This window comes from Microcaecilia unicolor, chromosome 6 (assembly GCF_901765095.1).
Source record: "Microcaecilia unicolor chromosome 6, aMicUni1.1, whole genome shotgun sequence".
Taxonomy (NCBI): Eukaryota; Metazoa; Chordata; class Amphibia; order Gymnophiona; family Siphonopidae; genus Microcaecilia; species Microcaecilia unicolor.
The window spans coordinates 163,149,383-163,437,740 of record NC_044036.1 but is presented as its reverse complement, the minus strand read 5'-3'; the positions used below and the strand labels follow the sequence as shown (position 1 = coordinate 163,437,740).

At 45.1% G+C, this 288,358-nt stretch overlaps 2 protein-coding genes across 2 annotated transcripts in view; both read right to left on the bottom strand.

The window, feature by feature from the left end:
• PHF2 (PHD finger protein 2) overlaps window positions 1–35,327 on the bottom strand; it is a 289,360-nt gene extending 254,033 nt beyond the window's left edge. Inside the window, exon 1 of the mRNA XM_030206771.1 lies at window positions 34,879–35,327. Coding sequence (XP_030062631.1) covers window positions 34,879–34,976 — 98 coding nt within the window. The 5' untranslated portion in view covers window positions 34,977–35,327. The remainder of the gene's footprint in view (window positions 1–34,878) is intronic.
• Window positions 35,328–98,038: 62,711 nt separating this feature from the next.
• FAM120A (family with sequence similarity 120A) lies at window positions 98,039–283,064 on the bottom strand. Its single transcript, XM_030208505.1, has 17 exons — window positions 282,264–283,064; window positions 236,918–237,164; window positions 236,569–236,651; window positions 219,786–219,914; window positions 218,081–218,177; window positions 210,817–210,914; window positions 203,555–203,841; window positions 178,873–178,963; window positions 147,738–147,962; window positions 139,189–139,363; window positions 135,113–135,362; window positions 130,071–130,185; window positions 120,372–120,581; window positions 113,648–113,831; window positions 111,938–112,076; window positions 110,308–110,404; window positions 98,039–98,636 (listed from the first exon to the last, which is right to left on the bottom strand). The coding sequence occupies exons 1-17, from the start codon at window positions 282,735–282,737 to the stop codon at window positions 98,325–98,327; spliced, it is 3,213 nt and encodes a 1,070-aa protein (XP_030064365.1). The 5' UTR covers window positions 282,738–283,064; the 3' UTR covers window positions 98,039–98,324.
• Window positions 283,065–288,358: the final 5,294 nt, after the last annotated feature.

Here is a 288,358-nt window from a genome sequence, read left to right as displayed (position 1 = left end):
AACTTCAGGGGGGCAGGTCAGGCAGTTAAGCGTGCAGGTTATAGAATGATATCATTTACAAGTCTAACTGTGTACAGTTAGGTGTGAGCATTTAAGCCAGCCAATGAGCTGCTGTAAGTGCTCATACCTAAAGTTAGGAGCGTAACTGCAGACTTACGCTAGTATTCTGTAATGGCAATTGTGTGCAAAACTGCCATTACAGAATTCACACTTATTTTTATTTATTTTATTTTTGTTACATTTGTACCCCGCGCTTTCCCACTCATGGCAGGCTCAATGCGGCGGGCAGTGGAGGGTTAAGTGACTTGCCCAGAGTCACAAGGAGCTGCCTGTGCCGGGAATTGAACTCCGTTCCTCAGGGCCAAAGTCCACCACCCTAACCACTAGGCCACTCCTCCCTTAGTGTGCACCACCTCGGCACCTAAACTTCAATGGCCTTTTGAGAATTTACCTTTAAGTGAGGTAGTGTGTCATAGACAGAGAATGGGTGTGGAAGTCATTTTGCGTTGGCACACTGTAAATAATCTGGGCTAATTGGCACTTTTCCAATGTCATGGCCCTGGGCTGCATCCCCCATCCACACCTTGACCAGACCAGGTAGGGAAGCACAGACCCCTATCAAGAACAAGTATCCACTTCCCCTGATAACTGAGTTGTTCGACCGCTTGCAAGGGGCACGTATCTTTATCAAGCTGGATCTCAGAGGCACCTACAACCTGATTCGTATCCATGAGGGTGACAAATGGAAGACCGTGTTCAACACCATGGACGGCTACTATGAATATCTAGTCACGTTCAGGCTCTCTAATGCTCCAGCTGTCTTACAAAATTTTGTCAGTGATATCTTACGTGACCTGTTACAAAAGTGCGTCCTCAGGTACTTAGACGACATCTTCATATTTTCTGGCTCAACACTGGGGAAAAGTCAAACTGGTCCTGCAACATCTCCATGAGAATCACTTTTATGCCAAGCTAGAGAAGTGAGTCTTCAAGCGTAGCAACTTGCCTTTCCTAGGTTATGTCATATCAGACCAAGGCCGGAAGATGGGCCCAGCAAAGTTACCTGCCATGTTGGACTGGCCTCGCCCCCAGAGACAGCGAATGCTACAATGGTTCTTGGGGTTTGTGAATTACTACCGCCAGTTTATTTGGAACTATTTATTTATTGGGGTTTATTTGCCACCTTTTTGAAGGAATTCACTCAAGGCAGTGCAAAGCAAGAATAAGACAAACATAAACAATAGACAATTACAGAAGTAAAAATATTTAAACAACAATACAAAGTATAGCATAGTATGCTACATTATAATGCCAACACAATAAAACATTTTAATAGACAGCATAGGGTGTAAGCAAAGATGGAACATATAGATAGATAAGATAGAGTAACAGGAGTAAGAAAATAGGGGCCCTTTTACTAAGCTGCGCTAGGCTCTACGCACATGCCCAAATGAGACTACCGCCAGGCCAGCATGCCCCCCCAGCGGTAATTTCAGATCTGGGGTGCATCCATAATGCCTGGATTAATTTATTTCCTCCCATGAACACCGTTTCCAGTAGTAATCCGCTGTTGGCGCATGCCGACTGGTCACTGCACATGTAGCGTGTGAGCCCTTACCGCCAGATCAATAGGTGGCGTTAAGGGCTCAGGCCGGTTTTAGACGCGCGCTGGTTTCAGTTTTACCACATGCCCTTTTCCCATCACATTTTTAAAAAAAACTTTTTTGCAGATGCGGTAAAAACTGGCCCAGCACGTGCCTACACTGATGCAGGCCACTTTCACCGCGGCTTAGTAAAAGGGCCCCTAAGGGACTAGTTAAGGGCAGTTGCAAATGAGGTCAGAAAGGAACTTCTTACATTAGCTTGGCTAGGGTTCACATAGCCATGAACTTCATCACAGACCTCCCAGAGTTGGTTGGATTTACCACCATTTGGGTCATAGTAGATCGGTTCTCCAAGATGGCTCATTTTATTCCTCTAGCCATTACCCTCTGCACCCACACTGGCCCGGTACTTTTTTAAGGAGGTCTTGTACCTTCATGGGTTACCAGAGCCTAATCATCTCAGATCAAGGAATCCAGTTTACCTCCTGTCAAGTTGGATTATTCTTCAGGATATCATCTGCAGACCAACGGACAGATGGAGAGGGTCAATCAGATCTTGAAATCCTTCCTGTGCAGCTACATCTCAGCTCAACACTATGACTGGTCCTAGCTGTTGCTCTAGGCTGAAATATGCTATAACAACGATGTGAGCGAGTCTTTTGGGGCATCACCATTCATGATAGTTTTTGGTCGATATCCTAGGGCTCCCCTGCCCGTACCTCTATGTTCTACTGTGCCGGCCACCCAGCCACCAAGGCCGCCTTCCAGTCCCTCTCTAGCATCTGGAGAACCACATAGTATCTCTTGATTCGGGCTACCCAGAGGTACAAGAAGCAAGTGGATAGAAAGAGATGTCCCACTCTTCAGTTTCAGCTGGCAGATCTGGTCTGGTTGTCCACCCAGAACCTCTGCCTCAAGACGCCATCTACCAAATTCACCCCTCCCCTCCCCTCCCCGGATTATTGGGCCATAGCCTGTTGTCCGACAAGTGGGACCAGTGATGTACCAACTGAAGTTACATGATACTTTGTGTATCTACGACACGTTTCACATGTCCTTCTTGAAACCCCTTGTGCTGAGACAGAGAGACAGAGTGCCTCCAACACCTGACCCTGTTAGTGCCGACTCTACAGAATCTGAAGTTCAGGACATCCTTGACACATGGAAGGTATGAGAAAGCCTCTAATATCTCATTGCTTGGAAAGGCTATGGCCCTGAAGAAAATTTCTTGGAACCTGCAACCACAATGTCCTGGCTCTCTGCCTTAGATTTCATCATCTATTTCCTCACAAACCTCAGCCATGGCCAGGCAGCAGGGGACCTTTGAAGAAGGGGTACTGTTATGGCCCTGTGCCGTGCCCCCCATCCACACCCCGACTTATCATCAGGCCAGACAGAGAAGTGGGGACAAGTCTAAGACCCTGCACAGGGGCCACAATGCAGTCTTTGGCACCCCTTTTTGAAATCTCACAGTGGTACTCCTCGCTGACATCAGGTCCCTCCCAGCGTATATCAGGACGACAGCATCCTGTACTCATTGCCTTCACAACTGCTCTGCTTGCCTAGCATTGGCTCCAGCCCAGCCTCCATGTTCCTGCCTCCTACCCAGTCTCAAGGGCTCTTTTCAGAGCCACCCCAGGTTCCGGTTCTGCCAGGCCTGCCCTCAAGGGCTCTTTTGAGAGCCATCCACTGGCCTCCTCTCTTCTACAAGTGACTCATCTGCCATGTGTTGAGAGCTCAGCGGTGGCCCAAGGGCTCACCATCTAGAACTGTGACTGCAATTAATATAGGATCACGTGCAACCTGCTAAATAGGAAGTGATAAGTGCCTTTATGCTAACTCCAAGCACATATTTAATGCAGTACCTATAATGGCAACCACTGGGGGCTTTTCCAGCATTTGCCATGTTAAATTTACAGCTATCGTAGAGTAAAGTCCCACATCAAGCCACAGTAACAGCAAATTTTAAAGCTGCTTAGTAAAATGGCCCTGGGGTAGCGCAGTGCAACTCTGATCTTCATGCTGCACATGTAACTAAGCAAGAATTCAGTGGCTGAATAATCAAAATATTTTAACAGCAGAGTCCTTAAAGTATGAAACTACTCCCAACACACCCGCTGTTCACTCTCTTATATTTCACTTATAAAAGGTAAAGGACCATCAAAAATGCAAAATCTTGCTTGTGTGGAAACTGATCTCAAACAGGATTAAACCACTTTAAAATCATCATCGGTCCATACTAATCTTCATAATAAAAACTTATTTATATCTTTTAATCGTTTTTTTTTTCTTAACTTTACTGTGTTAATGTTTCCAACTCATTTTCAGTACTTATCTTATGTAAGTAAAACAGTTTGTGCACCTGTGGAACCACAATCTATTCACTTCAATCAGGCACCTATGGTTTGAGTTAGCAGGTGCCAAGTTTAGAGGAAACATTTTGGTTTCTGATATCTAACAGTGTGCTCTGCACCAGCACAAGATCAGTCAAGATGGTGCAACATGTATCATAACACTATATTTAACCTCCATACATAAAAACAATCATCTATTGACTAACTATGGCATCACTATTCTGAAATGTTAAACACATTGCATTTTTGAAGTGCAGGTAGTTTTAGCCTACCAATAATTCAGTACCTATGCCTCTCCAAGCCTGGCCTTGTTACTAACATTAGATATTTGCATTTTATTTTTTATTTATTTAAGTTGCAAATATACATCAAGAAAACAATCTTGAATAGAAAACTTTCAGATTAAGGAACTATTCCCACAAGAAATTTAAAATACCATGGCAATTAAAACAAAGCCATTAGAAATGAAAAACTGCAGACCACAATTAGAGAGAACCCAAGAATAGAAAAGAAACCGAGAACTCTCAGAAATAAGAAAAAAAAAATAAATCCTAATTTATTTTTGCTGAAAACCCAACCCACAGTAAATATATTACTCCATAAGCTCACAAATATACAGTAATCACTTCTACACCTGATTTCTTACTCTGAAAGAAGGTTTGCAACTGTACTGGGTCATAAAATACATAAGAGGCCTCATGCAATTGTATCATGCATTTGCAAGGAAACCTTAAGAAAAATTTAGCCCCAAGATCCAGGGCTTCCTGATTAATAGCAAGAAACTATTTCCTGCGCTCCTGGGTTTTTTTTTAACATATATCCAAAAAAATTCTAATCTTGCATCCAAGAAAATCTACATTTTGAAAGTTAAAATGCAAACACATCACTGAGTCTTTGTCCTGTGCAAATACGAAAGACACAATTAAAGTTGCAGTCCCAGTCACAAAATCTCCAGAAGGTTCTAAGAGACCTGTAACATCAAGGTCAGAAGTCTCAACTTGCATAGGCCCCCCTTGACCTTTCCCAGTAGGTAAAACATCTATATAAATAATTCTCACCTCCAACGTTCAGAACCTCACTGTGTGGCAGGGAAACACTGAAGCCCTGTAGTCTTCTAGGCTGTCAGCACCACTCACTCTCACTCTCACACCCGCCCTCAGCCACGCCCCATCCACACATAATTCACAACCCCAACATTCTAAATGCAAATTTGTAGTTGCAAGATCCCATATGTATGCCCCGCCCTCGCGTCACAACATGATGACGTGGAGGGCGGGGCTATGACACAGCCAATCGCCAGTTCCACCGCCCTCCGATGCTACCCCCCCCCCCCCCCGAACATACTGCGAGAAACAGTGGACTACGCAGGGCCTCCATCCCCCCCCCCCAACCTTGCTAGCGCCCGTTTCATGGCTCACAGAAACGGGCCTTTTTTTTACTAGCAATATATATTATTTAAAGGAAACTTTGGGGGCATTTTCGATATGACATCTAAGTCCAACTTTGGACGTTTTCCTAAAAACGTCCAAAATTCAAGTGGGGAATATAGCGATTTTCAAAACAGAAAAACATCTATCTTTTGTTTTCAAAAATGGCTATTTGCTAGATGTTTTGTGTTCTGTGTGTTTATCTTTTTGGTCCATTATCAAAAAAAAAAAAAAAAGTCCAAGTGAAAAACGCACAAAATCAAGCCACTGGGTTTTAGGAGGAGCAAGCTTTCTTAGTAGACTGGCCACACAGACTTCCCAGGAGAGTAATGGGGCACCCCAGGGGGCACTGCTGTGGACTTCTTATAAAAGCTCCCTGGCACACATCTCACTAATACCTCCAACTCCCAACGCAAGATCACCAGTTCCTCCCAGTCTTTGAGGCTCCAGATCTGTTCTACTGAGCTCAGCCACTCAACCTAGTGCCTTCCCAGAGGTCGAGATCGTCATTCCAGACCTCTCCTGCGTGTGGCTCCCAGCTGAGATTTGAAGAGCTGACGGCAGGGATAGAGAAACCAGGTCCAACGAAATATTGCTGCCCAGCAACGCAGAAGTCTCTGCTCCGCCCCTCGCAGAAGGAACATCCAGAAGTGATTGAGGAGATGTAACAAATTGCTCCGTGGATTGCTGCCCCAAAGTCTGCAGAGTCAGCTTCGAGGTCGGTGGGAGATCCTCGCTCTTCCCCCATCTCTTAGCCATCTCTGGTACTCGGAAACAAGTCAGAGCAAACACTTTTTTGAGAAGAAATCCATGGAGCACTGCTACAGCGTGTCAGAATCAGCAGCCATCTTGGATCAACATTAGATATTTTATCATCTTAACTTGTCTGCTGAGCTCTTTGTTTGACAGTATAGATGTGAAGACTGGAAAACAAACAAACAAGCGGGAGCATTTACAGACAGTTGCTGTATCCATTATAAATGGATTTGCATTACAGGAAAGACAAAAGCCAGAGGAATAAATTACATTTCTTGAAAGCAGTTATTCAAGGTTTTGTGTCTCTAAATTCTGCCTTTATGTAGTATCTCAGAAGATGGGATTATCTTGACGTGTTCTCAGAAATACAAATCCTTTTTATCTGTGTTGCGCATGATCTAAGATTCTTTATCCAGTAATACACCAAACAAGAAAGATACAAAACAACCTTCTAAAATTTAAGGAGCAGAACAACATAGGTGGGTGGAAGAGGTTAAGCAGTCATGTTACCAGCAAGGAAATTTAACATCACATCTGTGGATATCTTGATATATGCTAAGTTCCAAGGGACAAAGCAATAAAAACGATGATCCACAATCCAAATCTACTGAGAGTGTCCAAGATTTGTTAAGGCATGGCGTTAACTCCTTCATGTGCGGTTACGGGCCCTTTTACTAAGCCGCGTAGGCGCCTACGTGCACCCAATGTGTGTCAATTTTGAGTTACCACCTGGCTACCATGTAGCCCTTGCGGTAATTTAATTTTTGAAGCACATCTGCTATGCCCACCGGAAAAATTTTTTTTCTGTTGCACGAGAGGTAATCAGCATTTTACGTGCATAGAGCATTACCGCCAAGTTACTACATGAGACCTTACTGCTAAGTCAATGGCGTTTTCATTTTGCCGCACGTCCATTTTCAGCTTTTTTTTTTACAGGTGCGCTGAAAAATGATTCTGTACGCACACCTAAAACACGCATCTACACTACCATAGGCCATTTTTCAGCACGCCTTTGTAAAAGGGCCCCTTAGTGTGCCAGCAGGCTACTGCAAAACACATTCAAGAACTTAATAGTATTTTGCCTCTTAGCACGTGGTATCCCACTTTGTACCTATTTTTTAAAAATATTTTTAGAAGGGGGGTGTGTCATAGGGAGAGAGTAGGCATTCCTATGTTCTTCAGCTAGCAGATTAGGATTAGCGCATGCTAACTGGGTTAATGTGGGTTGTCCATGCTGCAGGAGGTGCCCCGTCGGCCGCGGAGCTGCGATCCTGTCAACGGAAGTGGAGTGTTGGTTGATGGTGCAGGAGGCAGGCCGCATGGTCCCTGACAGAGCCACAGCGCACAGCCAAGGGGTCCAATTGAATCACCTATCCAGCACCGAGTTTCAGGAGGCACAAGACAGAGATTTAAAGCAACAGGATGTTTTCTCTGCCATCCTTGTGAATGAAGCCTCAATCAAGCACTGCTAGGTCGCTCATATCTCATCATCATCATCTCACTCACTGTTCGATCCACTGTGCTCTCTGCAGGCAGCAAAGGGAGGTTCGGCCTACACCTCAACCTCCAATTCTCATCTGAAGTCCTTCCTACCATCATATTCACGGCCCATTTTGGACTCTCTCACCCTTCCTTTTTATCTAATCTATTTTCTGTTTTCATTGTACCCTTACCCCCTCTGACCTGACCACAGCCTTGCAGTGCATTTTCCCCGTCTCTTCTCCCTCTGATTCTTCTGCCCTCTTTATTGTCATTGTACTTGATTTACAGTTCATTGTTAAGCCGCTTTGAGGCTCCTTTAAGTGGTATAAGGCGGGGTATAAATGTTCTGAAATAAATAAATAAAACATTTACTATCTCCTAATTAGGAGGCGCCGAGGGGTCCCTTTCCTAAGCTGTGGTCCCACAGTCATTTTTGTATATGCGCAAGCTACCCATGTGCTAAAAAAAAAAAATAAATTTCACTTTAACACTGGGCGCGGGTCTGCTCAGAGTGGGTGAGTTCTGTGCTAATCATTGCCATGCGCTAATTAGCGGCGCATAAGCTCTTACTGCTTACAAAATAGATGGCAGTAAATGAAGTTAGAATCCTTAGAAACAACATCATAAACACAGACTGCCTTTCTTTTCACTTGTAATGTATAGATATAAATGCAATTAAAAAAACAAAAAAAAAGTTTGGACAGGCTCCCTGGGTCTACCTTAATAACGGTGTGTGGACTTTTCTTCCAGGAAGGCCACTGATTATCCCTGGGGCAAGCTATGTTTTGGGATTTCTGACATGGATTGGCCACCATTAGAAATAAGGTGCTGGGCTAGACAGACATTTGGTCCGGGCCAGTATGGAGATTCTTTGGCATCCAGTCGCTTTGGTTCCTCTGACCTTTGCAGACAGTGGCCTGCTACTATCATCTACCACACTGATGGAGTGGAGGAGTGGCCTAGTGGTTAGGGTGGTGGACTTTGGTCCTGAGGAACTGAGTTCGATTCCCGGCACAGGCAGCTCCTTGTGACTATGGGCAAGTCACTTAACCCTCCATTGCCCGCCGCATTGAGCCTGCCATGAGTGGGAAAGCGCGGGGTACAAATGTAACAAAAAATAAAATAAAAAATCTGATCAATACTAGGAACCAGACAAACCTGCCTATATGAGTGTTGTGTTTCTGCTAGGAATGGACAACCATTTCCACTAGGCCTTCAGGTTACTTCTGTGTTTAGATAGTGGCAATACATCTCTAGACCTGAAGCGAATTTACATATACAGTATTTCTGCTACACATCAGCATAAACCTTCCTAATCCTAATCCTACTTCACTTTCCTTTGTTTTTATTATTAACATGAAAGGATTATCTGTGCTGTTTACTTTTTAGAAGTCCACTGCTACTTTGGCCTCAACTACTCACTCCAGGAGGGGGGCATCCTATACTATCTAACATCCTTCTGTGAGAATTTTTTTTTTTTTAATGGATACTGCTTCTGAATCTACCTCCTTGGAGCCTCAGATTAGGGGGGAAGGAAAGTATGCACAAATTTTATTTTCAAATCTTTGCATCTGCTTTCAGGCAGGCATAAAGCTCTGGGAGGAGTTTCGCTTTAACAATGATCTTGCAGACTCAGATATCAAAGTGGGACTGCAAGCTCCAAAGACAGTCAATCAAAATTGTCCTCCTTATGTAGCAGGACAAAAAAGGAAAAAAAAAATCAAACATTGGTTGCCTGAAGAACAAATGACCCACCCATTGTGCCCTGATCTGTCTACACTGCTTTTTGCTAAGGGTACACCTCAGCTGTGGGTCCTCAAGCCTGATCTCCTGTAGGATATGCCCCCTTATCCAAGCCTTGTTTTTTTCTCAGTTTTTTCTCTCTTTAGTCCTTTACCATTTATGGGTAGATGAGCTTACAAATTCCCATTTTTTAAACATTCAGGACCCCCTGCCTCAGCCATGTTTTCGCCAACCTACTCAGTACTGATCGTCTTAGGGCAGGTCTGGTGACTAAGCAACAGTGCTGTGAACTGCTAAACAGAGGGTCAAGCTTTTGATTCTGGGACTAGGATTCTGCTCCCTGGATTGGCTGGAGATGCTGCACAGAGCTAGGTTTGTATTATAAACCATTTTGATATGTGCGACAAGGAAAGGCAGTATATCAAGTCCAATAAACCATAATCCGTTAGAGAAGTGAGCTGCAAACCCGGGAATCCCAGTTCATATACTACTGCAGCTCCTTGTGATCTTGGGCAAGTCGCTTAACCCTCTATTGCCTCCGGGATAAATTTAGTAGGATTGTAAGCTCTCTAGGGGCAGGGAAACACATTTTGCATCATAATGTAACTCACCTTGAACTACAACTGAAAATGTTACAAGCTACATAATTAAAGAAAAATCCCTTCCCCTATCATATAGCAATGACCTCTATAGGCCAGGCTTAAGGCCCACATTACCGTTCTCTAAACAGAGCTGGTTTTGGTAGTCCTTGGCTGAGTTGTGACACTGTGATGGCTGGGGATAAATGAACAGAACAGGGGGAAAATATATAAAATAGGATGCTGCAAACCCTGGGTGGCTGTGAATGAAGGTTCATCTGGCCCAAAAGTGAATGGAGTAGGCAACAAAATGATTCTCTTGTGAGCTGAGCCTCTATTCATCCACCCCACCCTCTTTCAAGCAATGCCATCTTTGCCTGGCAAGTATTATGCCAGGACTGCCACATGACTTGACTGTCCCTAGCTGAGTCACTTTTAAAGTGGCAAACCTTGAGAGATTCTTTAGGAATAAATCAGAGGGAGCTGGCTCTTCCATCTGGCCAGTTGATTGGGCAAGTGGGACTTAGGCTATTTTATTTGTTTGGGGGTTTTTTTACTGCAAAATGATGGCAACCCATAGTAAAGTTATAATAGTAAAAAGGTGGGTTATGGTTCTTTAATATTTTTTATGCTGTATTGTTCATATTGGGGGGAAAGGTGGGTTATGTTGTTTAAATATATTTAATAGATTTATTGTATGGGTCTGGTGCATTTTTATTAATATTTTTTTTAATTTCTTTCATAATATATTGTGATATATAAGCCAAATAAGTATACAAATCAAATCGATCTACATTCAGCTATGTATGAAGCTTTAAGCTTACAAAATTTGGAGAATTTAGAAGCACACCTAAGTTGGTAAAAATTCAGTATTGTGCCTGTGTAAAGTTACAAATTGTGGGGCCCTTTTACTAAGCCACGTAGTCGCCTACGAGCGCCCAACTCACGTCAATTTGGAGTTACCGACCGGTACTGCATGACCCTTCCAGTAATTTCATTTTTAACAAGTGTCCGCTATGCGCACCAGAAAATAAATGCTATTTTCTGGAAGGCAGAAAACTAGATGGTAATCATCATTCTATGTGCATAGACATTAACGCACGGTTACTGCGTGACACCTTACCACTAAGTCAATGGCTGACGGTAAGGTCTCAGATCCAAAATGGACACGCACCGATTTTTATTTTGCTGCACATCCATTTTCGGCAAAAATAAAAGAGGCCTTTTTTACAGGCACACTGAAAAATGGATCTGCGCGCGCCCAAAACACAAGCCTACACTAGTGCAGCCCATTTTTCGGCACACCTTAGTAAAAGGGCCCCTGTGTATCCTTCTAAAAGGTAGCTACGGTATACCATAACTTCAACAAAGAATCCAATAGGTACTTCTAGAAGAGCGGAGCTACTTTCTGAAAGTATAGTATCTAAGAAGTTCCTTGTAAAATAATGAGTGGAATTGAACGGGTAGATGTGACGTGTCTGTGTATGCTTTCCAAAAATACTAGGACTAGGGGGCATGCAATGAAGCTACAATGTAGTAAATTTAAAACGAATCAGAGAAAATGTTTCTTCACTCAACGTGTAATTAAACTCTGGAATTTGTTGCCAGAGAATGTGGTAAAGGCGGTTAGCTTAGCGGAGTTTTAAAAAAGGTTTGGACGGCTTCCTAAAGGAAAAGTCCATAGACCATTATTAAATGGACTTGGGGATAATCCACTATTTCTGGGATAAGCAGTATAGAATGTTTTGTACTTTTTTGGGATTTTGCAAGGTATTTGTGACCTGGATTGGTAAAAACTTGAAAAACAAGCAAGGTGAAAAGTTAGTCTGGCAACTTTCTATTCAAAAAAAAAAAAAAAAGTGAGCAGAATGAAGAAGTCCCACACCAGTAAAGTGAGAGAACATAAATACTAAGGGGTGGATGAGTTGTCTTCACTGTACAGTATGTCATCATCACAATTTAAACCACAATTTGTAATATTAGCCTTCATCAAATTAAAGCAAAAAATGTGAGGGCAACTGTTTCGGGGTTTTTTTTTTTCAAAATTCTTTGAGTTGTTCCCTACAATACTCTGAAATTCTGAGAACAACCTGATTCGCAACACTGAATCAAATTACATCTTGTGAGATGGGACCTGATTAATTCATGTGTTGTAAGTGTGTGGTATTTATGGCAACGAAGCCAAAGTGAACCACCTGGGCCCAGTCAGTGGGAATCATTTTCTGTCTCTTCTCCTAAAATGTTTTCCCCCAGAATAGAGATGAACTGTAAGGAAGCTGTTTAGAATAAAGTTTCCTAAACCCATCCTGGGGACCCCACAAACACTTGAGTTGTCAGGCTGCCCACGATGTTCATTTCCTTATGGTCCAGTATGTGTAAGTACATCTCATGTGTGGACATTGTGAACAGTCGGAGAACCCAATGGTCCATGAAGTACTCGGGGCAGGTTTGGGAAGTCCTATCTTTAGAAGAAAGGAGCAACAGGAGGAAAAAAATCCAGACACTGAAATAATTAGCAGGTTTCACAAAAGGGAGCATTTTACACAGAGTGGAAAATTCCAGAACAAAAGTTCATCATGTGAAGCTGAAGGGAGGGAGGTCATAAAGGACTATGGGAAACTGCTTCATTTCTGACAGTGGAAGGAACCTGGAACAGACAACTAAAGCTGGTAGGAGCCAAAACAATGACAATGTTAAGCATATTTAAAGAGAGCCAGTGGTGGAAAGAGACCACCAAAAAGAGGATAAGACTTTATCTGTGCAACATACCAAATGGGCAGACGGTGTGGACCAAGTTGTCCTCATCTGCTGCTATCTTCCATGTTTTTATGTTTTAAAACCCTTTTTAAAATACCTTAGCGGTAATATTGTTAACTGCTGGGTAAAGGTATTGCTGTTTGACATGATCTTCTGAACTAATGCTGAGAACACAAAAAAATGATATAATTTAACATGGAAGCAAGTCGATCCAAAACTCAAACTGAGGAAGCAGGAACCCTGGTCCTTAAAAATACAGAGAAGTTTGGCAGCAAACTGTTATTAATTAGAAATAGTCGTGGCTTTAAAAATGTCATTTTTAATGTTGCAAGTGATTAGACCTCAAGATATCTTTCAGGAAATGGCAAAAGATTAGCAAAAGTGTTTTAAAATGATGCAATCCCGCATCACGAAAAGCAAATTTTTGCAACGGAGCTGATCTATGGATAGCTTTGATTTTTGTACACTTTCTTACCACGGCCAGATCTTATGCATATTGAGACCCCTATGCTGTAACATTTAAGAGCCCTCCCTCCCCCAAAATTAAGTAGGAAGAGGATTTTAGGTTTTGATAGCTTGTGAAAGCGTATGCAAAAAAAAAAAAAAAAAAGTCACATTACATACAAACATTATTAAAGTAATATATAATGAGGGCCCCTTGTAATGTGGCGGCCCAAAGCTGCTTGTCTAACTTATTCCGTGGATTCAACATGAGGCCTGAAGTCCTACCTAACAACATATCTACGGTCCATTTTGAACTCACTTATCCTTTCCCTATTCTCGTCTTCCCCTGTTTCTTCTATTTTATCTAATTAATTGTATCTGGACCACCTCTGATCTGGCGTTAGTCAATCAGTGCATTGTAAGCCACTTTGACCTGGAAAACGTGGGGTATAAATGTACAATAAATAAATCTGTAAGTCCATCCCTGCTTCCTACCGTGCAAAAAAGAGTGGAGGAGTGGCCTAGTGGTTAGGGTGATGGACTTTGGTCCTGAGGAACTGAGTTCAATTCCCACTTCAGGCACAGGCAGCTCCTTGTGACTCTGGGCAAGTCACTTAACCCTCCATTGCCCCATGTAAGTCGCATTGAGCCTGCCATGAGTGGGAAAGTGCAGGGTACAAATGTAAAAATAAAAAATTCCAGTTAATTAACACATAGACATTGCTCACAAATTTCCAAATTATAACAACTTTGGGGGCTTTTTGGGGTCTGTTCTTGTTAGATATGGAATTAGATTAGAAATTTGTCAGGTCATATTAGAAGCAGAGGCAAACATCATATGGCAACATCTGTCCTCCAGTGCTTTGGTTTTCTTTTCCTTACTCCCCATCTTTGTACAATAAGGAAAATTCCTAAAAGCATGCTTTTGCTGTTTGCCATTACTAGCTTAACTGAGTTAACAAGCTTTTATGCAAGTGACCCTGGCCAAAAAAATTCTCTCTCTTGCATTTGCAGTACAAATCTAACAAATCATCATTACCCTTTAGTATTCTGATATATGCCAAAGGCTGTCTAAGCAGCAAGATTAAAATGCATTGTTAGCAAGTGAGTAAGGACTGATTTGCTGTACCGTCCAGAAGACACTGACCGAGCACTAGGCACAAGTGTTATCCGATCAAAAGAGCCATCCAAAAGCAGGCGGGGAAGGAAAACAGCTGGCTCCACAGAGACTTGCTTTTTCTCCCTCTCCGCCCTACTGAATTCACCAGCCCCCTTAACTTTCACAACAGGCACAATGTTTACAGCCAGCTTGCTTGAAATGAAAGTCTTCACTGTTGTATATGTTACAAAGCATTGCTGTCTGGCAGAGTGGAACTCTGTCAGATTGAAACAAGGGCACAACAGAGAAATGAACTCCTTTCATATTGGTAAGAATGGCTGGATTCTTCTCCTGCAAGAACACCCCTGAAACAAGATTAAAATGTTTTTCTAGGCTTGAGGTCCTTTATAACTGCTCTGTTAATACATCCTGCTAACATGCGAAACCCGGCTCTCACTATATCAGGACTGTTCTCCACTGAATCACTAACCAGAAGGAAACTCGCTTAGTGCTGAATCTCAGTCATCAGTTTATTGGAATTCTTGGGCATTAGGATTGTGGATTTTCTATATATGGCTAAACTGGGTGCAGTCATTATTTAGAGAGAGCACAAAATATAGGGATCCTTTTACAAAGCGCACTGAAAAATGGCCTGCAGTAGTGTAGATGCGTGTTTTGGGTGTGCGCTAAAATCATTTTTCAGCGCACCTGTAAAAAAATGTTTTTGTTCTTGCCAAAAATGGACGTGCGACAAAATGAAAATTGCAACGCGTCCATTTGAGGTCTGAGACCTTACCGCCAGCCACTGACCTAGAGGTAAAGATTCGCACAGTAACTGGCCGGTAATGGCCTACGCTCGTCAAATGCCACTTGGAGCATGCGCCCAATAATTTTTTGGATGCACGAATCAGACATGCGCCAAAAATGAAATTACTGCAAGAGCCACACGGTAGCTGGCAGGTAGCTCCATGTTGGCGCACATTGGGCGCGTAGACGCTTACATGGCTTAGTAAAAGGGCCCCATAATTACTTGGGCATCATTACTTGATTGTACCTTTTCATTAGAAAGAACAGCTGAATCCAATTCTGTTTTAAACTCTGAAATCCCAACAAATGGCCAGGCCGCAAAACGCAGCAAGTTAGAAAAAACAAAACTCAGGGAAAATATCATTTATATGTGAAGGTTGAGGGGAGAGGGGGTCAGAGGTGTCTTGGGTAGGAGAGGACTTTATGGACAACTTATGGAAAACTGATCAGCCATCTTGTAAACTCCTCCGTGGGCCTGCAAGCTGATTTTCAAAGCAAAATGAAAATCTGGCAGCATATGGATGACATAGGGAAGTGCAAAGTAGGTGGGGTAAAGTGGCAGCATGGATTTAAAAATCACATCCATTTTTTTTGGGGGGGGAGGAAGGGATGTACAGAGTGCTGGCCAGTAGTAAGTATTCAGGTAGAACAAGCCCCTCCCTCAAAGAGGTCGATGGCAGAAACTGGGATTCAAACCCTGGTCTCCCTGCCTGGTTGTCAGCCTACTGCTCTAACCACTAAGTTGCTCTTCTCCATTTACCGATAGAATTGACTTTTTGCAAACTGCCCTCCAGAAATTCTGGCCATGTTTGACAGTGGTAAGAAAAAGGATGAATGAATGAATGAATGAATGGGTGGAGAGAGCTAGTGTTTGGTTGTGTATGGGTGTTGTATGCTTGTCTTTTTCCATCATAATTTATTATTACTGTTTTTTTTTTAATCAGAAGCGCTTCAGAAGGTAAGGATAATATCAAGTTATAGGGAATAACTGAGGTCAATAGCACCTGGAAAATGTACTCCTCTACACAGCGCACAATAGCTGTCACATCAAAGACCATTATTATTATTTAGGGTCAGTGGTCAGCTTAGGTTAAGCACCTTTGTCTATGCCCTGTGTTTGCACATATATTGGGAGGGTAACATATATATTAACTGTAATGATTGTTGCACTTTTCTCATATCAGTTTGTCGCCTGTAATCCAGCACGACAAGTGGTAGATTTTACACTGAATATTGAGGTGACAAAAACAGTCAACGAATAATAATGGATCAGATGTACTACGGACCATGCTGCATCTGGGGGAAAAATTCTTAATAGATCTGGCCCAAAAGCAGCAATTTTCAGTAGCTACCTTAGGGAAATGAAGGAATAACCTACTGGTTAGAACAGCAAAAGGGCTGAGAAACAGGTTCAAATCCCACTGCAGCTCCTTGTAACCCCGGGCAAGTCATTTAGCCCTCCATTGCCTCAGATACAGGGCTGTGGCGTCAGAATTGGTAAAAATGTACAAACTCCAACTCCAGTGTCAAAAGAAAACTGAAAACATAAAATGATAAATTTACCATATATTACACATATATTTTTTTGTTCCAGTTCTTAGTCAAACTTCAAATATATTTCTGTTGTCTATTAGCCCTACTTCTGTACATAAAAAACATCCAATGTTTCTGTAATTAAATCGAATTTCTCTTTGATTTACTATACATAGTAGGAGGCAGACAATAGAAAAATAGAGGAGTCTGAGTCAAAGATTTCATGTACCGACTCCACAGCCCTGTTCAGATATAAACACAGACCCGCAATCCCTTCAAAGACAGGGAAATACCTACTATCCCTGAATGTAAATCACCTTGAACTGCTAATGAAAAAAAGTGTGAGCTAAATCCAAATGAGCAGTTCTACGATTAAATGTGACCGAGGAAATAGTTAATCGTAGAACTGCTCATTTGGATTTAGCTCACACTTTTTAAGAATCAATTGCCCAGCATCAAAATTTCCATCATAAAAAAATGTACCTGTCAATGCACAAAGGTAAAAGTCTGTTATAACTGTCAGAAAGATGTTAACTAAGGCGCCCTTAGTTGGGTGGAGGAGTAGCCTAGTGGTTAGTGCAGTGGACTTTGATCCTGGGGAACTGAGTTCAATTCCCACTGCAGCTCCTTGTGACTATGGGAAAGTCACTTAACCCTCCATTGCCCCTGGTACAAATAAGTACCTGAATATATGTAAACCTGCTTTGAATGTAGTTGCAAAAACCTCAGAAAGGCAGTTCAAGTCCCATTTCCTTTTCCCTTTTACTAAGCCTCGTAGGTGCCTACGCGTGCCCAATGCATTTGAATTTTGAGTTACCGTCCAGCTACCATGTGGCCCATGAAGTAATTTCATTTTTGACGTGCGTCCACTATGAGCGTCAGAAAATATTTTTATTTTCTGACGCACGGGCAGTAATCGGGTGGTAATTGGCCTTTTACACGTGTAGACCACTGCCGCCTGGTTACTGCATGGGAACTTACCGCTAGGTCAATGGCTGGCGGTAAGGTCTCGGACCCAAAATAGACACGTGGCAATTTTCATTTTGCCGCACGTCCATTTTCGGCCAAAAATGTCAAAAAGGCATTTTTTACAGGTGCGCTGAAAAATGATTCTGCACGTGCCCAAAACACGCACCTACTCTACTACAGGCCATTTTTCAGCGCGCCTTTGTAAAAGGGCCCCTCTTGGCCCTGCTTACTAAGCCGTGTTATAGGCGCATTAGCGTTTTTAACGCACATTAAACACGTACATGCCTACAATATCCTTATAGGCGCCTACATGGTTATTACTACTACAGGCGTACACAGCGCTGAACATGACAGCACATGCGTTAATTGTAGGCGTGTTAAAAACAGTAACGCACCTTAGTAAACATGGACCTAAGTCTAGTGGTATGATTATATCTGATTGCTGTGGATGCATTTTGCCACAAGGCTTGGCAATAAATACTTTTCTTGCAAATAGTAGCAATGCTTATTACCTAATAGTATTTTGTACCGTTATCCAGTGAGGCATATGGAGATCAAGTTCTCTTCTATATCAAGTTCAATATTTGCTTGACTGAGCAAGAGATTAGGCAGCAGCTATGACATAAATTATGTAAATTTTGCCCTAATGTAAATTATAACATGCCAAGGAACAGAAATACAATTCTGTTGCATTCTTTCTGCCTGTGTATAAATACAGAACGATATTTCGCTCATAATATATTCTGCCTTTGTTTCTGGAATTCTCCCACTGAATTCTAAAATGCCATCCATCCCAAGGAGGTCAATTTCAAATGGAGGAATAAGTAGCAGGTACAAAATATCATTTTTTTTTAGTTCAAAAAGTTTTTTATTTATTTTCAAGAAATATACAAATAAGAACAGAAAAAAAGCAATGGCTTTAACATTATTACAAAATGATCTAAACTGAACAATCACTGAGGAGAGATAAGGTAAGAGAGAGTGAAGAGTAAAGGGAAGGAGGGAGAGGAAAAAAAAGAAGCCCTTTACGTGATTACTGTAAGCCTCCTTAATATGTTTAACCTCTTTCTTACGTATTAAGGTACTCAATTATTGCTAATATTTTGTTTATGTATTCTCAATACCAATTGTATGACTAGAAAAAATTAGGAATGCAGATTTCTTAATTCAAACTAGCTTGCTACACACTCTTGTCACTTAGACCAGTTCCTTATATCTTGTTTAACTGTACAAAGAACTTCCTTTGAGTTTAGCCACCCATTTATTTATCCCAACTTACTCTGTACTACCCACCTCATCTCCATCTATACATCTGCACTTGGCCCCTCAGTTACATAGTAAGCCGTATTGCAGAAAATCTTTAGCATCATATCTATGTTAGTCGAATGCTCTAATGCGTGCTTATTAGGTGTTTCATTAGTATTATATCTCTGCTATTTGAATTTCAGTGCTCTTAAATGTGTATATATTTGATACTGTTTCATGAAAACCATTAATAGGTTTTAATCCGCTGTTCTAAACTTTACCTCATTTAGGGTCCCGTTTACTAAGGTGCGCTAGCGCTTTTAGCATAAACAATAGAGACACCCATATATTCCTATGGGTGTCTCTAGTGTTAGCGTGCACTAAAAACAATAGCACGCCTACAGCACAGCTTAGTAAACAGGGTCCTTATTGTATTACTAGTAAAAAAGGCCCATTTCTGTGAGCAATGAAATGGGCGCTAGCAAGGTTTTCCTGCAGCAGTGTCGTGAGGTGTTTGGAGGGCAGCGTCGGGAGGGCGCAGGACGGCAGCGTCGGGAGGGTGCAGGTGGGTAGTTTTTTTGTGGACGCCGGCAGCTTCGGGGTCCCGGTGGATCAGGTGTTCGGACGGCACTCCTCCCCCTGCGTAGCGGTGTTTGTCGCTGTGCGTCAGGGGGGGTGGAGGCCCTGCGTAGGTCGCTGTTTCTAGCTGTGCGTCGGGGGGGGGAACGTCGGAGGGCGGTTGAACTGCCGATTGGCTGAATATCATAGCCCCGCCCTCCACGACATCACGTTGTGATGTGAGGGCTGGGCAGACACTCATGGGATCTTGCAACTACAAATTTACATTTAGAATGTTGGGGTTGTGAATTATGTGTGGATGGGGCGTGGCTGAGGGCAGGTCTATGAGTGAGAGTGAGTGCTGATGACAGCCTAGAAGACTACAGGGCTTCAGTGTTTCCCTGCCACACAGTGAGGTTCAGAACGTTGGAGGTGAGAATTATTTATATAGATGTTTATATTTGGCCATTTTTACTATTGTTAATGCTATTAAAAACTGTTACCTGCTGTACACTGCCTTGGGTGAATCTCTTCAATAACGGTGGTTAATAAATCCCAGTTAATAAATAAGTAAGTAAAACAGGAAAAATCCATGACCTAAATAATTTTCGAAGATTACTGAAGACCAGCCTGTTCAAAAAGGCATACTACAACGATACAGCCTAACTACCAGCCAACGAAACTCAAGCCTGAACTAGTTAAAACCCAACCCTCTATACCAGACTACCAAAGACTACTATACTACGAATGAACTTTAACGTATTACCACCCTACTCCCTAATTCTGAATATGAACTGTTTATACTTGACTGTTTAATCACCCTGCCAATCGTGATCTCTAATGTAATACCACTTGTTTCTCTCACTCCGGAAATGGCAATCGCCATGACGGAACAATAAATGCCACATCGAGCCTGCAAATAGGTGGGAAAATGTGGGATACAAATGCAAAAATAAATAAAATTCATTCAGAACTCTGTCTCATGAAATCAAGTCGCTACTTCTATAAAGTTTTCACAGATAACTGTGTGAGATCTGTATCAGATTGCTAACATTGACACTTATTTACCAGGATTTAAAAAATATAAACTCCACCACCAACCAGAACGCAGTTCAAAAATATACAGCATGGCTTTTACGTCAGCAAATCAGCAATCACTTAACTTTAAATCCAGTAAATCAGTAAATGCAGTTTACATAAACAAATGCATAAAGCCCTGGTTAATGACCTATTACAGTTATGATTTTGCTTTGAATCATTCCCAGACTTTCAGCAATGGTTCAAACAGAAGCCAACACTACAGCAAAAGCATCTTCTGGCATTAAAAGGCTGTGATATGCTCTTGGATCTGACAGTACTGTTTATTTTGTTATTACTGCAAATGATGTAAACTGTTTAGACTCTCTTTTTAATATAGATGGTATATTACATAAAATTGAACCCTGAAATGACCAGAAACAGGTATGTGAAAAACAGGTTGTAGCACATTATCTTCTCTCATCCATAAATAGATCGACTTCACCTCAACAGTTACATCCTAAAATATCACAGCCTCAGGATTTAAACAGCATGGGAAAGCAGAACCCTTTGCAGTAAAGTTTCATGTGCATTATTCCTTTGTACAGGTCATTAGTGGTGAGCTAAATATTGTGCAGTCCTGCATGCTCTCCTTCTGGAAGGATGCAGACAGGCTGAAGGTCTCGAGAAAGGCTACCAAAATGTTCAATAGCTTGTAAGGAAATCCGTATGCCATGAGATCTAGGTACCTAAATATGCAAATCCTAAAGCAATGTGTTTCTCAAACAGTATGCCTTCAGACCCGATCAGGTGTGAGAATTAAGCAAAGTGTTTGGCAAGACAGCTGTATATTGCCTTGTATAATGTGCACATAAGAACATAAGAGTAGCCATACTGGGTCAGACCAATGGTCCATCTAGCCCAGTATCCTGTTTTCTGAACAGTGGCCAAGCCAGGTCACAAGTACCTGGCAGAAACCCAAATCGCGGCAACACTCCAAATCCCAGGCCAAGCAGTTGATTCCCATGTCTGCCTCAATAACAGACTATGGACTTTTCCACACCTTTTTTAAACCCAGATACACTAACTGTTGTTACCACCTCCTCCAGCAAAGAGTTCCAGAACTTAACTATTAGTTGAGTGAAAAAATATTTCCTCCTATTTGTTTTAAAAGTATTTCAATGTAATTTCTTCGAGTGTCCCCTAGTCTTTGTACCTTTGGAACGAGTAAAAAAAAATTGTTCTATTCATTTTACACCAATCAAGATTTTATAGACCTCAAACATATCTCCCCTCATCCAACTCTTTTCCAAGCTGAAAAGGCCTAACCTCTTTAGCCTTTCCTCATACGAGAGGCATTCCATCCCTTTTATCATTCTGGTCACTCTTCTTTGAACCTTTTCTAATTCCGCTATATCTTTTTTTAAGATACGGCGACCAGAACTGAATGCAATACTCAGTACTGAAACACCATGGAGTGATACAAAGGCATTATAGTGTTTATGATCTTATTCACCATCCCTTTCCTAATAATTCCTAGCATCCTATTTGCTTTTTTGGCCACCACCACACACTGAGCAGCAGATTTCAGCGTATTATCTACACACATTTCATACAATGCCTCCTCCCCTCTCTAAGTCCTTATACCCTCTGACAGGCAGATGATCAAAAGCAAACGCCGGCGCTAGAGGCTGTTAGCGCCATACTAGCGCCGGCGTTTGCTACCACCCCATGATCAGAGCAAATGCATGCTAAACAGGGCTCTTAGCGCAAGTAGCCTGCAAATGCATGCTAATCAGCGCTTAACGCATTCATCCCCAATGATCAGTGTCCAGCGCGCCAAAGATCGGGTTGCTGGCCGCAACAAACCCTATGCCAGCTCCAAGCTGGCGTTAGGGTTTGCAGATCATTGGGGAGGAATGGTGAGCCCTGTCCAGCATGCAATGCGAAGAAATGCAAAGTGATGCACTTAGGGAGTAGAAATCCACGGGAGACGTATGTGTTAGGCGGTGAGAGTCTGATAGGTACCGACGGGGAGAGGGATCTTGGGGTGATAGTATCCGAGGATCTGAAGGCGACGAAACAGTGTGACAAGGCGGTGGCCGTAAGTAGAAGGTTGCTAGGCTGTATAGAGAGGGAAGTGACCAGCAGAAGAAAAGAGGTTTAATGCCCCTGTATAAGTCGTTGGTGAGGCCCCACCTGGAGTATTGTGTTCAGTTCTGGAGGCCGTATCTTGCCAAGGATGTAAAAAGAATTGAAGCGGTGCAAAGAAAAGCTACGAGAATGGTATGGGATTTGCGTTACAAGACGTATGAGAAGAGACTTGCTGACCTGAACATGTAGACCCTGGAGGAAAGGAGAAACAGGGGTGATATGATACAGACGTTCAAATATCTGAAAGGTATTAATCTGCAAACGAGCCTTTGCCGGAGATGGGAAGGTGGTAGAACTAGAGGGCATGATATGAGATTGAAGGGGGGCAGACTCAAGAAAAACGTCAGGAAGTATTTTTTCACAGAGAGAGTGGTGGATGCTTGGAATGCTCTCCCACAGGAGGTGGTGGAGAGGAAAACGGTAACGGAATTCAAACATGCATGGGATAAAGGAATCCTGTTCCGAGGGAATGGATCCTCAGAAGCTTAGCTGAGATTGGGTGGTGGGAGGCGGGGATAGTGCTGGGCAGACTTATACTGTCTGTGCCAGAGCCGTTGGTTGGGAGGCAGGGATAGTGCTGTGCAGACTTATACGGTCTGTGCCCTGAAAATGACAGATACAGATCAAGGTAAGGTATACACAAAAAGTAGCATATATGAGTTTATCTTGTTGGGCAGACTGGATGGACCGTGCAGGTCTTTTTCTGCCGTCATCTATTATGTTACTATGTTATTTGCATGCTGGCAGGCCCCCATTCCCCCCCCTACAGCAAACCTGCCAGCGAGGGCAGTTGAGGACGTCCAAAATTTGGACGTTTCTGTGATGGGGTAGTTGAGGACGTCCAAATTTTTAGACGTTTCGGCAATGGGCAGTTAAGGACGTCCAAAATTGGATCTTTCTATGAGAAAGACGTCTTTCTCATAGAAACATCCAATTTTGAAGGTCCTTAACTGCCCATCGCAGAAACATCCAAATTTTGGACGTCCTCAACTGCCCCTTCGCTATACCTCCGACACCCCCTTGAAATTTGGCCGTCCCTGCAACAGGGCAGTTGAGGACATCCATCTTCCGATTTAAAGATGGACGTCCTTCTCTTTTCATTGGTCTCCAGCCCAGACCTGTCAAACAAGAGCGGGAGGATTGTGCTGAGTGCATGCTCAGGCACAAATCACCCGCACTTCTACCCCATAATCAGAGATAATTGCACTGCTTAAATTTGCATGCCTTATCTCTGATCATAGGTCTAATAGCGCCCCGCGCTGTTCCAGCGCTATTTTAGAGCGCTGTTTGGAACAGCAAGGGCTTTTGATCATCTGCCTGCAAGTGGAGGAGCAGTCTAATGGTTAGAGGCTTGGGTTGAGAACCAGGAAAGCCAGATTTGAACCCCACTGTGACTCCTTATAATCTTAACCATCTCACTTAACTTTAACCCTCTCTTGCCTTGGGTACAAATTTAGGAGCCCTTTTACTACGCTGTGGTAAGCCCACCATACGCTTGCCACACACCAATCTGGAGCTACCGCCAGCAGTTCCACCTCCAGCGCTAGCAGAAATATTTTTAAAAATATTTCCACAGGGGGTTACCCGGTGATAATTCCCCCCCCCCCCCCCCCCCCACACACACACACAGAAAAGGGCATGCCAGCCATCCAACCCCAAACCTCTTCACCTTTCCACCTCCTGAAAGCCCTCACTGGGCCTACCTTTGCTTTAAACAGCCTAGTGGCTTCTTCTGGGCAAGAACGATCCTCAGTCACTCTCACCCCCGCAGATTCCTCAGCCAAAATGGCTGCCGGGACTTCCCATGGCAGCCTCATGAGTCTGCCATGGGAGGTGCCGGTGGCTATCTTGGGTTGGAAGCAGCATAAGCAGGAACGACTTGAGACTGGAAACAGTGTAATCAGGAGCAATCTCAAGATGGCTGCCAGGACCTCCTGTGGCAGTTTTGCCGGGCTGCTGCGGGAAATCCCAGTAACCATTTTAGCTAAGGAACCTGCAAGGGCAAGATTGACTGGGGATTTTGCCCACAAGATGCCACTGGACCACCAGGCCATTTAAGGGTATTGGGAGGACAGAAGGGTTGGGACTTGAATGGCTGGCCGGTCCAGGAAGACCTGCCCTCTTCCAAGTGGGGTGGCGGCAGCGGAGAGTGATCACAGGGAAGGAGAGGAAGAATTTTAGTTTCAGACAAAAATGCACAAGCATTTTTGACTGAAACTAGAATCTGGATTTCTGGTCAGTTTCAGTGCCAAAACCGAAAAACTCAGTCGGGCTCTATTTTCTCCTTCCAGCTCAGTCTCCTCACTGGTAAATTCTCTCAGTAATAATTTTGGGTACACAGTATTGTATTTGATTAATTTCAATATCATCAATAGATTTCCTTTTTATATACAAGTTATGGCATTATTCATCTTACTTATCATACTCTCTAGGTGTGAAATTCAACTTCACTAATCTTTCCCTCTCCTGGAACTCAGCACAGTCATCTTTCCAAATAGCAAAGCAATTGTAACCCCTCTACCCCTTTGTTTTTCTTCCGCTTATGTAATTTTTCAGTTGACTTCTTAGACTATCCTTTATTTATCTTGCTCTTGAATTTTTGGATCTCGTTTTTCCAGCTCTACCTCATCCACTACAGATACCTCCCACATTGCCCCATTCAAGCACTGTGGCTGCTGTGGCACCTGTCTTTCAGACCTCTTTTCCAAATCTCCCCTTCTTTCTATATAGTCAATATAGAGAGTAATGTGAAAAAGTTCCTCCCCCCCCCCCCCCCCCCCCCCCCACCAATTTCCCCTTCACACTGAATGGTTTCTGCTCTTTAAACAAATTATTAGACAAACTAGTAAAAAAGGCCCGTTTCTGTAGGCAAGGAAACGGGCCTTAGGCAGGCAAATTCCCCCCCCCCCCCCTCCGCGCTATGGCCCCCTCGAACCCCCCTTCCGCGATCCTGTCGATCCCCCCCCCCGTGCCAGCGAAAACCGCCCCCCCCCCCGCCGCCGCCGTTGTTGTGCTACCTGTGCTTACAGCCGAAGTGTTGTTCTGCCCTTCGCGTAGTTTCCTCAATCATCTTGTCTGGAAGTTCCTCTGTGTGCATCTGACGTCAGACGCACGCAGGTAAACTTTCAGTGAAGATGACTGAGTAACCTACGCGAATGGCAGAACAACACTTGGGCTGTCAGCACAGGTAGTGCACAACGGCGGCGGGGGGGGCGTTTTTCGGCGGTCCGGGGGGGGGATCGAGGGGGCCGTAGCGCGGGGGGTGACAGATGATTCTGAGGCATTGGAATCAGCTGTCTTGACGTCAGTGACGTCCATGCGTATCTGCCTCGCAGACCACCTCCAACCAGGGAGCCATGGTCCCAAGCACAGAACGTTGGAGGTGAGAATTATTATATAGGAAGGAACCTGAGTAAACACAACATGGTATTTAAGTTATTACTTCTTTCATTTAAGGAACAAAGTTATCCGATTGTCATATCACCCATATGAAAAAGTAACTGCCCTCTTAGTTAAATCAACCAACTGACCAAATTTAATTCATAATTAGATTCAGCTGACTGCAGCCAGCTATGCTGGATCTAAACCTCACTATATATTGAACTTTACCACGAAAGTGAGGTGGAGGGGCATTTTCGAAAGGGATGTCCAAGTTTCAATTTGGACGTCCTTGCAAAACGGCAAAATCTAGGGGTGGGAAACCTGTATTTTCGAAACAAGATGGACGTCCATCTTTCATTGCGAAAATACCGTCAAATTGCTCCCAGGTGCATAGCTCCCTTACCTTGTGTACTGAGCCCCCCAAAACCCACTCCCCACAACTGTACACCTCTACAGCACTTAGGGATGAAGGGGGGCACCTAGATGTGGGTACAGTAGGTTTTTTTTTGGGGGGGGGGGTTGGAGAGCTCAACATTTACCACCACAAGTGTAACAGGTAGGGGGGGCCTGGGTCCACCTGCCTGAGGTGCACTGCACCCACTAAAACTGCTCCAGGAACCTGCATACTGCTGTCAGGGAGCTGGGTATGACATTTGAGACTGGCATACAGGCTGGCAAAAAAAGTTTTCCTTTTTTTTTTTTTTTTTAATGTGGGAAGGAGTGGGTGACCACTGGGGGAGTATGGGGAGGTCATCCCTGATTCCCTCCGGTTGTCATCTGGTCATTTGGGACACCTTTTTCAGACTTGGTCCTAAAAATAAATGGACCAAGTCAAACCGGCGAAATGCTCGTCAGGGCTGGCCATCTTTTTTCTATTATCAGGTGAAGCCGGCCATCTGCTCAGCACGCCCCCATCCCACCTTCACTACCCTGCCGACACGCCCCCTTGAACTTTCGCCGGCCCCGCAACGGAACGCAGTTGAAGCCGGCCAAAATCGGCTTTCCATTATACCGATTTGGCCGGGTTCGGGAGATGGCCGGTCATCTCCCGATTTGTGTCGGAAGATGGCCGGTGATCTCCTTCGAAAATAAGCTGGCTAGTGTGCCTTTCTGAAATATGCGTCTTATATTTGCATTGGTTGCTTTTGAAAAACTTTTCCTTTGATATTTTTGGCTGAGCTTTTATTTGTGTACCCTGTGTAATCAAATACAGGGTTTGTAGCATAATAGTGGCAGTAGATTGTATCTTTTTATCTTCAGGAGCCCACCTAACAATTTTTAATCCTCTTCATTTTTTAAATTTCTACACGTTATTGCCTGCTGCCGTGGGTCATGAACACATGCATCGTGGCCTATAACTGCAATAGGAATGTTATCTTCTCCTGAAGTTTGCAATATTGCTATCACAAATCAAGAGCCCTAGTGCATAAGCTAAGAATGGACATCATATTGTTATTTTTTCCTTCCTTATTTCCTATGTAGTGTCGCCTTGCTGAGATTCAATATAGATCAGGGGTCGGCAACCTATTGTACAACGTGTACCACTTTTTCCAGATTGAATTATAATGAATGATCATATACCACCATGCATTTCCTCTCTCTGTACTCCCCCCCCCCCCCCCCCCCAATTCCATTAAAATTAATACTTTGGCTGGTGGGGATGCCAAGCCCTATTAGTAGAAGATGTTCTCTGCCTGAGCTCCCCATGCTGTCTGAGAGGCAGGGAAGTTAGCGACGCTCTAGCTGCTGATGCTGGCACTCCCTGTACATGCTCAGTTAATGGGGGGGGGGGGGGGGGGGGGTCCTGTGTCAGCAGCTAGAATCATGTTAACCAAAGTTTGGGAACAGCAACCCTTAATGATCCCCTCTATAGCCAAATGTATGACACCTACTTGATTACCCCCTTATAACTCTGTATTGAGAAGAAGCTCCTTGGGACTAGTAATCTCATGTTAAATCTAATAGATCTACCACCCAGAAACAGTTCCTGCTTTTCCTGATCCTTCCTAAATTTACATTATCCAGATTGCAACGGCCTTAAATACAAATCTACCTACACATCCAGCTTCTCCTTCATAGGCACACAGCTATGGAATGCACTACCCAAAATCTTAAGATCAATTCAGAACCATCTAAATTTCAGGAAATTACTGAAGACCACCCTGTTCAAGAAGGCTTACCTTCCAGACTCAGCCTAACTTACTTCTTCTTTGTTACAGCAAAATGCATGGACTCTATTATCTTTCATTATCTCTGTTGTTTTATACGTTGCATATACGATTACTATCTTATTATTACATTATTTAATTGTATTTTACTAACTGTAGCCTGCACTACGGTATTGTGTAAGCCACATTGAACCTACAACTAGTGGGAAAATGTGGGGTATAAATGTGTTAAATAAATAAATAACATTACAGTCTCCAGACTGAGGGTCCTTAAACGACCAATAATCAGACAAACCACCAGCTGTAACTGTCTCCTCCTAGCAAATATCTTATTTACTCAGTATTTGATATACAGCTATTCAAGCAATAAAATTAACAATAATGCAGTTTACAACTCCAAAAATAACAGTGCAGATCGAATAAAAATAACACAGCTCAACTATGCCACAATTGAAAGGAAAGCATGGTACAGCAATATCATCCAAAGACTTGTAACATTAAAGCAGAACATGAAAGGAAAAAGGGTTGATCCACAATTCATGCTACATACAGAGGCTCATTTTCAAAGCACATACACTTACAAAGTTATATAGCTTACTATGGGGCTCATTTTCAAAGCACTTAGGGCTTCTTTTTATCAAGCCGCGCTAGAAGTTACCGCTTGGCAAATGCCAATGGAGCGCATTCAAAGTGAATGGGCTCTGTCGGCATTACCACACCGGGAGATGCTAGCGCAGCTTGATAAAAGAGGCCCTTAAGTTGCTCTGTAACTTTATAAGTCCATTTCTTTCTCTATAATATCAGCAAAATTTGCCCTTTCCTTTCTGAGCACACTACCAGAACCCTCATCCACACTCTTATCACCTCTCACTTAAGACTATTGCAACTTGCTTCTCACAGGTCTCCCACTTAGCCATCTCTCTCCTCTTCAATCTGTTCAAAATTTCTGCTACACGACTAATATTCCGCCAGTGTCGTTATGCTCATATTACCCTCTTTTCAAGTCACTTCACTGGCTTCCTATCCGTTTCTGCATACAGTTCAAACTCCTCTTATTTACCTATAAGTGCATTCACTCTGCAGCTCCTCAGTACCTCTCCACTCTCATCTCTCCCTACATTCCTCCCCGGGAACTCTGTTCACTGGGTAAATCTCTCTTATCTGCACCCTTCTCTTCCACTGCTAACTCCAGACTCTGTTCCTTTTATCCTGCTGCACCATATGCCTGGAATAGTCTTCCTGAGCCGGTACGTCAAGCTCCATCCCTGGCCGTCTTCAAATCTAAGCTAAAAGCCCACCTTTTTGATGCTGCTTTTAACTCCTAACCCTTATTCACTTGTTCAGAACCCTTATTTTATCATCCTCACTTTAATATTACCTTATCTCTTGTTTGTTCTGTCTTTCTGTCCTAATTAGATTGTAAGCTCTGTCGAGCAGGGACTGTCTTTTCATGTTCAAGTGTACAGCGCTGCATAGTCTAGTAGCGCTTTAGAAATGATAAGTAGTAGTAGTAGTAGAAAAATATGCCTCTAAGTAACTGTGTAAGTTTATGTGCTTTGAAAATGAGCACCACAGTCAGTTGACCAAGCTAGACTCCTGCTGAAACAGACAAACTTTTACCCCCAACCTTAAATCTCTGAAATGAGCTTTCCATCAAAGCTTGAACGCGGATCTGTGCAATTTCACATTTAGGGGCCCTTTTTACTAAAACGTGCTTAGCTGTAACACAGGCTTAGTGCATAAGAAAAGGCTTACTGCAAAATGAACTGGTTACTAGACATACACAGTGCATATACATTATACACACATACTTTGTCCCTAGAGGGCTCACAATCTAAGTGTTGGCACCTGGGGGCATTGGAGGGTTAAGTGAAGGCACCTGGGGGCATTGGAGGGTTAAGTGACTTGCCCAAGGTCACAAGGAGCTGCAGTGGGAATCAAACCCAGGCTGCCAAGATCAGAGCCCGCTGCACTAACCATTTGGCCACTCCTGCACTAAAGTGTTTTGCAATAATTTGCATGTCAGTGAACACTAATTGCGTACTATTGGGGTTTTTTTTGTAATTTTTTTCAGGATGGGGCACGTCATGGGCAGGGAATAAGCGTGGAAGCATCCAGTTTGTGCATTCGCATTAGTGTGTGCTAACTTGATAACACCTAAATAGGAGGCGGAAAGTGTTTCCCTATTCATATTTTTATAGGTCTTGCACACTAATGGAAAAATTAGTTTGGGACCTACAAAAAAAAAAATTTTTTAAGCCCTATTTTAGGGACAGGTTAGAAATGGGCCTCTCAGTGCAGAAAAAGTAGTTGATTGGTGGTAGATTCCCCCCCAAAGGCACAAGCAGTGTATTAACACAATTTACAACACCAAGAGATAAGCACAGAAGATTATTGGTGGTGAGGAAGTGAGGGTGAAGCTAGAGATGGGGGGGGGGGGAGGGTTTCAGGCTTACCGCTGGTAAGGAATTAGGGCAACTTAGAAAGGCTAGCAGTGTTTCACTACAGACCCCGAACATATCAGTACAAATGCAGGCTGCTATCTAAACTAAAAGTAATGCCCTGTAGTAGAAAATGACATGGGGACAAAGTCTACCCCATCCCCGCAGGTTCTGTCTCCGTTCCCATGGGCTCTGTCCTCATCTGCAGAAGCCTTGAACACTTATAATTTTATATTTAAATCTTTTTATTAAAGTATAAAAAGGAACAATATGCTGTGCAACTATTGTGTATAAATTACAAATAGAGAATAATAACAATGAGCAGCTATAATAACCCTCCTTCCCACCACCACCCTCTACCCTTCCAACCCCAACAATAGGTTATTTCTACTACCCCAAAGAATCCTAATTCACACTGTTAAAATGTTCAGGGGTATAAAATACAACCCATTCTATATGCCCTAGAGGGGAAAAATATGCCATATGAAGCACTGTTATGGTGGATAAATAAGAAATCGTCAACAATCGCAGGATTCAATCTAGCTCTCCTGTCTTCCACAGTCCTTCCTGGAATAGAAGTTGTCTTCTTAGAAGATGTGCTGGTAGTAGTATGTACAGGATCCCCCATGCAAATTTTGCTAGTTGTGGCCAGTATGTTTGCTTGTTTTTCCAAAGAATCAAAATATCTTTGTAGGCATCACTTAAACATAAATAACAGTCCAGTTCATTAACAGGCTTCACGGTAGAAAATGACACGGGGACAAAGTTTGTCCCCCGTCCCTGTGGGCTCTGTCCCCAACCCCATCCCCATTCCATTCTCTACCCTTTAGGACTGGATGCCTATAGTTGCCCAAGGCTGCTATTTCTATTGCTCCTGTTGGAGCCGAGTTCAGAGTTCAATCTTCTGTAGGTGCACTGGCACCCAGACTAATAGTATTTGCTCTATAGGAACAAAAATGCTCTCCCCCCTCATGGCACAAAAATGTGCAGGGTTGCTAGTTCGATCTTCTTCATAAACTATTTCACATTAAAGGACAGATTGCTCTCGTCCCACGCAGATTATTGCTTTCCTGGTGGTAAAGAAAGATTAAAATGTTTGATTCTTTGTTACACCTTTAACTGTAATAATCGGCATATGTGTTACAAAGTTTAAGTTTAGTAGGAGTTACTTATACTGCACAGTTGTTGAGTATTAGAAACCGTAGACAACAGGTTTTATATTTTGCATTTGGTTCAGTCTTCCTCCCTCACCTCCACCTCAAGGTAAGGGAAGAGTCGTTGAGGAATCACAAAATCCTCCAAACCATCAACAAAGGCCAAAACGTTGGTCTTGTATGTACGTCGCCATCATACTGAAATGATTTAATAAAATAGAGGAGCAGGTGAAACACATTAAATCACTCATTTGTTACACTACCAGCGTAAGGAACATTTTTAATAAGCTTGTTATGTACCAATGATGACATTTGCATATCCCAAGTTAAACAGTGCTGTGCTGGGCTCTCTTTAAAACGCTTCAGTCTAGACAGTCTATTCTGCTGAAAACATAGTGAAGGCAGACAGATACAAATATCCTGATGTTGCCTGGGGATCACTCACTTAACTTTCCTCCCAAGAGGCTCTTTTATTACTGGCTCACAGTTCTGATTTGTAAGCTTCAACAAATTGGGTTCACGCAACCAAAAGGGATAGAAACGCAGAGCTCCACTTTATGGTCATAATCTACGATTTCAATTTACAAGTACAGGCAATAAGAGAGAGCGAGAGCTACACATGTTTTTATTTCACCAGCTCTGAATGACTAGCCCCCATGAACAGCAAGGCCACCAGTCAGAGAGCATCAGTGATTCAGAAGTGAGATTTAAAAAAACATGTAATGCTTTAAAGAAATGGTTTCCCTTTTCAATAAAATGGGAGGCTGATAGCTCTAAGCATGCTTTTACAAATTAATTTTAAGTTATAAATATCTGTACATTTTATTTCTATCAATGTTCTTCTTCACTTCAAGGAGAATCAAAATACACAAAAAAAGTTATTCAAGTCAGTTCTTCCTAAGTGCTCAAGGAAAGTTGTCATTTCGCCAGTGCCTATGCATTTATGTACAGTACTGGATTGTTTTTTTTAAAAGAAATATTATACAGGTGTAGTAGTGGAGGAGTGGCCTAGTGTTTAGGGTGGTGGACTTTGGTCCTGGGGAACTGAGGAACTGAGTTTGATTCCCACTTCAGGCACAGGCAGCTCCTTGTGACTCTGGGCAAGTCACTTAACCCTCCATTGCCCCATGTAAGCCGCATTGAGCCTGCCATGAGTGGGAAAGCGTGGGGTACAAATGTAACAAAAATAAAAATAGTATTCCTAAAAGGTTACTGTAAAGTCCAACAAAATACCACGTTTCATTTTCTTTTGATATAATTTCAGGTTAGAATGCTGTATGTTAAACGTGAACAACCTTGTGACAAACAGAAAACTAGTATTAGCTGCTGGATTTCCATGTTCCCTGGCCATATGTTCACAGGAGCAAATAGGCTGACGTTTATTAATAAATCTGCAGAACGTGACTACCAGTCATTCTTAGTTTCATATTTCCAACACATCTAATCGTAAAAGTGAATTATGAGAAACAATATTAGGTTCACTTCAGGCAACACAGCAAAGCAGAGCTAGACATACAGAACTCGATATTCCTATAGAGACAGTACAGAAGCCCATTTCTTTTCTTCACAGTTCCACTTTGCAGGGGGGTAAACTGTCATACTTCTTAATTATCAAGAGTTTAATATGCTAAAGCTTTGTTCCTCTAAACCAAATGAAATCAGGGCAACATAAGCTTGTGCATGTTAAAAGAAATCGAATACGCTCCATTTAAAATTGCCTCCGCTGTATTTGGATATGTTACATTTTCATTCCACCTTTAGCCCCCCTCCTATGCACATGAGGAGGAAAGTGGCTACGAAAAACGTACTATACGGCCACCTAAAATCTCTGCATAGCTTCGAAGTCATCCAATACCCCTCACTGTGCTGGTCATGCACACCAAACAATCTCTGTACGTCTCCGAATTCTCCTCTCAGTGCCAGCGTCTTAACAATGACCATATTTTTCTCCAGGGATCCTGGAACAATCGTGCCCCATCCCTCGTCTGTAACGCTCAGTATCACCCACACTTTCCTGTTTCAGATCCGGATCTACATCCTCTCTGTAACCCGTTATCCGGACCCACCGAGAGCCGCACATTCCCTTCTCCCCGCGCTCATCTCGGGGACCTCGTTGTACAGTATCCGGCTCCAGCAGAGAATGAGGAAGACGCTCTGCCATACACGAGCCAGCTGTCGCTACAGGGCAGACAACTGTGTCCTAGCGAAAACAGCCGGCGAACAGCAAGCCCCTGTCCACGAACCCCCTTAGAGAGACCGGCAGACAGGAGCAAACACATCCTCTGCCTTTTTAAGCCACAACTTCTTAGAAAAGGACAGGAGAAAACAAGTTAAATTAAAGCCATCCCGATCGCCTCTTTCCAGCGCAAGTGAACGAACCGAGCCAACAGCACCAGTAAGAATTAAGGCGACACTTCCCGACCGTGTCACTGCTGCTGCCAAGAAGGGATCGCGCCGTCCCTTACAGAATCCATGGCAGAAAACCCCTTTGCAATTCCAGCAACCGGGAAAAAGACTCGACCTCCCCTGCTCTCACTCCCCCCCCCCCCCACCACCACCTTTTTTTTTAATATACCCATATTTATATACACACATGTATTTTATTTTATTTTTTTAACTTAACTCATGCGCGCTTGCTAGTGCTAATTTTCTTTTGTGTAACAAACGAGCGCTTCTGGTCAGACAAAAAAAAAAAAAGCCCCAACGCTGGTGGCAGCTTAGAACAGCGCGCTCCGGCCGCCTCCCCGAGCTCTCCAGCCGGAGAAAAAGATGCAAAACCTCCCGCATCAACTGGCCAAGCCCCGACTAAAGGGCAAGAAGAATTTACCGATTCGACAGCCACCCCCCCATAAAACAAAACACTTTCAACACCTCCGGCCACACTTCAAAAAAATTCACAAAACAATGCAAAAAAAAAAAGAAATGCAAAAAAAGAAAGAGAGGGAGAGCAGTGACTCCGCCTCCTCGATCTCAAAAAGGCTTCGCCGTGTTCGAAAGCTGCAAAATAGCAGGCGAAAAGGCACCGTCCGTCCACATTTCCGAGCGCGCCGAACACTAAGCAAGGAGGAGGCTGACAAAACACTAATGAGAACAGCAGCCTAAACACAGAAAAATCAAGCCGATTGCAAGAGAGGAGGAGGGAGAGAGGTGGGGGGGGGGGGGGGGGGGAGAGAAAGCGAGCCCAGGCTCCTTGTTCTGTCTTTTTACCTGCCGTGAAACCAGTCCTTGCAGGCATCGCATTCAATCATAAACCGGGTTACATCGTAGGGCAGCCTGCAGATGCAATAGACGGGCACCGTCGCCATGTTTAGATCCCTTCAAAAAACAGCACTGGACGCAGCAGGCAGGGCTGCCACTAGGTAGCTTCTCTCCGCTCCAAAACGCCAGCCAGCAGCCGCACGTCAAGCGAGCGCACACACACAGGGGGAGAGCGAGAGACAAAAAAAAAAAAAAAATCCGCGAATGCAATTGTAGATTTTTTTTCAAGGACGAGCTGCGAGGTGCAATGTCACGCCCACCAAAAAAAGCAAAAGAACCATAACAGCGGAAGAAACCCCCCCAAAGTGGCGGCCTTGCTTAAAAGAGAAGCTGCCGAAAGTTTTTTTTTGGATGTGTGTGTGTTGTTGCTGTTGTTGTTGTTGTTGCTGCTGCTCCTGGTCTCGCCTGAGCTTTGCGAGCCGCGTACAGTGTGAATAAAAAGTGCCTCCGGCACAAAAATAACACGTCCTCCCCTTTAAAACTCGCCTTTAAAGGCAAGCGCGGCCCCCCCCCCTTCCTCTGACATCATTGGAGGACTGGAGGAGGTTGCGCCGGAGTAGAGTGTGGCCAGGCGGGCCGGCTCGGGTTAGATTTAGATGGGATTAAGAGGAATGCGCGCCAATCTGTAGGAAAGAAGGGCTTGGGCTGTTGCTGGTACATCTGAGTGCTTCGGGTGTCTCCCCTTGTTTTCCTTGGTGTTTAAACCAGAACAGGAAAAATGCAAAACGTGTACATTTAACATAATCTTGTAGCCTACCGGGCAAATTTGAGTCATGCTAAAAGGTGATGTACAAGGGTTCTGTTTTTCTTTCCGCTGGTGGCAACTATGGGAAATAAATTATTTGCAAGCAAATCGGGGCTTTATGGATCTTCCTATTATCGCCTATGGGGGTTTCCGCCAAACCGTCAGACTGGTATTTTTGCTGATTAAAACAAAGAAGTCTGTCCCTGGGGATATATTTGAGGACGTCTCTTGCATTTCACTGCTCAAGCCTTGTGAGGGGCGTACATTTAAAATCTCCAACATCGGTACAGACCACACTGTGTCTTCAGAATGGCTTGAGTTGTTTTCATTAGGCTTTTTTAAAGGCTTTAGGTGAAACCCAATAAACACATTGTTGCTTTTTTTTCTAATTCATTCACAAAAAAAAAAAGTTCTGTCATTCGTGAATAGAAAATGTGACGTATGATTGGATGACTGCAAGCAAGGTTGCGAGGCGTTTGAGAACATTAGCATGTTGAGATCTAATTCTCAGAAAGAGCTAACCCAGATAATAGGAGCTGGAGCATCTTTAGTTGGGTTTAAGGTCGGTTTATTTTAGTCTTTTCTTGCTACAGGGTGCTTATAGGTTAACTTTTGTATGAAAATCCCAGCTGTACTCCTATCGGACTTATGGTACTGCTTTGATTAACTTGACCATTTTATTTATTTGTAGCATTTGTATCCCACATTTTCCCAACAATTTGCAGGGTTACTCTAATGGTTGGGGGCATGGGAGAGGATGTAGCTGTTGTGTGGCCTGCAGTTTTATTTGTTTCTATGGTATTTATGTTGGGCTAAATTGAGGGTGTATCTACTGGAGAAAAGTTGCTGTCAGATTTTGTGACTTAATCTTTATTGATGGCACATGTTTTGGACACGTTTAAGGAATTAGGGAGGTAGCAAAACGGGGACAATTCTGTGTGAATGGTTATTTACCTTAAAACGTAAATATGTTTTTATTTTGCTGATAGCTGAGGCACTTGCAGATGGCAAAATAAGCCAAGTAATACTGTAACTTTAAGTCACTCATGTGCTGAAAAGCTAAAAGAAACAGGGAAAGTAAAGACATATGGATAATAATTAGGAAAACATTTGATACCAAATATAGTATTTCTATAGCATGTGTGAATGTGACTGGTAAAGGTGATAGCAATCCGCTTTCTTTGAGACATAGCGAGGTATGTAATTGGGGAAAGTGGAGGGGGGTTACATAAAGTAGGGAAGATACATTAACAAGAGGCAGTGGCTCCTTTATAGGTATGAATCGGTGGGATTGTCGCCAAGTAATGCCTGAAACTGTCACTTCCTGTATAGCAGCCAACTTTTCAAGATGCTTTGGGGGTGCTCAACTCAACTGAAATTACCCTTCCAAATCTTTAAGATACTGGGCAACTTGCTTAACCTTCTGTTTCTTCAGGGCCCTGATTACTAAGGGTACGGTAGTGTTTTTACTGCACGCTAAATGCTAAACACACCCATATATTTCTAAGGGTGTCTCTAGCATTTAGCACGTGTAAAAATGCTAGCGTGCCTTAGTAAACAGGGCTCTTAGATTGGGAGCCTTCCACATTCAGAAGATACTGTATCTAAATGAAACTTGCTTTGAACTATTCCTGAAAAAAAAGTATGAGTTAAATCCCAAAATCCCCATTTTTCCTTGGATACAGCAAAGGAGTCTGTTCAGTATTTGGGGTGCTTAAGCACCCATTGAGGTACCTTGAAAAGTATTAATCTGCAAATAAACCTTTTGCAGAGATGGCAAGGTGGTAGGGCATGAATTGAAGTTGAAAGGGGGCCGACTGACGAATAATGTCAAGAAGTATTTTTTCATTGTGAGGGTGGTAGAGACAAAAACTGTAATGGAATTCAAAATTGCTCTGATCGAAGCTGAATAGACTTGGATGGGTTGGTGGAGCTTTTCAGGGGCTTTGACAACAACTTCAGAAATTTTAGAACAAGGCCAGTACCAGGCAGACTTCTACAGTCGATAAAAAAAGGCAAGAATTAGTCAAGATCAGGTATATATATGATGTATTACTTCATACCATATGTAATGAGTTTATCTTGTTCGGCAGACTAGATGGACCATACTGATCTTTATCTGTCACCCATATTTTCAAAACACTTAGACTTACAAAATTCCATAGTAACCTATGGAACTTTGTAAGTCTAAGTGTTTTGAAAATAAGTACATAAGTATTGCCATACTGGGAAAGACCAAAAGTCCATCGAGCCCAGCAGCCTATTTCCAACAGTGGCCAATCCAGGTCACAAATACCCAGCAAGATCCCAAAAATGTACAAAACATTTTATACTGCTTATCCCAGAAATAGTGGATTTTCCCCAAGTCCATTTAATAACGGTCTATGGAATTTTCGTTTAGGAAGCTGGCCAAACCTTTTTTTAAACTCCGCTAAGCTAACTGCCTTTACCACTTTCTCTGGCAACGAATTCCAGAGTTTAATTACACGTTGAGTGAAGAAAAATTTTCTCCGATTCATTTTAAATTTACTACATTGTAGCTTCATCGCATGCCCCCTAGTCCTAGTATTTTTGTAAAGCGTGAGCGGACGCTTCACATCTACCCGTTCAACCCCACTCATTATTTTATAGACCTCTATCATATCTCCCCTCAGCCACCTTTTCTCCAAGCTGAAGAGCCCTAGCTGCTTTAGCCTTTCCTCATAGGGAAGTCGTCCCATCCCATTTATCATTTTCGTTGCCCTTCTGTGCACCTTTCTAATTCCACTATATCTTTTTTGAGATGCGGCGACCAGAATTGAACACAATATTCGAGGTGCGGTAGCACCATGGAGTGATACAAAGGCATTATAGCATCCTCATTTTTGTTTTCCATTCCTAATAATACCTAACATTCTATTTGCTTTCTTAGCCGCAGCAGCACACTGAGCAGAAGGTTTCAACGTTATTATCAACGCCTCCACATAACAAAGAGAAGAGATAGTCTCAACAAGTGCTTCTCGAACATCTCCTCAAGGCACGCCTAGCCTAGCTGGATTGTCAGGACTGTCACAAATTGTATGTATGACATACATTTGCACAGATTTGCATACAATGGATTGCCACAGTCTCTCATACATATTCATTGTGTTAATCCTGAAAATTTAACAGGTTAGGTGTGTCTCCAAGAGGGCTGAGAAATACTGGCCTAGTCCCTTCTTTCACTATGTCCTCAAGGGCTGCTGACAGGTCAAGATTTCAGGATACCTCTAATGAATATGCATGACTGAGAGCTTTGCATGCAAGTGTCTCATGCATATTCATTAGAGGTATCCTGACCTGTCAGCAGCCTTTGAAGTGGTGGGAGTCCAATTCTCAGAACTCGGGCGCTGTAGGGGACAGTGCCGGGAAATACCGAGAGAGCAGTGCAGAAAACATTTTCCAATACTCAACGCTAATAGCACACAAATTATATACATGCTGTTAGCATTGAGCATTGGTAAGGTAAAGGGGAGGAAAGTGCCTGGAGCATGCACATGAGCTGTGTTCATGCTCAGTCAAAAGATCAAGCGCTTGCACTTGCCCAGCACAAACTGGTCCTGGGGTTTGATTCCTAAATCATCAGTACTGGTATCGTGGTGGTTATTGCTAGCGCAGCTCTTAGAAGCACTATCTGGGGCAGATGCAGCAGGTGGTCTGCCCCTGGGGGTACCTGGGAATAGCAAGGCTGTCCTTTTGGACACAAGGAGCGAACCTGGGGCCAGGTACTCCAGGGGCTGAAGAGAAATCTCTCTAAAGACAGATTGGAGAAGTAGCCTAGTGGTTAGTGCAGCGGACTTTGATCCTGGGGAACTGGGTTCGATTCCCACTGCAGCTTCTTGTAACTGTGGGCAAGTCACTTAACCCTCCATTGCCCCAGGTCCAAAATAAGTACCTGTATATATGTAAACCGCTTTGAATGTAGTTGCAAAATACCACAGAAAGGCGGTATATCAAGTCCCATTTCCCTTCTTAATGCCAACTCCAAGCTGGCATTGGAAGGGAATAGGTATTGACTTAATTACATGGGTGTAGTTTGACTGTTTCATTTGGGGGGGGGGGGGCAAAGGGTTGGGCATGAATATTCATTTGCATACATCTCATACATATTCATTATGCTTATTCAAAACAGGGCCAGCTTAACCTATGAACCAGGTGAGGCTCTGCCCAGGGTACTAGAGATAAAGGGTGCCAAATGCCTGAGTCTGTGATGTCACTGACCCTATAGTTTAAGCTGGCTCAGAGCTTATGTGGTAGCATTGTTTGTACAGGGAAAAAAGAAGAGTTGGCAACACTTTTCTGTTTCGGGCCACCTTCCCCCGTCTACCTTTAAAGGCAGGTTTCCCTTCCCAAACACAGACAGCATTTCACCTAACACTACCAGCATCAACACCAGCGTCTTCCTTCTGCTGCGCCCCAGGCCCTCCTTTGACATAACTTCCTGTTTCTATAGGGGCTTTGCAGAGGGAAGATTCAGGGGCTGATGCGGATAGTGTTGGGGAGGATAGGCTGGGAGGGGGCCAAATCAAAAGTTGGCTCAGAGCACCACAGTTCCCTTGAGCTGGCCCTGATTCAAAAACACACACCAGACTAAAACACTGAATATGAAGCCAGTATATCAAAACAGTAAAGATATATATATTTTTTTTATTTTGACTGAAATGAACCAGCACCATGGGAAATTTCTTTCATTATGCTGCTTCTCACATTCACATGAATTAGAAAGGGGAGAGTTCACTTTCTCTTTCCTCAGCCTGACACCAGCACCCACCCATTTTCTTCTCCAACTCCCAGCTCTTTCTCCCTTCCTCCCTCCTTACCATGTCACTGGACAGAAAATAATAGCCCCCCCACCCTAAACAGGCAGCACTTTTTTTTTCCTGGGGCCATCCACAGACAGAAGCCCCCAGGAGCACTTTTTTTTCCTAGCCCCCAAGGTATGACTTTTTTTTTCTGTTGGCCCCCTCCACTTACAGCACTTTGCCCCAGGGGCGACTTACTTAATCTGCTGCCTGAGGTGACAGGTGTACCCCCAAGGCATCCAAAAGAGAGGGCCCCCTGAAAACTGATCAGGGAGAAAGGAGAGAAGGGCCCCCTCACTCCAACACTTGTCAGGCAGTTGCCAAATAAAAGAATGCAATTTATATTCCCAAACTAAAAAAAAAACTGCCTACATGGTTTATACCCAACAAAACTTTATTTGAGTTAAACTATGTTGCCTGGAACTCTAATATAAAAAATATATATACTGACCCTTGACTCTGCACTGTCAATGTTAAATGCAAGGTTATATTCTACATCCATAGGAGCCTTCCTCATGCAACAATGGGTGCAGAGCTAGACAAGAGCATTTCTGCTGGTTTTATTCCCAGATATTCAACCCTGGGCCACGTCTAGGCACTGGAATCGAATATCTGGGAATATGCAGCAGGATAAAACACAACTGGTTAAGTGCAATATTCCTCTTGGGAGACAGTGAAGGTGACGCAATGAGACGATGATGCTGTATGCTCTAGAAGATTTATTGAACATCCTTATAGATGCCTACACGGTTAGCACATGCGCTAATTGTAGGCGTGTTAAAAATGCTAATGCGCCTTAGTAAACAGAGCCGTTAATTGGCTAGGATTAATAGGACCGTAATAAAACGCAGTTCATCCTAGCCAATTAGGTGCTGAATATTGCACTTCTACAGCAGAACCTCACAGAGAAAATCACACTCGGGATACAGCGAAGGTGACACAATGAGACGATGATGTTGTATGGTCTAGAAGATTTATTGAACAGCACTACAACTTGACGACACGGCTGTATTTCGGCCCAATGGCATGCCTCAGGAGTCTATTCTTTTGACTGTAGACTGAGCGTCACAAGTCTTGAAGTTTTTTTTCAGCATGTTTGCAGTGAACATACGGCGCTATTAGTAGCACTTCCCGCCTTTTTTTGTGTACTTCAAGAACAGGATTTGATACACTTCATCATAGCAAGGAACACAGGCAGACCTATCTACCCAACACAGGAAGACTCCTGAGGCAGGCCACTGGGCCGAAACACGGCCGTGTCGAGTCAAGTTAAGTTGTAGTGCTGTTCAATAAATCTTCTAGACCCAATAAATCTTCTAGACCATACAGCATCATCGTCTCATTGCATCACCTTCGCTGCATCCTGTGTGTGATTTTCCTGTGAGGTTCTTCTGTATAAATACAATATTCAGCACCTAACTGGCTAGGATGAACTGCTCCTCCCCCCCCCCCCCCCCCCCCCCCCACTTACCCTACGCCCATCCATCTTCTGCCTTCCAATATCTCCTGTTCATTTAACTTTTTTTCTCCATTGATGTCCATCGTCATTCTCTGTGTCTCCATCTGTCCTGTCCATCACCTTCCCTCTGTGTTCCTGTCCCCTATTCCCCCCATGTTCATTATCTGCCCTCTGTGTCCTCATCCTTCCTCCTGTGTCCATGTTCCTCACTCTGTCCAGCTTCTTCCCCTTCCTCCTCCATCCACATCCCAGGTCTAGAATCTCTCTCTTCTCTCCCCATCCCCACTGCATGTCTCTTTCTCCCTCTCCCCCTCAATGGATCTAGCATCTTTTCCAATCTCCCCAGCCCAGCATCTGTCACTCTTTCCACCCCTCCCACATTATCTCCCATGCTACAGCCCCTCTGAACATACTGCGCACCCTAATGCCGGTTCTAGTCTGTCCCAAATCAGCTCTAGCACCAGCGTTAGGTTCTAAGAATTGGCCCCTGAGATGGAAGACAAACTGTTTCTATCTTTTCATCACTGGCTAGCATTTCATCCAGTGGGACTGAGTAACACCATTTTTTGAATTGGTGCATTCTTGTCTGAGACAGTCAAGTGGATGCTGGCACCCACTGCAACATTCTTCCCTCTAAAGGGGGGGGGGGGGTCAATCCTGTATCCAGGGTTTGTTCACATTAGCAACTTATTTCTTCAGAGTAAGAACCTGTTTAAGTCATATGAATCTGTCTATTATATTAGAAATTTACTTGGGCAGTGTCTGAATCTGAAATAAGTTGAATCTGAATCTGAATAAGTTGAAACAACTGTTTGTCTAGTCTTTTGGGACTAGTTTGGTAGAAAAACTTTGCTTAAAGCATTAAATTTTGTAGTTAAAACCTACACTATTGAGGGGGATATTGGTTGGACCAGTGATGAGCCAACGATGTATCAAGAGTTGAGAGCAATCGTGTCTCTTGACAGATGAATCGCCTCTGATGTACTCATTGTGCTACTGAGGTCCGACAAACATAAAAGTAAATTTGATTATATTTCAATTGGATAACGTGACATGAGAAATTTAGACAACATGGAAGATACTATGTAGTTGGGATTTAATGGCTGGCGCTGGGTATTCTTCAAGGTGATATTTATTTGAACAAGAGCAGAATACACGCCTCTCTGTCAGGAGTCCAGATTTCTCACAGAACTAAGGAGATCAGTGCATGTGTACTTAAATAAGTGGCAATCCAACTTTTCTAAAGGAAAAGATGCCATTCAGTTTCTCCATAAAAACTCCTAGGTTCCAAAGTACGGCAGTGAAATAATATTGTTCCCTTTTACCCAATTTTTATGAAAAATCACCACCCCGGGAGCAATAACCCTTCTCACAATCAAAAATTTTAGATCACGTTCTGAGCAAGATGCTGAAATGCAATGCATTGTTAGTGGTGCAGCCATTCACGAACAACAAATGGCAGATAAATATTCAATAATCCGTACTTTTATCAGTCAGTCTTTCCAATATACAATTTGGGGCACAGATGGATCACTGTGTAAATCACTTCTCTTGAATTGCAGTTTGTGTGTTCTCGCAATCTGTGGCTGAAGCCTAAAGTTGGATATACAAATTGCAATTCTAATTCATGCTCACATAGCACACCGTCCCCACATTGCCAATGTCCTCCTGCTACCACAGAGGGGTTCTCCCTCAATTTACACATTCCAGCGTGAACTCAGTCCTGCAGGTTTGATAATATAGAATACTTCAAATTGGATTTCTTCTCCCCACAGTCCAATAATGAATTCATGACGCATTTATGTCACCTGTTTTGTAAGCTCAAGAAATGACATGGTCTGGATAATGTTTATCTCAAAATCTGTGGCTACTTCTCATGTGCCTGTATTTTGAAATGTTGCATAGTGGTTCAAATCCAATGTAGAAAAGTTGTACAACCAAAATGTTATCTATCTCATAATTGTTTTGAACAGTAAGTGCTATATTCCAAAAGGCTAGGACAGTCTGTGTTCTCTTCAAAAAAGGAAGTGACAAGTGACCCACCCATTTTTATGGAATCCAGAAATGCTATAGAAATTTTATTTATTTTAAACTTTCTTTATTGAATGTGTTGTGGTACAGGCAAAACTTCACCATATACCAAGAACAGCGTCGTACATGGCATAAACAATTGAATCAATTGTACCTCTGCTCCTGTGATTAACTTAAATTGAAACCAAGAAGTTGGGTATGTTAGCAGTGAAGAAATAGCTGCATGTCTGCTGTTTTTAATTTGGAGAAATCTTCCGCTCAATGTGCTGCGGCGGCTAAGAAGGCGAACAGAATGTTGAGTATTATTAGTAAAAGGATGGAAAACAAGCATGAGGATGTTATAATGCCGTTATATCGCTCCATGGTGCAACCGCACCTGGAGTATTGTGTTCAGTTCTGGTCGCCTCATCTCAAAAAAGACATAAAGGAATTGGAGAAGGTGCAGAGAAGGGCAATGAAAATGATAAAAGGGATGGGACGACTACCTTATGAGGAGAGGTTAAGATGGCTAGGACTCTTTAGCCTGGAGAAAAGGCGGCAGAGGGGTGATATGATAGAGGTCTACAAAATAATGAGTGGGGTAGAGTGGACAGATGTGAAGCGTTTGTTTACGCTTTCTAACAATAATAGAACTAGGGGACACAAGATGAAATTAGAATGTGGTAGGTTTAAAACAAATTGGAGAAAGTTTTTCTTTACTCAGCGTGTGGTTAGACTCTGGAACTCATTGCCGGAGAAGGTAGTGACGGCAGCTGGCCTTGCTGAGTTTAAAGGGGGTCTGGACAGATTCCTGAAGGAAAAGTCCATTGATTGTTATTAAATTTTGGGTTTTTGCCAGGTTCTTGGGGCCTGGATTGGCCGCTGTCGGAGACAGAGTGCTGGGCTTGATGGGCCTTTGGTCTTTTCCCAGCGTGGCAGTGCTTATGTACTTATGCCTTTATATACCTTTTTTATTTACAAAACAATCCACAATGTTTATCAATGCACCAAAATCTGGTATTCTCTTCCTAAACAAATTAGATATACTAGTGATTATGGGTTATTTTGTGATTTATTGAAACTTGGTGCTGAATATTATTTAGTTCCTTATATTTCACTTCTTCCTGACGCCCTACTGAATTTGCCTCATCACTTCCTATGTATTATTTTTATGATGTATTCTTCGAATGTAACTCTAATTTATTTCTTTTATGTTTATATTGTAAGCCACATTAAACCTGAGTTTCACTTGGATTGAAATGTTATAAATCAATCAATAAATGGCGCCAAAAAGGCACCCTGAGCGCTAGTCTAAAAATGGCACTCCAGATTGGGGGCTATTTATAGAATAGCATTTACTGCTGGGATCTGTGCCCAGCTGAACCCTGGTGTAAATCTCCATGCCTAAATTATGCACAGCTCCCCAAAATTCTATAACACTATGAGCAAATCAAATCCTAGAAACCCCCCCCCCCCCCCCCAATGCCCTCCAATGACTTTGCCCCTTTTTTGGATCTGGACAGCAAAATTTACGTGCACCACTTCATAGAATAGTGATTAAAAATGCGCACATAAATTCCATTTGCCAATCAGCACAATTTAGTGCTCAATTATTGGCATGTTAAGCAATTAAATTATGCACACGTGCAATTTTGAGCACTATATATAGAATTAGGTGGATTGTGAACCACCTTGGAAGGGGTGGGGAAAGATCTAGACATTGTTAGGTTTGGCTGGTTTAAGACAGTGATACTTATTTTGTGGTTTGTGTTTATGTACATATTAAAAATAACAAAGTTTTAAAAACTTAAAAAAAAAAGCCCAGAGCTATAAAAGCACAAGACAACCACAGTTACATCTTTTCCAATCACTCTGAATCCTTCAGCAACCTATATCCCACAGCGAAGACCACCTTAGGTGCAAAACTGTCCCTTTGTGGTCTTTCAGTACTTTGTGATAGTTATAACATAACTATGGGGGTCTCTTACAAAGGGGAGCTAGCATTTTTAACACACACTAATGATTAATATGTGCTAAATGCTAGAGATGCTTATAGTATGGCAAAACTTATGTACTTATATATTTTGGCGTCTCTAACATGTAGCGCACTAAAAACACTAGTGCACCTTTGTAAAAGGACCTCTATGTTAACTTTCTAGCTGCCTTCTGATAAATGGTGTTTTTGTCTCTTAACATTTATGTTCCAAACAACAGTGGGTATAATTTGAACAGCTGTATCACTCCTGAGTTTCTCATCACCACCACCTTTGAAATGCTACAGATTGAAAAACATCTAGGCACGGGGCCTTGAGGGATCAAAGACAGGTGATTGGGGTGTAAGAAGACTGGTCTTATGCTTAGCTTTTGCTGGGTAACCCAGCTCCTCACTGGCATTGACTGGCTCAGACATTAAGTGTATCCACTTGGCGTTGCTATTAGTAAAGAAAACCATTTTGAAGTCCTGGATGGGAAATACTCAACCGGATTTCAGGGAGTGGGTGAATTAGAGGGGGGAGATAGGCAGAAGTGAGCTCCAAGATGTACAAAGACCAAATTGGAATGGAAATACTTATGAAGTGGAGGAGTAGCCTAATAGTTAGTGTGGACTTTGATCCCGGGGATCTGGGTTTGATTCCCACTGCAGCTCCTTGTGACTAACCCTCCATTGCCCCAAGTACAAATAAGTACCTGTATATATATGTAAACCACAGAAAGGCAGTATATGAAGTCCCATTTCCCTTTCCCTATTTGAGATTCTACATGGAATTTTGCTAGTGGAGGAGTAGCCTAGTGGCTAGCGCAGCAAACTTCAATCCTGGGTAACTGGGTTCAACTCTCACTGCAGCTCCTTGTGACTCTAGGCAAGTCACTTAACCCTCCATTGCCTCCAGTACAAATAAGTACCTGAATATACTACATAAACCACTTTGAAGGTACCATATTTTTCAGACTATAAGACGCAGTTTTTTCCCCCCATATTTGGGAGGAAAATGGGGGGTGCGTCTTATAGTCTGAAGGTAGACTTCTCCCTACTCACGCGATCTTTCCTGGTGGTCTAGTGACGTCGGGGCAGGAAAGAGCCTCCTCTTTCCTGCCCAGCGCGCTGCTCTCCATCCTCCTGTATGCAGCCTGACGGTCTTGGCGAGATTAAAAATGGCCGCCGAGACTTCAATTCTCGGCGGCCATTTTGAATCTCGCCGAGACCGTCAGGCAGCAGTGCATACAGGAGGATGGAGAGCAGTGCGCTGGGCAGGAAAGAGGGGGCTCTTTCCTGCCCCGACGTCACTAGACCACCAGGGAAGATCGCGTGAGTAGGGATAAGTGGTGACAGGGCCGGGGGGAGGGCGGGATTCGGACAAGACGCACCGGAGCACCTAGGTTTTAGAGTTGGGAAAAAGGAAAAAAAAAATTTTCCTATTTCCCTCCTCTAAAACCTAGGTGCATCTTATGGTCCAGTGCGTCTTATAGTCCGAAAAATACGGTAGTTGCAAAACCACAGAAAGGTGGTATATCAAGCCCCTTTCCTCTATTCTGTTGTCAGCTATGGGCCAAGTACCACCAATATTATGTAGAGAGAGACCACAAACAGAACACTGCAGTAGTGGTTCACCGGCTTTCCAAGGGTGGGTTGGCTGCAGAAATAACTGCAAATCATTTTGACAATCCATTGTACGAGGGAATTCTGCTTGACATATTCTTTTTGTGGGAAGTGTCATCATCCAACCTGACCACATTCTAAGATGAGACCAATGTGCTGAAGTGTGTGTATGTGAGATAGATAGATATAAAATCCCATGTGATGGGAGTAACCTTAGTACCCATCACAATACTCTTTGCAAAAAATTGATTCCTAAAACAAAAAAATACTAATGCTTATTCTGGTTCATGAATATTGCTCCACGAGGAGATACTGTTAAAATAATTTCCACTGCATCCAACTGCAGTATTAGTGTAGAGGGCAATTAATATCCATTGTAACCATTGTCCAGGACATAGTAACTCGACTGATGGATGAAAATCGTATTTATGAAGTTCATTGTGAAACCAATGGTTGAAAGTACTTCTTAACATATATAGATAGTGTCAGGGATAGGGTCCCTTTTGGAACCCTTATAGAGTAACCTGGGGGAGGGGGCATGGTATATTCATGGATCTTAGGAACAATATAAAATAATGGGACAATAGGATATCTCAGAGAAAAAAATGAATGCCCCTTTTGTGTGATAGATGCCTTAAGAGGTTAACACCTCCTCTATGTCCTGAGCAATGGCATCCATTGGATCATCATCGAAAGGGCCATACAAGTCTTATTGGAGTGGAGGAGTAGCCTAATGGTTAGTGCAGTAGGATGAGAACCTAGGGAACTGCAGCTCCTTGTACCCCTGGGCAAGTCACTTAGGGACCATTTTATTAAGCAGCGGTAAAAAAGTGGCCTGCGGTAGTTTGGACGCATGAAATTGGTACACACTGGGCCTTTACTGCCTGAGCATTTACCACCACCCATTGACCTAGTGGTAAGGGCTCACATGCTACTCCAATGTGTCCGTGCTGCCGATTACCACCGGGAACGCCCCCCGCAGTAGAAAATAGCAAAATATTTTCTACTGTAGGAAACAGAGCATACCAACTTTGAAATTACCACTGGGTGCCCGCATTATTCCAGTGGTATTGTCGATTTGGCATGTATTACCCATGTGTTAGCCCTACCACTTCTAAGTAAAAGGGCCCCTAAACCCTCCTTTGCCCCAGGTATAGGAAAAAAAAAGACTTAGATTGTGAGCCCACTAGGGACAGAGAAGATACATGCATGTAAAACACTTTGGTTGTACCCACAGAAAGGCAGTATATCAAATCCATAACCCTTTATCCAGTTGATGAACTTCACTTCCTATTTAGATCTGTCCTATGCCACAATATCCCAAACCTTGTATGCAGATTTTATAAGTATATTGATATCCCTAGGTACTGTACCTAAGATACTAGCTCTGCAAATGTGAACAATAAGAGATGTGCTATTGCAGTTGGGCAAATTTACCACGTTATCAAAGGCTACTATATAGAACCCACCAGACGAGGGGGGGGGGGGGGGGGAGGTCCAAGAAGACCTTAATGGTCGTTTCTCACTCATTTCTGTCTCTGAAGAGCTAGTGGAATGAACAAAAAAAAAGTGTAACTGTCAAACCTGAATCATACTTTTGTGTGGATATAAAGAGAACCCTCTGCTTAATACAGCTTTCTGCATTTGAATCAGAGTGAAAGTAACTAGATCTATCCTGCACAGCTGTGTTCTATTCTCTCACATAGTATTTTTTATGACCTTCAATTTAATTGTATCTAGAGCATATGGACACCTATAGAAATCTATCTAGATCTGAATACAGGGGCAGAGAGAAGTAGGTTGCAGCTCCTAAATTCCTTTCATTTAGAAGGATCTTTTTGAGATGATGAATTGAGAGGTTGGACAGCCGTTGTGGAGTCCTGCAACAATGATTTCTTGAAACTCAGCCATGCAGTGATTATATACTAGCTTCGAAAGCTTCAATCTTTTTTTGCTCACCTTTGGGATTTAATTCAGAGGTGGTATCATATCACATTGGGGAAGAGGCTATTGCTATGGACAGTGTTTTGTGATATCAATATTAAGATGGATTTAAGATAAGGACTGCAGTCACTGTCAAGGAAAGTCAAGAGGATCCTCTCGACCATCTCAAAAGCTAAGTGCCGATTTTCTTGTATTAAAATTTTTTTTTCATGTGCGTGAGGTTTTTATAGGAGCAAGTGAGAGGACTGACTTGCTCGGTTCTGAGATTTGTGAGTTAAGCATTTATCTATTAAATCACATTTTGAGTTGTACACGGGCGGTGTGGCTTTGTAAAAAATCTTTTATAAAAAAAAAACATATTTGTGAGAAGTTCTATGATAGAGAAACTTTTCCACCCTCAGAGGCGTCACTTTGCAGTGGTGCCTCGTTTTTGGGTGAGTTCACCACTCTGAGAACCTCTTTATTAATTATTAAATAGTTTTTAGATACCCAGAACCGTTCTAGGTCAACCCTCGCACTTGATTATCTCCTAGTTAGTTTATCCTCTGGTATTATTCTATCTGTTTCTATATAAGAAAATTGCCCCCTCTTCCATGGATTTTTAATTTTCTCAGGAGTCTCTCATAAGGTACCTTGTTAAAACCTTTCTGAAAATCTAGATATACTACAACAACTGGCTCACCTTTATCCATACATTTATTCACTCCTTCAAAGAAAGAGCCAAGACTTCCCTTAGCTGAATCCATGTTGATTCTATCACATGTTTGTCTATGTGTTCAGTGATTTTATTCTTTGTAATAGTTTCCACTATTTTGACCGGCACTGACATCAGGCTTACTGTCTAATTTCCCAGATCACCCCTGGATCCCTTTTTTGACCACTCTCCAATCCCCAGGTTCTATGGATGATTTTAACGACAGGTTACAAGTCATTTACAGCAGATGTGCAATTTCATATTTGAGTTTGTTCAGTACCCTGGGGTGTATACCACTTTACATTCCACTAAGTACTAGATCTAAAATAGTGACCCCTCTTGTCAGTTCCTGGACCAGTTGCTCGAGGAAGCAGTTATTTAATTACATCTAGGAATTTTACCTCTCTAGCACTGCCTGATATGGAATTTAACCAATCAATATTGGGGTTGTAACATGATGTCAGTTTAATTGTCAGAATTAAATATGCAGCAGAATTATTGAAATATGTAGAATTGTGCTGAATCAGGTACCAATATAAAAATGCAGCTTTTATAAAAGACATATTGAAACTGCAACAGAGAAACTGGCTTTCATTTCAAGTCCCTCTTTCTTCCCCCCCCCCCCCCCTTTCCTGGGAACTTCTGATAGGAGGGCTAGTCAATTGCAAACACTTGGCAGAGACAGAGGGTACTGGGATATAGCTTCCTTCTCCTCCCACTTGAAGGACTGGTGGTGGAAGAATGGCTAGGGTGGGTACCTGAAGGCTCATCAAGACATCTCCAAAAACCAAAGACCCAAGAGACAGAAAGTCTGGAGAACCCATTGAAGACAAAGACTTCAGAGGAAAAGCATAAACAAAACATTTGCCTGTCATCAGATGTGTACCTGCCCCCTCCCATCGGCTATCAGACGGGGAGACGCCGGGACATCTGCAGGGGGGGGGGGGGGAACTTGTGGTGTGATCATGTGAACAGACTACAGTGGCCATGGTGCCTTGCAAGATATCCAATGCAAACCAGGAAGCAAATGATCCAGGACATGCACCCACCATGAACTATAAAAAGCCTGGAAATAGCCCAGCTCAAGCTCTTGGGACCTGCCTGCTCTTGGAAATCTGCTGCTGTGAGGACCTGCCTCTGCCTCTTCACTGGACCACAGCATGCTCTGTAACAAAGACTGTTCTGTAAGTTATAACTTCTGATTTTAAAAACCTTCTACTTTACTTAAGCACAGATTCTCTGTAAGATCTCTTAAAACTTAACTTAATAAACCCTTTTGAATCTAAATATATAGTGTTCCTGTTCTTTCTTAAACCTGGTAATGCAGGTTAATGTAATCCAATAAATGTACTTAATGCTTAATTAATTGCAATTGTGAATATTGTTGCTTTAATCAGCAACTGGTGGAGAATTAAAAAATATATATATTAAAAATTATAAACATTAGTGAGTGCTCTAGAGCTATCCCCAAGTATAAATTAATCTTTTGTAACAGGGTAATTGAGATAAAAAAATCACAAACTTTAATCCCATCCAGTGTGAGATGGGAACCAAGCTGCACCAACCACTAGAAAATATTTTGGGAGAAAAAAAGACCTCGGTAAAAAAGGAGCCTTACATTTACAGCCTCAGGCTTCTTTTAATGACCTTGAAGTGACCTCAGCTGACTCAGCAGATCAAATCATTTCATTCCACTGCTTGCCACGCAGCACTGGTTTCTGGTGTCATAACAAATTAAATTTAAAATATTAATTTTTGTCAAAGAGCATTGCATACCAATCAGCATGCTTGTTTGTCTGATTTATTTAATGTTTTAGATTTCAACCTGTACTCTTCATTCATCAAAACCTTCTTTTCTGTCTGTGCCTCTTCCCATCTAGAATTTGATCAGAATATTCTTGTTGCTGTTCCATTTCATATGTTGCTCCAATATTGTGGAGCACCTTGCCATTCCATCACAGGCAGGAAAACATATTCTCCTAAGTCAAGTTGGGTCTAAAAACCTGTTTGTTTTTTTTAAATCAGTTATTTATGATAATTCATTCCCCACCTTTATGAAAAGATCCACCCAAGGCAGTGTAAAACAGGTGTAAACTTGACACAGGCAACCTACATTATAGTTAACAGCATAACTATAACAAAATGTTAGCATAAAATATGATCAGAACAGTGATGTAAGTTTGAAAATAGACAAATTAAGCAATATGAGTAGCAAAAATATGATACAGTATAATGAATAAAGTCCACAGATTCACCTGGGGCTGAATAACATGCCCTGCACATCCACTCCCTTTTAGAATATTTACCTTGGTTTAGGAAATTGATTGGTTATCATCAGGCGAGGGTTCAACCCAGAAGTGGCCCAAGGCATTCTGCTGCCTGAGACAAGGATGAGATGCCTCCCCACTCTGCCCCTTCCTGGTCATAGTCTGGCATCCCCCCCCCCCCCCCCCCCCCCTTCCCTGTGCTTACCTTTTTTTTTTCTTTTCCAAAAGGCAGCAGTGCCAGCAATTCCCATGGGTTGCCCTGCTGCGTCCCGTCACTGAGGAAGCAGGAAGTTACATTAAGAGGTAGGTTGCAGTAGCGAGAAGAGGCTGGTGCCAGCGACAGGGCAGCCTATGGGAATTGCTGCTGCTGCCACCTATTGGAAAAGAAAAACGCGGGTAAGAGGGTTGAGGCAGGAACGGTGGAGATGCTACTCCATGGAAAGTGCTGCCTGAGGCCCCCACCTCAGTTGACCTTATTGTAGGGCCACCACTGTTTCAGCCAATTAGTGATGTGGAGGTTTTGGTTGTATCCCAGCAGAATGTGGTGGTGGAGTTTTTGTGGTGACAGGAATTTTTCTTTGAAAATTTGGATTTAATTGAGTTTTAACTCTGTCTTGTTTTATAGTGGCAGGACGGAAGTACGATGCTAGGGTTAGAAGAAGTTTAGTTTCATTTTTAGCAGTCGCATTTTTTTAGGCCGCGCTACTCAAATTTTACAGCTGCATATGAAAGGAAGTGACTGTCTGAGAAGTCTGGTTTTGAGGTATGTGTCCTTATATTTGAGTAGTTATTGCGGGAAAGTGGAAGTTTATACATGAAATAATTGAATTAATAATAAGGGTTGGAAAACATTTTGTGGAGAACTTTAACTGAGGGGTAAATGAGAGTTATGGTACCAAAAAAGAGGGGTGCTGAAATGAAGGTTGGGAGTAATTTAAGTATTGGAAGAAAGTGGGTTAAAAAATTAAAAATTGTGAAAGTAAGAAAAAGTCGGCGGTTAGGGTAGGTAGGAAAGAAAGAAAGTGAGGAATGGCAGAGAGGTGGCAAAGGATGTCTCTAAACAAAAAAGTATGACAGAAATGTGGTTGTGAATGCTAAGAAGAGTGTGGTTAGAAAGAAATGTATTTATTGCACTTGTATCCCACATTTTCCCACCTATTTGCAGGCTCAATGTGGCTTACAAAGTCCTGTTATGGCAGCGCCATGCCAGGATAGAAATACAGTTGGAATTACAATGAGATTGAGGATGACAAAGAAGAACTAAGCAGACAGTTATAGAGAGGCGTCATTCAGAGTAAGGTGGAGTGGTGAGGTGTTATAGTTAAGCTATGGATTCTCGTGGTAGGCCTTGTTGAAAAGAGGTTTTCAGAGATTTGCGAAAGTTAGTGATTTCGTTAATTGTTTTCAAATTTGTTGGAAGTGCATTCCACAGTTGCGTGCTCATGTAGGAAAAGCTGGTAGGGTGTGTTCGTTTGTATTTTAATCCTTTGCAGCTCGGGAAGTGTAGGTAAAGAAATGTGCGGGCAGATCTTTTAGCATTTCTGGGAGGTAAGTCAACGAGGTCTAGCATGTAAATCTGAGCAGAGGTCTGCAAATAAGAGGGCATTCAAAAGATCAGAATGCTTCTGCTGGAAATAGGAGGAAGAAGTCTGATTTGCGGGCTGAGGACACTGCTGAGTCTGATACTTTTGATGGCGAGGAAGATTTTACTGATTATAGGGGTCAAAGGAGGGTGGATGGGAGGAATGGGAAGAAATTGGGCGTAGGGGATTGTTCAAGCATTTAAAGGATAAATTTGAGCATGTGGTTAAACGTCTTGATGATGAAAAGCACAAGAGAAGGGATGTGGATAAAATCCTGTAAATGTTTGGGATTCATCAGCCTCTTTTGATTCTTCTGAATCATATCTACTTCAAGAAGTGACTCTGATGTTGGCACTTCTGTAAGGTCTAAGAAGTCATCAGAGGGTTCAGAGGAGGTTAGTGAGTGTTACGTGTTGGCAATTGACACGTTTAGTTCTTTGGCTCCTCTAGGAACCCATATCACATTGAAAGCAAAAATAAAAAAAATTTAAAGGAAAATTTGTCGATTTGTTTGCCTTGTTGGTGAGAGAACAAGATTATGAGGTAAGAAAGAATGAGGATGGGAAGGAGGAAGTGTAGAAAAAGAGGGTGAAAGTGCCAAAGTTTATTCACAATTGGTTACTAGGTTTTAATATTTCTGCTGCTCCAAAAGGATGAGGCTAAGCCTGAATTGTATCCATGTTTATTTTAAGAAGGATAATGGGCATAGGCGTATTGGTCATGATATTTTGATGCCTTTATTTTCTACACTGTCCAAGATATGCTTTTCTACATATGAGGTTGCTTTGTTCCAAGTGGCATTTTCATGGTCATTTTATGGTGTTTTTAGGGTTAGTGAACTAGTGGCAAATTCCAGGAATGATATCAGTGAGAGGGTCTTCTAGTGAGTGATGTGGAGGTTAAGCATGATAAGGTTATTTTGTTAATCAGAAAATCTAAACCTGATCACAGTGGAAAAGGTTTGGTGATTACTTTGAGAAGGGTACAAGGATTGCTTACTTGTCCTGTTTGAGCTGCTAAAGTGTTTAGAAGATGGAGAAGGGATGGTGGGACTTATTGGCTTTTGCATTTTAATTTGGCCCCATTGATACGTTATCAGTTTGCAGCTATTTTGCATTCAGGACTGAAAAAGTTAGGTTTGAATCCACTTTGGTTTGGAACTCATTCATTTAGAATTAGTGCAACTTCATTTGCTGCATCTGAAGGGATGTCAGTTGAGGATATTAAAAAGATTAGTAGATGGCATTCATCAAGTTATAATAGATATCTGAACTAGCTATTTTTGAATATTATACTTATTATTGTTATTTTAGTTTATATTCCAGTTCTTCAGAGTGAAGAAATGGCGGTTGGACTTGTGGACATTCTTATGTGTTTGGGCTTTGAGGTTTTTAGAGAAATCGCCATTAGGAAGGCACCTTGGACTGGCTTCAATCAGATTTTGGATTTATTAGTTGGGTATTAGAGGAATGTCTTGGGATCAGTTGATGCCTTCTTTGTTAGAGGCTAGAAGCTGGTTGAGTGAACCATGTATTTTTTTTAATTGCATCTAGGTGGTAATGATTTATGTGTAATTAAGGGAATGGACCTTAGACAAATGAAAAAGAATATTTTAGAAATTTATGATTTCTTTCCTGGGATAAGCATTATTTGGTCTTATATAAATCCTAGGAGAGTTTGGAGAAGTGCAAAGACAATTAAGGGTATTGAACGTTTAAAGAAAGGTTTAATGTGGAAATTGCTACGTTGGTTTTATCTTTGGGAGGTTGTGTCTCAACTCATGAATTGATAATAGTAGACTGTTATGGTCTTTACCAACCTGATGGGGTCCATCTCTCTGAAACTGGTTTGAACATTCTGTTGAGCAATTTTCAAGATGTATTAGAATGGAGAATGTTGCAGGGTTGCAGCTGTTGGTGGGAGCTGAAGACAAGCGAGTCGCTGTCTTCGCTTGTGGCAGTTTGGAAAAAGTATTCCCTGGAATTTTCCCCAAAACATGAGTTTAAGTAATTGATTTTTGAGCACGGACTATGCAGATTCTCTCGCATTATCGCTTAAGGATTTGAGTTTTGTGCAGGTGTGAATAACTTATGATGGCCATTGATTTGAATGTCCCTCAGTGTCACCGTGGGGAACACAGATGGTTGAGGATATGGATACTGTATGCTTGGCTAGTATGGCACTGTCAAGTAGTTGCAATATATTTACATGTTTTCTGAATGCGCATGAGAGTTGTTTGAGTGCAAGTCTTCTTAAATAAAATACAATAAAACTGCAGCCCTGTTTCTCCATAAATATTGCTTACGTGTAATTTGTTGGGGAAGGGAATTGGGATTGTGAATGGCACGTTATGCACTAAACCAGCACAGTAGAGCATTCAAAATAACAGAAATACAGTGTCCAGAAAAAAACAGGACCCTCAAAATTTTCCAAATAACCTAAAAACAAATGTACTATTTAAAAAATTATTACTATTATTGACAGATGTTACTGCAAGATGCTGTACAAACTGGATGATCCCCGTTTTCTAAATGATATCATCCAGGAAGTGACCATCCATTTTAGCAAAATGGAATTTAGCGAAGAAGATAATATTGTAGAGGGCATCAACACCTCCTTTCTTCTGCTGGTTATATCTCTCTCTATGCAGCCTAGCATCCTTCTGGCTATGGCCACCACCTTGTCACATTGTTTCTTTACCTTCAGTTCCTCGGACACCATCACCCCAAGATATCTCTCTTGAGTCGAGCTTACTAATCTCTCCCCTTCTATCCGGTATCTGTCTTTGGGGTTTCTGCACCCAAACTGCCTCGCTCTGCACTTCTTGGCATTTAAATTTTAACTTTTAATAAATTTTTTGCTAATTATTACTCCATAGCTTAATTCTTACAGATTACAAATTACATGTACATATACTTATTAGCACTATTGCCAAACCATTCGAATACCCAGTCGATATTGCTTCGACCAGATATTCCTAACACTCAGCCGATCCCTGAAAGCACTTAGAGCGTTCCAGACCGCTCGTAACTCCAGGAGATTGATCTGCAGACCTTGTTCCTGGAGGGACCAACTCCCTTGGGTGTGAAGCCCATCAACATGAGCTTCCCAGCCCAGGAGAGATGCATCCATCGTCAGCACTTTTTGTGGCTGAGGAATTTGGAAGGGACGTCCCAGAGTCAAATTGGACCGAATTGTCCACCACTGCAAGGATTGAAGAAAACTGGTGGACAGCTGAACTACATCCTCTAGACCCCTAGCAGCTTGGTACCACTGGGAAGCTAGGGTCCTTTGAGCTGATATCATGTGAAGACGGGCCATGGGAGTCACATGAACTGTAGAGGCCATGTGGCCGAGCAATCTCAACATTTGCCGAGCTGTGATCTGCTGAGATGCCTGCACCCAGGAAACGAGGGACAGAAGATTGTCGGCCCTCGCTTCCGGAAGGTAGGCACAAGCCGTATGAGAATCCAGCAGAGCTCCTATGAATTCGAGTTTTTGAACTGGAAGAAGGTGGAACTTTGGATAATTTATCACAAACCCTAGTAGCTCCAGGAGTCGAATAGTCATCTGCATGGACTGTAGAGCTCCTGCCTCGGAGGTGTTCTTCACCAGCCAATCGTTGAGGTAAGGGAACACATGCACTCCCAGTCTGCATAGAGACGCCGCTACGACAGCCAGGCATTTTGTGAACACCCTGGGTGCGGAGGCGAGACCAAAGGGTAGCACACAATACTGAAAGTGCCGTGTTCCCAGACGGAATCGAAGATACTGTCTGTGAGCTGGCAGTATCAGGATATGAGTGTAAGCATCCTTTAAGTCCAGAGAGCATAGCCAATCGTTTGCCTGAATCATGGGAAGAAGGGTGCCCAGGGAAAGCATCCTGAACTTTTCTCGGACCAGATATTTATTCAGGGCCATTAGGTCTAGGATGGGATGCATCCCCCCTGTTTTCTTCTCCACAAGGAAGTATCTGGAATAGAATCCCAGCCCTTCTTGCCCCGGTGGCACGGGCTCGACCGCATTGGCGCTGAGAAGGGCGGAGAGTTCTTCTGTAAGTACCTGCTTGTGCTGGAAGCTGAAGGACTGAGCTCCCGGTGGGCAATTTGGAGGCTTTGAAATGAAATTGAGGGAGTATCTTAGTCGGACTATTTGAAGAACCCACTGGTCAAAGGTTATGAGAGGCCACCTTTGGTGAAAAAATTTTAACCTCCCCCCGACCGATAGATCGTCTGGCACGTACACTTTGATTGCGGCTATGCTCTGCTGGAGCCAGGCAAAAGCCCGTCCCTTGCTTTTGCTGGGGAGCTACAGGGGCCTGTGGAGGTGCACACTGTTGACGAGAACGAGCGCGCTGGGGTTTGGCCTGGCGAGAGGGAGGATTGTACCTACGCTTATTAGAAGAATAGGGAACAGTCCTCCTTCCCCCATAAAAACGTCTACCAGTTGAGGTAGATGCTGAAGGCGTCCGGCGGGAGAATTTGTCGAAAGTGGTGTCCCGCTGGTGGAGCTGTTCTACCACCTGTTCGACCTTTTCTCCAAAAATATTATCCCCCCCGGCAAGGAGAGTCCGCTATCCGCTGCTGGAGCCTATTCTCCAGGTCTGAGGCGCGCAGCCATGAGAGTCTGCGCATCACCACACCTTGAGCAGCAGCCCTGGATGCGACATCAAAAGTATCGTAAACACCCCTGGCCAGGAATTTACGACACGCCTTCAGCTGCCTGACCACCTGCTGAAAAGGCTTGGCTTGCTCAGAGGGGAGCATGTCCACCAAGTCCGCCAACTGCCGCACATTGTTCCGCATATGAATGCTCGTGTAGAGCTGGTAGGACTGGATTTTGGAAATAAGCATTGAAGAATGGAGGCCTTCCTCCCAAAAGAATCCAAGGTTCTAGAGTCTTTGCCCGGGGGCGCCGAAGCATACTCTCTAGAACTCTTGACCTTCTTAAGGGCCAGATCCACCACACCAGAGTCGTGAGGCAACTGAGTCCGCATCAACTCCGGGTCCCCATGGATCTGATACTGGGATTCAATCTTCTTGGGAATGTGTGGATTAGTTAGCGGCTTCGCCCAGTTCGCCAGCAATGTCTTCTTGAGGACATGATGCATGGGTACTGTGGACGATTCCTTAGGTGGCGAAGGATAGTCCAAAAGCTCAAACATTTCAGCCCTTGGCTCATCCTCCACAACCACAGGGAAGGGAATGGTCGTAGACATTTCCCGGACAAAAGCCGCGAAAGATAGACTCTCGGGAGGAGAAAGCTGTCTTTCAGGGGAGGGAGTGGGATCAGAAGGAAGATCGGCAGACTCCTCATCTGAGAAATATCTGATGTCTTCCTCTGCCTCCCATGAGGCCTCACCATCGGTGTCGGACACCAGTTCATGAACTTCTGTCCGAAGCCATGCCCGCCTTGACTCTGTAGGAACATGACCACGGTGGGAGCGTCGAGAGGAAGACCGTGAAACTAGGAGATTTGGTTTGAAATTATTTGCTCAGAACAAAGAAAGCCATCATTATTTTCAGGTACGATTTTATTTTTGTAAAGCTTGTCAAGAGACAAAAAAAGCCCTTGGACTGAGAATTAACAAAAAAAAAACCATTTAAACTAGTGGAATTGTTTCTTGTATATTTTTCTTACGCAAAAAGCTTAATATAGTAAGGTGTTTTGCAGTGTATGTACTAAATTACGTTAAATTCGGATGAATGTGTGCTTCGAGGCATTTGCACAGTGAACTTCCTACTGCCTGCGAGCACACAAATTTCAAATTAAGATAGTTTTCACTGGACCGTTATAGCCTCCAGCCTATTGAGACCTGTAAAAGGGTTCGCCATACTGTTACCTTTTGTTTAGTATTAAGAAGTGGAGCAATAGACTGTGGTGTGAGTGAATTTGATTTATATTTTATCGTGGTGTTTTGTATTCTTCTTCCTTTCCCAGTTGCCATATGTCTGCTATGGGAAGTAAAAATTGGAGTGGAAGCGATTGTTTCTGTCAGTCTCAATGCCCGAGGGAGTGTTGTAGTTAGGTGTTCCTGGAGAGAGGATGGTGAGTGGGTGTGAGACAAATATATTAGAGTTGAAACAGTCTAAGTTTGCTAGTGACCAGCAGAAGTTGGGGAATAGGGGTAATAGCAGCACGCAAGTAGAGGAGACAAGTAGCGGAAAGCAGAGTGCAAGTAGCCAGAGGCAGGAGGTAGATAAACAGAAGAATATGTCCGGAAGGGGCCAGAAATTAGAGGAGGGGAAAAATGTGAGGGAAACAGGGAGTGAGGAGCCTCAGCCAGTGGCCGGCACGGAAGGAGCATCAAAGGCTGGTCCTAGCTTTCAGGAGACCAGTACACGTGTTCGTGCAGTGGGCTTTACATTCCAGGAGGATGAGATGCTGTTCCAGGGAATAATAGAAAACTACAGTGCCCTTTATGGGAAGGAATCCTTGAGTTTATCCAGAGCAACAAAAAACAATATCTGGAAAGAAATTGCAACACGGGTCAGTAACGTGGGAGTTTCTCCTCGAAACGTTGAACAGTGCAGGCGCAGGTACTATGTCCTTTGCTGCAAGCTAAATAAGAAAATGACCATGATGGATCAGCACCGGAAAGGAACTAAAAAAGGACAGCCGTGTCCCGTCACCCTTTCCAAGATGGAGCGACGGTTCCAAGATATCATGTGCACCATGGCTGTTGAAGGTCTGCCTAAGTACCTGGACACTTACGATGTAGCACCGCCAGGGTTCCAGTCACAGCTACCTGCCTCGGACACCAAGGATATCCCCGAGGACGCCATGGAAGTGTTTGAGGGATGGGCTGCTGAAGATCTACAGGCTTCCCCCAGCTGTCTCAAGGGCCGAGCAGATCCTGCTACCCACTTTGAAAGGTTGTTGCCAGATGTTGACCTTAAGTCACCGCCTTCCTCATCTGTCGCAGTTCTGTCAACCCCCACACTTGGCCCTATGAAGTCCCAAAAACCTGAGCTACGGTGAAGGAGAAACCAGTTGCAGTACCCCATTGCGGAGACAGCAAAGCTGCACAAAACGATGTCTTCAAAATGAACATAAATCTTTTGCATCATGATCTTTAAAATCTAAACAGCCAGGAACAACTCTTGGTGGTCTGGAAGCTGGAATTCAGTCAATTCTCAACTTCCATTTGGGACTTTAGCAGTACTCTCCTTCAGAGCATTGAGGACCTAGTGCAATGGCACTATCCCATGAGGGAGACCTTAAAGAAGGGGGTTAAGGATATTCCTGCAGAAAGAGGCCATGCAGAGCTGCCTCCTAGCTGCTGTAATTACCGAGAGATTAAGCCGTCTGCCGGCATGAGCAGAAAGTTAAGCAATGTGTGATAACACACTAGTCTGTGCTTTTTTTTTTTAATAGGTCTGCTGCTGATGTGCATGATTTATGTTGCTAAATGTCTTCATGACTTCAAATGAAAAGTTAAAATGAGAAGAAATCGCTGCCTTTTTCATTGTACTTATCTGTCAGTAGTACCACTGTTGTAATTCCGTTATGACAGTTCAAAATAAACATTGAAACGCCTTTCAACACCCAGTTTCCTACCACAGAAGGTGAGTTATGCCACCTCCTGGATCTTGGCATCGGGATTTCAGTAGAACAGATGTGATAGACGTAAGATCCCTCTACGCCCACCACTGTTGGGATAAGAATCTCGCCAAGTCTTCGGTACTTCAGGCCTAGTCTTTTCATTTCCAATACTAACATTGATGCGCCTTGGGTTTCTTCATACAGCAAGAACCTGTGGGAGTTCCACGAAGCCCGTTTTCTTCTGTGTCAGCAGGAAGCTGCACATGGTGCTGTTTATAATGTGACTTACTATGTAATAAGTACATCGTTGACCATTAGAGTAATCTGTGCATGAAATAGTTAGCAACCATATCCGTTCACTGCTTCTACGGTCTGTGCCCCGAGAATGGCAAGGACAAATCAAACTCGGGTATACATATAAAGTATCGCATACCATGTAAAATGAGTTTATCTTGTTGGGCAGACTGGATGGACCGTAAGGTCTTTATCTGCCGTCATTTACTATGTTACTCCCATATCGGCGGCGATGGAGCTCCCTCCATCGATGTCGTCGGGGAATCCGCCTGGGAGGCAGCTGATGCCGGTACCACAAGCGGTACCGGTACGGGAGACCTCACCATGGACGAGGGCCCAGCCGTCGGTACCGGTGGCGCAAGCACCCCCCGACACCGGAGGAGAAGGGCGCAACAGCTCTTCCAGGATCCCTGGAAGGATGGCCCTGAGGTTCTCATTCAGAGTGGCTCGAGAGAGAGAGGCAAGGAGTCCGGTACCGGCGACGAGCTGTGAATCTGTCCAGGACACAGAGGTGGTACCGGTCCTCCCGATGTTGACACTTGGGTGCCGGTGGCACCGGCGACCCAGAGCTCTCGGTACCACGTCTGGAAGGCGACCGATGACGATGCTTCTTTGCCTTCACACGAAGCACGTCATCGGTACCTCCCGGTACCAAAGAGGACGTCGAATCCAAACATCTCCTGTGGGCTGGGTCCGAAAGAGGTCGATCCCAGGGGGTCTGTACCGCAGGAGCCCTCAAGGCAGGTGGAGACCTACTCAAGGGTTCACCGCTACCAGCAGGGGAATGGATAGCCCTCACCTGCACTTCGGAAGACGAAGCACCCTCCGACGACATCGATACCACCAATGACCTCGGTATCGTAGACGCTGGATCACCTGCAGAAGAGCTGGGTACCGCAGACGTCAACACACCGGAGGATGACCTCGGTACCGAAGACGTCGAAGCACCGGACGAGGCCCTGAACAAAAGGTTCCACTGGGCTAATCTCGCCGCCTCAGTCCGCTTCTTCATGAGAAGACAGAGAGTACAGGCCTGGGGATGAGGCCCGGCCCCCAGACACTGAAGGTACGAAACGTGCCTATCAGTGAGGGAGATAGTCCGGCTGCTTTTTGAAGCCGCTGGCAAGCTTCGAGGACATGGGCGGAAAAATCACGCCGGCGAAGTCAAAATTCGCGATGGCTAATGGCACCAAAAAGTTAGAAAAAACCCGTACGGGCGGCGAAAAAGGCCACGCCCGACAACGAAAGAAAACTTACGGGAAAAAACTCGAAGGGAATTTTTTTTTTGAAAACTAAGAGACACGCGACGGAAAGAAGATTCCAGACACTTCCAAATGGAAGAACGCGGAAAAAAGACGCAAGGAGTCTCCTTGGGGCACAGACCGACCGAAAAACAGCCATCCTGAGCCGCGGAAAAAAAGACTGATGAGCACGCTCGCGTTCGGGCGGGAAGACGGCCGTGCATGCGCACATGAGGGCTAGCAAACGATGTTGCTAGTGAAGATTTCCGATCGGAGGGGCTGCCGTGGACATCACCCATTCGTGAGAACAAGCAGCCTGCTTGTCCTCGGAGAATACACTATTTCTAGGATGGGCGTGACAAATTGCTTGTTCTTTTGGCCACTGTCGGTGACAGGGTGCTGGGCTCGATGGATCCTTGGTCTGTCCCAGCATGGCGATGCTTATGTGCTTATGTACTTTGAGTTGTCTGTGTCCATACTCTGCCTTTGCCCTTAAATCAAACCATATCGTGTGATGATCCCTATTACATAGATGGGAACCCACCTGGATATTAGAAATACTTCCTCCATTTGTGAGCACTAGCTCCAGCGTCGACCCTTCTCTCAAGGGTTCCGCCACCATTTGTCTAAGCAAGGCACTTTGACAAGCATCCACAATCTCCCTACTTCTTTCTGATTCTGCTGATGGGACGTTCCAATCCACATCAGGCAAGTTGAAATCTCCCAATAGTAGCACCTCCCCTTTCATACCAATCTTTTGAATATCTTCTATCAGATCCTTGACTAGGTTCTTTGTTTGTGCCAGAGGTCTGTAGATAGAACCTGTATCCACATGAGGGTTATCTTCTGTTTCCAGGATGATCCAAAAAGCTTCTTCCTTTCCTCAGGCTCCCCACATTTCTGCCGCTCTGATATTCTCTCACATACAGCACCACTCCTCCACTTTTTCAGCCCTCCCTATCCTTCCTAAAAAGATTATAGCTGGTATGGTCACATCCCATTCATGGGAATCATTGAACCATGTCTTGTAATAGCAACAATATCCCAATTTTCTTCAAACATCAGGGCTTGCAAGTCTTGAACCTTTTTACTTAGACTATGAGCAGTTGTGCTCATTACTTTCCATGTGCTAAGTGAGTTTGGGTGGTTTTCTATGTTTAGATGACCTTTTCCTTTGTCATCCTGTTTATTCTGGGGGGGGGGGGGTGACTTTCTGAATTCCCTTGTTTCCTTTTGTCACCCCCACCCTCTAGTCTAGATGTCTAGAAACATACCCTCTGAATTTGTCCCCGAGGATCCTTTTTCCTGTCACAGAAAGATGTAGCCCATCATTACAGTACAACCTATTTTTCCACATATTACCCCATGCTCCTATGTATCTAAAACCTTCTTCTTTATACCAAGACTCAAGCCACTTATTGAAGTCCACTGTTTTGCATAGTCTTTCCTCTCCCTTCCCTCATATAGGTCATTTGTCACCAGGTGCATTACAACATCAGTATTTGAAGCCTTGCTCTCTTTTTGTATCATGTTCAGTATTTGGTTGGTACATCTGGTAGCTGAGGATCCTGGAAGGCATTTCACTAGGTTGGAACCCTTGAACTGTGTTCCTAAGTTAATGCCTCTGATAGTGGAGTCTCCTCGCAGTAAGAGTTTTCTGCTTTTCACCAATCTGTCATTGTTTGGGGGATGTTTCTTGGGTTGTGCTACCTTCATTGTCTCTGGTTCCACTTCAGTACTTCTTTTTTCTGCATCATAATGATGCAACACAGCCATAAACTGCCATGATTGTTCTTTGATTTGAATGACAAGTCAAGAATTGTTTTTAATTGAAAAAATCATGAACCACAATGATAAAGCAAATACAACTTGCAATCAACAAATGCAACATTGGCTCCATAACCAGGAACTCAATCAAACTTGCCCATATATTAGCCATCTCTTATTCTTCACCTTGGTCATAAACCTTATCAGAACTAGTAGTTCTCAACCGAATCATTGGGACACATACAGCCAGTCTGGTTTTCAGGATATTCATAATGAATATGCATGAGAGAGATTTGCAAAAAAATGGAAGCATTACTACCTCATGCATACTCATTGTAGATATCCTAAACCTGGCTGGCTATCTGCCATTACCAGTTTATTCTAAATGATACATTAAGATCTTCCAAAGAATGGACACATTTTATGCTTAAAAAGCAATTTTTCCCATAAGCAAAGAATGAAGAAATCTGGTTTATGAGTATATCCAATGCTTTGTCCCTAAATGTTTTAGTATATCTTCCTTCAAAGCCACATACACAAACACCCTCCTCCCCATTGTCACAAAGATGTTGTATTTTTTAAATTATTGCACCAAAAAAAAATAGCACAATGGGCCCCAAGAAATGGAGTAGATGAACAAGATCTATTATCTAAATCCTTGCCCAGTTCTGGCCACTGAATTCTCCACAGTCATATATCCTATATAATAAAACGCACCTCCAACATTCTGAAGCTGACTGCATGGCTGAGGCATTCCTGCTCTCTGTATCCATCTCCTGAATTGACATCACATACTTCCGGGTTCATCACAAGCAGAAGTGACCAACCACACGAGGTTTCTCGGCTTCAGAATGTTGGAGGTGCATTCTATTAAATAGGATTGGTCAGTTCCTTGAAGTAACGCTCAGACACCACAGAAAGAGAGGGGGGGGGCTGACACCAGAGGGAGGGAGGGGGGGGGAGCCTGACACCAGAGAGGGGGGGAGGTATCTCTGTCACACACACTCTCTCTCACAGTCAATGTCTTTCTCTCTCTCACTCACTCTATGTCTCACACTGTATCACATTCACCTCTATGTGTCACACAGTCACTCACACACTCTCTTGGTCTCATACACTCAGTCTCACAGAGAGTCTGTGTCTCTCACACACACTCTCTCTTTCTCTCTCGCACACACTGTATCTGTGTGAAACACACTCTCTCTCTCTCTCACACTGTGTCTCACATATGCACTTGCATACACTCTCATTCTCACACACACACTCGCACCCAGACTCACTCACTCTCTCTCTCTCTCTCTCTCACACACACACACTCGCACATTCACTCTCTCACACACAGTCACTCTCACATACACTCTCTCAAACATACACACTCCGAGGAAAACCTTGCTAGCGCCCGTTTCACTTGTGTCAGAAACGGGCCTTTTTTACTAGTCTTCAATAATTTTGATCTACTGTAGCAGATAACTTTTAAAAATGATTTTAGTATTCACAAGTTTCAAATTGTATTCCTTTCAGCTCTGTTTGTCCAAAATATAGTGTACATCTTTCTGTGCTGAAGTTCCAAAAGCCACTCTCCTTCCACTACTCTCATTTCGTTTCTGCAGAATTGCCAGCTTAAGGCTGTAAAACTAACGTTGTTATAAGTCAGACACTTATAAAGGCTGATTATATGCTGTCTTCTCCTCTGGTAAGTTACAGATTGTCATTTCTGACACCTTTCAAGCTGCTAAATCACTGTCAAACGCTGTGTCACATTTTAAAGGTTCAATATGATAAGTTGTAATAACCATGCTGTATCAAAGTCATAAATGAGATAACTGATAGTGTGGTATCTGGCTAGCTGATATCATATAATGTAATCTATGTCATTGCAGACAGTATGGATTGGATCAGCTACTTTTGGAGGATCAAGGGTGATACATAAAGAAGCAGCGGTAGCAGGCATAATGTTTAGATGATTCAGCTGGCAATTCCACTATTGTAAAATTCCTCTTTTCATTCAATTTGTATTTAACTCCTTAAGGAATTGGTTTTTAATAGCATTTATGGTTTATTGAACTTGATGTACCACACTTCATGATGGCACAGCAGATCAGTTTACAGATCGGGGGACAGGCACTCCAACAACAGGAAAATGAGAAAAAACAGGACAGGAAGAGTAGGGTTAAGCAGATTTTAAATGCCAGAATTAAATTAAATATCAGGAGCAGAAATATAAGGAGTGTCAGTTGCATCAGATCACCAACCTTAGCTAAAGAGGTTAGGCCTCTTCAGTTTGGAAAAGAGATGGCTGAGGGGAGATATGATTGAGGTCTACAAAATCCTGAGTAGAGAATGAGTAAGGGTGAATTGACTTTTCACTCATTCAAAAAGTGCAAAGACCAAAGGACATTTAATGAAATTACATAGAAATACTTTTTAAACGAATAGGAAAAAATATTTTTTCACTCAATGAATTGTTAAGCTCTGGAACTCTGTGCCAGAGGATGTGGTAACAGTGGTTACCATATCTGGGTTTAAGAAAGGTTTGGACAAGGTCCTGGAAGAAAAGTCCATAGTCTGCTATTGCTTGCCCTGGGATTGGTAGCATGGAATGTTGCTGTTAATTGGGTTTCTGTCAGGTGCTTGTGACCTGGATTGGCCACTGTTGGAAGCAAAATACTGGGCTAGACTGACCATTGATCTGACCCAGTACGGCTGTTCTTATGTTTGAAATAAATCCATCTTGTACAGTATAGAGTAGTTCATATTCATTACTAATTTTCATAATAAAATCACATTTTAAGTGTATAAGGGTCAACAAACAGTTGTATGGCCTCCAGAAAATTATTTTGGAGTCTTGGCTTTCCCATTTTCGCACTGAAGCATGAGGTCACATGTTTTTTTTCTGCTACAGAGCAGAATATTGAGGTAAGTGTATGATAGTTACAGATGCAGTTAGTCCAGTAAAAAGGTTAAATGCCTACAATTTGTCAACCTTTATTTCTACATTACTCCAAATTGCAAAATAAGAATATAATACAGCTGAGCCATCATATCATCCTGTATGTTTCTTATAGTCCTTTTCATACATCTTTGGTCAGTTGACCGAGATGAAAAAAAAAATAACATTTGACTAACATACTTCTGTTGTAATCTTGCAATAGTTTAAGAAGACCACTAGAGGGCACCATGTATCAACCTTAAATCTCTGGTTTCATAGAATCTTAATGTTCATATTGAAAGTTAACAGAAAGGTATGACCTACATTTTATTACAAATTCACACGCAGATTACGCCACACTTGCTTAACATTTTTCCAGAAGCCATGGTATTTTATCTTAAAGTATAAAGTCTATGTGCAAAGAAATCTCAGCTATCATTTTCCAATATCTAAGAGGCAGTCCTATAAGTGGGCACTCCAACACTGAAGGATGAGAGCCTGTTCTATAACAGCATCTGGGCAGGCAGATTGCATTATACAATACTAGCATAACCTGGCATTTGTGTGTCTAACAATTACACTGGTGATACAGCCTATCATTTTGAGTGAGCTTTCCAACCCTCCCTCTTTGTCCTGCTTATCTCTCCCTCTTCTCTGACCCCATATCCAGCATTAGCACCCCCCCTGGTGTACCTCAGCATCTTCGCCAGTGCAACAACAATGCATCTTTGTTGCCTACACTGGCCTCGCAGGCTTCCCTCTGCCATGTCCAGGAAACAGGAAGTGACATCAGCAAGGGCAGAACGCAGCAGAGGGAAGAAGCCTACAGGGCTGACGCTAGCAGTGGGGGGGGGGGGGGCAAGTGTCACTGCTGAGCCAAAGGAGGGGAATGCAGGATCGGGGGGGGGGGGGAGGCAGGAGAAAGCGAGGTGGCTGCCACTGAACTTTTTTTGGTGGGCCTGAGTTCACTGGATCTATGCCACTGTGTTATGATTGGGGTCTGAACCCCTCTCAAACTTACCTCTTTCCTGGGGGTCAGCTTTTTAGCTGGCTTCTGTTTTTTTGTCTGTCCTTTCTGAGCTGGCTCTGTCTCTCTGTGTTGGCAGCTTCCAGCAGCAGGGCTCTAATTGTTTCACTATACTGCACCTGTATGGGTAGTCTGAGTTGCTCTAACTCTCTTTGGGTGTACTGGCTTCAAGTGTTTCACGGTTTTGCATTGGTGTGGGTTGGGCCTCTCTGGGTCAGTGTGCTTTTGCCTAGGTCTAGGGAGTGTGACATCATCAGGGAGGGCCTTGATAATGTAACCCATAGAGGGTTTAAAAAGAAAAGGTACCTGGCTCAGGGGACATCGCGTCAGCTGCGGGGAAGATTTTTTAGATGCGTTCGCTGCAGTGTCCATGGCAGGGGCCCGGAGGGTTTTCGGCGCTAGAGCGCGTTGGCGCGTCGGCGCTATAGCGGCGGTAATGAGGCCGCATCGAGGGGCAGAGCGAAGGCGAAGAAAGGAGCCCGGGGAAAGCTTGGGGAGTGTTCTGGGCTCTGATTGGCCTTGCGTCGGCGTCTGACGTTGACGTAATGACGTCAGACGCACGTTTTTGACGCAGGGCCAGGGATTCCCTAGGCTTAAAGGGAACCGGTTCTTTTAAATAGTAGAGCCGGTTCCGAAGTGAAGATAAAGTCGGCGTGGGACAGGAGAGGCTGAGAAAGTGCTCCGGTGCACTTTCTCAGCGTTTTTGTTTTTAATTAAAGCGTCCAGCGATGGTGTTAGCGCTGCACGCGCTAGGAAGAGGAGGAGAGGAGCCGGGTGCAGAGGAAGGCACGCGCGAAGGCCAGCTCGTGACAGAGCAAGGCGGGAGGCGCGTGTCAGGACAAAAAGGGAAGATTTACCGGCTACAGGAGCCCTTAAGGTACCAAAGTTTAAATTAATTAAACATGCTGCTTATGCATATGTATTCAGAAGCGTTTAATATTATGTAGTAATGCTGTATTTATGTTGTGGGGACGTTTGGAATGTGGGAGCTCGTGGCTAGCTCGAGCTCCGTGGAGAAGGTAAGAAGGATTCTAAACTGCCTTCAGTGGTCAGTTGGGTGGGTATTGAGCTGCTGAGAGGACGCAGGTGTTAGAGTCCCTCAGAAAAGTTAAAGAAATTACTTATCAGTGAAGAAACATTGTAAATTGTGATTGAATGTAGTGTGTGTGAATGCACAGAATTGTAGTAGTTAAATACAAAGAGCCCGCGGGTATTTTTGGCTCTGAGGTTGGTGAGTGAGAGACTGAGCTGGAGGTAGTTTTCCTAAACTTAAACTTTACTACCTTAATTTAGCTCAGTTCTTGAGAGCTCTGATTAATAAAATATTTAATTTGACCTGGTGTGACCTAAAAGGTTCAGAATATGGGCTCAGATAAAAACTGAAGCACAGAGATATTGTACTGAATATCTGGATCAGTGCCCTAATATTTGAGGGTGCTGTTTTTATATTAATAAGAAAGAAAAATACAGCCATTACCTGTTTTAAAGAAAATTGAATTGGAACTTATATATAAAGAGGGATGTGCTGTAAAATAAATAAATAATCCAGAGAAAGCTAAAAATAATTCAAAGAAAGTTATTTTGAATTATATTTTTAATGCCTGAGAGCTGTTAACAGGTATAAGTTTAAAATTCAGATTACGACATAATCTGAAGGTTATATATTTTTTTAAGAATCTTTTGAGGGTGGGTTATAGCTTAGGGATACCTAATTATATTTTTATTTACTTGGGGTAGCTAGCAAATAGAAAAAAAAAATATTAATATACTAATGGAATGCATATGTAGGGAACAGGTTTTCTTTCTTTAAGTTCTTTGAGATAGAGTAGTAGGAGTGTGAAGCGGATCTGCTATCAAGTACAAGTTAGTCAAATCTTCTATCAAGCTCATGCTGGCCAGTGAAGACGGAAGTCCATGTCAAGAAAGAAGAGGATAGAAGATCAAGGAAGTATCCTTTGATCCTTCATTATTAACCCTAGAGAAAGAAACTTATCACTAAACAGGGGGGAGAAGTAAAGCAAAGCTACAGATTTTATACTTACCTTGCATGCACGACTGGAAGAGAACCTGAAAGAAAAAGAACAAAGCAAAGAATCAGCCCTTACAATTTCAAGGAGAAAAAAAATAAGCACTGTTTATGTAAAATTTGATGTGATAGCCGAGGTTTTTTTTAAGAGAAATACTTATCTGACATATTGTCTTTAAGCGTTGCTGGAGTGAATATTTGTTATTTTCCTAACAAGAAAAAGAAAAAATGTTATAACAAATCACTTGCAAGTCAATAAATGTAATTTATTTCCGAATTCAATATTTGTTTAACTGAGTTTCTTATTTAGTTTAATTTCCCTTCTTGTTTTAGAAACAAGAAAGCGAGGATAGTTTTAAATGATTGAATCTCACCTCTGTTAGTCTGACAGGGGGTCATCTGAGGTATTGCTAAGGTATTTGTAGGGTGAGCCCTTGTTTCCGGAGGTGAGGTCACAATAAGGAAGTGGTCTTGTTTCCTTCAGGGCCTTTGCAACAGTGGTGTTTGCTTTAGGTAGGGTGGTGCAGTGTGCACTTCTGACTTTGTGTCTAGTTTCCCTGCTTGCTTTTGCTAAGGGCCAGGTTAGTGTTAGTGCAGTGTGCACTGGTGTTTGTGTGTTTAGCTTTCCTGCTTTTCCCTCTTGGTTTTGGAAGCACTGCTATGTGTAGGGCTTTGGAAGCTCTGTTGCTGATAGAAGTACTTCAGGGTTTGGTGTTGTTAGGAACACTGCAGAGTTTGCTGTTAGAAATACTTCTGGTGTTTGTGCTATTAGGAGCATTGCAGTCTTTGCTGTTGGTGTTTGGTGATTTAGAATCACTTTTGGCTTATGTGTTAGCTTCCCTGCTTTTTCCTTGTGGCTCCCCTGTCTTCCCTTTTAGTGCTAGGAGCTCTTCTGGTTGCTTGCCAGAGTAGTGCTTAGGAAGCACCTTGTTAGTTGTATCTAGCTTGCTAGAGCAGTGCTTAGGTAGCTGGTTAGTTTTGTGTTTAGCTTATTAGTGTAAAGCTCTGCTTGTAGCTTGGTGCTTAGTAGCACCTGTGTTAGCTTTGTATTTAGTTCCCTGCTCTGTTAGTTTAGGGCTTAGGAAGTCCCTTTCTTGAGCAGGGCTTAGGAGCTCCTGTTTAGTATAGGGCTTAGGAAGTCCTTTTGTCAGTTTACTGTTAGGAACACTCCTGCTGGTTTAGGGATTGGGAGCACGTAGATCAGTTTAGGTTTAGGAGCACTTCGGTTTCCAGTCCTGGTCCCTATGTCCTCCGGTATCCAGTAAGTCCTGTCGGCTACTCGAACCTAGGAGCTCAACTCCTGGGGGGCTTAGTAGCTAAGTGCAGGTGAAGCTGTGTGGACCAGTCCGGTGTGCTCCAGTCCGGTGTCCTCCAGTCCGGGGAATTCCAATAGAGTGTTCCAGTCCGGGGGATTGCAGTCCAGTGTTCCAGTTCTGTGTCCTCCAGTCCGGGGGATTCCAGTCCATGTGTTCCGGTTCGCTAGGCAGTGCCTGCAGTCCCTGCCGGTGTGCTTACCCAGTGTTGGTTGGTGGGTTTTGCCTGCTGCTGTCGCTCCTCGTCAGCAGCCCAAGGGCTCACGTTTGCTCCAGAGCCCAGCCCCGCGGGCTCTGAACCTGAGAACCTGACACACTGATTTACACAGCTGCAGTTACACCGGCCATTGACCTGGTTTAACTGTGCGTAGCTAAACGTGACAAGATGTAACTTATGTAAATTATATATGGAAGAGCCCCACCCATGCAAATGCCTCCTTTCAGTTACACATTGTCCCCTGGATTCTATATAGGGCACCTAGAATTCCATGTCGAAATCCAAGCATATTCTATTAACAACACGTGTAACTTAATTGGCTTAAGCCAACGGCACTGAACAAGCAGTAATGAGCACTAACTGGCAATAATTTGAATTTACGCGCACAATTCCTAAGCATATTCTACAACACACTGTGCCTAAATTTTAATGCTTGCAGGCACAAAGGGGTGTTTTGTGGCCATCCCAAAATATACAGACATTGTTATAGAATATGGCCCTCTGTGCCTAAATTTACACGCCGGGATTTACACCATATTTTTGTTGGTTTAAGTGGATGCACATAGGCGCTAGGATATCGCCTAAGCATATTCTATATACCCCTAAATCTAGGCACCGCTTATCGAGTACACTTAGGTGAAAATGCTTTCCTTGTGGGGGTTTTTAAGCACCATATATAGAGTCTGGCCCTATGCCACTTACGTGTGCCATATCAGAACAGCGCTTAGGCGCCCTGCTGGATCTTTTGAGGGTAAGTGCCCACTTATCTGTAAAAGTGCCATATTCTGTAAATTTACACAGGGGCGTAGCTACATGGGCCCCTGTAGATTTGGCCCTTCAACCCCCTCTCCCCCGCCAACCCTCTCCCGCCGTCGGGTACCTGGACGTCAGATTCACAAAAAAAGAAGCCTTGCAGATCAGCAATGCGGCCGCGCCAGAGGACTTCAACTGGCGGGGGTTGGGGACCCCCACCAGCAAAGGTACCCGATGGCGGCGGGGGGAAGGGGGGTTGAAAGGGTTGGTGCTGGGGGGGGTCAAAAGTGCTGGTGGCGGTGCTGGGGGGGCTAAAATGTGCCCCTCACCTCGGGCTCTGGACCCCCCTCCCACCAAAGTGTGGCTACGCCCCTGTTAACATACGCAGATAGCATGTCAGTGTGAATGCTCTGGTATAGACTTAGGAGGAACATGCTCAAAAATATTTATTCACAATTTGCATTAGCAACCATGAAGAAAGGTGGAACTACTAATAAGTATGGCAATTTCTTTACAGAGGAAAAGAAGATCATTACCTACAGGGCACCTTACTCATGGTACAAACTATCATACCAAATTAGAATGGCTAATTATATGATAGATAGCTGCTGAAAACATGACTCTTTCAGATATATTTGATAGTTGAAGCTTAGTTGAAGCTGAGGTTCAATTACTTGTGCCAGTTAATATTTTATGATGTTTACTGTTTTATGTGTATAGAAAACTGTAAACAGATTGTATTTGCTGCTGCAACACATTTTTTTAAACGTTGCTGTATTGTAGAAACTGTATTCGACTCAAATAATGCATGGAAAAGTATTGTGTTGTCCTTGTGATCCACACTGAATTCGGGCTAAGTGGAATACAATATATATGTTAGCTCGAGTTCATGTTAGTTTGCAGAGAATCAACTCATTTTACAGGGTACAACTCTAGTAGATGTTGATTCTGAAGAAAATTGGATTAACACAATTATATATTTATTTATTGGGACTTATTAACCATCTTTATGAAATCTTTATGAAATTCACCCACAGCAGCGTCCAACAGGTACAGTTTAACATAAAACTTAACAATTTTGTTAACAGCATAACAATAGTGAAATGACGAAATATAAACAAAAACAATAAATGAGGTAAACATGAAAATAGCAAATTGAAACCTAATAGGTCTACCATGAACCAGTATCAAAAATATGCACATTTAACAGCATTGTAGTTCAAATAACAGATCTAATGTTGACATCATATTATAATATTCAAATAACAGATGATACTAATGCATTTCTACAATACAGCTTACCATGTAGCTGAGGGGCCAAGTGCTGATATACAGATGGGGGATACAGAGTCAGTTGAGATAAATAGATTGGTGGCTAGATTCGAGGCAAGTTATTTGTACAGTAAATAGCAGCACAATGTACAAATTCGCCATCCATTTGCCCCATACAGATTCACTGCAAGTTTTCATTTCCTCTACTTTATTAATGCTAATGATCATCTGTGGCTCACCTGTAGCATTGGAGTCACTAAGGGAAGAAATAAAGGATGCAAGAGTATCATCCTATTGAAATGAAACTTACTACAAGGTGGATTACTAGGGTCTGCAGTTCTCTAACTCAACAGGCTTTTAAGTTAGCACCATGGGGGAGGGGGGCACTGTTGAGCACTGTGAGACAGCAGCACTGAAACAGAGCTCCTGCTGATCCCTTTTTATATAAGAATACATCCACTTCAATCCACATTTTTACCCAACATTTCTCCTGTATTTTGTATCATATTGTGATGGCTATGGGGGAAACTGGAAAAAGACACAGGATTGAGCCCAACTCTCCATAGAAGGACTCTGCATTAGAGAGTTGCAAGGGGACAGAAATCTAACCCATTCCCATGGAAATCTAAGATGTCCTTGCAACAAGTAATCTGCTCCATCCCAGCTCCCGGCCCGCCCAGCCCTTGCCGTGCCACTGCGACCTTGACCCCTCCCCCAAGAAAGCCAGATTTTACAAACTGTAAAAATTCTAGTAAAAGTAATATAAATCATTTTCTTCTGTACTCTGCTAAGACAGCAGATGTACAAATAAACAGCACCCACAGCAGTCCAAAACAAGTAAAGTCAGAAACAACACAGTTTATACTTAATTGTTCAACCACCCTTAGGATTCACCTTTGGGTTTAAAAAGCAAAATCATGTGCATGCAAGGACTGGATAAACGAATTAAAGCAAAGTTTAAACCAAATGCCCTTAGTATGTAATACTTGGTAGCAATAACGAAAGTGAAAGAATATTTACATAGCAAGCAGCTTGAGGCAACAGATTTATTTTCCACTGAATATAATTAATTTTGAATAAACTTGGCCACTAAAAGTGTGCTAAACTGAACAATGTTGGCACATTTAGACTGATGCTGGACAGAACTTCTGCATAAAGTAAGCCCTTCCCTCATTATTCAATACCTCGCTGTGAAATACTAGTAATTAAAAAAAAAGGCAAGTGCATTTTTATAATATACCACTGCAATCCACAAAACAAAAGGAGCAAATGCCCACATGCTATCTTCTTTTTTTTTTAATGTAGGCACAGGAAAAAAAAGATTTTAAATGGTCCCAGCTTTCAACCTAATTCATGTTTAATGTGGAATATAAATATAATAAATAAGTAAATAATTAGAAACTCTGAATGTTGAGCACCTGATTCTCATAACATGATGTCTGTTTTAGTGGCTCATTACCAGGATAAAATAATCTCTGCACGAATATATCAGTGCTAGGGGTGTCCCTTTAACCAGCTCCTCCAAATTAAACACTGATTACAATTTATAAACAAATTACTACTCTACCTATGAAAAGTTATTCCGTTATTATACTTCCTCTGTGTTCATCCGTATGCTGCACAAGTCGGTATGTTTGAAAATATTAGTGAAATTACATAAAAATGCTACCAACAATCAAGAACGTGGATGCAGCAGCTCGTAGGTTTTTTGCTTTGAGTGTACATTTTGAAAAAAAAATTTTGTGATCAGTTGGGTGAAAGATGTGAAAACTAGATTTTAGGCTTTCTTTCAGTGTTTAGAATACTAATGGCCTCTACAACTACTAACCTTACTTTGTACATAGGAAGAGGGAAGCTTATAGTGCAGGCTGGGGTGAGAATAAAATAAAATGCACTTGGCTTACTGATCAAATGTTGATGTCATTAACCCTTTATGTTTTGAGAAACATTCACATTTTCTTTGCATAGAATTTTTACTACACTGGTGTAAATTCTTCATTCCATTACGTCCCATTCATCAATCTAGAGACTTGCAGTTTAGTCCATCTACCAGCAAGTGGAGATAGAGAACTCCAGAGCTCTGCCTTAAGGCACACTGTGCAACAGCCCCTCTTTCAGTATTCTGTCTATTTCAGCAGGTGGATGGATATATCCTGTGCAGCTCTGTGTGGTGCTTGCTCCTGGCCTGTTCCTCAGATTCAGTTGAGTTAGGGGTATTGCCTGGGCTCCAGCCTGTTTATAGGGGTACACCTGGTGGTGCCAGGTCCCTTCCCCCTGTCCCCCACCTTTCTTTGCCTGCTCTTCTGACTTTAAAAAAAATACTGCAAATCTCCTGCCTCTTGAAAAAAGAAAAGAAGTGGGAGTGTGTACCAGAACCAACTTACTGACAATAGCAGTGCTTCGGTGGACTGGGAATTTGTCAGCACCTTTTGATTAATTCCTGTGCCTTTGCCAAAGATGATCCTCTCATAGCTTCAGACCTTATTTCTTTTCCGGAGATGCGAAGGCGGTAGAATGAGAGGACAAGAAATGAGATTGAAGGGGGGCAGACTCAAGAAAAATGTCAGGAAGTAATTTTTCACGGAGAGAATAGTGGATGCTTGGAATGCCCTCCCGCGGGAGGTGGTGGAAATGAAAATGGTAACGGAATTCAAACATGCGTAGGATAAACATAAAGGAATCCTGTTCAGAAGGAATGGATCCTAAGGAGCTTAGCCGAGATTGGGTGCCGGAGGCGGGACTGGTGGTTGGGAGGTAAGGATGGTGCTGGGCAGACTTATACAGTCTGTGCCAGAACTGGTGGTGGGACGCGGGGCTGATGGTTGGGAGGCAGGGATAGTGATGGGCAGACTTATACGGTCTGTGCCCTGAAAAGGACAGGTACAAATCAAGGTAAGGTATACACAAAAAGTAGCGGTGCTATAGTCTAGAGAGAATCCACAAAAAGTGGAGAACTCAATAGATCCCACGAGGCGTGAAATGAAAAATAAAAAAGGTGGGAATATAAGCCAGGCTATCCAAAGAATGGAACCAAATTGTCTTTAAAAATACAAAATTTAATAATTTTCAAACAAATAATATAACAATCACACATTAAAAATGACTCAATTTTTAATGTGTGATTGTTATATTATTATTTGTTTGAAAATTATTAAATTTTGTTTTTTTAAAGACAATTTGGTTCCATTCTTTGGATAGCCTGGCTTATATTCCCACCTTTTTTATTTTTCATACACAAAAAGTAGCACATATGAGTTTATCTTGTTGGGCAGACTGGATGGACCGTGCAGGTCTTTTTCTGCCGTCATCTACTATGTTACTATGAGTGCATGGTGATGACAGCTGTGCGAGGAATGGGAAACAGATTAACCCTAACTGACTTCAACTCCCTCCCTCCCACCCACCCACCACCATCCACCTCTCCTCCAGCCATGGATGTCCTCCCTGCACATGCTTCAGATTACCCTGGTGCAGTGGCGTAGCTACGTGGGGCCTGACGGGGCCGGGGCCCCCGCAGATTCACCCCAGGACCCCTCTCCCGGCAAACCCGCCCCCGCCTACCTTTACTTTGCTGGCGGGGGATCCCACTCCCCGCCAGCCGACGTCTTCTCAGTCCTTCCTGCTCTTCAATTTGTTTGCTGACGTCCTGCACGTAATTGTACGTGCAGGACGTCAGACTCAGAGAACAGTTCTGTTCTCTGAGTCTGACATCCTGCACGTACACGTACAACGTGCAGGACGTCAGCAAACAAATTGAAGAGCAGGAAGCGACTAAGAAGAAGACGTCGGCTGGCGGGGAGTGGGATCCCCCGCCAGCAAAAGTAAAGGTAGGCTGCAGCGGCGGCGGGTTTGCGGCGGGAGGGAGGGGCGGCAATGTCGGCGGTGGGGGGGCGGCACCGGGGGGAGGGCTAAAATGTGCCCCCTCCCCCCAGGCTCTGGACCCCTCTCCCACGGAAGGCTGGCTACGCCCCTGCCCTGGTGGTCTAGTGGCTTGCTTCAGGGCAGGAAAGGTCCCCACGTTTTCCTGCCCGCTGCTGCTCTCACTACTGCTGCTTGTTTAAAATGGCTGCCAAGACTTCAAGTTAGGAAAAGATCGGGCATAACTACTGTATCACAAGAAAAATAATTTTGTCTTTGGGAAATGTGTGACTATTACACTTAAAACCCAAGATAAGTTGCTTACTTTAACATATATGCTCTAAATGTGGATGATCCTGTGTTTTCTCAAACACTGGCTAACTTAGTTACTAATGAGGGCTCTGTACCTCGTGTTATTGGTGGTGATTTTAATTTAGCTTTGGATCCTGCCATGGACAGATGCTCACATTGCTCTTACAAAAAATCCAAAGCATGGTTTGCACTACATATTACCATGGATGACTGCACATATGACTAATAAAGATTACACTTTCTTTTCTCCACTTCACACCACCTATTCCTGTATAGATTATTCTTTGGTTCCCCCCCCCCCCCCCTTCTTTACTAAATATCATTTATTCTAGTATTGAGGGAATAACCTTATCAGATCATGCCCATATAACCATGCACTTAGATGTTATATACCACCCTCCAATTTGGCCTCAATTGCATTTAAGTGCCTGTTTAATTGCTCAACCTGATATTCAAGAATACCATTAAGAAATATTTTCAATTTAATACACTGCAAGACTCCTCCTGGATAATATCGGATGCATTTAAGGCTTTTATCAGTGGTACAAAAATATCCTTTGCTGCATCTACACATAAGAATGATGATGACTTATGTAACCTAGCCACTTCTATTAAGAGTCTAGGTTTGCATCAGGTTTAACCTTCCAATATACAAATATCTGATAATTTAAGGAAGACGTGCTCAATACAATTCTCTTTTAGGGAAACAGGCTACCAAAGAACTATTTATGCAATCAGCCAAATATTATATAATTAATATGTCTGGTCACTTATTAGCTAATTACTTGAAAGCTAGATATGAGTGTAAGACTCTCTCTGCTGTTGAAGATGAAAGTGATAATGTTCTTACTAACAATATTCATACAGCTAACAGATTCAAGACTTTCTACACTAAATTATATACAGCTGAAGTAATATAGTAACTGACAGCAGATAAAGACCTGTACAGCCCATCCAGTTTGCCCAACAAGATAAACTCATTTTACATGGTTTGTGATACTTTATATGTATACCCGAGTTTGATTTTTCCTTGCCTTTCTCAGGGCACAGATAGATTTTTCTTTTTTTGTGATGTTCTAAAACATCCTGCCTTTACTTTAGATGACAATATAGGATTCTCAGGCCCAATTACTGAATCTGAAGTCCTATCTGCTTTGAAAAACATGGTTCTTAAAAAGGCCCCAGATCTAGATGGGCTCCCTGTAGAATTCTATCTCACATTTTCATCCTTGATGATACCCAAGCTGTGTTCATTTTATAATCACCTCATTCAGTCTGGGGACATTCGTGGTTCCTTCACTAAAGCTGCTATTATAGTACTATTAAAATCTGGTAAAGACCCTCTGCTAGTACAAAATTATCTTCCCTTATAAATATCGATGCTATTTATGCTTGGTAGACTTTCCTCAGATAACACCTGTGTATTTACCAATGTATTGTTACAAGATCCGTTATCAGAACCAATTGTAGCTACTGGACTTGATGCTAAGAAGGGGTTTTTGATCAAGCTGAATGGTAATATATGTTTTACAACGGTTTGGCTTTTCTCAAAAATGTATCAATGTGGTAAAAACACTATGGGGTCCTTTTACAAAGGCGCACAAGCGTATTTAGCACGCACACTAAATGCTAAAGATGCCCATATATTCTTATGAATCAAGTTGACGAGACCTATCAGTGTAGATGTGAGGACTATTCAATACACAATCTAATTATATCCCAAACATCCAATCTTTTATAGTTTACAAGTCCAGTTTCATATATTCAATCTATCTTCAAATACTTCATATGGTTTTTTTTTACGGGGATCATCAGAATGTTCAACAGCAAATCCCATTTGGGCACAGCGTCCCATTCATTTATGGCGCTGTGTTACCTCTTCATAGATCTACCCGATTTTTTCAATTTTTTCTTTTTTTATATACAAATAATCTTCACTCAACATTCTCAAAAGACCTTAAACTTTTAAGTACAAATAACAGAGTACTTAGCTTTTGGCAGCAATTTTGCTAAGTGCTCTGTTATTTGTACTTAAAAGCTAAAAGTTTAAGGTCTTTTGAGAATGTTGAGTGAAAATTATTTGTATATAAAAAAAGAAAGAAAAGAAAAAATTGAAAAAATCGGGTAGATCTATGAAGTGGTAACACAGCGCCATAAATGAATGGGACGCTGTGCCCAAATGGGATATGCTGTTGAATATTCTGATGATCCCCGTAAAAAAACTATATGAAGTATATTTGAAGATAGATTGAATATATGAAACTGGACTTTGTAAACTACAAAAGATTGGATGTTTGGGACATAATTAGATTGCATATATTCTTATGGGCATCTCTAGTGTTTAGCACATGTTAATCATTAGCATGTCTTTGTAAAAGACCCCTATATGCTAAACCTACTACTAGAATCCAGTTAAATAACATTGTCTCAGACTCCTTTCACAGTACCTAGGGGCACTCACCAAGGCTGCCCATTATCGCCTTTATTATTTAATTTGGCTCTGGAACCTTTTTACTTGCTATTCAGCAATTCCCAAATGTCCAGTCTTCTTTTTGGTCAGCATATGGCCAAAGTATCTGCTTATGTTTATTTATTTATATCCCACCCTATATCCAAGGCGAGTAACAACAAAACATATATAATATCAACAAAGAATACAATACAGAGCAGTAATCAATACAATAACTGCACGACAATACAATAACTGCATGACTACGGAATTTACGCAGAATTCAACATTTCTGCACAGCAGAGCAGGAAAGAGTGGTGTTCTTTTCTGCCCCAAAGAGGTTCTTCCACTGCAGATCCTCCTCCTACCTCACAGGTGAGTATAGAGGTGGCTGGAGGGAGGGGCTGTAAAAAAGCAGTGGGGGATGCTGCGGGTGGGAGGGAGCTGCAAAAAAAGGGGGAATGCTGTATGTGGGAGAAGGAAGGTCTGTATAAAAAATGGGTATGCTGTGGGGGGGGGGGGGAGGAAGAGCAAAAAAAAAAAGGGGGATGCTATGGGTAGCTGTAAAAAAAGGATGCTATGGGAGGGGGATGTTATGTATGGGGTAAGGGTCTGTATAAAAAGGGGGGGATGTTGTGGGGGAGGGGGATGCTGTGGATGGGAGATTCTTCCTGCACCTGAGATACAGATGATTCCCGATCAGAATATAACAAAGTGACGGCAGGTAAAGACCTGAATGGTCCATCCAGTCTGCCCAACAGTCACATTCACTATCAATTCAAGATTTAAATCAACAATGAACTTGATATTATTTACTTGATCATGGTTTCTCTTTGGTGTTTCTGGGACATAGACCATAGAAGTCCGCCCAGCTCTGTCCTTATTTTCTAACTACTGGAGTTGCCGTCAAAGCCCGCTCCAGCCTATCCAAATCCATCTTGCCATTTGCAGGACAAAGACAATAAAAGTGTGCCCGGCGCTATCCTCACATTCCAAACCACTGGAGTTTCCATCGAAGCTCTCTCTAGCCCACTCTAAACCAGATTGCCATATGCGGGACTCAGACCATACAAGCCAGCCCAGCACCAGCCTTAACTGATATAGCCAGAGTTGCCAACTAAGCACCGCTTGACGATCAAACACATATGCAACCCTTTAAGTTTTGTTTTTTATATCACATATTTTCTAATTAGAGATCCTCCATGTTAAATCACGCCTTTTTGAATTCCACCACAGTTTTTATTCCACCACCTCGGAAGGTCATTCCAAGCACCCACCACCCTCTCCATGAAAAAGAATTTTCTGCAATTACTCCTAAGTCTACCACCCCACAACCTCAATTTGTGTCCTCTAGTTTTACCACTTTCCCTTCTCTGGAAAATATTTGTTTCTATATTAATACCTTTCAAGTATTTAAATGTCTGTATCATATCTCCCCTGTTCCTCCTCTCCTCTAGGGTATAAATATTCAGGTCTTCCAGTCTCTTCTCATATGTCTTTTGGTGCAGGCCCCATATCGTCACCTTCCTCTGGACAACTTCAACTCATCTTCACTGCAACCTCATCAGGACCCTGATACTATTTTCTCCAGCCTTCCTGGATGCCTTTCAGTGTGGTTCAGCAGGCTTGCCACAAATTACCTGCTAGCACAGGTGTGTTGAAAATTTTGTTTAACTCCATTGTCCACTACTACGAGCTTCGCGGGGTATCAAATGTCAGCCTGATAGTCCAGATTTTGCACAGCTTCCTTCCTTTTCATCATTTATACTTCCTCATGGTGTCCTGAGTGAGGTCTGAAAAAATCTTCACTTTCATCCCCTTACGGTCTACCACATGCTGGTGGTGTGCAGCCTGAAGAATGTGCTCTGCTTCTTTATACCTCAGCAGTTTGATTATGAGCGCTCTTAGTGGTGCCCCCGAGCCAGATTTTGCACTCAGTTCCCTATGAGCTGTTTCCATCTCATAAGGGCAGTCTTTCAGCAATGCTCTCACAAACCTTTGAGGATCAGCCTTCAGTCCTTCTCCAATTCCAAATATATAGAGACTTGACCGTCGACTCATCTCATCTTCTCTGTCAGGAACCAAACCTGTGAATGCAAGGTTTGTATGAAGCAGCTTTCCATTTCCATCCAGTCCTCCAGTGCCAATATTCATTGCTCTGTCTCCACGACTCTGGTGACCAAGCTCTCAAACCTTTCATCAAACTTAGACAACACAGACTATAAAATATCCTCCTTTTTCTCTTATCTCAACACCATCCTGAAGCCATCCTCACATTCTGAGCTTATCTCAACATCTTCTCCTTCAGTTTCCGGGTCATGCACTTCTGCAGTTTTGTTCACCCGCCATTATTTTCGGCCCGACACGCACCAAATATATTTCCTTTATTGTTTTGCGGACTTTTCCCTTCACAATCTTTGGCATGATTACTCGCCGACAACTGGTGAAGGTAGGAGGACTTCTCAGAGCGAGTTTCAACTTAAAAATTCACCATGCAGGGGGATGAGGGCTCAGAGCTTTACTCACACCCATTCACCTTCCATGTGCTCCAAACTGGAAGTACATGACATGTCCACTCCAACTGAACAAAATCTGAGGGAAATCTTCAGGCAAAGACAGACTCTATACCTGTGGAAGAGGAGAATACAAAGGAAGGTAAGGTGAGAATTCTTCCTTGAACATTCAGAGCTTCCTACAATATATACTAAAGATCTCTGGCAATCTGGAAAGGTTTCCTTCTGAGAGGCCATTTAGCTCAGGCTTGGTGCCAACACTGACATCAGAACTAAGATGCTTGTCACCACAGGGGAGGCAGCAAGCTTGGATGCTACAAGTGGAGATAAGCCAGTAGATAGATCTTGTTGAATACTCTTCAAGTAGGCAGTGACTGTCTCCATACTTCTTTAAAGACTACAACTCTGAGTATATTGGGCAGACAGGAAGAGCTGCCTTCTCCAAGCAAACACTGAGTGTCACAGAGCATATTACAGAATGCCTTTGCTCTCCAAGCAGTGCGCTGGAGATCTAGCTGCTGGAACTTATCCATTCAGTGCACTCTACTCTCCACTCCATACCCATGAGTTCAGAGCTTGAAGTTTGGCATATCTTTCCTGATCTTCAGGCTATCCCCTTACGCTTTGGTACTAAAGGGGGTCACTGCACTCTTTGGCATCTATTTGCCTTATCAACATGGCTCCATATTTGTTAGACTTCAGTGCTTTCTGCAAATTAGTGGATCTCTCTATGATTTCTTTCAAAATAGAGTATTAAATCTTCTGGCTCTTAATGGTCTGTAACAACATCCTGGAAAAGATGCTGCCATAGCATGCTTGTTTTCTCTGTGTGCACTTATGAGAAACAAATGAAATAGGTTGGGTGTGAGTGTGTGTGATTTTGTGTTTGTGTCTCAGAATGTCATGGGGGGGGGGGGGGGGAATAGGGGGCGGGGGTGGTGAACTGTGAGGGTGTGGCGGGGAGAGAGTGAGTGTCCATCTCTCCATGTTGTGCATCAGTGTGTGTTGTTTTTTTTTTGGGGGGGGTTGGGGGACGGTGGTTGTGTGTGTGAGACAAAGATCATGTGTCACAAAGATAGATTGTGTGTGTGTGTGTGTGTAAATGAAAGAGAGTGGGGCAAAGTTGGAGTGCGGGGTGAGTATCAGTGTGTGTGTTTGGTGTTTATTGTGTGTGTGTGTAACAATGTTGGGGGGAATGTCTGGTGAACTGGGGGGGGGGGTGGCTGTTGGGTTTTACTGTTTTTGTCTTAGAGTTACAGGTGTCGTCATTTTGGTGGGCTTGGGGGTGGGGGGGCATATGTTGGGGAGGGGTCGTATTTTGTGATCTGTAAGTCTGCTTCACTGTGTGTGTGACACAAAGTGTGTCTGTGAGTGTGTCACAGAGAGTTTGTGTGTGTGTGTGTGTGTGAGAAAGTGAGAGAGGGTAGGGCGGACTGGGAGGTTGGGTGCTAGTGTCTGTGTTTTTGTGGTATTGTATGTCTCACAATGGCTGGTGGGGGGGAAGGTGATCTGAGAGGGTGTGGCTGGGGGCTTGGAGGGGGGTCAGCGTTTGTTGGGGTTTGGGGGGGGGGGGGTTGGCCGTGTTGTTGCTGGCTCGTATTAGTGTGGTGTTGTAGTCTGTTTTTTTTTTTTGGGGGGGGGGGGGGGGGTTGGGGGATGTCCCGTGCTGGCAAAGTTGGATGAAGTGGTGTGTGACTTTGAGGGTGGTTATTGTTGCAGGGATGATATAGAGTGAGAGAGAGAGAGAGAGAGAGAGATTGAGATTGAGTGTGCATCTATCCTTGTGCATCTTCTGTGGTTTTTGGGGGGGAGGGGGGCGTGTGAAAGATCATGTGTGTCACGGAGCTACATTTTGTGTGTCTGTGTCACAGAGACAGTTTGTTTGTGTGTGTGTGTGTGTGTAAGTGAGAGAGGGTGGGGTGGATTTGGAGGTTGGGGTGAGTGTCTGTGTTTTTGTGATATTGTGTGTGTCTCACAGAGAGTTTGTGTGTGTAAGTGTGTTAGGGTGGGGTGGATTCGGAGGTTGGGGGTGAGTGTGTTTTTGTGATATTGTGTGTTTCACAATGAAAGCGGGTGGGGGCGGGGAGAGGGTTTTGGTTTGGGCGATGCCCCTTGCTGGCAAAGTGTATTGAAGTGACGTTTGGCTTTGAGTGTGGTTATTGTTGAAGGGGTGATATATATATATAGAGAGAGTGAGTGTGTATGTTAGTCTTTTTTAGTGGGGTTTTGGGGTGGAGGGGGCGGTGGTTGTGTGTCTGTGTGTGAGTGAAAGATCATGTGCGTCACACAGGTAGTTTGTGTGTGTGTGTGTGTGTGTGTGTGTGTGTGTGAGTGTGTCTTGTGTGTGAGAGAGTGTGTTTGTGTGTGTGTCACAGTTTGTGTGTGTGTGAGAGAGGGTGGGGCGTCTGGGTGTTTGCGAGCGAATGTGTGTGTTTTTGTGATGTGTGTGTGTGTGTGTGTCTGACAATGACGGGGGGGCGGGGGGTGAACTGTGAGGATGAGGCTGGGTGCTTGGAGGGGGTCAGCATTTATTGAGGGGTGGAGTGGGTTTTGACTGTGTTGTTGCTGGCTCGTATAAGTGTGGGGGGGGGGTTGAGGGGGGTTGGGGATGTGCTGTGCTGGCAAACTTGGAGGAAGTGTTGGTTGTCTTTGAGGGTGGTGGTGAACTGAGAGGGTTTTGAAGGGGTTTGGAGTGGGGGGGGGGAGATTCATCTTCACTGTCATCGTTGGTGTTACGGCGGCCGGCAGCAGCAGTCCAAAGCGTGTACACTCGGCCCTTTTCTCTCTCATGCCTGTTTCCACACGGGCAGTACCAGAGCTGTGAGAGACAAGGACCGAGCCTGGACGCTTTGTTTAGCTGCTGCCATTCGCCGTAACACCGACAATGGAGGGATGGTGCCTGCAAGTGGAAGAGAGGTGGGTGGAACGGAGGGACGATGACCCTTGAACACGGGGGGAGAGGGTGGGGTCATCTACATCCAGAGGTGAGTCGTGATGGGGGGGAGAGTATGGGGGGATTGAACGGCGATTCGGGAGGAGGGGGAGGTCTGAAGTCGGAGAGGAGAGGGCGGGGGTCCGAAGTCAGACAGGAGAGGGAGCTCTGTGGCAGTGTGCACTGGGGAGGAGAGTGGATGAGGGGGGCTGTGGCCGGGGTCCAGTGGCATCTTTGGATGGGCGAGTGACAGAGCACCGGGGGGGGAGGGGGGGGAGGCGTTGTCGAGTGTGTCTGTGAGGTGGGTTTACCAGCTTTACCGGCAGTGTTCACTGCGGTTGTGTGTCATTTTTTCAGTCCGTTGGTGTGCCTCGTGCTGCTTTCATGTGGTTGGTCAGTGTCGCTGGTGACGTACCAGGAAGTACTGACGACAATTCATGAGATGGAGAGCACGGATGTCTCAAAGTTTAAGTGCCACGGAGTCAGCTTCAGAACGTTGGAGGTGCTTTTTATTATATAGGAGATATATATATATATTAATCATTGTAGAATTTAGCTTCCCTAATAAAGGTTTCATTTACTTATTACGAATCCAAAAGAAGCCACGGTAATTATTAAGCAGTCTGTGTTAGTCAGACAGGCTGTAAATCCATAGCATTACAAACATGCAGCCTACCATGGACCATGTTTGGAACACATACAGTACATGTGCCTTCAGCCAGGATTGCAGTAGGGCATCGATCCCCATCGAGCCTGGTTCTTTCCAATGGCTAAAGAACTTCGGCACTTTGCCATTCTTTTTCATCGCCATCAAGTCCAGAAGCGGAGAACCCCATCAGTCCACTATCAGCTGAAGCCCCATGCTAGATAGTTCCCATTTCTCTGGGTCCAATGAGTGCCTGCTGAGAAAGTCCATCTCCACACTGAAGGACCCAACAATGTGAGCTGCCAAAAAGCAGAGAAGATTTTTCTCCACCCAACTCATGAGGGAGGCTCCCTCCACCACCATCGGACAACTGCAGGTCCTACCTTGCTTGTTGACATAAACTACCTCTGTCACACTGTTGGAGAAAACTTGGACCAGGGTCCCGGCCAGAAAGGGAGCAAAGTTGCGCAAGGCATTCTGCATCATCTCCAAACTTATCGACCAATGAGACTCTTATTCCATACAGGTGTCCTGTGCCAGATGGAACTTCTAATGAGCTCCCCAACTAGACTTGCAAGTGTCTGTTGTCACCTCTTCCCATCGAGTTATCGGAAAGGGAGCTCTGACGGTCAAATTCCTGGGCAACAGCCACCACTGTATATTCTGTCTGACAACCAGCATCCAAGAAAGATAAAGTTGTACTTTTGTGACACTGGAGACCAGCAGCTGAGAAGAGATTCCTGTAATAGTCGCATATAAGCCCTTGCCCATGGCACCACTTCCATAAGACCATAAGCATTGCCATACTGGATAAGCCGAAGGCCCATCAAGCCCAGCATCTTGTTTCCAGAACCTGGATGTAGTCCCAAACCATGGGTCTGCTTTGATTGAGGCGAAGATAAATCTGTTGAACCAGCTTCAACCTCCTACATTCCCCATGAGGAAGATCCTCTCCCGTGCTGTGTTGAATTGAATGCCCAGATAATCTAGCATCTGCGATGGAGTTAGTCTGCTCTTCTCAAAATTGATCAAACCCGACGACTACAGAAGTCGGACAATTTTATTGCCGTCACACTGTCCACATGGGATGTCACACGAATGAGCCAGTCGTTCAAATACGGGTGAACTCTGATTCCCTGATGCCAAAGGAAGGCTGCCGCCACCACCACCATAAGCTTGGTAAACGTTCTTGGAGCCTTGGCAAGACCGAAGGGCAAAGCCTGGACTTGGAAGTGATGGCCCAGCACAGCAAAAAGGTAGAAACCTCTGATGTGGCGGTCACAAAGGGACATGCAAATACCTTGAGATGGATGGTGGTGAGAAATTCTCCTGCTTAAACAGAGGCTATCATTGCTCTTAGTAACTCCATGCAAAAGTGGGACATTCAGAGGCAGCGGTTCAGATCTTTGAGATTTAAGACTGGCAGAAAGGTGCCTTCCTTCTTTGGAACAATGAAGTAGACAGAGTATCTGCCTTGTCCTTGTTTGGCCTGGGGAACTGGAACAATGGCTTGGAGTTCCAGCAAGGAATCTACGGTGATCCGAACCTTGACAACCTTGGTTCTCTTTTGACAAGGAGACTGCAAGAAGAGAGGAACAACCGGCTGGGAAAACTCCAACTTCTAACCTTCTTTAAGAATGTCCAGAACCCACTGGTTTGATGTGATTTTGTCCCACTCCTCTAGAAACTCCTGAAGACATCCTTCCACTGGAGAAAGAAGTGTAGAGGCACTGGGTGCTCTAGCTGACTGAGGACTTCCTGTCCACATGAAAGGACTTCTGACCATATTGCTCAGGACTAGGCCCGTACTGTCTCCTATCTGAAAATCAAGATCGAGAGCCCCCTGCAGATGGATGACCAGCGGCTTTCAGCTTATCCTCTAGCATCCACAGTGGCTTAGCTTCACCCAGTTCCTTCACCAACTTACTGAGATAAGATGAGATAGTTCTCCAAATTGCCACTTACCCCAAAAGAACAGTTTACCTAGATGTGACTTTGACCCTGCATCCACTGCCCAATGCAGCACAATTGCTGACACGCCGTGACAGCCAAAGATATACTGCGGGCTGCAACCCCATAACATGGCATAAATAGCATCCATCAATTAGGCCAACCCCGATTCCAGCTGGGCATTATGGCACCAATCTTGTGTTATAAAACAGTATAGAAACCACCCACATTCAATAAATAAACTTGTGAATCATGTGCTTTGTGAAATAGTGCATAATATTTAGTTGTGCTCAGATTGCCATGCATGTAGCTCAGCCATAAAATAGCTCATAACATGCCACTGGGACCCACCATCACAGCACACCCTTCCTTGCCTGCCAATTAACAATCACAAATGATGGTACTTAGCTTTGTAATTGTGGTGTATCTCAAACTGTGTCTTTGGCGTTCCTGTGGATGAATAGGCTGCTAGTCCACTGGCTTCCTCAAATTCTTTTTTTGTTTTTTTATTCTGCTCGTGCTCGTACTTTGTGACAGACGCTCTTTCACGTTCCCTTACACTCTTTCACGTTCCCAACATGCTGCATGTTTCGTCAAAACGGCGTCTTCAGAAGAACGATTAAAAATGACCAAAATCTAAAACAAAACAATAATATTAGTAGACACTATTATATAGTCAGTTGTATCACTCTTAACTCAATGATCCTATGTAATTTGTACGGCGACTCACAGGAGGGGAGCATTCCACAGTCCCTTCAGAATCGGAGAAACACCAACGCATGCGCACTTGACTTTTAAAGCCCTTACAATTGTTGAATCATTCTCACATATGTGTGTCCGCCCACCAGTCAATGGCTTTGTTGAGGCCCCTGGGAAATGTAGTTTGCCATTTATAGATGAACCGAGCTTCTTTTCTTAACAACTGTGTAACAACATTACAACCCGATCTATATTGCATGTGTGATAGCACTAGAAAGGATAAATCCTCCTCTCGGTGACACATCACCTCCCAATGGCTCACAAGTGGAGCTTCTCTCTTCTGGATGCTTAAGTTGCTCAGGTGTTCGCCTATGCGCTGTTTAATTTTCCGTTTGGTCTGTCCTATGTACCATTTATTGTAAGGGCACCTTATGCCATAGACTACCTGAGCAGTGTCACAGTTGGTGCTATCCTTTAGCGTTATGGTGCAGTTAGTAACCGGATGTACAACTGACTTGGTCTCCCACGCATACTTGCAATAAGAACAGTTGTTACATCTCCTGAATGGGAACCACCTCCGATGATTGGTGCTTGAGTATCTCACCTAGGTTATGTGACCTAGTGTATGCAAACCATGGGAGCTCAGGGATGCCATGCAAGTGCAACATAGACCAATGTCTTCTAATAATAGTCTTAATATGATTCGTCATGGTGGAATGAGGTAAAACATAGATGACATTGGTATTATTCATAGATGTTCGTTCCCTCGTGGCCAACAGCCATTGTCTTTGATTATTGGCTGCTCTCTTATATGCTCTATTGACCGTCTTCCTAGGGTATCCATGCTTTATGAATCTGTCCCTCATGTCATTCGCATGCTGTATAAAATCCTTATTGGTGTTACATAGCTTCCTAACTCTTAAAAATTGTCCATAAGGGATAGCTTCTTTTTGGGCGATCCGGTGGAAACTGGAATAATGTAAGACCGAGTTGGTATCTGTCGGCTTGCGATAGTTGAGTGTGGAATTCATTACTTCGACTTTCAATCAAAATATCCAAAAAATTAACACACCGGACTTCTACCGAAACCTCAAATGTGATATTGGGATCACAGCTGTTTAAATGGTTAAAGAAACTTGTCAAATGTTCTTTACTGCCTTTCCATACAAGCAAGACGTCGTCTATGTACCTTTTTCATGTGATAATATCTGAGCTGAACTCTGTGTTGTACACATCTCTCTTCATATAATGCCATATAAAGGCACGCTATGGTGGGGGCCACCATCGCCCCCATCGCTACCCCACGCGTCTGGAGATAGAAATCATCCTGAAATTTAAAGTAATTGTGTTTTACTATTCGTTGGGCCATCGCATTAAGTAGCGCTATCTTGTGATGGGAAAGATCTAATTGAAGTAAATACTGATTTACCAACTCCAGAGCTGTATCTTGAGGAATCATCGTATACAATGACCTGACATCCATGGTGACTAATGTGAAGTCAGTGTGGTCTACCTGCATTTCTTCCAACATAGACAGTAAATGAGCGGAATCTCTGACATAAGACCGTATGTCCCTTAATATAGGTTGTAGATGATAATCCATGCTGCCCACAATGGGTCTTCCTGGAGGATTATGGAGACTCTTATGTATTTTAGGTATGAATCTGATGTTAGGTATGATAGGGTGACGGTTCAGCAGATACCTAGCCTCTCTTGCCGACACCATTCCCTCAGTAGCTGCCAACTCTATCATTGTTTTTACCACCTCTAAATATTGTGCTGTAGGATCATTGTCCAACCTAATGTGAAAACCTGCATCATCCAGTTGCCTATCCGCTTCATGTTTATACGCTAACCAGTCCTGGATTACCACCGTGCCCCCCTTGTCCGCTCTATGAATAATTATATCTTTATTGGATTGTAATTCTTGCAAAGCTTTTTCTTGTCGTTTAGATAAATTGAGATGGACACTTTGAAAAGATGTCTCCATTCTTTGTGAATCATCAAGAACCAATCTTTGGAAAGTCTCTATTATCGGATCGGGGGGGCCCGGGGGCATCCAGGTGGAAGGAACCCGATACTTAGATAAAAATGTAGGAGCTTCTATTAATGAAGAGGGAGGATCCTGGGTGTTCTCACCAAAATACACTAAGTTTTCTAAAAAAGCGATATAGTCACTGTTGTGTGGAAAATTCATCATAATAGGTATAGGGCACAAAAGATAAACCCAGCTGTAACACCTGGGTTTGTTGCTCAGTTAAGTGCACAGATGATAGATTGTATACTACTCTTTCTGTAGACGGGTTTGATCAATTTTGAGAAGAGCAGACTAACTCCATCGCAGATGCTAGATTATCTGGGCATTCAATTCAACACAGCACGGGAGAGGATCTTCCTCACGAAATGTAGGTTGAAGCCCAAGTTTTCCCGAGGGCGTCCTCGCAGGATGTCCCCATGAAGGGGCGGGGAAACCCGTACTAACGAAACAAGATGGGCGGCCATCTTTCGTTTCGATAACACGGTCGGGGACTCCCAAATCTCCACATTTAGGTCATCCCTAGAGGTGGTCGTCCCCGATTTTCGGCGATAATGGAAACCGAGAACGCCCATCTCAGAAACGATCAAATCCAAGACCTTTGTTCGTGGGAGGAGCCAGCATTCATAGTGCACTGGTCCTCCTGATATGTCAAGACACCAACCGGGCACCTCAGGGGGCACTGCAGTGGACTTCAGAAAAAGCTCCCAGGTGCATAGCTCCCTTACCTTGTGTGCTGAGCCCTCCAACCCCCCCCCAAAACCCACTCCCCACAACTGTACACCACTACCATAGCCCTTAGGGATGAAGGGGGCACCTAGATATGGGTACAGTGGGTTTGTGGTGGGTTTTGGAGGGCTCACATTTACCACCACAAGTTTAACAGGTAGGGGGGATGGGCCTGGGCCCGCCTGCCTGAAGTGCACTGCAGTACCCACTAAAACTGCTCCAGGGACCTGCATACTGCTGTCATGAAGCTGGGTATGATATTTGAGGCTGGAAAAAATATTTTTTAAGTTTTTTTTAGGGTGGGAGGGGGTTATTGACCACAGGGGGAGTAGGGGGAGGTCATCCCCGATTCACTCCGGTGGTCATCTCGTCATTTAGGGCACATTTTTGTGGCTTGGTCGTAAAAAAAAAAGGACCAAGTAAAGTCTGTCAAGTGTTCGTAAGGGACGCCCTTCTTTTTTCCATTATCGGTCGAGGACGCCCATTTGTTAAGCACGCATCAGTCCCGCCTTCGCTATGCTTCCGACACCCCCAGGAACTTTGAGGGGGCCCAAAATCAGCTTTCGATTATGCCAATTTGGGCGACCCTGGGAGGACGCCCATCTCCCGATTTGTGTCGAAAGATGGGCGCCCTTCTCTTTCGAAAATGAGCCCATTAGTGTCCCCTAGTCTTTGTACATATTGAAAGAATAAAAAAATTGATTCATGTCTACTCATTCTACACCACTCAGAATTTTGTAGACCTCATCATATCTCCCCTAAGCTGTCTCTTTTCCAACGAGAAGAGACCTAAACTCTTCAGCCTTTTTTCATATGAGAGGAGTTCCAGCCTCTTTATCATTTCGGTTGCTCTTCTTTGAGCCTTTTCTAATTCCACTATATCTTTTTTTAAATACATCGAACAGAACTGAACACAGTACTCAAGGTGAGGTAGATAGAGACATTATAGTATTCTCAGTCTTATTTACCATCCCTTTCCTAATAATTCCTTGCATCCTGTTTGCTTTTTTGGCCGCCACCACACACTGGGCAGAAGATTTCAGCGTATTATCTACAACGACACCTAGATCCTTTTCTTGGGTGCTGACCCCCAAGGTGGACCCTCGAATCAGGTAACTGTTCTTCCCAATTATTATTATTATTATTTGTTGCATTTGTATCCCACATTCCCCCACCTATTTGCAGGCTCAATGTGGCTTACATAGATTTGATAACATTGTCATAACAGGATATTGGATACAGTTAGTAATGTATAGCATTTGTCCACATTAGATTTCATCTGCCATTTGGATGCCCCAGTCTTCCAATTTCATAAGGTCTTCCTGCAATTTTTCACAGTCCACATGTGTTTTAACAACTTTGAATAGTTTTGTGTATTCTGCAAATTTAATCATAGCACCAGTCCCAGTACAGATCCTTGGGCATTCCACTATTCAGGCTTGTTTCAGCGAGCCTGTAGGTCTTTTAGGGCGATGCCCCATACCACCGGCATGGTGGTCTTTTTAGTCACTAGGGAGCCCATCCTGGAAACTGCAGTTTATCTTTCTCCTCCAGAACTAATGGGTAGAGGTGAACCGTGGCTCTTTCCACTCTCAGCTCCGCGTCCAGCGAGACCCATTCTGTTGTAATCAGGTCCTTAATGTCTGGATGCATTGGGAAGGACCTCTAAGCTCGCTTCATGATTGCGAAAGATGGAACTCCTGATGCCGAATCAAAATGCTCTTTAATGCAAAGCGCTTCAGAACTAGTGTTCTGAGCTCCTTATTAAACAACCTCAGTACTTTCATATCATCTCCTTTTTCTAATGGCTCCTTCAATGATGGCTCCTCTGACTAGACCAAGGCCACATCAGATAAGGAAAGAGAAGCAGAGCTAGCCTCATCTGCCCACTTCTGGAGGTCTAAATGAGATCTGACTGTCCCTGCTTCAGTAAATAGGCCTGGTATAAGAGCAATATGAACTCTGGAGAAAATAAAGATCCCAATGCAGCTGAATGCTCGGTCGGGCCCAAAGATTCCAGTATATTCAGACGCTGCACTGACCATTTCCTCCACGTCCCACAGGATTCTTGGCTTGCACGCACGGCAACATTCGACGCTGGCTGGCAGGTCTCACAGTGAGAACACCGATTAACTGCCTCTGCTAGAGTTGCCATTCACCCTGTCACAAGCGCAGCACGTGTCCCAAGCAGTGAGTCTAGATCCCTCCCCTGCACCAACTAGCAGCTCTCCAAGCGGTTCTGAATCAAACTTTAGTCGGACTTACCGCTGCTGGCTGCTCCCCCCAGGCTCACAGCTCTTACCACAGATGAGAAAGACTCAGGACTGATACTGTGTTCCAAATTCTCCAGCTAACCTCTTTCTTTCTTTTTTTTTTTTGGGGGGGGGGGGGGGGGGGGGGATTGTTATGCTGGAAAAGAAGAGCTGTACAGGGAACAAGGGAGAGAAGAAGTAAATTTGTGGGGTACTGCAGACAGGGATCTGAAGACCTCCAGATATGACTCTGCAGACTCAAGTCACCTGCTAAGCTCAACTGGGGACCAGTTGACCAACTGGACCAGGAGCAAATCACTGTGAACCAGGGGCTGAAAAGTGTGTCCATCCACCTGCTATAGACAGAAAATAATGAGGAGCTAGACTGGATACCAAGAGAGATACATCTGAGCTCAGTTTTCAGTTCTCTATCTTCACTTGCTGATTGATGGACAAACTATCCCACAGATTTTGGAATAGAGGGGAACTATGTAATGGAATAGATCTTGCCACTAGGGTTAATAATTGGCTCCCTTTATCAGAAGATGTTGGTTTTATCTAATGCGTGACCTGTTCTTGCAGTTCATATTTCCCTAACAAAAGCAGAGCTATGCATACAATGCAATAAAATAAAAACTGGACCTCTATATGGCCCCAAACAGGGCTTCCAAGGTGATTGAATCTTGTGACGGGTCATGCCCCAAATGTGGGAGTGCCAGCGTGAACTTGGGACATATGTTTTGGCTTTGCCCGCAAGTAAAGCAGTTCTGGGGGAAGATTTTACAGATGGTGGACAGGCAGTGGCGGTGCACACTGGTGGGCGACCCCTTGCTTGTCTTCTATAAATATAGTTACACTGCAACCCCCCCTGCGGGTTTTAAGGGTTATATACAGATGGCTATCTACTTTGGGCTTGCCACCATTTTAAAAGCGTGGATATCAGACCAGGGGCCGTCGCTGGTCGTTTGGAGATCACAGTTGATAGCACAAATGAGATTAGATAGATGTTAGGTTAAAACACTAGATAGTGAGTTGGGGGAGCAATTTCGGAAACAATGGGAACCATTATGGCTTACCTTACCTTCTAGAGGGAGAAGCTACATTTTGAATTTTTGATTAGTTTTGGGGCATACGAGGGAGTTACAGAGGGGGGGTCAAAAGGGTTTGATAGGGTCATATGGGTTGCACAGTGGTCAGGGCTTTTCTGGAGTCAGGGTACGAAGGATTGCTTCGAGATGGAGCCAAGAGACACCATGGCTTTTTTTTTTTTAAAAGGGGGGGGGGGGGGGGGGGGTTGGGGGGTTACGGTCTAAAAAGATGTGGGTTATGCGGGCAACTATTGCACATTAGTTTTGTTCTTCCCTATACCTTGTTTATATGGTTTGGGTACAGGTTGTACAGTATTATTTCAATTAAAATGGCCTTAATTTAAAGAAAGGGAGGGTTGGGGGGAGGGGTGGTTTGTTCGGGGATAAAAGAAGAAAATGATTTGATGTTTGAAGAAGGAGTGATAGTAGTCTGTTGTATTAGTAATGTTATTTGTTGAAATATTATGAATGTATATTTTACATATTATGTCAATAAACAGATTTAAACATAAAAACTGGACCAAGCCTGTGTGGAATAATAACACTGGTTGCTAACACAGAAATATAATAAACGTAGATCTTGATTTTACATCCTTACCTGCCAGTTTTTGAAGACTGGAGAAAAATGAGGTTTTGAACAAATCCAGCAAGGGAGACAAACTAACAGAAAGAAAAAAATCCTTTCCATGGCTCAATCCAGTAACTCCCATAAACTCCCATATTTAAACAGACTGTTAGCTCAACACAAACTATGAAGAATCAAGTTGTACTTTAATAAAAAAATAAGTCACACAAATATTTTTATACTAAAAGAATAAAGATTTTTATTAAGCATTGTAAGTTGCATTCAATAGCCTTCAAAATACATCACACCACATTCCATCAACAATCAATCAAACCCAACAGTTCATTCTTGCTCAATCGATGGGTCGGGGCCGTACTCCCTTCAACTTACATTAAGATAACCTACTTAGCTCTTGCGGGCAGGGAACAGGGAATTACACCTCATTTCTGATCACTAATGTGTGATGAAGAGCATCAGGAGAATTAGGAGAATTATATGAAAATGAATATAAAGAAATGATTTGGATTTCAAAGTACAGTAAGTCTGGAAACACTAACAAAAACATCAAAATGATTACAAGTATACTTGCTTATACTAAATTCTCAATGGGAACGTTCTCAAGAACAAGCAATTCATTTCCTGCTACAGAAGGGGGGTAGTTTTGAAGATCAAAGCTTTTTAAATGTATTTTTTCACAGAATTTCCATATTTGCTAATATGAAGGCATAAAACAGCAACAGAGAACAATAATGCATACAGCAATGAGTACACCAGGGTAACGTTGATATTTAAACGGCTAGATAATTGTTTTTCAAAGTTTTAGAATAAATGCAACATAGGTCAATAATCACAAACTTTTAAGGTTAGAGCAAGATCAGTCAATGACTAAACATAGTTAACATCTTTTATAGGACTATTACTGATTATTAGCTTTTTTTTTTCTTTTGCAAATGGGCACAGTACTGGTAAGAATGGAAGAAAGAGGACTATAACATGCATAATATTAACTACACACTTTAAAAATTATGACCCATGCAGAAGTTTAGCTCAGTAGCTGTACTAATGGTCTACGTCTGATTCAAAACCACATTTGCTTATTGTTCACGGATGCATGGTATCAGTCACAAAAAGTTTCAGAACAGTGTGTTTGTTTTGAAAGGTCATTTGTATTTTCTATGATTTTAAGATTATTTCCATTTAACTTGCTTGTAAAGAATGTATGATGTATGTTTAAAATCAGAACTGCAATATTACTCTCTACCATATTTTTTTTTTTAGTTTTGATAGCTTGCACTTTTTTTAAACACAAAAAAACCCACATCAATGGTGATGAAATTTTAAGTAGTAAAGAAAAAAAAAAACTATGGTTGTGCCATCTTTTTAATTCCATAATCATGAATTCAAAGCCTTGAAGACAGGATTTGTTTTGTGACACAGTAATGCAAAATCAAATATAATGGCATACATATGGTGCCAAGTACTAAAAATTTAATATATTTTAAGCTACTGTATATATACTTAAAGACTGCCAAAATTTGTTTTCGTTATATTTCGAGAAAAACTCCAAGCTTTTGTCATAACCAGTTTGAGCTTTATGTAGACTTCATTTTAAGTGTGGGAGTCAAATGCTCTTCATTATCTTGGTTTGGTTTTATTGTAGCATTTTGACTAACACTGGTTAAAAATAAAAACTAAAAAGACAGTTTTAAATCTTTGACAGCAAAAAGAGGGATCCGATTTTCCCAAATCCTTATTTTTCTCTTACGGAAAGGAAAAAAATGTACATAACTGTAGGCTCTCTTTCTTTCCAGATATTCCTAACCCTGAACCTTCCAACATCCTTCACCCTCTATAAAAATAAGTTTACTCTTCTTTTTTTAAGACAACAGCCTCAAGAGTGTCATCTTTAAGGCAAACGCTGTCTGCATTTAGTGCATTTAAGTGAGGATTTGTATTGCACATTTTAGAGTCATTACTCAAGGCACTCTCCGATGGCTTGGAAGCCCTGCCGTTTCCTGGTTTGCCGTTCATTTGGGATGCTGACTTCTCTTCGCTTACCACCCCATTCTCAGCCAGGGATCCATCTGAAGACACAGCTGAGGATTTTGAGTCTTCTGATTGTGTCTTAAGTTCTTTGGCCACTTCTTCTGCTGAAGTAGCATAAGGAGGCTTGGCCTATTGAAAATGATAAATTTTATAAATTCAACATTGTACAATGAAGATACAAGATTACTGGTTAGGTGGCAATGATGTTGGGAACATGGATGTGCATGCATAACTATTTTGGTTTGTTTTCTGATAAACATTAAAACATTTGAAATTAAGGAATAAAGATGAAGTTTTTGTCCTGTGATTATACTATATGCTGATGTTGAGGAAATATATGGTTGACATTTTTAGAATAAATACCACTCTCACTGGCCAGTTGTTAACTCATTCACTCGTGGGCCCTCAAGACTCAAACCTCCATATATCGTAACTGGTTCCCACTAACAAATCATTGTAACCACACAGTACATTCATAAAGTCCTTTTACTGCTTTTTCAATACTCTTTTTATCATAGTGACCTCAGTTGTGCACATTGTCCAACAAATGTTGGACATACTTTATCAACGACCCTATATCGGAAACCTATTAGCCGGAATACGTTATTGCAGTTTGGTAGCTTTCACCCGTACCAGCTAAAATATAGTCTGCCCATTAGTCAGTTTTTGCAGGCTAGACGAATCTGCTCGAGTATACAAGAATTCAAGAAACACTCTAAAGATTTACAAGAAAGGTTCCTTGAAAGGGGCTACCCGAAGTCAGCTGTCAAAAAAGCGTATCTGAGAGCACGTTTCGCACAAAGACCATTGTTGCTTAATGAAAAGAATATAGATAATCAAGACCTTCTAACATGTGTACTCCCGTTCACAGAGATGGCCCAGAAAGTGGTCCAGATGATAAAATCCCACTGGTATGTGGTCCAACTATATCCCTGTTTCCAGGAACTACCATTGATATCTTACACTCGAGGCAAAGCTATAGGGGAGTGGCTAGCACCGAATAAGTTTTGAGAACCCAGGGATAGGGGCGTTGAGGGAGAACATAATACATGTGATAGGTGCCAATGGTGCAGGTTGGCGATAATGAGGATAGAGTGGTCTGCCCCTAATGGTAGAAAGATTAGGGCCCGAAATAAAACAGATTGTGACACGAGGAATGTAATATACGCGATTGAATGTCCTTGCAAGTTGATATATGTCGGGAGGAGTTCCCGACCTATTAAGATTAGACTGACGGAACACAAATCCCGCATTGTCGCTAATAATATCCAGGCTCCATTAGTAGAGCACTGGATTCAAAAAGAACATCGGGTGGATGATATCAGGTGGAGAATTCTGGAACAGGTACATGTAGGTATTGAAGGGGGATCAATAAGCAGGGTATTAAATTTCAGAGAGCAATGGTATATCTTTACATTACAGTCAGTTATGCCCACCGACTTAAATGCTGAATTAGAGTGGGCATCGTTTATGCGAACTATGGTAGTTGCTTCCATTAAGGGGCCTGAGACGTAGTGGTGTGACGCCAGGTAGATTAAACTATTAAAGATAGGCACTAACACGCCGCCGCCATCTTTGCAAGGACACAACCCTGTAATTATTTAAGCAAAGCTGATGCTAAGACGGCAATGGGTAAGATTGAGGGGAAGAATGTTGTGGTTAGTCGGCATGAGTATTTAAAAATAAGTATTAACTCTATCGACGCACCGCATAAGGATGGGTGGTATGTTTACTTATTTTTATTCTTTGTAGGGGTCAGTCCTTGAGACAGCCCTAGGAGAGGGCGAAACATGCATGTCGGACATTAACATCAACCCCTGGCCCGATATATCCGAATAAGATGAGTATTTAATAGCAATAATCTAAGATTGAGTCAAAAGAAAAAAAATCGGTAATATAGTGAACTGATGAAGATCTGTGTGCAAAATCCATTGTCATAACATTTGTTGGACAATGTGCACAACTGAGATCACTAAGATAAAAAGAGTATTGAAAAAGCAGTAAAAGGACTTTATGAATGTACTGTGTGGTTACAAGGATTTGTTAGTGGGAACCAGTTACGATATATGGAGGTTTGACATTTTTAGAAGTCATATAAATATTAGATCATACATTACCAGCATTTTAACAGAGTACTCATCACTATTTTGCTTTTATATTTAATTTTGTATCACGTATAGACTTGTCAGTTTCTGTTCACACAGGGATTCATTAAAACATACAATTTCACCAGGATTGCCTATATATTTTACACAGCTGTAAAATGAATGAAAACATATACACTACAACATGAAAAATCCTGAGTTACAATTAATTGCTCATCTTGTTTTCATATTTTCAGTAAGGCATGATTTCACTTTCTGCTTGCAAAGAGGGAGAATGCATGGAAAAATCACTCACTTTGTTATGGTGCCTGGTGTTTTCCTTCCATTAATAACTGTATTTATAGGACTACGTCACCTCCCACTATACTCTGCTTAGGTCTTGGGTTAACTTGCTTTCAAGTGAAGATGGAGTGAAATATCAGAGATGATCACACTAGGCATTATACACCCACTAGTAGACTTTACACTAATTCTGTGTTTCTCAAGCTGGTCCTGAAATGCTCCCCCCTAACTAGCCAGTCGAGTTTTCAGGATAGTCACAATGAATAGCCAAGACAGTGATATGTACACACTACATATTACATTGTAGCCATCCTGAAAACTCGACTGGCTACAGGATACTCCAGGAACAGTCTAAGAAACATTACATTAACCTTCCTATGGGAACACAAAAAATAGGACACAACTGAAAAAAGAAACATTAATTTTATAAGCACTGGTTATTGATAATCAGTATCATCTGCTCATCAAAGTTGGTGTGAGAATCTATTGGGTTTCTGAAAAAGCCAAGTCTATGGCCCCTTGCCAACAAATGCCATTGCAATAGCTAGGCCACATTGGAGGGACTTAAAAATAGGGGCAAAAACCATATGCAGATATAAACAAAGCCTCCCTGGCACTATAACAGTCCTGAACAAGTTCAGTCCTCGTGGGCTGCGAGCAAACTAAGTTTCCAGTATATCCCTAATATGCATACAATGGATGTTGTGGGCATGCAAATCCTTCTCATAAATGTTCAATAGGGATATCCTGAAAACCTAGTCTGTTTGCAGGCATCGAGAATTGAACTCAGACAAGCTTGCATTATAACATAAAATCTGTCTCGACTGAGCCACAAGCCCAAATGAGTAGGCGTAAACTTTTGGATACCTAAAACAAATCTCTATCAATGTGTGTGCTGCCTACCCTAAGGTGTATGTAGCCTTCAACCTAGCTGAGCCAAAAGCTGCTTAGGCAATAAAGAATGGGCATACCTCAATAAATTAGTTAATTAAGAACGGGTGGAGGGAAAGGGAAATGGGACTTGATATACTGCCTTTCTGAGGTACATTCAAAGTGGTTTACATATATTCAGGAAGGCAGACAGGCTACAGGTGTATGGTTCGCTTAAAATAATTTGTATTTTTGGTTGGGTAGTTTGTGTATTTATTGCAAATAAAATAAAAATATAAATGCTTCCATAAAAATAAAGATTGGTAGTATGGAATCTAGCTACCATTTGGGTTTCTGACCGGTACTTGTGACCTGGATTGGCCACTGTCAAAAACAGGATACTGGGCTATGAACCACTGGTCTTAGTACTGCTTAACGTTATTGGCCCTTTTGAGGAACAGGATTCCAATATATTCAGATGCTTTGAGGATTCAAGGATATTGAAAAGGTTCTGAGGATTTTTATTAGGCTTCACTTTGACCCTAAACTGGGCTGAACTCAATCTAGCAAAAGAGACGTACTACTGAAGAGCCATCACTTGTGAGGCACCTAGGTAAGAAAACCCCCAAATTACAGAAGTCGTTATATTAATAAGATATTTACATTTCCCAATGGGAAAGAAGCTCGTATATCCCCCGTTTATCCTAAGACAAGCCCTTGGACTATCATATAGGGCTGCCAGCCACTTACAGAAATTCTCCCCCATGCCCATACGTTCCACCACAGCCCGCAGAAATCCATAACTAACCCTATCAAAGGCCTTTTCCGCATCTATGGCCAACAATATCATCCCCCTACCTCTCCTCTGCGCTTCCCATATCAAATGCAAATTGCGCCGAATATTATCCCCCACCTGCCTTCTGGGAATAAATCCCGCCTGGTCCGCATTCACTAATCTGGGCAACACTCTAGCCAGCCGCCTGTTAGCCAGCACCTTCGCCACTATCTTCGCATTCACATTCAATAACGAAATGGGCCTATATGATCCACAACTCGTTGGGTCTTTCCCTAACTTGGGGATAACCACCACCCCTGCCTCAGACATAGACCTGGGAAGCCCCACCCCTCCAAGACTCCATTTCCCACCCTCACTAATAAATCACTCACATCATCTACATAACATTTATAAAATTTCCCTGAATGTCCGTCCAATTCAGGGGCTTTCCCATTTGGCAACCTCTTAATCACACCCTGTACCTCTCCCAATCTAATAGGCTCCCCAATTCTAGCCTTCTCCTCCTCGTCCAACTGCTGCAGGGGGATCCTGTCCAAATACTGGGTCCAACCCTCCTATCGCCCCCCTCTGCTCTATACAATTCTCTGTACTATTTCAAAAAACATCCCCCTATCTCCCTTATCCATATACTTCCAACCCCCCACCTCCCCCTGAATCTTTTGGATATTCGAACGCCCCTTTCTGATATTGGAGATTTTGGACTAGTTTTAGGTGTGTGCGGGGTTCAAAGTCAATATGGATAAAAGCGAGATATTGGGAGTATCGTTACCCCCAGAGGAGGCAATAAGACTGGGCGGGAGATTTCCCTTTAAATGGGCAAAAAGTAAATTCCGGTATCTTGGGATTCAAGTTCCGTGTGACCTCAATAGGGTGAGCAGTATTAATTATGGCAAGATCGTGGGTCAAATCAGGTCTGAGTTGTCTCGCTGGAGGGGGTTGTGGCTGTCTTGGTGGGTACGTATGGCAGTGATCAAGGTGAATGTTCTGCCACAGTTGCTTTTTCTGTTTCAGGCTTTACCGGTGGAACTCCCTAGAGGAACAATTAAACAGATACAGGGATTGGTAACACAGTTTATTTGGAATGGGAAACACCCTAGATTAGGGAGCCGGGTTATGTAGGGGGGCACCTGAGAGGAGAGGCAGGGCGGTTCCCAATACTGAATTATGCGGCCCAGGTAAGGATGCTTATGGACTGGGAGAGTGAGAATATGAAGCCCGGAAGTCAGATGAAAAGGTCCTACAGCTCTCGTAGGGAGCTTCATTCTTACATGTGGACTTCAGAGGGTTATCTGAGGGGTGGTATAATCCGTATGTGAAACACTTGATAGGAGTGTGGAGGGAAGTTAGGAGGAGATGGGGTCAGGTGGGTGAGGTATCTACGCTGCAAAATGTTTTGAGTTTTGAGATGCTGAGTTCCAGGTATGGTTTGACAGAGGGGGATAGGTTTGCTTATGTGCAGGTCCAACATTTTGTAGGGGCAATGGGATGGAGGGAGATAAATCCTCAAGAGAGGGAGTGTTTAGAAAATTTGTGGATAATTCTGAGAAGGGTTCCCAGACCTATATCAGTGCTTTATAGATTCTTCCGGGGAAGTGACCCTAGATCATTTGGGTTTCAAGGGGTATGGGAAGTAGATTTGGGTTGTAAATTTAATGACCAGGAATGGGAGACTATTTGTCGAGAGGTATATAAAGCATCGGTGTGTGTCTTGGTACAAGAGAATGCATATAAAGTTCTCACTAGATGGTACTATACACCTGAAAGGTTGCAGAAAATGTATCTGGGAACGTTGGACAGATGTTGGAGGTGCGGGACTGTAGGGGTATTTCCCTGTGATCTAGCCTGAGCTGGTCTTGGCCTATACAAGCCTATGACATCTTGGTACAATAAGATGGCTGCTGCAATCCTCTGACCTGCACATCTCTGTGTCAGCAAGATCCAGCTTCAGCTTGTGGAAAATCACTGACAGGCTTGCTGAAGCCAAGGACATTCTGTGTTCCAACCATCCCCCTTCTATCTCTGAGAAGCTGAGAAGGGAGGCAGAGCCATGGCATCAGAAGGTAAAATTATGTATCATACCTGATCATTTTCTTTCCCTTAATCATAGCCGATCAATCCATAGACTGGTGGTTGTGTCCATCTACCAGCAGGTGGAGATAGAGAGCAATCTTTTGCCTCCCTATACGTGGTCATGTGCTGCCGGAAATTCCCCAGTATGTCGATATCAAAGCTCCATCCGCAGGACTCAGCACTTAGAGAATTACACCCACAAAGAGACACTCTGCCCAGCTCACCACCGCCGAAGAGGGGGAGGGGAAATATTCCAGCGCACCACCACCGGGGCGGTGGGCGGGAAACCACACCCGCCGACGCGGGGGGGACTGGCTTATCCTGCTACCGCAACCACGGGAGGAGTTGGCTTACCCTAACACCGCCGAAGCGGGAGGGATACAAAGCTACCCTACAGCCGCACGAAGCGGGAGGGAGCGCTGGCATAATTTAGTTATTAATCCAGCCACCGCCGAAACGGGGGGTGAGGAAGCAGCAGCTCACTGTAACACAAAATCGTCTCAACTCGAAGAGACTTCAATTGGAAGAACTTGAGCACGAAGTCCTCGTGAACAGGAAATGAATACTGAACTTGAACCTGAAATATAACCAGAACACAAACAATACAGATATCTGGGAGGGGCTATGGATTGATCGGCTATAATTAAGGGAAAGAAAATTATCAGGTATGATACATAATTTTACCTTCCCTATCATCAAGCCGATCAATCCATAGACTGGTGGGATGTACCGAAGCAGTACTCACCCAGGGCGGGACATGGAAATCCCTGAACGCAACACTGAAGCCCCAAACTGGGCCTCGGCCCGAGCAGCCACATCCAAGCGGTAATGTCGTGAGAAGGTATGAGCCGACGACCAAGTAGCCGCTCTGCAAATCTCTTCCAAGGAGACAGATCTGGACTCCGCCATCGAGGCTGCTTGTGCTCTAGTAGAGTATGCCTTTAGCTGAATAGGCGGAATCTTCCCTGCCATCACATAAGCTGCCGTGATCGTCTCCTTGACCCAACATGCCACTGTAGGCTTAGATGCCTGCAGACCCTTACGAGGGCCTGCGAACAGCACGAACAGGTGATCCGACTTCCGGAAATCACTGGTCACTTCCAAGTATCTGATGATGACCCGTCTAACATCCAGGTATTTGAGCGCAGGGTACTCCTCTGGGTAATCCTCCCTACGAAAGGAGGGTAGGTAAAGCTGCTGATTCACATGGAATCGAGAAACAATCTTGGGCAGGAAGGAGGGCACTGGGCGAATTGATACTCCTGCCTCAGTGAATCGCAGGAACGGCTCTCTACACGAGAGAGCCTGGAGCTCGGAAACTCTTCTGGCTGATGTGATAGCCACCAGGAAGACCGCTTTCAGCGTCAGGTCCTTCAGCGATGCCCTTGGCAAGGGCTCGAAGGGCAGCTTCTGCAAGGTCTGTAGTACCAGATTGAGATTCCACGTAGGCACTATCGAGTGCAAAGGGGGGCACAGGTGATTAACTCCTTTGAGAAAGCGTACCACATCTGGCTATGAAGCCAGGGAAGCCCCCGTCAGGCGACTCCTGAAGCAAGCTAGATCCGCCACCTGGACTTTCAGTGAACTGAGCGACAGGCCTTTCTCCAGCCCCTCTTGCAGGAACGCCAACACTGAAGAAATTGGAGCCGTGAAAGGCGATACAGAGCCTGCCTCGCACCACGACGCAAAGGTACGCCAAACCCTGGCGTAGGTGGTAGAAGTAGAGCGCTTCCTCGCTCTCAGCATAGTGGCAATGACCTTGTCTGAGAATCCCTTCTTCCTCAGCCGCTTCCGCTCAAGAGCCAGGCCGTAAGACCAAAGGGGGAGGGATCCTCCATCACCACGGGACCCTGGTATAAGAGGCCCCGGTCCGCTGGCAGCCGCAGAGGGCCGCCCACCGAGAGTCTGACTAAGTCTGCATACCAGGGACGTCTGGGCCAATCCGGACCCACCAGGATCACCCGGCCCGGATGCTTTGCCACCCAGTCTACCACCCTGCCCATCATGGGCCAGGGCGGGAACACGTAGAGAAGCTCCTGTGCCGGCCACTGCTGGAGAACAGCATCGACTCCCAGAGATCGAGGGTCCCGTCCTCTGCTGAAAAAACGCGGCACTTGGCAATTGGCCGAGGACGCCATCAGATCCAGGCTCGGCCGGCCCTAGCGTTTCGTGATATCCAAGAACGCCCGAGCAGACAGTTGCCACTCTCCTGGATCCAAGGTATGGCGACTGAGAAAGTCCGCCTTGACATTCATGACTCCCGCAATGTGGGCCGCCGACAGTTGTTCCAGATTCGCTTCCGCCCACAGGCCTAGCTTCGTGGCCTCCTTGGCTAGAGGGGCGCTCCTGGTACCTCCCTGGCGATTGACATAGGCCACAGCCGTGGCATTGTCCGACAGGACCCGTACAGGCCTCAGCACCAGTGCCGGGAGAAACTCTAGAAGCACCAACTGAATGGCTCGGAGTTCCAGGAGGTTGATGGACCACTTTGTCTCTGCAGGAGACCAGAGCCCCTGCGCTGTCCGTCCCAGGCAGTGGGCTCCCCAGCCCGTCAAGCAGGCGTCCGTCGTGACGACAACCCACACCGGGGACGTAAGAGGCATTTCTGCGGACAGCTTGCCTGGCCTCAGCCACCAGCTCAGCACCGTTCGCACCGCTGGATCCAAAGGAAGGCGTACGGCGTAGTCCTCCGAGACTGGAGTCCACCGCCGCAGAAGAGAGTGCTGTAGTGGTCTCATATCAGCCCTGGCCCAGGGCACTACCTCCATCGTGGCCGTCATGGAGCCCAACAGCTGCACATAGTCCCAAGCCCGAAGAGTAAAGGAGGGCTAGGAACTGGTCCACCTGGGTCCGAAGCTTGACGCTCCGGTTATCCGGCAGGAACATTCTGCCCACTTGGGTGTCGAATCGAACTCCCAGATACTCCAGGGACTGTCGGGCGCAGCTGGCTTTTCTCCCAGTTGATGACCCATCCCAGGGAGCTCAGAAGAGCAATGACCCTGTCCATAGCTCTCCCGCACTCCGCATAGGAAGGGGCTCGGATCAGCCAGTCGTCCAGATAGGGATGGACTTGCACTCCCTCCTTGCGGAGGTATGCCGCGATGACCATCATTACTTTGGAGAAGGTCCGCGGAGCCATAGCCAACCCGAACGGGAGGGCTCTGAACTGGAAGTGTCGGCCCAGCACTGCAAAGCGCAGAAAGCGCTGATGAAGTGGCCAGATGGGAATATGTAGGTAAGCTTCCTTGATGTCCAGGGAGGCCAGGAATTCTCCCTTTTTCACCGCAGCTATTACGGAGCGGAGGGTCTCCATCCGGAAGTGCCGAACTTTCAAGGCCCGATTGACTCCCTTGAGGTCGAGAATAGGCCGAGCAGAGCCTTCTTTCTTTGGTACCACAAAGTAAATGGATTAGCGCCCCTTGCCAAGCTGATCTACTGGCACCGGGACCACCGCGCCCAGGCGGATCAGGTTGTTCAAGGTCTGCCGCACGGCAGCTGCTTTGACCTGAGACTTGCAAGGAGTCACGATCGGGAGGACGGCCAGCGGGGGATGGGCGCCTAAGGCGGGAAAGGCCGCCGCGCTGGAAGAAAAACCGGTGAATTCTCCTGGCTCCGAAAGGGCGCCCAAAAAGGGCGACTCTACCTTCAAGCCCCCCGCTTCCCCGCTAGGCGCGCGAACACGTTCCGGGGAGCGTCTTTTCGCGCCCTTGCCATCCAAGGCCATAGCCACGTGGAGACCGTTCGGGGAACCCCCTGCCCGCTAGTAAAAGGTAAAAATTACCTGCTTCTTGCTCCGAGCAGCGACGACTTGTTCCAGTGAGCAGCTGCAAATGGACGTCCTTTTTGAACGTTTAAAAAAATTTTTTTTTTTTTTTTTTAACGGAGCCAGCGGGAGGGGGGAGAAAAGGAGGGACCTGGCACCACCAGGTTTGCACTTGCTCACGAACAGCCCTCAACCCCAGGTACTCAACAAAATCTAAACAATTAGGCTTGGAGACCTAGCCAGAGCTGCTGCTGTGTGACCACACACCTGCTGAGATAGAGAACATACAGGGGAATTTCTGGCAGCACATGACCACATATAGGGAGGCAAAAGATTGCTCTCTATCTCAACCTGCTGGTAGATGGACACAACCACCAGTCTATGGATTGATCGGCTTGATGATAGGGAAGTTACCATTTCCAAGGTCACAAAAAAAAGAACTCTTCTTGCCCATGCACTGGACTGTACGTGATTAGTGTTCCTATTTTTCTACCTATAATAAATTATAATAATATTATCTGTGACGTGGCTTTGGTTCTTTGGCGGGGAACAAAACACTGGCAGGGTGCCAGCACCAAGGTTCCTATATAATATCCCCTAGACTGAGCTAAGAACCTTGTAATAAGTATTATCAGGGAATAATTATTGTCCTAATTACTTATTTTCACCCTACAGGACGCACAAGGGATCCTTTCTTCACATCTGGTGGACATGCTCTAAGGTGGTGGACTTTTGGCAAGGGGTGGTGAAAGGGTTGGTTAAATTGACAAATACTTCCTTGGTGTGTGGGCCCCGGGAATGCCTTTTGGGTTTACAATGAGAGGAAATCTTGGGAAGTTAGTAAATGGTTTCGATGGGGTTTTGCGGCAGCTAAAAGTCTTATAGCCCACAGGTGGAAATCTCTGAATTCTCCTACACTGGAAGAGTGGAAGGACAAATTGGGACAATTAATACATATGGAGTAACTTACAGCGTATAGAAGGGAGGGGACCTTCAGATGTAAAGGGGGGTGGGCTTGGTTAAAAGCAGGGGTAAAGAGTATATAGGTGCTTATTTCTGGGGATGAAGAGGGGAAGGGGGGATATAGAGGGGGGGAGTGGGGACGGGTTTGGGGTTGGCGGGGAGACAGAGGGGACTGGGATGTTCTGTTTTGGGGAAAGGAATATTATACATAAAATTACACACATGCAGATTCTTGATTTGTAGTTCACGGGGGCGGAGGCTGCCCAAATTTGGATTAAATTCACTCTACGGCCTGGGCCCTCGGGGCCGCAGCCTTGGCAGCCCCTGGTTCCATTCAGGTTTTGTTCCTTACCTTGACATCTTTAGGGTGTTATTAGGGAGTCTAGGGGGATGCAGCTGTTGTGTTGGGGGGGGGGGGGGTAATGGAGATGTAGATGGGGGGAGCTCAGGCTATATATATTGTTATTATTAGGTATGGGGTGTTTGTAACGGGCTGGTGTAAGCGATGGCCCCTGCATGGGCCGCTGAAGGCAACTTGTGTTAATGGGTTAATGTCTGTTATGTAGTATTTGCATTTCAATAAAAATTTAAAGTAAAAAAAAAAAAAAAAAGATATTTACATTTCCTCCTACTATGAGGGATGGAAATATCAGTTAATTTAGAATGAACAGGATACCACATACACACTGACCAGAGCACCAAGAAACTCACAAAAGACATCATGAAATTTGTCAACACATTCTATGCAAAGAACTAAGGGGGGAAATTCATCAAACAGCATTAGGGCATTCGCATAGGCATCAAAGCCTTAACACACATTAAGGGAATTAATACACTTTAAATGCTAAGAAGCCCAAAGGTATAAAATGGGCTTCTTACCAAAGGCCCTAATGCCCGCACGAAGGCGATAATGCTGCTTGATGAATTTCCCCTATCATATTCTTGCTTTACCTGAACTGTTCCTTGGTTCTTATACCCTCTGCCATAGTACCTGCCACCTCTACCAAAGGTCCTTATGACTGGGGTGGAAATAACTCCTCGAGGTCGCCTACAACGGGGAAAAATGAATGTGATTTTTGAGGCAAATATTAAATTTTTTTTACATATGATTTAAATACTTTAGTTCTCAAGTTATCCTGGAAATTTGGTTAGAGATTTCTGGAAATTGGCACATTCTCATCAATTCTACAAGCCTCTAATCTAGCAAAAGAATGTTAAAAAAAATTTCATATTCATGTTGCTTTAAAGTATAAGCAACATCACTAAACTCCACACTATACAAGGAAAGGCACACAATTACCAGATTAGTACCCCAAAGAGCAGACTATTCAATGTTTTGAGTGCTATCAGCATAAATAATTTGCAAAAAAGTCATCCAATGACATCCACTAAGACATATGAGGTATTTGCATAGATTAGGTGCATTTTTAGCAATAAATACATGAAATATGATGTGCATAATGTACAAATCAGATTATGTTTTAGGGTGAAGTTAGTGTAGGGCCAGTTGGTAGGCCTGAATGATGGGGGAGTCCAGATCATTGCTCTATCCAAGAGGCAAAATCATCTTGTAGGTTCAGTCATTATTCTCCTTTACTACCGTAATGGGCTTGTGCAATAAGGACAGATCTAGACTGAAACAATATTAGGGGTCATTTTACTAAGCCGCGTAAGTGTCTACATGCACCCAGAGTGCGCCAAAATGGAGTTACCACCCAGCTACCGCGTGGCTCTTGTGGTAATTTCATTTTTGGCGCGCGTCGGATAAATGTTTTTTTTTTTGACGCATGTATCGGATGCGTGCCAAGTGGCATTTGATGCGCATATATCATTACCGCCTGGTTACTGCATGAGACTTTACCACTAGGTCAATAGCTGTTGGTAAGGTCTCAGACCCAAAATGGATGTGCAGCAATTTTCATTTTGCCGCAATTCTATTTTCGGCAAAAATGTTTAAAAAGGCATTTTTTGCAGGTGCGCTGAAAAATGATTCTGTGCGGACCCAAAACACGCACCTACACTACCACAGACCATTTTTCAGCATACCTTAATCTTTAGTAATCAGAAACAGGTAACTGGGGGGAAAAACCCCACTACTGGCTTCAGTATACCTGATTGATGCTCTGTTGTTCTCTGCTTTGAGCAAAGTTCAATTTAACATAAGCTGACAGGAAGCATCAGACCAGTACGACCATTATGCTCCACAGAAAAGTAATTGGCTATGTCCTGTGAAAGCGGCATGTGAGAAAACATGCATATGTGTGGTGCAACACTCCCAAAACCTCTGAATAAAGAAGCTGGTGAGTGGCTCCCGTGCGAGGGCTCCATTTGATGACATCACTCACATGCCATCTGGCAAAGAAGAAGACCTACACCTACTAAATATGCTATTATTTTATAAAGACAAATATGCACCTACTTGTCTTTATAAAATAAGCTCCATATAGGCACCTTAAAAGGTGCTTTAACCTGATACCCCCTTAATACATTTTAAGGCCTCAATAAAATACTGACTGACATCCATTCTAATGGACTTTATAGTATAGCAATCATTTATGCTGCATACATTAACTATACTTACCCTCTTGTTGGCCCTCCGACAGACACTACTTGTAAAGGGAAAGGTCCTCGCCCTCGACCTCGTCTGCTTCCAGCCCAGTGGCCAACTACAGTACCAGCTATTTCTAACTTCCCTCCCTGAGAGGGAATAGGCTGTACTCCTATGCAACAGCAGGAAGACATGCAGTTATCCTTTATAATCTAACCTAACGTCTCTTGCATTCAAAATTTATCCACTGACAAAAAAAATGATATTTTTGGTCTGATGTGCAAGTAAACAAAGATTCAAAACTTTAAAATGAATGTGATCCCTTTAGTCAAACATCTAAATGTCAAGATTTTCCATTTTAATTGGTCATTGTTTTTTGATTTCCAGCAAACTTCACTCATTAGTATCAGAAGTTAGTTTGTTATATGGTATTAATATTAAAATTCCTATCACATATGCTGGCATTTTTCATATTTTAATTAAAGATTATGTTGAATCAGTATCTAATAATTTATTTAAAATACTCACCATAAATATATTATTTGCAACTCGTCATTTAAGTTTACAGGGTGCACATTATTTAATCCACTCTTTACTAGTATATATCTTGAGGTGCATGGTATACAGGTATGAAAACAATTTACTGTGCTGCTTTAAGACAATGGTGTAAATAATGGAATGTGTGGTCTTCTCTGATACTAGAACACAGCCCAAGTGTGTGCAAGGTCAACACATGACAAAATGTGATCTGTGTTACTGAAGCCAATAACTGACATCACAATAAGCAGATGTGCAATGTATACTTTCCTTTGTTTCCATCTTTTGTCATTGATTTGGGGTCAGTTCTGAGGCATCACTAATGGACTTGTTTTGTCAGCCTTGAGCTTGTGCTTGAAACAAATTAACATCCCTTTACTGCCCCCCCCCCCTTTCTTTAAACTGGATTTGTGAATTGACACCAAAGTAAAATGAGGTGACATTACAGAAAACAGTAATACAATGGTACATGAAACAGAAAGTTATTTTAACACTTTAGTGTCCAATGTTCCCGTAATAAGCCATATGGGAACAGATTGATGGGAACATTGGACACTAAAGGGGTTTAATACAGGAAAATCTGCATGCCTAGTAAATGAAGGCCCTGCTGCCACCTCCCCAAGCTCACAAAATACAGAACCCGCAGTTATAGTAAAGAAACTCATTTTGGTCAGCATGCCATCACTGAATAATGAAGAAAATTGGGCTACACTAACTAGAACAGAACTAGTCAAATATACAGATTAATTTTATGTTACGTATGCTGGTATACTCTGGGATTATTTGCGCTAAATATGAAGCTTTTATTACAGCTTGTTGAATTTCATTTTGTTTTACTAGGGCTATAAACTTAGGTTATGTATTGCATTTTGGCATGTCTGCATGTCATATAAGTGATTTTATTAAAGAAAATTTTCATATGGGATGATGACTGTATTTTAGTTTGGTTCAATGTTTAGTGATAAGTGTTGGGAGTTTTGGAAAATTGCCATTATAGAATGTTTTGTCTCAGCCTCCCTTTTATAATTGGATATGGTATTTTATTGCTAATATATATGAAATTTTTGTCTTATTTATTTTATGTATTTATTTTAATTGTACTACACTCTTAAATATATTTTGGATTAAAGGAATATAAGCTTTCATAATTAAACAGACTAAAACAAATACATATGTTAACTAACAATTCTTAAAATATACACCTACCAGGAAAACCTCTCCCCCTGCCCTGAGGTGGGGGCATGGGCCCAAAGGGTCGAGGATACATAGCAGCTGGATAGAAAGGCATAGCAGGTGGAGGGGGGAAGGGAAGCGGATGATTCTGTCTTGAGAAATGTAACCCTTCCAGGATGCTCTGGCGCATTTTTTCAACCTTGGCAGCCTGCTCAGCCTAGACCAGAAAAAATGCATGATTATGAAAAACAGGCCTCATATTCTTTAAAATGTCTTCATGTTAGTATATGGGAGGTGATCTTCATAGCCTAAAGCTGGAATTACAACAAAAACATTTAACCAGTTATATTAATAACATTTTTGGCTTTTGTTGCCTCCTCCATTAATTTTGTTAAAAGTTTGAAAAGAGTAGCAGGCTAGCCTACTGGTTAGAGTAAAAACAGGGAAACCAGGGTTCAAATCCTGCTTCTGCCAATGACTTTCTTTATGACCTTGGGGAAATCACTTCACCCTTCACTGCCTCAGGTACAACTTTAGATTCTTAGTCCAATTTGACAGGGAAATAACTTGTGTGAATAGTATTCACCTTGAACTTTGATTTAGAAAGACAAATAATTGAACCTCTCTCTCAATACAGAAGAAATAAAAGCAGTTAAGAGAATAAAGGCCAGATTTAAAGAATGGAGAAGTGTAGGGTAAATAATATGCAAAGAGCCTGCAAAAGTCAGTTTGCAGGCACAATTCTGTGATACATCTTTGACAAAGGCTTTGATTTCTTACACTTCTAAACTGGGATGGGGTTGTGAAGAGGAGGGACAACCCCGTGGGAATTTTTCCTTGATGTTTTACTCTTTCCAGCTTAAGTTCTGCTGCATGTTTTTGTAGCTTACATTATGTTTTGTGGATCTGTACCCTTCTTTAAATTGCAGGAAATTCAAAACTTGGACAAAGAATGCAATATTTTAAACCTGTGAAAGCCAATTTTTCTGCAGGCCTGTTCTGCCCCCACTGCATGGGGCAGCTTGTGCTGTCTGTGTGTGACAGATCATGGGGGAGATTCTATATATGGCGCCTAAAAAAAAAAAATCTGCACTGAAACGAGTGCCGACTAAGTGTATTCTATAATCGGCACCTAGATTTAGGTGCGGTATATAGAATACATTTAGTTGATATCTCAGCGCCTAAAACTACGCACATTTACACCAATGAAAACGTGTCATAAATCCCGGCATGTAGATTTACGTGCAATGGGCCATATTCTATGACTACACAAAAATGTGGTGTAAATTAGATTTATGCACACTGGGCCATATTCTATAACTATGTACATAAATTTTGGAATGCCCACGAAATGCCCATTTCCCCACCTGCGCACATTAAAAGTTTGGAGCACTTTGTTACCGAATACGCTTAGCAAATTGTGAACATAAATTCTAATTAGTGTTCATTATTGCTTGTTAAGCGCTGCTATCAACGCTCATTAGTTTAAGTTAGGCACGTTATTATAGAATTCACTTGCATTTCGGCGCAGATCTCTAGGCACGCTATATAAAATCTGGGGGATTTTGTTTGTATATTTATTTAAAATAGAGGATGCCACAAACCAGAAGTTATATGTGGGCAAGACAAAATGTGCAATAAAAACAGAGAACATAGGAGTTGCATTAGTCGCAATATCACATCTGCACCTGTTACAGGCTTTCAATCACACTATTAGTGACCTAACATTTTTTGTTTTTAAGGTTATAAAAACTTCCTGCAGAGGTGAGAATATACATAGAATACTTTTACAAGAGGAACAGAGATGTGATTTCCACTTAGGCACTTACTCTGGATGGGTTGAAATCTGAAATAGAATACAGTCACTTTCTGTGATTAGCTATATGTATAGAAGTAATCTGTTTTGTTCACAGTGTGTGTATACATATTTTTAGTCGTCCATTGATGCAGTTTTTACAGCACTATGAGGTTTCTTAAGTGAAATGAACATACCTTTTTTTTATATATTTATATATATATATATATATATATATATTGATGTGTGCTAGATACTTTTTTTTAAATTATGTTTTAAGCTGTACTGAGTTTATACACTTTTTATTATTATTTTAGTTTTTATTCGATTTTTAGTTGACCCATGGCCCTGATCTTGACTATTTGACGTTACCTCGCCACCTTAAAACTCAAGTGGACCATGCCCTTTTTAAGAAGATGTTAAAGACATTCCTCTTTGCTAAGACTTATCCCTCAATTTACCATGTTGATTAAAACATCCCTTGTCCCTTACCCTACTTAGTTCACTTTGTTAGTTTCTTCCCCCATGTTTACTTCTCTATGCTTGCCTAAGCTGTTAAGTTTGTACTCTTATGTAATTCTCTGTAAGCCACATTGCGCCTGCATGTGTGGGAAAATGTGGGATATAAGTAACAAATAAATAAATAAATAAATAAATCAGTTTTTATCTTTTCGATAACCAGCTATGGGGTCCTTTTACAAAGGTGCGCCAAAAAAGTGGCCTGTAGTATTGTGGGCACATGTATTGGACGTGTGCTGGACCATTTCTCCACTGCATCTGGAAAAAGGGTGGGGCTTTTGGGCCAGAAAATGGACGTGAAGCAAAATTAAATCCAGCTCGCGTCAATTTACGGCCTGAGCCCTTAATGCCACCCACTGACTTAGCGGTAAGGGCTCACGCGTTACCCGCACAGTAATAGTCCAGTGTGCGCTAACTGCCGATTACCACTGGGAACAACGTCCCTGCGGTAGAAAATTATTTTCTATTGCGGGTTTTTGGTGTGTGCCAAACTTGGAGTTACCACCAGGCGCACACGCTAGCCAGGCAGCAATGTTGATTTGACTCACGCAAGTGCATAGGCTCTTATGCACCTTTGTAGGATGACCGCTTATTTTTTGAAAACCACTTTAGTCCACACCTGGTTTCCTAGTAGATGTCATGTATTCACCTATGCATACTCACTTATATATGGTGTCCCGCTGACATGGATCTTGACTCCATATTGAATTGCTGCTGGACTATACTGCGCTACTGCATCTGTCCGACTTTACCTCCGGGTAAGTTTTCAAAACCATGGTCAGCCTTACCGGTGATTCGCCGGTTTATATTAACTGTTTTTATTCTTAACTGTTTTTTCAAAACTGGACAATCTGACAGTTTCTCTGGTTTGCCCCCTTTTTTTCCCTAAAGCGGTTGGTGGTTCACTGGTTTTAGCGCCAAGTGTGATAAGGCGGGGGAAGTTTTCAATCAGTTGTTCTGAGACGGACTTTTATACGCAAGCCCCCTGCCACGTAGACATTATACATTGGATGTTTTATTTTACATATTTTATGGTTTTCACCTCACGTGCCACCCGTTTTTGTTCTTTTTAGATTTGTTTGCTATATTATTGCTGTGCACCAGACTTCCCTGTCTTTTTACTTTGCTGGGAAAGGTAGGCTGTACTCTCACTGGGGATTTTAGATATAATGTTTAACTTTTTAAGACATAAGTACGTAAGTACATAAGTAAAAAGACTTAATATTTCAGTGTATTTCAGATGCATTTTAGAGATGTACCTTTTTAATATCATTTCCAATACATTGTTCTCTGCTTTTTAGACCACGGTGTATTTGGTATTTTAGATTTTATTTTATACTAGTAAAAAAGGCCCGTTTCTGGGAGAGATGAAATGGGCGCTAGCAAGGTTTTGGGGCAGGGAGATGGGGTTTGCAGCCTCTAGAGCCATGGTGAGCGACCCAGCTGCCCCGGAAGCACCCTGCAGGCACGGGGAGATAGCGTTTGCAACCTCGCCACCCACCGTCAGCGAGGCAGCTGTCCCCCAACCCCCCTCGAGGCACCTGCGCGCTCCGTGATGCTGTTTCCGCATTGGTTTCCTGCATTGTGGTCCGCCGGAGATCGCGTTTGTTTCCTGAAGTGTGGTCCGCCCTTGTCGTCATGATGTTGTGACGCGAGGGCGGGGCACACGATGCTTGACAGGTGATGCTGTTTCCGTGAGTAGTTCACGTTTGCAGCCTCGGCACCCAGCGGGGAGATCGCATGTTTGTTTCCTGAAGTGTGGTCCGCCCTTGTCGTCATGATGTTGTGACGCGAGGGCGGGGCACACGATGCTTGACAGGTGATGCTGTTTCCGTGAGTAGTTCACGTTTGCAGCCTCGGCACCCAGCGGGGAGATCGCATGTTTGTTTCCTGCAGTGTGGTCCGCCGGAGATCGCGTTTGTTTCCTGCAGTGTGGTCCGCCCTCGTCATCATGACGTTGTGACGCGAGGGCGGGGCACACAACGCGTCACAGTTCTGACTTCCGGTTTCCAGGCATGGGCAAATAGGATATCTCTGGCACCTCACAGTTCCGGTTTTGAGGGGGTTTTGAGGCTTCATTTAGAATGTTGGGGTTGTGAATTATGTTCGGAAGGGGCGTGGCTCAGGGCGGGTCCTGAGTGACAGTGAGTGGTGCATGAGTGAGAGTGAGTGTTGCTGACAGCCTAGCCTTCAGTGTTTCCCTCCCACAGAGTGAGCTTCAGAATGTTTCAGGTGAGAATTATTATATAGGATTTTTTGTTTTATTGGGTCAGCATTTAAGTTTCACCTTACGATCTACAATCTATCTCAGTCACAATACCATCTCTTTTTAACAGGTCTCAGTATTTATGGTTATATCACTCTTTTACATTTATTGTGATTATAATATAATCCTCCTTTTCATCCCCATTTATATTTGTATTTTATATCACTGAATACTGATTGTGATAATTGTGTTTCATTCATGTAGTTTCATTGTGACCCCTGAGGCAGGCATTTTCCTGCCAAAACACGAACAGTCAGGTCCGATCACTAGTGCTTTGATTAAAGGACTTTGACTCCAATCCTTTGGCTGGTTGCGGTTTGTGGCATCCTCTACTTTTGCTCCGTCCAGTTTTACCTTACATAGAGGCATCTTCCTGTTTGTGCGTTTTGCTTCTTGTATATTAAGCTATGTATATGAATCAGATCCTTGCATTTCTGAGGTCCTCTTATGAATGGAGGATGGCGGGGAGGCCGGGGCTGCGGGAAGCTGTCATTTCAATGCAGGGGGGAGGGGGAGCGGCGGCGACCTTGAGGGGGGGGGGGGCGGATGTTCATAAAGGACGTCCATAGGCACAGCTCATCTTTTTTATACGCTCGACCGGCCGACTGTTTAACGATGGAATAGAGAATGCAAGTGAGCTACAACGAGCAGCTCATTTGCACTCCTATTCCTTGATGCATGCCCGTTCCTTACTGATTTTTAAGGGAATCGGTAAGGGAAGGTCTTTAACAATTTTTTAGTGCATCTTGGCCTCAGTTATCTTGTCATCAATTGTATTAAATAAAGAATGGAATTGAGGATTGGAGTCAGTTCTTGGTAACAAGTAGCCCCATGTTTAAGCCTTTGGATATACAGGTCCAAAGTTAATGCCTTGTAGCGCCCAGAGGCAGCCTTTTACACTTAGATGCCTGTTTACTAAGCTGTGCTAGAATGTGTTAATTGCTCCATTAACAGCTAACTTGAAGGGGCAAAGAATGAGCAGAGACTGCATCTCATAGTTAAGTATAGAGATAGTTATTCTGCATTAAATAATAACAAAACAGATAATATAACAGTTAAATGTAATGTGTGGTAATTACATTTCCTCTGCGTCAACTAAATAGGAAACTGCTAGGAACATCTTCCACAGTTAATGCTGAGGTTTTGCAGTTATAGCACATTGATTTTGGTAATCATACAACAGTAAATGTAAATCTTACCACACTTTAGTAAGCAGGACTCTTATTTTGCTAAATGCATACTTCTGGCCATCTGTGTGCTGCATACATTCATGGACCTCAGCAAGACTAAGCAATTTTTTGTTTTAGTATGGTTCACCTTTAGTGTTACAGGACAAGGAAAGGGGATGGGATTTGATACACCGCCTTTCTGTGGTTACAACCTAAGCAATTTATATATTATATACAGGTACTTATTTTGTACCTGGGGCAATGGAGAGTTAAGTGACTTGCACGGAATCACAAGAAGCTGCAGTGAGAATTGAACCTGGTTTCCCTGGTTCTCAACCGCTACACTAACCATTAGGATACTCCTACACAGATCTTCCTGAACCAAGCTGCATCTTCAGATCTAAGTGGCCAATTTTGATTTTTGCTACACTTCATTGCAGCAGTTCAGTTGAAGTGCTAATCTATTTAGATACATAGAAAAAATGTCAACAAATAAGTTGTAGGTAACACCTTTATACTGAACTAAACTCATACATTTGTGACTGGCTTTTGAGAGCTTAGCTCCCCTTCATCAGGTCACTGTAGGAGCTTTCTAGCGATATCAATTGCAACTCATTCCATACTAAAGGGAAGCACAGCAGTTGGAAGTTAATTAGAAATTAATATAGCATTACTTCACTCCAATAAAAGGGTACCATCTGCTGTTGACAAAACAAGTCATAGGAAAAAATCAGAAATCTGAAAATTATCTCGGCCATTTCCACAGATTATACCCTCTGTACAAGCATCCAAAACACTTCAGGATTACCAAATGCTCTTAAACAAATTCTAAGTGGCTTTGCCCTATGGTTTTAATGTAGGAGTTTTGATACACAAAAAAACAATCAAAAATATAATGTATTCATTGGTTGATAGGTAGCGTGTGAATACAGATAGAGAGACAATAGCATAACTGTTACAAGAGAGATAAACATGCCAATATCAAAGTGCGTCAGAAGAACTACATACCTGACCATCACAGAGGTCAATTAGCGGAGCTCTCTCCCGGGTGGCATTAATGAGTTTGGTCTGGAATAGCTTGCCATCAAAATACATCCAGGGACAGCAGTGTTCCCATGGGATTGGCTGGCCGCAAGCATCATTGGCAAGGAGTGCCATATCTACACCACTCATAAATAGAGAGGACAGCTGAATTCCTCTAGGATCCAGGTTCTCAATCTTAAAAGATAAGGGTGGGAAAAAGAGATTTTTTTTCCTGAGAGCTGAAGTCATGGAAGCAGAATTAAAATTAAACATAGAGAGGGTATTTTTCATAGTTAATCCCTTGGGCTTTCATTAAACTGCTCACTCTATATGGGGGTAAAAGCAAAGCACACAGTAACACTTAGCTCATACTGTCACTTTCTATAAGAGGAAGTATTCCTGGTGACAGAGTTGCTGCAGGGTTTGAAATAATGTATATATACATCTGAATTTTTCCGGAAAGATTAGCAGATGTAAACAAACCACACTTTTCCTTCTCAGCATCTCCTCTTACTATCATTGGCTCTTAGCTACGATATTGACTAAGGTACAATAGAACAAGTTTGGTTTAGGCAGGAGCACCTACGCCTGCTCAGGGATATTAAAATTTGTTTTTAAGTTTCTTGAGCTACAGGAGAGCACAATTCAGCACAAGGATCCATCGGGAAGATTTCATCATCAGGCGTGCCTGTATATTCCCTGCCTGTCGACAGAGAAAGTATAATCATAGTTTATATGCCTACATTATGTTAGACATGAATTCAAACATATTTCACAAGAGAAAACACATTTTGTACTCAGCTAATATACTGTAAAAAGAAAGACAGGTGCAGGGCCAGTCCTTCCATTAGGCGAGCTAGGCAGCCTAAGGTGGCACGATTTTAGGGACGCCACCAGCGCGACAGCCAGATCACAACTCTTGTGGGAGCACCAGAGAGCAGTCAGTGTGTGTGAACCACCAAGATCTGAAGGCCACCTGACTGGACAATGGAGAATTCTGGGGCAGCCCCCCTCCATCATACTTTCCTCTCACTCTTGACCCCTCCTCCAACCACAAAGTAGTCCAGTCTTGAACCCATTCAAATCCAGCACCACAACCATACATTGAAGCACTGCAGAGGCAGCCTCTTCCTCCAACCAAGAAGCACGCCTAGCCCCTATCCTGCAGTTCAAGGCCGCCCATACTAACCACTTCCCTGCCTGGCTGCCCTCATCATTGCACTCCCTCCCCTCCTACAGAGGACATGACATCACACATAGCCACAAGGCTACTGAGAGACAGCAAGTCACTGCACATGGTGTAAGTTTCTTTTTCAAAAGTGATCATGGGACTGGGGATGGGCAGAGTCAGCTTGACTCTGGGGCATGGTTGCAGGGCACAATAAAGTACAGCAGGGCTGTGAAGAAGTATGGAAGCACTGGTCACTAGTCAGTACTGGGAGTATTATATTACTTGCACTTCTTAGTGTGTGCTTGTCACTCAATTAAGCCAAATTGATAGTGGAGTCAGATATGGCATGCAAAGCCTAAAGACCACACGGTAGATATGTGAGTGAATATATGTTGACTATCCAGCTTATAATCAAAAGTGATCGCCGGCCATCTTCCAACACAAATCAGGAGATGGCCGGCGATTTCTTAAAAGCGGCGAAATCGGTATAATCGAAAGCAGCATTTTTGACAGCCTCGCCGCTTTCCCATTGCTTCGCCGGCGAAAGTTCAAGGGGGCGTGTCGGTAGATTAGCGCAGGCGGGACATGGGCGGGCATGGGCATTGGACCCCTGCACACTAAAGTAAATTCTGACTTTAAAATAAAGTCCAAACTTCTCAACTTTCAGGCTAGAGGTGAGATACCTGATTCTTCTCTTAAATTTAATGCTTATTGCTTAATTAATTAATTAATTAGCCCTGTGAAACCTTTTCTTTCTATCTTGTCCTGCCAAGCTCTGATTGATAGGAAGAGAGAGGAGAGGCTGTTAAAACAGCATTGAATTCATTTGAGACTCAAAAGTAACAATTTTAAAGGTTAATTCAATTGGAAATTCTTTGGTCCTGGTCCCACCCAGCTAGAGAATTCCCTTGATAAAACAGCAGTTAGCTGACACTTGGAGACGGGAGAGGTTCCGAGGGACTGGAGAACGGCGGAGGTGGTCCCTCTTCACAAAAGTGGTGATAGAGAAGAGGCTGGAAACTACAGGCCGGTAAGCCTCACTTCGGTTTTTGGTAAAGTAATGGAAGCGATGCTGAAGGAAAGGATAGTGAATTTCCTGGAAGCAAATAAGTTGCAAGATCCGAGACAACATGGTTTCACCAAAGGGAAATCGTGCCAAACAAATCTCATTGAATTCTTTGACTGGGTGACGGGAGAATTAAATCAAGGACGTGCTATGGACGTAATCTATTTAGATTTCAGCAAAGCTTTCGACACGGTTCCCCACAGGAGGCTCTTGAATAAACTAGATGGGCTGAAGATAGGACCCGAAGTGGTGAACTGGATTAGGAACTGGTTGACGGGCAGACGCCAGAGGGTGGTGGTGAATGGAATTTGCTCGGAGGAGGGAAAGGTGAGTAGTGGAGTGCCTCAGGGATCGGTGCTGGGGCCGATTCTGTTCAATATATTTGTGAGTGACATTGCCGAAGGGTTACGAGGTAAAGTTTGCCTTTTTGCAGATGACACCAAGATTTGCAACAGAGTGGACACCCCGGAGGGAGTGGAAAACATGAAAAAAGATCTGAAGAAGCTAGAAGAATGGTCTAACGTTTGGCAATTAAAATTCAATGCGAAGAAATGCAAAGTGATGCACTTAGGGAGTAGAAATCCAAGGGAGACGTATGTGTTAGGCGGGGAGAGTCTGATTGGCACGGACGGGGAGAGGGATCTTGGGGTGATAGTATCCGAGGACCTGAAGGCGACGAAACAGTGTGACAAGGCGGTGGCCGTAGCTAGAAGATTGTTAGGCTGTATAGGGAGAGGTGTGACCAGCAGAAGAAGGGAGGTTTTAATGCCCCTGTATAAGACGTTGGTGAGGCCCCACCTGGAGTACTGTGTTCAGTTTTGGAGGCCGTACCTTGCGAAGGATGTCAAAAAAATGGAAGCGGTGCAAAAAAAAGCTACAAGGATTGTATGGGATTTGCGTTCCAAAACGTATGAAGAGAGACTTGCTGACCTGAACATGCATACCCTGGAGGAAAGGAGGAACAGGGGTGATATGATACAGACGTTCAAATATTTGAAAGGTATTAATCCGCAAACGAATCTTTTCCGGAGATGGGAAGGCGGTAGAACGAGAGGACATGAAATGAGATTGAAGGGGGGCAGACTCAGGAAAGATGTCAGGAAGTATTTTTTCACGGAGAGGGTGGTGGATGCTTGGAATGCCCTCCCGCGGGAGGTGGTGGCGATGAAAACGGTAACGGAATTCAAACATGCGTGGGATGTGCATAAAGGAATCCTGTGCAGAAGTAATGGATCCTCAGAAGCTTAGCTACAATTGGGTGGCGGAGCAGGTGGGGGGAAGAGGGGTTGGTGGTTGGGAGGCGAGGATAGGGGAGGGCAGACTTATACGGTCTGTGCCAGAGCCGGTGATGGAAGGCGGGACAGGTGGTTGGGAGGCAGGAAAAACTGCTGGGCAGACTTATAAGGTCTGTGCCCTGAGAAAGACAGGTACAAATCAAGGTAAGGTATACACATGAGTTTATCTTGGGCAGACTGGATGGACCGTGCAGGTCTTTTTCTGCCGTCATCTACTATGTTACTATGTATATGTAAATGTGCTTATTTCAAGAAAGGATTTTTTCAGAGAGATTAGTCTTCAGGCGTGAACTGGTGTGCCAAAGTTATACAGCAGCAATAAGTCCTAGAGGCTGTATGCAGGTCCATAGAGCAATTTTAGTGGGTGCAGTACATTTGTGGGTAGTGGGTTTGGGGGGGGGGGGGTTGGGGGGCTCAGCTCCCAAAGTAAGGGAGCTATGCACGTGGGAGCTTTTCTGAAGTCCACCGCAGTGACCCCTAGGGAGCCCAGTTGGTGTCCTGGCATGTCAGGGGGGCCAGTGCACTAAAAATGCTGGCTCCTCCCACGGCCAAATGCCTTGAATTTGGTCGGGGTTTGAGATGGCCGACATAACTTTCCATTATCACTGAAAAACAAACCCAGCCATCTCAAACCCGGCGAACTCCACGGCATTTGGCCAGGCTAAACCATATTATCGAAAAAAAAAAGATGGCAGGCCATCTTTTTCGATAATACGGTTCTGGCCAGCTGTAGCGCCGCCGCCAACATAGATCGCCGGCGATCTATTTGGCCGGCGACATTCGATTATGCCCCTCTATGTGTTCCATTGTCTGGTTGACCATGCAAAGGCAGGCCCTAGTGGCATTTGTCATATGCACACTGGCCAGAACTTGATCAAAATCAGTTTAGCCACAACCACGATTGATGTGGAAAGTTGAAAACTAAAGTTGCTGACTGGCCGGATCTTGTGTAAGTCCAGAGTTGCTTGCATTCATGGGGTTGACTGCCTCCTGCATCAGCAACTTTCTACAGTCAGGTCTGGAAGGTGAACCCAGACTGGATTTCTTGATAGCAAGCTGGGATTTTTGGGATTCAAGTGAGTAAACCTGCTATGGTACTCCAACAACAAAGGTCTGGCAGCACTGATAGCCACTAAGCAACATTAGATTGCAGAGTACCACTAATTATCCTCATTGTGGAATTTGTGTGTCTACTAAATGCACATGTGCAGACTGGGCCCAGAATGGAAGTACTCCATCACAAATAACAGAGCACCCTTTAAGATCTTTGTGAATGACTTGTTTGTTTCTCCTCCCTCCAGCTCCATGAAAGCTATCTGTCATCTGGACTGGGGGAGGGAGCTAAGGAAAGCAAGAAAAGAAAAATGCTGGATTGAAGGAGGAAGCACACAGCTAAAAGTTCATTTAGGGTATCAAGTACCTTTGGGTTGGCTGAGGACATATATTTAATACTAGGAAAGTCCAAAATTATTTGGTCACTTATATAGCTGATATGTCTACACAATTTTAAAAAATATTTATTAAATCTAATGATATGTTTCCACACAGTTATAACACCCAAAAATACAAGTTTCAAGTTTTGTCTTTATTTGATATACCACTGCAAACTGCTTTCAATGAAAACAAAAGGAAATTTTATTTTACATCTTTAAACTTCTCAAAGTTCAGTTTTTATAAGAGAATAAGATTAGGGAGCATGATATGAGACAGTCTATAAATTAGAAACGTAAATCTCTTTGTGATAAGCCTGAAGCCAGCCATTCCACAATCTGCTCAGACCACCCACAATACACATTTACTTCCACAGAGATCACAGTAGATGTACGTTTTACAGATGTCCTTGAACATGTTACAGATGAAGATAATAATTAGAGCTTCTTTGAAATTTCCTGCTGTGATGAACATTTTATACCTTTGTACAAATTGTTTCAAATGTATATTTATTCTGAAAGAAGAACAGACACTTCCTTATAGTTCTCTGATTTATTACCTCAATGAAGATAATGCCTTCCTCCCACCAACACCCTGTCACGTACCTCCTGCTTACAGCTTCAGATTACTTGCCATGTCTTTTGTTTTTTCGGTTTACATTTTTAATAAGATATATGATCAATAACAAACATTTGACCATTTACATACATGGTTTTCAAAGAATACTGGGCCCAATATCCAAAATGATTTAAACGGCCAGGACAGGCTCCTGGTTATATAAATCACCTGTCTGAGGCTAACTGGGCATTTTCAGTGGAACTTAACCCAACCAGGCCGGTACCATCTACTGTCTAGAAATAGAGATCGAAAGCCCCCTGAAGACAGACAACTAGAGGCTTTTGGCTTATCCTCCGGCAACCGCTATAGCTTAGCTTCTCCCAGTTCTTTCACCAAGTTACTGAGATCATCTCCAAATCTCCAGTTGCCCTGAAAGGGCAATTTAACTAGACACCACTTTGACACTGCATCTGCTGCCCAATGCCACAACCAGAGTTGCCAACGTGCCATGACAGCCAAAGACATCATGAAGGCCGTAGCCCATAGCATGTCATAAATAGCATCCGCCAAGTACGTCAACCCCACTTCCAGCTAGATGTTATGGTGCCCGTCTTGTGTTGTTGACTACCGACACCACTTCAGGCATGCTCTTGTCAAGAACGAGCTACATATTGTTGCTTGAAGGCCCAAACAAGTCACTTCAAAAACTTGCTTCAGTGAGCTTTCTAGCTTCCTATCCCATAGATCTTTTTAGGGCAATGCTCCCATCCACTGGCAAGGTGGTCATCTTAGTCACCGCCCACTCCTGGAGGTCTAAAAGAGATTTCTTAGGAGATGGAGGGACAGTGGGGTGAGAAACTGAAGCACCTTGAAACAACTCTGACTGACCCTGCTTCAGTAAATGGGCCTGATGTAAGAGCAATATAAACTCCAGAGAAAACAAAGATCCCAATGCAGCTGAATGCTCTGTCGGACCTTGAACCTTGATGCTGTAAAATGGCAGCTGTGCTTTGCATGTGATCAGCCAGAGGCTGCTCCTCACTGCCTGTCGATCCTGACAAAATGGTGCCTGTTCCAGCGCTCTCCTGCATCAAACTACGCACTGGCCCTGCCAGACAGCCCAAAGATCCCAGCATATTCGGATGCTGTCCCAAATCCGAAGATATGCTGCCACCAACCACTGCATCCCATGCAACTCCTGGCTTGCATTTACTGCAACGCCTCAACACCGGCTGGTCGGTCCCACAGCGAGAACACCGCTTAACTACCTCCATGGGAGTTGCCATTTACCCCTGTCACAAGCGCAGCACAATGTGTCCCAAGCGGTGAGTCAGGATCCCTCCCATGCACCAACTAGAACTTGCTGCTCTCCAAGTGGTTCTGAGTCAAACTTTTGTCAGACTTACCACTGTCAGCTGCACCCCCCAAGCTCACAGTCTCCACAAGTCTTACCACAGACAAGAAAAGCTCAGGCTGATACTCTGTCTCATGCTCTCCAGCAAACCTCTTTCATTCTCTTTTCTTTCTTTTTTAAGGTTGTTGAGCTAGAAAAGGAGAGTTCCACAGGAAACAAGGGAGAGGTGAAAGGAGGGAAGAAGTAAGTTCATGGGGTACCACAGACAAGGATCTGAAGACCTCCAGATATGACTCTGCAGACTCAAGCCACCAGCAAAGCTAAACTGGAAACCAGTTGACCAACTAGTCCAGGAGCAAATCGCTCAGAATCAGAGGGTAAAAAGTGTGTCCATCCACCTGCTGGAGATAGTAGTTGCTCTAAGTCAATTTTATAAAGACTTCTCGAACATGTTTCACGGTTACTCACCGAGTCAATGGTGGTCCTGGATACTATTAGTTTACAGGTAATTTACTGACAACAATGTTTGAAATTCTATGCTTTGTTCAATGGTGTTATGCAATGTGAAAATTTGCTCAATACATGTTTGCCTTTTACAGAATCCAGCCTGTTTCTTGCATGGTCTTATCGATCATGTCTCTCAGGTGACGAGTTGTATCTTGCCAAAAACCTTTTCTGGGACTGATAAAAGCGTAAAGCTCCTCCAGTTATTGCCTGTGAGTTCTGGCTTATATGATTAAATAATGTATAACATTTCCTTTATAGCAAGTGATGCCTCTGAGTCCACCAGAGATAGTGAGTGTGTCCTACAAAGCGATTACAAACCTTGGTTAGCTTACCCAACCAAAAGATATTAATTAATGGAGAAAAGGAATCCAATGTTTTGCCTCTAGTGCTTGCCATTCCATAATACTCTTTAAGCTGTACTGCTTAGTAATAGTGCTTTAAAGGCACAGACCCCTAACCCTTCTTTTGCCTTGAGCTGGAAAAGGACATCACATGAGATCTGGGTCGCCTTTTCTGCCAAATAGAACTACAGTGGGGGAAATAAGTATTTGATCCCTTGCTGATTTTGTAAGTTTGCCCACTGACAAAGACATGAGCAGCCCATAATTGAAGGGTAGGTTATTGGTAACAGTGAGAGATAGCACATCACAAATTAAATCCGGAAAATCACATTGTGGAAAGTATATGAATTTATTTGCATTCTGCAGAGGGAAATAAGTATTTGATCCCCCACCAACCAGTAAGAGATCTGGCCCCTACAGACCAGGTAGATGCTCCAAATCAACTCGTTACCTGCATGACAGACAGCTGTCGGCAATGGTCACCTGTATGAAAGACACCTGTCCACAGACTCAGTGAATCAGTCAGACTCTAACCTCTACAAAATGGCCAAGAGCAAGGAGCTGTCTAAGGATGTCAGGGACAAGATCATACACCTGCACAAGGCTGGAATGGGCTACAAAACCATCAGTAAGACGCTGGGCGAGGAGGAGACAACTGTTGGTGCCATAGTAAGAAAATGGAAGAAGTACAAAATGACTGTCAATCGACAAAGATCTGGGGCTCCACGCAAAATCTCACCTCGTGGGGTATCCTTGATCATGAGGAAGGTTAGAAATCAGCCTACAACTACAAGGGGGGAACTTGTCAATGATCTCAAGGCAGCTGGGACCACTGTCACCACGAAAACCATTGGTAACACATTACGACATAACGGATTGCAATCCTGCAGTGCCCGCAAGGTCCCCCTGCTCCGGAAGGCACATGTGACGGCCCGTCTGAAGTTTGCCAGTGAACACCTGGATGATGCCGAGAGTGATTGGGAGAAGGTGCTGTGGTCAGATGAGACAAAAATTGAGCTCTTTGGCATGAACTCAACTCGCCGTGTTTGGAGGAAGAGAAATGCTGCCTATGACCCTAAGAACACCGTCCCCACTGTCAAGCATGGAGGTGGAAATGTTATGTTTTGGGGGTGTTTCTCTGCTAAGGGCACAGGACTACTTCACCGCATCAATGGGAGAATGGATGGGGCCATGTACCGTACAATTCTGAGTGACAACCTCCTTCCCTCCGCCAGGGCCTTAAAAATGGGTCGTGGCTGGGTCTTCCAGCACGACAATGACCCAAAACATACAGCCAAGGCAACAAAGGAGTGGCTCAGGAAGAAGCACATTAGGGTCATGGAGTGGCCTAGCCAGTCACCAGACCTTAATCCCATTGAAAACTTATGGAGGGAGCTGAAGCTGCGAGTTGCCAAGCGACAGCCCAGAACTCTTAATGATTTAGAGATGATCTGCAAAGAGGAGTGGACCAAAATTCCTCCTGACATGTGTGCAAACCTCATCATCAACTACAGAAGACGTCTGACCGCTGTGCTTGCCAACAAGGGTTTTGCCACCAAGTATTAGGTCTTGTTTGCCAGAGGGATTAAATACTTATTTCCCTCTGCAGAATGCAAATAAATTCATATACTTTCCACAATGTGATTTTCCGGATTTAATTTGTGATGTGCTATCTCTCACTGTTACCAATAACCTACCCTTCAATTATGGGCTGCTCATGTCTTTGTCAGTGGGCAAACTTACAAAATCAGCAAGGGATCAAATACTTATTTCCCCCACTGTATATATCTTGCTTTGAAGGACCTGAAAATAATTTTTTGGCACTGGCAAGGAGAGTGCCCAAAACAAGTAGCACAAGTTTATTAAAATCATCATTTTTACAGCAGTAATTATTACTTGCCCTTCCTGACGATCACAAAACCATGAGCTAATAATTCCCAATAAATGACATTGCACATTACCTTCAGTTCCTGTAACTGGTCAGGCTCATACAGTTTGGGAGACAATGCCTGGGCCAGGAATGCATCAAGCTCCTGACGACGCAATATCCTGATTCCAGGCCACTGTACCATGTAGCTGAAAGGAAGGCAAAAGCTATGTTTAGTCTCAATTTGAAAAAACACTAAACTGACACCAATTTGTTTTTCTCCACGAATGTCCAACACATTATTTTGAAGACAATTAATGTACAAGGATTGAGGGAAGATGACATTTCCCAAAAGGAGGTCCCTTCTGTTGGAAAAACCTTGAAAGTTTAAGGAGACATAATATTCCCTCTGAGCAGCAAGCGAGAACAAACTTTGCCTCAAAGCAGTCACCCACTACAGTCCTGCTGGGTCACAAAGTATAACTGCCAGCTGAGTTAACAGTAAAGAACTAGATTCCAGCATGCAACAAACCCAGCATCTCCTCTGGTCCAGTTCCATCACAGCTGCTTGTCTCTCCCCCATACCCCAAGAATGTTTTACCATTCACTAGAACTGAAATACCGAATAACAAATGTCTCTCAGCCGGACCCATGAGATGATTAAGGCTTACTCACCAGGTTTACTTTAGGGCTCGAGCTCAAAGACAAAGGTCATGTTTTCTGCTGAAGGAAGAGTAATGCAGCAGCAGCCATTAACAGGAAGTCACTCCATTTTTTTTTGACTGATTTCGGTATGATGACTAGGAGATTCATCTTTAATTGCTTAAGTCTCATCTGGAAATTTCCTAATGCTAATCTCCATTAATCCTTAATTAAACTAGCAGCTCTATACTTCCCTAAACCATTTGAAACTGTCTCTAGTAACAGTCCATTATAACATCTCCATTGTAATCTCTCTCTCCTTTTCTCAAAACTAGTTCTGCAATTCCCACATAGACATTATATACTTCAATTGTAACTACTTTATTAATAAACACTAATTTCACATAAATGCTTCTAGACCAAGTATTTAACTATGCTGTTTGCACTTAAAAAAAAAAAAAAAGGCAAGACGACAAAATAAAAATCCTTGTGCAGGTACACAATCCTTTATCCAAAATTCCAAAAACTGAAAGTTGCAGTGACACAATGTGACACAAACTAAACCATGCATCTTTCAGCACATCTACAAGTCAGATATGTCTATGCTGCTTGTTGAGGACTGTGAAAATGTCAAGAAGAGCCACAGATGCCCTTCGGGATAGCAGTGAGCAGCAGAAAAAGAAGAGTCTGTCATTATCAATAGCAAAGAAAGTAGAGTTATTGCAGAAGCTTGATCATGGTATATCTGTGCAGCATCTAGCCAAAGATTACGGTGTGGGAACTACAACCATATATGACTTAAAGAAACAGAAAAATAAGTTGTTGAAGTTTTTCAGTGATAGTGATAACCAGAAATTCATGAAAAATAGGAATACATTGCATAGGGCAAAAAATGAAGATGTGGACCATGTGCTGAGTGTGTTCAACAATGAAGTGAATGTATGAAACTGACTGGTTTGATGGTATGCATGAAGAACTGAACACTGAAGGCAAGTTTTGTCTTAAGGATGCCATTTATGCACTTGCTAATGCTTGGAAAGATCTAACTAAACCAGCATTAATAAATGATTGCCACAAACTTTGGCCATCAATGATGTTTGATGAAAATGAACCTACAGATGAAAACTTTGAAGGTTTCCAAGTCAGTGACAAGAAACTGGTGATATTGAACCTCACTTCTTATGCCAGAAGTCTGTCAGCCAAAAGCTTTAATAAGTTAGAGGAAGCTGAAAATCAATGAAGTGCTAAACACTGACAAAGATGCACCTGATGTGAATTCCTTGAGTGATGGAGAGATTGTTGAAATGGTGTTAAATAAAGAAAAGTATCAGGATAGTAGTGATGATGACGACATTGTGAACACCAGAGAAAAAATCCCTATTGACGACATGGTGAAAATATGTGATCAGTTAATTGCAGGTACGGAACTATATGAACTTATCAGTGAACATGAGATTATGGCAGTTTACTTGATTAAAGAGAGATAGAAACCTATGTTAATTAGATAAATGACACTGGAAGAAGTATTTAAAAAGGCCATCTTTCATTGTACTGCTGAACTAGAAAACACTGTTCCTACACCATCATCAGACAGCCGACTCCAGACTGAAGATGATGCATGTTAAGCTTAGTTGGAGTCTGTTTATGTTTGACAGTATTGCTTCAATTCCATCATCATATGGCTGGCTAACCTGAGATGATGTGCGCTTAACATTGCTTTGCGTATGTTTGTGTTTGAAGTGTTACTGAATGTTTTACTTTGAAATAAAAAAGTATGCTGGTAATTTTATGGTCTATCATGTCTTAACATAACCATTCTGAAATCCAATGTGCCTATACTTTTTAATTTCCCTCCAAAATTCTTCTTTTGTCTGAAGAAAGATGTAATTATTGCTTATTGCTTTAGAAAGGCATTTTTAAAATAAGAAATTTTATTTCAGTTGTTTCCCATACTATAACACTTATTGAAAAATGCTTTCTTTAGCAATATTTGGCACCTTGTCCAACTACATCAACCCAAAAGAACCCTAAGATCCTTAAAGGAAATCAAACTGGTTATATCAAGTTCACAAGAATGCCGAAGAAAGAAAACTCTCAACATGACAATTACAGACACAGAAGCGGAACTGTGGAACTTACTGCCGCAAGACATAAGATTAATAACAGACCATTTGCATTTCAGACGCTCAGTTAAAACTTGGTTATTCCAGAAACATTTTGGTTCAACCTCGGGAAAGCTAGCCCCACATCTACCCAAGACACGGAAGATGAAACTACCTGCTAAACCTAGCATAATACTCACACAACCTAAACCTGTCCCAATAAAAATGACGAAGGGTCTACATTATAGACTATGAGTTCCAAAGACTATCAAGTTTCATAATAAATATCTTACATAAACAATTCTGCTCAACCATGTTAGCTAGTTAATAAGATGTAATGTAATATTGTTCACTGTATACTGAACAGTTCCAGTGTAAGTTATTATTAATCAATGTTAGCTAATATCTTTTGATAACATACTGTTAAATGTAAACCGCTTAGAACTTGTTGGTAAAGCGAGTTATAAATACCAAATTAAATTAAACTTTTCACCTAAAAGGAAGACAGACTAGGCTAAAAAAAGGGTAGCTTTAGAAAGATGATTCTGCCAGGCACATACTACACATTCTTATTTACAGCCTAATACTTTCTAGCTCTATCATAATCGGCTACTATTGGGGCTCCGGTACAGGAGATATACAGAGGAACTACCTGAGGCCTACAACTCTTTCCATTTATGCCCAGCGTTGTGCAGTTCTAATCCTCAAGGACTACAAACTGGTCTGACTTTCAAATGAGCAACTGAGGTAGTATGCATGCAAATGTCTCTCATTTATATTCACTAAGGATATCTTGAAAACCAGACTGTTTTTATTGGACCCCTATTAGACCTAGACATTAAGGTGTCAGTCCTCCAACTAGGTGAAAGCATTGACTGTAGTTCTTTCTAGAACAGAGCTAACCACTCTTCTTGCGGCTGCAGAAAGCACATGACCCAGGGAGGTGCAGGACAGTGATGTCCTATGGAGCACTTGCCCAGGTTGTGACCCCAAAGATGTGTTTCATGACCCAATTTTGAGTTTGGGAAGCTCTGCTCCAGAACCTGGCACAAATATATGTTTTTAGATAATAGGTATCTGGGAAACAGGATAGCCAACAGCATTCTCTTCCTCCAGGGGATGGATACTGCATCTTCACAATTTTTCAGTCAACCCTTTACCTATAACTGAAGCCTACTGGCACTCTTAGCCAATTCCAGAAACAGAAATCAGACTTGGGAATTAAAACGTATCTCCCACACAGCAGTGTATGGAACAACCACTGACCCAAACCTCATCAACAAGCCAGTCTTCTTTCAAATATGCAAAATAAGTGATGAGATACTACTTAACTATTAAATGCCATTTTTAAGTCTACTAGGCTGTCACACTTATATACATTGGGGATGAGTGTAGGGAAAGGTGGGATTAAGGGACAAAGAAAGAGCAAATACTTATGTGCACATAAGGAGTTAACATTTCTTACTGCAGATCATATCACAGAATGAATTGCCAGATTGGCCACAAAAATGTCTGTGGGATTTTATCCATTTTCTTCCAAACACTAGCAGTTTTGGACTTTGAAGGACCAAAGGCCCTGTTTACAAATGGTGCACTAGCATTTTTAAAGCACGCTCAAAATTAGCACGAGCTTACCGTGTAGATGCCTATAATATTCCTATTGGCATCTACACGGTTAGCGCAGGCTAAGAACGCTAGAGCTCCTTTGTAATCAGGGCCCAAAGACTGTTATTATGTATTACCTCTTCATCCAGGATTAAATCATACTTTAGGAGAAATTGCTTACAATTCATAATGCACTTTCATTTCAATCATTTTCTCCACCTTTATACTGTTACTTTAGTTACACATAAGCTTTTTCCTCTAAGATCAGTCTTCAGTGTTTTTGCTGTTCACAATTCAGATGTCAATGGACAGCTAACATAGATGTCAAATGCTATTTAGTGATGAGAAGGCTAACCAGAAGGATCTTTCAACATTTTTTAAATATTTGTGCTTGGAGATAAGATTAAGAAACACAGCCGGGCACCATAATTATGGTTTTAATAATCCAATTATTTAAAAAATTGTTTTGGCAGTGTTCCCACTTTAAATATCAGACTGTGGTGTCATCAGAATTCAGAAATATACCTAATCCAGGAAACTAATCCTTTTCAATAAGATTTAATGACCAACCAAGTAGTCTAGACCAATTTAAAAGGCAAGAAATATTTGCTAAAGAATCATCCAGACTGAGAGGTATTTTTCCCCACATACACAAAATAGGAATTGGTAATTATTTTCTGGATATATAACTTGTCAAGAAACAAAGCATTTTGAGGAAACTCAGAAAAGATACATTATTTCATGTGCTATTTGGCCATATACTGTATGAAAAATAGTTGATGCTCACCGTAACACACAACAGAGCACCATAAGGTGATTAGGCACATTAGCTGGATTAAGCATTGCTGGTGTGTCTGATCTCATACATGCCAAAAAAGCCCGCATTCTCCGGTTCTTATCTTCCACAGCTTTTCCCAGCCACAACCTTTTCAGATTAGGACAGGTCCACTCCCTGAATGCAAGAGCTTCTACTAGTTCAGGGGTCTGAGGAGATTTTCCTTTATAGGCAGCCCATTCTTTAATTATCACTGGATAAACTGCAGAATTAAAAAGAATGCGAATAAAAAACTCTTAGGATGAAGAATGTGAACAATGTGAATGAAATTATTCATAGTCAGTGACTGCCATATTAAGTGGATTCTGTGCTGCTATTTGTATGGAATTTACATAAAAGGAAAACAAGCAGCCTTCTTCCAGAGGAAAAAAGGAAGAAATACTAAGCAGGAAAAGAAAGGAGGTGGGTGAACATTTCACAATTGCCTAGCTTTCTTCTCTAGAAATTAGCACGTTATACAGAAATTCACATTTGTTATGTGGATTTCTGAATAATTACATCAATAAACATTACAGTTGATTTCCCCATAGGAAGCTAAACAAGAACAGTTCAGTTAATGATCATAGGCAATAACCAATAACGGAGTAGTTTTAAAAATGTTTGAGAATGAATTTAATAGCACATTTATAACCCGCTTAACAATTAACATAGCTCAAGGCAGGGAGCAGTCAAGAAAATACATAAAATAGGCATGGTCAAAGAATTCTTCGCCTTACAAACAAATAAAAATTACAATCATAAAATCAACAAACTAGAGCAAGAAAAATAGGAAAACAAATACACATAAAGTACATTTTGGGGTTTATGTTCAAAAGAGAAAAATGTTTCAAAAACGGCATAAAGTGGCATTTGGACGTTTTTCTCTGCAGTGCGTCCAAATCACAAGGGTGTGTTGGGGGATATGGGCGTTCCCAAAACTTGGATGTTATTCTGCCTTAATGGAACAAAGCAAAAACGTCCAGGGCTAAAAGTTATTTGGCCAAGACCTGTTTCAATCACAACTAAGTCGCAAAAAGTTGCTTTAAATAACCAGATAACCATTGGCGGGATTAAGGCATGACCCCCCCTCTCCCCCGGTGGTCACTGACCCCCTTCCCACCCCACAAGGATGTGAAAGAAATAGCTTCAGATGTTATGGCCAGTCCTATTACAGCAGCAAACAGGTCTGGAGTAGCCTAGTGGTCGGTGCAATGCACTGTAGAGAAGGGAACCCAGGCCCATATTCCACTCTAACTGGTAATACTTCTGGTGGAAAGTGTGAGCCCTCCTAAACCCACCAAAAACTTACTGTACCTACATACAGATGATACCTGCAGACATAAGGGCTATCGTAGTGGTGTCCAGTCAAGTACGGTAGGTTTTTGAGGACTCACCATACAATATAAGTGGGTATCAGTGAGATGTGTACCTGGTACCTTTTATGTGAACATTGTAGTGCTCCCTAGAGTGTCCCATGGCTCTGTTGGGATGTTCGTGTGGCCACTCTACTAAGAATGCTGCCCCCTCCCCTCCCCCCCCCCCCCCATATATCCCAATCGCTTGTTTTTGTCTATTTTTCCACTGCATTTTTTTTTCTCAAAAATGGTCAAAAAAGTGAGCACAAAACCAGCTAGTAAATGGCCATTTTCAAAACAAAAGTTGGACATTTTTCTGGTTTGAAAACGGCCATGTTCACTACTGGATTTTTGGATGTTTCCCACAAGACGTCATATCGAAAATGCCCCTCATAGTATCATGACACCTCCCCATGTTGTTGCTGTGAGTGTAAATTAAAAGGTAAGATGCTCCTCAATGAAGGCCTGCGCCCCACTATATACCTTTTTCTCCAAGAAACCAAATGAATTCCTTGGCTGATGGGACAGCTACCTTCCATTGATTCTCAGAATGTAAACTATGTGCTGGAGCACACCATGTCAGCAAAATGGAAGTTGTAAACTGGAACTAATCCATGTAAGATTTTGAAAACAAACAAGAGAATTGTCAACATTATTCTTGCCTGAATACGTAGATTTCTACCAACTAACTTGTTTCCTTATAAGAAATACAAAGAAAAAAAAATTCAAAACATTGGTTAAATCAAGGGCATCTTTGCTTTGCTTCATTTAATCATCTTCTGTACTCATTTTATTTTAATTCATGCTATACTACTATTCCCCTTGTCCTCACCATAAGTGGAGGAGTGGCCTAGTGGTTTGGGTGGTGGACTTTGGTCCTGGGGAACTCAGGAACTGAGTTCGACTCCCACTTCAGGCACAGGCAGCTCCTTGTGACTCTGGGCAAGTCACTTAACCCTCCATTGCCCCATGTAAGCCGCATTGAGCCTGCCATGAGTGGGAAAGCGCGGGGTACAAATGTAACAAAAATAAATAAAAATAAATTCACCCACAGCTTTTCAAGTCAGATTTAATCTACTTTGCAAAAGCCTGCCGTTGTCACTGGAGGTTGGTGAAGGACAGACTGTGGATAATACACTTGCTGTTTCTTTGAGAAGGAGAGCTGGGGCTGGAAATCTGTATTTTGTGTCACTGAACAGAATCTACCGGGAATCCATCTAAAAGGCTACAACAAGATTTTTTTCGCAATGCAAATGCATAGATTAGGGTCAAGCGGGGCAGCAACAAGAGGCAGGGTAGGCGCAAGCACCCCCCAAAGCCAATGCAAACCATTGCATAATGCTATCCAGCAGCTCAGGAAGCAAGGCCCAGATGCACTCATCAACAATCGAAACTGGGAAAAACTAGGATGCCGGCTGATGCGCAGGTTGTAGAACCGCTGGGGTTGATGTGGGAGCTGGATCTTGGCTGCTAGTAGACTGGTGCATCGGTATCTCCTGTAAGGAGGGGGTGCGGTCCTCTCGGAGCAGACGCTTCTCGGGTGCCGAATCCTTTGACACCCCGGAGCTCCCAGCACCATGCATTGAGGACAACCGATGACAGTGCTTCACGGCCTTCGCCCGAAGTGTGTCACCAAGACTCCTTGGTGCCAAGGACAACATCAAATCCACACGTCGCCTTAGGGTTGGGTCCGATGATGGACAGTCCCAAGGGCCCTGCATAGCAGGAAGCCTCGAGGCAGGTGGAGACCCACTCAATGCTTCACTGCTCCCAGTGTCTAAGGGTCTAGTAGCAGCCATGCTTACCGACACTCCCGATCCGATACTTGATGTTGAGGAACCGGGCTTGGCTCCAAAAATCCTCTCTCTTTGAGCCTCTCTGGAAACATGGGTCTTTTTCTTCATACGAAGACAGAGAACACAATTAGAGGGGCTATGGTCAGGCCCAAGACACTGCAGATACCAAGAATGTGTGTCCTTTCCAGAGATTATCAGATTGCACCAGGTACAGAGCTTGAAGCCACTGGTAATCTTCATGGACATTGAAGGAAAAACTCTGTTGGCTAAATTAAACAACGCAAGGTGCCTGAAAAAGAGGCAAGGCACAGAAAAAGAAAGGGAAAGTTCCCGACCGAAGACAAGGCCTAAAAGTGGCCTGATGACAATGGAAAACAAATGAAACTTAAAACCGGGCAAAATCACTAACCAAATTAAAGGAAAATAAAGTACGGAGGTTCCAACAACAGAAACACAATAAAAAAACAAAAAGGAACTAAAACAAAATAGCCAAAAGGCACAGAAAAAGCTCTCTAGGACCAAATGATGTGAGGAGACGGTAAATTCTGGACCAGGCAACATGGACTGGCATCACCACTTGTGAGAATTATAAGCTTGCTTGTCCTCAGAGAAACCTTCTATTTTCTGACCCTGGTAAAGTACCTAATTGACAATAATAAAGCCCTAAAATTCCAAACAATAAACACCTAGTATCAGAAGCCCTAATCATAATGCACTTTACCCCGTTTACATAAAAAGCTTAAGCTGAAGAAACCTTCTGAAATGTAATGTTATGCATCATGGCATGGCTAAAATACAGGAATGTAAAGATGGCAAATTAACGTTTCACAAAATATTAAAAAGTCTATTTTTCTATTACTGTAACTGCCAATGCTGAGGAAGAAATGAATGCACCTACATTCTGGTGGGAGTCGATTCTTCCTAAATGCAAGCCTTTCGCTTTTCTTTCTGTTTTCCGCCAAGCTAAACAGGACTCCGTAAACATACTGACGAACTGGTCTGTACAGCAGGGTAGCAGGAGGCAGTTCTTTGTTGGCTTCATCTTCTATAGCAACAGGAATCTTTATTTCACCCTTTTCAATGCAAGCAGACAAAAAAAAAAATGCAACTCCAGAATATTTAAAAAAATATAACAGAGAAAGTTTTGGCAACTATGTTTGTTCTGATGACAAAAAAAAACAATAATAAAAGCAAATTCTAAATAAATAAATAAAAATAGCATTAACATTTGTACAATAGTTTTCCTAGTCATTGCTGTATTTTACCAGCCCCTGCTTCCTAATACTCACCTACAACTCACAGAATAATACAGCACCACTTGCGCCTGTAATTTGATCAGCTATCTGACATACTTCCCCAATCTCTTATTCACAATGTTTCTTGTACTGACAAGAATGCACAGGTTTGGATTTGGGCTTGGAAATCAGGTTACTACTGTGTTCACCATCATTTTTGTCATCAACTCTGCAGTTTCTTCTTGATCCTTTTCACTTTCAGTTCACTTAGAACTGGGGCTGTAATCTGCTGATATGAATCTTTACTTGCAATTAACTTGGGATTTTCCCCCTTATTTCATATTTCTTTTTAACTTATTTTACTCCAGTTATTGCAGCGACAGTCCTTGGGAGGGGGTTATGAACAGAGGTCCTTCTAGAACCCAGCAAATCGGCCATTAGGTGTTGCCATTGCATGACAATTTGCTCCTTTCAAGAGCTGTGAACATTACCTCTATAGCACAGGGCTGTGGAGTCAGAGTTGGGGGTTGAAAGCAATTCTGGGTGGAATCGGAGTCAGTAAAAACTCAGAGTCCAGATTCAAAATAAAAACTTACAACATTATAATTTATGGTAAATTTATCATTTTATATCTTTGTCCTGGAACTAAAGTTATATTTACCAGTAATTTACATCCAGAACAAAAAATTTTAAAGCCTAATATCAGCAGAGTCAGAGTCGAAGGATTGGTGTACCAACTCCACAATCCTGCTATAGCAGCACCCACCCACCTTAGGAATGAGCTAAGTGAAGCCAGGTCCTTCCACATGGCTTTCATATAAATGCAATCAGGCAAGCTATCATTCTTTTTGTATTCACTGTCATTTTGAAAGAAGAAAAAAATATATGAATAAATGCATTAATTTGCATACATTCCAGTATGTAATGTCGGCCAGATTATTATAATACAAATTATGTAATTTAGAACTTCAATCTCTTCACTTTCAAAAGATTCATAATTTTGAGCTACATTCTATATTGCAAATTTTGGTGGCTTTTGGTCATAGAACAAAAACAAAAAGCAGATCGTGGTTTAAAAAAAGCAATTATGTTCCTTTCATATCAGAATAGTGTTTTGTCAACAACAGTAAAATAAAAACAATCTTTGAAATGGACTAAAAGAACTCACTAGGAAGTCACTTAATGCAATTATGAAGAACTTGCAAATTTAAGAGAGAAGAAAATGGAGAAATTAGGTCTTACCTGAAAATTTTCTTTCCATTAGTCATTCCCACTATTCCAGAACATGTTGTGTCCATCAACCAGCAGGTGAAGACAGAGAACTGGAAACTAAACTGAGACATATCTGTCTTGGCATCCAGTCCAGTTCCTCAGTATTTATGTAGATAAACAGTATGAAGGAACCCAAAATAAACATAAAAACCTTAAACAACTCGCTACCGTAACACAAATGTAATATATGGTATCATATATTAAATGTTTTTTTTCCTGGGGCTCTGGGGGGGGGGGGGGGGGGGGGAGGGCTGTTCCAGGGTTTTGGTGGATGCTGCTGACTGGAAAAGGTTTAAAGTTTAGTTTGGGAATTGTTAATGGAGTTAGATGAAGAAACTATAAAATGTTCCTTGCTGTTTTGGGTACAAGTCAGGTTAAAATTGACTTTGAAATTCTTTGTATAGGAAGTTTTACATTTACTTCTGTGGGGGTTGGGACAGCCCAGATTCTAAACAGTTCAGAGATAAGAAAAAAAAAACAGTCTTTAGCTGACAAGCTGATTGGTTGAGGGAGTCAGGTGTTCTTCTAGGGGGGGGTGAGTTGCTAGGGAGACTGGGTGAGCAAAAAAAAAAAGGCTGGCTGAACATGGAGAGTGAGACCAGTGTTGCCAGGTGGGCGGGTTTACCGCCCAATTGGGCGGTTTTCCGCGACCCGCCGCGGGAAACTTTTGCCCGCGGCGGGGTGCGGGTTTTTGGGCTGCTTTTGGGTCGTTTGGGCGGTTTTTTGGGCGGCTTTTTTGCCTTTTTTTTCGGCCGCGGGGGGCGGGGTTAGTGACGTTTTTGGGCGGGGTTAGTGACGTTTTGGGCGGGCCGATGACGTCAGAGGCGGGGCCGATGACGGGGAGGCGGGGCCGATGACGTGGGAGGCAGGGCCGGTGACGGGGAGGCGGGGCCGGTGACAGGGGAGGCGGGGCCGGTGACGGCGGGGGCGGGGTTGATGACGGCGGGGGCGGGGTGATGACGCGGGGGTGGGGGTGTCAGGGGTGGGGTTTGTGTTTGGGCGGGTTTTGGGCTGTTTTTTGGGCTGGATTGGGCGAGAAAAAAATTTTCCACCTGGCAACCCTGAGTGAGACAGAGAAACGTATGCTGAGTGTGTGAAAAGTAAGAATTAAGGCATGGATTTTATGAGTTTAAAGTGAGATGTGACTTGGAAAAGGGTACTTGGATAGTAAAAGTGAGTGAAAATGAGATGATTTGAGCTGAGAAGGGAGTACTTAAATGAACCAGACTGCCTTTTCCATGGTTGTGTTTCTGAATACATGTGAGGTAAACTGATGTTCTGGATGAAAAAGCAGTACTAATAGAATGCTGTGAGAAAGTTTAAACCATATTTAATTTGGTTTTGAGTGGAGGAAAGGTATGTTTCTGCATTCAGTGAATGGAATGGTTAAGTTATAGGGAATTTAAGGTCAAGGAAGGTGGAATGAGAGTCTGTATGCTCAGGTATTAAGTGGACACATGGCTGCCTACTCTTTTTAGAATAGGGGAAAACAGTTGAGACTCAGGTTTTGAGAGACTGATTTCTGCTGGTAGTTATACTAAGAGGCATATTTTCAAAGCACTTAGCCTTCCAAAGTTCCATAGAAACCTATGGAACTTTGGAAGGCTAAGTGCTTTGAAAATATGCCTCCATGTGAAAGAAACTATAAGGGTGTCAGGAAAAAGTGTGTAAGGATTTTAACTCTGACACAGGGGAAGGACTGAGAGGTGAATCTGTGATTTGAAGAAAGAAGCCATTAAGCTGTGTCTGTGGGAAAGGTGTGTTGTTGGTGAGAGTTCTGAGTTCAGTACAGGGTTTGTAATCAGACTGCAGATTAAAGAAAATCCAGCACTGTTTTTGTATGAGTATGCTATATTCTCCAGATTGATCTGATAGCTGTGCAGGGAAATGTTATGTTTATATGTGAAGTCTGTGAGATGGAATTTGAATATGGGATGTGTTACTGTGTAAGATCCCTGAATGGAGTGTAAAAGCTTCTGGCCGCCTTATAGAATAGGGAATTTACAGTGAGAAATAGGCTGTGAAGTGAGTCCTCCTTTAACTTATTTTATTTCAATTAGAGAGTATGGCCACAGTATTGAGAACTGATTGTCACCAGAGAGGAGTCAGCGCCTGAAAAAGCCAGGGAGTTGTAAGGTTTTTCTTCCCTGATTATTTTCTTTATAAGTGAGGTTTAGGAAGAAGAAATCTGGAGAAATTATCCTCTGAAGTGTTCCGGCTAAGCTCCAACGCAAGAAAGACCTCACCTAAATAAATTCAACCACAGCTAAGTGACATTGGCAAAGGGTGTTGAAGGACATATAAGTTTTTTTTGGTTTACAACATTTCAAGGGAAAACTAAAGAACAGAACAACATCAAATATAAAAAAATCCATGTTTTCCTGACTTGCCTAAGTGTTCTGGGTTCAACTGAGATCCTTGGACAAACATCCATAATACCCATAAAGACTCAAATTCTGACATCAATAGCAAGGAAAAAATATAGAAACTAATATCTGATTTTGATAAAAAGACAATTTAAATATTTATCTGAAAAGGTTCTTTTCTGCCTTTTTAGGTGATTTTGTTGAAAGAAACAGAAAAAGTTAAGAGTATACATGTAAAACTACATTTGAATGTTGAATATGTTATTGCAGTTCTATTAAGCCACACACTAATTGTGAATTAGAGTTTATTTGAATGAAAATTTACTTGCATTTGTATTCAATAAAGAAAAAGATATTTTGCAAATCTGAAAGTTTGGTCCTTCCATTTCAGGAACCAATCCTAAATTTAGCTTCTTTTCCTCCTTTACTCTTTGAGAGTAAAGGACGAGGTGAGTTTATTTGTTCCACTCCCTCGGCTGTGAGTGTGTGTTCCCTGGATATTCGCCACGACTACAAACATCAGGTATCTGGGAGCACATCACTACAGTCCAGCCGAGAGGGGTGGTAACACTAACCACACGAGCAAACACGTTTGGACTTCTCTCATCTCTGGACTACCTGTAGAGAAAAAAAGAGATGCAGGAAACACCATGCAAAGTGACAGTCATTATTTGAACCATTACTTTGCATTGACTAAACATCTCAGAAAACTTGGGCGGGCCTCTGAAATAGTGGGAAGGACTAATGGAAATAAAATTATCAGGAAAAATCTAATTTCTCCTTCCATTACAAAGCTTCCTATTAATCTAGAAATTGTGGGATGTCCAAAAGCAATCTCTAGAATGGGTGGGATCATGGCATCGCTGCCCTGAGGACCGAAGCCCCAAAACTGGTTTCTGAGCGCATCGTAAGGTCCACCCTCTAGTGCTTGGCAAAGGTTTGCAACGTAGATCACATCGCCACCTTGAAAAATACACCTGAAACTGTAATGTAAACGCCACCCAGGATGTCACTATATGCCTCAAAGAATGAGCCTGCAAGGCCTGAGGAGCCTGCTTCCTCATAAGCAAATAAGTTTACACGATAGTCTCCTTCAGCCAACTAGAAATTGTGGGCATGAAATCCATAAGGCCAAGCCTCTGTTTACCAAAAAGCACAATCTGTCCAATTAGAGAAACTCATTCTTGACTTCCAGTTATCTAATGAGGACTCTATGCACATCGGGAAGCTTCAAGGAAGAATACTGAGACTCTTGGTCCTCTCTGCAAAAGAAAGGAAACTCCACAGATTGGTTGAGATGAAATGCCAAGGAACACTGCGAAGGGAGACCCCCACCTCTGAGAAGGGATCATGACAAGAGAGAGCCTGAAGCTCTGAAACCCTATGTGCCAATGCAACAGCCACCAAGAATGCTGTCTTTAGTGTAAGATCCTTCAAAGAGGCCTTCCAGAGTGGCTCAAAAGGAGGCTTCTGTCATGTCTGTGGCCGTGACCCCTCTCAGACTCACCTTGTTTCCTGTGGTCAGCTTCTGAGCTGGCTTCTGTCTGTTCTTTGTGAGTTAGTTCTGTCTCTGTGTGTTGGCTGTATTAGATTGTTGGTGTGCTGTCACCCGTTCCAGATTTCAGTTCAGTCCAGATCTTCCAGGCTGCCCGACCCTTAGTTGCTTGGTGATTGTTGCACCTGAGTCTCAGCTGCCTGCTGGGCTTATTAGCCATTTGGAACCTCTCTGCCTTTGCCTTGCGTCTAAGGCCCTGGTATGTTAGTGCTTGTTGCTCTGCTGCCTAGTTTTGAATCCTTGCCTTGATTCTTGTCTGTTCTAGCCAGTCAGTGTGTAGTTAGATTAGGTTGTTGTTAGTTTGCTAGTCTTGTCTCTAACAAGACACAGAACTAAAAGCTGCAAAGCAGCCAGCAGGATACAAACAGACAAGGACTAAACACAAAACTAAAGCCCAAGAGTCAGTGTTTTGTTCCCTGTTTCAGTAGCTGCTTGCAGCTTCCAGTTTCTGTCCTCTAGTTTGTCCTGTCCCTGCCTTGTGTTGTATTGTCTTGCCCAGTTTTCTGCCTTGCTGCCCATGTTCCTTCCTTTCCCCTCTGACACTCAGTCCCTGTGCTGCCTAGCTATTATCCAGCTCCTGCCCTGTCCTGCAAAGTCCTGTCGGCCACCTGAAGCTGGGAGCTTAACTCCTGGTGGAAAGTGGCCAAGTACAGGTGAAGCCTAACTGTTGTCAGTGTTCTGCCTTGCCCCTGGTGTGGGGTGGTTTTGCCTGCCACTGCCACACCTCGGCAGTGGCCCAAGGGCTCACAAACCAGTTTCCAGCTTTGAAAACGTGACAGCTTCTGAAGATCCCAAAAGACTAAATTAAAGGTTCCATTCTGGACACAGTGTACAAAAGAGAGACAAGCGGCCTGCTCTCTGCAAGAATTGAATTATATCTGGGTGAGCCACAAGAGATGTCTTCTATAGTTGGCCCCTGAAACAGGCCAACGCCGCACCCTGAAATTGTAGACAACCCAATGCAAGTCCTTCCTGAGCAGAGAAGGGAGAAAGTCCGCGTTCAGAACACCAGCCCTCGAATGACTGTCACATTCACCATGGATGTAGAGTTTCTGAGCCTGAAGCAAGGTAGCAGTGACCAAATCAGAATAACCTTTTCATCTCAACTGCTGTGGTCTTGAAACAGGAATTCATCCCCTGTAGCAGCTAATGTGAAACAAGGAATCCTTGTGGGTTTACATGTGCAAACTATGCTGGAGATACGTGCATATGAAAAGCACCTTGCAGCAACTCTAACTGTCCCTGCTTCACTAAACAGGCCTGATGTAAGAGCAATATAAACCTTGTAGAAAACAAAGATCCCGATGCAGCTGAATGCTCTGTCAGGGCCCTAAGGCTGTAAAATGGTGGCTGTGCTCCATGCATGACGAGCCAGAGGCTGCTCCCGACAAAATGGCGCCTGTTCCCATGCACTCCTGTATCTGCACACCGGACCAGCTGGAGATCCCAAAGACCCCAGCATATTCAGATGCTGCGCCAAATCCAAAGATGTGCTGCTACCGAACGTTTCATCTATGTTCCGTGGGATTCCTAGCTTGCACGCATTGCAATGCCCCTATGCCAGCTGGCAGGTCCCACAGCAGGAGCACCGCTTAACTGCCTCCATGGGAGTCGCCATTCACCCCTGTCACAAGCGCAGCACAATGTGTCCCAAGCAGTGAGTCAGGATCCCTCCCTTGCAACAAGTAGAGCTTGCAGCCCCTTCAAGTGGTTCTGAGTCAAACTTTAGTGGGGACTTACCACTGCTGGCTGCTCCCCCCCAAGCTCAGTTTCCACAAGTCTTACCACAGATGAGAAAGGCTCAGGACTGATACTCTGTCTCATGCTCGCCAGCAAACCTCTTTCCTTCTCTTTTCTTTCTTTTTTAAGGTTGTTGTGCTGGAAAAGGAGAGCTACACAGGAAACAGGGGAGAGGTGGAGGGAAGAAGTAAATTTGTGGGGCACCACAGACAAGGGGGATCTGAAGACCTCCAGATATGACTCTGCAGACTCAAGCCACTCCCAAAGTTCAACAGGGGATCATGACCAACTAGACAAGGAGCAAATCACTCAGAACCAGAGGCTGAATAGTACGTCTATCCATCTGCTGGAGATAGAAAATACCGAGAAGCTGGATTTGGATGCCAAGAGAGATATTTCTCAGCTCAGTTTTCAGTTCTGCATGTCCACCTGCTAGTTGATGGACACAACTATCCCACAGGTTCTGGAATAGTGGGAAGTTACGTAATGGAATCATGTTTTCCTGCTTTAAAAAAGAAACAGTGCAGTAGCATAAATAATTTTTAAAATGCATGCATAAGAAATGAGAAATAAATGCAAAGATGAATGGAGAAATTTTAGTAAATGATTAAGAAACTCTGCCATATCTCCCAACAAGAAAAAATATGAACAATGATGGAGAGAGCTAGCGCTTCCATTAGGCAAACTATGTAGTCACCTAGAGAAGTGGAGATTTCAGGGGCAGCAAAAGGCAGTGGGCAGGTGTTTTAAATTCCCACCCTCCTGGAACCCCTCAGCCTAATGGTTAACAACCCTCGGTCCCCATGGCCAATAGGAAGAAGAGCACTTTATAGAGTGTTTTCTTCTTCAACACAGGGTCAGTCTCATGGTATGAGCTGCTAGATCCCTTGCAGCTCATACTGTGAGACTCACCCCAGGGAGCAGAAGAGGCTGGCACCCTTCATCCTGCTGGTCACAAGAGCTCAGCAAACAGGGGACATGCTGGGTTAGGAACTCCAGAGAAGCAGTGGCCAAGCCAGTAGTTAAGTTGCATAAAGCAGACTTGCAGGACAGTAACACACATCGTGGGGGCCAAGACTGGGATCCTCAGACACCAATGCCCCCAACCTATATGCAATGTAAATGTCTGCTGGCTACCACCATCAACTATGCGAGAAAAGACACTTCCAAAACACAGCACACAATTCCATCTCCTAATACTTCCAAGGTACCACATCTAATAACCCATGCAATCAAATGTGTAAGAAGGAAATTTAAATTCTATATTAGGTGGTCATACCTTAGTTAAGATATGAAAGATATAAGGATACATCAGTCCCTTCTTGTGCCTGTGTTCTGCCACCCTCAAAACTTCAGGGGCCACAGCAGGCAGAGGAGGAGTTGTGATATCCATATGGTTCCTTGTGGGCATTGATAACAAACATGGGATATGCATACTGTTGGCTTGGTTCCCTTTATTTACAGCAGCCTGATTCCCTGAAGAGCGAGTTGAAGAACTTTCTGCCTGCAATTACAAATGCAGAAAAGCAATAAAACATTTAAGGTTTAAAGCACAAGCTATACACCACAGGACGTCTTTTTCTTTCAAAAGAAGAAAGAAAAGTATTCTAAAACTACAAAATTTGTACTAATTGTTTTATTCTTACCAATTTGTTTTAAAGTTGCTGGTAAAGGGATAGATGAAGAGAAGATAATGGCATTCTGGGCAGATTGTGTTTTTTAAAATTCACAATGAAAAATAGCTTAACGTATACTATGATAATTTCAGGTCTAGGCACACTTACGGTGGGTATCTCCTACTAATATGTTTTTAAATAAAAACAGAAGAGTTTCATGTTTTTTTTTATAAACGTTTCCAAGGATCAGAAAAGCACTTATGTTATGGAAAAAAAAACCCCCCACAATATATAGAGACAACACCAAAAATGTTTTGAGTAAAGAAAAATAATTGGATGTGCTGGCATCTAGTATTATCAGGGTAGTTCTGTAACAGTCCATCTAGGATAAGAGGGTAAGCAGGCACCTATTTCAAGGCCTACTTTTTTAAAAAATAGAATACTAGTTCAAGTGGAACATAGCCGATATAATTCCTGTGCTAGATGTAAGCCAGTGTAAGACAGAACACATCTAAATGATAGTCTACTATAAATTACACATTCCGTCCAGGCACACCCGAACACTAGCAAAGTGTGTGCCATTAAAATATGGGGTGTACTTTTCTACTACTTAGTATTGTATAGGAAGTCAGTTGTGTGTGTAAGTGGCCATTTATGTGCATTCCTGCTGTCTAAAACTAAGGGCCCTGTTTACTAAGGTGCACTAGCATTTTTAGCACACGTTAAAAATTAGCACACACTAACATTAGAGACACCCACAGGAATATATGGGTGTCTCTAGGGTTAGCACACGCTAATTTTTAGCATGCGATAAAATGCTAACGCACCTACAGCACAACATAGTAAAGAGGGCCCTAAGTGGTTACTTACAGAACCACACTCTGTATCAAGGGTTTTTAACCTAGGGTCCATGAACTTGGATGGACAATTACAACTTTATTTTCACTAACCTCTAACTGGAATGTAGCTTTCATTCAATAATGAATGAAAACAATGGATGGCCTCCAGACTTCAAAAATATTTGTTAATGTCAATGAATCTATTTTAAATAATTATACCCTAAAAAAGGGGAAACCAAAATACATTTGGTTGTGTGAAGTACCTTTTTCTGTAAAAGCCTGTCAATTGATAATGGTCTTTCATTGTGTTGTATATCTCTATATCTTAAACCATATTCAATATATTGATAATGGTCTTTCACTGTGTTGTATATCTCTATATCTTAAACCATATTCAATATAATTCTCAAATTCCTATGAATCTCATCTCTTATGAAGGAAAAAGACCTCAAATGTCCCGGCTAGGCAGAAAGTAAAATATCTTAGTGCCAGCTCTTACTAGACCTCCAGTCTTCTCATCGGTCTATATATATCTACATATATACACACATATATATACACAGTGCAATCTGCTTAAGTGTAAGGGTATGGGACCAAAGAAATACATGCAGTTAACCGGAGCGTGCACTTAACCACTGACCCAAAGAAGCTTGACATCTGATAAACATATGTACAGTACTGTTTATTATACATACAGTATACAGTCTCCGTTAACTGACGTTAGGCTTCCTTGAAGTAATCAGTCATAGTCCTCTGTACACTCTTGTGTCTGTGAGTTCCATAGACTACGTCTGCCAGACGGTAAAAACTGTCATAGCACTGACATCCATTAGCCTCCAGATAGGCCCGCACAGTGTTGAGACTCTCCACTGATCTTGCAAAAGTGACAGGAGGTTGTTGAATTTCGTTAGCATGTGCCTCGCTGCTCATTTCATCATGTGTTTCATCATCAGCCATTGCCTGTGTGTAGGCGCATATCTCAACATCAGTGCTGTCGTCAGCTGTTTGTACATCGTAATCAACAGCTACATAGTGATGAAACTCCTCTTCAGTAACACCGGCTGGGATGTCAATAGCCTGTTCATCTGACGCGTTTGCAACAGCTGCATCTGTTTCGTCCCTCTCCACATCCTTAACAAAGCTCGCCTGCTTGTAGCAGTTCACAATGGTTGCCTGTGTAATATGATTCCAGGCTTCTTTCTGCATATGTAGGGAATCCAACAGTGATAGATTACGAGCCAGTTCAACAGCACATTTATCCTTTCCAGTCTGGTCATCCATAATACTCATCAGACAATGCAGCACAAGAGCCCGATAATGTTGTTTGAAATTGGCTATTATGCCCTGATCCACAGGTTGGATCAGAGAGGTAGTGTTTGGTGGCAGGAAGACCACCTTGACGTTAGACAGCCTGACATCATCACTGTATGCAGCACAATTATCACAACGCAACAAAATCTGACGCTTTTGTGCCAGCATTCTAGTGTCTAACTTCTCTAGCCACTGCTTCCAAATTTCCCCAGTCATCCATGAATTTGTATTAGCCTCGTATGACACGAGAAGTCGCTTAACATTCTTGAAGCAACGGGGCCGTTTGCTCTTGCCAATGTCAAGTGGTTCCAACTTCTCACTCCCATCCATATTGCAGCGTTTTACTTCCTGTAGTTTCGGCTTGTTTGAATGCAAGTGTTCCATCTGGAATCGCTCGCCAGTAGAGACAGTTTTCTTCAGTATTGAAAATGTCACAAAGTGCAAACTCGTTCAAGATGGTAGAAGAACCCAATTTTCAGCACCCAAAGTCATCAGCGTCTTGTTTTTCACCATGCTGTTTCTTGAATTTATGTGTTCCTCTCCTTCCATCTTTCCAACCATCCAACAGTGGCTTTGAATTCAGTTAGTCCAAGGACTTTTCAGCTAGATGATTAGCTTTCTCCATAAGCAGTGGACCACTGACAGCTGTCTGCTCCTGACTTGAGAAAACCACCGAAGAGCATCTTCTACATCCTCAGCTTTTCCCGCCCGTTTTCGTTTCCTGTGTGGATTTGTATTGTTTTGCCAGTCTTCCAGAAGCTGATCTTTCTGCTTCAAGATACGTGAAATTTGACTGTTGACACCATATTCTTTAGCAATAGATGCTTGACTTTGTTTGTTTTCTAATTTTTAAAGAACTTCTATTCGTTCAGCCAGTGTTAAAGTCTTACAGTTGCGCGACAACTCCAACTCCAGTGTACACTCTAACAACATTCTTTCGCTTATCCTGCCTGTGGCAGTTAACCAACGACATTTTAAATTTACCGCCCCTTTGTTACATGCCAATCAGCTTCCATATTCCGTGCGTGCGCTTATGCGGAGTCTTTCCTGCAGGGGAGTCGTCTTAAACCATGCATATAAGCGAATTTTGCACTTATCAGTGGTGCGCTAAACCGGTTTGTCCCCATAGAAATTGATGGCGCCAAAAACGGGACTGAAGTACAGCATGCAGTTAAACAGAGCATGCGCTTATCCGACGTGCACTTAAATGCAGTGCACTGTGTGTGTGTGTGTATATATATATATATATATATATATATTGCACTCTAACTTCTCCAAGTGTCTTTGAACTTTGTAATTCAAATATTCATTAAATATTGCTTTTCCAATTCTTCATAAAATGTTGCAACTTTCCGTTTCACTATTTGATCAAGCTTCATCAGGGAACTAAGTTCTCAAATCACATCACCTACAAAATACTAGCCGTTAAGCCCGTTAAAACGGGCGAGATTTCAGCTACCCTCCTCGCCACCGCTCCCTCCCCCCTCCGTGCCGGGCCCCTTGCACTGACCTGACAGCGCCTCTCACCTCGGTGTGAAAGCGCTGCAGGCAGCAGAAGATCGCTCTGTTGCCTGCAGCGCTTCCACACGGAGGTGAGAGGTGCTGTCAGGTCAGTGCAGGGGGCCCGATACGGAGGGGGGGCGGGAGCGGCGGCAGGGATTGGGGGAGGGAGGAGGTTGGTGCGCGCGATGTTCGTTTCCAGGCTCCAGCGGCAGCATCCGACAGTCCGACTCCGTTTCCCTCTCTGTTCCGCCCTTTGACGTCATCACGTCTTGACACGAGGGCGGGACAGAGAGGGAAGTCTCTACTGCGCATTTGAAGGTGAGTCGGTCACTTCCCATTTATATGTTTGATATGACAGACTTTTGGTGCCTTCAATATACATTTCAAATAGTGATCACAAGAGTAAACAAACTTACTGCGCTCTGATCCACGCCAAATTTCAAACATGGAGCTTACTGGCTAGAAGAATTACGGGCACAAGAATTAAGCTAAGTGCTTTAATTACTTAAAGTTGCAACATTTTACGAAGAATTCGAAAAGCAATATTTAATGACTATTTGAACTACAAAGTTAGAGTTGGAGAAGTTAGAGTGCACAATATATATATAACAAAAAATTATCAATTGGAGGTTTTTTAGACCAATGAGAAGACTGGAGTCCAGTAAGAGCTGGCACTAAAATTTTACTTGCTGCCTAACCGGGACATTTGAGGTCTATTTCCTCCATGAGATATGACATTCAGAGGAATTTAAATATTATATTGAATATGGTTTAAGATAAGAGATATACAACACAGTGAAATTTTCATCTTATTATATTATATATACCTAATTTTTGCTAAAATTGTGTCTAGACATTAATTGATAATGGTCAACATATATTTGTTGGGTTTTTTTTATAACTGTATTTGAGCATAGTTGATTTCCTCTGTAATACAATGTGTATCTATGCATTCTATTTCATGCATTTAAACACAGTTTTCACCAAACTCTCAAATCATGGCACAAAAAGATTAAGAACCCCTGCCTTTTATGCTGAAAAACTGATAAAGTTTTTGAAAATGCAAGCTTGAGCTCTGCATTGCTCTGACCTCTGTTCCATGTGATCAAGCTACCTTTCTAAGAGCCTTGTTTACTATAGGCATGCCAACTTTTTAGCGCATGCTAAAAATTAGCATACGCAAGTGATAGAGACATCTATTATATTCCTATGGGTGTCTCTATAGTTAGCGCATGCTAAAAGGTTTGCGTACCAAAAGCACAGCTTAGTAAACAGGGCCCTAAAGTTGCACTGCAGCTTGATCACATGGAACAGTACAGTAATAAGGTCACAGAAAGGGAGCATAATAAAATGAAATGAAATCCAACCAAGCAATGATGTTAAGTGTTAAAAAGATGCAAGCTTCCCAAGGCAATGACACATATATTATATATATATATTAAAAAAACAAACAAACCATACACTAATCCTCTGGAAGAACATTGCAGCCCAACTGGCATACCAGGGCCATTTCACAGTATAAGCTTTATTTTTATTTATTTAAAAAAAATTTATAACCTATCTAAAATTCAACAATAAAGTCAAAATAACATAACATACACAGTACAGACCATTGATTAGTACTTTAAATAAATAAAATAATATACCCAACCTCCTGCAATAAAACCAATATTTCTAATATATGCAATTAAAGGCTTTTCAAAAAATAAGCCTTCAAGAATTTCCTGAATTGTAGAAAAAAATGTTATACAGTGCTATTCCAAGGGCACAGAATTCCATAACAATGATCCAGCAATATGAATAACGAAAAACTATATTTATTTATAATGGAATTTATACCCCACATTATCTAGAGAAGTCTTGTTCAATGTGGCTTACAAAGATAGTTACAAAGGAAGAATCTGTTGATGAAGATAGTCATAATCATGCTCGATGAGCTGATGAAGGTGGAGGCATAGTTGCTTGTCTTATCTTTCCTATTTTGCAACAGAATTATTTTCCAATTTTAATATATTTATTATTATATTTATGTTTTTAGATTGTAAGCATAGTTAATAAACTGGGTAGACCACAACCTGGAAATTATCTGAGGTTAGCAGTTCTTGAAGTAGCCTTACAGTTTCAACTTATACAACTAACCACATTATTATTATATTATTATTTATTGCATTTGTATCCCACATTTTCCCACCTATTTGCAGGCTCAATGTGGCTTACATAGTTTTGTTATGACATTATCATTTCAGGATATCAGATACAATTAGTAATGTGCAGGGATTAAGTAAGGGTAGAAAGAAGGAAGTGAATCTGGTAAGTGTAGAAGTTGGACTTTCATAACTGGGTGGGTTGGTGATATGGATTATTGAGGCTATATGTTCTCTTTGTAGGCCTTGTTGAAGAAATATGTCTTCTGAGATTTGCAATATAAATAGGTTTAAAAAGATAATGAAGAATCCAAAACCACCCCTTGGTAGTGAACCATATTTAATGGAAAACTCGAACAATTTCATCCTGAAAGAAACAATACTTGTGTCTTATCCGTGACTAATTTCAGTTTATGTGCTGTTAGCTAAGCTTTTATTGTACAAAACAAACTGCCATGAAATCCAGTTGGTAAATACATATGGTTATATGCATACAGTTTCTTCAAAGTCTAGTTGTTAAGGATGTCTTATTGATTTAAAAAAAGAAACACGCTATTGTTTACTGCTACATTAGGTCTCACAACATTCACTAGATATAATCACTCTTTAGGAGCATGGAGTTAATATATGAAGAGAGATTCAGTTAATGATGCAAATCCAATAAAGTTCATTTAAAAAGCTAATTTATTTGTGCTAACATAACGATGCAAAGTAATATGAACACCATGTAGCTGAACAGCTAAATATGCCCAGCTCCACTGTAATCAGAACTGTAGTAATTAACACTCAGCCAACATAAAAAAATAAATGTTCAGTGCAGATCAAAGTGGTCTGGCATTTAAGACGGGTCACTTACAATCTGCCACTTTATTGCATTTAGGGTAATCAATGAAACTACAGGTATTAGCTCATCCATTCCCATCTCCTGGCTACAATTATGTTATTAGAAGCTAATGATAACACAGTTTTTTTTTACACTTCAGGGGATTCGGAAGGGGCATACTTTGCCAGAACTATTAGAGGTCATTTTAGAGGTGGCCTTGGCAATTAGTGAGTTGGTAACAAGGGATTTGAGTTTTCTGATATGTCAGCCCTAGGTTTCTTCTATATCAGTAGTGGTCAGACATTTGCACTGGTTACAGTTCAGATTTTCTTTTCTGTCATAAGGAAACTACATTTTACTACAGCTCAATTTACTGTGCAAGCCACTAACCTGTATCTCAATAACACAGGTTAGTAAATTGCACACTAGAAACGGGGGGAAGGCCGACAGTCGCTCAAAAGCACATGGTTCGGGATAAGGTATCTTTCAAAGATATCACCAAAACAGGGCAGATAGGGTATCCTGATAGTGAGGTTGCAAAAGAGGCCATAGTAGATCAGGTGTCCTTAAATAAAAATAAAAAACAGACAAAAGATTGCAAATTAATACTGTCAAGTACTGAGCATGATGTAAATAGGAACAACAAACATAGTTTGAAATGTCTATATGCAAATGCCAGGAGCCTAAGAAATAAGATGGGAGAGTTAGAATATATTGCACTAAATGAAAAATTAGATATAATAGGCATCTTTGAGACCTGGTGGAAGGAGGATAACCAGTGGGACATTGTCATACCGGGGTACAAATTATGTCGTAGTGATAGGGTGGATCGAATTGGTGGAGGGGTAGCATTGTATATTAACGAGAGCCTTGAATCAAATAGATTTAAAAATCTGCATGAAACAAAACACTTCTTGGAATCACTATGGATGGAAATTCCATGTGTAAAGGGGAAAAGGATAGTGATAGGAGTATACTACCATCCACCTGGCCAGGATGAACAAACGGATGCAGAAATGTTAAAGGAAATTAGGGACGCAAACAAACTGGGCAACAAAATAATAATGGGTGATTTCAATTACCCCGATATTGACTGGGTAAATGTAACATCGGGGCACGCTAGGGAGGTAAAATTCCTTGATGAGATCAAGGACTGCTTTATGGAACAGCTGGTACAGGAGCCGACGAGAGAAGGAAAAATTCTAGACCTAGTCCTTAATGGAGCACATGATCTGGTGCAGGAGGCTGGGGCCGCTTGATAACAGTGATTATAATATGATCAGATTTGATATTAGCTTTGAAGTAAGTATACATACGAAATCAAATATGTTAGCGTTTAACTTTAAAAAAGGAGACTACGATAAAATGAGAAGAACGGTGAAAATCATTCACGGAGAAGCCCCGACCTATATGTCAGACCTTATAGACTTGCCTACCAGGAACACAAAAAGATCAGCACGCACATTCCTCAATCTCCACTATCCTAACTGCAAAGGGCTAAAATATAAATCCACATACGCGACCAGTTTCTCATACATTAGCACGCAGCTATGGAACGCACTACCGAAGGCCATAAAAACAACACAAGACCTAACTATCTTCCGAAGGCTACTGAAAACAGACCTGTTCAAGAAGGCATACCATAAACATCCATCTTAAATACTAAATAATAAGACTTTACACGACCTAGACATAACTGAATTCTCATCACTTGACTGATCAACATCTTCGCTATTAATTGAACAAGCACTACCACTTTAATCTTTATGACGAATAGGATCTCTCCATAGTCGATGATCTAATGTAGGTTACAATCCAACTTATTACTCAGGAACCTTCATGCATTACCATAATATATTCTTCCTTACCATGTATATAGGCACATGATATATAGCTAAACCATGTACTGTTCCATGTATGTTATGTTCCATGCATACTACCATGTATGTATGCACCATAACGCATTACCATTTGTAATTCTGTTACCCGGAAATGGCAACCGCCACTACGGCAAATGTAAGCCACATTGAGCCTGCAAATTGGTGGGAAAATGTGGGATACAAATGCTACAAATAAATAAATTAATTAAATTAATTTTAAAAAACTTAGAGGAGCAACTGCGAGAGTCAAAAATTTACATCAGGTGTGGATGCTGTTCAAAAACACCATCCTGGACGCAAAGGCCAAATATATTACACGTATTAAAAAAGGAGGACGGACGACCAAACGACAGCCGGCATGGTTAAAAAGTGAGGTGACGGAAGCTATTAGAGCTAAAAGAAAATCCTTCAGAAAATGGAAGAAGGGACCGACTGAAAATAATAAGAAACAGCATAAGGAATGTCAAGTCAAATGCAAAGAGGGACTTCGAAAAAAAGATTGCGTTGGAAGCCAATACACATAGTAGAATTTTTTTTAGGTATATTAAAAGCAGGAAACTGGCAAAAGAATCGGTTGGACCGTTAGATGACCGAGGAGTAAAAGGGGCGATCAGGGAAGATAAAGCCGTAGCTGAGAGATTAAATTAATTCTTTGCTTCGGTCTTCACCGAGGAAGATGGTATTCGAAGCTGACGAGTCGGAGAAACTTAATGAATTCTCTGTAAACCTGGAGGATGTAATGGGGCAGTTCTACAAACTGAAGAGTAGCAAATCTCCTGGACCGGATGGTATTCATCCCAGAGTTCTGATAGAACTGAAAAATGAACTTCCGGAGTTATTGTTAGTAAAGCGAATGCTACATACCTGTAGAAGGTATTCTCCAAGGACAGCAGGCTGATTGTTCTCACTGATGGGTGACGTCCACGGCAGCCCCTCCAATCGGAAACTTCACTAGCAAAGGCCTTTGCTTGTCCTCGCGCGCCCATGCGCACCGCGCATGCGCGGCCGTCTTCCCGCCCGAACCGGCTCGTGTTCGTCAGTCCCATATGTAGCAAGACAAGACAAGGGAAGACACAACTCCAAAGGGGAGGCGGGCGGGTTTGTGAGAACAATCAGCCTGCTGTCCTCGGAGAATACCTTCTACAGGTATGTAGCATTCGCTTTCTCCGAGGACAAGCAGGCTGCTTGTTCTCACTGATGGGGTATCCCTAGCCCCCAGGCTCACTCAAAACAACAAACACGGTCAACTGGACTCGCAACGGCAAGGACATAACTGAGATTGACCTAACAATTTATTCAACTAACTGAGAGTGTAGCCTGGAACAGAATAAAAAATGGGCCTAGGGGGGTGGAGTTGGATTCTAAACCCCGAACAGATTCTGAAGCACTGACTGCCTGAACCGACTGTCGCGTCAGGTATCCTGCTGCAGGCAGTAATGAGATGTGAATGTGTGGACAGATGACCACGTCGCAGCTTTGCAAATCTCTTCAATAGTGGCTGACTTCAAGTGGGCTACCGACGCTGCCATAGCTCTAACATTATGAGCCGTGACATGATCCTCAAGAGCCAGCCCAGCCTGGGCGTAAGTGAAGGAAATGCAATCTGCTAGCCAACTGGATATGGTGCGTTTCCCTACAGCCACTCCCCTCCTGTTGGGATCAAAAGAAACAAACAATTGGGCGGACTGTCTGTTGGGCTGTGTCCGCTCCAGATAGAAGGCCAATGCCATCTTGCAGTCCAATGTGTGCAGCTGACGTTCAGCAGGGCAGGAATGAGGACGGGGAAAGAATGTTAGCAAGACAATTGAACTGGTTCAGATGGAACTCCGACACTACCTTCGGCAAGAACTTAGGGTGAGTGCGGAGGACTACTCTGTTATGATGAAATTTGGTGTAAGGGGCCTGGGCTACCAGGGCCTGCAGCTCACTGACTCTACGAGCTGAAGTAACTGCCACCAAGAAAATGACCTTCCAGGTCAAGTACTTCAGATGGCAGGAGTTCAGTGGCTCAAAAGGAGGTTTCATCAGCTGGGTGAGAACAACATTGAGATCCCATGACACTGTAGGAGGTTTGACGGGGGGCTTTGACAAAAGCAAACCTCTCATGAAGCAAATAACTAAAGGCTGTCCTGAGATCGGTTTACTTTCCACACGGTGATGGTATGCACTGATTGCACTAAGGTGAACCCTTACAGAGTTGGTCTTGAGACCAGACTCAGACAAGTGCAGAAGGTATTCAAGCAGGGTCTGTGTAGGACAAGAGCGAGGATCTAGGGCCTTGCTGTCACACCAGACGGCAAACCTCCTCCATAGAAAGAAGTAACTCCTCTTAGTGGAATCTTTCCTGGAAGCAAGCAAGATGCGGGAGACACCCTCTGACACACCCAAAGAGGCAAAGTCTACGCTCTCAACATCCAGGCCGTGAGAGCCAGAGACTGGAGGTTGGGATGCAGAAGCGCCCCTTCGTCCTGTGTGATGAGGGTCGGAAAACACTCCAATCTCCACGGTTCTTCGGAGGATAACTCCAGAAGAAGAGGGAACCAGATCTGACGCGGCCAACAGGGAGCAATCAGAATCATGGTGCCTTGGTCTTGCTTGAGTTTCAACAAAGTCTTCCCGACCAGAGGTATGGGAGGATAAGCATACAGGAGACCCTCCCCCCAGTCCAGGAGGAAGGCATCTGGTGCCAGTCTGCCGTTGGCCTGAAGCCTGGAACAGAACTGAGGGTCCTTGTGGTTGGCTCGAGATGCAAAGAGATCTACCAAGGGGGTGCCCCACACCTGGAAGATCTGTCGCACTACTCGGGAGTTGAGCGACCACTCGTGAGGTTGCATAATCCTGCTCAGTCTGTCGGCCAGACTGTTGTTTACACCTGCCAGGTATGTGGCTTGGAGCACCATACCCTGATGGCGAGCCCAAAGCCATATGCTGACGGCTTCCTGACACAGGGGGCGAGATCCGGTGCCCCCCTGCTTGTTGATGTAATACATGGCAACCTGGTTGTCTGTCTGAATTTGGATAATTTGGTGGGACAACCGATCTCTGAAAGCCTTCAGAGCGTTCCAGACCGCTCGTAACTCCAGGAGATTGATCTGCAGATCGCGTTCCTGGAGGGACCAGCTTCCTTGGGTGTGAAGCCCATCGACATGAGCTCCCCACCCCAGGAGAGACGCATCCGTAGTCAGCACTTTTTGTGGCTGAGGAATTTGGAAGGGACGTCCCAGAGTCAAATTGGACCAAATCGAGAAAACTTGTGGACAGGTGGGATCACGTCCTCTAGATCCCCAGCAGCCTGAAAACCACTGGGAAGCTAGGGTCCATTGAGCAGAACGCATGCAAAGACGAGCCATGAGAGTCACATGAACTGTGGAGGCCATGTGGCCCAGCAATCTCAACATCTGCCGAGCTGTGATCTGCTGGGACGCTCGCACCCGCGAGACGAGGGATAAACAGTTGTTGGCTCTCACCTCTGGGAGATAGGCACGAGCCGTCCGAGAATCCAGCAGAGCTCCTATGAATTCGAGTTTCTGCACTGGGAGAAGATGGGACTTTGGATAATTTATCACAAACCCCAGTAGCTCCAGGAGGCGAATAGTCATCTGCATGGACTGTAGAGCTCCTGCCTCGGATGTGTTCTTCACCAGCCAATCGTCGAGATAGGGGAACACGTGCACTCCCAGCCTGCGAAGCGCCGCTGCTACTACAGCCAAGCACTTCGTGAACACTGGGCGCAGAGGCGAGCCCAAAGGGTAGCACACAATACTGGAAGTGACGTGTGCCCAGCTGAAATCGCAGATACTGTCTGTGAGCTGGCAGTATAGGGATGTGCGTGTAGGCGTCCTTCAAGTCCAGAGAGCATAGCCAGTCATTTTCCTTAATCATGGGAAGAAGGGTGCCCAGGGAAAGCATCCTGAACTTTTCTTTGACCAGATATTTGTTCAGGGCCCTTAGGTCTAGGATGGGACGCATCCCCCCTGTTTTCTTTTCCACAAGGAAGTACCAGGAATAGAATCCCAGCCCGTGTGGGCCACGGTGTGAGCGTCTAGAAGTAGACTCCCTCGCCCGCACCGGCGAAGCTCCCTCCGCCGACGGGGAGCCTTCCTGGGAGGCGACCGCAGTCGGTACCGCAAGCGGCACCAATGTCGGAGACCTCACCCCGGGCAAGGGGCCAGCCGGCGCCTCACTCGACGGTACCGGTGGCGCAAGCACCCCCGGTACCGGAGGGGAAGGGCGCAACAGCTCTCCCAGGATCTCTGGGAGAACGGCCCGGAGACTCTCGTGCAGGGCGGCTGTGGAGAAAGACATGGAAGCCGATGCAGGTGTCGAAGTCAGAGTCTGTTCCGGGCGTGGAGGCTGTTCCGGGCTGTCCAAGGTGCAGCGCATCGACACCTCCTGAACAGAGGGTGAGCGGTCCTCCCGGTGCCGATGCCTACTGGGTGCCGACTCCCTCGGCGACCCACAGCTCTCGGTACTGACGCGGGAAGGAGACCGGTGTCGATGCTTCTTTGACTTTTTCAAACGAAGCATGTCACCGGAGCTTCCCGGTACCGACGAGGAGGACGTAGAATCCAGCCGTCGCTTCCTCGGGGCCGAGGCCGAAGAAGGTCGGTCTCGGGGGGGCTGTACCGCAGGAGCCCTCAGGGTAGGGGGAGACCCACCCGAAGGCTCACCGCCACCAGCAGGGGAATGGACAGCCCTCACCTGCACTCCAGTCGAAGCACCACCGTCCGACGACATCAGCACCAGTGGAGGTCCCTGTACCACCGATGCCGACGCAGCCTTCCGATGTCTTGGCCCCGACGATGCAGAGGGTCGATGCCTCGATGCAATCGATACAGTCGCGGCCGAGGGCAGAGGTCTTGACGCTGTCGACGTCGATGCACTCGATACTCCCAGTGCCGATGCCGACGAAGAGCCCGAGAACAACACGTTCCACTGGGCCAATCTCGCTACCTGAGTCCTTTTCTGTAAAAGGGCGCAAAGACTACAGGCCTGCGGGCGGTGCCCAGCCCCCAGACACTGAAGACACGACGCGTGCCTATCAGTGAGCGAGATTACCCGGGCGCACTGGGTGCACTTCTTGAAGCCGCTGGGAGACTTCGATGACATGGGCTGAAAATTCACGCCGGCGAAATCAAAACTCGTAATCGCTTTAAGGCACCAAAAAGAGGGGGAGAAAAAATTCAACCCGAGGCCTCAAAATGGCCTACCCCGAAAACGAAAGAAAACTTAACGGGGCAAAAACTAGAAATACGGGAAGGGGAAGAAGACCGAAAGGCCCTTCTCCGAAATCCCTTCTTTTTTTTTTTTTTTTGAAGCGAAAGTCAAAAGACGCGCGAGGGTCAACTTAAGGGGCGCGAACTGCGCAAACACCACCGTACCGAGCGCGGACAAAAGAAAACTGACGAACACGAGCCGGTTCGGGCGGGAAGACGGCCGCGCATGCGCGGTTCGCATGGGCGCGCGAGGACTAGCAAAGGCCTTTGCTAGTGAAGTTTCCGATTGGAGGTGCTGCCGTGGACGTCACCCATCAGTGAGAACAAGCAGCCTGCTTGTCCTCGGAGAATATCAAATTTATCCTTAAAATCGAGCTTGGTACCGGAAGATTGGAGGATGGCCAATGTAATGCCGATTTTAAAAAAAGGTTTCAGAGGAGCCAGGCAAAATGGTAGAGACTATTATAAAGAACAAAATTACAGAGCATATTCAAAAGCATGGATTAATGAGACAAAGTCAACATGGATTTAGTGAAGGGAAATCTTGCCTCACCAATCTACTACATTTCTTTGAAGGGGTGAACAAGCATGTGGATAAAGGGAAGCCGGTTAATATTGTGTATCTGGATTTCCAGAAGGTGTTTGACAAAATACCTCATGAAAGACTCCAGAGGAAATTGGAGAGTCAAGGGATAGGAGGTAGTGTTCTATTCTGAAAAAAACAAAACTGGTTAAAAGATAGAAAACAGAGAGTAGTCTTAAATGGTCAGTATTCTCAATGTAGAAGGGTAGTTAGTGGGGTTCCCCAGGGGTCTGTGCTGAGACTGTTGCTTTTTAAAGCGAATGCTACATACCTGTAGAAGGTATTCTCCGAGGACAGCAGGCTGATTGTTCTCACTGATGGGTGACGTCCACGGCACCCCCTCCAAACGGAATGTTCACTAGCAAAGACGTTTGCTAGCCAATGCGCACCGTGCATGCGCGGTCGTCTTCCCGCCCGAACCGGCTCGTGTTCGTCAGTCCCGTATGTAGCAAGACAAAGACAAGGGAAGACACAACTCCAAAGGGGAGGCGGGCGGGTTTGTGAGAACAATCAGCCTGCTGTCCTCGGAGAATACCTTCTACAGGTATGTAGCATTCGCTTTCTCCGAGGACAAGCAGGCTGTTTGTTCTCACTGATGGGGTATCCCTAGCCCCCAGGCTCACTCAAAACAACAAACATGGTCAACTGGGCCTCGCAACGGAGAGGACATAACTGAGATTGACCTAACATCTTATTCAACTAACTGAGAGTGTAGCCTGGAACAGAATAAAAAATGGGCCTAGGGGGGTGGAGATGGATTCAAACCCCAAACAGATTGTGAAGCACCGACTGCCCAAACCGACTGTCGCGTCGGGTATCCTGCTGCAGGCAGTAATGAGATGTGAATGTGTGGACAGATGACCACGTCACAGCTTTGCAGATCTCTTCAATAGTGGCTGACTTCAAGTGGGCCACTGACGCTGCCATGGCTCTAACATTGTGAGCCGTGACATGACCCTCAAGAGCCAGCCCAGCCTGGGCGTACGTGAAGGAAATGCAATCTGCTAGCCAATTGGATATGGTGCGTTTCCCCACAGCCACTCCCCTCCTGTTGGGATCCAAAGAAACAAACATTTGGGCGGACTGTCTGTTGGGCTGTGTCCGCTCCAGATAGAAGGCCAATGCTCTTTTGCAGTCCAATGTGTGCAGCTGACGTTCAGCAGGGCAGGAATAAGGACGGAGAAAGAATGTTGGCAAGACAATTGACTGGTTCAGATGGAACTCCGACACCACCTTTGGCAAGAACTTAGGGTGAGTGCGGAGGACTACTCTATTATGATGAAATTTGGTATAAGGAGCATGAGCTACTAGGGCATGAAGCTCACTGACTCTACGAGCTGAAGTTACTGCCACCAAGAAAATGACCTTCCAGGTCAAGTACTTCAGATGGCATGAATTCAGTGGCTCAAAAGGAGGTTTCATCAGCTGGGTGAGAACGACATTGAGATCCCATGACACTATAGGAGGTTTGATGGGGGGCTTTGACAAAAGCAAACCCCTCATAAAGCGAACAACTAAAGGCTGTCCCGAGATCAGCTTACCTTCCACACGGTAATGGTATCCACTGATTGCGCTAAGGTGAACCCTTACAGAGTTGGTCTTGAGACCAGACTCAGACAAGTGCAGAAGGTAGTCAAGTAGGGTCTGTGTAGGATAAGAGCGAGGATCTAAGGCCTTGCTGTCACACCAGACGGCAAACCTCCTCCATAAAAAGAAGTAACTCCTCTTAGTGGAATCTTTCCTGGAAGCAAGCAAGACACGGGAGACACCCTCCGACAGACCCAAAGAGGCAAAGTCTACGCTCTCAACATCCAGGCCGTGAGAGCCAGAGACTGGAGGCTGGGATGCAGAAGCGCCCCTTCATTCTGGGTGATGAGGGTCGGAAAACACTCCAATCTCCACGGTTCTTCGGAGGACAACTCCAGAAGAAGAGGGAACCATATCTGACTCGGCCAAAAAGAAGCAATCAGAATCATGGTGCCTCGGTCTTGCTTGAGTTTCAACAAAGTCTTCCCCACCAGAGGTATGGGAGGATAAGCATACAGCAGGCCTTCCCCCCAATCTAGGAGGAAGGCATCCGATGCCAGTCGGCCGTGGGCCTGAAGTCTAGAACAGAACTGAGGGACTTTGTGGTTGGCTCGAGATGCGAAGAGATCTACCAAGGGGGTGCCCCACACTTGGAAGATCCGGCGCACTACTCTGGAGTTGAGCGACCACTCGTGAGGTTGCATAATCCTGCTCAACCTGTCGGCCAGACTGTTGTTTACGCCTGCCAGATATGTGGCTTGGAGAAACATGCCATAACGGCGAGCCCACAGCCACATGCTGAAGGCTTCCTGACACAGGGGGCGAGATCCGGTGCCCCCCTGCTTGTTGATGTAATACATGGCAACCTGGTTGTCTGTCTGAATTTGGATAATTTGGTGGGACAGCCGATCTCTGAAAGCCTTCAGAACGTTCCAGACCGCTCGTAACTCCAGGAGATTGATCTGTAGACCTTGTTCCTGGAGGGACCAGCTCCCTTGGGTGTGAAGTCCATCGACATGAGCTCCCCACCCCAGGAGAGACGCATCCGTAGTCAGCACTTTTTGCGGCTGAGGAATTTGGAAAGGACGTCCCAGAGTCAAATTGGACCAAATCGAGAAAACTTGTGGACAGGTGGGATCACGTCCTCTAGATCCCCAGCAGCCTGAAAACCACTGGGAAGCTAGGGTCCATTGAGCAGAACGCATGCAAAGACGAGCCATGAGAGTCACACGAACTGTGGAGGCCATGTGGCCCAGCAATCTCAACATCTGCCGAGCTGTGATCTGCTGGGACGCTCGCACCCGGGAGACGAGGGACAACAGATTGTTGTCCCTTGTCTCCGGGAGATAGGCATGAGCCGTCCGAGAATCCAGCAGAGCTGCTATTAATTCGAGTCTCTGTACTGGGAGAAGATGGGACTTTGGATAATTTATCACAAACCCCAGTAGCTCCAGGAGTCGAATAGTCATCTGCATGGACTGTAGAGCTCCTGCCTTGGATGTGTTCTTTACCAGCCAATTGTCGAGATAAGCGAACACGTGCACCCCAAGCCTGCGGAGCGCTGCTGCTACCACAGCCAGACACTTTGTGAACACCCTGGGCACGGAGGCGAGCCCAAAGGGTAGCATACAGTACTGGAAGTGACGCGTTCCCAGACGGAATCGGAGATACTGTCTGTGAGCTGGCAGTATCGGAATATGCATGTAAGCATCCTTTAAGTCCAGAGAGCATAGTCAATCTTTTTCCTGAATCATGGGAAGAAGGGTGCCCAGGGAAAGCATCCTGAACTTTTCCTTGACCAGATATTTGTTCAGGGCCCTTAGGTCTAGGATGGGACGCATCCCCCCTGTTTTCTTTTCCACAAGGAAGTACCTGGAATAGAATCCCAGCCCTTCTTGCCCGGGTGGCACGGGCTCGACCGCATTGGCGCTGAGAAGGGCGGAGAGTTCCTCTGCAAGTACCTGCTTGTGCTGGAAGCTGTAAGACTGAGCTCCCGGTGGGCAATTTGGAGGCATGGAGGCCAAATTGAGGGCGTATCCTTGCCGGACTATTTGGAGAACCCACTGGAGGTTATAAGAGGCCACCTTTGGCAAAAAACTTTCAACCTCCCCCCGACCGGTAGATCGTCCAGCACGGACATTTTGATATCGGCTATGCTCTGCTGGAGCCAGTCAAAAGCTCGCCCCCTGCTGGGGATCTGAGGGGCCTTGCTGAGGCGCACGCTGCTGACGAGAGCGAGCGCGCTGGGGCTTAGCCTGGGCCGCAGGCTGTCGAGAGGGAGGATTGTACCTACGCTTACCAGAAGAGTAGGGAACAGTCCTCCTTCCCCCATAAAACGCCTACCTGATGAGGTAGATGCTGAAGGCTGCCTGCGGGAGAATTTGTCGAAAGCGTTATCCCGCTGGTGGAGCTGTTCTACCACCTGTTCGACTTTTTCCCCAAAAATGTTATCCGCACGGCAAGGGGAGTCCGCAATCCGCTGCTGGATCCTATTCTCCAGGTCGGAGGCACGCAGCCATGACAGTCTGCGCATCACCACACCTTGAGTAGCGGCCCTGGACGCAACATCAAAGGTATCGAATACCCCTCTGGCCAGGAATTTTCTACATGCCTTCAGCTGCCTGACCACCTCCTGAAACGGCTTGGCTTGCTCAGAAAGGAGCTGGTCCACCAAGTCCGCCAGCTTCCGCACATTATTCCGCATATGGATGCTCGTGTAGAGCTGGTAAGATTGAATCTTGGCCACGAGCATGGAAGAATGGTAGGCCTTCCTCCCAAAGGAGTCTAAGGTTCTGGGGTCTTTGCCCGGGGGCGCCGAAGCATGCTCCCTAGAACTCTTAGCCTTCTTCAGGCCCAGATCCACCACACCAGAGTCATGAGGCAACTGAGTGCGCATCAGCTCTGGGTCCCCATGGATCCGATATTGGGATTCTATCTTTTTGGGAATGTGGGGCTTAGTTAGTGGCTTGGTCCAGTTCGCCAGCAATGTCTTTTTCAGGACGTGATGCATGGGTACTGTGGACGCTTCCTTAGGTGGAGAAGGATAGTCCAAGAGCTCAAACATTTCAGTCCTTGGCTCATCCTCCACAACCACCGGGAAGGGGATGGCTGTAGACATCTCCCGGACAAAGGCCGAGAAAGACAGACTCTCGGGAGGAGAAAGCTCTCTTTCAGGGGAGGGAGTGGGGTCAGAAGGAAGGCCATCAGACTCCTCGTCAGAGAAATATCTGATGTCCTCCTCTGCCTCCCACGAGGCCTCATCATCGGTATCAGACACAAGTTCATGGACCTGTGTCTGAAGCCGTGTCCGTCTCGACTCCGTGGAACCACGGCCACGGTGGGAGCGTCGAGAGGTGGACTCCTGGCCGGCAGCGGCGAAGCTCCCTCCCCTGACGTCGTCGGGGAGTCCACCTGGGAGGCAGCCGAAACCGGTACCGCAAGTGGCACCGGTACCGGGGACCTCACCCCGGGCAAAGGGCCAGCTGTCGCCTCACTCGACGGCACCGGTGGCGCAAGCACCCCCGGTACCGGAGGAGAAGGGCGCAACAGGTCTTCCAGAATGCCAGGAAGAACGGCCCTGAGACTCTCGTGCAGAGCGGCTGCGGAGAAAGACTGAGAAGCCGGTGCAGGCGTCGAGGTCAGAATCTGATCCGGGCATGGAGGCAGTACCGGGCTGTCCGGGGTAGAGCGCACCGACACCTCCTGGAGGGTGAGCGGTCCTCTCGGTGCCGATGCCTGCTGGGTGCCGACTCCCTCGGCGACCCAGAGCTCCCAGTACCAAGTCGGGAAGGTGACCGGTGACGATGCTTCTTCGACTTCTTTGAGCGAAGCATGTCACCGGAGCTCCCCGGTACCGATGAGGAGGACGTTGAATCCAGACATCGCTTCCTCGGCTACCCAAAGGCTCACCGCCACCAACAGGGGAATGGACAGCCCTCACCTGCACTCCAGACGAAGTACCACCGTCCGACGACATCAGCACCAGAGGGGGTCCCGGTACCACCGACGCTGACGCACTCTTCCGAAGCCTCTGTACCGACGATGCAGGAGGAAGACGCCTCGATGCAGTCGACGTCGATGCGATCTCCGAAGACTTCGGTGCTGCCGACGCCGATGCATCCGACGAATCTCTAGATGCCCATGCCATCAAAGCGCCGGAGAACAGAACATTCCACTGGGCTAATCTCGCTACCCGAGTACTCTTTTGCAAAAGAGCACAAAGACTACAGGCCTGCGGGCGGTGCCCAGCCCCCAGACACTGAAGACACGAGACGTGCCTATCAGTGAGCGAGATTATCTGGGCGCACTGGGTGCACTTCTTGAAGCCGCTGGAAGGCTTCGATGTCATGGGCGGAAAAATCGCGCTGGCGAAATCAAAATTTGCGATGATGACAAGAGGCACCGAGACAAAAAGGGGGGGGGGGGGGGGAAACCCGTGCGGGCGGCCAACAAGGCCGCTCCCAAAAGCGAAAGAAAACTTACGCTGGGAAAAAGCTAGAAATACGGGAAAAAGGTTCTCTCTTTTTTTTTTTCTCGAAAAACACGAAAGACGCGCGAGGGTCCTCTGAGGGGCACGAAACGGCGGCAAAACACGACCGTCCCGAGCGCTGACAAAAGAAGACTGACGAACACGAGCTGGTTCGGGCGGGAAGACGACTGCACATGCGCGGTGCGTATCGGCGCGCAAGGGTTAGCAAACGTCTGTGCTAGTGAACATTCCGATTGGAGGGGGTGCCGTGGACGTCACCCATCAGTGAGAACAAGCAGCCTGCTTGTCCTCGGAGAACATATTTATAAATGACCTAGAGATGGGAGTAACTAGTGAGGTAATTAAATTTGCTGACGACACAAAGTTATTCAAAGTCGTTAAATCACAGGAGGATTGTGAAAAATTACAAAAGGACCTTACGAGACTGGGAGACTGGGTATCTAAATGACAGATGACGTTTAATGTGAGCAAGTGCAAAGTGAAGCATGTGGGAAAGAGGAACCCGAATTATAGCTACATCATGCAAGGTTCCATGTTAGGAGTCACGGACCAAGAAAGGGATCTACGTGTCGTTGTTGATGATATGTTGAAACCTTCTTCTCAGTGTGCTGCTGCAGCTAAGAAAGCAAATAGAATGTCAGGTATTTTTAGGAAAGGAATGGAAAACAAATGAGGATGTTATGCCTTTGTATCGCTCCATGGTGCGACCGCACCTTGAATATTATGTTCAATTCTGGTCCCCGTATCTCAAAAAAGATATAATGGAATTAGAAAAGGTGCAGAGAAGGACGACGAAAATGATAAATGGGATGGGACGACTTCCCTATGAGGGGAAGGGAAAGGGGAATGGGACTTAATATACCGCCTTTCTGTGGCTTTTCCAACTACATTCAAAGCGATTTACATATTATATACAGGTACTTATTTGTACCTGGGACAATGGAGGTTTAAGTGACTTGCCCAGAGTCACAAGGAGCTGCAGTGGGAATTGAACCCAGTTCCCCAGGATCAAAGTCCGCTGCACTAACCACTAGGCTACTCCTCCACTCCACTGAGGAATGGCTAAAGCGGCTAGGGCTCTTCAGCTTGGAGAAAAGGCGGCTGAGGGGAGATATGATAGAGGTCTATAAAATAATGAGTAGAGAGGAACGGGTAGATGTGAAGCGTCTGTGTACGCTTTCCAAAAATACTAGGACTAGGGGGCATGTGATGGAGCTACAATGTAGTAAATTTAAAACGAATTGGAGAAAATATTTCTTCACTCAACGTGTAATTAAACTCTGGAATTCGTAGCCAGAGAATGTGGTAAAGGCGGTTAACTTAGCGAAGTTTAAAAAAGGTTTGGACGGCTTCCTAAAGAAAAATTCCATAGACCATTATTAAATGGACTTGGGGAGAATCCACTATTTCTGGGGTTAGCCGTATACAATGTTTTGTACTTTTTGGGATCTTGCCAGGTATTTGTGACCTGGATTGGCCACTGTTGGAAACAGGATGCTGGGTTTGATCTTTCCCAGTATGGCAATACTTATGTACTTATAAATTTAAACTGCGGCAGCCAAGAACATTGCATGTTCCTCACCAAAGCAAGAGGTATCAAGCTCGAAATCAGCCTGCAATCTTTTAAAGCAGCCAGTACAAAGTGAACTCCCCCCTCCAGACACCCCATAGAGGCCAAGCCCCCCTCTCCCTTCTCCAGCATGGTGTCTAGTGGCTTTCCCCAGTCTTTTCTGCCCCATTGGGTGCCATCTTCAAAATTATGCTGTAAACCCCTAATGATAATATTGCAACTCCACTAAGGATAAGCTGTTTTGTTAAATGGAACTATAAATATGGAACCACATATTTTGTTGGTTGCTAGCAGAACGTTTGCCCAATCTCATCTTAGTAAAATTAATTGTGCAATGGTTATCCATGCCTCAACTACAGAACACTACAATACCTTATTTGTATGTTTCCTAAGATTTATCAAACAAAACAGGGCAGACCACTGTCTTGTAGAAAACAATTTTACTGATCAAAAGTGCCTGATATGGCCACACTTCACCTTCCTGATTGAGGAGGAAGCTCTGTGAGTCAGCTGTTACTGCTGTTTGTTTCTGAACTTACTATTAGGTATAAGTGCCCTGTGGGACCCTAATAGAGTAAGCTTGACGCAGCATTTATGATCAATAAAATCGTTCTCTGCAAGACAGTGGTGTGCCCCATTTGGTTTGGACTATCTGAGTGCAGATCACTGCCTCTGTTTTGTTCTATTGCTTACCAAGATATACAGCATCTTAAAATGGTTCAGAATGTTTGGGTATTGACTAGCTGTAGATTCTGTGTATACTGAAAGTTCTCTGCTGGTTACCAGTTCCCTTTTGGGCATAACTTAAGGTTCCTAGTTTGGCATTTATAGTTTTCAATGAGCAGGGCCCTTCTCATTTACTGACTTTGTACAATCTATACAAAGTCAGACCACAAAGCTCTCCTTTTGGTTCTTTCAGTACAGGATGCCAGACTCCAGGTCCTCTAACTGTTCATGTAGCCTGGACCTTGGTCTCGTTACTAGAAACTGATCTGTTTTAAAGGGCAAGTCCTGGCTCAAGCTGCTGCTCAATGAGGGGCCTGCATCTCTCTTCATGAAAAAGGCATGGTGCATTAAAAGAACAATTCTGGGGAGGAGTATTCTGACCCACAGGCTCCTAGCCCTCCCCCAGTTCTTCAACATCGATTCTCACTCCAGTGGGAGGAACACAGGAGGATCACCCTGCATATCAGTCAGCTCAGAAAAGGCAGAAGAAAAAATGGCAGCAATTCCCATCAAGACTGCTTACCCTTCCCTCCCAGTAGCATTCTACCAAACATCATTGCAGCCTGGGCACATCTGCCGCCACACCCACAGCAACTGATTCAGAGGACCACCCACACAATTGACACACCTGTCACTTGTGGCCCTGAAGGAAATACGGTTGTCACGACTCTGGAGTGCCATTCTTTGAAAACTGCTCTGCAACCTGGGATCCTGACGCAGCTTAGCGAAATGCTGGCCATCGTTGGCCAGGGGGCGAGTTGGAAGTTGGAAGAATTCACCAGATGCCTTTTCTGCACTTCATTCAAGTTATGAGATAACCGCTTTTCACTATTTTTTTTTTTGAGTACTGACACATTACAAAGTCTGTACTTTTTGTTCTAAATGATCAAATGAAATTGCAGAATTTTGGGAAGGGTTTTGCCAATGATGAAGCAGAGATCTATTTGATCGCCATAGCTCTATAAATCTTTTCAATTTTGATATACTTTGAGGCTTTTCTTTCCTTTTTCACTAAAAGCCGGTTTCTTTTTAAGAAGTTTGCTTTTGACGTATTTGTGTCCCATATGTTGATATTGCATGGACTACTTTTTGTTTTTTTTTTTCATTTAGACAGTAACACATTAGTAAATCTAGCCTCCAAGAAAATTATCCAGCTGCTGTCACTGGCTAACCTTTGAACTGCCCTGAAAAGTTTTATACTGTATTTCCACAGAACAAGCCACCATGCTCTAGGAGCAGGAGCTGAACAATATTGTTGCTCTTCAAGGAGTTAACTAAGGGGCCCTTTTACAAAGCCACGTAAGCGCCTTTGTGTACCCAATGCTCAGCAATTTCGAGCTACCATCCAGCTACAGCGTGGCCCATGTGATAATTTCACTTTTTACGTGCGCCCACTAAGCGCACCGGAAAATATTTTTATTTTCTGGCGCACAAGCAGTAGTCAGCATTATACGCGCATAGAACGTTACTGCCCAGTTACCAATTGAGACCTTACCACTAGGTCAATGGCTGGCGCTAAGGTCTCAGACCCAAAATGGACGCATGGCAATTTTCATTTTGCCACGCGTCCATTTTTGACAAAAATTTTAAAAAAGGCATTTTTTACAGGTGCACTGAAAAATGATTCTGCGCGCGGTCAAAACACGCGTCTACACTACCACAGGCCATTTTTCAGCATGCCTTAGTAAAAGGGCCCCTAAGCGTAACTTGGTTTTAGTCTTTTGCCAATATTGTACCTATTCTAAAAGTTATAGCGAATGCTACATACCTGTAGAAGGTATTCTCCGAGGACAGCAGGCTGATTGTTCTCACTGATGGGTGACGTCCACGGCAGCCCCTCCAATCGGAACACTTTTCTAGCAATGTCCTTTGCTAGTCCTCGCGCGCCCATGCGCACCGGGCATGCGCAGCCGTCTTCCCGCCCGAACCGGCTCGTGTTCGTCAGTCCCATATGTAGCAAACAAAGCAAGGGAAGACACAACTCCAAAGGGGAGGCGGGCGGGTTTGTGAGAACAATCAGCCTGCTGTCCTCGGAGAATACCTTCTACAGGTATGTAGCATTCGCTTTCTCCGAGGACAAGCAGGCTGCTTGTTCTCACTGATGGGGTATCCCTAGCCCCCAGGCTCACTCAAAACAACAAACATGGTCAACTGGGCCTCGCAACGGCGAGGACATAACTGAGATTGACCTAACAACTTATCCAACTAACTGAGAGTGTAGCCTGGAACAGAATAAACATGGGCCTAGGGGGGTGGAGTTGGATTCTAAACCCTGAACAGATTCTGAAGCACTGACTGCCCGAACCGACTGTCGCGTCGGGTATCCAGCTGCAGGCAGTAATGAGATGTGAATGTGTGGATAGATGACCACGTCGCAGCTTTGCAAATCTCTTCAATAGTGGCCGACTTCAAGTGGGCTACCGACGCTGCCATGGCTCTAACATTATGAGCCGTGACATGACCCTCAAGAGCCAGCCCAGCCTGGGCGTAAGTGAAGGAAATGCAATCTGCTAGCCAATTGGATATGGTGCGTTTCCCTACAGCCACTCCCCTCCTGTTGGGATCAAAAGAAACAAACAATTGGGCGGACTGTCTGTTGGGCTGTGTCCGCTCCAGGTAGAAGGCCAATGCTCTTTTGCAGTCCAATGTGTGCAGCTGACGTTCAGCAGGGCAGGAATGAGGACGGGGAAAGAATGTTGGCAAGACAATTGACTGGTTCAGATGGAACTCCGACACTACCTTTGGCAAGAACTTAGGGTGAGTGCGGAGGACTACTCTGTTATGATGAAATTTGGTGTAAGGGGCCTGGGCTACCAGGGCCTGCAGCTCACTGACTCTACGAGCTGAAGTAACTGCCACCAAGAAAATGACCTTCCAGGTCAAGTACTTCAGATGGCAGCAGTTCAGTGGCTCAAAAGGAGGTTTCATCAGCTGGGTGAGAACGACATTGAGATCCCATGACACTGTAGGAGGCTTGACGGGGGGCTTTGACAAAAGCAAACCTCTCATGAAGCGAACAACTAAAGGCTGTCCTGAGATCGGCTTACCTTCCACACGGTAATGGTATGCACTAATCGCGCTAAGGTGAACCCTTACAGAGTTGGTCTTGAGACCAGACTCAGATAAGTGCTGAAGGTATTCAAGCAGGGTCTGTGTAGGACAAGAGCGAGGATCTAGGGCCTTGCTGTCACACCAGACGGCAAACCTCCTCCATAGAAAGAAGTAACTCCTCTTAGTGGAATCTTTCCTGGAAGCAAGCAAGATGCGGGAGACACCCTCTGACACACCCAAAGAGGCAAAGTCTACGCTCTCAACATCCAGGCCGTGAGAGCCAGAGACTGGAGGTTGGGATGCAGAAGCGCCCCTTCGTCCTGTGTGATGAGGGTCGGAAAACACTCCAATCTCCACGGTTCTTCGGAGGATAACTCCAGAAGAAGAGGGAACCAGATCTGACGCGGCCAAAAAGGAGTGATCAGAATCATGGTGCCTTGGTCTTACTTGAGTTTCAACGAAGTCTTCCCCACCAGAGGTATGGGAGGATAATCGTACAGCAGACCTTCCCCCCAGTCCAGGAGGAAGGTATCCGATGCCAGTCTGCCGTGGGCCTGAAGCCTGGAACAGAATTGAGGGACTTTGTGGTTGGCTCACGATGCGAAGAGATCCACCAAGGGGGTGCCCCACACCTGGAAGATCTGTCACACTACCCTGGAATTGAGCGACCACTCGTGAGGTTGCATAATCCTGCTCAACCTGTCGGCCAGACTGTTGTTTACGCCTGCCAGATACGTGGCTTGGAGCACCATGCCGTGACGGCGAGCCCAGAGCCACATGCTGACGGCTTCCTGACACAGGGGGCGAGATCCAGTGCCCCCCTGCTTGTTGATGTAATACATGGCAACCTGGTTGTCTGTCTGAATTTGAATAATTTGGTGGGACAGCCGATCTCTGAAAGCCTTCAGAGCGTTCCAGACCGCTCGCAACTCCAGGAGATTGATCTGCAGATCGCGTTCCTGGAGGGACCAGCTTCCTTGGGTGTGAAGCCCATCGACATGAGCTCCCCACCCCAGGAGGGACGCATCCGTAGTCAGCACTTTTTGCGGCTGAGGAATTTGGAAAGGACGTCCCGGAGTCAAATTGGACCAAATCGTCCACCAATACAGGGATTTGAGAAAACTCGTGGACAGGCGGATCACGTCTTCTAGATCCCCAGCAGCCTGAAACCACTGGGAAACTAGGGTCCATTGAGCAGATCTCATGTGAAGGCGGGCCATGGGAGTCACATGAACTGTGGAGGCCATGTGGCCCAACAACCTCAACATCTGCCGAGCTGTGATCTGCTGGGACGCTCGCACCCGCGAGACGAGGGACAATAAGTTGTTGGCTCTCGCCTCTGGGAGATAGGCACGAGCCGTCCGAGAATCCAGCAGAGCTCCTATGAATTCGAGTTTCTGCACTGGGAGAAGGTGGGACTTTGGATAATTTATCACAAACCCCAGTAGCTCCAGGAGGCGAATAGTCATCTGCATGGCCTGTAGAGCTCCTGCCTCGGATGTGTTCTTCACCAGCCAATCGTCGAGATATGGGAACAGGTGTACCCCCAGCCTGCGAAGTGCCACTGCTACTACAGCCAAGCACTTCGTGAACACTCTGGGTGCAGAGGCGAGCCCAAAGGGTAGCACACAGTACTGGAAGTGACTTGTGCCCAGCTGAAATCGCAGATACTGTCTGTCAGCTGGCAGTATCGGGATGTGTGTGTAGGCGTCCTTCAAGTCCAGAGAGCATAGCCAATCGTTTTCCTGAATCATGGGAAGAAGGGTGCCCAGGGAAAGCATCCTGAACTTTTCCTTGACCAGATATTTGTTCAGGGCCCTTAGGTCTAGGATGGGACGCATCCCCCCCTGTTTTCTTTTCCACAAGGAAGTACCTGGAATAGAATCCCAGCCCTTCCTGCCCGGATGGCACGGGCTCGACCGCATTGGCGCTGAGAAGGGCGGAGAGTTCCTCTGCAAGTACCTGCTTGTGTTGGAAGCTGTAAGACTGAGCTCCCGGTGGACAATTTGGAGGTTTTGAGGCCAAATTGAGGGTGTATCCTTGCCGGACTATTTGGAGAACCCACTGATCGGAGGTTATGAGAGGCCACCTTTAGTGAAAAACTTTCAACCTCCCTCCGACCGGCAGGTCGCCCGGCACTGACACTTGGATGTCGGCTATGTTCTGCTGGAGCCAGTCAAAAGCTCATCCCTTGCTTTTGCTGGGGAGCCGAGGGGCCTTGCTGAGGCGCACGCTGCTGACGAGAGTGAGCGCGCTGGGGCTTAGCCTGGGCCGCAGGCTGTCGAGGAGGAGGATTGTACCTACGCTTACCAGAAGAGTAGGGAACAGTCTTCCTTCCCCAAAAAAACCGTCTACCTGAAGAGGTAGAAGCTGAAGGCTGCCGGCGGGAGAACTTGTCGAAAGCGGTATCCCGCTGGTGGAGCTGCTATACCACCTGTTCGACTTTCTCTCCAAAAATGTTATCCGCACGGCAAGGCAAGTCCGCAATCCGCTGCTGGATCCTATTCTCCAGGTTGGAGGCACACAAACATGAGAGTCTGCGCATCACCACACCCTGAGCAGCGGCCCTGGACGCAACATCAAAGGTGTCATACACCCCTCTGGCCAGGAATTTTCTGCACGCCTTCAGCTGCCTGACCACCTCCTGAAATGGCTTGGCTTGCTCAGGAGGGAGCTTATCCATCAAGCCCGCCAACTGCCGCACATTGTTCCGCATGTGTATGCTCATGTAGAGCTGGTAAGACTGGATTTTGGCCACGAGCATAGAAGAATGGTAGGCCTTCCTCCCAAAGGAGTCTAAGGTTCTAGAGTCCTTGCCCGGGGGCGCCGAAGCATGCTCCCTAGAACTCTTAGCCTTCTTTAGGGCCAAATCCACAACTCCAGAGTCGTGAGGCAACTGAGTGCGCATCAGCCCTGGTCCCCATGGATCCGGTACTGGGACTCGATCTTCTTAGGAATGTGGGGATTACTTAATGGCTTGGTCCAATTCGCCAGCAATGTCTTTTTGAGGACATGATGCATGGGTACTGTGGACGCTTCCTTAGGTGGAGAAGGATAGTCCAGGAGCTCAAACATTTCAGCCCTGGGCTCGTCCTCCACAACCACCGGGAAGGGGATGGCCGTAGACATCTCCCGGACAAAGGCCGCAAAAGACAGACTCTCGGGAGGAGAAAGCTGTCTTTCAGGGGAGGGAGTGGGGTCAGAAGGAAGGCCATCAGACTCCTCGTCAGAGAAATATCTGATGTCCTCCTCCTCCTCCCACGAGGCCTCACCATCGGTATCAGACACAAGTTCACGGACCTGTGTCTGAAGCCGTGCCCGGCTCGACTCCGTGGAACCACGGCCACGGTGTGAACGTCGAGAGGTAGACTCCCTCGCCCGCACCGGCGAAGCTCCCTCCGCCGACGTCGTCGGGGAGCCTTCCTGGGAGGCGACCGCAGTCGCCGATGTCGGAGACCGCACCCCGGGCAAGGGGCCAGCCGGCGCCTCACTCGACGGTACCAGTGGCGCAAGCACCCCCGGTACCGGAGGGGAAGGGCGCAACAGCTCTCCCAGGATCTCTGGGAGGACGGCCCGGAGACTCTCGTGCAGAGCGGCTGTAGAGAAAGACATGGAAGCCGATGCAGGTGTCGATGTCAGAGTCTGTTCCGGGCGTGGAGGCTGTTCCGGGCTGTCCAAAGTGGAGCGCATCGACACCTCCTGAACAGAGGGTGAGCGGTCCTCTCGGTGCCGATGCCCTCGGCGACCTAGAGCTCTCGGTACCGACAAGGGAAGGAGACCGGTGTCGATGCTTCTTTGACTTCTTCAAACGAAGCATGTCACCTGAGCTTCCCGGCACCGACGAGGAGGACGTAGAATCCAGCCGTCGCTTCCTCGGGGCCGAGGCCGAAGAAGGTCGGTCTCGGGGGGGCTGTACCGCAGGAGCCCTCAGGGTAGGGGGAGACCCACCCGAAGGCTCACCGCCACCAGCAGGGGAATGGACAGCCCTCACCTGCACTCAAGTCGAAGCACCACCGTCCGATGACATCAGCAGAAGTGGAGGTCCCGGTACCACCGACGCCGCCTTCCGATGTCTCGACCCCAATGCAGAGGGTCGATGCCTTGATGCAGTAGCGGCCGAGGACGGAGGTCTTGACGCTGCCGACGTCGATGCACTCGATACTCCCGGTGCCGATGCCGACGAAGAGCCCGAGAACAAAACGTTCCACTGGGCCAATCTCGCTACCTGAGTCCTTTTTTGTAAAAGGGTGCAAAGACTACAGGCCTGCGGGCGGTGCCCAGCCCCCAGACACTGAAGACACAAAGCGTGCCTGTCAGTGAGTGAGATTACCCGGGCGCACTGGGTGCACTTCTTGAAGCCGCTGGGAGACTTCGATGACATGGGCGGAAAAATCACGCCGGCAAAATCAAAACTCGTAATTGTGGTAAGGCACCAAAAAAGAGGGGAAGAAAAAATTTGACCCGAGGCCTCAAAAGGGCCTACCCCGAAAACGAAAAGAAACTTAACGGGGCAAAAACTGGAAATACCGGAAGGGGAAAAAGACCGAAAAGGCCTTCTTCCGAAATCCTTTTCCCTTTTTTTTTTTTAGCGAAAGAGCCAAAAAGACGCGCGAGGTCGACTTAAGGGGCGCGAACGGCGTAACTTTACCGTACCGAGCGTGGACAAAAGAAGACTGACGAACACGAGCCGGTTCGGGCGGGAAAACTGCCGCGCATGCGCGGTGCGCATGGGCGCGCGAGGACTAGCAAAGGACTTTGCTAGAAAAGTGTTCCGATTGGAGGGGCTGCCGTGGACGTCACCCATCAGTGAGAACAAGCAGCCTGCTTGTCCTCTGAGAAATATTATTATATGAACAGAATTCAATTTTCTTCTTCTTTCATGAAAGAGAGATAACATTATCTTATTACCTTATATCAATGCTACATCTCAAAGGCGTACCGTACCTCAGATTTAATTCAGTACTTTAGTACACATAAAGTTTACCCTCACGCTTTCATTTCAAACGTATTATTAGAGAACGATGTTTTTAAAAGTAGAAAGTGATTAAGCAATAACCATCATGTGTATTAAAATTTGATACACTGCATATATGTACAAAACACAGGAAAAGTTTATAAACCTGTGCTAAGAACTACCTTAGTTTGGTCTCCAGTGTCTCTTCCGCTTGATTTACTCTCCGATTGTTTTCCCTTTTTACTCCAGCCAGGTTTGTTCCCACTGACATGACTAAAGAAAACCAACACAAACACAAGTTAATACCTAAGTCAGTAAGGCGGTTTATACATTTTTAAAATAAATACTTATGAATATAAAACCTGTTCTAATGCCAACTAGATGCCAGAAGAACCAAATGGGCAAATAATTCCAGAATGCTGGTAGGTACTTATTTTCCAAATGATAAACAATTTAGAAATAAGTTCTTCTACCTCATAGAACTTAGTATTTAGAAAGGAAGTACAACATCAAGAATAAAGCAATCTCTTGCTTCTCCTCTTTGGCCCACAGTCCCAATCTCTGAAACTAGAAGAACCAGCTTTAGATATAGTGGATCCTCTTCACAAAACCCAAAGATAGAAGAAAGCTGGAAACTACAGGCACTTGGTGTTCGAAGTTCCTCCCATGGTTTTCAGTACCATCTTTATGCTGCCAACTCCCAGATCTACCTCTGAACACCTGAAATTTCACTGGGAATTCAGGCCCGCCCAATTTCAGCCTGAACATGGACAAGACTGAGCTTCTCATTTTCCCCATTCTCTTTTCTGTGGATAATATTGTGTGTTTCTTCAAGGAAGAGTCAGGGAGCCACACTTAGGTTCAATACAGGCTGCCACTGGCCCCTGGGCCTTGCAATGAAGAACACTGGCCTAAAGCATCTTGGATGGCCACTTTTAAATCTTAACTCCTTATTCACCTGGTTTACCCATTTTTTTTTTTTTTTAAACAAACCTATAATAAATAAAACTCCTTATTCTTTATTAGTCCTGTTTGTTTGGATGGAGCTAAGCAGGGCAGCAGCATAAAGAAATGTGCGGGCAAGTGGGTCAACTCCAGAACATAACCCTGCCTCATCACATCTATGACCCACTGATATGATTAATGCGGGTCCATGCCCTGAAGTAACTGGGTAGCCTGTGAGCAAGTGCAAAGTGATGCATGTGGGAAAGAGGAACCCAAACTATAGCTAAATGATGCAAGGTTCCATATTAAGAATCACTGCCCAGAAAGACGACCTAGGTGTCATCGTTGATAATGCATTGAAACCCTCTGCTCAGTGTGAAGCAGCGGTTAAAAAAGCAAATAGAATGTTAGGAATTATTAGGAAAGGAATGAAAAACAAAATAAGAATATTATAATGCCTTTGTATTGCTCCATGGTGCAACTGCACCTTTTAATACTGTGTGCAATTCTGGTCACCATATCTCAAAAAAGATATAGTGTAATTAGAAAAGGTACAGAGAAGAGTGACGACTTCCCTAAGAGGAAAGGCTAGGGCTCTTCAGTTTGGAGAAGAGACGGCTGAGGGGATATATGATACAGGTCTATAAAATAATAAGTGAAGTGGTAGAGGTAAATCGCTTGTTTACTCTTTCCAAAAATACTAGGACTAGAGAGGCACACAAGGAAGCTACTGAGTAGTAAATTTAAAACAAACTGGAGAAAATATTTCTTCAGTCAACATAAACTCTAGAATTCATTGCCAGAGAATGTGGTAAAAAGCAGTTAGCTTAGTAAGGTTTAAAAAAGGCTTGGATAATTTCCTAAAAGAATAGTCCATAAGCCATTATTAAGATGGACTTTGGAAAATCCACTACTTATTTCTAGGATAAGCAGCATAAAATCTGTTTTTACTGTTCTGGTTTCTTGTCAGGTACTTGTGACCTACTACTACTACTTATCATTTCTATAGCGCTAATAAACGTGCGCAGATTGGCCACTGTTGGAAACAGGATAATGGGCTTGATGGACTTTGGTCTGTCTCAATAAGGCAACATATATTCTTATCTCTATCTGCTCGCCCAAGAGAGACACACTCCCCCCAAGACATTATTGAGCACTCTTGTGAGCACCCACAGCCTGCTGGCTTGATGTCCCAGGTATCTTCCCAGCCTAAAATGTAATCTTCTTGGTCATTAACATAATCAAAGAATCCATCTTAGGGATCCTCTACTTTTCCAGCTCTGCAGGGGCTAGCAAGTGGCGCTTACTCCAACAAGATCAGAGCTTGCATCATCTGATGCACAAAAAGAACTTGGAGAGCTTCCATAGCTCTTTCCTTATTTGTCCCAAAGCTGGCTCCTGTGGCACTGGAGTCCCTGAAATATTGAGTCTCCAAGGTTTCAGCAAGCATGGCTGGTCTTTCTCTTAAAAAGCTAAAGCACTGAGAGGTCATCCTCCCTCACCAGTAGGATGCTCCCTGTCTTCCAAACACCTCCTGGAAGAAGCACTAGGATTCAAAAACCAATGGCCAACCCATGCTCAGATCCTACCACTGACTGGGCCTCCCGCTCCCTTGGTGGCTTCAGCCCGAGTCTCTTCACAGGCCCCCAAATCTCTGGTGCTGGTGGGGGGGGGGGGGGAGCCGGACCCCAGCAAGGGCTGAGAACAGGAGTTCCCTGTGACTAGCACAGGAGAAACACTTGGGAGAACAAACTCTGGGGAAAATGCACACTCTTTGATGAGAGGGGACCCCTGACTCCTGCTGCAATGCATTCTCAATCTTATTCTTCACTCCTTCCAGAGACAATGTAAGTGGATCAGTGAAAGACCCAGATTCTGAGCCCTATAAAATGGCAGCAGTTTCCACACTGCCATAATCAGCTGAGGCTCCCTGAAGAGCCAAGGTGGTGCCGCTTTCTTAATGCTCCATTCTCCTTCGAAGTCAGTCTGAGTGCCCATCAACACTTCTACAAGTGGAATGTGATCCACTGAGGCAAGAAGTGCACTGCCCCAAGCTCCTTTTGCAAGTGCCACAGCAAGGGCATTACTAATCCCCTGGTGATGCTACTGAAGAAACAATGAAAGCTCGCAGCACTAAGCACTGCTGTGCTGTCCATCTCCTCTGGGCCACTCCTGGCACTGAACCAGAATATCTCTCTTCCTTCACCTTCACCCTCCACCACCCTATGTTCAAAATACTGCTTCTCTACTAATCTATGCCTCACCTCCCTAGCATAGTCACAGAAGAAACCTTAACTGTTCAAAAGAGCTCTCCCTCTTTTCTTCACTTTTTCCTCCCCTATTGAAATGCCACTTGAGAAGCCAAGGATACTAAAGTTGCAAGGAGAAGACAGAAGAAATACCTTTAGAAAGTCGGAATGAGGGAGAGAGAGAGATACAGAGAGGGAAGGGCCTGGACTCCTCCACATATTACTCCCACAGATTTTTTTTTTTTTTTTTACATTTGTACCCCGCGCTTTCCCACTGATGGCAGGCTCAATGCGGCTTACATGGGGCAATGGAGGGTTAAGTGACTTGCCCAGAGTCACAAGGAGCTGCCTGTGCCTGAAGTGGGAATCGAACTCAGTTCCTCAGGACCAAAGTCCACCATCTTAACCACTAGGCCACTCCTCCACTCCAAATTAGGCAGAGAACCCAGGATACCCCTTAGCCTGCCTGAACACAATTGAGGAAACAGCTCACCAGCTGGGTCCAGGAGTCACATTCACCAGATCTGGCAGTATGCTACTTGGCTATGTCCATCTACCTTCTGCTGGAAACAAGACAATACTGAGGTGACTGGTGCTGCACAATACCTTATAGAGGGCATAGGTTTGCAAGTCTTCATTCTCTGTATCTGCTGGTAGAAAGGCATAACCCATTCTGGACTGATCTATTAGACAATATGGACATCATTCGTATCTGTGCCTTTCTCCTCCACTGCCTATTCCAGACTGTTCCTTCCATCTTGCTGTGCCATATGCCTGGAATAGACTTCCTCAGTCAGTACAACACGCTCTATCTCTAGCCCTATTCGAATCCATCACAAAACAATGGGAAAAATATTGAAATTATGGTACAACAAAAATCAACTTATACATTCCAATGATAACGCCTACATACAAAATGTCTTCAAGTAATTACTTTTTTTATAATGATTTTTATATGCTCATATGGAATCTATGAGCACATAACTAATTTGTTATGATTTTTATGTGCTCATAGATTCCATATAAGCACATAAAATCATTATAAAAAATTAGTTATTTGAAGACATTTTGTATGTTGGTGTTATTGGAATAGATGGGATTTGTATAAGCCTATTTGAATCCAGGATAAAAGCCCACTTTTTTGAGGCTGCATTTAAACCTTAATGTCTTATTTGCCTGTTTAATACTTGTTATTTTAAATCAATCCCATAATAACTGAAACTTCCTAATCTCTCATTAGTCCTGTTTGCCTATGTGTTTGTGTACAGTATTCTGTATGTCTTGAAGAACTATAGAAATGATTAGTAGTAGTAGTAATCCGAGCCCAGTGGAGAGAACGCAATGAACATCACAGTTTCTCAAATCCAATTAATTCAGGATCCAAGGCAGCATGGCTTTACTGGAGATAGTCAAAAACAGCGAAGATGACGCAAAAGAAGGGGAAAAAAAAAAAAAGGAAACAATGAAGAAGAACCAAAAATGAACAAAAAAAACAGTAGAAACAGGAAAATTCTAAAAAGTAAAGAATGCAAAATATACTGAAGGGAGAAAAAATATAAAACAAAATTATAAATAAAAAATATAAAAATCAAAAAAGGAGACGACACAAGCAAAATGAAAAAATACTAAATGGATTTATTGAGGTGATATGACTCGACACAGCTGTGTTTCGGCCCAACTGGCCTGCGTCAGGAGTCTGTTACACCATGTATGTATTATCTGGATATCAGTCCTTGAAGGGTATTCAGTTGGATGCGCCTTTATTCACAAACACTCTACCTTTAAAAAGGCTGTGTGTACGATTTAACAATAATCGTTATAGAAGACTCTGGTCCAAGAAATATATATATATTTTTCACTAGAATAGCTGCACACCAATAGTCCTTGGCACACAAATCCAATCAATTTCTTTGATTGGGTGACCAGAGAGTTGGTTCAGGAGAGTGCTAGATGTGATGTAGTTAGATTTTAGCAAGGCTTTTGACACAGTTTTGTGTAGGCCATTTACAAATAAGCTTCAGTGTCCTTAGTATGGGCCCTTACATGAACAACAGAGTTAGAAACTAGTTGATTGCGAGGCAATAAAGAGTTTTTATTGGCCCTGCAGTTTTCTCGTGCTGCTTTGGTTTGCACCTAATTGGAAATGGCCCCTGAAAAGGCTACAGGGTCATGACAAAAGTTGTTAGCAGCACTGGGCACATGGGGCCCATAGGTGTAAATAAATAATACTTAGGATAACAGTTACCCACAGATTACTTATCCCAAGGTCCTAAGGTGAGGAAATTTGCCTAAGCAACCTCCTAGCTCTGTCTAGAGAAAATAATATACAAGAACCTTGGTTCTGGCACCTTGCCAGATGTTCCGTTGTAGAAGTGAAACCAAGCCACAGATGAAATATATATATATTTATTATAGATAGAAAAAATAGAAACACTCTGCAGTAGCTTATATGCAATATAAATATCCCTTACTGATATAAGCACTACCAAAATATATGGTCTAAACTATACACACTGATTATCCTAAGACTAAGTACAGTAATGATTAGAACAGTACAAATGATATCCTAATAATCCTTATGAGAACTTATCACACATCTTATGCAAGATACAAAATAGCAGCTTATTCTCTGACCACGAGCTGACATAAACCAATCCTACTTAGATAAGAACCAACCACTAACCCCAGACTAGGAAGTAAATCACTGTGATCTCACTGCTGTCCTTATGAAGGCTTCCGATGAGACCGGCGCAGATTCTCCCCAAACGCTATCTCAGCTGTCTGTGTCTTAGATGTCATGCAGGTCTCTCTGCAGGAAGCAGGTTTCTGTCCCTCCGTGTTGTATCTCAGAGCCAATATATCTGCTACACGTATTTGCACCAGTTATGCAGGTCACAAGGTTGGTATCAAACACAGTATCTGGCTCACCCCGAGACTTGCTGGATTTCTCAGGTCCTCTTACCAGTTGCCCCTCTTCAGAGGGTCTCCGACTTACTAACTTAATAATCTTCTTCTCGTCTCCCTTTCTTCGACCCCGGTCAGGTGATAACACGGACCAATCATGATCTCGTCCTACTCAGTACATGGGCAAGAAAAGTTCTTTGTTTTGTGACCTTGGAAATGGTAACTTCTGGTGCTATGGGTCTGACTCCCTTCTCAGCTTCTCAGGGTGTTGGAAGGGGGTGGTTGGAACAGAGAATGTCCTTGGCTTCAGTTAATCTGCCAGTGTTTTTCCACAAGCTGAAGCTGGATCTTGCTCACACAGTAAGGTTCAGGTCAGAGGTTGTAGCATCCATCTTGTTTGTAACAGGATGCACTAGACTTGTATGAAACAAAGCCATCACAGGTAAGATCCCAGGGAAATACCCCTACAGGCCCATGGCCCTAATCTCCTATAAAGTGCCCCAAATCTATGTTACTACATACCATTTCAAAGCTAGATCCTAACAATCGCATCTATTTGCATCAACAGGTGTGAAGTTTTGACATAAATTACAAAGTTCCCAGGACATTCTATTACATGTTAGCTGGTATGGAATTTAATAGGATTAGAAATGCTGAGCCCTGATCTAGAATAATGTGCAGCATTGTTTGTTGAACTGCAGTAGCACTTTTTTTCCCTTTTTTTTTTTTTTAAAGACAATCTTTCACCTTTCTCTATATAGCTTAGTGAATTACATCTACAATCAATATAAAATATGCCCAATCCCACCCATATACTGAAAAGATAAAAGTTAACAGCAGGAGATATAAACTCCTATACAGTAAAGAACTGTACTATCATGACCATATAACCCCATTTAGTTTCCCTATCCAAACCAATCACCTCTATAATCCCTTCCTCTTCCTTAAGAGATCCTCTGTGCTTGTCCCATGCTTTCTTCCATTGGGAAGCTGTTCCATGCATCTACTATCCTCTCTGTACTCAGCAGTGCACAACACAAGCCAGAAGAGCCAGACCTCTGATTTCAAACTGAGGATATCCAGCCTCTTATACTAGTTAAGGTAAAATTATGTATCATACCTGATAATTTTCTTTCCATTAATCATAGCAGATCAATCCATAGACTGGTGGGTTGTGTCCATCTACCAGCAGGTGGAGATAGAGAGTAATCTTTTGCCTCCCTATATGTGGTCATGTGCTGCCAGAAACTCCTCAGTATGTCAATATCAAAGCTCCATCTGCAGGACTCAGCACTTAGAGAATTACACCCACAAAGGGACACTGCCCAGCTCACCATCGCCGAAGCGGGGGAGGGGAATCCGTCCAGCTCATCCTCGCGGAGCGGGGGGAGGGACACCACACCCGCCGATGTGGGGGGATCTGGCTTATCCTGCTACCGCAACCGTGGGAGGAGCTGGCTTACCCCAAACACCGATGAAGCGGGAGGGATACAAAGCTACCCTACTGCCGCACGAAGCGGGAGGGAGCGCCGGCATAATTTAGTTACCAATCCAGCCACCGCCGAAACGGGGGGAGAGGAATGCAGCAGCTCACTGTAACACAGAATCGTTTCAACCCGAGGAAAATCCAATTGGAAGAACTTGAACACGAAGTTCTCCTGAACAGGAACTGAAGAATACACTGGAACCTGAAATATAACCAGAACAACAAACAATACAGATATCTGGGGGGGACTATGGATTGATCTGCTATGATTAATGGAAAGAAAATTATCAGGTATGATACATAATTTTACCTTCCATTTCATCAAGCAGATCAATCCATAGACTGGTGGTATGTACCGAAGCAGTACTCACCCAGGGCAGGACATAGAAATCCCTGAACGCAACACTGAAGCTCCAAACCGGGCCTCGGCCCGAGCAGCCACATCCAAGCGGTAATGCCGCGAGAAGGTATGAGCCGACGCCCAAGTTGCCGCTTTACAAATCTCTTCCAAGGAGACGGATCTGGACTCCGCCATCGATGCCGCTTGTGCTCTAGTAGAGTGGGCCTTCAGCTGAATAGGCGGAATCTTCCCCGCAGCCACATAAGCTGCTGAAATCGTCTCCTTGACCCACCGCGCCACGGTAGGTTTAGATGCCTGCAGACCCTTATGAGGGCCTGCGAACAGCACGGTGATCCGACTTCCGGAAGTCATTGGTCACTTCCAAGTATCTGATGATGACTCGTCTCACATCCAGACGTTTGAGAGCAGGGTACTCCTCTGGGTAATCCTCCCTGCGAAAGGAGGGTAGACAGAGCTGCTACTCACATGGAAGCGAGAAACAATCTTGGGCAGAAAGGAAGGCACTGGGCGAATCGACACTCCTGCCTCAGTGAACCGCAGGAATGGCTCTCGACACGAGAGTGCCTGGATCTCAGAGACTCTTCTGACTGACGTGATGGCTACCAAAAAGACCGCTTTCAACGTCAGGTCCTTCAGCGATGCCCTCGACAAGGGCTCAAAGGGCGGCTTCTGCAAGGCCCGAAGCACCAGATTGAGATTCCATGTAGGCACTACCGAGTGCAGAGGAGGGCGCAGGTGATTAACTCCTTTGAGAAAGCGCACCACATCTGGCTGTGATGCCAGGGAAGCACCCTTCAGGCGGCTCCTGAAGCAAGCTAGCCACTTGGACTTTCAGGGAACTGAGGGACAGGCCCTTCTCCAGACCCTCTTGCAGGAACGCCAACACTGCCGATACTGGAGCAGTGGAGGGCGATAGAGAGCCTGCCTTGCACCAAGATGTAAAGGTACGCGAAATCCTGGCGACGGGACCCTAATGCAAGAGGCCCCGCTCCACTGGCAGCCTCAGAGGGCCGTCCACTGCGAGCCTGATTAAGTCCGCATACCAGGGACGTCTGGGCCAATCCGGACCCACCAGGATTACCCGGCCTGGATGCTTTGCCACACGGCCTAGCACTCTGCCCATCATGGGCCAGGGCGGGAACACGTAGAGGAGCTCCTGTGTCGGCCACTGCTGGAGAAAAGCATTGACTCCAAGAGATCGAGGGTCCCGTCCTCTGCTGAAGAACCGCGGCACTTGACAGTTGGCAGAGGACGCCATCAGATCCAGGCTCGGCGGGCCCCAGCGCCTCGTGATGTCCAAGAACGCCCGAGCCGACAGCTGCCACTCTCCTGGATCCAGAGTATGGCGACTCAGAAAGTCCACCTTGACATTCATGACTCCCGCAATGTGGGCCGCCGACAGTTGTTCCAGATTCGCTTCCGCCCACAGGCATAGCTTCATGGCCTCCTTGGCTAGAGGAGCGCTCCTGGTACCTCCCTGGCAATTGACATAGGCCACTGCCGTGGCATTGTCGGACAGGACCCGTACTGGCCTCAGCACCAGGACCGGGAGAAACTCCCGAAGCGCCAACCGAATGGCTCGGAGTTCCAGGAGGTTGATAGTCTGTTTTGCCTCCGCAGGCGACCAGAGGCCCTGTGCTGTCCTCCCCAGGCAGTGGGCTCCCCAGCCCGTCAAGCAGGCGTCCGTCGTGACGACCACCCACTCCGGGATTGTGAGGGGCATTCCTGCAGACAGTTTGTCTGGCCTCAGCCACCAATCCAGCGCCTTGCGCACCGTTGGATCCAAAGGAAGGCGTACAGCGTAATCCTCCGATACTGGAGTCCACCGCCGCAGCAGGGAGTGCTGTAGGGGTCTCATATGGGCCCTGGCCCAGGGCACTACTTCCATCGTGGCCGTCATGGAGCCCAGGAGCTGCACATAGTCCCAAGCTCGAAGAGTGGAGGCTGATAGGAACTGGTCCACCTGGGCCCGAAGCTTGCCGCTCCGGTTGTCCAGCAGGAACACTCTGCCCGCTAGGGTGTCGAATCGGACTCCCAAGTACTCCAGGGACTGAGTCGGGCGCAGCTGACTTTTTTCCCAGTTGATGACCCATCCCAGGGAGCTCAAAAGGGCAATCACCCTGTCCGTAGCCTTCCCACACTCTGCATAAGAGGGGGCCCGGATCAACCAGTCGTCCAGATAGGGATGGACTTGTACTCCTTCCTTGCGGAGGTAAGCCGCGATGACCACCATCACTTTGGAGAAGGTCCGCGGGGCAGTGGCCAATCCGAAAGGGAGGGCTCTGAACTGGAAGTGTCGGCCCAGGACTGCGAAGCGCAGAAAGCGCTGATGAGGAGGCCAGATGGGAATATGTAAGTAAGCTTCCTTGATGTCCAAGGATGCCAGGAATTCCCCTTTCCTCACCGCAGCTATTACGGAGCGGATAGTCTCCATCCGGAAGTGCCGGACCTTCAAGGCCCGATTGACTCCCTTGAGGTCGAGATTAGGTCGAACAGAGCCTTCTTTCTTTGGCACCACAAAGTAAATGGAGTAACACCCCTTGCCAAGTTGATCTACTGGCACCGGGACCACCGCACCCAGGCAGATCAGGTTGTTCAAAGTCTGTTGCACAGCAGCTGCTTTGACCTGAGACTTGCAGGGAGAGTTTACAAACCCGTCTCTCAAGGGCCGGCAGAACTCCAGCTTGTAGCCGTCTGATGACTTACAGAACCCAAGCGTCTGAAGTTACCCTGGTCCACTCGCCCAGGAATGAGGACAACCTTCCTCCTATCTGCACTGGGCCATGGACCAGGTCCCCGTCATTGGGTACGCGACCCTGGGGGAGGGCCAGAGGATGAACCTCCGGGTCGGCGGTCCCTGCGAAAGGAATGCTGCTTGGGGGAGAAGTTCCGTTCGAAGGAAGCGGAGGCAGAGGAGCCCGACTTGCCCGGGCAGTACCGACGGGTTTCCTGGAACCAGCCCTTGGAGGAACCAGGGCGAGCACTGCTGGCCCGAATCCTGACCTCCGGCAACCTCTTGCCATTGGACGTGCCGAGCTCCGTCACGATCTTGTCCAGCTCGTCCCCAAAGAGCAGCTTTCCTTTAAAAGGCAACTTGGCTAGGCGAGATTTAGAGGCATGGTCAGCCGACCAATGCTTAAGCCAGAGCCACCGCCGCACAGAGACCGTCTGGGCCATACCTTTGGCCGAGGCTCTCAAAACCTCATACAGAAAGTCTGCCAAGTAGGCCAAGCCCGAATCCAGGGTCGGCCATTCCACCCTCCAGGAAGGATCCGAGGGGGAAGCCCGCTGCAAAACAGTCAGGCACGCCCTGGCCACATAGGAGCCGCAAACCAAGGCTTGCAGACTCAGGGCGGCCGCCTCAAAGGACGACTTTAAGGCCGCCTCCATTCTCCTGTCCTGAGCGTCTTTCAGGGCAGTGCCACCTTCCACCAGCAGTGCCGTTTTCTTAGTCACGGCAGTGATTAAGGAATCTACCGTGGGCCAGATAAAGGCTTCCCGTTCCCCCTCTGGCAGGGGGTACAGACGGGACATAGCCCTAGCTACTTTCAGGCTTGCTTCCGGGGCATCCCATTGCGCCGAAATTAAGGCCTGCATGGCTTCATGCACGTGGAAGTTTCTAGGCGGGCGCTTCGTTCCCAGCATAATGGCAGAGCCAGCCGAGGCTGAGAGCGGGCCTTCCTCCGGAAAGGCAATCTTCAAAATGCTCAAGGCCTGCCCTAGCAGGTTAGGCAAATCCTCCGAGCGAAAAAGGCGCGCTGCGGAGGGGTCATCCGCTCCATCCGAGCGAGGGTCAGTCTCTTCCATAGAGTCCGCAAAGGATCTCTGGGAGAACTAAGACACGCTGCCGTCATCCACATCCGAGGAGACCGAGTCCCCTAGTGGCTGAAAATCCACCCGAGGGCGTTTGAGCACAGAGGCCTCCTCACTCTTATCAGACAAGGGAGCGGGGGGGGGGGGGGGGCAGCGTTCTGCATAAGAAAGGCCTGATGCAGCAGCAAAATGAACTCAGGGGAGAAACCCCCTAGCCTGTGCATTTCTGCAGCTTGCGCCGCGGCCCTAGAGGCGCTCTCAACCTGCGATCCCAAGATCGGAGGAGAGGCGCGATGTGCGTCCAAAATTGCGTCCGGCGCAAAACTCCGAAAAGGATCCACGCAGGAAGAAGGGCGTTTTAATTTCGCCGACTTCTTACTGTCGCCCGATTCAAGGGCGACCAAGCTGTGAACGTCTCCCATCTCGAGGGTGGCCCAAGAAGAAGCCGACTGAGCCGCGTGGCCGGCATTTTACAATTTCCAAACCAGCCCAAATTCATACAATACACAAAATAAAACCAAAAACATAAACCCACCCAACCTCCAAGCACTGATATGACTTTATTGTTATGAAGAATGCTAGCTTGTGTGGACTAAGACTTTATCCAATCAGACCAAACCAGGGAAGGGCACATATAAGTGGCCTAGTGGTTAGAGTGGTGGACTTTGGTCCTGGGGAACTGGGTTCGATTCCCACTGCAGGCACAGGCAGCTCCTTGTGACTCTGGGCAAGTCACTTAACCCTCCATTGCCCCAGGTACAAATAAGTACCTGTATATAATATGTAAGCCGCATTGAACCTGCTATGAGTGGAAAAGCGTGGGGTACAAATGTAAGAAAAAAAAAAACCAGAACTGCCAAGAGGACTCTTATGTATTAGGGCAAGATCTACCCGTCTGTGACTACTAAACAAGCAATTTTCTTTCAACTCAAATACTGAAAAACTGCATTTTAGATTTTTAACGCACTAAGTTACGTTTGTGTCTTGTAAACATGTTATGCTGATAACACACAATTCCTTACACCCTATCCCTGCAAATATTATAAAATAAATCATACTGGCATATTTACAATGAGAAACTAAAAATGACTTCTAATAAACTATTTACTGAATGTTCATTTCATGCTCTAATGATGTACAGTTTGTATCATTTTCAAACCAGCATCACACACTTGCACGTAACCCTTCCACTAATATTAAATCAACTACATATTCCTAGTGCAATTCATAATCCATGAAAATTTAAGAGTATAAAAACAAAACACATTTTTCCAAACTTTTGCATTCCCATGTATTGATAACTTAGCTTGCTATGATGCCCATTTTGTTTGCTTGTCGAACCAGCTATTTCTTTTAAGGTGATCACATATGCACAAGTGGCTGCTGCTCACTTCTCCAACATTACTGAATGCCCACCAAAACAAAAAGTTTGAGTTCTTTTTTCTTTTCAGCTGAATGAAAGGACACCAACTGAATACATAAATCTGACTACTCTTTACAGATTCATCAAGGGATGCAAAACATATGAAGATGGTCTGTTTAAGCAACACTAGAGTATGAAGCTTATTTATAAAAGTTTTATACTATTATTATCGAAGATTCATTCAAAACGGTTTACAATTAAAACAAAATAATAAGCAATGAACAATTAAGACATCAGAAAGAAAAAAACATATCATCAATTGTTGATGATATGCACCATACACTTGAATAAATAACATTGTTTCCAGTCCCTTCTTAAAGGACAGTAATGACTGCTGCAATTTCAGATCTAGAGGGAGCTGATTCTAGCTTTCTGAACCATTCCCTTAAAAGACTGTTTTCTCTATTGCACAAGTCCCGTATCTTCCTAACTTGGTATTTCAAAAAGTTGGTACATTCAGAGCATAAAGCTCTCCTTAGAACGTAGGATATCAAAAGATCCTTAATATACAGCAGTGTACAGGTATTAATCAATTTAAACATTGTCATCATTAACTTGAATTAACAGCATTTTCAATCTAAATCTGGCCGAGACCTGGAACAACTATAGCTTGTTCGTAAACCTTGCTAAAATACCACCATAAAGAACTCTGAAATAATCCAGCACACATATAAATAATGACTGTAAAATCATCTGCAAAACAGCAACTGCAACCCAGACCATCTTAAAACCTTGCAAAGAAATTATACCTATGGTAATTTGGAAGCTATTGTTCCTACTCCATTTTATTACACAAATGCTAGATCAATATGTAACAAGGCTGAGGTGATTAAAGACTGGTTGACTCAACCAAGTCTTATATTTCTTACAGTAACATGGTTGCAAATAGAGAATGACCCACTAGAATTAGACTTGTGTCCTTTGGGGTATAAAATGATTCATAAACCTCATTTTGATTTAAAAAAGGGGGAGGTTTGGCTATTTTATAAAAATCGTTCTTCCAAGTTTCTCTGGTGGATTCCATCCAGATACCTGGGTCGGAAATAATGGCTTGTCAAATTTCTGACTCCTCTTTAGGAGATAAACTAGGAGGTTTATTGATATATTGCACTCCCGGAAATTGGTCGACCACCAGAGACCCTCTCTTTCAGTTTACATCAACCTGTTTGATTAGATTTGACTCATGTGTTTTACTGGGTGATATAAAGCTACTTTTAGAATCTCAGTCAGATAACAGGGTGCAGGATTTTAAGGAATTTTATTTTAGAGATGTAGGGTATGAAACTCTACAATGGTGTGCAATCTCATTCCAAGGGTTGCCAGATTGATTTACTGGCTTTTATGGGTAGTAGCTCAGGCAATATGGATGTGTCTAATTCAGTCTGGATGCCGCTTATTTGGTCAGACCATTTTTTGTTAGAAACCTCTTTATGTTGGAAAACCAATACCTATACTAGAATAGACCGTAAGTTCAGGACATGTTATGAGTCTAGAGGTAAAACTGAACCTAGTCTACTCTGGAATCTGCTGACCCGAAATAAAGACAAAGGTAATGGTTAACAGTGCTTGTAGTCCTCCAATTCCCAGTCAAAAGTTCAAAGAGGATGCCACAAGAATTAACTATTATACAATAATAATGAGCGACAGAATGGGTGAAGGCACAGGAGGCACATATGACAGACAGAATGGGAAAAGACACAGGGGGCACATATGAGAGCAAGAGACTGGGTGAATGCAGGGGGCACATATGAGAGCAAGAGAATGGGTGAAGGCAGTGGGCACATATGAGAGAGAGAATGGGTGAAGGCAGGGGGCACATATGAGTGAGTGAGAGAATGGGTGAACTGAGCATGCTTATGGAGTGCCAGTATCGGTGGCTGGAAGCACCCTGCTGACTTTCTTGCTCTTTACGCAGCACAAGGAGGAAGGAGGCCACGTTGGAAGTGGATTTCTTTGACTGGGAGGGCTCTGGCTTTCCCACCAGAAAATGGATATCTAATGTGGGTGGGTGGGGAGGGGGAGAAAATGCATGCCCTCCCAGTCCATCCCTGTGCCCCCCCCCCCCCTCAATGGGCTGCTGGCTATGCCCTGTGATTAATCGTGATTAAAAATTTTAATAGAAATGCACCCTTAGTATATACATTTCTTGCCTTCAACTGGATGTCACACTGCTTTCAGACAAAAAAAAAAAGATGGATTGAGTCATGGTTCAACTGTTACAATCATATGTCCTAGTTCCCTGTGGCAGGGTTTTCAAGATTTTGCAGATTCTGTAGCAAAGTGTACTATGGGATAACTGCTTTTCCAGCCATGGATCAACAAAGGATATTGAAACTTCTCAACTAATACCTTGAAGATCAGACAAAAAAGCAAAGAGGAGGACGGAAGAAACAATTAGAAAAGGGCTAATTAATGTACCATATAATTCACAAAACCTACATCAAAAATCACTCTATTGTGCCAGAGCTGGTACAATGGGGCTTTAAGAAAGGAAGGTGTTTTCAATTTCATTTAATCCACATTTTCATATATTTACATACATCTTTTAATGTTACAAAAATACATTTCCTTGCATTTATTTTGTTACATGCCCAGTTAATTTATGTGGTCCTTTAGGGGAGGAAAGCAGGGAGGGAGCCATGAATGCCGGAAAGGGAGCAGGGATTAAGGCTGGAGAAGCAGATGGACAGGGGAAGGGAGAAAAGATGGGAAAAAGAAGTCAGGAAACAGAAGAGGAAGAGGACAGGACAGAGAAAAAAGGGGATCCAGGATAAGACCAGGGTAACCCCAAGTCCCTCATTTTGATCTCTTTGCTAATTCTCCCTCCATTCCCCTCCGAATCCCATTACTCTCTCCTCTCAATCACAAACAGAAGGCCTTCTGATCCCCTCACTCTTGTCTCTCCCCTACCACCACAGTCATTCCCCTCACCCACATACCTTCACTCACTCTTACACCCATGATTCCCTCACTTTTACCTCTTAAAATCCCTCCTGCTTTCCCTTGATCAACTCATTCTCTATTTTGTTCCCTCCAATAATCCTTTCATTTACTATTCCCCACCCTCCATTTGCCTCATTTGTTCTCTGTCCAGCCTATAAGAGGAAGGAGAACAGCAGTAGTGCAGTGCTTCCAGGCACACTCTCTCCCTCCGCTGCCTAGGGTAGGCGATCTGTGCTTTGAACCACACAGCACATCACAGTGCTGTACAGTTCAAAATGTGACACACAATGGGCCAACAACAGAGTAGGAAATTAATCTAAGGGGCTCCCTGCTGCTGCCATTCTCTTCAAAGGACAGATTGGCATAGGGAAAAAAAAAAAACAATACAGGACCATCACCACTGCTCCAATGCCAACAGTCCTAATACATTTTGGCTGCTGGTTTCCTGCTGAGAAATGGGGAATTCCACAAAAAGGGTTGATTTTTGTGTGATAGTATCACAGGAGATTAGGGGTCCTGGCCATAAGTCTCTTTCCATAGCAAAGTGCAATATGGAATAACTGCTTTCCAGCCATAGCTCAGCAAAGGATATTGAAACTTCTCATCTAATACCCTGAAGATCAGACAAAAAAGAAATGAAAAAGCAAAGAGGAGGACGGAAGAAACAATTAGCATGGGCAAATTAATGTACAATATAATTCACATAACCTACTTCAAAAATCACTCTATTGTGCCAGAGCTGGTACAAATGGACCTTGAAAAAGGAAGGTGTTTTCAATTTCATTTAATCCAATGGTAGGAGGAGTTTAACTTTTGTTCAGGAACCCAAAATTAATCAGGCAAACCAGGGTACAAACATTTCAGAATGCATACGGAAAAATTAGTCTTTACCTGATAATTTTCTTTCCTTTAGTCACTCACAACAGATCAATACAGAGACTTGTGGGTTATGTTCATCTACCAGCAAGTGGAGATACAGTGAATGCCAGAGCTTTGCCATAAGGCGCACTGTGCAGCAGCCCCTCCTTCAGTATTTTCAATAGCAAAGCAGCAAGAACTAAAAATGAAAGAATAGAAATCTCCTGCCTCTGAAATAGTAAAAAATGAAGCATGTAGAAGTGTGAAAGCAAACAGTGCTAACATTTGCTTTCCTAGTTGCATCCTCTTTTTTTTTTTTAACTGCATCTGCAAGCATATCTAATAACTACCTTCAATCTAGAACCTATATACACAGAAAGGCACAGAATCCCAAAGGGTGGGCCTCTGGATTGATCTGTTGGGACTAAAGGAAACAAAATTGCCAGATAAGGACTAATTTTTCCTTCCATTACATCCTACAGATTTATCCTGAGATTTGTGGGATATATAAAAGCAATCTTCAAGTTGGGCGGAATAATGCAATCCCTGTAGACAGGACCAAAAGTCTTGAAAGTTGCATTGCCCTTGGCGAACATGTCTAACCAATAATGCCTCAGAGAAAAATATGAGAAAAAGACCAAGTTGAAGACCTGCAGATCTCATCAAGGGAGATCAATCGCACCTCAGCAAAGGATTCACCTCGAGGCTCAATAGAGAGCACCTGCTAAACAGAATACAGGCAGACAAAACAGCCTCCTTGAGCCATGATTTGTGGGATATATAAAAGCAATCTTCAAGTTGGGCGGAATAATGCAATCCTTGTAGACAGGACCAAAGCCTTGAAAGCTGCACTGCCCTTGGCGAACACATCTAACCAATAATAACTCAGAGAAAAGTATGAGAAAAAGACCAAGTTGAAGACCTGCAGATCTCATCAAGAGAGATCAATTGCACCTCAGCAAAGGATTTACCTCAAGGCTCAATAGAGAGCACCTGCCAAACAGAATACAGGCAGACAAAACAGCCTCCTTGAGCCATCATGCAATGGTAGCCTTTGATACCTCTTCGCCCTTTTTGCAACCAGCAAACAACATGAAGAGGTGATCAGGAACACCTCAACTCATTGGTGACCAAGGTATTTGATAAGAATTCTGTAGACATCCAAACACTGCAGCGAATGGAACTCTTCCAGAGAATCCTCCCTCCAAAAGGAAGGGAGAGAGGCTGATTGCCATGACTACTTTTGGGAGAAAGGACTGAACCATTCTAATAACCCCAGCCTTGGAGAAACAAAAGAACAGGTCTCTGCATGACAGCGCTTACAACTCGGAAACCCTCCTGGCTTAAGTAGCTGCCACAAAAAAATAAAAACACTGCCTTCAGCATGAGATTTCTCAAAAATATCTTATTCAGAGGTTCAAAAGGAGGGTGCTGGAAGACCCAGAGAACTAGATTCAGGTTCTAGGATGGACAAATCACCAGCCTCGAAGGCCGCAAGTGGTTGACACCTCTAAGAAAATGAACCACATCTGGATGTGCCACCAGGGATGAGTTCTGTAGATAGCAGTAGAAGCATGCCAAAGCTGCTATGAGGACTTTCAAAGAACTCAGCGCTAAACCCTTTTTGAAATTGTCCTGCAAGAAGGCCAGAATGTGGGATAAAGATGCCTTGAGTGGCTGCACACCTCTGAAGGAGCACCAATATACAAAAGTGCGCCATCCCTTGGCATAAACCCCTGAAGTGAAATGACATCTTCCTGATAACTCTTCTTCCTTAATCTTGACCTCTCAAGAGTCAGGCTGTAAGATCAAAGGAGGAGGGATCCTACATTTGCACCGTTCAACAGATCTCTCAGAGGGAATCTGAACAAGGCTGTCAACCTGAAGATGGATTAAGCTGGCGTACCAAGGTCTCCTGGGCCAATCTGATTACATCACAACTACTGGACCCTGCTGAAGGAATATTCTCTCGAGGACCCTGCCTAACATCAGCCAAGGAGGGAAAACAGAAGAGACAGTCAACCAGCCAAGGCTGAAGAAGGTTATCTATGGCCTCCACATTGACCTCCTTCCAATGGCTGAAGCAGCTGACCATCTTTGCATTGGCCCTCATGGCCATTAGGTGCAGGACTGTAGGACCCCACTTCTGAAATCATGACATATGCCTCCTCAGATAGCTCCTATTCTCCTGGATCCAAGAGATTCCTGCTGAGCTAGTCTGCCTGAACATTATGAGCACCTGCAATCTGAGCTGCCAAGAGCTGAGACAGGTGACTCTCCGTCCACCGGCAAAGAAGAACCACCTCTTGGACCAAGAGGAACATTCTTCATGACCCTAGCCTGTTGGCATATGCCACTGCTGGTCACATTGTTGGAAAGGACCCAAACAGCCTTGCCCCGCAGGAACAACAAGAATGCCAGCAAGGTCTGCCCAATGGCCCTCAATTCCAGGTGGTTGATTGACCAGAACGCTTTCACACAAGTCCAAAGACCTTGGGCAACCTGACCCAAACAATGTGCTCCCCATCACGCAAGACTGGCATCTGTGGTCACGACCAACCAATCCGGCAAAGACAGGAAGAGACTTCTCTGAAAGTTGAAGGCTTGAATCAGGGCCATTCAAAGGAGCCAGAAATGGTAGTCATCAGATGAGGGATATCAATGAGCCAGAAATGATAATTGAAGCAGTCGCATGTGAAACCTGGCCCAGGAAAGAATATCCAGAGTCAAAGCCATGGAGTCCAGAACCTGAATATAATCCCATGTCCAAGGAGCTTGACTACAGAGGAGATTGGAAACTAAGGCCAGGACCTTTTGCTGACATGATCCCAGATGAAACACCTTCCCCACATGGGTATCGACCACCACCCTAAGATATTCCAGTGTCAACTGACTCTTGGTGAAACTGACCATCCAACCTAGGGTCTGAAGCAGACTGACCACTCTGGATGTCAACTGAACACTCTCCTCCAATGAAGACATCCAAACTAGGCAACTGTACAGATACAGGTCAACCTGAATCCCCTTGTGATGTAGGAATGTCGTCACCACAAACATCACCTTGGAAAAGATCCTCAGAGCAGTGGTTAGACCAAATGGTACTGCCTTGAATTGAAAGTGTTCCTTCAGAATGCAGAAGAACAGGAAACACTGATGCTGTGGCCACATGGGAATCTGGAAATATGCCTCCTTGAGATCCAGAGAAGCTCTCCCTGCCACACCAACTCCACTATGGATCGCAAGGTCTCCATTCAGAAATGCCAGACCTTGCGAGCTTTGTTGAAATACTTGAGGTCAAAAACAAGATGAAAGGAGCCTCCCTCCTTGAGGGCTATGAAATAGATAGAATGGTGCCCTTGACCTCTGTTGGCACACAGGACTGGCTGTACTGCCCCAAGTGGATCAGACCTTCCAAAGTATTTTAAATCACCTGAACTTTGTCCAGAACCTTGCACAAGAAATCCAAGAAAAAATCTGCAAGAGGATGAGCAAACTAATTTGTATCCCTCTCTGACCATGTCTAAGACTTATTGGTCTGAGGTGATTTTGGCCCACTCCTCGAGAAAGTTGGAAAGCTGCCCTCCGACAAGAACTTCTGAGGAATGGGCCTGCAACCCATCACTGGGCAGAATGGGCAGCAGAAGCTGCTCTGGTGTTGGAGGTTAAGGTTCTTCTGTCATTCTGAAAGGACTGCTGTTTCTGAGGAAAATGGATCCTATGAAAGGAATCAGATTTCCACGGCCTGTAGTGCCTTGCTTCTCGAAAACTAGCATGAGACTGGATGGCACAGAACGGAGCCTTAGATTTATCTTCAGGCAGAACCTGCCTCTTGGATTCTCCCAGATCCTTTATAGTCTTCTCCAAGTCCTCATTAAAAGCAGTTTACCATAGAATGCAAATCTTGCTAGACTGACCTTTCTGGTTGCACCCACCATCCAATGACAGAGACAGATCCAAAGCCATAACAGTTCTTGCCAAGAGAATCTGCTTAGCCGAGGCTCAAAGCAGATCATACATCAAATCCACCAATAGGCTAAGCCCGCCTCCAAGGAGGGCAGCAACTGTACCAACTCCTCTTCTGAAGAAGCCTTCTGCATCCAACTCGGGCTCAAGCTGCATAGGAGCCACAAGCTGTGGCCTGTAAACACAAAGCTGCGACTTCAAAAGACAGCTTACATGACAACTCCAGTATGTGGTCCTGGACATCCTTAACAGCTGTATCACCTTCTATGGGGAGAGCGGTTTTCTTCAAGGAGTCCACCCTAGGTAATCTCAAGGACTCCAATTCTTCAACAGGGAGAGGATAGAGATGAGGCATAGCTCACAGCCCAGAATCACGGGTATCTTACTGTGCATGTATCAGGACTCATAACCACATGAATATGAAATACCTTAGGTGGTTTCTTGGTGCCAAACATCATGGGATGGGGAGGTTATCTCTGAGCCAAGAGGTTCAGGAGACTCAATGTTAAGGACTTCCAGAGACTTAGTGATCAGAGAAGGAACTCCTCCTTATGAAACAGCCTGGCTGCAAAAGGGTCATCAGCCTCCTCAGAGGGAATCTCCCCTTCCTCCAAATGGTCAGACAGAGATTGGCAAGAAGCCCCCGAGAAAGGCACATCTGATCCTAGTTGCCTCTCCACTTCGACTTCAATCCAGTAATTAGCCCGGGGGTGGGGGGAAGGAGGCTGGAGGAACCTCAAAAGTTAGGGGTCGCTTCAGTTAAAAAACACAAAAACAAACACACAACAACTTGGTGCATCAGAAGCACAAATTCAGGAGAAAAAGGAGCACTCAATGAATACTGGTCCAAATCTCCAAAGGGAGAATGATCCACTGCCTTCAAGTTGGTACTGGTAAAGTCACCTGCTGACAGACTGTCCCGGTACAGGCTCAGCCTGGGAAAACATGCCAGCAGATCAAAGATGGCCACCAAAATCTCTGCCCGCAACACCTCTAACTACCCCCCCCCCCCCCACATCAGGATAAATACCCAATAGGTGGGAGGAGGACTGGAAGAGGCCCAACTGCAGGCGGAACAAAGCACTGACTAACTGCCAGATTCCACACCAGGAGAAGCAGTGTTTGACTGTCTTCGTGGGAGCTGCCATCTTGAAGCCCAGAAAAAGAGAAAATAAAACTTAAGGTCTGAAGCTATGAGAGGATCATCTTTGGCAAAGGCACAGGAATTAATCAAAAGGTGAAGACAAATTCCCAGTCCACCGAAGCACTGCTATTGTCAGTAAGTTGGTTCTGGTACACACTCCCACTTCTTTTCTTTTTTCAAGAGGCAGGAGATTTGCAGTATTTTTTTTAAAGTCAGAAGAGCAGGCAAAGAAAGGTGGGGGACAGGGGGAAGGGACCTGGCACCACCAGGTGTACCCCTATAAACAGGCTGGAGCCCAGGCAATACCCCTAACTCAACTGAATCTGAGGAACAGGCCAGGAGCAAGCACCACACAGAGCTGCACAGGATATATCCATCCACCTGCTGAAATAGACAGAATACTGAAAGAGGGGCTGTTGCACAGTGTGCCTTAAGGCAGAGCTCTGGAGTTCTCTATCTCCACTTGCTGGTAGATGGACTAAACTGCAAGTCTCTAGATTGATGAATGGGACGTAATGGAATGAAGAATTTACACCAGTGTAGTAAAAATTCTATGCAAAGAAAATGTGAATGTTTCTCAAAACATAAAGGGTTAATGACATCAACATTTGATCAGTAAGCCAAGTGCAATTTATTTTATTCTCACCCCAGTCTGCACTATAAGCTTCCCTCTTCCTATGTACAAAATAAGTTAGTAGGTAAGACGAAATTCTTCTTACACCTTTACTAAGCTCTGTAACGAAACCTGTTGTAGAGGCCATTAGTATTCTAAACACTGAAAGAAAGCCTAAAATCTTTATTTCTCACAGTCTATTAAGCTCCTAGTTTTCACATCTTTCACCCAACTGATTACAATTTTTTTTTTCCAAAATGTATATAGAGGGCTTCTGTTTTGGGATTTTGGATAAACATTAGAAAAATATCATTCCTCTGACTCTCTCACTCTTATCCTTTCCTGCAATGAATACTTCACTTCGTTTCTCTGCTTTCTCTACACTGACTCTGTTGCAGAAGTTTTAAGCAGCTGACTAAGCTCCATTCTCCTCTTCCTCCCACCATGTTTGCTGCACAGCAGTCTCCACAATGAACACTGGAGGTGGTGGTGAAAAGACGAATGAGCAAGAGTGTTTGGTTTAAAACTGGTAAGAGTCAAAAGCAAAAACAGGAAGATGCCTCTATGTCAAAATGAACAGTCAATCAAAGCACAGGATGACATCAATGACGACCAGCCGTGGACATAAATGTAAAAAGGTATCCTTTATTGAACAAAGATAAACATATAAGGAGTAAAAGAGTAGATTATCACAATCTTTTATATAATAAACAGATGTATGTACATGTACATTTAATACAATGAAAAAAGCAAGAAAACACATACTACTGGCTGTCCATTACATGTTTAACTATGTTCTATATAGACAGATTCATGACCCATTGAAACACGGCACGTGTCAGGGCCTCTGTGCTGGTGCTTTCAATAAAGGATACTTTTTTACATCTATGTCCGTGGCTGGTCGTCATCCTCTACTTTGATTGGATTGTTAAAACTAGTAAAGACAGGGATAGGGAGAAAGTTGGAGACAAGCTGATGGGGAAAGAGAGGGCTGGGGATGTACAGAAGAGTACTGAGGGTGTATGTGCTGATTGCTGGGGGAATATTAGTGCTAATGCTGTTTACTGGGAGGAAATGTATTGCTTTGTTATTGTAGTACGTTTGTGTTATAGAAATGTATTTCAGCCCACTAAAAAAAAGGGTACCCAAAAACGAACTTCAAAATCACCAATTTCTTCAACCTCAAAGATCCCCTAATTAGTTAGAAATAAACTCCTATCTTTGCAATATCTAAACACCTAAGTAGGGTTGGCCTGGTTAGAATGTAAATGTTTGTTTTTATATTATGAACTTCCTCATATGGCTTTGTTTTGGTAAGGTAGTATATAAATTTTTTTAATTAGACATATAGCAGAAGCCCTAAATATAATGAAAACAAATTATGTAAAACGTAATAATTCAATGCCAAACTTATATCAAAATATAATGAAAAGATAAAAGAAAAAAAAACATTGTAAACCAAATCAGTGCAATAGCCCAGCAAAACACCACACAAATTATTTTGAAGCCTGTGCTAGTGAACCCACAGCCAAAGAGGGTTTCATCATGATATCCACAATATATATGCATGCAATATTTGTATACACTGGAGACCAGGTATCTACACGTGTCTCAATGTATATTCCTTGTGGATATCCTGAAAACTCGACTAGCCATGGGGTCAAAAGGACAGAACTGGAAACCACTGTATGACAATTTTAAGACTCCAAATTCCCTGATTTGTGACAAGGGACCATTACAAATGATTTGGGCTTCCACTCTGTGCAGGGTTTATTGGAGAAGATTGCTCATACAAGGGAATATGTTTTCCTTCATGAGGAATGTTACTGTACTTGTTCTGCTCAGACACATTTCTTTCACCTGTGGTATCCAAGTGGAGGAGTGGCCTAGTGGTTAGAGCACCAGTCTTGCAATCCAAAGGTGGCCGGTTCAAATTCCGCTGCTGCTCCTTGTGATCTTGGGCAAGTCACTTAACCCTCCATTGCCTCAGGTACAAACTTAATGTGAGCCCTCCTGGGACAGAGAAATATCCACTGTACCTGAACGTAACTCACCTTGAGCTACTACTGAAAAAGGTGTGAGCAAAATCTAAATAAATACAATATAATAGTTTCACATTAAGTTTTATTCCTTACAAATCTAATGTCTTAGGCTTAACTTACTTAGCAGTTCCTCCATTGCCTTCATCATTGTCAGAGGAAGAAGATGTAGAAGAGGCAGGGAAATAGGTTGTATCTAAATGATTTGGGCTTCCACTCTGTGCAGGGTTTATTGGAGAAGATCGCTCATACAAGGGAGTATGTTTTCCTTCATGAGGAATGTTACTGTAGTTGTTCTGCTCAGACACATTTTTTCCACCTGTGGTATCCAAGGTGATGGCAGGCTCAGAGAGGTTGTATGGGTACGGACCCTGACCTGACGCCCCACCCTGGTTGGACACTTGTTGGGCCTAAAACAAAATAATGTGTTTCAATTGTAGGCAGTCAACCAAGCCAAAACAGTACTGGAAAATCCTTAAAATACCTCTCTCTGCAATGATCGAAGGACAGACATCAGGAATTAAAGTTCCTCATGCCCTATTATCATGAAATATAGCGAATGCTACATACCTGTAGAAGGTATTCTCCGAGGACAGCAGGCTGATTGTTCTCACTGATGGGTGACGTCCACGGCAGCCCCTCCAATCGGAACATTTTACTAGCAAAGGCCTTTGCTAGTCCTCGCGCGCTCATGCGCACCGCGCATGCGCGGCCGTCTTCCCGCCCGAACCGGCTCGTGTTCGTCAGTCCCATAAGTAGCAAAACAAAGCAAGGGAAGACACAACTCCAAAGGGGAGGCGGGCGGGTTTGTGAAAACAATCAGCCTGCTGTCCTCGGAGAATACCTTCTACAGGTATGTAGCATTCGCTTTCTCCGAGGACAAGCAGGCTGCTTGTTCTCACTGATGGGGTATCCCTAGCCCCCAGGCTCACTCAAAACAACAACCATGGTCAATTGGGCCTCGCAACGGCGAGGACATAACTGAGATTGACCTAAAAAATTTACCAACTAACTGAGAGTGCAGCCTGGAACAGAACAAACAGGGCCCTCGGGGGGTGGAGTTGGATCCTAAAGCCCAAACAGGTTCTGAAGAACTGACTGCCCGAATCGACTGTCGCGTCGGGTATCCTGCTGCAGGCAGTAATGAGATGTGAATGTGTGGACAGATGACCACGTCACAGCTTTGCAAATTTCTTCAATAGAGGCTGACTTCAAGTGGGCTACCGACGCTGCCATGGCTCTAACATTATGAGCCGTGACATGACCCTCAAGAGCCAGCCCAGCCTGGGCGTAAGTGAAGGAAATGCAATCTGCTAGCCAATTGGATATGGTGCGTTTCCCCACAGCCACTCCCCTCCTATTGGGATCAAAAGAAACAAACAATTGGGCGGACTGTCTGTTGGGCTGTGTCCGCTCCAGGTAGAAGGCCAATGCTCTCTTGCAGTCCAATGTGTGCAGCTGACGTTCAGCAGGGCAGGAATGAGGACGGGGAAAGAATGTTGGCAAGACAACTGACTGGTTCAGATGGAACTCCGACACAACCCTTGGCAAGAACTTAGGGTGAGTGCGGAGGACTACTCTGTTATGATGAAATTTGGTGTAAGGGGCCTGGGCTACCAGGGCCTGAAGCTCACTGACTCTACGAGCTGAAGTAACTGCCACCAAGAAAATGACCTTCCAGGTCAAGTACTTCAGATGGCAGGAATTCAGTGGCTCAAAAGGAGGTTTCATCAGCTGGGTGAGAACGACATTGAGATCCCATGACACTGTAGGAGGCTTGACAGGGGGCTTTGACAAAAGCAAACCTCTCATGAAGCGAACAACTAAAGGCTGTCCTGAGATCGGCTTACCTTCCACACGGTAATGGTAAGCACTGACTGCACTAAGGTGAACCCTTACAGAGTTGGTCTTGAGACCAGACTCAGACAAGTGCAGAAGGTATTCAAGCAGGGTCTGTGTAGGACAAGAGCGAGGATCTAGGGCCTTGCTGTCACACCAGACGGCAAACCTCCTCCAAAGAAAGAAATAACTCCTCTTAGTGGAATCTTTCCTGGAAGCAAGCAAGATACGGGAGACACCCTCTGACAGACCCAAAGAGGCAAAGTCTACGCTCTCAACATCCAGGCCGTGAGAGCCAGGGACCGGAGGATGGGATGCAGAAGCGCCCCTTCGTCCTGTGTGATGAGGGTCGGAAAACACTCCAATCTCCACGGTTCTTCGGAGGACAATTCCAGAAGAAGAGGGAACCAGATCTGACGCGGCCAAAAAGGAGCAATCAGAATCATGGTGCCTCGGTCTTGCTTGAGTTTCAACAAAGTCTTCCCCACCAGAGGTATGGGAGGATAAGCATACAGCAGACCCTCCCCCCAATCCAGGAGGAAGGCATCCGATGCCAGTCTGCCGTGGGCCTGAAGCCTGGAACAGAACTGAGGGACTTTGTGGTTGGCTCGAGATGCGAAGAGATCTACCAGGGGGGTGCCCCACACCTGGAAGATCTGTCGCACTACCCTGGAATTGAGCGACCACTCGTGAGGTTGCATAATCCTGCTCAACCTGTCGGCCAGACTGTTGTTTACGCCTGCCAGATATGTGGCTTGGAGCACCATGCCGTGACGGCGAGCCCAGAGCCACATGCTGACGGCTTCCTGACACAGGGGGCGAGATCCGGTGCCCCCCTGCTTGTTGACGTAGTACATGGCAACCTGGTTGTCTGTCTGAATTTGGATAATTTGGTGGGACAGCCGATCTCTGAAAGCCTTCAGAGCGTTCCAGATCGCTCGCAACTCCAGAAGATTGATCTGCAGATCGCGTTCCTGGAGGGACCAGCTTCCTTGGGTGTGAAGCCCATCGACATGAGCTCCCCATCCCAGGAGAGACGCATCCGTGGTCAGCACTTTTTGTGGCTGAGGAATTTGGAACGGACGTCCCAGAGTCAAATTTGACCAAATCGTCCACCAATACAGGGATTTGAGAAAACTCGTGGACAGGTGGATCACATCTTCTAGATCCCCAGCAGCCTGAAACCACTGGGAAGCTAGGGTCCATTGGGCAGATCTCATGTGAAGGCGGGCCATGGGAGTCACATGAACTGTGGAGGCCATGTGGCCCAGCAATCTCAACATCTGCCGAGCTGTGATCTGCTGGGACGCTCGCACCCGCGAGACGAGGGACAACAAGTTGTTGGCTCTCGCCTCCAGGAGATAGGCGCGAGCCGTCCGAGAATCCAGCAGAGCTCCTATGAATTCGAGTTTCTGCACTGGGAGAAGATGGGACTTTGGATAATTTATCACAAACCCCAGTAGCTCCAGGAGGCGAATAGTCATCTGCATGGACTGCAGGGCTCCTGCCTCGGATGTGTTCTTCACCAGCCAATCGTCGAGATATGGGAACACGTGCACCCCCAGCCTGCGAAGTGCCGCTGCTACTACAGCCAAGCACTTTGTGAACACCCTGGGCGCAGAGGCGACCCCAAAGGGTAGCACACAGTACTGGAAGTGACGTGTGCCCAGCTGAAATCGCAGATACTGCCTGTGAGCTGGCAGTATCGGGATGTGTGTGTAGGCATCCTTCAAGTCCAGAGAGCATAGCCAATCGTTTTCCTGAATCATGGGAAGAAGGGTGCCCAGGGAAAGCATCCTGAACTTTTCTTTGACCAGATATTTGTTCAGGGCCCTTAGGTCTAGGATGGGACGCATCCCCCCTGTTTTCTTTTCCACAAGGGAGTACCTGGAATAGAATCCCAGCCCTTCCTGCCCGGATGGCACGGGCTCGACCGCATTGGCGCTGAGAAGGGCGGAGAGTTCCTCTGCAAGTAACTGCTTGTGCTGGAAGCTGTAAGACTGAGCTCCCGGTGGACAATTTGGAGGTTTTGAGGCCAAATTGAGGGTGTATCCTTGCCGGACTATTTGAAGAACCCACTGATCGGAGGTTATGAGAGGCCACCTTTGGTGAAAAGCTTTCAACCTCCCTCCGACTGGCAGGTCGCCCGGCACTGACACTTGGATGTCGGCTATGCTCTGCTGGAGCCAGTCAAAAGCTCGTCCCTTGCTTTTGCTGGGGAGCCGAGGGGCCTTGCTGAGGCGCACGCTGCTGACGAGAGCGAGCGCGCTGGGGCTTAGCCTGGGCCGCAGGCTGTCGAGAAGGAGGATTGTACCTACGCTTACCAGAAGAGTAGGGAACAGTCTTCCTTCCCCAAAAAAATCTTCTACCTGTAGAGATAGAGGCTGAAGGCTGCCGGCGGGAGAACTTGTCGAATGCGGTGTCCCGCTGGTGGAGCTGCTCTACCACCTGTTCGACTTTCTCTCTAAAAATATTATCCGCACGGCAAGGCGAGTCCGCAATCCGCTGCTGGATTCTATTCTCCAGGTCGGAGGCACGCAGCCATGAGAGTCTGCGCATCACCACACCTTGAGCAGCGGCCCTGGACGCAACATCAAAGATGTCATACACCCCTCTGGCCAGGAATTTTCTGCACGCCTTCAGCTGCCTGACCACCTCCTGAAAAGGCTTGGCTTGCTCAGGGGGGAGCGCATCAACCAAGCCCGCCAACTGCCGCACATTGTTCCGCATGTGTATGCTCTTGGGAATGTGGGGATTAGTTAGAGGCTTGGTCCAGTTCGCCAGCAATGTCTTTTTTAGGACATGGTGCATGGGTACAGTGGACGCTTCCTTAGGTGGAGAAGGATAGTCCAGGAGCTCAAACATTTCAGCCCTGGGCTCGTCCTCCACAACCACCAGGAAGGGGATGGCCGTAGACATCTCCCGGACAAAGGAAGCAAAAGACAGACTCTCGGGAGGAGAAAGCTGTCTCTCAGGAGAGGGAGTGGGATCGGAAGGAAGACCTTCAGACTCGTCAGAGAAATATCTGGGGTCTTCTTCCTCTTCCCACGAGGCCTCACCCTCGGTGTCAGACACAAGTTCACGGACCTGTGTCTGCAACCTCGCCCGACTCGACTCTGTGGAGCCACGTCCACGATGGGGGCGTCGAGAGGTAGACTCCCTCGCCCGCATCGGCGAACCTCCCTCCGCCGACGTAGTCGGGGAGCCTTCCTGGGAGGTGGCGGCACCGACGCCGGAGACCTCACCTCGGGCGATGGACCAGCCAGCGCCACGCTCGACGGTACCGGTGGCGCAAGCACCGCCGGTACCGGAGGGGTAGGGCGCAACAGCTCTCCCAGAATCTCTGGGAGAACGGCCCGGAGGCTCTCGTTCAGAGCGGCTGCAGAGAAAGGCATGGATGTCGATGCAGGTGTCGACGTCAGAACCTGTTCCGGGCGTGGAGGCTGTTCCGGACTGTCCAGAGCGGAGCGCATCGACACCTCCTGGACAGAGGGTGAGCGGTCCTCTCGGTGCCGATGCCTACTGGGTGCCGACTCCCTCGGCGACCCAGAGCTCTCGGTGCCGACACGGGAAGGGGACCGGTGTCGATGCTTCTTCGACTTCTTACGAAGCATGTCACCGGAGCTTCCCAGCACCGACGAGGAGGACGTAGAATCCAACCGTCGCTTCCTCGGGGCCGAGGCCGAAGGAGGTCGGTCTCGGGGGGGGGCTGTACCGCAGGAGCCCTCAGGGTAGGGGGAGACCCACCCGAAGGCTCACCGCCACCAGCAGGGGAATGGACAGCCCTCACCTGCACTCCAGACGAAGCACCACCGTCCGACGACATCAGCCGACGAGGTCCCGGTACCACCGACGTCGATGCAGCTGTCCGATGTCTCAGCGCCGATGCAGAGGGCCGATGCCTCGATGCACTGGCGGCCGAGGATGAAGTTCTGGACGCTGAAGACGTCGATGCACTCGATACCCCCGGTGCCGATGTCGACGAAGAGCCCGAGAACAAAACGTTCCACTGGGCCAATCTCGCTACCTGAGTCCGCTTTTGCAAAAGGGAACACAGACTACAGGCCTGCGGGCGGTGCCCAGCCCCCAAGCACTGAAGACACGACGCGTGCCTGTCAGTGAGCGAGATGACCCGGGCGCACTGGGTGCACTTCTTGAAGCCGCTGGGAGACTTCGATGTCATGGGCGGAAAAATCACGCCGGCGAGATCAAAAGTCGAAATGGCGGAAAAGGCACCCGAAAAACAAGGGGAAGAAAACTTCTACCCGAGGCCTAACAGCGGCCTACCCCGACGACGAAAGAAAACTTACCGGGGCGAAAAAGCTGGAAATAGCGGGGGGGAAAGAGACCAAAGAGTCTCTTTCCACACACAGAATGTTTTTTTTTGTTGTTTTTTTTTTTAAACAACACGAAGAACGCGCGAGGTCGACTTTGCGGGGCATGACACGGCAAAAACACGACCGTACCGAGCGCGGACAAAAGAAGACTGACGAACACGAGCCGGTTCGGGCGGGAAGAAGGCCGCGCATGCGCGGTGCGCATGAGCGCGCGAGGACTAGCAAAGGCCTTTGCTAGTAAAGTGTTCCGATTGGAGGGGCTGCCGTGGACGTCACCCATCAGTGAGAACAAGCAGCCTGCTTGTCCTCGGAGAATTGAAAGTTACATTTCTGAGACTGGTCAGTGCTATACAGTAATCATTATGTAGCAAAATTTAAACACAGAATTGGCTTTATTTTTGGTGGGGGGGGGGGGTTAATTAGTTTGGGAGATTTTTTTTTCTTCTCCATCTTTTTTCAGTCTCCTCTTTCTGTGCTTCACCGTTTGTTTTTAACTCAAACTTGCTTTTCTGTTCCCTATCACCGTTTCCTTCCTTCTTACCTTCTCTAAACAAACCCTCTTCCATTTTCCTCTTCTCTGCAGCCTGCTTTCTCTCCCAAAGCTTTCTTCCTTATTTCTTGATATCAACCAGGAAGATGTGCACTTCATGGTCAAATGCAGTGCAGCAAGACAACTCCTTCCTTCATGTAGCACTGTACCAACCAAGAACTAACAGTATGGTTGTTCTGCTACTTCTTAGTCAACAGCTTACTGCACCTGCAGACCCTATAACATGTCCCATCCTTTCTGCTGCCACTGGCCCTGCTTACTGCACAATCCTTGCTTCTGCCACATAACTCACAGGTGGGGTGGTCTTGCTTCCACTGCAGATCTAGAACGTGCTCATTCCAGCATAAGCATGGAGGCCTTACGTACCAGACTAACAGCACATCACTAGCACTGTCTTGTAAAAGAACTAGTTTTGTCTGATTTTCTATGATGTGATACCAGGAAAATTGTTTCCTGCCTACTGTTGCAGTAATGCTGCAAATTCAAAAATGTTTAGCCAAATTGTTGTGAAATGTCAAATATATTCTGACATTTCACAAAATACTTTCATTTTAAGAAGAACGGTCTACTGGAGTCAATGAATAGAAGCTACAAAAAGCTCATCACTCACTCTACATAACTGTAGAAGTACGTAACAAGAGGAACAATATTATACTTGCCACTGGTTTTGCCTGTACAGAGGTCTGTGGAATGTTAAACATCTGAGGAGGAACATAGTGTGGCACTACACCAGGCACTCCAAACTGATTTGGTCTGGCTGCTCCATCAATAGAAGAGAGAGGGAAAAAGCAAAAGGTATATGTGAGAACAATAACTCAGACTGATGCACTGAAGACAGTAATAGGACAAGAGGCCAAGCCTTAATATGGTAATCTTAATCTGGAGCTAACAATGTTAAATAATTCTGTCCTTAATAAAGAAAAGTCCTCAACACACAGTATCTCATTAAACATGAGCACTGTATACAATTAAAATTCTTAACTGAACTCAGCAGCATATTTTTTAAAAAGAGGTTTTCACAACCTCTTAATTCCTACAATCGTTTGTATACAAAATTAATTTGAACTGTCAAAACTACCATAATCCAAAACCATCATGCAATGAACTGCTTATATCAATTTTTCCTGGGCTTAGAAAGTAAGTTTTGCAGACAAAGATAACTGGGGAAGGAAATATCTAGCAATATTTTTATTAGTTTTCTCACACGCCTCTACTGCACATCCAAAAATGTATTCTCAGAAGCAGAGTTTCCCATAGACACGTTCCCTTAATCCTGAGGATTGCTATTTCTGTAAAATCTGCTCACAGCTCCACTGGATGTCAGTACTGCAAAGTATATTCCATCCAATACCATCCTCATGCAACACTGCTAAGAATCTTTAAGAATCCGCTGTTCTTTCCATCTTTCTAAAAATCTAAACACCACCACCTCTCAAACACAACTTACATGACCCAATTCAGTCCTCTAGATAAATTAAAACTTAAATTCTAACAGGAAGTTTTTCTATTCAAACTTACTGCTTACAAAAACTCATTTGTATCCTATTCCTCAATTATTAAATGTCATAAAAGGTTGTGGGTGCAAGAAACTTTGTAGCTGCCTTGAACAGGTTCTCAACCCTTACAAAGGCAGGCTATAAAACTCAAACTCAATCCAGTTATTGCTTGAAACTAGTATAAAAAATACCTTTTACCAATTTATTAGTTTGATATTCTGCCCTCCAACCCAGGGTGAATTACACTAAAACAATATTTTTTATTTTCTATATTCTATTTAAATGGGTAGGAAAGAACACAAGAGAGAGATACCTGGATCTGGCTCATTGCCCAACAATCTACACAGATAAAACAATTAGTTTTGTGCTAAAATCGGTCAAAGTAGATGACATCATATGCAGTTAAGGAGAAATTAGGACTTAGCTGATCATTTTCTTTCCATTAGTCCTTCCCACTATTCCAGAACATGTGGGATAATTGTATTCATCAACCAGCAGGTGGCGATGGAGAAACTGAAAACTGAGTTGAGACATCTCTCTTCTGGCACACAGTCCAACTCCTCATTATTTATGTAGGCAAGCAGGAAGGACAATACTCGGAATAAACATGACAATCTTAAACAACCTGTTAACCTAAAACTAACCAGACAAGCAAACGTTTAGACTTTTCTCTTCTATAGAAAACAAGAGATATACAGGAAGCACCATGCAAAGTGACAGCCGATATCCATATGAGACGCAAGAGATGTCTTCTGTAGTCAGCCCCTGAAACAGGCCAAAGCCTGTGCATGATCTCAGCAGAAAGGAGAAAGTCCACGCTCAGACACCAGCCCTCAAATGTCCTCCACATCCTCGAATATGCAATGAATGCAGAACATTTATGAGACTGAAGCATGGTAGCAATGACCAAATTAGAATAACCTTTCCATCTATACCAAGCCCTTTCAATGACCAAACCATAAGAACAAAGGGGCATGGATCCTCCATGAGCACCAGACCTTACTTCAATAGGCAATGTACCTGCGTAAGATGGAGAGGATCCCCATCCAGCAGTCAAATCAGATCCGTGTAAGGCATTCCACACTGCCCTGAGCTCCAAGCAATTTATCAATCGCTGAAACTCCTGTTCCGTCCATGTGCCCTGTGCCAGATGGAACTTGAAATGAGCTTCCCAATCTGACTTGCTGACAACTGTTATCACCACTTCCCAATTATGTTATTTATTTATCGGAAAGGGAGCTCCGATGGTCAAATTCCTGAGCGACAACCACCTCTGCATACTCCATCTGGCAACCAGCATCCAAGGAAGATAAAGGTCATACTTCTGTGACACCGTAGACAAGCAGCTGAGGAGAGTTTCCTGTAATGGCCACATATGAGCCCTTGCCCATGGCACTACTTCCATCCTTGCCGCCATTGACCCTGTAACCTGGACCTGCCTTAATTGACGAAAAGACAAATCTGTTGAACCAGATTCGACCTCCTGCATTCTGTAAGGAAGATCCTCTCCCTTGCTGTGTCGAACAGAATGCGCAGATAATTCAGCATCTGCGATGGAGTTAGTCTGCTCTTGTCAACATCGATCACCAAATCAAATGATTACAGAAGACAGACAAATTTGTCCGTCCCTGCCACCTTGTCCAAATATAATGATACACCAATGAGATAGGCATCATGATACAGGGGAACTCTGATTCCCTAGTGCCGAAGGAAGGCCACCACCACCTCCACAATCTTGGTAAATGTTCTTGGTGACATGGCAATACAGAAGGGCAAAGCCCTGAACTGAAAGTGACAGCCCAGCACCTCAAAACACAGAAACCTCTGCTGCAGCAGTCATATGGGTAAATGCAAGTATGCCTCCTTGAGATCGAGAGCAGTGAGAAATTCTCCTGCTTGAACCATGTCTATGATTGCTTAGTGTTTCCATGCGAAAGAAGGACACTCAGAGGCAGCGGTTTAGACCTTTGAGATCTAAGACTAGAAAAAGGTGCCTTCTTTCCTTGGAACAATGTAGTAAACTGAGTATCTGACTTGTCCCTGTTCGGTCTGGGGAACTGGAACAAAGGCTCAGAGTGCCAGCAAGGAATCTACAGTGGCCTGAACCTCTACTGCCTAGACTCCCTTTCGACAAGTAGACTGCAAGAAGAGAGGAGCGACTGGGAGGGAGAAGTCTAACTGTAAGAATATGCAAAACCCATTGGTCTGATGTGATTTTGACCCAATCGTCCAAAATTTCCTGAAGATGTCCTCCCACTGAACTATGAGAAGAGTGGACCAGCATCGCATCATTGCGAAGCTCGGAAGGCATTGGGTGCCACAGCTGATAGAGGAGAACTTCCTGTCCACTCAAAAGGAAGATTGGCATGCTTGAAAGCGGGACTAATAACCATATTGCTGATGACCAGATCGAGAGCCCCCTGAAGATGGATGACCTCTGGCAACCGCTGAGGCTTTAGTTTCCTCCAGTTCTTTCATCAAGTTATCAAGATCTTCTCCAAATAGCCACTCACCCCGAAAGGGAAGCTTAACTAGATGTCACTTTGACACTGCATCTACTGCCCAATGCCACAACCAGAGATGCTGGTATGCCATGACAGCCAAAGCCATACTATGGGCCATAACATCTCATAAATAGCTTCCACCAAGTAGGCCAATCCTGCATCTAGTTGTGTGTTATGGCGCCCAACTTGTGATACAGACAGCAGATGCCACTTCAGTCACGCTCTTGCCACCAACGAGCTGCACACTGTTACTTGAAGGCCCAAAGAGGCCACTTCAAAGGCTTCAGTAAACCTTCTGGATTCCTATCCCGTAGGTGATTTAGGGAAATGTCCCCTTCCAATGGCAAGGTGGTCTTCTTAGTAACCATCATAACAAAGAAGTCCACCCTGGAATGCTGCAATTTCTCTTTCTCCTCCGGAATTAACGGGTAGAGGTGAGCCATGGCTCTTCCACTCTTAGCCCCACATCCGGTGAGACTTATTCTGCTGTAATAAAGTCTTGAATGTCTGGATACATCAGGAAGGCCTCTCAGATGGACCTATAATCCCGCTCATGATCAACGAAGATGGAAATCCTGAAGCAGAAGCAGGAGGCTCCTCAATAGAAAGCACCGCCAATGCCTCAGAAATAAGAGTACTGAGCACCTCTTTATCAAACAACTTCAGTACTTTCAGGTCATCCTCTTCCTCAGGGAGAAGATCTCCCTCCTCTAATGGCTCCTTCAATGATGGCTTCTCTGAATAAACCAAGGCCACATCAGATAAGGAGGGAGAAACAAGACCTCCAGGAGTGGACAGATGAGGCTAAATGACATCACTTAGGAGCAGCAGGGTGAGAAACAGAAGCACCTTGCAGCAACTCTGAAGCAACTCTGACTGTCCTTACTTCAGTAAATATGCCTGGTATAAGAGCAATATAAACTCCAAAAAAACAAAATCCTGATGCAACTGAATGCTCTATCGGGCCCTGAAGTTGCAACGGAACAGTGCCCGTTCCCATGCTCTCCTACATCAAACTGCATACCAGCCCCACCAGATAGCCTAAAGACCCTGGCATAATTGGATGCTGCTCCAAATCTGAAGGCATACTGCCATCAACCGTTTCCCCCATGTCCCGTGGGATTCCTGGCTTACACACATTTCAATCCCCTTATCGGTCGGTCAGTCCCACAGCGGGAAAACAGCTTAACTGCCTCCATGGGAGTCATTCCCCCCCAACTGGCACAAACAGAACAATGTAGTCCCAAGCGGTGAGTCAGGATTCTTCCCCTGCACCGAGTAGAACATACAGTCCTCCAAGTGGTTCTGAAACAAACTTTAGTCAGACTTACCATTGCCGGCTGCTTCCCCCAAGCTCAGTCTCCAAAATTCTTACCCTAAGTAAACCTCTTTCCATCTTTCTTTTTTTAAAGGTTGTTGTGCTGGAAAAGGAGAGCTCCACAGGAAAGATGAATGGAGGGAAGAAGTAAATTCGTGGGCCACCACAGACAGGGATCTGAAGACCTCCAGATATGACTCTGCAGACTCAAGTCACCCGCAAAATTTAACTGGGGACCAGTTGACCAACTGGACCAGGAACAAATCACTCAGAACCAGAAGCTGAAAAGTGTGTCCATCCATTTGCTGGAGATAGAAAATTCTGAGGAACTAGACTGGATGAAGAGAGATACGTCTCAGCTCAGTTTTCAGTTCTCTATGCTGGTTGACAGACACAACTATCCTACAGGTTCTGGAAAGTGGGAAGCTACGTAATGGAAATACTACCTATCCAAACTTTAAATCTGTACTGGGGGGGGGGGGGGGGGGAGGCGGGGCAGGGAAGTAACTGTTCAACTGTCTGACCAGGGACTGAGCTCACAGACACTTCCCTAAGATCTTCTGGAAAGACAAAAAACATTTATTAAAGATACCACTGAAACTCATAATGTCAAGATTGAGCTGTACCCTAACAATTATAGCACCAAGATGACAACCAGAGAAGCCAAATTCAAATTCTATTGCTGCACCTTGTGACCTTAGGCAAGTCACTTAACCCACCATTGCCTCAGGTACAAACTTAGACTGTAAGCCCTCCGAATATAACCCATTTTGAGCTACTACTGAAATAGAGGTGACCTAAATCCAAACAAATAAAACCAACCAACCATGAAAGCAGTTATTTTCAAAAATGTACAGTACACTGAATATTCTTATTTCAAGCAAAGAAAAAAAAAAGGGAGAAGCAGCCTAAACAAATAAAAACTTATATGCTGCCAGTGCTGTGCCCAGAAAGAGGAGGACTGGACTCCACATCAGTTCTAAACCCCAAATACAATTCTACTAATTCCACTTTGAGACATTAAAAACCAAACATACTAGAGCATTTCTTTTATTGTGTGTCAATGGAAAAATGCTTACTATTTATTTATGCATTTTTGTATCGCACTATTTTCCAAAAACACAGGATTCGGTTCAAAGTGGCTTACAATTTACATACTGTTTGAAAGTTACAGTGATGGTTTGACAGTTTACATTCCAGTTGAATTTACAAAGATGGTTTACAAACGGGAAGTGGACGACATCAATAGCTAAGTTATTTAAGTGTAGAATTTTCTAAAGAGATAGGTTTTCACTTCTTTTCTGAACTGTAGAAAGTTGGTGATGCGTCTTGTGATCTTTGGTATTGACGCCAAATAATTATTTAACCTGCTATACCGTAATCATGTGAAAGATGTACTTTCCCTGCAGTCCATCAATAATAGCTTCTAAAAAGCACAACAAAAGTTTACTCTGATTTGGGGCATGCTTCTGGAATGGATGACTAAAGTATGGAGAAAGAAAAAAAATCAAGCTAAAGCCCTGAAACTGCAATTAGGTATCAGGTAGCTTCTTTCCCCCAGACTTTACACTTCTACTAGAGACAGAATAAATTTAGACCCTTCTAGAATCAAGTGTTGCTTGCTATCAGGACCATGCTAGATACTAAAAACTGAAATTAAAAAAAACTGAGTGCTTGATATAGGCACTTCAGTTTTAGGCACTTAAAATTAGGATAAATTCCAGCTTAACTTAGGTGCCTAAGTTCTGAACCAAAAATCATTACCTAATTTTAGGATCCTAAAAGTGAGGTACTAAACTAGCCTGGAAGCCAGTCACCTATATTTAGGCATCTAAACTAGGCACTTAGTACTGGTAATTTGCACTATGTGCCCAAGTTACTTCCTCCAACCTGGCCCTGTCCAATTTTAAAGCTCTGAAATTTAGATATTTAGCTGGGCAAATTTTCATTCAAGAAGATCTACACAACTAACTCCTTAAAACAGTCATCTAGATTCTTCAAATAGCAGCTTCTGACTAAACACTTTATACATTCAGAAGGGAAGGCCTCTTTTCTTAAAAGGATTAGGTAAACTTCATTTCTAATGATATCCAGTAGTCATTCTTGTCAAGACAACAGGACCAAGAAGCCATCAAATTCTTTTTAATAATCACTTTTATCATATATTTTGTCAAATTACAGCAATGATAGTACATACCATCAAAAAGGAAAACAAAAAAGACTATTAAGCATGTATAAGTTATTATGTGTAATATATCAAATTATTTCTGACTCTGCTAGTCTAATAGTGAAACAAAAGGGGACCTATTTCCCAGGTATTAATGTTTATTTCACAGTACTATACCTTGAGGATTAGTGAACCAGGCTCAGCAAATTGATATGAATCGGCCATGAGTAATGCAATCAGAGCTGGTAACAGTCTAGCAGATGGGGTACAGAGCTGTGAAATCTGGTGATCATGTTTTACTTCTCATTGCTACCACGCACAGCTATAAAAAAAATAGCAGCAGTTTGGACCCTACATGGACTACTAAAGAACAAATAGAAAGAGAAAGCCCTGTGTTCCAGAATCCTGTTACCATCACTTAAAAAAAATGTTACTTACCTAGATAAGTAGCTGGTTGAAATGGCAAAGGCTTACTAGATGCAGAATAATATAAAACTGCCCTCTTAAATCGTGAAACTTTGTCATCTGTTCTGGACTGGAAGAAAAAGGTAAGAAAACATTGTTTTTAAAAAAAAACCCTACATTCAACTTCTTGTATTTTGAAGTCACAGATGACTAATCCATCCCTTAGATTAACACGGATGTCACTCAATGTTCCATATACAGTAGATTGTTCTAAATCAGGTTATTTGAACTGGATGCATAAATTCGAAATCTAGACACATGGAGTTTAAATCATATCACCACCAATCACTATGTAACCCTGAATGTAGCATCAAGTATACTCAAACTGAAAAATCAAGATGAATTTTAAAACAGGAAGTCTAGGTCAGTCCAGCATGTATTCCAGTGGAAGAATGGACACACATTCAATTCTCAAACTAGATTTCCAGCTAGCAAGAGCTAGGGATGCTGCAGCAACAGCGTTTACAAACCCTGGTACTACAGGAGTTCTAACCTTTCTTGGCAAAAAAGCAGTGTGCAAGCATGAGAAGAGAAGCGACAGAGCTCAAAGGCAACACCTACTGGCTGGCTTAAGAGTGCCAGTTGCAAGAGAGCACAATCAGCTAGGCTTCTCAAGCAAAAGGCTCCTGTTACAGTGACTACATAAAAGAAAGAGGAGGAGCAAAAAAAAAAAAAAAAAATATATATATATATATATATATCTTTTTTAAATCCCTGGACAGCATTAATTGCAGATATATTGTGATGCAGTTTCAGCTGCATTAGGTTTTAAACAAATGGAAAGTAGAAACGGAAGGATGCAACTAGTCAAAGCTTATCTAGAAGGGCAGGGCCTCCAATTCATTGCAAAATGGTATTCGTATCACATCACAATAAATGCCATATTAGCCCCAAAATAAGATGTAGATTATGGAGTGGAGCACAACACACACACAGCAGAACAGAGTACAAAAGCATAAGGTTCGATTTAAGGTACCGTTGCTTATGATTTCAGATGTTCATGGAGATGCCCTGACTTCTCTTAAGGATCCTGTTATGGTATATCATCCAGTTTGAGCTTTGCAGTAATCAGGTACAGATTTGATTACATAAGAAAATAAAGTCTCTTTGATTTCCAGAGGTATTTAGGTAAGTTGGCAGTTATCAGCATTGCTACAGTCATTAGGGGCCATAAGCAATAGGTACGTTGTTTATCTGGAGTTCTACCTAATACTATTTGTAAAGTAAATGTTTTATGTCAGCTGATAAAGGTAATCATTTTCTCCTAGATTGGTAAAATATAAATATTTGTGAATAAGCAGACACAGACACACACTCGTGCACAGGAAGACTGTCAACATGGAACAGACAAGAAAACATTATGTAATGCATTTTATCTCATATAAAAATAGATACTAAAGTATTTGAACTATATGATTTACATTACGTTTGATTTATTCTTACTGTATACCACCTTGAGTGAATTCCTTCAAAAAGGCGGTAAATAAATCCCAATATATAACAAATATTAAAACAAAAAAATAAAAATCTACCCTGATTGTTATCTAGAGAAGATATTTTCCCCATGTATGGTACACCCTCTAATAGAAGAGGAAGATTTCAGCAAGTTATGTTACAATTCTTTTCAAAATCTTTAATACTTTCACGGCTATATCAAACCTTAGTATCTTTACTTTACCTGTGAATGCTGAAATACATCTTTAGCTATGGCATCCAAATCAGTTGTATCCTGAATATTGCGGACATAGTCAGCGACTGCTTTGATCACCACATCACAAGGTGGCAAAACTAGTTGGTGTGCACGGACCTAGCAGGATATAACAAATGCAGGTGAGCACAAGGGTCATGTGTGCTATTTTATTCATCAGAAGTATAACATGCAAAGGACAGAAAATAATTCTACAAAGCTCATTTGAATCTCTTGCACTGTCTTTTCAACCATTATTCTTGAAAGAAACCGTCAGGTTTCAGAAGCCACATATAGTATCCATGTAGAATGCATTCTACAACCGATTCAGCATGCAAACAAACGTAATACACTGAAACAGAAGAGTTGGATTCTGTATCCAGTGGCATCTGGAATTTTCAATATCTCCTCAGCCTGTGGCCTATTTATATATTGTGACCTCAAGTTTCATTTTTGTATTTTAATAATTCTAGGATTCTGACTAAACATGGAAGTCTGATAAAGGTTTATTTGCCATGTAATGGTTTATATTACTGCCATTTATAAGAATTTGACAGCATACTGAGAAGGCACCTTTCACAGAAATAAATGATAGAGGTTCCCTAGCACATCAGGCCCACCTACATGCACATGGTCACCTCAGCCTCACTACTCTAGCAGAGGAAATAAGATCAAGCCAGGTCATTCAGAATCAACTACAGATTTGTTAGTATCGTTCTCATAAATTTCTTGCTAAGATTAAATAAACACTTTAGCCGGACTTCTGGTGGAGTCATGGGGCAGAGCGGATGCTGTATAGCGCTGCTCCCGCTTCTCTTCTAAAAGCCTGCATAAAATAATAACCCACAGAAGTTTTGCCTTGAAATGGTTGGCTATCCATTGAACCCACTACCAGGTGTGCCTGAGTTCACGAGAGAGCTTCTTCTGTCCCTATGGCTGCAAAAATCTTGCACCGAGGTCAGGACAAGGGCCACACTGCGGAGAACAAGATGGAGCTGAATGCAAACCCGCCCAGCCCTTCTTTGAGTTTGGAGTGGACCGCAAAAATCATTTCTGAAGTGAAAGTGGCTGTTGAGGCTGCTATTGACAAGAAATTGCAACAGTTCTTCAACAAAATTGATAATGCCCATGAGCTCATAGATAGTCTGGGCCTGGAGGTGGATGAAGTGCAGCAACGGACCGGAGTGGTGTAGGTCTCTCTGCACCAGGTGGAGACCAAGCAAAGTACCCTGAATAAGTAGTTACAGGCTCTTACTGACAAAGTTGAATATTTGGAAAACCAGGCTAGGCGCAATAATTTGCGCTTAGTGGGTATCCCAGAGCATGTCCAGGAGGGGGACTTGTTGCACTATTTGGAGACTTGGCTTTCCCAAAGTCTACAACTGAGTACTCACCATGGCTCGTTCCGGATTGTGCGAGCTGTTTGGGGGTCCGTGGACCCGAGGGTTCCAGACCACAGGTGGTGATCTTGCAGGAATTAAATTTTGCCCATAAAGTGGAAATTGTCCTTGCTTTACGTGCGGATAAGACCTTGCAAATGGACAATCATAAGATTCTATGTTTTCAAGACCATTCAGTGGTGGATGTGCCCACTGCTGAGATTTCAGCTTGGTATTCTGCCTCGCCTCACCCTATGCTTGGAACAACCTTCCTGAGCCCTTACGCCAAGCCCCCCTCCCTGCCCGTCTTCAAGTCTTTACTTAAAGCCCACCTCTTCAATGCTGCGTTCGGCACCTAACCCTTACCGTTCAGTGAATCCAGACTGCCCCAATTTGACTGCCCCTATCGGACCGACCGTTCACTTGTCTATTAGATTGTAAGCTCTTTGAGCAGGGACTGTCTCTTTTTGTTAAATTGTACAGCGCTGCGTAACCCTAGTAGCGCTCTAGAAATGTTAAGTAGTAGTAGTATGCTCAGCACTTTATAAACGCCAAATTTGTTTCACACTTCTTTATCCAGCCCACCTTCAGGCAATGCACAAGAGCCACAGTTTTTTATGACACTCCTGCGGAGATACAAGCCTTTTTGGACTCAGTGCCTGTGTCAAACAGCCCACTTTCTCCATCTTGCTCAGACCATTGAGCCTGAGGCCCTTCTTTGGGACAAAAATGTTTTCACTTTATTCTGTGGGGCTGCAGTGTTTGGACTCACTACTCTAATTTCGTAAACAGATAGTTAGGGAACATTATGTTTTCACTTTATTCTCACCCGCCTGTAGTTTTCAACCCCTCCTCCTACCGCAATCTCACTGCTTCTCATCCTTTGAAGTTCACTCCATCCGTCTATTCTACCCGCTGCCACTCAGAGTTGCAGTCATTTACCGCCCCCCCCCCTGATAAATCTCTCTCTCCCTTCCTTACTGACTTCGATGCCTGGCTTTCCGTTTTTTCTTGATCCCTCATCTCCGTCCCTCATTCTCAGAGACTTTAATATACACGCTGATGACCCATCCAACTCTTCTGCTTCTCAGTTCCTCACTCTAACATCCTCCTTCAACCTCCAGCTGTGCTCCACCACCCCTACTCACCAAAATGGCCATTGTCTTGACCTCGTCCTCTCCTTTTCCGGCTCACCTTCCAATTTCCATGCCTCAGCTCTTCCTCTCTCTGATCATCACCTGATCACCTTCACACTCCTTCATCCCCCCCTCAGCCCCGCCCAACATTAACCACTACTTCCAGGAATCTCCAGGCTATTGACCCTCCCACCTTATCTTCTAGTATTCCTAATCTCCTTCCCTCCATCATGTCCTCCGAGTCTGTCAACGAGGCGGTCTCCGCTTACAATGCCACTCTCTCCTCTGCTATGGACACCCTCGCACCATTCATCTCCCGTCCCACAAGGCGTACTAATCCCCAGCCCTGGTTGACCCCTTGCATCCGTTACCTTCGCTCCTGCGCCCGATCTGCTGAACGCCTCTGGAGGAAATCTCGCACCTATTCAGATTTCCTTCATTACAAATTCATGCTATCCTCCTTCCAGTCCTCCCTATTCCTTGCCAAACAGGACTACTACACCCAACTGACCAATTCTCTCAGCTCCAACCCTCGTCGTCTCTTCGCCACCCTTAACTCCCTCCTCAAAGTGCCCTCCGCTCCCACCCCCCCCCCCTCCCCTCACTCTCTCCTCAATCACTGGCTGACTACTTCCGCGACAAGGTGCAAAAGATCAACCTTGAATTCACTACTAAGCCACCTCCTCCTCTTCTCTCTTCAACCCTCTCCCTCAACCAACCAACCAACTCTTTTCTCCTCCTTTCCTGATATCACCGAGAAGGAAACCACCCGCCTTCTTTCCTCCTCGAAATGCACAACTTGTTCCTCTGACCCATCCCCACCAACTTACTTAACACCATCTCTCATACTGTCACCCCCTCCATCTGTCATATCCTCAACCTCTCTTTCTCCACTGCAACTGTCCCTGACACCTTCAAGCACGCTGTAGTCACACCTCTCCTCAAAAAAACCATCACTTGACCCTACCTGTCCCTCCAACTACCGCCCCATCTCCCTCCTACCCTTCCTCTCCAAACTACTTGAGCGCGCCGTTCACAGCCGCTGCCTTGATTTCCTCTCCTCTCAGGCCATCCTCGATCCACTTCAATCCGGTTTTCGCCCTCTACACGCGACAGAAACAGCACTCTCTAAAGTCTGTAATGACCTGTTCCTTGCCAAATCCAGAGGCCACTACTCCATCCTTATCCTCCTTGATCTATCCGCCGCGTTTGACACTGTCAATCATGATTTACTCCTCGATCTGTCCTTGGACCCCTTCTTTTTTCAATCTACACCTCTTACTACTACTACTACTATTTAGCATTTCTATAGCGCTACAAGGCATACGCAGCGCTGCACAAACATAGAAGAAAGTCCCTGCTCAAAGAGCTTACAATCTAATAGACAAAAAATAAAGTAAGCAAATCAAATCAATTAATGTGAACGGGAAGGAAGAGAGGAGGGTAGGTGGAGGCGAGTGGTTACGAGTCAAAAGCAATGTTAAAGAGGTGGGCTTTCAGTCTAGATTTAAAGCCAAGGATGGGGCAAGACGTAGGGGCTCAGGAAGTTTATTCCAGGCGTAGGGTGCAGCGAGACAGAAGGCGCGAAGTCTGGAGTTGGCAGTAGTGGAGAAGGGAACAGATAAGAAGGATTTATCCATGGAGCGGAGTGAACGGGAAGGGGTGTAGGGAAGGACGAGTGTGGAGAGATACTGGGGAGCAGCAGAGTGAGTACATTTATAGGTTAGTAGAAGAAGTTTGAACAGGATGCGAAAACGGATAGGGAGCCAGTGAAGGGTCTTGAGGAGAGGGGTAGTATGAGTAAAGCGACCCTGGCAGAAGATGAGACGGGCAGCAGAGTTTTGAACCGACTGGAGAGGGGAGAGGTGACTAAGTGGGAGGCCAGCAAAAAGCAGATTGCAGTAGTCTAAACGAGAGGTGACAAGGGTGTGGATGAGGGTTTTGGTAGAGTGCTCGGAAAGAAAGGAGCGGATTTTACGGATGTTGTAAAGAAAGAAACGACAGGTCTTGGCAATCTGCTGGATATGAGCAGAGAAGGAGAGAGAAGAGTCAAAGATGACCCCAAGGTTTCGAGCTGAGGAGACAGGGAGAATGAGAGAGCCATCAACAGAAATAGAAAACGGGGGGAGCGGGGAGGTGGGTTTGGGGGGGAAAATGAGAAGCTCGGTTTTGGTCATATTTAATTTCAGGTGGCGTTGAGACATCCAAACAGCAATGTCAGACAAGCACGCTGAAACTTTGGTTTGGATGCAAGGTGAGATATCAGGGGTAGAAAGGTAGATTTGGGAGTCATCAGCATAGAGATGGTAGGAAAAGCCATGGGATGAGATTAATGAACCAAGGGAAGAAGTGTAGATAGAAAAGAGGAGGGGACCAAGAACAGAACTCTGAGGTACGCCGACAGGCAGAGGGATAGAAGTAGAAGAGGATCCACCAGAGTGAACACTAAAGGTGCGGAGGGAGAGGTAGGAAGAGAACCAGGAAAGGACAGAGCCCTGGAATCCAAGTGAGGACAGGGTATCGAGAAGTATGCTGTGATCGACAGTGTCAAAAGCAGCGGAAAGATCAAGAAGAATGAGGATGGAATATTGACCTCTGGATTTAGCCAGTAATAGGTCATTGGAGACTTTAGTAAGCGCAGTTTCGGTTGAGTGGAGAGGGCGAAAACCAGATTGTAGTGGGTCAAGAATAGCATGTGAGGAGAGAAAATCAAGGCAGCGGCGGTGAACAGCACGCTCAAGTAATTTGGAGAGAAAAGGAAGGAGGGAGATGGGTTGGTAATTAGAGGGACAAGTAGGGTCGAGTGAAGGCTTCTTAAGGAGAGGTGTGACCACAGCATGTTTAAAGGCAGCAGGGACAGTCGCAGTGGAAAGTGAGAGGTTGAGAATGTGACAGATAAAAGGAATAAGAGCAGGAGAGATGGCATTAAGAAGGTGGGTGGGAATGGGATCAGAGGAACAGGTGGTACATTTTGAGGAAGAAAGGAGAAGTGTAGTTTCCTCAATAGTAACTTCAGGAAAGGAGGAAAGGGAATGAGGGGAAGGAGAGAGAGGGGAACGGACGAGTGGAGGGAGAGGTGGTGAGGTAGAGAAAGCAAGGTTTATCTTTTCAACCTTGTTGTGAAAGAATTCAGCAAGGGTCTGAGGAGATAATGAAGGGGGAGTTGGGGGAGGGGGCACCTTGAGGAGAGAGTTCAATATGGTGAAGAGAAGTCGAGGATTAGAGCCAAGAGAGTTGGTCAGTTGGATATAATAATCCTGTTTGGCACGTAAAAGAGCAGATTGGAAGGAGGTCAGCATGAACTTAAAGTGTAAGAAATCAGCAAGGGCCCGAGATTTTCGCCAGAGGCGTTCGGCGAAGCGGGTACAGGAACGTAGGTAGCGGATATTAGAAGTCAGCCAAGGTTGGGGTTTTGTACGCCTTACAGGGCGGGTCATCAAAGGTGCAAGAGTGTCTAAGGCAGAGGATAGAGTATTGTTGTAAGAAGAAACAGCCTCGTTGACAGACGTGGATGGTGCCACAGTAGAGAGGAGGTTTGAAACATGGGAGGATAGAGATGAAGGGTCAATGTCGTGAAGATTCCTAGATAAATTAGATAGGATAGGACGGGACTGGGAGGGAGGAGATTTAAGTGTGAAAGTTATAAGATGGTGATCAGAGAGGGGAAGATCGGAGGCAAGGAAACTAGAGGGTGAACAGTTGGAGGAGAAGATGAGATCAAGACAGTGACCATTTTGATGAGTGGGGGAGGTGGAGCATAGTTGGAGATTAAAGGACGACGTTAAAGCGAGTAACTTGGAAATATAAGAGTTGGAAGGATCATTAGCAGGAATATTAAAGTCACCAAGGATGAGAGAGGGGGAAGAAGGATCATGGAAGAAGGCAAGCCAGGCATCAAAGTCACTGCGAAAGGATGAAAGGGACTTATCAGGGGGACGATAAATGACCGCTATTCGAAGAGGCAGAGGAGAGAAAAGGCGGATAGAGTGGACTTCAAAGGAGGAAAAACAGTGAGATTGAGATGGAAGAAGGGGTTGAAATCTGGAGAAGGGAGAGAGTAGTAGTCCAACACCACCCCCAGGGCCAGCAGGGCGAGGCGTATGTGAAAATAGATAACCGCCATGGCACAGGGCTGCGACTAAAGCAGAGTCATCAGGGCTCTTCCCTGGGCTCACTGATCTCATCTCAGGGTTTCCAGTATCATCTTTATGCTGATGACACCCAGCTGTATCTCTCCACACCAGACATCACCGTGGAGACCCAGACCAAGGTATCGGCCTGCTTATCCGACATTGCTGCATGGATGTCCAACCGCCACCTGAAACTGAACATGTCCAAGACCAAGCTTATCGTCTTTCCACCAAAGCCCACCTCTCCTCTTCCTCCGCTCTCGATCTCAGTTGATAACACCCTCATCCTCCCAGTCTCATCTGCCCGCAACCTCGGAGTCATCTTCAACTCCTCCCTCTCATTCTCTGCGCATATCCAGCAGACAGCCAAGACCTGTCGCTTCTTCCTCTTTAACATCAGCAAAATTCGCCCTTTCCTCTCTGAGCACACCACCCGAACTCTCATCCACGCTCTCATTACCTCTCACCTTGACTACTGCAACCTTTTCCTCACTGGCCTCCCACTTAGCCATCTATCCCCCCTTCAATCCATTCAGAACTCTGCTGCACGTCTTATATTCCGCCTGAACCGATATACTCTTATCACCCCTCTCCTCAGGTTGCTTCACTGGCTTCCGATCAGATACCACATACAGTTCAAGCTTCTCCTTCTCACCTCAAATGCACTCAGTCTGCAGCCCCTCATTACCTCTCCACCCTCATCTCCCCTTATGTTCCCGTCCGAAACCTCCGCTCACAGGACAAATCCTTCCCCTCAGTACCCTTCTCCACCACCGACAACTCCAGGCTCCGCCCATTCTGCCTCGCCTTACCCTATGCGTGGAATCAACTTCCTGAGCCCCTACGCCAAGCCCCCTCCCTACCCATCTTCAAATCCTTGCTCAAAGCCCACCTCTTCAATGTTGCCTTCGGCACCTAACCTTTATACATCTCAAGAAATCTAGACTGCCCTACTTGACTGACTGTACATTTGTCCATTAGATTGTAAGCTCTTTGAGCAGGGACTGTCCTTCTATGTTAAACTGTACAGCGCTGCGTAACCCTAGTAGCACTTAGCGAATGCTACATACCTGTGGAAGGTATTCTCCGAGGACAGCAGGCTGATTGTTCTCACTGATGGGTGACATCCATGGCAGCCCCTCCAATCGGAACACTTTCCTAGCAAAGGCCTTTGCTAGTCCTCGCGTGCCCATGCGCGGCTGTCTTCCCGCCCGAACCGGCTCGTGTTCGTTAGTCCCATGTGTAGCAAAACAAAGGCAAGGGAAGACACAACTCCAAAGGGGAGGCGGGCGGGTTTGTGAGAACAATCAGCCTGCTGTCCTCGGAGAATACCTTCTACAGGTATGTAGCATTCGCTTTCTCCGAGGACAAGCAGGCTGCTTGTTCTCACTGATGGGGTATCCCTAGCCCCCAGGCTCACTCAAAACAACAACCATGGTCAATTGGGCCTCGCAACGGCGAGGACATAACTGAGATTGACCTAACAATTTATCCAACTAACTGAGAGTGCAGCTTGGAACAGAATAAACACGGGCCTAGGGGGGTGGAGTTGGATTCTAAACCCCAAACAGATTCTGAAGCACTGACTGCCCGAACCGACTGTCGCGTCGGGTATCCTGCTGCAGGCAGTAATGAGATGTGAATGTGTGGACAGATGACCACGTCGCAGCTTTGCAAATCTCTTCAATAGTGGCTGACTTCAAGTGGGCTACCGACGCTGCCATGGCTCTAACATTATGAGCCGTGACATGACCCTCAAGAGCCAGCCCAGCCTGGGCGTAAGTGAAGGAAATGCAATCTGCTAGCCAATTGGATATGGTGCATTTCCCTACAGCCACTCCCCTCCTGTTGGGATCAAAAGAAACAAACAATTGGGCGGACTGTCTGTTGGGCTGTGTCCGCTCCAGGTAGAAGGCCAATGCTCTTTTGCAGTCCAATGTGTGCAGCTGACGTTCAGCAGGGCAGGAATGAGGACGGGGAAAGAATGTTGGCAAGACAACTGACTGGTTCAGATGGAACTCCGACACGACCTTTGGCAAGAACTTAGGGTGAGTGCGGAGGACTACTCTGTTATGATGAAATTTGGTGTAAGGGGCCTGGGCTACCAGGGCCTGAAGCTCACTGACTCTACGAGCTGAAGTAACTGCCACCAAGAAAATGACCTTCCAGGTCAAGTACTTTAGATGGCAGCAGTTCAGTGGCTCAAAAGGAGGTTTCATCAGCTGGGTGAGAACGACATTGAGATCCCATGACACTGTAGGAGGCTTGACAGGGGGCTTTGACAAAAGCAAACCTCTCATGAAGCGAACAACTAAAGGCTGTCCTGAGATCGGCTTACCTTCCACACGGTAATGGTATGCACTGATTGCACTAAGATGAACCCTTACAGAGTTGGTCTTGAGACCAGACTCAGACAAGTGCAGAAGGTATTCAAGCAGGGTCTGTGTAGGACAAGAGCGAGGATCTAGGGCCTTGCTGTCACACCAGACGGCAAACCTCCTCCATAGAAAGAAGTAACTCCTCTTAGTGGAATCTTTCCTGGAAGCAAGCAAGTTGCGGGAGACACCCTCTGACAGACCCAAAGAGGCAAAGTCTACGCTCTCAACATCCAGGCTGTGAGAGCCAGAGACCGGAGGTTGGGATGCAGAAGCGCCCCTTCGTCCTGTGTGATGAGGGTCGGAAAACACTCCAATCTCCACGGTTCTTCGGAGGACAACTCCAGAAGAAGAGGGAACCAGATCTGACGCGGCCAAAAAGGAGCAATCAGAATCATGGTGCCTCGGTCTTGCTTGAGTTTCAACAAAGTCTTCCCCACCAGAGGTATGGGAGGATAAGCATACAGCAGACCCTCCCCCCAGTCCAGGAGGAAGGCATCCGATGCCAGTCTGCCGTGGGCCTGAAGCCTGGAACAGAACTGAGGGACTTTGTGGTTGGCTCGAGATGCGAAGAGATCTACCAAGGGGGTGCCCCACACCTGGAAGATCTGTCGCACTACACGGGAATTGAGCGACCACTCGTGAGGTTGCATAATCCTGCTCAACCTGTCGGCCAGACTGTTGTTGACGCCTGCCAGATATGTGGCTTGGAGCACCATGCCGTGATGGCGAGCCCAGAGCCACATGCTGAGTGCTTCCTGACACAGGGGGCGAGATCCGGTGCCCCCCTGCTTGTTGATGTAATACATGGCAACCTGGTTGTCTGTCTGAATTTGGATAATTTGGTGGGACAGCCGATCTCTGAAAGCCTTCAGAGCGTTCCAGACCGCTCGTAACTCCAGAAGATTGATCTGCAGATCGCGTTCCTGGAGGGACCAGCTTCCTTGGGTGTGAAGCCCATCGACATGAGCTCCCCATCCCAGGAGAGACGCATCCGTAGTCAGCACTTTTTGTGGCTGAGGAATTTGGAAAGGACGTCCCAGAGTCAAATTGGACCGAATCGTCCACCAAAACAGGGATTTGAGAAAACTCGTGGACAGGTGGATCACGTCCTCTAGATCCCCAGCAGCCTGAAACCACTGGGAAGCTAGGGTCCATTGAGCAGATCTCATGTGAAGGCGGGCCATGGGAATCACATGAACTGTGGAGGCCATGTGGCCCAGCAATCTCAACATCTGCCGAGCTGTGATCTGCTGGGACGCTCGCACCCGCGAGACGAGGGACAAACAGTTGTTGGCTCTCGCCTCTGGGAGATAGGCACGAGCCGTCCGAGAATCCAGCAGAGCTCCTATGAATTCGAGTTTCTGCACTGGGAGAAGGTGGGACTTTGGATAATTTATCACAAACCCCAGTAGCTCCAGGAGGCGAATAGATCTGCATGGACTGTAGAGCTCCTACCTCGGATGTGTTCTTCACCAGTCAATCGTCGAGATATGGGAACACGTGTACCCCCAGCCTGCGAAGTGCCGCCGCTACTACAGCCAAGCACTTCGTGAACACTCTGGGCGCAGAGGCGAGCCCAAAGGGTAGCACACAGTACTGGAAGTGACGTGTGCCCAGCTGAAATCGCAGATACTGTCTGTGAGCTGGCAGTATCGGGATGTGAGTGTAGGCGTCCTTCAAGTCCAGAGAGCATAGCCAATCGTTTTCCTGAATCATGGGGAGAAGGGTGCCCAGGGAAAGCATCCTGAACTTTTCTTTGACCAGATATTTGTTCAGGGCCCTTAGGTCTAGGATGGGACGCATCCCCCCTGTTTTCTTTTCCACAAGGAAGTACCTGGAATAGAATCCCAGCCCTTCCTGCCCGGATGGCACGGGCTCGACCGCATTGGCGCTGAGAAGGGCGGAGAGTTCCTCTGCAAGTACCTGCTTGTGTTGGAAGCTGTAAGACTGAGCTCCCGGTGGACAATTTGGAGGTTCTGAGGCCAAATTGAGGGTGTATCCTTGCCGGACTATTTGGAGAACCCACTGATCGGAGGTTATGAGAGGCCACCTTTGGTGAAAAACTTTCAACCTCCCTCCGACCAGCAGGTCGCCCGGCACTAACACTTGGATGTCGGCTATGCTCTGCTGGAGCCAGTCAAAAGCTCGTCCCTTGCTTTTGCTGGGGAGCCGAGGGGCCTTGCTGAGGCGCACGCTGCTGACGAGAGCGAGCGCGCAGGGGCTTAGCCTGGGCCGCAGGCTGTCGAGAAGGAGGATTGTACCTACGCTTACCAGAAGAGTAGGGAACAGTCTTCCTTCCCCAAAAAAATCGTCTACCTGTAGAGGTAAAAGCTGAAGGCTGCCGGCGGGAGAACTTGTCGAAAGCGGTATCCCGCTGGTGGAGCTGCTCTACTACCTGTTCGACTTTCTCTCCAAAAATATTATCCGCACGGCAAGGCGAGTCCGCAATCCGCTGCTGGACCCTATTCTCCAGGTCGGAGGCACGCAGCCATGAGAGTCTGCGCATCACCACACCTTGAGCAGCGGCCCTGGACGCAACATCAAAGGTGTCATACACCCCTCTGGCCAGGAATTTTCTGCATGCCTTCAGCTGCCTGACCACCTCCTGAAAAGGCTTGGCTTGCTCAGGGGGGAGCTTGTCCACCAAGCCCGCCAACTGCCGCACATTGTTCCGCATGTGTATGCTCGTGTAGAGCTGGTAAGACTGGATTTTGGCCACGAGCATAGAAGAATGGTAGGCCTTCCTCCCAAAGGAGTCTAAGGTTCTAGAGTCCTTGCCCGGGGGTGCCAAAGCATGCTCCCTAGAACTCTTAGCCTTCTTTAGGGCCAAATCCACAACTCCAGAGTCGTGAGGCAACTGAGTGCGCATCAACTCTGGGTCCCCATGGATCCGGTACTGGGACTCGATCTTCTTGGGAATGTGGGAATTACTTAATGGCTTGGTCCAATTCGCCAGCAATGTCTTTTTGAGGACATGATGCATGGGTACTGTGGACGCTTCCTTAGGTGGAGAAGGATAGTCCAGGAGCTCAAACATTTCAACCCTGGGCTCGTCCTCCACAACCACCGGGAAGGGGATGGCCGTAGACATCTCCTGGACAAATGCCGCGAAAGACAGACTCTCGGGAGGAGAAAGCTGCCTTTCAGGGGAGGGAGTGGGATCCGAAGGCAGGCCATCAGACTCCTCGTCAGAGAAATATCTGATGTCCTCCTCCTCCTCCCACGAGGCCTCACCATCGGTATCAGACACAAGTTCACGGACCTGTGTCTGAAGCCGCGCCCGGCTCGACTCCGTGGAACCACGGCCACGGTGTGGGCGTCGAGAGGTAGACTCCCTCGCCCGCGCCGGCGAAGCTCCCTCCGCCGACGTCGTCGGGGAGCCTTCCTGGGAGGTGACCTCAGTCGGTACCGCAAGCGGCACCGATGTCGGAGACCTCACCCCGGGCAAGGGGCCAGCCGGCGCCTCACTCGATGGTACCGGTGGCGCAAGCACCCCCGGTACCGGAGGGGAAGGGCGCAACAGCTCTCCCAGGATCTCTGGGAGAACGGCCCGGAGACTCTCGTGCAGAGCGGCTGTAGAGAAAGACATGGAAGCCGATGCAGGTGTTGATGTCAGAGTCTGTTCCGGGCGTGGAGGCTGTTCCGGGCTGTCCAAAGTGGAGCGCATCGACACCTCCTGAACAGAGGGTGAGCGGTCCTCTCGGTGCCGATGCCTACTGGGTGCCGACTCCCTCGGCGATCCAGAGCTCTCGGTACCGATACGGGAAGGAGACCGGTGTCGATGCTTCTTTGACTTTTTCAAACGAAGCATGTCACCGGAGCTTCCCGGCACCGACGAGGAGGACGCAGAATCCAGCCGTCGCTTCCTCGGGTCCGAGGCCGAAGAAGGTCGGTCTCGGGGGGGCTGTACCGCAGGAGCCCTCAGGGTAGGGGGAGACCCACCCGAAGGCTCACCGCCACCAGCAGGGGAATGGACAGCCCTCACCTGCACTCCAGTCGAAGCACCACCGTCCGACGACATCAGCAGAAGTGGAGGTCCCGGTACCACCGACGCCGACGCAGCCTTCCGATGTCTCGGCCCCGATGCAGAGGGTCGATGCCTCGATGCACTCGATGCTGTCGCGGCTGAGGACGGAGGTCTTGACACTGTCGACGTCGATGCACTCGATACTCCCGGTGCCGATGCCGACGAAGAGCCCGAGAACAAAACGTTCCACTGGGCCAATCTCGCTACCTGAGTCCTTTTCTGTAAAAGGGCGCAAAGACTACAGGCCTGCGAGCGGTGCCCAGCCCCCAGACACTGAAGACACGACGCGTGCCTGTCAGTGAGCGAGATTACCCGGGCGCACTGGGTGCACTTCTTGAAGCTGCTGGGAGACTTCGATGACATGGGCGGAAAAATCACGCCGGTGAAATCAAAACTCGTAATTGCGATAAGGCACCAAAAAAGAGGGGGAGAAAAAATTCGACCCGAGCCCTCAAAAGGGCCTACCCCGAAAATGGGGCAAAAACTGGAAATACCGGAAGGGGAAAAAGACCGAAAGGCCTTCTTCCAAAATCCTTTTTTTCCTTTTTTTTTTTTAGCGAAAAGTCCAAAAAGATGCGCGAGGTCGACTTAAGGAGCGCGAACGGCGTAACACGACCGTACTGAGCGCGGACAAAAGAAGACTGACGAACACGAGCCGGTTCGGGCGGGAAGACGGCCACGCATGCGCGGTGCGCATCGGCGCGCGAGGACTAGCAAAGGCCTTTGCTAGGAAAGTGTTCCGATTGGAGGGGCTGCCGTGGATGTCACCCATCAGTGAGAACAAGCAGCCTGCTTGTCCTCGGAGAAATACTATTTTCTGTTTCAAAGGACATGTGTATAGGTCAGGCAACAGAAATGTCCTATGAGCATTATTAGCATACAAGTAAACACTCTAAAAGCTAGTTTTGCTGTAGGAAGAAAAAAAACATTTTAACATTAATTTTCTCTATTTGTGACATGCTAGCATGCGACACGGATACACTCTCGAGTGACAAAATCTAACTTAAAGGCGCCTACATAAAGTAATATAAAATCAATTGATTACTTCAAAATTGAAGTACACAAGTTTAATTTAAGTCAACATGTCAAACCATCTTGGATCATGCTGAAAGCTCTTTTTCTTTTGTTAACTCAAAAGTTTCTATTCAGCTATAAAAACAGATGCAATGAGTTTTTTTCCCCTCTACAATTGTCACATTGCACAATAATAATTTTATTACAAATCACAGATGAACATTTTGTATCTAACTACAGAAATGAAAAGGACAGTAATGTCAAACAAGAAGGCACACAGGTTGATGGGGAGAAAAAAAGGAACATGAAATAAACAGGTGAATGAAAGGAAATTATAGACCCCCACAGTCTTTTCAGCAGACTCCACTTTTGATTCAGGGATGCTGAAGTGTTTCTATAAATACTAGTAAAAAAGGCCCGTTTCTGACACATATGAAACGGGCGCTAGCAAGGTTTTCCTCATAATGTGTATGTTTTGGAGAGTGTATGTGAGAGTGAGTGTGTGTGATAGAGAGAGTGAAAGTGTGAGTGTGTGTGTGTGAGAGAGAGAGAGTGAGTCTGGGTGTGAGCGTGTCTGTGAGAGAGTGTGTGTGTGTGTGTGAGAATGAGAGTGTGTGCAATTGCGTATGGGAGACACAGTGTGATAGAGAGAGAGAGAGTGTGTTTCACACAGATACAGTGTGTGCGTGAATGAGAGTGTGTGTGAGGCACAGATTGTCTGTGATACTGAGTGTATGAGACCAAGCGAGTATGTAAGTGACTGTGTGACACATAGAGAGTGAATGTGATACAATGTGAGACATAAGAGTGTATGAGAGTGAGAGACAGAAACACATTGTCTGTGAGAGAGAGAGTGTGTGTGTGTGTGACAGAGATACCTCCCTCCCTCTCTCTCTATGGTGTCAGGCCCCCCTCTTTCTCTGGTGTCTGAGATTGCTGTCACTGCACCTAAGCAATTGGTGTGCTGGAGGAGAGGAAGAGAGAGAGAGAGTGTGTGTGTGGGGTGGGGGGGATGTGTTGGAGGGGTTCAGCTTGGAAGAAGAGGGGTGTGGGGGATTCTGGATGTGCTGCCAGATGAAAGTAAGTGAGTATGTGTGTGTGTGGGGGGGGGGGGGGTTCAGGAAGCAATGGCAGATGACAGAGTGAGGGAGTGTGTGTGTGTGTGGGGGGGGGGGGGGGGGGGGCAGGGGGTACAGGAAGCGCTGCCAGATGAGAGAGTGAGTGTGTGTGTATGGGGTTTCATGAAGCGCTCCCATCCTTGAACCCCCTCACCACCTCAGTCCCCTTCTCTCATTCAAGAACCCCCTCCCCAGTCTCTCCCATCCAAAAACCCCAGTCCCCTCCCCACCCGTCCCCTTCTCCAATCCGAGAACCCCCTCCCCAGTCTCTCCCATCCAAAAACCCCAGTGCCCTTCCCACCCGTCCCCTTCAAGCATCCAAGAACCCCCTCCCCCATCCTTGAACCCCCTCCCCACCTCAGTCTCCTTCTCCCATTCAAGAACCCCCTCCCCAGTCTCTCCCATCCAAAAACCCCAGTCCCCTCCCCACTCGTCCTCTTCAAGTATCCAAGAACCCCCTCCCCACCTCAGTCCCCTTCTCCCATTCAAGAATCCCAGTCCTCTCCCCATCCGTCCCCTTCTCCCATCCGAGAACCCCCTCCCCAGTCTCTCCCATCCAAGAACCCCAGTCCCCTCCCCACCCGTCCCCTTCAACTATCCAAGAACCCCCTCCCCACCCCCTTCTGCTTCTCCCATCCATGAACCCCTCCCACCTCAGTCTCCTTCCCATTTGAGAACCCCCTCCCCCCCACCTGAGAGCCCCACACCCTTCTCCCATCTGAGTCCCTCCCCACCTACCAGCTCCATTCTCCTGCCGCCCAGGCCCACCACCCTCACTGCCTTAAAAAAAAAACCCAATTTGAAGCACTGGAGTAACAGGCAGCAGCGCCTCGCGTCTGCCCTTCTACTAAAAATCTCTTCCACGACGTCATTGGGCCTTCCCACATTGAGTCCCACCCGCCCTCGCGGTAATTGGAAGTTACCTGAGGAGGGCGGGACTCAATGTGGGAAGGCCCAATGACGTCGTCGAAGAGATTTTTAGTAGAAGGGCAGACGCGAGGCGCTGCTGCCTGTTATTCCAGCGCTTCAAATAGGGTTTTAAAGGCAGGACAGCACCGGGAGCGGACTCGCAGCACCCCCCACCCGCTGACATCTGGGGCGGAGCGCCCCCACCACGTCGCCGTCGCGCGTTGCTGAACTTGGGAGGGAGGGAGAGTGGTGGTCGGGGCGGGGCTACCTGAGGCGCGCGGCGCGGTTGGTAGCCAGCGTTTCCTTGGCAGGGGGAGGAGTACTCCTCCCCCTTCCTTGATGCGGTCCCTGCTTTAATTTTTCTGTTGGTTTTCCGCCCTCGACGTCATGACGTTTGACGCGAGGGCGGGGCAGCAAGTCGTTCAGTGGCTTCACCACCACGAACTTACGAACCGTTCTGGGAGTCTGAGTGACTTCAGAACGTTGTCCTCAGAACGTTGAGGGTGCCTTTTATTATATTAGATGTTGAGAAGGTTGAAAATTAACAGGAGCCCAAAGACAGACTCAGTGGAGACCACCAATAAGAAGAATATAGCAGGATCCAATAACATTTGCACAACAGCATTACAAACACCAAGGACCAATTTACAGTTTTGTTTTATTTTTAAAGGAATTCCTCTTACCTTCAGTGAGGCTAATGGATGTTCTGGACCAAGTAAGCTCCAGTGAAAAGCAGCCAAATCTTCATCAGGTAGAATGTGATTACCTAAAATATTTTAAAAATTGCACAGCTCTGAAAAAAACATGGCACTTCTGGTCATCAATGGCAGCTATAGAAGTTGATTTACAAAGGAATGAGTTTGGTATGGGTTTTGGTTCAGGGATGAGGTAATACAATAATGACTGGCTGGCTAGCCTTTAAACTCATAATTATATGGGAAAAATACAGATCATGAAAACTTTACAGTTTGCCTAATTATACAAATACTGTTCTTCAACAAGAATATGTTCTTCTATTAATATTCCACCTACCTAAAAGAGCAGCAAAAATGGGAAACCGGTTTGGGTTCAGATCCAGTTGCTTAGCAACTTCGTGCATCAGATACTGGCTTGTTGTGAGGCTTTTTCCGTTGCGGCTCAGTTTAAGGGCATGGGCACTGAAATAATAGGGAATGTTGCACAATGCGTAATCAGAGTCGTACGCAACCAAGCCATGGAAACTGTTTTCTCTGCAAAAAGCAATTACTTCTTGATGATGATCCTGAATGCTCTGTGCAACCTGAGAGTAAAGAAAGAAGAAAAATGTGTTAATTGATTGACCCAAGAACCTTTTTTTTTTTTTAAAGGACATAATTCAGCAGTCATAAACACCTTCAGTGAAGGGCCAGAATGGTCTCATTCTAAAACTCATACAAATACCAAAGTAGGCTGCACTATACCCAAATCTGTCACAAAACACAGAGAATTTAATGGTGTTCAGAGAACACAAAAAAAATAAAGAAAATTTAAATAACTTGCTACTTTTGTCAAAGTAAGTGATGCTACAGTCCCATGAACCAATTCCACAGATCCTATACAATGAAGCAATATTCAATTTTTAAGCAAGTCTGCAACATCACTGCTTTACTGAGGATCCAAAACTTCCATAAATGCACAAGTAACCAGTCCAGTCAATGGGAAAGCTGTTTATTACAGAAAACACTAAAAACACATTCTTTGCCAGGCCATTACTCTAAAAAGTCATTCACTGAGAAAACTGATAATATGGCATCTAGTATCAATTTCACAAGGCTGTCTCCCACAGACTGTGTCACCAAAGAGTTATTTTTAATGCTAAGAAAATGGAAAAAGATTACAAGCTAAAACGTTTGATCTTTCCTTAACTCAAAATGGTGTATATATACTGATACTGTCTTTCAAAACAGATATTCAGTCTGGCTCATACTCCAATCTGACTAGTCCATACAGGTCTGATAGACTCAAAGGGGGAAAAAAAAAAGACAGAAAGATGACAGCTTAAGGGAGCCTCAGTAAATATTCTGAAGACAAAAAGTTATGACTGTGACCATTCTAAACAAGCTAGTCACCCTGCCTACCACTGGAGTTCTATGAATGTTATGTGCTGCACCATATGAAAATACACCACAAAACAAGTGAATTCTTCTCCCAACATGTCAGAGTAGAGACCGACCGAATTTCGGTTTTGAATTCGGTAACGAAACCAACCTGAAATCCAGGTTCAGGTTTCGGCCATTCCCAATTCCAAAATGGCAGCCACAACCTCCCATGCGGCTGCCACGGGAAGTTATGGCTGCCATTTTCACAACTGAGCCAGTGTAGAAGCAAATCAAGATGCTCCTGCCCTGAACAGGCCATTAGACTACCAGGGCTTTTAAAAAGGTAGGCCCAAGGGAAACTTTCGAGGTGGGGGAGCGGCAGAGTTGACAGGCAGCCCAGGAAGGTAACAGGTTTTCTGTTGGTGGGAGGGCTCAAGGGGGGCTTACGGCAGGGCCATGGTTTCAGTTCCAGTTCTACCCAAAACCGAGTGGCGGATTTTGAAAGCGGATTCTGTTTCAGTCACTGGTTTTGGTTGGCCTCTACTTCCGAGAGATAATTTTGTAACAGCTAACTTAACTTGTGCAGCAAATACATGCATAAGCTATACTAGCATTCAGAAGTGAAGATACATGTGTATGTTCTCTTTGAACACTATTCCACCAAAAATACATACAGTAAATAACAGATGTAACTAGGTGAGGGAAAGCCTCAGCTCCACCCCCAAGAAAGCCTCTATTCACCACAGGTAATGGTATGCATAAATATCATTACATGCATACTTTTATCTGTTTAAAGTTCAGGTAATTTTAGAACAAGTCATTTTGTACATAAGATGGCATTTGTTCTTACCTGATAATTTCCTTTCCTTGATTCCTACTAGACCAGTCCAGACTGATGGGTAGTGCCATCCCAACAAGCTAATGTAGGTGACATCTTCACCAGCATAAAGAGCGCTGCAGCCCAGGAACTTGGCAGTATACTATTGACATGGCTAATGCTTAAAACGCTACATGTAACTGTGAATCACTGCATAACAACTAACCCCAACCCAAGCAGACAATGAACAACAAGCACAGAACATCACAATTCTTTAAAAGAGTTACTTCAGCCTTCATCCTGGAGATACACTAAGCGATTAATATGACAAGCTTCAGTATTCCCAAGTGGATCTCTGATCAATCTAACAGGAATCAAAGAAGGGAAAATTAGGTTCTTACCTTGGTAATTTTCTTTCCTTTAGTCACAGCAGATGAATCCATTACGAATGGGTTGTGTCCACCTACCAGAAGGGGGAGATAGAGAACACTGAAAACCATAGTGCCTCTAGGACGGCTAGCTCCATCTGCCTCTCAGTATTTGAATCTTCCAAAGCAGTGTTAAACCGCAAAGTAGCATAACATGAACTTTCCTCACAGTGAACAAACACCTCAGAACAGGAGCAATAACACAAAGGAGGGACGAACTCAACCTCCTGTAGTAGAACAGAACTCCTGAAGACTGTTTTCCAACTTCTCCCAATGAGGGAACATGTCTGCAAGAAAAACTGAACACAAAACAGAGTCAATCAGGGAGGGATCATGGATTCATCTGCTGTGACTAAAGGAAATAAAATTACCAAGGTAAGAACCTAATTTTCTCTTCCTTGTCATCAGCAGCAGATGAATCCATTACAAATGGGATGTATCAAAGCAATCCCTACATAGGGCGGGAACAAGCCACACCACGCGCAAGCACTTGTGCTCCAAAAAGCGCGCCCCTCCTGGCAGCCACATCCAACCTGTAATGTCGGGCAAAAGAGAGCTCAGAAGCCCAAGTAGCTGCACTACATATCTCTTGAAGAGAGAGTGCTCCCGTCTCAGCCCAAGAGGAAGAAATCGCTCTTATGGTATGTGCCTTAAAGGCGTCAGGCGGAGGCTGGCCAGATAGCAGATATGCAGAAAAAATGGCTTCCTTAAGCCAACGGGCTATAGTGGCTTTAGACACTGGAGACCCTCTGCGAGGACCTGACAACAATACAAAAAGGTGATCAGAGGTCCTGAAAGCGTTAGACATCTGCAGATACTGCAACAGAGCCCTGCGCACATCCAGAAGGTGCAACTGCCCAAAAGATTCCAGAAACTCCTCCCTAGTAAAGGAGGGCAGATAAATAGGCTGGTTTAGGTGAAACGCTGAAACCACCTTAGGCAGGAAGGAAGGCACTGTACGTACCGTTACTCCGGACTCTGAGAATTGCAGAAATGGGTCTTGACAGGACAGCACCTGGATCTCAGACACCCGTCTCGCCGATGTAATAGCCACGAAAAAGACTGTCTTTAGAGTCACATCCTTCTCCGAAGTTTGCCTAAGTGGCTCGAAGGGCGAACACTGAAGAGCCTTTAATACTAGCCCCAGGTTCCAAGCCGGACAAGGGGCCCGCACGGGAGGTCGGAGCCGAAGCACCCCTCTAAGAAATCGTGCAATGTCCGGGTGCGCAGCCAGGGAGAGGCCAGCGACCTTCCCCCGAAAACATGCCAAGGCTGCCACTTGAACACGCACGGAATTTATAGGTCAAGCCTTTTTGTATACCATCCTGCAAAAAGTCAAGAATCGGCGAGACAGAAGCCCGCATGGGTGTGATCGCTTTAGAAGCACACCAAGCCTCAAACTGGCACCATAGGCAACGGAAGTGGAACGCTTGCGGGCCTGCAAAAGAGTGGAGATGACCTTGTTAGAACAGCCCTTGTCTCTCAATTGCGCCCTCTCAATAGCCATGCCGTAAGACCAAAGCGGCATGGATCCTCCATGGTCACCGGGCCCTGCGTCAACAGGTTCAGTACCAGAGACAAAGGAAGGGGAGCCTCCACTAGCATCCACCGGAGGTCCGCATACCACGGCCGCCTGGGCCAATCTAGGGCAATGAGGATCACCACTCCTTGATGCAGCCGAATTCGCAGGAGTCGCCGCCCTATTAAGGGCCAAGGAGGGAACACATACAGGAGGCCCAGGGGCCAGGGTTGAGCCAAGGCATCCAACCCCGCCGAGCGAGGATCTCTCCGTCTGCTGAAAAAGGATGGGACTTTGGCATTTGTGCTTGAGGCACAGATCTGAAGGAACACTTTGTCTGCCAGTTCCCACTCCGCAGGGTCGATTTGATACCTGCTTAGAAAATCGGCTTGCACGTTGCTCTGACCTGCTGACAGAAGCTGCAGATGTAGCTCGGCCCAGTGGCATATCTGAGCGGCCTCTGCGGCCAGTGCTTGACACTGAGTGCCGCCTTGTCTGGTTATGTAGGCCACTGCTGTAGTGTTGTCTGACAGAACTCTGACAACCAGTCCCTCCAGAGTCTTGTGAAAGGCCAGAAGAGCCTGGAATCTCGCTCTCAGTTCCAAGTGATTGATGGACCACCCCGTTTCCTCGGGTGTCCACAGACCCTGGGCATAGCTTCCCTGGCAATGTGCTCCCCAGCCCTTCAGGCTGACATCCGTTACTACCAGGCACCAATCGGGAAGCGCTAGCGGCATACCTCGCCACACCATGCTGTCTGAGAGCCATCACTCCATACTGAGCCGGGCCGCAGGGAGCCACGTGAGTCTGCGTTGATAATCCTAGAACATAGGAGGCCATCGTTGAAGCAGGGCAATCTGCAGAGGTCTCATGTGCGCTCTCGCCCATGGCACCACTTCCAAGGTGGCCGTCATTGACCCCAACAGCTGGACAAAGTCCCAAGCTCGTGGGCGAGGCATCCTCAGGAGCAGACGGACCCGATTCTGAAGCTTGCACCGCCTTTGGTCGGGTAGAAAGACAAAGCCCAAAGCCGTGTTGAATCGGACCCCCAAATATTCTAGAGATTGAAAGGGGTCAGGTGACTTTTGGGTATATTGACGACCCAGCCCAGAGATTGCAGTACTGAGACCACTCTGGCTGTTACATGACGACTCTCTTCTGCAGAGTCCACTCTGATGAGCCAGTCGTCGAGGTACGGTTGAACCCGGATACCCCCTCGCCCTCGAAAAGCAGCTACTACCACCACCATTACCTTGGAAAAGGTTCGGGGAGCTGTGGCGAGGCCAAAAGGCAAGGCCCGAAACTGGAAATGTTTTCCCAACACAGCAAACCGGAGGAACCGGTGGTGAGGGGGCCATATAGGAATGTGCAAGTACGCTTCTTTTAGGTCCAGAGACGTGAGGAATTCTCCTGGCTGTACCGCCGCAATGACAGGGCGCAGAGTTTCCATGTGAAAATGCCGCACTCTTAGTGACTTGTTGACTAAGTCGAGAATGGGCCGAAAAGACTCCGCACCATCCACGGGCTGTTCCACTGCCTGTTGTAACCAAGAGAGGCAGGCTCGAGCAGCATAAGAACTGCAAACAGACGCCCTTAAGGCTAAGCCCGAAATCTCAAAGGACCATTTTAGTGCTGATTCCAGCCGCCGGTCCTGAATGTCCTTCAGGGCGACCCCTCCCTCTACTGGGAGGGAGGTCTTTTTTTTTTTGTCACTACCGTGACTAAGGCATCCACTTTAGGCATCCCAAAACGGCCCAAGTGCTCCTCACTCAGAGGGTAAAGATGCCCCATCGCCCTGGCCACTTTCAAGGGCCCCTCGAGATCAGCCCATTGAGCAGAAATAAGCTCTTGGATGGAGACAAGCAAAGGAAAGGCAGAGCAGGCTTCTTAGTACTCGCCATCCTCGGATTACCAGAGGAGGCCTCACCTTGAACAGAGTCATCAATAGAGAGAGCCTGTAAGGCATCAGAGATAAGTGCTGGCAGCTCATCGCGGTGGAAAATCCGAACCGCAGTGGGATCATCCAGATCCAGTGGCAAACCGGTACCTTCCTCTGGCTCTTCAGACCACGAAGGCCTGCCAGATCCCTCAGAGTCCCCACAGCCCAACCACGGGGGGGGGAGGGGGGGGTGCGCCACTCTCCGACGGGGAATTTACCCGTCTATGCTTAGCGTACACCCAACGCTCAGGGGCATCCACGTCTGACATCAGCTCCGGGCCATCATAAGTCGGAGGGGGACCAGGTAGCAACGCAGTGTCAGACACCTGCAGCAGAGCCATCATAAGTCGGAGGGGGACCAGGTACCAAACGCAGTGTCAGGCACCTGCGGCAGAGCTCTTTTCAGCATGAAGGCTTTAAGTAAAATAAGCACAAACTCGGGGGAGAAAAACTCACCCCTACCTCCCGTCTCCGAATTAGGCACCACAGGGAATGGAGCTCCTCTGGTAGCCTCGGTCTGAGGCGCCCCTCTGCTCTCAGACTCCTCTGCAACCGCGGGGGTCGAGCCATGCGGTGCTTCCAAGATGGCGCCCGCTGTCAGCTCCATCGAGCGGGAAGAATCATCGCTCGCCATGCTCGTTCTGGCTCTACCGTCTAAACAGCATATTTTACAGAGCCCCGCTGCTGATCTGCGCTTGCCACAACGGGAACAGTGCTTAACTCCCTCAGCAGCCATCGCCAAAAAATGGCGGAATAAAATTCAAAATGGTGGCTTCCCGCCAAAATCACCCTGATCGGAACGCCATCCGTGGGCCCTCCCCGGAGGAGCTGAGTACCGCTCTTACCTCAAAGGACCGAGTCCATGAGCTCCGGTCACGCTGCACAGTGAGGAAAAGCCTCAGAAATAGCAGCGCCGAAAAGCGCGTTTTTTTTTAACGCCGTGAGGAAAGTTGGAGGCAAACAGCTACAGAGGCACTCCGGAGGCAGAAGAGGGTGGGAAAGGCAGGGAATGGGCGAACCTATATGCCTGCATCCACACTGGGGGGGGGGGGGGGGGGGGGAGACAGGGAAAGGGCAAACCTATATGTCTGCATCTACCCAGGGGGAGGGTAAAGCAGGGAAAGGGCGAACCTTTGTGCCTTTAAAGTGGGCTCCACTTAGCCACAACACCCCTGCTACAACTGGCAAAAGCACAAGAGCCACCCCAGGCAGAATCTTGAAGGAGCTGAACAAGCTGCATCCAACCCTGCTGGGAGATAGAGAAATACTGAGAGGCAGATGGAGCTAGCCGTCCTAGAGGCACTATGGTTTTCAGTGTTCTCTATCTCCCCCTGCTGGTAGGTGGACACAACCCATTCGTAATGGATTCATCTGCTGCTGATGACAAGGAAACAACATTATTAGGTAAGAACAAATTTCACCGTCTTCAGCATTCTGCTAGACCAGTACAGATTGATGAGACATGCCAAAGCTTTAAGAATCTGGGTGGAAGGAAGACAAGGTACAGCAGTCCTCCACTCATGGATATCCAACCAGTAATGCTTAACAAAAGAATGCAGCAATGACCATGTCCCTGTCCTACAAATATCTTTGTGTGATCACTCTTGCCTCAACCCAGGATGTTGACTTGAGTTCTCATCAAGTGAACTCAAAGACCTGATGGGATCTCCCTCTAGTTGAAGAGACTTGTTCATCCTATTCCTTCCTTAATTCATTAAGCCAATGTGGACTTGATGCCACAACGTGGACTTTGATGCCAATTCACTCTTTCGTAGCCCACTGTACAAACAAAAAATGACTAGATTTTCAGGAAAAAAAAATCATAATTTCGAGATACTTGAACAAGACTTTCCAGATGTCCAAAGAGCATAGAGATTTGCCCATCCTCTCCTGCTTCTTCTTGGAAAAGACTTGACGACACACAGTCTGTGAAATAGAGACACCCCCTTTACAAAAAATGATGGCACCTTATTTGAAGAAACCGACTCTACAGAAAAAGAAGGGCAGGGTCTACAGAAAAAGAAGGGCAGGGATCCCTTCAAGAAAGAACCTGCAACTCCAAGAAATGTCTCACCAAACAGATTCTTTAAGAAGGCCTGTTTCAGCAGTTTTAAGGGTGGACCCATGAAGGCACTCAGGCCAAACTGAGGCCTCACTGTGGAAGAACCGGTCAAAACCTTGCGATGTCTGGGTTTGCATCCCTTCACTCAACTTCTAACAGGCTAGGACCACCACCCTCTACCTCTGGGGGAAATCAGAGCCAAACCCTTCTTAAGCCCTCCTTGTAAGAAGGCTAGAATTGAAGAGACATCCACTCTCCATGCGGACAAACCCTATCCTTACGCCAAGATTCAGACACCAAATCCCAATATAGGTCAATGAAGTGGAAGCCCTATGAGCCTTTAGAAGAGCAGCCACCATTGCCACTGAATATCCCTAAACCAACCTGTCCCTTTCAAGGGCCAAATCATAAGCCAAAAATGGATCTATGTTCTCCATGATAACTGGCCCTTGATGAAGGGGCCTGGGACCCCAAGGTAGCCACAGGGATCCCTCACCAGAAGCTTGATAAAATTGGTGTGCCTTGGCCTGCAAGGCAAATCTGGAACCACTATGATCAACAGATGTCCCCCTACCCTGCATAGCATCCAGTTGATGAGCGGCCAAGGAGGGAAGAAATACAGAGCGCTTTCCCAAGGTCATGCCTGAATCAGAGCATTAAGGCCTTGGGTACCCGATTCACTCCTGCAACTGCAAAAGCAAATAGTTCTGGTGTTCTATCATGTTGCCACAAAGTCAAAGACTGGGGCACTCCAGCAAGCCACTATCATATAGAATGCCCTGGCACTAGCACCCATTTGCCTAGATTTAGAAGATTTTGATTTAATCTGCTTGAACATTCTTAATAATTACTAAGTGAGCTGCCAAAAGTGCTGAAACATGGCATTCTCCATCTGACGGGTTCTCTGTCATAGCCTCTGCCAAGCAAAACGAGAAGAAAACCTATGAATTGAGAGTGTGCAGCTCCCCCCAGCAAAAGAGATGGATCACAGGGCATTCACCCCCCATCACAGTAGAGCACTCCCACTCCAAAGACAGGCTCTCCATGGGAGATATACCCCACATCAAATTCAAAATTTTGATGTGATTTATATTCTACATATTCCAATTGTTTCAGATATACCCCACCCCATCCTCCTCCACTAGTCTCCATTTCTCCTCCATAGACCAGGCTGAAGAGAACCTCAACCCCCTTCTCCTATGGACCCTACCAACCTGGGGAGCTTCAGCCATCTCAACCCTTTTGAAGTGGGAATTCTGCTCCTTCCCAGATGGTTGCACTGTAAGTTGCTGCAAACTAGAGAGTTGCATGGGGACAGAAATCTTACCCATCCCCGCCCATTCCTGCTAGAATCTCACCCATCCCCACTCGTCCCCATTGGAATCTTACCCATCCCCACAAAAATGTAATCCATCCCAACCCGTCCCCGCAAGAATTTAACCAATCCCCACAAGAATTTAATGGTACATAAAAGAAAATTCTGGTCAGCTCACTCAGCCTCTCTCTGGATTTGAGCCACATCACTGTAGGCAAGGAAGGAATGGAAGCTGAAACTTAGAACACTCTGGTGTGCACATGTAAGATTTGTCTCTGATTTCTGGCACTGTGTGCTGAGAGTTCAACACATGCACTCGCCAGTAGGTCAGGTGACATCCGATGCTCTTGCCTGTGTCAGAGCTGAGGTCTGTGCATCAGCCTGGGAGAAAGAGGATTAATTGCAACATAGTAAGTGACAGCAAATAAAGACCTGAACGGTCCATCCAGTCTGCCCGGGAGAAAGAGGATTAATTGCAACATAGTAAGTGACAGCAAATAAAGACCTGAACGGTCCATCCAGTCTGCCCAATAGTCACACTCATTATCAATTCATGATTAAATCAACGAGTATGATATTATATACTTTCTTTCGTGTTTCTGGAACATAGACCATAGAAGTATATCTGGCTCTATACTTATGTTCCAACTGCTGGAGTTCTCGTTGAAGCCCACTCCAGTCTATTCGTCTTCTCATTTGTGGGATACAGACCGTAAAAATCTGACCAGCACTGTCCTTATGTTCCAGCCACTGAAGTTGCTGTTTAAGCCCTTTCTAGCCCATCCTAAACCAGACTGCCATATATTAGACACAGACCATACAAGTCTGCCCGGTATCGGCCCTAGTTAATCACAGCCAGAGTCGCCATCTAAGCGTCACTTGACACATCCACACCCATGCAGCCATTTAAAGTTAGGATTTTTATAACTTCCATTTTATAATTGGAGATCCTCTGTGTTCATCCCAAGCCTTTTTGAATTCCATCATCATTTGTGTCTGTACCACCTCCTTAACGGAGGACTTTCCACATTTGTGCTCTTAAAGCAAGGAGGAGGAGGAGACAGCACTCAAGGTACTCTGCACTTCCACGGGAACCCCGCAGAACTGCTTCCATCCCCACGGGAACCCCACAGGACCTGCTTCTGTCCCCGCAGTAACCCTGCAGGACCTGCTTCCGTCCCGTGAACCCCGTTCAGCTCTCTACTGCAAACAAACAGCCTGCCCAGGCAGATGAAAGAAAGCTGGAGCCTTCTTGAAGTAGGATATCATCTTTCTCAGAAACTACTGACCCAGCAGAGAGAAATACTCAAACAAACTAACCCCAAGTAGCTTGTGCTGAAGGCCCCACCCCCTCGCCCACTGAGGGCACTCCAGCCAAAATGAGTCCATTGCACACTAGCAGACATGTATTACTTATATTGTAGCCTACTAGGAACAGAGAAAACACAGTATCTGTATGTAATATGTAAACTCCTTTGGTTATACCGCAGAAAGGTAGTATATCAAGAATCAATCAAATGTAACCAAGATCCAAAATGGCCACCACTCCCGCATGCAAGAATCTGTGGATGCTGAAGGCAACACTAACCCAGCTCTTTCTATGCTTTCTTCGCAGCCTGGAGACATTACTGCCTGCTCTCCAACAACCCCCAGACGTCCACATTGCATACCAGACAGAACAGTTTCCACATGCCCTGCATCGGCATCCTCTCTCCAGAATGCCTGCACCTCCTTTCCCCCATGATATAAGTATTCACTCTGCTGTTGCTATACCATCAGGAAGCCATAGGGCCACTGCCTCTGCATTTTTTGTGTTGTGTTTAAATGGGATCATAAATTTAAATAACATATAACAAAACTGCTGAACAAGCAGAACCAGTGTGACACAGTACTCTCCTCTCTAACACTGCTTTAATGAAACCGAACAATTACTAGCTGCAAGCAATTTTTCAAAGCATCAAGAGCAAAAAAAATATAAAATAGTTTTATGGTGCAAATTAATAGTTTTATGGCATAAAAGTCAAGTTTTATTTGTTTGAGCAATTGAGGTGTTAGACGTAAGAAAGCACTCTTCTGAAATATTCCCTCACTTGTACCTCCTCTTTGTTGGAATGCGAGTTTTAAATATTATAAACTAGTAAAAAAGGCCCGTTTCTGACACAAATGAAACGGGCGCTAGCAAGGTTTTCCTCGGAGTGTGTGTGTTTGGGAGAGTGTATGTGAGAGAGTGAGTGTTTGAGAGTCAGAGTGAAAGTGTGAGTCCAATCCATGCTCCTCTGTCACCTGGCCCCTCCATTCATCCCTATCCAGCAATTCCGCTGTCTCCCTGAGGCCTGCCCTGCAATCCATATGCATCCATGGCCATCTGTCCCTTCCATTCATCCGTATCCAGCAATTCCCCTCTCCATGAGTCCTGCCCTTCCAATCCATGCTCCTTTGTCACCTGGCCCCTCCATTTTTCCCTATCCAGCATTTCCCCTCTCTGCCTGAGGCCTGCCCTGCAATCCATATCCATCCATGGCCATCTGTCCCCTCCATTCATCCCTATCCAGCAATTCCCCTCTCCCTGAGTCCTGCCCTTCCAATCCATGCTCCTCTTTCACCTGGCCCCTCCATTCATCCCTATCCAGCAATTCCCCTCTCTGCCTGAGGCCTGCCCTGCAATCCATATCCATCCATGGCCATCTGTCCCCTCCATTCATCCCTATCCAGCAATTCCCCTCTCCCTGAGTCCTGCCCTTCCAATCCATGCTCCTCTTTCACCTGGCCCCTCCATTCATCCCTATCCAGCAATTCCCCTCTCTGCCTGAGGCCTGCCCTGCAATCCATATGCATCCATGCCCATCTGTGCCCTCCATTCATCCCTATCCAGCAATTCCCCTCTCCCTGAGTCCTGCCCTTCCAATCCATGCCCATCCATGCTCGTCTGTCACCTGGCCCCTCCATTTTTCCCTATCCAGCATTTCCCCTCTCTGCCTGAGGCCTGCCCTGCAATCCATATCCATCCATGGCCATCTGTCCCCTCCATTCATCCCTATTCAGCAATTCCCGTCTCCCTGAGTCCTGCCCTTCCAATCCATGCCCATCCATGCTCATCTGTCACCTGGCCCCTCCATTTTTCCCTATCCAGCAATTGCCCTGTCTCCCTGAGGCCTGACCTGCAATCCATATCCATCCATGCCCATCTGTCCCCCTATTCATCCCTATCCAGCAATTTCCCTCTCTCCCTGAGTCCTGCCCTCCCAATCCATGCCCATCCATGCTCCTCTGTCCCCTGCCCCCTCCATTCATCCCTTTCCAGCAATTGCCCTCTCTCCCTGAGCCCTGCCCTCCCAATCCATGCCCATCCATGCTCCTCTGTCCCCTGCCCCCTCCATTCATCCCTTTCCAGCAATTGCCCTCTCTCCCTGAGCCCTGCCCTCCCAATCCATGCCCATCCATGCTCCTCTGTCCCCTGCCGCCTCCATTCATCCTTTTCCAGCAAGTCCCCTGTCTCCCTTCCATGACCCCCCCTTGCATCCATGCTCCTCTCTCTCCCATGTCCCAGCCTGGGCCGCCCTCTTCTTCCCCCCCCCCCCCCCCTTCGCATCCATGGTGTCGTTTCTCCCCTGCCCTCCCGCTCCCATTGTTTTTCTTTTGTGGCCACCCTCTTCGCTCCCCCCAACATGGTTTTTATTTTTTTTTCTTGTTTTTAAATGTACCTCCGTGGTTCCGGCAGCGAAGCGTCAGGGAAGGAGGCGGTGCTCCCGACGTCTAGGTTTCCCTTCGCTGTGTTCCGCCTTCTTTTGACGTCATCCTAGACATCAGAAGAAGGCGGAACACAGCGAAGGGAAGGCTAGACGTTGAGAGCGCCGCCTCCTTCCCTGACGCTTCGCTGCCGAGCGTTGCGATTGGATGAGTGTCATTGCTCCGCCCTCGACGTCATCACGTTTGACGCGTGGGCGGGGCAGACACAATGCGATCTCACCCCCTTCACTTTTGGCTAACAGAGGCTTCATTCGAACGTTGGAGGTGCGTTTTATATAGAGAGATGTGATTTAAAATTTTATGCCCGTCTCTCGAACAGCTTTACCCTCTGATCTAACAATGCCACTAATAAGTCCATTATTAGGAAGTAATTAACAAAAGGATACTTCCTTTAAGGTTGTATTCTAAATCTAGTCATACGTTAAAAATCTAAAGACTGAAATTACCTTAAGAAAAACAAATATCACCCAGAATACCCCAGTCTTGCCTTTTTAACTTACCCAATATATTTTACTATTTAAGATAACAAAATCATTGGGAATTTGACAACTGCTTTATGTTTACTATGAAATGCTATAAATTGTAGGCTCAGAATATATCAACTGAGTAACACATTTACAGCTACAGTAAGACGTTAAAGAAATGAAAATTGAAACATAATTAGCTCAAATTGCTAAGCCAATTCTGGTGCAAATAAAGTCAGCCAATAAGTTACAGTGCACTGTGTCACTAAAACTTTCTTCCTTAGCGTCCCTCTGGACCAGCCCAGTTGAACTGATAGGGTGTGCATGCCTTTCAGCAGGTGGAGACAGAGAACAATGTTTCTTGAGCGAGCCAATAGGAGCCCAGCACAGTCCCCTCAAGTCTCAGTATTCTCAGTCTCCAGCAGGTGGAAGATGTGGTGAGCCTTTCAGTCTCTTTTCCTTTATTTATTCTGAATATAAATATATTTGCCTTTACTTCTCATTCTTTAATTTGGTTTATTTTTTTGTTTTCTCTGTGCACCATTGGGGGTGTTTGCTGGTCGAGGCTGAGATCTGTGAGGGTTTTTCTACTGCCTCTGGAGTGTACATTCGGGTGGCAGGGTCCCTCCTCCCTACTCTCACCCCGAGCCTTCCTTGGGTGCTTGTTGTGGCAAACTTAGTATTTGAAGGCTGGTCTACATCCCTTCAAGGGAAGAGTCCTGTAGTACCGTGGGGAACAGCCACGTTGCCTTATAAGAAAAAAAAAAAGTGGTTAAAGGAAGAGTTTTCAATTCAGAGCACTGCAGCAGTAAAAAAAAAAAAAAAACCAAAAACAGCACAAAGCTGCTTTCTTTTCTCTCCCTGCACAGTACAGAGGATGTTTCCCCGAGTGTTTTGAGCACAGGGGGCTTGGTGGGGATATCACACAAGCTTCGGCAGTATGGCGTCTGTCAGTGCCACACTGTTTCGGCAGATGGCATTTATACAATTTCTACCGCGTCAGAATTGGAACTTCTGGCGGGTTAGTCGGCATGATGTGCAAGCGGCCCTTCTGTTTCCTCCGGTTCAGTGGTTTCTGCTCTGGCGGGGCCGAGCGGTGCAGCAGTGCCGGTTTTGGCAGGAACTTCTGCCACCTTGGAAACACTGGCTGCATCGGAGCAGTCTGTAGCACACGGGGCAAAGCAGGTCCAACTGTTTTGGCTATGTATAAGGCTTAGTTACTGCACAATGCCTCAACTCAGACCTCTTTGGTTGCTGATCATGCTCTGGGGTCCATTATCTAGCACTAAAAGACCTCAGGTCTCTTGGGAAGATCAGGAGGTAGCGGCAGCTCTTGATTCTCAGTCCCTGGGGAAGGAGATGCTTTTTTAGTCAACACAGGACTATGAGGGAGAGGAATCGGAACGGGTATTGGATAGGGAGGCAGATGATTTTACCCTCATTGAACAAGAGGTCGCAAAGACTGAGATGGGCTCAGCCTTTCTGTCCGATGCCCTTTATAATCTGCTTAGGTCATCAGCTAAATTCAAGGCATTAGGAGTATCAGCATGCAAGACTCTTTGGCTTAGAGGTTGGTTGGCAGATGCAGCATCAGAGTCAAAGCTGAGAGTTTCCCTTTCAGGGGTCTCTCCTGTTTGGAGATAATTTAGATAAGCTGGTCAAGAGTTCAGGTGCCAACAAGATGCCTCAACTTCCATAGGACCGCCCAAGGGCGGTTGGCTGGAGTATTCTTCTGTAAGAGATCAAGGGAGTGATGCTAGGTGTTTCCAGTCGGGCAGAGGTACAACTTTAGGACCCGGTATTTTCAGCGTACCCAGCCCTTTCAGGGAGCACGGCGAGGAGGCAGGGATAATACCGTCCCCTCCCAGTCTTCCATTTGCACAACACAATGAAGGTTTGCGGGTCCATCCTCCAGTACCGATTGGGGGTCGCTTGAAAGAATTTTACTGGAGGTGGGCCCAGATTACCTCAGATCAATGGGTTCTCAAAATTATTTGGGATGTTACGCTCTCGAGTTCGCTCATACTTTGATGGATGTTTTTCTGGAATCCCCGTCAGTCTCAGGTAAAAGCTCAAGCAATAAGGGACACTCTGGCCCTGTTGGTCGCCTTACAAGTAGTTTGTCCGGTGCCGGAACAGGGCACAAGCAGGTATTCCATATATTTTGTTGTTCCAAAGATAGAAGGTTCTTTTCAGCCTATTTTGGATCTCAAAAGGATCAACTGGGCTCTACGGGTGGCACCTTTCCATAGGGAAACCCTTCATTTGGTTATCATGGCTGTTTCTTGGGACAATTCCTCACGGCGCTTGAACTCATGGAAGTTTATCTCCACAGTCCCATTTGTCAGGCGCATCATCGCTTCCTCCGTTTTGCAGTGTTAGGTCAGCATTTTCAGTTTTGTGCGCTGCCATTCAGCCTGGCGACCGCTTCTCGGATATTCACCAAGGTAATGGTAGTCGTGGCGGCAGCAGCTCTTCGCAAGAAAGGCATCTTGGTGCATCCGTACCTGGTCGATTGGTTGATCTGAGTGAAGCCGTATCAGGAGAGTTGTCAAGTGACCGTACAGGTAGTTCAATTCTAGTACTCTAGTACTCCAAACTCTCGACATGCTTCGGGGAAGGGTGTTTCTTCCGGAGCTGCGTATTCTCAAGATTCAAGAGCAGGTAGCTGCTCTCTGCTGACACCTGGCTCCGTATTCTTGGCTTTATCTAACATCAAAATCATTAAGTACTCACTGATATCACCATCCTACACAGAGACTGAATTTGCTTCACCTCCAAAGAACATAGGATCCATTGGGATGGATCACTAAAGAGCTGCCCTCCACCTGACCCTGTAACAACAGTGCCATCACCTGCACCTTAGTAACATAGTAAATGACGGCAGATAAAGACCTGTACAGTCCATCCAGTCTGCCCAAGATAAACTCATTTTACATGGCACGTGTTACTTTATATGTATACCCAAGTTTGATTTATTCTTGCCTTTCTCAGGGCACAGACCGCAGAAGTCTGCCCAGTACTGTTCTTGTACTAAGTTCTGAAGCTAACGTCAAAGCCCCTTAAAATTTACACTCCAGCCCATCCCTATCTATTCAGTCACAATCAGGGCGTAGACTGTAGAAGTCTGCCCAGCTCCCATTTTGTTTGTCCAATTACCGGCGTCGCCACCCAATCTCCGCTAAGATTCCATGGAACCATTCCTTCTAAACAGGATTCCTTTGTGTTTATCCCACACGTTTGAATTCCATTACCGTTTTCATCTCCACCACCTCTCGTGGGAGGGCATTCCACATACCCACCACCCACTCCGTGAAAAAAATACTTCCCGACATTAGTCCTGAGTCTGTCCCACTTTAACCTCAATTCATGTCCTCTAGTTCTACCGCCTTCCCGTCTCCGAAAAAGGTTCATTTGCAGATTAATACCTTTCAAATATTTGAACGTCTGTATCGTGTCACCCCTGTTTCTCCTTTCCTCCAAAGTATACAAGTTTAGGCCAACAAGTCTCTCCTCATACGGTTTGCAACGTGTGTCTAACAGACTGGGGTGAGAATCACTTTTAGAAAATGCAAGGCGCTCATGGATGGGGCAGCAGTGCTTTAGATCAATGGGTCTCAAATCAAGTCTGGGAGTCTGCCTGGCCAATTGTTTTTCAGAATATCTACAATGAATATGGATAAGCTAAGTTTGAATACAGTGGAGATAGTGTGTGTAAATCTATTTCATGCTTATTTGTGGATAGCTCAAAAACCCAGTTGCACTGGATTTAGAACCACTGCTTCAGAGTACATAGACACACACATAAACCAGAGATACTACTACTACTACTAATTTCATTTCTATAGTGCTACTAGACATACACAGCGCTGTACACTTGAATATGTAAGAGACAGTCCCTGCTCAACAGAGCTTACAATCTAATCAGGACAAACTACTTCAGGTGGGAATAATACAACCTTAAATAAATTCAAACTCCAACCCCTGATCCAGGCTCCGCTGAAAAAAAAGGCCAGAATAGAAGGGATATCCACCTACCAGGATGACGTATCCTGATGCTGGCATCAAACCTCAGACAGAAGCATACCTGCATATATGCCAAGGAAGTGGATGCTCTGTGTGCCCAAGGTAAGTCAAAAACACAGTTGAGTATCCACTCCTCTGCAACCATGCATGACCTGTCAAGGCTCATGTCATAATCAAAAATAGATCCAAATCCTTCATCAAGACTAGAACCTACCAAAGCAGACCTAGAACCTGTGGAAGTAGGAGAGGTGCCCCTGCTGACAGCCTCATCAGATTGGCCCAGACTGCTGTGGTATAACAATGATTGTCAGACAATCTGGTGTTACTAGGATGATCCTCTATCCTGCGCAACACACAAGGCAGCACCAGCCCCTTTATAGGGGGAGTAAAGTCAGCCCAAAACTTTATTCCTCTGCCTCCATCTGTTGGGGGTGTGGGCGGTTATAAGCTGCCCATATGGGCTGGTCTGGAATGGACAATAAGGAACTATTTTTTCTGGGATCGTGCCAGGTACTTGTGACATGGACTAGGAACTATATCTTTGGTGTGAACCAGTATGACAATTCTTACATTCTCAGCTATAAAGCTGGAGAAAGAAAAAGCTGCACACTGTTCATAACATATACAATTCATGCATCCAGAGCTGCAAGATGTGTTGACCAATCACGGCATACAACTCATAGGAGATTCCTGACCTCTCATAAAAGGTACCAAGAGTCTACTATATGACACTGATTAATACTCTTTTCAGAGCTCACTTACCTACTTTAATTATTTGAGGAAAACTGATCCAGTAATTGTGTTTCCTTAGAAAAAATGTAAGTATGGATATATGTTCATTGGCAAGATGTCTGCTTACAATACCTCCCACTCACACATATTAACATGCCACTGCTGGTGCACAATTGAAAAAAAGAGAAATGAGAGCACTGTGGAGCTTGAACAGAGATTTCGAGGAATCACTCTCTTACACCTAGATGAATTGCTGCAACTTCAGCAGTAAGTTGCTAAAAGATTTCACTTCTCTGTGCTGATCCAGGTGGTCACAAGAGCATACCAGTTCATAATCTCACTGCTAGAAACATGGTTTGGACTAAATGGTAGAAAGCCCTAGTCATTATGCATGAAAGTCTAAATTCTTCCTTCTCTGTCCTACAACATCCCACAATTTTGCAGCAGGAATATAAGACTGGGTGTGTCTCACTTAGGCCCAGTATTTAAAAAGGCTTGAACAGAAAAACTAAGAAAAAACAAATTGAAAAGTGTATGCTGTAACACATGCTACAAAGCTATGCTTTTGCTGAGTGAATAAATGAGAAGTATATATGCAAGGACAGAATTTCATGGGTACTAATTGGTTGGGTATGAGTGTGGTGAGGTAAAGGATGCTGGAGATGTATGGGGGTGTGGGATTATGTAGGCAGTAAGTGGAAGGATCTGATTGTGGATGAGCATGGCTATAGGTGCAAAGTAGGATGTGGTTATGAGCATTGGAGGTACTGTATGTGTCAGGCCTCCCCTTTCTCTTCTACCTCCTCCTCATTACTCCTTGCTTTCTTTTATCTTCTCCCCACCCCCACCCCTTGCTCTCTTCCTATCTCTTTCCTCTGGCCAGCTATTCCTCTCATGCCTTTGTACTTTAGCCATCAGAGGAAAAATGACCAAAAAATATACATTTACTAGCAGCCATAATCTGAAATGCTCCATCGCATTTTAGGCTAGTAATCCTAATGAGTCACTAACTGAACATACTACAAATATGGCTCTAAAGTCTGTGTAGCACTTCATTAATATTAAAATTTCTCATATGTCTCTATTCGACTTTCAAAACATTTGTTCCATTCAGCACCCTTGGGTAGTTGGCTATGATCTGGCAACAGCTCATAGTAACTTGAACTGACCCTTATGTTATTCATACACACTAGAAATAGCTATCAGATGTGATTGCACCTACTTTCAGACACTAGTTGTCTGGTCTGGTTCTCAAAAAGAATTCCAGAAATTCTAACTGACAGATCATGAATCTCTGTAAGATCTACAAAGTCATCCTATTGCCTTGGAAGGCTCTCCTCTAATTTTCTTGGCACACTTTTCTTATAAAACATAGAGGATTAGATGTTTCAGTAGTCTGGGATCTTTTCCTCCTAGGCCATCTAATTAAATTCAGTTTAGGGTGGTAATGCCTATTGGAAATGAATGGGTACTTTTAGTCCAGTTCCCAACTGAGAAGTGTTCACATCATCATAAATCCACCCAGCAGAAGTTTCACAGATTCACAAGAGGTGAGGAACATTGGGAGATGGAAAGAGTGGGGAGCTTGAATCATCACTGATCTGCCCTCGTAGCTTCTGCGTGCATGTTTACCCTGCATTTTCTACTATACTGATGGCCTGTGCGTTAAAGCAAGCAGCATATTCTGCTAGGTTATACAGTCTTTGTTCTTATAAGTTAAATGTTACATATATTCACTCCAGTCTCAGCCTCCCTCTGGAGAGGCAGAAGAGAAGACAATGGCAAACTGCTCACGTATCATAACAAGAAAACCAACACATCTGAATAGTATTGTTCTACACTGTGGAGCTGAGTGGTAGAGCTAAAGCTTTGGATTATTGAGTTAATTATAATGCTGTTTAATAATGTTGTTAAAATGCTGTGGATCTGGTTTGTCAATAGTATACCAGCAAGTTCCTAGGCTGCACCACTGGTGATGTTACTGAATTGTCAGTTTTCTTTGCCTCCGTAACCAATTATTTGGACTGGTTTGGTAGGACTCAAGGAAATAAATTAGCAAGTAAGAACAAATTTCATTTTATTGGACACAACCATTTTGGTTAATTACAGATCTATTCTATGCATCGTTTCTGAATAAAATCCTATAACTGTGTTATGGAAGCTACAGGACTTTGTGAAAGAGCGTTTGGTATTGAAACATGATCAATGTGATTTCTGCAAAGGCTACAGCATGGAAACCTTGCTAATGTCCATGACGGTTGAAAGTAGGCCTGAAATAGGTTGGAAGAGCAACAGTAACAATTTTTCTTGGTATATAGTAAGCATTCCACACACTTTGTCATCCTATGGGACACAGGCCCAAGTCCAGGAATTTTGAGGTTCTTCCAGGGAGGGTCCAACAGGTAAGATGGTTAAAGGATGAATTTGCTTGGCAAGTAGTTGATTCAAGTCATTACACTCCCTGTTTTTTTTTTTTGGGGGGGGGGGGGGCGGGGGGCTCAGGATGATGCAGCGGGACTAAAGAAAGGAAATTTAACAGGTATGACTTAATTTAACCTTCTTAGCATACTGGCTGCATCATCATGACAAGTGGGATGCACCCATGAGGAACTCGCTGGGCAGGAGAAGACAAACCCCCTGAACGATGGCTCTGCCAAAGTCCAAACAAATTCTAGCCAGCACATCCAATACATAATGCTTTAGAAAGGAATGATGCGATGACCAAGAGGTCACCTGTGCTCACGCTAAGTGACCCTTTGGCCCTGTGCTCACGCTGAGTGACCCTTTGGCCCGAAAGGCACTCATTTGTTCCTGTAAATATAGGCACACTCAATGGCCACCTTGATCCAGCACATAATGGGACAACTTCAACAATGCCTGGACCTTATGGGACCATGGAACACAGCAAACAGATGATCAGAAAGCTAAAAAGTGTTAATCTCCTTCAAGTACCTAAGCAGAACACTGTGACTGCCCAGCCTATGGAGCCTGCTGGCCCTCGAGTCTAAACCCAGGTTCACAAAGGCAGGCAAGGCAAGAAGATCTCCTGGTTCACATGGAAGGAAGATATCACCTTATGGAGGAAGGATGGAATCATACCTATTGACATAGACTCCTCTGAGAAGGAGAGAAACAGATCCCAACAGGACAGGGCCTGCAGTTCTGACTCTCTCCTAGCCGAAGCAATAGCCACCAAGAAAACTGCCTTCCGTGTGAGATTCTTGATCGCAACAGACCTCAGCAGCTCAAAGGGGAATTCCAGAGATAAGTTTCAGCACCAGATTCAAATCCCAAAAGGGAAAAGATGGCCAAACAGAAGGTCACACGTGAGCGACCCCCTTCAAAAACCAAGCAATGTCCCAATGAGCTGACAGGGAAAGGTCAAGAACATTAACTCAGTAGCAAAAAAGAGGGCCGCCAGCTGGATCTTAAACAAGTTCAGTGCTAGCCTGATTGAATTACTGCGGCAAAAATCCTAGCACCTGAGATCTAAGCCTTTCATGGAGGGAGAGGGGGAGAGAGAGAGCACGCGCACTGTTTGCATCAGTCCTCAAAAAAACCTTCCAGGTTTTGAGTAAGACAACCTCTTCCTCATTAAGCACCGCCTCTCCAAGGCCAAACCGTAAACCAGAAGGGATCTGAATATTTCTACAGGACCCTGCCTTAGCAAGCCTTGCCCCCTGGAAACAGGAAGAAAGCTTCCACCAGCAGGCAAACAAAATCCATGTATCATGGTCCTACGGCCAATCCAGAGCTACCAAGATGCCATGTTATCCTGCGAAGTACCTGACTAATCACAGCAGAAAGATGTAAAGGAGCTCCTCCCTGGGCCACTGCTGGACCAGGGCATCTGTGCCCATGAAGGCCACTTTCTTCCTGCTGCTGAAAAACTGCTCCACCTTAGCATTCTTGCCTGAGACCATGAGATTGAAAACTGGCAACCCCCACCGATCCAGTAGGAGCTGAAGGGCCAAATGCCTCAGCTCCCACTTCCCCAGATCCAGTAGCAAACAGATGAGAAGGTCTGCCTGAATTTTGTCTTTGCCTGCTATGTGGTTTGCCAACAGTACCAAGAGGTTCACTTCTGCACAACGGCAAAGGGCTGCTGCTTCCAGAGCCGCTGCCCAACTCCTGGTGCCTCTCTGTTTGTTGATACAGGCCACTGCTGTCTCATTGTCTGCCATCACTTGGACTACTGTATCCTTGGAACAGAGGGAGAAACTCCACCAGGCCTAACTGAACTCCCTGGGTCTCCAGGCAGTTGATGGACCTAGAGGCCTCCTATGCCACTTTGCCCAAGCAGTGAGCCCCTCCAGCTCATAAGACTCGCATCAGTGGTCACTACTACCTAAATGGGCGAGTCCAGTGGAATCCCCCCCCCCCCCCAAAAAAAAAGAGGTGTCTATAATTGTCCCACCAGTACAGGGTAAGCCTTGAGAAGCAGCGACAGACGGCTGTTAAAGTGCGGCAGATAGCTGTAAAAATCCCGAGAGACCAGTGCCCATCGAAACAAGGCAGCCACCCAGAGAGGATATATATGAGCCCAAGCCCAAGGTACTATTTTCAGGGTAGCCACTAGAGTTCAAATCCTGGAGATAGAAGTCTTGAGGGTCTGGGACTACACTGAATAGGCTGCACTTCTGAGCTTGCAACTTCCCAAAGAAAGACTACTACCAGGGCCAAACTGAAGCGTATCCCCAGGTACTCCAAGCTCTGAGGGGGTGAGAGATGACTTCACCCAGTTTGTGTTCTAAGAGAAGGATGCCCTGAGAGATGACTGCTGAAGAGCTCGCCCGGTGAAGCCAATCATCCAGGTAGGGATGAACTCAAATGCCATGGTGGCACAAATGAGCCACAACCACCCCAATCACAATGGAGAAGGTACAATGGGCAGTTGCCAGGATGAACAGGAGTACCTGTAACTTAAAATGGTGATCCAGGACACAAAAAAGTAGGTAGCTTTTGTCGTCCAACTTAACTGGAATATAGAGTTAGGCCTTAAAAGATCCAGGGTAGTCAGGAATTCACCTGGCTAGACAGAGGCGATCACCAAATGTAGCATCTACATCTGAAAGCGCTGAACCTTGAGACAGGTATTTACCCCTTTTTTTTTTATATTCTTTATTTATAATTTTCTAATTTTACAATCACATAACATGACTGCAAAAGCAGTAACTGAATTTTACAAAAACTGAAAAAGGGATATAAATCTAGGAGGTATAACCTCCTCTAGGTAAATACTTTCATTTATTTAGTCCACTATTTAAGTGAGGCAAAACACAAAGCAAAAATTCAAAATAAGAAATACTATTTACCCCTTTGAGGTCACGGAGGAACCAAGAAGAACCCTGTTTCTTTGGAACCACACAAGGGAAAATTAGGTTCTTACCTTGGTAATTTTCTTTCCTTTAGTCATAGCAGATGAAGCCATTACGTATGGGTTATGTCCATCAACCAGCAGGGGAGATAGAGATCACTCAAACTTTCACAGTGCCCTCTTGGCCAGCTAGCTCCACTGCCTCTTCAGTATTTGAAGCTTCCAAAGCAGTATGGCAAACCGCAATGGGAATCACAAGAGCTTTCCTCACAGCGAACGATGGCCCATCACAAGGGCATGAACTCATAAAGGAGGGAATGCACATCCTCCTGGAGGGAATAAACTCATCCTCCTTATTGTATAAGTGGAGGGGAACACACGCGCCTCCTGGAGGGAATCACACATCCTCCCAACACACTGGAGGGAATGAACTCATCCTCCTATTTATAGAACTGGAGGGGAACACACGCGCCTCCTGGAGAGAATCAACACAACTTCCAAAAATTTAAACTGAACATGAATCCTGACGATTGTTTTCCAACTTTCTCCCAAGGAAGGAACTTCAGGAAATTAGAACAGAACCTGAAAAACAGATTCACAGCATACAGACAATCATACAGGGAGGGCTCATGGCTTCATCTGCTATGACTAAAGGAAAGAAAATTACCAAGGTAAGAACCTAATTTTCCCTTCCTTGTCATCAAGCAGATGAAGCCATTACGTATGGGATGTAACAAAGCAATCCCTAGATAGGGTGGGAACAAGCCACACCACGCGCTAGCACTTGTGCACCAAAACGCGCATCCCTCCTGGCAGCCACATCCAGCCTGTAATGTCGGGCAAAGGAGAGCTTAGAAGCCCATGTTGCTGCACTGCATATCTCTTGAAGAGAGAGTGCTCCAGTTTCAGCCCAAGAGGAAGAAATCGCTCTAGTAGAATGTGCCTTAAAGGCTACAGGCGGAACCCTGCCGGCCAGCAGATAAGCTGAAAAGATAGTTTCTTTGAGCCAGCGGGCAATAGTGGCTTTAGACGCTGGAGACCCTCTGCGAGAACAGGATAGCAAAACAAACAGATGATCAGAAGTCCTGAAAGAGTTAGTAACTTGCAGATACTGCAGCAGAGTCCTGCGCACATCCAAAAGGTGCAGCTGCCCAAAAGATTCTGGAAACTCTTCCTCTGAAAAAGAGGGCAAGAAAATAGGCTGGTTTAAGTGAAAGGCTGACACCACCTTAGGCATAAAGGAAGGCACGGTCCGAACCGTGACTCCGGACTCTGAAAATTGCAGAAATGGGTCTCTACAGGACAGCGCCTGGAGCTCTGACACCCGTCTCGCCGAGGTAATGGCCACCAGAAAAACGGCCTTCAGTGTCAAGTCTTTCTCCGATGCTCGCCGAAGCGGCTCAAAAGGAGATGCCTGCAGGGTTTTCAAAACTAGCCCCAGGTTCCAAGCTGGACAGGGTGCTCGCACTGGAGGTCGGAGCCGAAGCACCCCTCTAAGAAACCGTGCCACATCTGGGTGAGCAGCCAAAGACACGCCTTCCACCTTATCACGAAGGGAGGCCAACGCTGCCACCTGCACCCGCAGGGAATTATAGGCCAAGCCTTTTTGTACACCTTCCTGCAAAAAGTCCAGAATCGGCGAGACAGGAGCCCGCATTGGAACAATGGCTCTGGAAGCACACCAAGACTCAAACAGGCACCAAATCCTGGCATAAGCCACGGAAGTGTACCGCTTGCGGGCTTGCAGGAGAGTGGAAATAACTTTATTGGAATAACCTTTATCCCTCAATTGCGCCCTCTCAATAGCCATGCCGTAAGACCAAAGCGGCCGGCGTCCTTCATGGCTACCGGTCCCTGAGTCAAGAGGTTCGGTACCAGAGGTAACGGCAGAGGAGCCTCCAGGAGCATATGTCGGAGGTCTGCATACCAAGGTCTCCTTGGCCAATCCGGGGCGATGAGGACCACTTCTCCTGGGTGCAGCCGAATCCGCAAGAGCAGGCACCCTATCAAGGGCCATGGGGGAAACACATAAAGTAGACCCGGAGGCCAGGGTTGAGCCAAGGCATCCAACCCCACCGAGCGAGGATCTCTCCGTCTGCTGAAGAAGCACGGGACTTTGGTATTGGCACAGGTCGCCATTAGATCCATCACGGGCTTGCCCCATTTGGCACAGATCTGCAGGAATACTTCGTCTGCCAGATTCCATTCTGCTGGATCGATCTGATGCCTGCTCAGATAATCGGCCTGCACATTGCTCTGACCTGCAATATGAGCTGCCGACAGACACTGAAGATGCAGCTCGGCCCAGTGGCAAATCAGTTCGGCCTGCGCGGCTAGTGCTCTGCACCTTGTTCCGCCTTGTCGATTTATATAGGCCACCGTTGTCGTGTTGTCCGACATCACTCTGACAGCCAATCCTTCCAGGGTCACTTGAAAGGCCAGAAGCGCCTGAAACACCGCTTTCAACTCTAGGCGGTTGAGGACCACTCCGACTCCTCGGGTGTCCATAGACCCTGGGCATGCTTCCCTTTGCAGTGTGCGCCCCAGCCCTTCAGGCTGGCATCTGTTATCACTAGGCACCAAACGAGGAGCGTCAGCGGCATTCTTCGCCGCAGCATGCTGTCCGAGAGCCACCACTCCATGCTGAGACGGGCCGCAGGGAGCCAAGTAAGTCTGCATTGGTAATCCTGAGAAATAGGAGACCATCTCCAGAGTAGGGAATACTGTAGAGGTCTCAGGTGCGCTCTCGCCCAGGGTACCACTTCCATCGTGGCTGTCATCGATCCCAGCAGCTGGACAATGTCCCAAGCTCGCGGGCGGGGCATCCTCAGGAGCAGACGGACCTGATTCTGAAGCTTGCACCGCCTTAGCTCGGGTAGGAACACATAGCCCGAGACTGTGTCGAACCTGGCCCCCAAAAACTCTAGAGATTGTGAAGGGGACAGGTAACTTTTGGCCATATTGATGACCCAGCCTAGAGATTGCAGTACTGAGACCACTCTGGCTGTAGCTTGTAAGCTCTCTGATGCAGAGTCTGCTCTGATGAGCCAGTCGTCTAGGTACGAGTGAACCCTGATACCTTCTCGCCTGAGAAAAGCAGCTACTACCACCATTACTTTCGAAAAGGTTCGGGGAGCTGTGGCGAGGCCAAAAGGCAAGGCCCTGAACTGGAAATGTTTTCCCAACACCGCAAACCTCAGAAACTTCTGGTGCGGGGGCCAAATCGGTATGTGCAAGTAAGCTTCTTTCAGGTCTAGAGACGTGAGAAACTCTCCTGGCTGAACCGCCGCAATGACGGAGCGCACGGATTCCATGTGGAAATGCTGCACTCTCAGGGACTTGTTCACTTCTTTTAAGTCCAGAATAGGGCGAAAGGACCCACCTTTTCGCGGCACCACAAAGTAGATGGAGTATCGGCCGAAGCCTTGCTCGGCGGGAGGCACCGGGGTCACTGCCCCTAACTGAAACAGACCTTGTAAAGTCTCCTCCACCGCCGCCCGTTTGACGGCAGAACCGCATCGGGACTCCACAAACACGTCTCTTACTGGGGCGCTGAATTCTATTCTGTATCCATCTCTGATCAGGTCCAGAACCCACTGATCTGAGGAAATCTTGGCCCACTCCTCGACAAAGAGGGAAAGCCGTCCTCCGATGACAGGCATCGAGGAGAGGGCCGGCGCACCATCATTGAGGGGGTCGCCCCTGAACTCCTGGTCTTGAGCCACCGGCTGCGGAACGTTTGTCAGAGCGAAAGGAGTTCCTCTGCTGACCACGGGCACGTGAAGTGAACCCAGCAGAACGCCCCGGGCGGTACCTTCTAGCTTCACGGAAGCGAGGTCTGTACGAGGAGTGGACCGCCTGGCCCTTAGAGGAAGGCCTCTGCCTATCTTCGGGCAAGCGCTGGGGTTTTGGATCACCCAGGCCTTTCACAATTTTCTCTAACTCCTCACCAAATAGGAGAAGTCCTTCAAAAGGCAACTTCACCAACCTTTGCTTAGAGGCCATGTCCGCTGCCCAGTGTCGTAGCCACAGACGACGGCGAGCCACCACTGCTACTGCCATTTGTTTAGCCGAAGCTCTGACAAGGTCATAAAGGGCATCAGCCAGAAAGGACAAGGCCACCTCCATCCGCGGAGCCACATCCAAGAAGGGCTCTGCTCCATCTCCGGGCTGAGCCACTGCCTGTTGCAGCCAAGCTAGGCAAGCTCTAACAGCATAACAGCTGCATGCAGACGCCCGAACAGTGAGACCTGCAATTTCAAAGGACCGTTTCAACGCTGGTTCCAGCCTACGGTCTTGAACATCCTTCAGGGCAACACCTCCTTCAACAGGGAGGGTAGTTCTCTTTGTCACCGCAGTGACTAGGGCATCCACTGTAGGCATTTGAAAACGAGCCATATGTCCCTCACGCAGAGGGTATAACTGCCCCATAGCCCTGGAAACTCTCAAAGGTCCCTCGGGGTCAGCCCACTGAGCCGAAACAAGCTCTAGGATGGAGTCATGCAAAGGGAAGGCCCGAGCAGCTTTCTTGGTACTAGCCATCCTGGGATTACCCGAGGAGGCCATGCCACTGTCAGGATCTTCAATCGAGAGGGCCTGCAGGGTATCTGAAATAAGCGCTGGGGATCATCCAGGTCCTGTGGTAAATCCGCACCTGACTCTGGTTCCTCAGACCAAGAACGTCTGTCAGAGTTCTCCGAATCCTCACACCCCGACCACGGTGGGGAAAAAGGTGCACCACAATCTGAAGGGGAATTAACCCTTCTGCGCTTATCTTTAGGCCAAGCATCCGGGAAAAAAACCTCACTGGGCAGTCCCAGGCCAGAATCCATCGGGGGGGGGGGGGGGGGGGGGGGGGGGGGGCGGGCAATCAGAGGAGCCTCAGGCGAAGGGCTCTTTTCATCTTGTGTGCTTTATGCAGCAAAAGCACAAAATCCGGGGAGAAAATCTCACCCTGGGCACCCAAATCCTGTCCGGTGCTAGCCACTCCTGAAATAACCTCATCTCGAGGTGCCCCACCCGGCTCAGGTCTCTCCGTGTCCACGGAGGCCGCGCCATGCGGTGTAAGCAAAATAGCGCCCGCTGCCAGCTCAGAGCGGGAAGAAACATCGCTCGCCATGCTCGGGCCGGCTCCTACGCCAATACAGCACGATTTACAGAGCCCTGCTGCTAATTTGCGCTTGCCACAAGTGGAACAGCGCTTTACATTGTCCGCAGCCATCGCCGAAAAACGGCGGTAAAATCCAAAATGGCGGTTTCGCGCCAAAATCGCCCCGATCGCGGGCCCACCCCGGAGGAGTTGGAAAACACTCTTACCTCAAAGGATCTAGTGTACAACTACGATCCTGCTGAAAATCAGGTCAAAAACCTCTGTTCCAGCGTCTCTGCGTTTAAAACGCGACGCGACTTTTTTTTTTTTAAAGCTGTGAGGAAAGCAGAGGTATTGAAGACTCCGGAGGCTCAGATGAGTGGGAAAGGCAGGGAAAGGGCGAACCTATATGCCTGCATCCACTGTTGGTGGGTAAGGACAGGGTAAGCAAGGCAGTATGTCCACATCCACAGAGGTATGGGTAAGGCAGGGAAAGGGCTAACCTATGTGCCTTTAAAGTGAAGCTGCTATAGCCTCCAACACCCCGGTTAACAACTAGCAAGCCAGGAACCACCTCCCGGCAGATTTTTCTGGAGCTCGAACAAGCTGCAGCCACCCTGCTAAGGGAGATAGAGAATACTGAAGAGGCAGTGGAGCTAGCTGGCCAAGAGGGCACTGTGAAAGTTTGAGTGCTCTCTATCTCCCCTGCTGGTTGATAGACATAACCCATACGTAATGGCTTCATCTGCTTGATGACAAGGAATAGAGTAATAACCCTGGCCCCATTCTGTGGGCAAGACAGATTCCTCTGCCGCCAGATCTAGAAGATGCTGAATGGCGAGAGCAACAGCCTGCTGCTTTATGGCCGAGCCACAGGCTGACAACATGAAGACGTCCAAATCCAAGCACTGGATGAGCAAATTAACACATAGCTCTTTTTGACCATTTCAAGGATCCACTGGTCTGAGCTGATACAGGCCCACAAGCAACTGAAGAAAGCTTATCTGCCCCCTATCCGAGAAGTCAAGAAGCCCACATACCCTCACTGGAAATTCCTAGAGCCTCCAGCCAAGCCAGTAGATCCCAGTTCTCATGATCTTTTGGGGTTGTGAAAGGGCTCCTACTTGAAGGACTGGCTAGGCCCCAGGACTGAACCAGACTGGGACTTATTTGAAAGAAAGAGACTATCCTGACCGAAAATAGGCCCTGAACAAGGGGCTATGCTGGGTTGCTTTCTGCTGCAGCTCAGGAAGCCGGATAGAGCAAGCCTCCCCCACAACCAGCTTCTCCAAGTCCTCTTCAAAGAGTAACCAGCTGCTGAGGGCTAGCTGATGAAGAAGCTTCTTGAACACTGCATCTGCTGCCCAATGACAAAGCCAGGGAAACAAACGCAGAGGCCACTAAACACAAGGTGATGCACACCAAATCATAAAGAACATCAGCTAGAAGGTCACCCCGGACTCCAAGCAGGCTTTCTCTGGGGACTCCAGCAGCTGCTGTAGCCAGCATAACATGGCTCTCACCACATACCCACCAGGGATGATGATTTCTATCACATTCACCGCAGAGGAGAAAAACCAGCTTCAACTGCTGTCTCACCTCTTGCAGATGAGCCTCCTTGAACTGATATAATCTGTCCAAAACCTAGGACCCCCTTCCTGCCAGAGAACCCCATTCAGGGTCTCCCACTCTGCCAGCATCATACAGAAAGCCTTATGTAGGGAAAAGTGCTTGGAAGGCCTTCCAGAATAGGGTCCTCCTCCCTCTCAAAGGCTTGGCTGAGGAGGCCTATGAAAAACCCAGGGCCTCTGAAATGGAATAAAGTGGGAAAGGTCTTCCCACCAAAAGCTGAATGACTGGTGAGTGGGGGGATTCCATCTATGAACACAGGCCAGGAGGTCTGAAAGGTCCCTGTCTCCCCATAACCATCCACAATGAGCACTGGAGCTCTCAACAAAATGTGGTCAATTCTATGGTATTGGCTTCCAAAGAGGGGCACCCATGCAGGGCTCCCAACGAATTGGGGACCCAGCCTCAGCTGCCAACTCTTGCTTGACCAGCAGAACCACTTGCTGGAGCCATTCTGAGCTCGAGGACCCCTCATGGCCAGAGCCTGGGGATGGTGAAGGACCAGCCACCTCTACCTCCTCAAGCCCAATTGGAGCTGAAAGAAATGCTGCTGCAGGAACAGCCTCAGACGGGTAAAAGGAACTCTCCTCCCCAAACCCTCTGGGACCATTTCATACTTCACATGATGTACACTGTGCTCAGCTGCTGGCTCCCATAGGCAATGTAGCACTGTCCTGTTGGGTGCACACAGATCAGCCTGCCCCACTTGGGGCCAACTGTGCCCTAGAACTCCAGCAATCCTGCCTTCCCCCTGCCTGGCTCTCTCAGCTGCTAAGGGGAGCGGGGGGGGGGGGGGGGGGGGAGGTCCTGCTGCTTAAAGAAAAAGCTTCTCTTATATATATTTATAACATGCTTTATTCCCCCTGAAAAAGGGGAACAAGGCTAAACCAGGCAGTCTTTTTTTTGGGAGGGGGGTATGCTACTGTTGATGAGTTTTTATTTATGTACTTATTTATTATTAGTAAGGCTGCCTGGAGCTGCAGGGATCCTGGGTGGGGGCACCCACAAGGGGTGTAGGGAGGCAGGATGCAATCCACATCCCCTGGGGCAAGGACCTCATGGGGACCAAGCTGCGAGCCTCACCAAGTTAATGCCCATGGGCAATGACTTGGGGCTCTGAAGCTAAGCTCCGTATTTGACCGTGTCCAGACCATGCAGTGGGAATCTAAGGAACAAGGTTGTTATGTTCAACCAAGCAGTGTGGCTTTAGAAAAGGTGCAGAGAAGGGCGACGAAAATGATAAAGGGGATGGGATGACTTCCCTATGAGGAAAGGCTAAAGCAGCTGTGGCTCTTCAGCTTGGAGAAAAGACGGATGAGGGGAGATATGATAGAGGTCTAAAATAATGAGTGGAGTGGAACGGGTAGATATGAAGCATCTGGTATGCTTTCCAAAAATACTAGGACTAGGGGGAATGCGATGATGCTACAAAGTAGTAAATTTAAAACGAATCAAAGAAAAAAATTTTTCACTCTACATGTAATTCAACTCTTGAATTCATTGCCAGAAAATGTGGTAAAGGTGGATAGCTTAGCAGAGTTTTAAAAAGGTTTGGACGGCTTTCTAAAGGAAAAGTCCATAGACCATTATTAAATTGGACTTGGGGAAAATATGGAAAATATTTCTGGGATAAGCAGCATAAAATGTTTTGTATTTTTGGGGGGACCTTGCCAGGTATTTGTGACCTGGATTGGCCACTGTTGGAAACAGGATGCTGGGCTTGATGGACCTTTGGTCTGTCCCAGTAAGGCAATACTTATGTACCAGCCTGCATGCCAGCAGCTAGGCCAAGGACCAGGAACACCAGATTAAACTACCATCTGCTGAAGGTAGAAAAAATACTGGAGTTTTCCCAGAGCACCAGCTATTTTGCCAGTGATGTTATTGGGAAAAGTCAATTCCTGGTAGGAGGGGATAACAACCCACTTGTCAGGATGATGCAGCCAGGACGCTAAGTTAGTTGGGGTTTTTGGCAGCTCCAGACAGTATAGGCAGCACAACTGGGTCAAGGCCTTACAAATTTTTGCCTCACACATAATCCACAACTAGGGAGGGGGAGAAGACCTGAGAATAGGGTTCTGCTCCCTTCCCCCCCCCCCCCCCCCAACTTAACTGGATAGAATTCTAGAGCATGGGGGAGAGAAGAGAGATGGCTTAGCAGCTAGCTCTTGTTCTGGGCTGGCTACTAGATCCCACAAAAATGTGGCATGGCCTATTATCAAGTATTACAAAAACAGCCTACCAAACTAGATCTCTGATTTGGTACTATAATAATTAGATATATACAATGCAGGATGTCGGTATGTGCATGATCGTACTTGTGTTCATACAAGAATGGCAGACAGTATTACACAATAGCAAAGAAGTATAAGGTAGGAGGGAAAACAATTCAAGCTTTGTTGCTGCTATTAAAAGTACGGATTATATAATTTTCCCAAGTAAAAACCATTGCTTGTATGCTGATAGAACTCTAAAGACAACTGGATGGTTCAGGGAATGTTCACAGGGTTAAAAGCCTTTCATCTCAAGATCACCAGCTGAGATCCTAGCTGAAGTGGTTTATGTGAAATGAGAAGGTAGTGTGGCCATCCCTATGCATATGAATTCTGCTGCACACCTCATCACTGATTTATAACAAGGACCCCATGAAGGAGCCCTAAAAATTGGTTTCTGATTTGACACTAAGAGGTCCTTTTACTAAGGCGTGCTAACAGATTTAGTGCATGCTAAATGAGAAGACATCCACAGGAAAATAATAGGCGTCTTATCATTTAGCGCGCACTAAATCTGTTAGCGCACCATAATAAAAGGACCCCTAAATCAGCTTTATTTTCTACAGCGCCAAATAGGACTATGATCTCTCTCCTCTAACCCCAGGCTCAAAAACACAAACCACCCATACTATTATTCACACTAATACATCCCCAGTAAAGACACACTTGGGTGAATCTCTTCATAAAAACAGTTAATAAATACTAATCAATAAAATTTAAAAAAATAAATATTCTTATTTATTTATTCCTAGAAACCAATCATTTCTTCTGCTGCATGGATCAATGGGCTTCAAACTTTTATGTTCAAATAAAAAAAGAGAGGGAGAGTAAAATTTTCACCCTTAGAGGAGGACAGGAATTCTCAATCCAGTCCACAAAGCTCACCCGGCTAAACTTGACTACGTAAGCTAGAGCTGGTTTGAGAATCACTGGTGTAGGATGAACCTGCAAATACAAAGTCCAGTCTGCTGGGAACAGACAGCTTAAAAAATCTCAAATTGGAAGTTGTTATAAGCCGAGACAAAACAGTAAGACTCTTCTTCCTATGAACCAAGGAAGTACTGTAGAGTACTGTTAGGAGATTGTGATGTTTTAACTGATCAACGCACTACAGCAGTGGTATTTTTTTAAAGTTTAAAAAAATGAACATTTAACTACTTTTTAGGGAGACTTTCCTTATCACAAATGATAAACCCAAGATTAAATAACTGCAAAATCAGAAACTTTAATCCTATGAGCAGAACATGTTATCACACAAGATTACAGCATCAGAAGCATGAAATCTCAGCAAAAAGAATTTTCAGGAGACAACCTGTTCAGAATAGTGCTATTCATTTTGGGACCTGTTTATTATGGTGCACTAGCATTTACAGCATGCACTAAAATTAGCACGCGCTAAATGCTATTTGTCCATATGTTTTTATAGGCGACTTAGCATTTAGCACATGCTAATCATTAGCGCACACTAAAAATGTTAGCGCGCCCTTAGCAAAGCTTAGTAAACAGGACCCTAAATATGCTAATATTCAGGCATAGCTTTGGAGCTGTAAGGCTGAAATGTTAGTGAAATGAGGAAGTGCAGAAGTGGCATTGTGAGACTCAAAGGTTAAGCGGAGGAATATGTAGAAGCTGATAAAGATAAGAAGGAGTTTCTTAAATATTTTTGTTCTATGTTCACAGTTGAAGGGCTGGGAGCAGGACCGCAGAAGCAAACACAAACAGGATTAGAGGGGTGATAGTCCCTGAATAATTTTCAGAGGACTGTGTTTGTGAGGAGCTGGCTAAACTAAAGGTGGACAAAGTAATGGGGACGGATGGCATACATCCGAGGATATTGAAGGAACTTAGCAAAGTTCTAGTGGCTCTGCTGGCTGACCTTTACAATGTTTCTCTAGAGTAGGGAATGGTCCCGGATGACTAGAGAAGAGCAGATGTGGTCTCTCTCCACAAAAGCGGAACTAAGAAAGAGGTTGGGAACTACAGGCCAGTAAGTCTGACTTCTGTGGTAAGTAAATTAATGGAAACACTTTTAAAATAGAGACTAGTAAAGTTTTTTGGAATCCAATGGGTTACAGGACCCAAGACAACATGGTTTCACTAGAAGCAGGTCTTGGTCAGACACATCTGATTAATTTCATTGACTGGATAACCAGAGAGTTGGATCGAGGGAGAGCGCTAGATGTGGTGTATTTAGATTTTAGCAAAGCTTTTGACATGGTTCCACATAGACAACTAATAAATAAACTGAGTGCCCTCAGTATGGGCCCTAAAGTGACTGACTGGGTTAGAAACTGGTTGAGTGGAAGGGGACAGAGCAGTGGTAAATGGAGTGTATTCTCAGGAAAAGGATATTACCAGTGGTGTGCCACAAGGGCTGTCTGGTAAGTTTTGTCTCTTTGTGGGTGATACCAAAATCTGCAATAGGGTAGACACCCCTAATGGTCCCTAAGGAAGGACTTAGCTAAGCTAGAGAAATCATCTAGAATTTGGCAGCTAAGATTTAATGCTAAAAAATGCAGGTTCATGCATTTTGGCTGCTAAAACCTGAGGGAACAGTACAGTTTAGGGAGTGAAGATATTTTGTGCACGAAAGAGGACAGCAACTTGGGTGTGATCATATGTAATGATCTTAAGGTTGCCAAACAGGTAGAAAAGGCAATGGTGAAAAAGCTAGAAGGATGCTTGCGTGCATAGGTAGAAGAATGGCCAGCAGGAAAAAGGAGGTGATGATGCCCCTGTATAAGACTCATTTGAGACCTCATTTAGAATATTGTGTAAAACTCTGGAGACCACACCTTCAAAAAGATATTAAAACAGGATGGAGTTGGTCCAGAGGGCAGCTACTAAAATGGTCAGTGGTCTTCGTCATAAAGTGTATAGGGACAGACGTAAAGATCTCAATATGTATTCTTTGAAAGAAAGGCGGGAGAGGGAAGATATGACAAAGACATTTAAATTCTTATGCGGCACAAAAGCACAACCTTCTTCACTAGCAACAGGAATAAATAAAGGCTTACCTCAGAGGCAGAAATTCAGAAATACCTACCACCACAGAAAAGAAGAACCCCACAGGGGAGACAAGTTACTCCATGCCACAATCAACCATCACCCTGCTAGAAAGACAGCCAGGGGAGGAAGGGGAGGGGAGGGAACCAGGATCACTGGATATCACCCTAGCTGGCAGATGAGGAACTCAGGACCATTGAGTATCATCTAAAACTAGCCCCAACACAGCTACCAGAACACCCCTGGCTCCACTGTCACCAGAAGAATCTGGGACAGGAGCTACCAGCCAGCAATCCAGAGCAGCTGCACGATCCGTCCACCATCTGCTAGGAGACAGAGAAAATACCCTTAAGGGGCGGTTTACTTGGAACAATTTTCTCTGTCTCCTTCCGCTGGTAGATGGACATAACCCATTACCAGTGAAGGTATAGATGACAAGGAATTTGGCCTTCTGGATTATTGAATCTTTTGCTCCCTAAGTTATCTTTGTGTAAGACTATGAAACCTATCTTTGCAATTGCTGCTGTGATGTTTCATGCTGTAATAAAAATTTCCTTCATGTGCTTCTGAACTCTTCTCAGTCGTTCTTTCAAAGTTTTCAACTTTGCAATATAATGCATTGAATGATCCTCCGACAGTCCTTTACGAGTTCATTTTCTTGCGTGAGATTCATCTGTTGCTGTCACAGGTTGTCCACTTTGTTTTTGATCACACAAATCAGCCCTTTCTGGTCCACAATCTTTACATTTTTGGACTAGCGATGCACAGAACTCACATCAATACAGTCATCACCATAAACAACCTGCATGCAGCAATAAATTTCATTTGGAGGGACTCTTTCAACAGTCAGAAATTCTATCATGGCATAATGCACTGATTAGTGCTCACCACATGCTTCCATTTCACAAGCAATAGCAAAACACACAGACACTTCCCACAAACTGAGGTAAAGGAAGAGATTTCAAAGAACAAATAAACTCATGGAGCGCATTTGGTGCTGCCATCTGTTGATGAATTATGGAGGTGGAGACATTACTTTTCATGTAACCCTCGTAATATATTTGTGATTAACTGTAGATAGAAATCAGAAAAACAGATTAGGAGACAGACATAGTTGACAACATGCATTAATACAAACTCAGATATTCCTCAGCCATATGCAGATGACTAATGTAATTCTGTTTATGTGTGAGCATGCACAAAGTTTTTGCCCAAAATCTTCTAGCTTAACTACTAACAGCCAAATTACTAGAGGGAATGATGTTTGGGTTTTCAACATTTTAAAGAAAGATTATCTAAAACTGGGATCCAGACCTCCTTGCACATATGTTTCATAGCTAGTAAAAGTAGGCCTCAGGAGCTGCGAGAAAAATAAAGAAAACTTGCCAAAATCACTAATCGAATAAAAAGAGTAAAAATACGAGCAAAAAGTAGAAACTATTAAGACAAAAAAAAAAAAAGAAAGTACAACGAGAGAAGACACCAGGAAAAAAAATGAACATTTGACGTGCTGAAGAGAGCACACAGAACACGACCTCTCTACTCAGCGGAAAAACAAAGACTGCTGGTCCTGTGCGCTCTTGCTGGGCAGAAAGGTACTCACACATGCGTGGTGCGATGCTGCCAAAGATTTCTTAGAGTTACAGAACGCTGGGTAGCATCCGCATCGGGCTCTGTTGGATGACATCATCCATAGGTGAGAACCAATGTCTTGCTTGTCCTTGGAGAAAATTCTGTTCCCAGTCTCATCTGAACCCAGGACTTGATATTTGCCTCACTTTTTCCTTAAATCTATTTATATGTAAAACTTTAATTCATGCATGGAAGAAGGAGGCGAAATTGCTTCCTTTCTTGGAATGTTAGTGTTCGACTATAAATTTCCTTCAAAATGTGAGAACCTGTTAAACATCCACGTTATATTAATTTGGATATTAACTGTTTTGTGTACAGTGTGTAAAAAGCTTGATTGTGGAACAAGCATATGCTTCAATCTTTGCAAAAGAGTGCAAAAATGGCTTTATTACATTGGCAACTAGCAATGAGGAACTAGCCAAACTGAAACTCAAAAAAACAAATACAAAGTTCAGCTCAAAAAAGCGCAATGTTATGGCTTATCTGCAGCACAAGTAAGTCACCTTCCCCCAAAATGCAAAAAACATGGAGAAACAAAGCCCTCAGAAACCAGTGCTCTAAATTCACCAATAAGTTGCAAGATCAGAGACAACATGGTTTTACCAAAGGTAAATCGTGCTATAGACGTAATCTACTTAGATTTCAGCAAAGCTTTTGACATGGTTCCCCACAGGAGGCACTTGAATAAACTTGACAGGCTGAAAATAGGACCAGACATGGTGAACTGGATTAAGAACTGGTTGATGGACAGACGCCAGAGGGTGGTGGTTAATGGAATTCGCTCGGATGAGGGAAAGGTGAGTAGTGGAGTGCCTCAGGGATCGGTGCTGGGGTCGATTCTGTTCAATTATTTGTGAGTGACATTGTCAAAGGGTTAGAAGGTAAAGTTTGCCTTTTTGCGGATGATACTAAGATTTGTAACAGAGTGGACACCCGGGAGGGAGTGGAAAACATGAAAAAGGATCTGCGGAAGCTAGAAGAATAGTCTAAGATTTGGCAATTAAAATTCAATGAGAAGAAATGCAAAGTGATGCACTTAGGGAGTAGAAATCCACGGGAGACGTATGTGTTAGGCGGTGAGAGTCTGATATGTACGGACGGGGAGAGGGATCTTGGGGTGATAGTATCTGAGGATCTGAAGGCGACGAAACAGTGTGACAAGGCGGTGGTCGTAGCCAGAAGGTTGCTAGGCTGTATAGAGAGAGGAGTGACCAGCAGAAGAGGTTTTAATGCCCCCGTATAAGTCGTTGGTGAGGCCCCACCTGGAGTATTGTGTTCAGTTTTGTGGGCCATACCTTGCTAAGGATGTAAAAAGAATTGAAGCGGTGCAAAGAAAAGCTATGAGAATGGTATGGGATTTGCGTTACAAGACATATGAGGAGAGACTTGCTGACCTGAACACCTATACCCTGGAGGAAAGGAGAAACAGGGGTGATATGATACAGACGTTCAAATATTTGAAAGGTATTAATCCGCAAACAAACCTTTTCCGTAGATGGGAAGGTGGCAGAACTAGAGGACATGAAATGAGATTGAAGATGGCAGACTCAAGAAAAACGTCAGGAAGTATTTTTTCACAGAGAGAGTGGTGGATACTTGGAATGCCCTCCCGCGGGAGGTGGTGGAGATGAACGGTAACGGAATTCAAACATGCGTGGGATAAACATAAAGGAATCCTGTTGAGAAGGAATGGATCCTCAGAAGCTTAGCCGAGATTGGGTGGCAGAGCCGGTGGTGGGAGGCGGGGCTAGTGCTGGGCAGACTTCTACAGTCTGTGCCCTGAAAATGGCAGATACAAATCAAGAGACCAACCAAAAGAGGGTCCAAACCTCCCGCAAAGCGCACAAGCAACCACAAGAAGAGCGGAAGAAACCAAAAGGACCAAACTGAAGACCACAGATAGTAACAGCACCAAAACAGTTTTATTGGGACCCTACATGGTCCGTGTTTCGGCCAAGATACAAGATACAAATCAAGGTCAGGTGTACACAAAAAGTAGCACATATGAGTTTATCTTGTTGGGCAGACTGGATGGACCGTGCAGGTCTTTTTCTGCTGTCATCTACTATGTTACTATGAACTATTGTGCTTAAAGATAGGAACAATTACAATCATATGTCAAAAAACCTCCACGAAAACTTTGAAAAATAGACTAAGAGTCTCAACAAGTATTAAATATTAACAAACACAGTCCAAAGCTGTAGAATACAAGCTGTAAGCAAAATCTCCACTGGAGTAGCCATTTCAAGCAAACAAATTATCTCATATAGACATGCGGAAAACAATAAACTTATCTCTTATTAAATAACAATGTCCAACCTCTCTGTCACTAAATCTCATTTAGCCCGACAGTGGCCCTGATTCGCTGTATCACTGCTTCAGGGGATAGTGACAGCAAAACTTCTCCATGGTCATCACAGCAGCAAAAGCCTCTCCACATCCACAAGTCTCTCAAAATGGCCCCGTATCAGGAGTGGGCAACCACGGCCCTCAAGAGCCATAATCCAGTCAGGTTTTCAAGATTTCCACAATAAATATGCATGAGATCTATTTGAATACAGTGAAAGAAATACATGGAAATTAATTTTATGAATATTCATTGTAGAAATCTTGAACTCAACTGGATTGTGGCCCTTGCGGACCATGGCTGCCCATTCCTGCCCTATATGGTTAACTTCATTAACGCCAAGTTAGTAAAGGAGACCTTTCACATATAAGCCTTCTAGGGACAGGGTAATACCTACTAGGAATGTGCATTCAACATAGGAATGTCTGGAACATAGGAATAACATTTCTCATGTCATTTCAGAAGGAATGCATTGCCAAAGGACACACGACACCATCTATAAAAGGTTATGTAAAAAATGTAAAACATTTTTGTACAAAAAATTCCTGATCAATGCAACCTAGCATCAAAACTATAAACAGCACAAATATACCCAGATCACGATACCGCACTACCTCCCAAGATACGTTAACTGTCCATTTATCTCCATTCTCCCTCTTCATGCACCCCTGACCTGTTATTGATTTGTGTATCTGACCTCTGTGGGGTATAAATCCAATAAAGTAAAGTAAGTAAAGAATGAGTATTCTTTTCCAATAGTTCATGCATGTGCACTATTCACACATGCAAGGATGATCGGAAAAGAGTACACCCTCTTGTTGAAAGAGCACCCACTGTTCCTCTGACAAAAAAATAGGGAAAATCCCCTGAACAAAAGGAAAATTCACATAAACAACACAGTAAACAATATGAAACAAATTTTTGGGCTGCACACACCCAATACCTATCTTACCTGAATACAGTAGCACACCTAGCATATTTGACACAGTCTTCTCTATATTATTTTCAGTAATAATCATGAAATGAAATGAGCAACAACATTGTAATAATAAAAAGCAGACCGACTCTTAGTCGGTTTTATTACTGTTTTTTAAATTCTCTACAGACAATGCACCCCCTTACTGCCTACACCTGGAGCAGACCACTCCCAGCACCCCATCTTGGTATGCCACTGCCTTAATGTAACTCACCTTTATGCAGTCTGCACACAAATCTCTTTTGTGCATATTCACCTGGGGTATCCTGAAAACCAGATCAGCTTGCAGCCCTCCAGGAACAGAGGTATAAACCTCTGGATTGTCCTTCATCCTAATTTACAGTCATAAGGGCCTACATGAAACTCACCTTGTACAATGTTTTATGTTTATATATGATATGATGTTTTAGATATATGACTATTCCCAAATCTACCTTTCGTCCTAATTAACAAAGTGCTATAAACTGACAAAAAGTCATTGTAAATGCTCAGTGAAGTTAAGCTAAGCTCCAATGACAGATCACCCTGTAATTCTTGATCTCTAACATATTAAGGGGCTCATTCTCGGAACAGAAAAACGTCAAAAACGCGGCACAAAACAGCAGATGGACTTTTTTGCCAAAACGTCCAAATTGCTATGTTTGAAACCCATTTTTAAGACATTTTTCTACGCAGTGTGTATGCAGCACATCCATATCACAGCGGGGTGTCAGGGGTCATATTTGTGCGTTCCCAAAACCTGAATGTTTTCTACCATAATGAAACAAAGCAAAAACTTCCAGGGCTAAAACTTTTGGTCTAGACCTGTTTCAATCATGACTAAGTCACAAAAAGGCACCCTAAATAAGCACTGGAGGGATTAAGGCATGACCCTCCCTCCCCCCCACCCCCCCCTAAAGATGTGGGGGGGGGGGGACACTACATACCAGCCTCTATGACTGCTTCAGACGTTATGGCCAGGCCTACGAGCAGCAAGCAGGTCTTTGGGGTAGCCTAGTGGTCGATGAGGTGCACTGTGTAGAGAAGGGAACTCAGGCCCACTCTAACTTGTACACTTGTGGTGGAAAGTGTGAGCCATCCAAAACCCACCAAAAATCTACTGTACCCACATATAGGTGACATCTGCAGGCATAAAGGCTATTGTAGTGGTATACAGTTGGGTACAGTAAGTTTTTGGTGGGTTTTGGAGGGCTCAACATACAATATAAGGAGGTAACTGTAAGATGTGTACCTGGGACCTTTTAATTGAGGTCCACTGCAGTGCCCCCTAGGGTGTCCAACTGCTCTTATGGGATGTCTGTGTGGCCAGTCTACTAAGAATGCTGGCCCTGCATATATCCTAATGGCTTATTTTTGTGTGTTTTTCCCTTGGACTATTTTTTTGGGCCATTTTCGGAAGAAAGAAAAAAAAATGATAGATACACTGAGCACAAAAACTTCTAGAACATGGCCATTTTTGAAACAAAAAGATAAGCCATTTTACTGGTTCAAAAACTGGTATGTTCACCTCTTGATATACTACTACTAATCATTTCTATAGCGCTACTAGATATATGCAGGTCTGTACATATTATATGCAGGTACTTTCACTGTCCCTAGAGGGCTCACAATCTAAGTTTTTGTACCTGGGGCAATAGAGGGTTAAATGACTTGCCCAAGGTCAGAAGAAGCTGCAGTGGAAATTGAACCCAGGTTGCCAGGATCAAAGCCCACAACACTAACCATTAGGCCACTCCTCGACTGGATGTTTTCAGTAAAACATCATATCAAAAATGCCCCTCCACATATCTTATCTGTACTCAAGTGATCTACAAGAAGCAGATTTCAAATGTTGCTGGTAAAATTATTAAAAGCTCTTTCAAGTCTTAAAAGATATCACAAGTCCAAATGGGAAAGTACACCCAAGTACATATAAACTTTACAGAAGCTTAGTTTATAACTACTACAAACAATCTGAAAGTCTTGAAAAAAAAAATTATTATGAAACCATAATACCTAACACTAAGGGTAGTGGTGTCATATTACCAAACAACACTCCCTTCAGTTCACCATATAATCACCACTCTCAGTAAGAAATGTTTCAATTTTTTTTTTTTTTACTGTACTTAATCACAATTTGAACTTGGAGTATTGTGTTCAGTTTTGGAGGCTATATCTGGCTACAGATGTAAAAAAGACTGGAAGCGGTGCAAAGAAAAGCTACAAAAATGGTATGGGATTTGCGTTGCAAACCGTACGAGGAGAGACTTGCTGACCTTAATATGTATACCTTGGAGAAAAGGAGAAACAGGGGTGGCATGATACAGACGTTCAAATATTTGAAAGGTATTAATCCGCATACGAACCTTTTCTGGAGACGGGAAGTTGGTAAAACTAGAGGATATGAATTGGGGTTGCAGGAGTAATGTCAGGAAGTATTTTTTCACGGAGAGGGTAGTGAATACGTGGAATGCCCTCCCGCGGGAGGTTGTGGAGATGAAAATGGTAATGGAATTCAAACATGCGTGGGATAAACACAAAGGAATCCTGTTTAGAAGGAATGGATCTATGGAATCTTAGCGGACATTGGGTGGCGACGCCAGTATTTGGAGAATAAAACCGGTGCAGGGCGGACTTCTACAGTCTGTGCCCTGATAAAGGCAGGGACAAATCAAACTCGGATATACATATAAAGTATTACATACCATGTAAAATGAGTTTATCTTGTTGGGCAGACTGGCTGGACCATTCAGGTCTTTATCTGCCGTCATTTACTATGTTACTATAATCTTCATATGTAATCAATAATGAAATCACCACTTAAATGGATCTCTACATCCATCCATGATGGACAACATATTTCACTGAAAATTGTTTCTAATTTTGAAACAAAAAAAAGCTCTTCATCTCTCAGAGAAAGAAAAATATGAAAATGAGGTACTGAAATGAATTTTACCCAGCACAAAGGATAAAATGTAAGAACTGAAGATTACCTTATTGGCATCAATCCTATATATAGTGTAGTTCTAAATAATCAGGCTAAGATGTATAATTAAATGAGATGTTAAAGGAATGAACAAAATCAACAATAAGGTTTAACAACTGTTAAATAGGCAGCTTGAGTCTCTGTATATATAATCACAAAATGAAAATCAAACACTGTCTGCCAAACATATTTAACCACCAAATTACTGATCATACCGGATTGTAACAGTTGACCCCTTACAACATAAATTAGCTACTGCTCTCTATGCTGGAACCAGCTGCTTATACTTTAAACTATTTAGCATTCAGAGGCCAATGCTCAAAGTTGGGCACTAAAGTCCACAACGGAACAACAGCGCAAAAAACAGCAAAGCTATGCTCGAAGCAAACAGTATGCAAATGTTATGCACGGTTAACTGAACAATCAAACCAAAAAGAGGCAAGAGGAACATGCCTGGCCCATGCGCACAAGGGTTTTGCAGTAAGCGCAGCTCTTGTGCACATGTCCAGACAAAACCAGAAGTGCAAGCACACCAGCGCAGTTCTTCTGCGTTTAAATATGAAAAACTTTTGAAAGTTTTTTGAAAGACTTTTATTTAAGCGCAGAAAAACAGACACTTATGTGTGCTTTCACTTTCAGTTTTGAATGGACATGCACACATGTTTTTCACTATTTGCGCTTCAATCTTTCACGGGCTTCCTTACACTTGTAAAAGAAGACAAAACCTGCAGTTCAATGTGAAAAACTGACAAGAAATCTTCTCTTCGAAACCTGCAACACTGTCCCTGACCTAGCGAAAACTTTTCAGCGTTAAGGCCATCATTTCCTTCTGAACACTTCCATCTGAGCATTACGCAGGAATACTGACCTCACTAACATCCATTTAAATACATTTCAATACAATTTGTGCACCTTAGCACCAGTGCTCGAGCCCTCTCAGCATTCAGAGGCGGGTGCTCAAAACTATGCCAAAGTTAACATGTGCTTATTTGTGCTATTGTTATTGTGCACAGAATGCTCAGAGGACTTCAGTGTAGGTGTTAATGTGCTTGCTAAAAGAAAAAGGGAGCACACGCAAGTCTGAGATCAAACCTGAGTTTCAGGCAGAGGAAGCAACTGCCTGGCAACACTACTGCACTGGCCACACAGGCCAACCTTAGTAATAGAAGGAAAAGAGTTTATTGATTTGGACCTAGCTCCACTTTGCTTCCTTGCAATCTGCTAAAATGTCCAATATTTTCAACTGTTGCATGCAGTTGTTTCACTCTAGTCTCCTCTGCTCTTGCAACACCTGAAAGTCCAAAGATAAGACTCAGCCATTTTGATACAGTAAGACCCTCAGAAAAGCTGCATGGATATTTCAGGTGCACAAACTTTGTTCCCAAAGTAGTCAAATAATCCCATTCTAAAAGGTAGATTGTAAGCAAGTCTGGATTTCAGACAACCCCAGAGAATATATTATGGGTCCTAAAACATGAATTTCAATAGGTAGAATCAAGTAATGTTGCTACTAATTGGGTTTCTGCCAGATACTTGTGACCTGGATTGGCCGCTGTTGGAAGCAGGATACTGGGCTAGATGGACCATTGGTCTGACTCAATATTGGTATTATTACGTTCCTAAGGACTACAAATACCACAATGCACGTTCAAAACCAGGACTGGCCACAAAGTCTCCCTCCTGAAACTGGATAACTTGGCACACTGATAGTTCAGGAAGGAAGGAAAAGGAGGAGGAAGCAGCAGTCAGTCCCCACTGCCATCAAGAAAAAAAAAAAAAAAAAAGAGGCAAGGCCTAGAGTGAGTGCATTGCATTCAGTTTCTGATCAAATTCAAGGGGCTCTTGCCAGCTCAGCTCCACCAACCCAATAAGTAACCTTCTTTTCACAAAACAATTTAAGAAGGGCGTCTGAAAGCCACCTGCAACATCACTGGCCAAAGAAGCAAAGGGGAAACGGTGGGCAAGGGGCAGAAATAAGAGCAAGTGCTCCTGGCCCTCTGTTCAGGTAAAGAAGTTTGCAAGAGGGAGGGGGGCTTACCTTGATGTGGAACCTGATGAGGGCCAGGCGGATGCAGTGCGCCATGCAAACGGGAGGCAGGAACCAGACCTTGGGCGGCGGGGTGCCCTTGTTCTGGACGTGGCTGACAATCTGCTGCGCCGTCTGCCGCTCGTTGCCCTGCCGCTTCACCCACTCGTGCAGCCGGGCCTTCTCCAGGGCGCCGTTGAAGAAGACGAAGAGCTCGATGTTGCCGTTGTGGCAGGCCTTGGCCAGCGCCGCCAGAAAGCCCAGCATGTGGTTCCACTGGCCGCCGCTCACCCAGTCCGTGTAGAAGCCGCCGTAGAGCCGGTGCAGACAGTTGTCAGCGTCGATGAGGAGGCGCAGCGGGGTTTGCGGGGGCCGCTGCCGGCCTCCTCCCACCAGGCTGCCCCGGGCCAGCTTCTGCAGCTCCACCGGCACCACGGCGTTGGGGCAATGCTTCTCGATGTAGTCCTGAAAACCGTGTACTCCCATGGCGGCGAGGAAACAAAACCCGCCAAAAACAAGAAATGGATTCCTACTGGAAAAGAAAGATTAAAAATTAAGCAAACCCTGAGTCCCCCCCTCCCCCCGAATCAACCGAAAACTAGCGCGAAATTAGCGGCGAGGTGCTGCAAAGTGAAAGCCCCGGCCTGAGGAGAAGGCGGCGGCGGCGGCGAATTGCTGAGGAGGGGGCTGCTGAGCACGAGTCCTGTCACGGGCGGGTGGTGGTGGCGTTACTTTGCAGGGGGGAGTAGTCGATTGCAGGAGGTTGGGGGGCTCATGGCTGCCGCGGCCGCCATGTGCTGCTGCCTCACAGAGCCATGGCTGAGGAGCTGTGCCAGCACTCGGCGGCGGATCGCGCTGACGTACAGCCCCGCATCGCGCAGGAAGCCGAGCGGCCCTCGACGGGAAGAGGAGGAACCCGGGCCCGCCACACGCCGTCTCCACCTCCTTCCTTCCCTTGCAGCGGCCGGGCCCGCGAGGACAGGGGCGGCGGGAGAGGGTCGCGCTCGAGCGCCACGGGGAGAGAAAAAAAAAAAAACGGCTCTGCGCCCTGGGCCTGAAACTTGACTGGAGGCTTCTGTCACACACAGGCAGAGGCCGAGGCTCCCTCGTTGTTTTCAAAGCTCTGTGGGTGAGCATCAGTGACCTTAGGGTTGAGTGAAAACCTAGGAAATGACTGATAAAAGGCATATGGGTATCATCTACTATAGATCCAATGCCTGGCCCACCCTTTCTTGAATTCAGATGCAGTCCTGTTTCTACCACAAAAGGAAGGTAATACCTTTGAAGTTAAGGTGATGAAATATTTTCACACCCAGCTGACATTTTATAAGGATCTAGGTTTCCTATCATTATAAACCATAAAGTTTTATACGTTTTTTTTCATCTTCTGATGACCCCTTCACTGCTCCCTGGTTCTCACACCTTCCCTCTCATTGGAACACTTTTCCTGTTTCATGTATATATTTTGATATTGTCATCTTTTATGTATTTAGCGAGGTGCAGTCTCCAGAACTGAACCCAATACTCAACAATGACTTATACAGGGGCATTAACACTGCAGCCTAACATCCTTCTGGCTTTGGCTATCACCTTGACACATTGTTTCACCACCATGAGATCCTCAGTCACATCAGCATAGGCCAGTGATGGCGAACCTTTCAGAGACCGAGTGCCAAAAATCTAATTATTTATCGCAAAGTGCCATTCCCCTCTCGTCCCCCCTCCACCTCCCCCCGAGTTCCAGGGTCCCCCTCCCTCCCAGTTTAACAGGATCCCCCCTCCCTCTGAGTTCCACAGGGTCCCCTCTCCCTCCCAGGGCCAGGGTCCCCCCTCTCCCTCAGGGGCGTAGCCAGACTTCCGTGGGAGGGGGGTCCAGAGCTCCCCCTCCCGACACCGCCTTCCCCCCCCCCTGCCGCCATTGCCGCCCCCTGCCTCTGCTGACCCCCCTCCCGCTGCGAATCCGCCCCGCCTACCTTCGGTTTTACTGGCGGGGGACCCCAATCCCCGCCAGCCAACATCCTCTCCGACCGTTCTGTGCTGCAGTCGGACTCAGAAAACTCTTTTTCCTTCAACAGTTGCATGCTGACTGTCAGCATGCAACTGTTGAAGGAAGAAGACTTTTCTGAGTCTGACTGCAGGTCGGAGAGGACGTCGGCTGGTGGGGATTGGGGTCCCCCGCCAGCAAAATCGAAGATAGGCGGGGGTGGGTTCGCCGGGAGGGGGGTCCCGACTGAAATCTACAGGGGCCCAGGCCCCCTCAGGCCCCACGTAGCTATGCCACTGCTCTCCCTCCCTCCCAGTTCCAGGGTTGTCGTGGGAGGAACCAGAATGCTGCTCATTCAATGACTCTCTTCTATCAGCATTTTCCTACTACTGCGGTAGCCAATCTTTGTGCTCCACAAATGGAATGGTGTTTTATTTAATCCTGCTGTGCTGTCACAGTGAAAACACACCAGCAACCCTACATGGAGGCTGGTCTGACAAGGAAAATCAATGGTGTCAAGACAAAAGCTTTTCCAGAGCAGCCCGCCCTCCCTCCATCCGAGTACCAGGCCCCCCTCCGAAATTTAAAAGTCATACCTGGTCGGGGTTAAGGCATCGTCGGTCGCAGCAGCAGTGAAAAGCATGCTGACTCAGCGCGCCTTCAGCCTTCCCTTCTGTCTCTCAAGCTCTGTGGTCCTGCCTTTTCTGAAACGGGAAATGAGGGCGGGACCAGAGTTTGAGAGACAGAAGGGAAGGCTGAAGGCTTGCCGAGTCAGCACGCTTTTCACTACTGCTGCTGCCGCCGACGCCGCCTTAACCCCGACCAGTTATGACTTTTATTCGGAGGTGGGCCCTGGTGCTCGGGGGGCGGGGGGGCTGGAACTGGCTGAGGCGATGGCACGCGTGCCATAGGTTTGCCATCACTGGCATAGGCATTACTACAGGGTGACAAGTGCAGCACCAAAAGATAGACTTGGCCCCCTGCCAGAACCAGACCAAACATGTAAGCTGGAGTGGCTTGAGCTGCACTTCAGGTGACAGCAGTGGGTTTCATGGTAGCTCCAAAAACAAATATCCATCTTCTTGAAACAAAGTGCCTGGCAGTGGAAGGCATACCTGCTGTGTTCCTGAGGTCATCATCTCAATTTGAATATTTTTTGCATGGCAAGCTATATGTGGAATAACTCCATTGTCGGGGAATATTGAGTTTATAATACAGAACTGTAACTTCATGGTTTATATTGAGATTCTGACCAGTTCTGTAGAGGAGTCAGTCCAGACAGAGGCAAGGTCTTACAAATGTATGATCAGTCAAAGAAAGTAAGTCCTAAGTTCCAAACTGAATCATTTATTAAAAAGAAATATGAACATGAAATGGTCATGTTTTGGCGCATGCCTGCTTCAGGGGTTATATACAATGATGATAGCGTCTACAAAGCAAGATGGATCTTAGGATTTACTTTCTTTGACCAATCCTATAGAGAATCCAAACACCACTCCCATATAGAAGAATTTGTTGAATGATACTATCAATTATAAGTTTTACTGGATAGCTGAAACTGGCTGGATGGGGGAGGGTTTCTGGGGCAATTTCTCCAAGTGGGTTAGTTTTGCACATACCATGACAAGAATGAACCTCACTCCTAAGTCAGGGCATGTGGAGTATGATATCAGTATCTGAAATTTACTGCTAGCACTCACCATGGTACTTGCATTGTGAAAGCTTCTTTCTGTAGTTGATAAGATGTAACATGTATAGGCAACGTATCCAGTTGTGCTTGGAGGTTATTTTTTATCACGCTTGTGGCACCCAAAATGATGGGAAATATTTCTGTATCCTGCCACATTTTCTTAGTCTCAGACTGCATTTCTTGGTACTTGAGGATCATCCCTCTCTCCATGCAACGTACTGAGTAATCACTTGGGACTCACACCTCCGTAATCAGTGCTATTCTGGTGTTTTTCTCTCTTACAACTATATCTGGTTTTCTGGCATCCAGCCTTTTATCAATGAGGCTGGGGATGTCCCAGGTGATCAAAACCTCTTTGTTTCCCACAGTTCTCTTAGGGTGCTAATTCTAATGCTTTTCCAGTACACTGATGTTGTAGTTCTTACAGAGTTTCCAATAAATGAGACGTGCCACCTTGTTGTGCCTTTCTGTATAAACGTTTTCCACCATCAACACTTCGCAGCCAGCCACAAGATAAGAAACCATTTCTAGCTTTTTCTTACAGAATCTACAGATGTCTGTTGCACCAGTTTTTTCAATGCTTGCTGTAAACCATCTCATCCATAATCCATTGCACTAGGCTGCAACTACCAATTGTTCATCCTTAGATTTCAATTCACTTCTCCTTATTCATGTGTCTGATGTTGATCCACAAATAGTTCCTGGAGCAACATTTTATATTTTGTGCTGTACTTACGTATTTGCCACGTGTTGATTATCCTCTGCTGATCCAATTCCTTGAAGAGGTTTTTTCTTTCTCTTCCTTTGCAAATTCTGTTGCTTCCTTTCCTTTTGGTACCAATGGATTTTCAACCATTCCTATTCGAAATGCTTGTCCAAGTTTAATGATGGAACTGGGTTCTGGAAGGTTTCTTTCATATTTCAACACCTTTGGGGAATTGGGTTCTGATAATGCCATTAAGTAAGCCTGGAGGCCTATGAGAGTAGCTCAATAAGTGTAATCTATTTCTATGAGACCCATCCTTCCTTCAGATCTAGGAATGTACAGTGTAAGCATACACTGATTCTTATAGATGACCTCATGGGCATGGAGAAGTTTTCTCATTCGCACATCTAGTATTTTTAGGATCTTTAAGAGGCCAGTCTGTAATACCAAAACTTATATGAGAGTGTCAATTAATAGCCTATATCTTATTCTGTGATGTTAATGCACTCTTCATTATTAGTTTTGGGTCTCTCTTCTTTTCTCATTTTTTTCTCTTAGCGATTTCTGCTTTAGTTGTTCCTTCCTTGCCTCCTAGATCTTTCCTTTATCTCATAGTCATCAGTCAGACAAATGTACTAAGGTGACTTTCCTTAGGGGAAAATTGAACAAAACTGAATACATTTGTCTAGCCCTGAAGACATCTTTATATCATCTGAAAAGCTTTTCACCATTCAAAGATGTTCCGCTAATTGTTGGTCACTGGAACTATAGCATTTCAGCTCATCTATAAATAGTAAATACAATGTAACCTCTGGATTATTGGCATATCTTGGAGTAAGGCTTAATCCATAGTCCAAGGAGTTAATAAGAGTACTGTCAGGCTTCTCCTGGAGGCACTGGATTGTGAGCCCTTGGACCCCTGCCGTGGAGCGGCAGTGGCAGGCAAAATCACCTCCAAACCAGAGACAAAGCAAAACAGGACTGGAACCCCGGACTGGAGTACTGAATTGGAACCCACTGGACTGGAACGCACCGGACTGGTACGCACTGAACTGGAACACATGGGACTGGACCTAGGCTTCACCTACACATAGCTGCCGTTCCCCGGGGGTTTAGCCCCCGGGTGCAGGCAGCCGGCAGGACTTGGAGGAAAACTGGTACTGGTACTAGCAGGCAGGACCACCAGGAATCAGGATTCAGAAGTGCCCCCAGGCACTTAGACAAAAGCAAGGCAGACAGGGGTGCAGGGCTGTGGCTGGAGCTCCAGTAGCTGAGAAATACAGGCAGAGGACAGGACTATGGGTGAAGCTCCAGTAGCTAGAAATACAGGCAGGGAGCAGGGCTATGGCTGGAGCTCCAGTAGCTGAGAAATACAGGCAGAGGACAGGACTATGGCTGAAGCTCCAGTAGTTAGAAATATAGGCAGGGAGCAGGGCTATGGCTGGAGCTCCAGTAGCTGAGAAATACAGGCAGAGAACAGGACTAGGGCTGAAGCTCCAGTAGCTAGAAATACAAGCAGGGAGCAGGGCTATGGCTGGAGCTCCAGTAGCTGAGAAATACAGGCAGAGGACAGGACTATGACTGAAGCTCCAGTAGCTAGAAATACAGGCAGGGAGCAGAGCAATACTGAAAGCTGCCACTAAGAAAGAAACCCAAGCCAGGAATACAGACCAGAGGCAAGACTAGGAAATAAGCAATAGAACCAAAACTAGCTACACACAAGCTAA

Coding starts and splice junctions, on each gene's coding strand:
- FAM120A (XM_030208505.1), bottom strand. CDS start 282,737: ATGGGAGTACACGGTTTTCAGGACTACATCGAGAAGCATTGCCCCAAC. Junction 210,915..218,080: donor TCAACCAGCTACTTATCTAG/GTAAGTAACATT, acceptor TTGATGGAGCAG/CCAGACCAAATCAGTTTGGA. Junction 98,637..110,307: donor AGAACCAAGGAACAGTTCAG/GTAAAGCAAGAA, acceptor CATTTTCAATAG/GCCAAGCCTCCTTATGCTAC.